Consider the following 288,358-nt stretch of genomic DNA (forward strand, 5'->3'; position numbering starts at 1 on the left):
TTTAAATCTCTTCCCAGATTCATAGCCATCGACAGTATGACTTTCTTTCGGAAGGCCTCAGAGAACTCTTTCGATCTAGGCAAGGTGAGCAAACTAAACTAAATGTCTGAGGTTAAAATGAGACACGTTACACCAAGACCTTTCACCAATCATTTGCATCTGATTTGTTGCACTGAATTCTAATTTTAGGTATTTGGGTATTTGAGGTGGTGATGAATGTTTTCCATACACAGAATATGTATTCATGTTTATTTAAATTATATACAACAAAATATTAATGTGGCATGATGTTTGTTATATTGTATGATCTTTCACATGATTGTACTGCAAGATCTATTACATGATATGTTTTGTGTATTGTCTTATACCTTGTATGGGCACTTTTAAAGTGTCACCTTGCAGTTTGTCATCTCTATATTGTGGAATTTCTATTTTCTTATCAATGTTATAACCACCCCTATCACTCTTTCATCGCAAGGTTGTATGTAAGGTTCTTTTTTCATTTGCAGTTGGAATTTTGTCAAATGATATGTCATCTCCGATGTGTAATCCATTAGAAGTAACGCAGTAGCAGTTCACAGGGAGCTCTGCACAGCCAATTATCATTCCTTCCTCCTTGTTGACTCATGAGTGCCGGCCAGCTGGGGGCCTTCCAATGTTACACTGATAAGCAGCAGAGCAGTCATCCAGCAACCAGATTAAGATTAATTCAATTTGGCTGGAGTTAAAATTGTCCTTCCTCCTTCTGACATAATAGATAAATGGATGGGCATTGATCTTAGGTTAGCTGAATTGAAAAAAAAAAATAAAAAGATGTTTTAGACACAGTAAGCTCACTTCTTTGTCTTCTATTTTAATTTTTTCCTTGTAGTCCTGCCACATCAATAAGAGACAGGAAATTATATTGTTCAACTGATTTTTTAAGCTTTTATAACTCTACAGTCGCCTTCATAACAGACAAGCTGTATAGTAGCGACGGTATGTTTTTATTATCATTATATATTTTACCCTTCTACAGCCTAGACTATGATGCATTAGTTAATGCTTTTGGTAACTTTTGATTGCAAATATCTGTTAGTGAAAAGATGCAAAAAAGAAAGAAAGAAAAAAAGATATGAGTTTAGGCATTTTGTTTCTACTGGCTAGTTGTACCAAAATGTCTAAGTGGGAACAATGGTCGTTTACTGCTTGGTGGGAGAAGAATGCATGAAGTGTCTTTGTTCTGCATATAATTAACCAAATAGCAAAAAAGGAAGGCAGACAGGAAGAAAGAGGCCAAGCCTGTGAAGTCATCCATTGTTGCTTCTCTGTCTGCTTTGTTCTCCCTCCCTGTTTTGCTTTGGGTCTTTTGTGCTAGGTGTTTGCTGGCCTCCACAAGACCTGAGGGTGTGTGGTTTCAATGGACATTCGGTGGTCTGGGTGGGACCCTGAGAATCACCGAGCCGAATGCTGTAGCCACCAGACTAGTCCTGTTTATTGCTGGGGGGCTCACACTGAACCATGTTGCTGCATTAGCTGACATGCTGACTAAATGATGGAGACAGAAATGTTTCTTTATTATTACCCACATTTTATTTATTTATTTATTTAATGCAGGTAGGCATCAGATATAAAATGTTCCTGTTTATCTAATTTATTGGTTACTGAATCAGTCTGACTTAGTGATAAGGTTTTAAAGTTGAATCACAAGCTTGCTGGCACTGACTCACTGGGTGAGTCGCTTAATCTTCTAACACTCCGACTGCAAAAAACAGTAACAACAGTGATGTATTGTGCATTTAAAGCACTGGGAAAGTCACTAAATTAAGATAAAGTTTTATTATTGCTTTTTACTCAGTCTACTACTGTGTGCTAGTTTATTATAGTTTTCTATTGCATAGTGCTGTGTAATATATATATATCCAGGTAGAATAATCCTCAAGATACAATGTGGGTAGTGGATATTTTTGAACCCATAGCAAAATACACTGCTGCATACCACCCATTGACAAGCTCTGAGCTGAAATGCTGACCTTCTAGCTTAAAGGCCTACTTATTTTTGCAAGTAGATTTCAAATGTCCTTATAAATCTGCAAAAGATGGATTAAATTTGGTTAAAATAATACACCAAACCACAGAAATAAAGAATTCATAGCCGTTCTTTATTTTTTTTTTGCTACATCATGTTGAGAATATTTGAAGGCCATGTGGACCAACCTGAGTGGAATGTCTATATACTGTTGTATTTATACAGTAAGGCAACAGTCCAAATAAGGTTTTTGTCACTGAAGTTCTGCAATAGAAACAATTTTAATATTCTCATTAACAGAAAAGAACAACAATAACTTCAAGTGCTGAAATACAGAACTGAAAATAAAGCACGCAACAGAGAGAAATGTGTTTGTGAGGAAGATTTCCCCAGGAGAGGCCTTGGCCTGCTTGTCATCAGGGCCGTCTTAACACATGGGCAGGCTGGGCAGTTGCCCGGGGGTTCCACGAACATAGGTTCTCCATGCTAATCTATGTATGGTGTGACTTGCTGTTAATAAATAAATACTATACTATACTAAACTATAAATATTTGTAATTGTGTTACAAGTAGACATTGGCATCGGCCTCTGATTTAGTATCACGGTCACTTCTACAACCTCACGTGCATGTATGTGCATGGATCTAACGCACTACATAACGTAAAAGCGTATATGTTAACAATTTAGAAAATGTGTGAACACTTGATTAATAATAAATAATTCATAGTAATTTCATCGTGTGCCATCTCTGTCTGTATTGTTTACCAACTGAGTATCATATATATGTTGAAAGTTTTGTGTTTTTCAAGGCTCATGTAATATTGTCCAAGCGTTTGTGTTGATTAATCTTTGCTGTACAGCATGTTTTTTTTAATGTTTAAACACTGATTTTGTTGGAAGTACCAATAAAATAAATATATGTTTCATTTTATCAACCATTTACATTTTTGTTCCTGTGAGTGATTGTGTAGGTAAGGGCCCCAGGCCCTGCTGGCCGCTGCCGAGAGTTGATTCTACAAAAAAATAAAATAAAAATAAAAAGAGGAATAACCTTGGAGGTAAATCATCACCCCAAAGGGAGATAGTAAACGTCACGTAGTATATATGTACTAAATTTTAGGTCAATAGTTCATACGGTTTGTGAGCTACAGGTGATTTAAATTCCTGGACAGACAACCAAACAGCCACGGTAACGTATTATATATAAAGATGATCGAGAGTATATGTTGGAGTTTGGCTGATGGTGGTCACCAGTGGCTAAAAGGATGTACACATACATTTGAGGAATTCCACCTATGAAATCCGAATAAAGTGCTTTAAAATGTGAAGGTGTTAGTTACAGAGCAAACAATCTCCCATCCATGTATGGCTCCAGCTTTGTCCAGTTATTACAGCCATGGATATGGTATTCAAAATGACAATTCCTGGAACTTTTAATTAAAAAAATTGTTCACACATATTTATATTTGTCATGGTGAACTGTTCAGTAGTTTTATTTTTCTTTCTATCATTGGTGACCCATTTCCTCAAATTGTGAATTGGTTACTGACTGGCAAGGGGTAAAGTTTTGCTCTGGAGGACAGATAATCAACAATGGTAGGAAGACAGCAACTTGGCATGGAATGTTCGAATGCTAGAGTCCAGAGGAACAATCCTGTAATTCCCAGTGAGCTAAGAAAAGTGATAGGTAGGACAACTAGAGAGAGACAGAGCTGAGGAGCAGTTCTACACATAATGATCTACGAGGATGCTAGACGACCAGCAGCTCTGCAGGATCAGAATCAAAGAGTACAAGAGGCAGTGTCTTCTAGAAAAAAAGCGTCGAGTAGCAGGAGAAGCCAGTTTTCTTAGACAAAGGTAAGTTGAGGGAGGTAAGAGAGATGGCCGCTACTTTATCACCTATCAAGCATGGGGACAGCAAATAGTCCCAGACATAGTGTAGGGAGGCCATGTTTCTGCTCTTAGGAAATGGCCAGATGGTTCAGAAGTGTAGTCATTTCAGGAACCATTAGATAAACATCTGTCCTGTCTTTGATGCCAGAAGTAATTTCAATCCATAAATGCTCCTGGGGATATTTTTTAAAACTGCATCAAGCCTGAGCATTCATGGAGTCAACAGTGAAGGAGAGTTTGAGGTAAAGGCTCACTTGAAAGAAAGAAGAGGGCAGGATGATGAGTGACAGAAAGAGATGGGTGGGAGGTGAAGATGGGAGAATGTGCATCCGTTTCAGATGAACAAGTGTATTAGCAACCCTGCTGTCCGGGCAAGGGTTCACAACCATGTAGTCTGGTGGGGAATTCAAGTAAGTTATCTTTTGGGGTCTACATGTTTTGTATTTTATATTTTTCATTTTTGCCTATTTTTCCCTGAGTAATTTTGGTTACATTTTTTTAAAATGCGGCCCCCTCTTGTTAAACTATTTAAACATTACCTGAATCACACTATCCATCCATCCATCCATTTCAGGATTGCAGGTTACCGTGGAAGCACTGGATATATGGTTTGAACCAATATTGGATGAAGTGTTAGTGGATAACACATATATGTACTTTATAATGTTATTTATTTATCTGAGGTGTTGAATTTAGTATTGGAAATAAAGAGAAACAGACCAAAAAACTGACACACAGAAATCTGCAGTTCATAAAGGATATCTTTTTGTAGTGTGTCCACAATCATACAGGTCTAACTTCATGCTGACAGTCAATTAAATGTAGACATGGGGTACTAATAGTTGGAATATATTTAGTCAAATTCTAAACAATCAATTTAAACTCTTTTAACTGAAAATATGTACTTAGTGTAAATGCAGGTGTTGTTAGCACAACAGTTTTTGCCGTTGCAACTGTTGACACAGCATAACTATGTCTCTCTTTCTCGTGTCAGAATTTTAAGGTTCAGATGTTTGTCCATCTAACTCTTCTCAGTTCATTTGTCCAAAATGGCATACAGTAAGTAGGCAAGTTTCTGCTTTATTGCCTTTTGACATTTTCACTCTTCCAGTTAGATTTTACAGTTCTTCTTTTTGACATTATTATGAAACTTTCTTTATAAATAATATTCTAATTTGATTTGTTTCATGCGTTATTCTCTGTTGACTTTTAAGTTTTGTCTGTTTGTTCTTCTGATGCACACAACTTTTGCAGATCAATGCTTGAAATAATTTTCTGTCTTCTTACAGCTCCGACCTTCTCAACATTATAGTTTAAATATTTTATGTTTCACGCAAAGGCATATTACATTACACAAAAGTTATCAGTATGAAAATTAAATTTTTCAAATGATAATGCTCATCAGAAAAAGTTTTGGTCATGAAAACTCACAGTGATTTTAAGTCACAACATTGTAACCTCAAAATGTCCAAAAAGAAGGCAAACTGTTAAAGTTTAAACACTGGCCATTCTCTTGCACAGCTTTTTTACTTTTGCTTTTTCAGCTCCTCTCATACTTATTGCTTCTGGTCATTTTCTTTGTCTTCTTCTTCTTTACAGCCAATGATATCTTTCACTACTTGTTCTTCACTTGCACATATTCCTTTCACTTTTTCTTCATCTGATAAGAATTCCTCACTCTCACTTTCAGCATAAATTGGAATTTCCATTTTTCCCTTTTGCAGTGTTTCTACTGCCTTCGTGTCATGCAAGTGGTGTATGACATCTTCTGGGAAATCTTCTGTCTTATCTTCTTGACTATCCTGAGAGGTGTTGGTCTGATCATAGCAAATTCCATTCAAAGAGTTTGAACATGAGTTTTCATTGCCCTTGTGTTCTCCATTCATTAGCAACTGTGGCTTTACTTCAATGGAAAGAGTATGAAAACTACTAACCGTTTCTAGCTGATGATCGTGTTGCACTATTGGCAGTTCTTCAAATGTTTCAGACTCTTTGCTTTCGTTATTATCTCCAAATGCACTGTACATTTCTGTTAAATGACTATCAACGACTTCTTGCTGCGGTTCTTCATCGAGTATTATTGTTCTTATTCCTCTACTTGCTGTATGACCATAAGATGCATTGGGTGAGTCAGCTTCTGAAAAGTCAGAGTCTTCAGAGTTAGCACTGAATTCTGTCAAATTTTCAAAAGTCTTGTAAAGATTGTTGGGTAAATTGAGCTCTGCGGTGAAATCAACATTAGTCTTTGTCGAAAGCATTTCCCCTTCTTCTATGCTAACTGTGTCATCAGCAAAATCTTTGATCCCTGTATCTTGATTCGTGGCAGATGCATGTTCTTCCACTGATGTCTGTGGTAAACATGAATCAAACACTTCAAGTTGACTTTTGACTTCATCATCTAATGATTTGTGAACTTCATCTGATATGCCACCCACGCTTTCAGCTAATATGTCTATATCTTTGTGTTCTTGCATTTCTCTGCATTCATGCACTTCAACACTCATCTCTTCAGAGCATTCTCCCTCAATATCTTTAAGTTTATCATCTGACTTTATGTCTGGGAGCCCTTCATTGTCATAGTCTTTACTCTCTGCCTCTTTAAAGAGGTTGGTTTCTTCATGATGTTCCTCTGAACTCAGTGTGTCTTTATCCTGGTCTCGCTCTGTTTTTTCAGAGACATTAATATTTTCTTCATCTTCTCTTATGATCTGTGGGTCTGATTCTAATTCTTTAGACCAGCTGCTGTAACCTTTAGTTTCCTCTGTTATATGTTTGTCTTCTTCCAGGAGGTTTTCTGTCTTTTTAGGTTGAATTATTTCTTCTCCATTTCCACATAATGTTTGTGTGTCTTGATCATTGTCTGTCTCTATTGTTTTATTTAGACTAATGTTTTCTTCCATTTCCGCTGTTAACGTTATTTTATTCCCCTGATCTGTCTCTGTTTCATTCCAGATGTTAATGTCTTCTTCTACTTTCCCTAATATTTGTGTTTCTTTCTCCTGGCCTGCCTCTGTTTCTACAGAGAGGCTCTTGTCATCCTTACTTTCCACTATTATATGTGTGTCTTCAATCTGTGTGCTTTCTGTTTCCTGAAATGGACTTGTTACTTCTTCACTTCCCATTGATAGTTCGGCATCTTCCTTTTGGTCTATCTCTTTTACTTGAGCATCTTCTTTATCTTCCACTGTTATTATTTCTCCAACTTCTTGGTCTTTCTCAGTTGATATCTGAATGGTCTCTTCTTCTTCCGTTTCTTTTTCTTTAGATAGGATGATGTCATCTTCAGTTTCACTTGATGCATGTGTGTCTTCTTCAATTTCCATTCTTGTCCATTTGTCTGCTTCCTGGTTTGCTACTGTTTCACCAGAGAAATGGACTTCTTCTTCTCTTTCCTTTGATGTCTCTGTGTAATATTTCTGGTCCACCTCTGTTTCTTTGGATAAGTTAGTGTCTTCTTCAGTATCCACGGTAAGAGTAATGCTTTCTTTTTCTTCTACTGCTTGGTCTGTCTCAATTCCTTTATCTTCTTCTCTAATTTCCTCAGATGTCTGAATATCTCCTTCCTCCGCTACCTTTTCTTTACATTGGATAGTGTCTTCTTTAGTTTCACATGATATTTGCATGTCTTCTTCCTGTTCAATTTCAACTTCTTTAGTTGGGCCATTTTCTCCTTCATTTTCCACTTGTTCCAGATTTATTGCTGTTTCTTTATGGAAGCTGGCTTCTTCTTCACGTACTATGGATGCAAGTTTGTGTTCCACATCTGTTCCTTTGCATAGATTGTTATCTTCTTCATTTTCAGCTATTATCTTTTCGCCACCCTCTATCTCACTAACTTCAGAGTTGCTGCTGTCTTCTTCATTTTCCTCTGATATCTGATAAATTTGCTCTTTCTCCAATTGTTTTTCTTCAGATTGGCTGGTATCTTCCATACCATCTTCACTTTTTCTAGATGTTTGTCCATCTTCTTTAATTTCTACTGCTGAGTGCTTGTCTTCTACCTGATTTATTTCTCTTTCTATGCAGAGGATGATATGCTCTTCACCTTCTTCCAATGCATTTGTGCTTCGCTCCTGACTGATTTCTGTTTCTTTAGATATGATTATGTCTTCTTCCGTTTCCATTGTTATCTCTTTGGCTTTCTCTTGCTTTATTTCTGCTTCAATAGACAGACTGACATTCTCTTCAACTTCTATGTCTGTATGTATGGTTTCCCACTGGTCTATTTCTACTTCTTTATTGAGACCGTGCTTCATTTGGTTATCTTCTGTTTCATCTGATATTTTAACGTCTTCCTGTTCTTTACCTATTACCATGCTATGTATCTCCACTTCTTTAGATAAACCAGTGTCTTCAGTTTCCTTTGATAAATGTATATAATTCTCCTGATCAATCATATCTTCACTTTCCATTCTTATGTCTTTGTCTTCCTCTGGCATTATCACTTTTTCTTCTTGTTCTTCATGTTCTTCTTCTTCTATTTCTGCTTTTATCTCTTCATTTTTCTCCTGTTCTATTTTTACTGATATAGAGGGAGTAATGTCATCTTCTGTTTCTCCTGTCATATGACTGATTTCTTCCTGGCCTGTCTTTATTTCTTCAGATAAAGTAGTATTTTCTTCATTTTTTTCTGATGTAAGTGTATGTTCCTCTCCATCTTCCTCTGTTTCTTTTTCCATTCTTATCTGTTGGCTTTCTTCATGATCTACCTCTGTTTCTGTAGGTATATGAATTCCATCTTCTTTGGTTTCCTCTGATATATGCATTTGTTTCTCCTGGTTCACCACCATGTCTTCAGATTCCTTTTGTTCACTTTCTGTTGTTATTAGTTTGTCATCCTCCAGCTTTATCTCTGTTTCTTCAGATGGCGTAATGTTTTCTTCAGTTTCAGTTTCAATCTGTTTGTTTTCTTCCTGTTCTGTCTCTATTGATTTTGAAAAAACTGCATCATTATTGTTTGCAGATGATTTCTGTGTATCTAGTTTCTGGTCGTTTTCAAATTCTTGCAATAAATTGGTTTCATCTTCTGTTCCTCCTGATACATGTTTTTCACCTTCCTGTTTTGTCTGATCTGCTTGATATAGTTTGCTGTCTTCTTCAGTTTTCTCTGTTATCATGGTGTCCTCCCCCTCCTGATACACTTCTGCTTCTTGAGAAATCCTGATGTCATCTTGGATTTCCATTGTTGTTGGTTTGTCTTCTACCTCATCCATTTTTATTTGTTTCAATAAAGTGGTGTCTTTTTCTTTGAATAATTCCATGCTTTCATCCTGGTCTGTCTCTGCTTCTTTAAGTAAGATGATGTCTTCTTCCACTATTGCCTGTCGATATTCTTCCTCATTCAACTCTGTTTCTTTAGATAAGCTGATGCATTCGTCTGTTTTCTCTAATGCTAAAATTTCTTCCTCTTTCTGCAACTCTCTTTCTTTAGAGACCATGATTTCATACTGATTTTCCAGTTCTGTCTGTTCTTTATCTTCCTGATCTATCTCTGCTTCATTGGATAGGCTAATGACATCTTCAGTTTTTACTGTTATCTCTGTCATTTCTTCCTGGTCAATCTCTGTTTCTTTAGATAAACTGGCATATTCTACTTCTTCTTCATCTCTATATTGATCTGTTTCTTTGGAAACCCTAATGTCATCTTGATTTTCATCTATTTTAAGTGTGCTTTTTTCTTGTACTGTCTCTGTTTCCTTAAATAAACTGTCATCTTCTTCAGTTTTACCTGATGTCAGTATATCATGTTCTTGGCAAACTTCTGTTTCATTAGACAGCTTAATGTCATCTTGATTTGCTACTGGTATCTTTATGGTTTCATCTATTTCTGTTTCCTTAGAAAAGATGCTGTCTTCTTCCTTTTCTTCTGGTATATGTGTGTCCTCCTCCATGTTGGGTTCGGTTTCTTTGTGCAACTTGGTATCTTCTTGTATTTCCTCTAATGTCTCTCTGTTATTTTCAGTTTGATCTCTTATCATTTTATCGTCTTTCTGGTCTTTCCCAGTTTCTTTAGATAAACCCATTTCTTCTTCAGCATGCATTATTATCTGTCTTTGTTCTTCATGATCCATCTCTGATCCTTTAGATCCTTCAGTTTCCTCAGATATTAGTGTGTCTTTTCCCTGTTCGTTTTCTGCTTCTTTAAATAGGTCAGTTTGTTCTTCAGTTTCTCCTGAGATATGTAATTCTTCTCCCAGGTCTATTTCTTTTTCTTCAAGTGCCGTAGTGAGTTCTTTAATTTCCTCAGATATTTGATCTAGTTCTGTCTTTTGAGAAAAGTGTTCATCGCCTTCAATTTCTCTGTATGTTTGTATGTCTTTTTCCTGAATGATCTCTGTTTCTTTAGATAGGCTGTCATCCTTTTCTTTTTCCAATGTATTATATGTATATTCCTCCTCTTCCGTGTCTCTTTCTTCAGATATATCTGTGTATTCATCATTTTCCATTTTTTCTTGTATACCCTGTTCTTTGCCAAGGCATTTTTCACTTTTCAGTTCCATCAGATTTGTAACTTTCTCCAAGTTTATTTCTGTTTCATTTGAAAGACTGGTATCATCTTTAATTTCCAATGTCTGAGGCTCCTCTTCCTCTACCTCTGTTTGTTTAGGAACGTCTCCATTTTCGTCATTTTCCTCTATTGTGTGAATTCCTTTTTCCTGCATGATATCTCCTTCATCATTCACTGGTAAATGAGATTGTGTTTCCATTTTTGGTTCTTCATCTTTTTCCTCTGTTAACCTTACTCTTTCCTCACTGGCTGTCTCTTCTGTTTTAAATATGTTACTTCCTTCACTACCTGTTGTTAAACATGTATCTTTCACCAGAAGTTTATCTGGATCATTAGAGGAGTCATCTTGATTTACTGTTGTTATCTGTATGTCTGCATGTGTTTCATTATTCGAATTAATATCTTCATCGTGTTCTGCTATATCTTCTTCTTGTGCCATCTCTATTTCTTCAGGAAGGCAAAAGTTCTCTTCATTGTTTGCTGTTAAATGTGTGGCTGTTTCCTGGGTCACTTCAGGCTCACTCTGGAGACCTGAATCTTTTTCATTTTCTGTTGCTGTTGATTCATCTTTGTTCTCCTCCACCACTAAGTGTATGTTTTTCTCATCTTCCAAGGCATTTTCGTGAAATGAGTACATGCCTCCCTCTTTAATTGCATTTACCAGAGAGTCATCTTGTTCCACATGCATACCATTTAATCCTTCACTATCTCCCCTCAATTGAGTATTTTCTTCCTGATTTATTTCATATGTTTCCTCAGGATCACTGGATGCTTCATGTTCCAATTGAATATGTGCTTCCTCTTCTGTTTCAATCTCTGCTTCAGTATATAGTTCAGTGTGTTCATCACTTTCCATTGCTACTTCCATACCTTCTTGTGTCAAGCTTTCCATTACATTTGTTTCAGTTCTAAGTTCCTCTGCAATTTTCTCTTCAAAACCTTCGTCTAAGACTTCAGGGGAAACAGCTGTTTCTGGATTTTGAAGCTGTGGCATGGTATTCGAAAGAGCTTCATGTTTGCTCTCTTTTAGGAACAGATTTTCCTCTGCCATTTTGCCAATTTCCTCCTCATGTTCTTCCTCTAAATTTCTGCTATTGTTTTCAAAAATCTTTCCATGTACAGTGTGTGAATCTGTATCAGCCAGTGTCCCATCAAGTGCACAGCTCTCCATACTCTCTATAAGGCCCCCTTTCCCATTGCTTAGGGATGTTTCTGGGATGTTCTGTTTCTCAAAGTCATTCTCTAAAGTTAGCTGTTCTGTAATAATTTCTTGGCTTCCTTTTATTAAGTCCATGTTGCCTGGGACTAAATGTATGCTATGTTCTGATTCTGCATCCTCTTTGGTCACTTCAGTGATATCATTAGTAGAATCATGCTGATTTGACTCTAATTTACCAGCATTTTGTAGAAAGTCAGTTTCTGATATGGGATATTCTGATTCATCTATAGGAGCTTGCACAACAGTGGATGATGAATCTTCAGCCTTCCAGGTGTCACTTTCTTGTTCAATATCATTCAGTTCCAAAATTTGATCTTTAATCATTTCACTGTTTGTGCTAATAGATTGTACTGCAATGTCTGTTGATTCAGATATTGGACTGTCCAGATCATGCTGCAACTCTTCTTCCTTTTCTTTACCTTTGGCATTCACATCAATAGCATGATGGTCTGAAGATATGTCAGTTTCTGCAGCTTTTTCTATAGCAGTAGATTTTAAATCCAAATGTTCTAGTGTTGTATCCTTCACATAATTAACTGTAGATGCTGAAGCAAGTTCAGTTTTCACTGTGTCATCTGAATGAATGACCACAGGTGTCATTTGTGTTTCAGTTTCATTCATTATATGTGATTGTGTATTGCAGACCAGATGTTCAAACTGTGGCCCTTCTGCAACATTCATTGTCTTCTCTTTGGTCATTTCTTTGTCATTTCCTTCCTCCTCTGTTATTTGAACCTCCTGCTCTTTGGTTATGGGTTCTTGATGAGTATCGGGCACATCAATGTTATTGTATTCTTGGACTTCTACTGGAAGTGCCTTAGTATGTGTTTTGCTACCATCACAGCTCTCCAAATAATCCTGACTCTCGCTACTTTCTTTTATAAAATGTTCAGCTGTATTTTCACTACTTGTTTCATTTTTACTATGATCATACAATGGTATTGAATAAGTTAAGGTATCTGTTGTTTTCTCTGCAGTTAGCTCAACGTCAAAATCTGGCACTGAAGCTGATGATTCAGCACTGAATGTGCCATGGGTGACTTTTTCATGTGTAACGTCAGGAGGAGATGCATTGGATGTCACCTCTTCCATTGAGTTACTGAGTACTTCTTCAGTGTTTCCTTTTGATCTGGATACTGACACTGGAGTGCTGTCCTTGGTTTCAACAGCTGCATTTAGGTTTTCTATGTGTGTGTTTCCTGTAACTAAACTTGTCGCCATCATAATCTTTTGAGGTACTTTAGGGCTTTCTTCTGAAGGCACAAAAGGTGTTGATGTTAACATGAGAGATTTTGTCTGTGAAGGAGTATAAAACTGTGGTGAGCTCTTTTTCATGTGAGCTTCCCCACTTTCAGCAATCCTGACCAGAGGTGAATGAATATTGTGTCCAAGTCCTTCACTTTTTTCCAGTTTGATATCTGTGTAAAAGAAAATAAATGTTAGTGAGTTACATATTGTACTGTCGGTGGTCAATTCTCTTCTTAGATATTTTAAATAAAATGAATTATTTAAACAATTATAATAAGAAACACATCTTATCTGCTCATTTATATATAAAATTGTTGAAATTTTAGAAAACATTATTTTACTATATATTGGGCTAACAGCAATGCTCGATTCATTTGCTTTCCCAGCACTGCTCTTACCTTTTCTGAAGGAGGATCTTTGTAATTCTCCTAGAGGCATCTTTACTTTCAAACTTTCAGCATCCAGAAGAGCTCTGAAATGTAAATAAGATACCATTTCTGAGTAATTTACCTTAAGTGCACACAACTATTGACAGCAATGATAACACAGCTGTTTACTTACAACAAAGACCAACTACCTTTTATTTATCTGTTCATTTTATATAGCTACATAAAATTTGGGCTACTCATGAGTTGTCTCCAAACCCAACATAATGCCAAGGACGCCAAAATCTTGGTAAAAAGGAACTTACTTGGAAAACAATCTATGGCAAGGATTAGTATGAGCAAAAAAAAAAATCAAGGTAACAAAACAACAAACACCTGATGCCACTCTTGACTCTCTTCTTCAAGTCTGTTTTCAGGTTTTCTAGTCCATGTCTCTGTATTGTATCCAAGCTGGAATAGATGCTTCCTTGTCCAGCCAAGGAGTCTCCATGAAAGGACCTGAATGGATGAATATCCTGACCAGGTTGGTTGCTGGTATCTTTCCAGGCTGTAAAGCCTTAATAGAAAGGGAAAGGGAGACTACATCCCAGGGGGTCTAGTATTCCACCTATACACATAAGGCTAGTGGAGCTCCCATATGTACACATGAAAGGCAGGTTGAGAGTTGTAGTCCTGATGGATGGATATGTTGGAGTGCTAGAGTGCCACCAATGGGAACTGCAGGTGAATGCTGCACTTACTTCAAGGGGCTTTTGTCTAACCACGCCTCTCACGCAGCTGTCAAAGAAGAAGGCTCTCAGCCTGGTGACTTGAAGATCTGAAAACGACCCTTATGTCAGCACTGATTCTACTGTCCCCTAACTTCTCTCTTCCTTTGCACTTCCAGACCAACTCCTCCAACACTGGCCTTGATGCTGTACTGAGCCAGGTTGTTATGTATCTCAGCCTGAAACTGTCAGACAAGTAGATGAGATACATCCATTGAAGTGAAGGCTCTTGCCATCAAGTGGGTGATCACTCAGATCCACTACTATCTCCTAGGCCAAGAGTTTGCTTTGGTCCTGGTCAAATCCCAGGACCCCACCTGGTGGTTCTTGAGCCGGCAACCTTACAAGTTCAAGGTACTCCACCAACTGGAATCCTTCCACACCAACACCCTCCACCAGGCCCAAGACCTCATGGCCAGATCTGCTCACCCCCTTAGGACCAAGCTTAGGGGAGACAGTATCATCTATGACCGTCCAAGGATCCCCTGTGTGTATGTGATATGTCATAACTTGCCGGGGATTTCTCCTTCTCTCTCCACATCTTTGCTAATTTCTGCAAAGAACACAACATAACCATCCAAGTAATGCATGGTGTTAGTTTTTAAGTGAGACAGCAGCTATGGAGATCTTTTTCAGCGTGCCAGGAGCAACAGTGTAGATAGAGTACTCATTTTTAAACCTTTTTTCTGTGGTGGAATACTTTTTGGAATCCAAAAAAAATTCCAGGGCACACCATGTTTCTACCAACCAAAAAAACATTAAATCTCTTACATGTGCTAAACTGTCCAAAAGGGCAGGACAGGATGTGGCAAAATAAGCAACTTGGAGACTGCCATTTGCTCTGTGAAAGTTGCTGCAGCCAGACAGATGGACCTCCAACTTGTCTCCTGACTGCTAAAGTGCTCTAAGTGCTGTGTCTACAAAATGCCAACCACAGAGCTGCTTTTATCTCGGCTTCTCCAGGTAGTCACATCCTTCTCAGACAGGATTCGACCACCTGAGGAGTGTGTCTCTCTCAGATCTGGAACTAGGGGCACTACACTATTATTTCCAGTTGAAAAATACTTGTGTAGATTATAATTATCATTATGTGATGAACAATTGAGGATAGCATTTGCAGAGTTTTAACACAAGTTTTAATGTAAACCCATTTAAGAGATGTATATTCTTTTAATTAAATGAGTCTTCAGCAGTTCATTCAAAGTCAACAGTCACTTTGATCACTTAATTTTTACTTTGACATATCTGTGTCTCATATGCTATGCCAATTTGAGAATTAATACATTAGCCTTGTTTTCTTTTTGCCTTCTTTTTAACTTGCCTTTTAGGAAGGCTTTCATATTCAGGTTGTACTTGCTAGGTAATATTTTGTTAAAAGTTCAGGTTTAAGGTATTTTTTTAAGTTTAAACTATGCCATTACTTTTAGTAAATTTCCTTTGTTACATTAATTTTGTGATTCTGTGGGTATTTTGTGATAGAACACAAAACAGCCCAAATAAATGGATACTTATTATAAGGATACCTCCAACAAGCACCAAGTACTAGTTATCTCTCCTTAATCACCTCTCCTCTCACCACCACACTGCCCTCCTCCAGTTGAGTGTTGTCTTCCTTTCCTCCTAGCTCCGACTCGCCTGGACAAGGCAGTGCGGTCCCTTTTATTGAGGACCCTGGAGTGCTTCCAATTCCAGGGCATTGTCTGTTGGAAGTACTTCCAGGTCATCTGGAAGTCTCAAACAGTAGGGAGTGTAACTCCCTGCAGTGCACCCTGATGGCACCCACAGACCTCATCAGGGCTGTTCTGTCAGACTACTGGTTGGCAACTGGGTACCGATATCCAGGGCTGCTACTATCTAGCATCCTGAGAGAATAAAAAGTCCCCAGTGACACTAATTCCCTGTCCTTCATTATTTATTCCATCCGGGAAAGGTACCATAAACATAACGCTTGTCCAATTGCCTGGGCGCCCTGTTCGTGTAAGGGAAATCCATACACTTGGTGAGTCTCGTTTGGGTAAGGCCCCTTCCATCCCATGTGGCACTAACAATTTACTTCATGATTTATGTATTCATTTTATAATTACTTATTTTAAAGTTAGATGTGATTAATGGCAAATAATCACATACATTTATGTGATTAGTTTTTTTTTTTAAATTAATTCCCAGTCCTAATATATATATATATATATATATATATATATATATATATATATATATATATATATATAAATGCATAAACAATGAAAATAGCATCATAAATGCTAACATAATAATAGAATTTCCTGTTAAAACAGTTTTATACCTTCAATATATAGAAAAATTCAAATTCATACTGCCTTCCATCCTTTTTTATAAGTCTTACAGAAATATGTTAATGGTCTTAGATTGGTCGAGGACATTCTCAGGCCAGTGTCTGCTAAGAGAAACTACTAAGAAGTGGAGCACTCTGCCATGACATAATGTTTAACTAAGACACGTCTCCCAGAGTGCTGCCACAAAGACACAAAGGAGTGCTCTGCATAGCCACATTGTTATGGAAATGATTTGACAGGCTTCTTATTGTGAGACCATCTGGAACTTCAAATCCTCCAAGTTACAAACCGATACACATGAATAACATTGCCCAGATACAAAAGTAACTGTAATTACCGGCCTTGTTATTAAAAATGAATACATGGTGGAAATGTGTGCAAAACTATGCAGTACACAGAGATGCATTCTTTCATATTTTTCAGAAAATACCTCACACAAAGTTCATATGTATTATTCTTAGAAACTGCAAGTTAAAAGTTGTGAATGGATGGGAAAATGATTTGGATTCCTTTGAAAGACAAATTTATCATGCATAAAATTTAAGCAGTTCTTCAAAGCAATATTTTTTTAATCATATTGTCCATTTTCTAATTCTTTTTGTTTGTTTTAGTCATCAAAAGCCAGAGCCTGTTATGGTATCAATGAACAAAAAGCAAGAACCAGTCCTGAGCATGAGGTTAGTGCATTACAATGCATGCTTATGTATCCACACCACACCAACTTAGTGCTATGTCTGCACCTAACAGCATGTCTTCAGACTGATGGATGGAAAACACTCGAATCCTATGTTTTACAAACAGTATACCTCACATCTGCAGCCCACATAAAAAAATAGCCATTCAAATTCATTGAATAAACGGAGTATCTCAAACCAAGGTTAGTTATCTAGAGGTATTTGCCTTATTTGTCTCCTGTGCTTCCTGAGGACATACTGTACTGTTCAAAAAGAAAATCACAGCAGGAATGTAAAATCAAGTCTACTGCCATCACAACAGTATCAAATCAAATCAGATTTTATCAAATACAAATTATACAGTGAAATGCTTTTACGAAGAATACAAAAAGATAATAACAATAATAAACGACTTATAATAGCAAAAGCCATTAATAGAATTATAAATATGTGATTAAAAAAAATAACAACTAAATAAATAACCTAGTAGTGTAACTTAATTAATATAAGAGAGTTAACAACAGGACATCATGTGTTTCTAGACAATCTCCTTACTGAGGATGCAGGTGGACTGTAGGGAAAAAAGCTCCTCCTCAGTCCCTCTGAAGTGGTCTTCAGGCTGTGATAGCGTCACAGAAAAGAGGCCATCGCTGGGACGGCTAGTTTTAAAAATAATTTTCTTTCCCCTGGTCCAACATCATTTAGTGTAGATGTCCTTGAAGTGACAGAGCGCACACCCAATGATGTGTTTAGCCGACAGTGCCATTCTCTGCCGAGCTTTGCAGACCTGCTGTGTGTTGTTTCCCAAACCAGGCACTGCTACTTCCTGTCAGGATACATTCAATGGTGGATGTGTAAGAAGTTCTTTTGTAATTGGGATGGCAACCTGAAATCCCTGAGGTGGGAAAGACATTGTTGTGCCTTCTTTGTGTGGATGTGTGTGGACCAGGGTAGGTCCTCTGTGAGGTGGGCACTTTGTTATCTGAAGCTGTCCCCTCTCTCTTCCTGAGGGCGCTTTATATTGAGGGGAGGGTAGTGCTGCCTCAGCATCATAGGAGTGATTTATTTAATCCCTTGATTTTCTGAAGCTTCTTTTTCCTTTACTTGGTGATTGAGATCTGGGTTCTATCTTAAATAAAGAGGCACATGGCTGGACAGAATGCCAAAGCATTACAAACACATGGACATTGACCAAACTGGAAATGAACCTCTGGTCCCTGAGCCAGCAATGCGAGCCACCATGAGTTATTACCATCCACTTACAATACAAGTAATCAAAGATACAAGTAGCAAATTAATAGCTAAGTAGCAAGAACAAAGCTAGAGCTGGCAAAATGGTTGGCTTGGATAACATCCAGCTGGGCATCTCATAATTCTGAGAAGAGGAAAATGAATCACCAACTATTAGTGTGGTGCATCATCACAATTATAATGAAAATAAGCAGTTAACCTTTGGAAAGTTTGCAAAACTGGAAATTGTATTCCAAAATGGCTAGTGTCAGGCAACCTCAATAACTACAGTCTTCACTAGTGGGAGAATCACGCACTCAAAGACATCAGTGGGAATTAAGGAAGAAGTGCATTTAAAACTGAAGACAGGAAGCTCTTCTTTTCGCGAAGAGTTGTGGGACTCCAGAACAAACTATCAAGACAAGCAGTCAAAGCATAAACCTTGACAACCTTTGGGAAGGATCTTGAAGAGATACTGTGACAGCTTAGCTATTAGCTAAAGAAACTGCTTTGATGGACTGAATTATCTCCTCTCGTTTATCAAATCTCTTATGTTCTTTTAGAAAAACCAACAGCATCTACTGCTGAAACATAGAAACTGCTAGACTACTGGGTTACAGGATTTAATGAGAAATTGTGCACAACTGCAACTGCAGCTCACACAGCTTATAACGTCAACAGAAATAGTTGTAAATTTTGTATGATGAAGACACAAACCATAACCACAATTTACGTAATTGTTTCAGGTTGTGGTATTGTTTGTGTTATTTTTTTCTCTTTTGGAAACCTATTTTTCACTTTGGAAATTGCCTCCGTAGTTTGTTTTGTTTAACTGTCTGTACCAAAAGTTATTAATTTTTTTTGTTTCCTTCTTGATTAATCCATTGCTTCATAAGGTACAGTGATAGCACAGCAGCTTCGCAGTAAGGAGATTATCGGTTTGCTTCCCGGGTCCTCCCTGTGTGGAAAGTGCTTTGAGTAGTGAGAATAGTGCTGTATAAATGTAAAGAATTATTATTACCATTTGTAATTCAAGATCCCACATTGGAAGAAGTACTCTGCTTGGCTTTTTTTTTAAAGGAACATTTTGGCAAAATTAGTATTTATGCTAGAAAAAGGCACAGGGGTCTCACTTCTATCACCTTTGAGATGAACCCAGGCAAGTCTACTTGAGAAGTTTTGTATTTGAATTGGGACATTTGTAATAACATGCTGACAACAAAAGCTGAGAATAAGACAATGTTCAGTCTTACCATTAAACGAAGCTTGAAATAATGAATTAGAGATAATAAGAAATTGCTAAGACTGGGGTGATCTTTATGTCAAAATGTGATGAGTGCAGCAATCGATGGTTGACTGACTTCTCAGTTCCATTATGTCTGGAGAAAAGCTTATACTGTATTCCATAAGAGAAACCTCTTACCAGTTCTTAAGCATGGTGGTAGTAACACAGTGTTGTACTGATATCTGAATTATAAAACAAAGCGAAAATAATGAGAATGGTCGAACAGCACTACTTCCCTACTGACCCCGCACTATTTTCGATCATACCACACAATACCCTGTAAGCGACAAAAATGTTAGATCCATGTATTTAAACCTAAAGAGAGAAAATTAATTAACATATAGTGTGACAATGCTTTTCCCATTACAGGGATATATACAAAACTCACAAAAATAGGAACATTGGAAATTTGACAGTTGAGGAGAGACCATTCATTCTCTCAAGCCAGTTTGTTTAGCTAATAATTAAGCTGTCCCAGTATCTCATTCAGATTCTTCTTAAAGGTTGTCAATATTTCTGTTTCAACTACATGTCTTAGTAGTTTGTTCCAGAGTCCCACAACTCTTGTGTTACCTGTGATGCCTACATCTTCTTGTTTCAGAAGGAATCTTTGGTGTGTGACTGTATTAAAAGCTTTATGAACGTCTAATACAGTACAATTTATATGAGCGAAGAGTCCATAGTGAAACAAAAAATGATTATGGAAAAAGTTTCAAAAACTTGGACAGATCTCCACAGTTAATGACACTGTGATGATTTTTTGAAAAGTGTAGGGAAGTCATATGCAGGCAAATGTACCGTGTCTGAAAAATAAGGAATAGTAAAAAGGTTCACCTTAGGGATAGGGATTACCTGGGCTTTACTAGGAATGAAATATCCTGAGAGGTCCCTCATTTGCTGGAATGAGGTGAGCTGTTTTCTAATTCTGTATCTGTTTTATGCTTACACTGCTGTATTTTCCTTTTCAACACAACATAATTTCCCTTCCTGCATACTCTCCTCCTCTTACTACTAATATGTGTTTCCAATTGGTCTTTTTCCCTTCAAAGATGCTGTAAGGCTTTCTCCTTTGCAAACAGAGGCTGACAAATGACCAGACTTTTGCACATTTAAACAAAAAAAAAAAACAATCAACAGCAAATGATGAAATGAACAATTCACATGACATCTGTTACAATGTCATGATTTGAAAATGCTTTGCTGAACAAGTTGCCACTTTTGAAGGCACCATAAGTTCAGCATTGAAGATGTAAGCAAAAGAATGGTAAATCATTCTTCTTTGAGCAAAACTAAACTAAACTCTACTTTAGAACAGCTGAAGACAAAGCCATTTATACAAGTTTTCGATGACCTATTCAAAGTTTATGCCTAAATCCTGATGATATTTTCTAGGACCAGCTGAAAATCAATGTTATTGTGTTACTACATTGAAGACGTATATAATTGTTCAACCAAAATTTCTCAACTGTGTCATGAAACATTGATCAATAAGTAGAGAAATGTCTGCTTGTACTGTAGTTGTTGATGCTAATATCACCATAGCCAGTTGAGCACAAAGGGAAATTAATTTAATCCACCTGAGCAGAATGCAAATCATATCACAGTTACGTCCAAAATATCAATTTACACTGGACTTGCTATAAAATCAGTTAATAATCATTCACTGTTCAATTACTGTATGTTTTTGGCAAGTAGAATATTCTTGGATATCCATTACAAATCAGCTAATAACAGTCTATTAAGATTTTAACTATACCATTATAAATTATAAATTATCATTGTTATAATAAGAGTTTTGTCATTTTTCATTGTTTTTTTATACCATGTTTAACAAGGCTTTTGATATATTTTATAACACGTCTACTGGTAATACCTGCTTTTAATGCATACCTAACCTACAGTGTAACGGTTTATCCTGATCTGCCTTTGTAAGGACACAAGCTGGTATTTTGACTAAACCACTTCCAGAATTCCAACAGTTGGAGCTCATTTCTGCTCCTGGTCACTGAATTCAGTTTGATGGATCAACATTTGCCTGGGGACTTGAGGCATGCATTTGATGGCTTCACACTCAGCCCAAAAAAAACTAAAAGACTTTCAACTCAACTTGGACTTGAACAGCAATGACTTCCACTTGGATTTCAACTTTCACCTTGTGACTCAAAAAAGCTTTGAAGGCAGGCAAAAAGGGCTAGAAATGTGCACTCAATAATTATCATCTTCAGTTTCAAAGAATACTGTGTTATCAACAGGAAAAGAATCGCAAAGTGCAAAAACTTCAGTAAGAAATATTTACAGATTGAGATGCAACAACCTTGACCTTTGTTCAACATGTGAGGCTACAGAAAGAATGGTAAGTTTGGTTTATGTAATAATTAGCATTACCAAACTAAGAATTCATAACAGCTAGCTACACCCTAAATTAGTAATTGTGAAATGACAGCCAGCTTAACTTTACAGATTCATGCTATTGATTTGATAATATTTAAATTAATTTTACTTAGTTTGTGTCTCTTGTATGTACCAGACTCTGTGGCTGTTAGGGAACAGCAAGTCGAGGAGAGCACATGCCATGAGTATTGTCAAAACAGCACTCAAACCAAAAAGGTTGGCTTTATTAAAAACAACAAAGAGTAGTGCATGATCAATCCCAGTAACATGACATGGTGACAAGTCATTAGAAATAACTAGTCAGAAAAAAGACAACCAGAAAAAATGAATGCATAGTTAGATGATAAGGATAAAGGATAAATCAACATCCTGTGATGACACCACTCTTTCTGTCCATGTGCGTTTTTTCTTCTGCCAGGATGCGGAGAGTAGACTTAGGTTACATTGAGCACTAGTTAATCCATCCTAAATATCATTTTTTTGAACAGATAATAAAAATCATTAAAACTCATAAAAATGTTTCTCCATGACTGTTAATGCCATCAATTAACCAATTGGAAACACTGAATATGATCTCTCTCTTAATTCTCCCTTTGATGCTCAGTGGGAAAAAAAAGGTTTTCATTTTACTAAAATGCATAAAATAATTTGTTCACTTGCTGTTACTCTTCATGTTTGTTCTTTTAAGGTGAAATAATCTATTCTATGCTGCTCCTGGACTCTGAATCCTTCTTCGGACTGCCCAAGAAGCCAGCATTAACTAAAAAAATTCCTTAAATATATTACATTAAACCAGCAGAAATAAGATCAGCTAATGCTATGGGCTTCTGCCAAAGTGCAAGATTATATATAAAAACAAGGAAAAACTATAAATGACTTAACATAAATATATCTCTAATAAGTATGATATAAATAAAAAAACACAGATTTTATGTGTGATGAAGTTGATGATTAAATATAACAGGAAGGGAATTACAGTAATAATAAGTGGAAAAAATGAATGTTAACACTGATGGTTATCTATCGCTCACATACATACCAGTCTAGTGTAAAATGAAGTCTGTCCATTTGTTCTTGTGTGAATATCACTAGTTAATATTAGCTAAAACAGAGTGCTTCAAGAAAGTAATTCTGGAAAAAGTGCTGAAAAACCTACATAGTATTATTAGAGTTCAGTTTCTGTTAGTTTAGATTATCATGCGCTGACTGCTTATTAACAATCAGATTTTCACAGCAGACATACATTCAGTTCAGAAGAGCCTGTAGGGTCAAATCTACATTGGTTAAGACTCAAGCTGTGGCGGCTAAAGAATGGCCAGATCTCTTTACCCACCCAGTGGCCACTGTCTGCTCTGCTGTGTTTGTGCACGCTGCATGAATAGAGTGCGTTTGTGTTCATCATTGTCGACTGACAAACTTTCCCAGGGGAACGTAAACTGTTTGACGTTCCAGCAGCTGGATAACTGTGCACTGGGATCTTTCTCTTTTGTCGCTGTCATTCTCTAGCACAGGATTTGATTTTCTTTTTGTGGTCAAATCAGTTTTTGCCACACATTGGTACTATGGGAATTTGTGAAATTCCCCCAGAAACAGATTATTGAGATAATTAGATACATTACAACTTTAATCACGGCAAGCAGATGGTTTTAAAAAATGTGCACAAAGTAAATGCCTTAAAAAGTACACGCAGAGAGAAATGGCTTCTTTATTGTTAATATATAAATATTTTTACAATTACATTAGGTTTAATGAGTTTTAAGTAATATAAACTATGATTTAATCTAATTAAACTGAATGACAACTGCTTAATACCATTTTCCTCACATAGTTAAAACATAGTAATGCCTTCTTTAAAATCCTGTATTCAACACTAAGACATCCAAGACAGGTTGAAATCTAAGTAATCCATGTAGACTCGATTCATAGTCTGGTATTATAATAATACGCACCTAATCCCTTTCCTTCACCACCTACTTTTCACATCCTCTCAGCCTCACTCGTCAAACTGACCACTCTTAAAGTTGAAGTGTTTTGCTAGAAAACTGTGGCAGTGGTTGTTACCACATTGACATGGCTTAGCAATTCTAACCCAGTTATATCGGGGCTTTGGTTTCCCAATATATGCATACTTTATCGTTATTTTCTCTCATCCATTGGCCATTATGCAAAGTTACCAGTCATTAGTATTACAGCTACAGCAATACATGGCCCAAGAAAGTGCAAGAAAGTTGCTAACATGCTCCTGTTATAGGTGTATAACAATGGACAACAGAATAGGCAAATAAGACCAATTTTCTAATTTTTATACCACTATTTGGTATTTATCTACTCTCTATATATAAAAATCCTAAGCCTAAAAGTGCAATGGTGACGTTTTTATGTCACGTTTTTGTCACACTTAAAATCAGGCTTATTTTGAAACCTACATATATATGTTTGGTATCATTCTTTTCAGAATTTATTGAACTTTAATGTGATGTTGTTGGATTTTCAGATTCTTATTCTGTTTTTAAATTATAACCTAAAAAATATCAAGAACTCATGTTTTGCGAGACGGGACTTTGTGCCAAAAGATTTAACCATGCCATAAAACACAAACAGTAGGACATCTGCTATACAGGCTTTTAAATGTTCGAAGTGCTGCTCAAGATGTAAATCATGCGGCATGGCAGCAGCAAGCCAGCAGCTGATCAAGCAAAGAGGAGGTAAAAAAAACTGCATTTGGTTCCCATTGTATCACCGTTTAAGAGGGGGTTTCGGAGGAGCAACTGCATCTCCTTGGGATGTGTTCAGCCCCCATCTTCACAATGCGAGTGGCAGAGACGCAAAGTGGCTGGCAAGTGAAGCGAGCAGGGAGGGAACCCTCTATATATTTATTTTATTTATCTCACCCTTCTTTTAATTTTTGGCCTATTTTAAAATTTTTCTTCCTAATGCCAGCAACCAAACAGACACAAGAACACACAGATACACACACTGACATGTGTCCTTTTATTAAGGTGGACTTTGCTTTTCCACTTTTGTATTGAGGTGATGTAGTGCCCAGAGGGGACTGGGCGGTCTCATGGCCTGGAATCCCTGCAGATTTTATTTTTTTTTCTCCGGCCGTCTGGAGTTTTTTTTTGTTTTTTCTGTCCCCCCTGGCCATTGGACCTTACTCTTATTCTATGTTAATTAATGTTGACTTATTTTATTTTCTTACTGTGTCTCTTATTTTTCTATTCTTCATTATGTAAAGCACTTTGAGCTACATTTTTTTGTATGAAAATGTGCTATATAAATAAATGTTGTTGTTGTTGTAGTGACTAGGAGAACATTACTACAGGGTCTATGTTTGATCTCCCACCTAGCAACTGCCTGTGCAGTGCTTGCTTGTTTTCAGTGTGTGGCTTTTCTTCTGCTGTGCCAGTTTTCTCTTACTTCCTCCTACATCCTAACTGAAATATGAAGTGTGTTGACCAACGACTATGAAAAATAACAGAAAAAATGAGCACTGATGCGTGCAATTAATGTCCCCTATGACAGGTTTGCAGCCCATCCTGGTTGGGTTACTTTTTTGTACCTGATACTGTCTAGAAATGTCCTGACAATGTGAAGAATGGAAGGATGGCTTTCATCTGTAAAATGAAGTAAGCAAACAACTTGGGGGCAAATAGTTATGGGAAAAAGGTTTTGCATTTTTTCACACTTTACATTTCTTTACTGATGATGAAGGTCCAGTGGTGCTGCTGGTTCACTTCTCCAGGGACAAAGCCTTGGTTCCCAAGCTAACTTCCTTCAGTGCAGTGGTTCTGCTTTTTCCTTGTGCCTGTGTAGGCTTTCTGAAAGAACTCTAGTTTTCTTTCATAGACATTTGAGATTAATCAGCCTCCCTACACTGAGTATGTATAAGTGAGTTTGTGTCCCAAGTGGGGATGGTTAATGCTTGGTGTCAGATGGTTCCCTAAATAGGTTCTTGCTCCCCCTTACTCCATTATTAGACTAAGTAGATTAAAGGCTGAATGGATTCATTTGTTTGCAGTCTGACATAAGAATAAAATGAATGGTTATAGTAATGCTAGAACACTATAGACCACCTCATTTAACTACAAACATCCACTAGAATATTATGGAATGCAATACATTGGTTTTTATCTATCTATCTATCTATCTATCTATCTATCTATCTATCTATCTATCTATCTATCTATCTATCTATCTATCTATCTATCTATCTATCTATCTATCTATCTATCTATCCATCTATCCATGTACTGGCTGTATAAAAATAAAGATTTCTCTTTTTTAGGTTTGGCTGTTCCTTAAAATAAATAATTAAATATCAAAAGAATCCAAACAATTCCTAAATCAGAGAGCTCTTTCATTAACATTTCAGCTCATCTACTGACACTGTGTTTCCTTTAACCCCCCAGTCCTTTGTGACGACTGACCACTTCTGTTAAGTGAGTTTGGTCATGAATAATTCATAGGTTGGCCTGAAAATCTTTAGGGCTTCTTAGGAGAAGAAATATTTCAAACAAAATACAAACATCTGCTTCAGTATTGTGGTGTACAGTTATTCTGACTTTTAAACTAAATAAGACTAAAATGCCGGTATCCTGGATCAGCACGGTGGTGCTTTTACCACTATGAATGGTACTTGATAACAAATGGAGCACAATGAAAGGGATGAAAAAAAGCTTTTGATAAATCTGTGCTTGATTTTCTGTGACATACTCCATCTCTTCTTTAACATGCAGAGCAGAAGGGGCCCCACTGACTACGACTGCACTCTTTGAGCGAGACAGAAATTCACTTTTTTATATTCCATCTCAGATTAATGGGCTGTCTAAGAGGCGTCTCAGTTTCTCAACTTTTTTTTTTTTTCTCTCCAAAAGCATGTTCAATAAAATTTGCCAGACTCCATGACCAGTCATCAGCCATGATGTGCATGAAGGTGGTCTCAACAGATTAAGTCGGCAGCATTTTAAAATTTTTAGGTTTGGTTTTGACACTATTTTCTATTAAATATTTTTTTCAAGATAGCAATCCTTCAATAGCCTGTTATCTCAATAAGGACAAAGAGCAAGTCTCTTTGTGTTGCAGTCCATCGTTACAAAAGTGATTTAAAACTTCTGAATAAAGACAGACTGTGTGGTGTAAGTGATCTCATATACTGTATACTCATTTTTAAACAATTCACTTCTCCAGTTTTGAAGCTCACCTGTCTCTCCAAGTCAAGAACACATTTTATACGTACCATACTGCTAATTGCATTCCTTTTGCTGGGCCTTAATGATTTTGTGACCTCTAGAACTACTGTTAGTGATGCCCTGTTTAAACAGTTGTCGCAGATGAAAATTAGCAAGCATTGTGATGGCCTCTCTTACTTTATAGCTTTAATGATCGGCTCAAATAACGGAGGCAGTGTTGTTTTAAAAGAGACATTTGCTAGAAGGCAAAAGAATGCTTGAGAACTGTACAGTAACCGTTATGTATGTCACACCAAAATCCTGTCCTTTTTCAGAATTTTGATCCAGCCAAGTGTTAGGCTGTGATAAGCGCGTACTGACAAAGATTTGATTGATTAGTGAAAGTTAACAGGCACAGCCATTTGAAAGTACGTGGGAACACCTCAAGGACAGCAAGGAGACAAAAACAACTCCTCAGAGCAGAGGCTTCCATGTTTGTGGTTGTGGTTGAAAACGAAAGCAGTAAGGCTCCTTCACTCAAACTAACTAATAGATAATGGTGTCATTTGTTAAACTGATTTGTAACCATATTATATATCAATATCATTCGCATACATTTGCTGCTAAGGTTATGTAAAATTTTGAACATGACTGACAGAAAAAATTGAAATATTGTACCACAGTTTAAGATACTTACCATTAAACCATAATTAGTTTGCTCAAGATGAAGTAAGGTTTTTTTTTAGGATAAGATTCATGAGCAAGGCTGTATTAAGACTCCCACAGGCCCCTAGGTGAATTAGGTCCTTAACATAGAATTGATCAATGCAACACCTAGACACCGGGTCATTTAATTCAATGCTGTAGTTTTTCCTTTTGATTTTGGTGTACGACTCGATTACTTTATTCATTGATCATTTAGACTTTGATCATTTCATGAAAGTGGTGGTGAAAAAGCCCCTTGCCATCACAGACCCCTGGGTGCCAACCCAGTACACCCTGATGATAGATCCTCTGATGGTCATGACAAACTGAAACATACTAGCATAGCAGTGAAAGGAACAAGGCAAAAAGCACCCATGCATCCACTGAAACAACTTAGAGACCCCACTGAACTTTCCAGCATGTCATTGGCTTACAGGGGAGAGCAAACTCTGCAAGGATCTCAGCTGGAAACTGAGCGCTGTGACATAACAACACTGAGTGCTATATCACCCTCTTCAAAAACCTACATCTTTTTGTTTTCATCCATTTTTTGACCCATACCCATACGTGCTCATACTGGACAAGTTTGGAGCAATACATTTCAGTTCACATTCAAATGTTTAGGATGTAAGAAGAAAGTAAGCCATACAGAGAAAACCCACACAGAGATGAGGTAGCAAACTTCACATACAAAGAAACCAAAAGAAATGTGAGAGAACAGTGATAACAACTACAACACTGCAACAACTCTTAGCTTCTTGCCACTATTTATCGACCGCTAAGCTGAATAAGGACTTTTTAAATTAACTATCTGAGTTTGTAGAGAAGAGCCAAGCAAAATGACACCTTTTATTGGCTAACTAAAAAGATTACAATATGCAAGCTTTCGAGGCAACTCAGGCCCCTTCTTCAGGCAAGATGTAATCTGAGTTTGTGAATTCTCTTTGTTCTATGTCATTTAATGTTATTTTTTTGGATGATTTTAATATACATATGGACACTGTTACTAATATTCTTACAAGGGATTTTATATCATGCCTCGATAGTATTACTAGTTAGTATCACTCTAAAGGCCATATTCTTGATCTTACTTGTGGCTCTGGTGTTACTCCTTATAATTGTAAGGCATCTGACCTGTCGATATCCGATCACAAACTGGTGTCTTTTAATGTTGACTTAATATTATCTAAATCAAATCTTTTCCGTTCAATCTCATTTCGCAATATTAAAAATATTGATTTAATTGCTTTCTCTAATGGAGTCGACAGTCTGCCCAGTAGTGACAATTTATTTACCCCAGATGAACTAGTTTCCCACTATAACAATGGACTATGCAGCCTTTTAGATAATCTTGCTCCTTTGAAAACCTGGACCGTCTCTTTCATCCACTCTGCCCCCTGGTTCACCCCGGATCTTCGGCAACTTAAAGCTAAGGGCCAACATTTATAAAAAAACGGCTTTGTTGTCCATAAGAATATGTATGATGAACACATGCGCGTCTATAAGGATGCTTTGTCTGAAGCAAAAACCACATATTATGCAACACTAATGGGGTCTGCTGAAGGGAATACTAGGGCTTTATTTTCAACTGTAAACAACATCCTACAGACACCTGACAGTCTTCAAGCTCAATTTTACTGTACTGAACAATGTAACTCTTTTATGACCTTTTTTAATATGTAGATTGGAAATATCCACCAGCAGTTGACTACTTTTGGAAATTCTGCACATGGAGCCTTTAATGATCCCCATTCTTCTTTTCTTACTAGTTTTAAACTCCCAACTGTGGATGGAATATTTGGTATTATTAGAAAATCCAAATGTCAGCTGGATCCAATCCCTACATTCTTCCCTAATCTCTGGACTTGTTCCTTCATCCTTTAAAGCGGCTATAATAACTCCAATTCTCAAAAATCTGGTGCGGATCCCTACAAACTAAATAATTATCGTCAAATTTACCTTTCCTTTCCAGAACACTTGAAAAAAAACTGTTGCTGAGCAGGTTCACTGTTACCTTACTGACAATCATTTGTTTGAACAATTTCAGTCTGGCTTTCGTACAGAGACAGCCCTGGTTAAAATCACCAATGACCTGGTGATGGCAGCTGACTCTGGGCTGTTAACCATACTTGTGCTCCTAGATTTGAGTTCGGCCTTTAACACAATCTCTCATGATATTCTCCTTGAGAGATTAAACTCAATTGGTATTATTGGCACTCCACAAACCTGGTTTAAATCTTATCTCTCGGATCATACACAGTTTGTACAACTGACATTTTTCAGATCACAAGTTTGTCCAGTTGTTAGTGGTGTTTCCCAGCGCTCTGTCTTGGGCCCCCTTCTGTTTATTTGTTATCTCCTGCCTCTTGGTCACATCTTTAGGAAATCTGGTATTCGTTTCACTGTTGTGCTGATGACACCAGGCTCTATCTGTCTACTAAGCCTGATTCCACTCTTCAACCTTCTTCTCTCTCTGACTGTCTGTGGAAGTTAAATCATGGCTGACTGCTAATTTGCTTAAATTAAGTAGTAATGAAACAGAGGTTCTTCTGGTAGGAACTAAATCTGTTTGGAACAATTGTGATAATATTTCACTGACTATTGATAATTCTCAAATCTTTTCTTCCTCCCAGGTTAAGAGCTTAGGTGTTATCCTTAATAGTACCTTAAAATTTGAGGTGCATATTAATAATTTTACTCGGTCTCCATATTTCCATCTACGTAATATTAGCCATTTATGCCCGTCTCTTTAAGCTGCCAGCACTGCTGTTCTTCTTCATGCTTTGGTTACATCTTGTATTGATTATTGTAATTCTGTTCTTTCGGGTCTTCCTCACAAACTCCTTTACATGCTCCAATTGATTCAGAATGCTGCAGCTCGTATTATTACCAGAACCCCTTCCATAGAACACATTACTCCAGTCCTTCAGCACCTTCACTGGCTCCCTGTTAAATATCACATTCATTTTAAGATTCTGCTTATTATTTACAAGACCCTTCATAATCTGGCACCTCCTTCTTTTTCTGATCTTCTTCACGTCTTCATTCCTGCTCATATCCTTAGATGTTCTTCCTCTATCACTCTCATTATACCTTCTGCTCACTTGACTACCATGGGGTTTAGAGCTTTCAGTTGAGCAGCCCCACACCTCTGGAACTCTCTCCCACAATATATTTGAAATGTTCCCACCTTTAAATTTCATCTTAAAATACATCTTTTTAAGATGGCTTATTCTGTTTGATATTAGCTGATAAATTTAATTTCAATTTTATTATTGTATTTATTTCAGTTTTATTGTACTGTAATATTCCATTAATTTTATATTGTGACTGCTGTTATTAATGTGCTCTGTAAGGTGTCCTTGTGTGCCTTGAAAGGCGCCTATAAATAAAATAAATTATTATTATTTAATTTTCCTATGAAACTTTTTGATAAGACAATCCTGCAGATTGCAATTTTGTGGAACTACAACAGAACAAAGAAATGCTTTGAAAACAAGCATTTTTGAATGTTAGAAAATAAAACAGCATAAACAGTCATGAATATATAACAAAAAAGCTAGTACTATATATTTTATGATAATTGCAAATCTCACTATTCAGAAAGCCTTTCCAAGACAGTAATGGCTACATTGGCGTCACACTCCTTGGGATGTCACAGCCATATGGCCGTTAAAGATTGCGTTTCCTCTGCTTATCCATTCCCCTTGTGTTTTTTTTTTTTAAAGAGCCTTCTGCTTTGCTATTACTTTGCTTGCTCACTTCCTTCTTCCGACTGGAACTGAATCCCCAGTGGAGTCCTTAGAAGTCTCTTCCCCTGAACATTAAAGTAAGAACAAATATCGGCAAAGTCAAATGGGGAGCCTATTCTGGGCTGAACTAAATTCTTCCCCAAGGCTGTTTTCTCTGTCCCTGCCTATTGTGTTTTTTATCACTCCTTGATCTTATGTTGTCACCTTCTGTCACATTTTAACAGTGGTTTTAAATATCTAAATAATTTAAACTGTGATGATCTGTATGTGTATTTCTATGTTTTCTTGAATCCGCTGGGACTAAGTCATACTGTGTTATACTGTAATTTAATTATTCATGATTTAGTTGAAGAATACAATATGTGTGTTATAATAAGCACTGCTATCTCACAACTCCCTTGATCCAGGCTCACATCACAGCTTGTGAGTTTTTTTTAACCAGGTACTACTGGTCTCCTCCCATTTCTCCTGTGTTAGGTTAACTGGTGACTGAATGTATCCTAAGTGGTGGTCTCTGACATCAGCTAAGAAGGTTCCAATGAATTGGAAAAGCTAGTCTGAGAATAAATGATTGGATGGATGAATACAAAAATGCTGTTAAAACATGTACATTAAAAAAAGGGCTTTGATTTGGAGTCACTACAGCATATTGTCGCTAATTAGTTAAGAAATCATAACAGAGTACTAGAAAACATGCCACCCTACCTATTATACCTTTGATCATCATTTTCATTATTACAGGCAATTAGGCCTGTTGTAACCCTGGTTAATATGAATTGCTTGAATAGCTTGGAAACTCATATCTGTGTGGACGCCTCAACTTTAATAAAACTTCTGTCCCCCATTAACTATGTGTCTCCACCTTTTTGACTGTACCATGTGAATTATATTACTTTAAATGCAGATGACAGAATTTGATCTGGTGGAGGTCGAGCCCTGAGGGAGCATTGGTTAGTCCTTTACATCTTGATGTAAGTCATCACTAATCCAACCTGCAAGTTACCACAGTAAGTAAGAAATAAAAAGGTTTCCACAGAATATTGAACAGAACATAAAGAGTCAACTATGACAAATGCTGTATATAGCAAATGTGTTCATATGGTGGAGCTGGGAATATTTCATGCTCTTCTTACATTTTTATAAACAGTTTTATTTGTCACACAATTTTTCAAGAATATGAAAAATGCAACAACATAGAGATTAGCATTCAAAGTATTGTGTTGTTCTTATTTGTTAGTTTCTCTTTTATAGATGTGTCACTGGTACTGGTCATCTGTAGCAGATCAACGCTTTCACATACCTCTTAATAAAATGGTGAGCTGTTAATAACAAGATTAACCAAATAAGTTAGGCAGCTCTAGATATTCTTGTCTGAAACCAGGACCATAACTGAAATGTCTATAAGAACTGAAAAAGTCCATTTTAACTATACATTTCAGAAGAAATCTCCCTAATGATACTTTGGTGACCTACTTTAGGGATCCTATAACAACCAGTGCTTGAAATGGAAAGCAGTAATCTCTTTCATGGCAATACAATATCTTTCAGCACCAGGATATGGCACCACTAGTGATGAGTGAACACTATGCATTTTGTTTTGTTGTGAGATTTGCACTGGGTTCACTGGAAAATGCGAAAACCTTACTGGACTCCACACAAAATATATCTGACTTAATATTTCAACAAAATAGCTGAAGTACAAGTCCCCTGCATTGAAGAGGCATAATTAAATTTCTCCTGAGTTTAGCATGACCTACAGCATTCACCTATCATGACTTAGTCTGCAAGTTGCAGATGTACTGATGGCTGTGGTGGCTCCATATTTTGATTGTGTCAATATGATTATTGCCTTCTAGGAATCAAAAAGTCCATCCATCTGTTTTTAAAGCTCTCGTACTTCATTTCAGGAATTTAGTGGGCGGCAGAACTTACTCTGAAAACAACGGGCTCAATCTGTCTCAGAGCACTGCTACGCACACAGCTATGTTCATTTTATTTAGATTCCCCAAATAATCCAAAACTCACATATTTGGACAAAGGAAGAAATGCAGACATACACATGGCAAGGATATGAAAATTCCATACATGGACATGAGACATTAAAGCTATGAGACACAAAAGAGTCAGCAGATTACCAGCATTATTCTTGGGGATAGCAGGGGAGTTAAGAAAGTGCCTTACTGAAGTCTGGATCTGCACATGATTGTTTCAATGCTGTTTCATTTTGTTATTTTTTTACTTTGTTGTGGTGTTTTGTTTGGTCTTTTTCCTAGTTTTGTTTTTCTTTTGTCCCTCACACAGTCGAGGATTGAGGACAATAATTCACATGGGCAATGGACAAATGGTTGGCATGATGCTGGCGTCATTACTCTGTATATCCATATGGTGTCATTTGGTATTTAAACAGATGAAAAGCGCAGTGTGCTATCAGACGATAGTCAGCTACAAGTGAACACCCTTCCAGTTAGTAGCAAAATTCTAGTCAAGAAAACAGTCATAAAAAGAGCAACATTCAAATGAAAATAGGAATTTTGTTTTGTTTTATAGAAAACTCTTTGGAGGTTTTAAAATTGGCTCTTAGCAATAGAAAGAATGACCCTGGACTGAGAGCTCTAAATAAAGCTTAAACAAACCCCCTCAGTTTCGGCTTTTTTATTAAATGTCTTTAACCTTGATGTTTCCTTGTATTGAATTTGGCTCTGCTGTTCTTTGGGCTAATTGAGTGTGATAAAAAATTCTAGCTTTTTTCAGCCTTTCCACAAGGTTTAAATTGGCAATTTCGTGATCTTTAAAACAAAACAAAGGACGTTAAAAGGGAACAGCCAAAAACAGAGTCATTGAAACAGGCAAAGTGGAAGCAGAGTTGAACAAAAGATCTGCGACAAGTTTCAAAATGAACAGTGGAATTCTAAATTCAAGTGATGTAGCAAAAGGTGTATGCCAAAACTAATGAAAATGAGCTCAAACCAAATGACTTTCTATTCAAAAACAAACCTAAACTATACAGTGAGTTATCTCAAAGCTAAGCCGGAGAGCATCAAGCCCCTCCATTTTAAATGAAGTAACATCATGACATCACACATATCAATGCTGCTGCTCCTAATGGATTTTAATAAACAAGAAGGCTACCGCACAAAATGGCATTGTCCAAGAGGGAAAGTATCAGAACAAAATGGCATCACTGATATAATGATAAACAGTAATCAAAAGAACAAAAAATAACAAAGAATTAAAGTTCAGAATAACAATAGATATGTCCAAACCACAAAATATGACAATGTGTTATTAGAGCTACACACGACTTTTATTGTAGAAATGTTATTTTTGTGTTACTGAGGTGCTCAATTTTGAATGCATGAATGGTTGCATTCTAATCACTTAATAAACTAGTTTGTGTTAATTTAATCTTTACATTTTCATTAACACTTATGTACAAGGTTACCTGTAAGTAGCCACTTCAAGGCACAGTGACATTTTCAGTTGCATGAGCTGCTGACGGTCATCAAGAATATGAGAGATTTGATCACTGAGTGCCTCCTTTTCCATTTCCAGTGTTTCAATTAAGGCCTAAAAGGAAATAAGCAAACAATGTTTTCATTATAAATGGAGTCATACTGGCAGTGCATTTAAGTCTGTTTAAGAATGTTTAATATTTCCTTGTATGTATACACAAAATAACATCAGGTATAAGTCAATGACAATAGACCGTTGACTTCATTAGTTTCTTTTTGGTAGCTAACAGCCAACGTGGTCTCAATATCTCATTCAGATACTTTTTGAAAGTTGTAAAGGTTTCTGTCACACCAATGTGACTCCAAAGTCATGTTCAAAATTCCCATGATCCTTTGTTTGAAGAAACTTCTTGACTGCTGTCTTCAATGCATCTCCCTTCACTTTCACCCAAGTCCTTGACTGCATGATTTACTATTTAGAACTTAAATGGTTCCAAGAAAAATATTACTTGTGCCTAATCACATGGCAACAACTTAAATTCTCCTAAAGTATCCAGGTAGTGCTTCCACCACCATACTAGAGGCTAGGTAATGTGTTCTTTGGTTGGGGAGCTCATCAGATAAGAAGATACTTTTTTCACATTTTTTGTGAGATTGAATTTGTCCTCTTGCAAAATATACATAGTTTTGGATATTTTTTTTATGACAAATGGTTTCCATCTTGCCATCTTACTCCTTACCTCGGACTTGTGAAGAATACAGCAAATTGTAATATGCAGAGAGCAGTCATTTACTTCCATAATTTCCTCCATCTCCTTTCACAATGACATTGACCTTTTGGTGGCCCCCTTGAGGAGCTTTGTTCTTGGCCAGTCATTAGCTTCGGAAGGATGCCATGATCTTTGTGATAGCCTTAAGGTGAAACATTTCCTGCACACTTCTTAATGATAATCTTTACAGTGTTTCATGATATACTGTACATTATGCCTTTGAATTTCTTTTAGATCCCTTTTCTGATATGTACCTCTCAACTATAAGAGCCCATTGGTCTTTTGTGAGCTGCATGGTTATCCCTGCATTATGCAAACTGAAAACCTTCAGGAAACCCCTACAGGAAGAGGGCTCATCACAATAACTTAGGTTGATATCAGATGAAAACTAAACACCTTTGCATAGACTTTCAAATACAGTTACAACCCCTGTCATAAAGGGTTTCCACACATACACAACTCAGGCATTGACAGCTTCTTAACTATTTTTTCCTAAATGTGATCCAATTGTTTTTAACTTAAATATTATCAAGTATATGATCTGATGAAACTTGAAAAGACACTGTTTGTCTTGATTGTATTTATTACATCAGCAAAAGTTGAATTTTCCATTAAGGTGTGAATACTTTAATCATCTACTGTACATGTTCAGTCTCAAAGAAATAGAATGGAGATTCTATAAAGCTTGTCTGCCACCATCAACAACTGTCATGTGATCATACGCATATGGTGATTGCAGAAATATTTGGAAGTTGAATGTGTTGTTTATGTCAGATTTCACATTATAGGCTGCCACATTCTATAAGCCGCAGAAAATGCTCATTTATGTTTTAAAACTCAGATAAGCCGCCCCATGTTACTGAATTTACCAATCTGAAGTAAAAGCATCTAATCTGGCATGCCCCTGTAGGCCTTTGCAACTCTATAGTGACATTATAGTTGAGTGTGAACAATTAAATTGATAAAATTTTGCACTACCCGATATTATGCTGCAATGCAAGTCCTACACTGTAGAATTTAAGCTCCAGGTCGTTGCTTTCTCGAAAGAAAACGGCAATCGTGCAGCTGGACGCCACTTTGAAGTAGATGACAAAACAAGTGAGAAACTGGTGGAAAGATGAGGAAGCTTTGCTCGCGCTTTCGCCACGTAGGTGGGAAGGCGTACAAGGGAAGCAAAATAGCCAAACTTGGAGAAGCCACTTAAATAATAGATTCTTGCACAGCGTGAGGACAATCAGATAGTTTCAACAATAGCCATCAAAATGAAGGCACAAGGAATGGCGACTGAAATGTTTTTAGATAGGCCGCCCCATTTAAGCAAGCTGCACCCAATACACAGGTTTGTAATTAAACTCCACTAACCAGAAGGTGATACTTCACCTGGTCAGTGTGTCGCTAAGGCTCCAGAAAGTGCCGCTGCTGTGGAAAACATCCTGCTTTGTTCCTGATCCAAAGAAGGCAGGTGCCTCTTCACCCGATGACTACAGACCAGTGACACCAATGTTTCAGATCATGAAGACCTTTGAGTGGTTCGTCCTGGAATATATAAGCCCTCTTGTGGTAGACCATCTGGACATAATGCAGTTTGCCTATTTGCTCCACGAGGCTTATTCTCATCTGAATAAAGCTGGCAGCACTGTAAGGATTATATTTCTTGATGTATCCAGTGCTTTCAATACCATCCAGCCATCCCAAGTCATTTCACTCGCAGAAATTCCCATATGATTCTGCACTTATGGGGTGTATTGATAAAGGGGATGAGACAGAGTATAGCAGTCAGGTGGAAAACTTTCTTTCTTGGTAAAAAGATAATTGTCTCCATCTTAACAAAACCAAGGAAATGGCTATTTATTTAGAGCCACTATGTCTGGACACTGTTCAAGGAGTGGATGTAGAGGTGGTCCACTCCTACATGTACTTGGGAGCTTACATCAATGACAGAATGGACTAGTCTCGGAACACAGAGGAACTATATAAGAAAAGGCAGAGTAGGCTCTTCATCCTTAGGAGAATAGTAGAAATGAGAAAAAAGAGGCTTCAGCTAAGTGTGTTTGAGCATGAGTGATTTCTCTTATCTTTCCCAGAATGATCCTCAGTCTTACTTGACTTTTGGGATAAAGCTAGACCACTTGAGGAGGAGGCAATTTAATGCTGTTTTTACATAGCATGACAAAGTTGATAGAAGCATAAAGATGGCTGAGATTGCCAGAAGGCAATAATGGCTGAAAAGCAATAACTTTCTAAGGTAGACTATGTTTTCTAAAGTAATCTTAGGATGTGTTATAAATGGTCACCTTCTGCCAGAATCAAATGAGCATTCACTGTAAGGAATCAAGACAAGATACCATTCCTGGAAGGAATAAGAGTAGCGTGAATAGTAGGAGGAGAATAAAGTAAAGGGATGATAGAAGAGAGATGAAAAAGTACCTGAGATGAAAGTTGAAAGTACTTTTTGTCTGTTCCCCAGCACAATGGAGACATATGTGTTTGGGATGCCCATGCTTTTCAAAGTCATGGGTACATACTCATATATGCTTTTTATTAGACATTTATCATCTCACTTTTCAATTATATGAATTGCTTTTTGTGCAAATTTCCATGACTCATTATTTCAGAAAACAAAACTTACAATCTGTCATTAGTGCCAAAATTAGCACTCCTCAAACATTTTTTCCCATTAGTCCCAATATTTAACTCTAATTTAGATGATCATCTTTACTAGCTTGATTTTGATAATTGCTATTAATGGCTATTTTTATTTATTCAGTTTAATCCCCATATTGTACTGATTAGCAGGCCAAGCACACATGGAAGTGATGTGTCACCCAGCCATGTTGAAATGCAATTAGTCAATAAGTGAATATCAAGGTATTTCCTTAAAAATATTGATATATATTTAGTCAGTCTGTGAAGTGCTAACAACACTCTAAGATGACCTGGCTTTTTCCTGCCTTCTTTTGCATTACATACAGTATGAGCCTTCAGCTGCAGCCACATATAACTTTTGTCTGGCACTTTAGATCAAACTCCCACTTTAGCCAAGTGAAGATATCTGAGTGAAACTGCTACAACAACCTCTTTGGTATGCAGCCTCTAGAGCTCTATCTGATGAGTCAATATCAATCACAGCTGAATAACACTTGAAGTGCAGACTTCGAGACATCACTGTATTGTTTATCACCTTGTTCAATTGAAACAATGGCCAGAATTCAACCTTTGTCTCCTTGATGAACACAATTTTGCACAAAATAGCATTCGAAAGTTTAGGTATATATTCTCCCAAGAAAAACAATGGCAAATTGTCCGATCCTTCTTTTAGAAGCCAGGGCCAGCAGTGACCTGGTCCGGCTACAACAGTGAATCCTTGGGATTAACGTCTACTCCATGTTGCCTAGGATATGGCCGACAACAAAAGGCTGGAGGAACCATTCTACTTCAAGGAGTAAGGTAGTGCTGCAATACGCCAGTGAAAGACAGTCTGTATTGAAGTTAGGTTTGAGTGCCTCACTGCATCCAGCCTCACTAAAGCATTAGAGACTATATGTGAACTGACATACATCTGTATTGCTGATAAAAAAAAGAGATGACTGATCACCAACTCTCACCAGATCTATTTTATGCTATCAAATGAGGGCCAATTATGTGAAGCCACAAAGACTATAACTGAGAGAACAACATCTAGACAAAGAAAGAAAAAGCATGCTCATCATCCTTCTCCTTTTATGTGTGTCAGTGAGAGTCCTCCTTGGGCTCAGAAAATTGAAGACTTAAGAACAAAGAATTAACTCAGTGGTTCTCAAACTGTGGGGTGGGCTCCCCTAGGGGGGCACAAAGTAACAAAAAGGGGGGCGCAAAGATGTGAAAAAGGAAAACAAGAATCAAAAATATGAAAAATACATCTATTGAAACCAAAACAAATTAACTTAAACTACATTCTGATACTAGAAAAATAAATATAGAGTTAGATAAATGTTGATAAAAGTTAAGTTGGTATAATAAAATATGCATCTATGATATATCATTAATTAAAAAAGAACAAATTGGTATTAGTGGGCTCCTTTCAAAAAAATGTTAGGGGGGCGTGATAAAAACTGTTATGAAAACTTGGGTCGCAAATACTTAAAGGTTGAGAAACGCTGAATTAACTCAATTCTAGGAGATGAGAGGAACGACAGAAACACATAGTTAGTATTAAGCATGTAATATCATACTGCATGTATTTCTAGTTGTTTGTGTTTGTGAATTGAAAGTAATAACCTGTGTATTGGGAAATATTTTAGGTTTTATAAGTTTCTCCAAAATGAACAGGAAAACATAGCTTTTAACACCACCTTCATTAATTCATACATCCATGTGGTAGCTTCAAAAAGTTTGTGATAAACAGATCTGTTGGGGGGTGAAAGCAACTACAGGTGGAGTGTAAACAAAATCAGTATTGCGAGGTCAAAGTACACAGGCATCGAGGAGCTTATAACCTTGAGAAAGGTTTATCCGTTCAACCATATAAGAAACTAAAAATCTTACAAAATTATTTAAATGCTGGTCCTCGGATGAACATGAAGGGGAGATAAAATTCATAAGTTTGCGCCTCCTTTATGGTAGAAAAATTAGGCTTAAATTTATGTTTGCTTTGTTCTGTGCATTTATTTTCTTGCATCTGTTTATACCTGCATACATTATATCCATCTCCCATGATCTTTATATTATAAATACATTGTATCATTTTGTGTTTTTACATCCAAAGGGGCTGCGGTGGGTTGGCACCCTGCCCAGGATTGGTTCCTGCCTTGTGCCCTGTGTTGGCTGGGATTGGCTCCTGCAGACCCCCGTGACCCTGTATTTGGATTCAGCGGGTTAGGAAATGGATGGATGGACATCCACAGGGGATGCACAAATCAGTGTGTTTCTTCGTGTCGGTCTCAAGCCCAGATAAATGGGGAGGGAAGGGCATCCGGTATAAAATTTTGCCAAATCAATATGCAGACAACAATTTTGGATGATCCGCTGTGGCAACTCCTAACGGGAGCAGCCGAAAGAAGAAGAAGGCAGTGAGACTGTTTTGAGTTATTTGTTGAGAAAGAGTCTCTTGTCATGCTGAGAAAGTGACGGTTGATTTGTATATATCTTTGTCAAATTGTTAATTTTGTTCATAAGCCAAAATTTGAATCTCTTCATCCCTTAAGGCATCCTGCTTGAAAATTAGATCTGATATCTCACAGCAAACTAAATAATCTGAGTATTAACACAAATGTATCAAACAGACTTTTTATTATTCATACTGTATCCTTGCGAAAATGAGAAATGTTATATTATTTACTGTCTTTTGTGAAATCTGTCTGGTGTAACTGGTGGACATACTTTTCTATTCAGTGAGCAAAATACACTGGACTTGAAACGAGTTTTGTTTCATGATTCAGCCAAACACAACAAATAGCATAGGTGAAAGGTTTTCTGCAAATTTCTCACTGATCTAGCAGAATCCCTTTGTCAGCCCTCTCTCTGGTTGTATGTTTACTCCTACAGTAATTATGGTGAGGAGTATGTGCACTGAGGCTCATCGCTGAGGGGTTGCTGTACAAAGCAGCTATTTCATGTAAAATGCACAACGCTGCGCTACTTCTACGGGTGTCTACTTCTATTCCAGTTCTTGTTATCAAGGTACTTATTTAGCATATGGAATGCAAGTCATGTACAAACATAAAATATACACATATGAATGACAATACAAAAGTGCTAGAAATTACTACAATTACATTGCACATATTGCAGACAGACATCTACATTTTAATATACTCAATTGCACTGTAAGTCGCCCTCAGGTTGACCAGGATAGGCTCTTAGACGCCATTCTTATATGATGTGGTAGATTGTCAGTCTAGCAGCACCACAGTCACATTGTGAGCTTTTTTTCACCATTTGTTGACCAAGTCTGCACATCTACCATGACTGGTTCTTATTCTATTGATGCTAGACCATACCCTTCAGGGCAGGTCAAAACCAGATGTTTTTTCTGATATACATGGTAAGATGTGAACTTGTGTTGGTGAGATAACTTTACATTCTCCTCTCTAAGATTTTGTATGGTTAAAATCATTTTCATAGAAATCTTTAGTTTTTACAAGTTGTGGAACCCTGGACTGAAGTCTGGTATTACTCAAACCATTAGAAAAAATGTGAATGGAAGTTGCCTATTTTTTAGGATTTTCTGATATTCTTGGACAAGTGCGCTTTCTCTGCATAAGTGGAGTGGCAGGATATACAGGCAGCCAGTAGTTAGGAGCAGACTGGATCGTTCCTAATATTAATTGCATGGTGCAATTTAATCCACATTAAGAGGCAATATTTTGCTGCGGAACAGACCAATTCTAGGGCAGAAATGCACAGCGTAGAGGCTGAAAAGTATTTGAAGAATGTTATTTCTAGTTTGGAGTTCAGCAGCAGTTTTTAACAATGCTGTTTATAGCTCAAGGTTCTATCCAGGACCACACCCAAATGCTTTGGATTTTTATTGCAAGTTAAAATACTATTACCAAATTATATGCTAGGTACAAGTACTCCTAGAAAAGGGAACATACAGTAACCTATGTAGAAAGGCATGCTGTGCATCACTTATCAATAGGCAAAGAATTTAACCTGCAATATATTCGGCTCTGTTCTCAATGCTCAGTCACTACTCATGTGACTGTGGTATGGTCTTTATTTTATGCTTTTCCACAAAACATTCTTCTGTCTTGAAGACTTTCTCTAGTAGACTTCTTTTTTATAAGCATAATTTATTTAATAAAAAAAAATGACTTCTGTCCTTCATTGACATAAAACAAAGCAGCATTCAGTATAGTTGTCATTACCTGAATGTACTGATATTTTTGAATGGAAGTGCATTTGTTCTGTTATCTTTAAACCTTTTGTGAAACTGTTTCTTTGATATTTGCAATTCAGGCTTCACACATTATACACTTCATGTCTACATTTTGTCAATTATTACTAAAACATGAAAAATGTTTCTGTTTTAATGATGTGTTTACATCGTAGACACGGAACACACATGGAATGCAAGTGTTCCAAATAACAATATTAATATTTATAAAAGATGTCATTTTGCTTGACTTCTCACTCTATACAACTCTAAGCAACTAACATACAGGTAAACAGACTTGAGCTGAGAAGACTATACGCCGGTGGGGGATATAATAGCAGGCTGTTTGCTGCTCATCCACACATGTAAAGGACAAAAGACGCTGACGGAGAGGTGTGAAGCGTTTTAAGGTGGCACGGATCTACGAGTTTTTTTATAGGCTCTGGTAATTCTAGTGTTAAAAACCTCTATGGAGGGCAATGACAACATTTTGCTGAAAAATGATCATGGAGTTACATTGATGGGTGCCTGTCACCATCCAATATACATCTTGCAGAAATATCACTGTCATTAGCACTGACAGTGCCGTATCATCAAATGTACAAAATAAACATATGCCTTAAGTATTCTATTATTGTAGTTTCAAAATGTGTGGTGCTACTATAAGAGAAAAGTTTTAAAAATCTGTGGTCTGTATTATTGGTGGGCTATTTATAACAGTGAATACTGACCATTAATTTGTGTGTTTTTTCCTTTTTCTTGTTGCATGTATGTACATTACCTACTTCTAGGCTTTTTAAGGTGTTCTTGAGGGTCATGAATTATTTTTTATCACATGTCGCCTGTTCAGATTATAAAGAGTGATGGTCTAATAGCAGCTTAGTATCCACAGTATATCCTGTTTATTGATTGCTTACTATATGATATGCCATTCAGATACACCACCAAGATCACATCATGTGTTGTATCAGTCATGCTGGTTATAAATTAATAAGCATTACCTTTGGGGCCTTGAAAGCTCTACTTGACAGTATTAAAGAGAGTTAGGGGAATAGCTATGCACTGACCTGTTCCCTTCAAAACTTTCATGATGTTTTTACTATGCTATGCTATTCATATCTTAAAAATGTTAAATTCATGTTTCACCCTAGTATGCCAATGCTTGCTTTGTCATCACCCATGATATGAGGTTTGTTTGTGAAATGCTCAGTGTAAGCCATAGAAAGAAGGCACATAGGCATTTGTTACCATTTCATGTTTATTTTCATCCATAGTAATGCATATGGAAGACAACTAGCTCTATAAAATTGATGTGACGGGTTGCTTTTTCTTCAGTGTGCAAATTATAACCTGACATGGGTAACTCCATGCATGCATCTTCTGCCTGTCATTGTCATTGGAATTTTCTGCTTCTCTGTTTAAATCTTTTTCTACAAGAATGTTGTGCTGCAATTGCTTACTTGTCTGGTTGTCACATTATAGTGTGGCCATTGTTTCTGGTGGTATGGCACATGGCTGGGAGGTGTAAGTGGCTAGTTCTGTTTGAGTTTCTTATTTCTTCTATATGGTCATTTATTACTGTCATATATTGTTCATTCTTTATGTTATGTTTAACAAAAGGATTAAATAAGCAATTGAGATTTGTATTGATTGTGAACATGTGCATTCTCTTATTAAGCCTCTTTCTCAACTTTCTAAAAGCTTGATAAATTATTCAAATTTTCACAAGCCACATTAGTCCAGTGTATGTGTTTTTGTCTTCCAATTGCGCTTCATTAGTTCTCAAAAGACCAGATGTACTTATTCATGGCACTGGTTAGTTACCCTTCTAGGCCGCTCCATTTTCTATTTCGTTCTCCATCAATGGTCAGTGTCAAGTGCTAATGTTGCTGGACTCTCAAAACCGTCATCATTGGCTTTTTCTTACTCTTAACCTGAACTCCTCCTATGGGTCTTATTGCAAGAAACTGAGAAAGATGTGTGACCATTCACTTGAAGTGTCCACTTCCCCGATTCTGTCCCAACATTTTGCTAAAATTTTTGTGCTGAATCTCTTAATTTTTTTAGTGTTTTTTTTAAGTTCATTAACACTTGTTATTTCCATCTTTGTGCTTACTCTTAAGTGTGCATGTGCTCTACTTTCTAGTCTTTCTCTCTCTGAAGTTTGCACATTTTCTCCATGTTGGTGTGAGTTTTCCACTGTGTATTTCGGTGCTTCTCCCACATCTTAAAAACATATGTGTCAGACTAATTGATGACTGTAATTTCACCTTGTAATGAAGTGCGCCCTGATCTGGTTTGGTTCCTGTCTTATGCCCAGTGCTGCTGGCATAGCCTCCTATTGCCCGTCAACTGGATTAAGTGGGTTCCAATGATGAGTGGATATTTATGAATTTACATAAAACATGTGGCTTGGATGCCAGCCTGGCAAGATGATACCAAGGGTAAAAGCAACACGGTGGTGAGGTAGGTTCAGGTTAGAAAGGAGGATTCGTAATAATAATAATATGGGCCAGCATCTGCTACAGGACACTACACTCCTCAAAGATTAGGCACCCATTACAGGGGTTGCTTAATTATGAAGGACAATGCTATAGGATGTGGCATCTGTTACAAGAGCCATACACCCTAAATGCTGTGGAGGTGATTACCCTGAGGGCACATCCAATTTTTGGGGTGGAGGCATGAAGCTGTAAGTGTTTCCCCAAATTAACGAATGGCAACACAATCCTTGTGGTCACTCTTGAAAGGCCAGGGCCCAAGAATTCAGGGAGACTTGGGGTTGCCAAAAGGATTTCTGTAAAGAAGGCTTCAGGACTTTCTGGGAGGCATTCCTCACCTCAGAAGTGATCCATGGTTTTTGAAAGACATGTCTGCCAGAGAAGGCATAAAGCCACCCCTTAACTAAATGACTTTGATTTTGGGTTCGGAAGACAAGAAACTGACAGGCTCAATCAATGAGGGAGATGGTGTGGCTAGTGATACTAAGAAAGAGCAGACAAGAGTTTTGGAGGAGAGTTGTTAGGTGAAAATGCACTGTGTTGTGTTTTGAATATCTAATACCCCTGCTAAAGCTTCATGGTGTATTAATAACCCTTTGATTCTGAATATACTTCATTGTCTGGGAATTCTGTTCTGGGTGAGGGTGGTACACAGAGGTGTCCCCATCACACATATAAAAATGTTGCATATATTAAGCGAATTTATCTTGATGTTCGAATGCAGAGTGCAGACCCACCTCTCTGTCTGTCATTTTTTTTTTTTGCATTTTATTGATTTTTATTAAAATCAAATAACATTCCATACAAACAAGTCAAGTTTTACAAAACTAGGTTTGAAACTAATCAACTCCCACCCATGAGAAAGAGAGCTAGGTCAGCAGAGTAAAACTTTAAACTAGTAAAAATAAGTAAATAGATAATTTAATAAATGAATAAAAATAAATAGAATAAAAAAAGAAGGGAGAGAATCTGCTTCCTCAATTAAAATGCTTATTCTAAAATGTTATTTATCAGATCCTGCCAGGTTTTGGAAATGTTCTGCACAGATCCTCTAAGTGAGAATTTGATTTTTTACAATCTCAAATAGTATAAAACATCAGTTACCCCGACTTAAAAGAGGTGAGTTAGGATTCTTCCAGTTGAGCTAGATAAGTCTATGTGCCAATAGTGTAGTAAAGACAGTTACAGTTTGTTTGTCCTTCTCCACTTTGAGCCCATCTGGGAGTACACCAAACACAGGTGTTTGTGGATTAGGAGGGATTGTGACGCTAAAGCTGTCTGAAAGGCATTTAAAGATTTTGGTCCAGAATGACGTTAATTTGGTGCAATTTGGTGTCTATCATTTTTTAATGAGTGTTCTATCCATGCCTTGAGATAGCAATGTCACTTTCACACTTTATTCTATCGTAACTCAGACTGAAAGTTCTGAAATCTTAGTCATTACTTTATCTATTGTCACACATGTACACATGGGAGACAACTAGAGGGACCAATCAAAGGTAATTCCATGACAGGCCAGGGGGCAGTGGGGTGTGCTAATCTTTCTTCTGATATTCCTGCAGATCAAATACAGGAAATTCTGCTGGAGTCTGAAAATGTCATCTCCCGTTCCGGCCAGGATGATGTCACTTCCGCCAACCTGCCTTAAAACACCAACAGCCTCCCTCTGTTCTCAGTTTGATCTTGGAGTCAATTCTGTACACAACTGTGCTACAAACTTTGCATTTTGCAGCCTGGATTCAAGTACGTGGGTGGTTCCCCCAAACCTTTTTCTGTGTGTCGAATTGTATCGTTTTCACACTATTAACTTGGTCTGTTAATTTCACTACCATGATAGTTTCATTGTCCTTTTATCTTATAATTGTGTGTTTTGTAAAACTTATTTTGGAATTTGTTGATAACAGGGGCAGACCTACCATATGGTTGTCCTGGGTATGCGTCCAGGGGCCATGATGGCAACAATCCTCCCCACCACATAATGAAAACTTTGAGTCTCTGTGCACCGAATGCAAGAAAAGGGAAACACTGTACAGCATTAAATTACCAGGTACCCACCCGCCCCGCTGCAGTGTTAAAGTTATGATCAGTTCTCTGTTAAGGAGCTAAGTCACACAGATCTTAATCTGGACTTGGCTCCTAAAATGTGTTTAGTTTACTTTAAAGCGTCTCTTTTATCTGTCTGTCCTGTATTTATTGATATTTACTGTATTTTTCTTGAACTAATCATTTCCATATTTAATAAAGTACTCTAAGTTTATGTGCACTGTAAAGAACCTTGTCATGGTGCATACTGCTGCTCCATACAATAAGGAAAGGCTGACTCTGTGATGGGTGGCATGGTGTCACCTCTCCAGCCCAGTCACGGCCTCTGTGTAGTTTGCTCATTTAAACCATGTCTGAGTGGGCACTCCAGGTATCACCCCAAATCACAAAGACGTATTTGTGAATTGGAGACTCTGCATGAGTAAAGCAAAATGCTGGCCTTCTGTCCAAGGGGTTGTTGCTGGTCTTTATGACTTGAGGCTGCAGGTTAGGTTCCAGCTTTGAGAGCCTTACTTGGACTAAATGTATGGATAGATGATTTATTATAAAGGGTAGGAACATTGAAGCTCAGTGAGCAATTGAAAGCAGAATTCAGTTTATAGAAAAGTGTATAATAAGAAGCAGCAAGTATAGGACCCTAAAGGGTGGGTAAATACTGCTGATGTAAAATCAAATGACTGTCCTGTAATGCCCACGGTGCCTACTGTTTATCTGATGTTTCATGAAGTGCTCTTTTGGCACCTGCAGCTACTCTGTTGCCTGTATTGTTGTCCTGTTGTTTCACTGTGGACTCATATAGATTAAATTAATAACTGGAAGCTTTGTGAGTCTAAATATATTTATATATTTTTTTATTTAAAATGGACTAACATGATATTCTGTTTTGTATACTACCGCATAGACATTCCTATTATATTGACAATACTGTACGGATAATTATCAGTTAATAACAAATGTGGTGCAGTAGTTAGTGCAGATGCCTCATAGATCCAGCTTTCTGTATTTGAATCTTGCATCCGGTTGCTGTCTATGTGTTGTCTCATCTTCTCCACATGTTTGCGTGAAATTTCCTCCAGGTACGTTGGTTTCCGAGTCAAATCACCAAAAGCACACTGGTTCTACTGACTGGCAATCCCAAATTGTCTCTATATGGGTGTGGGTGTGTGCATGAGCACACCACATAATAGATTGGGCAAAGGCGGTCTCCTGCCTTGCATCCAAGAACTGCTGGCACAATTTCAGGCCCCCCATTGCTATGAAGTGGATTAAGCAGTTTGACAATGTTATGTTATATAATGAATAATGGGAGTGTTTGTTGTAGCTCAGACTAGAGTCAAAGGAGCAGCTCCACACTTCCCCGGACTCCAGGTCCACCTGAAGTGATGGTATCTAATAAGAGGAAGGTGGGCAGAAGATGCTTTTTTCTGGCAGATTCAGTGGTGCAACACTTTTTGCTGCTGGTTCAGCTACAAGATGAATTCTTTCATAACCATTGCAACTTTTGTCATGTGTACCTTTTCCTCTAGAAAAAAACAGCTGCATTTTGCATTTTTTAACATATAAAATGACCAAAATAAAATTACATAAAATAATCCTCGTAATTAAAATTGCTGTTAGCTGGGAAAACAGAAATTAGGATACAGTGGACCATAAGCAGGCTTGAACACCCCAGCTGCTACTGGAGGCATGTGTGGGTATGTCATTCCTGACTTGTGATTCACTCCTCCATGGACGAAACACTTCCACTTAAAGCACATTACAATGAGGGCTGTGCCTTTGGGATTTCCTGCTTTTGCTGGCTGACAAGGCTGAAATTATTCTAAGGCTCTTTATTACAAAGAAAAAGTTCAACAGTAGCATGCTAAAAATGTAAACGGCTAGTTAAATGGAAAGGGCGTAATATTTCTTGCATGTAGCACATTTTTTTTAATATTGCTGGATATATTCAGGGTTAGTTTGATGGCACAGCATTAGGCACTGCTGCCTGAAAGGTACAGACAAATGAGTTCAAGCTCCAGAGCAGCCATTGTCCTTGGGGTGGTTAGTTCTGCTACCCTCCGGGCACTGCCTGTATGGGGTCTGCATGTCCGGGTACTAATGATTGTCACCCACATCCCAAAGATGTGTTTGTTTTGAGTTAATTTGTGACTCTATAGGAGTGATTGTGCCCTGTGATGAAATCATGCCCTGTTTAGGGCTTGTTGCCACCTTTCACCACAATCCATCTTGGAGTCCCCAGTACCCTTTGATCCTGAAATGGATTAAAGCCATTTGAGAATGTATGTATGATTGCATTAGGAAGATTTTTTTTTTTTAATGAATTCCATTTCTTTCTATTTATAGTATCAACACCCTCTACTTAAAAAAAAATGAGGATAAGATTTGCAAATATGAAGACTTGTGTTCTGGAATAGGGCACTGCACTGAATAAGATGTGGCCTGAATATAAACCAGCCCCAATCTTGGGACGCCTGTCCTCACTGTCCGATTCGCTTCAAATGCATTGGCTGGAATTTCCTTATCTCTTAACTGTCTGCTATCCCACATTGTGATGTTCTGTACTCCAACTAAAGAGCTGCTGAGTATTTCAGCTGAATGAAATGTTTCTGTCAGGGCGTGATGGCAATAAGTCAGATAGTACAAGTTAAAATGGGAATTGATGGTCATCTCAGCCACTAGCACACTACAGTTTCATATACCAAGGGGAGCATAGAGATCTGGATTTACAGTAGCTGTTTTTTTGCTTCTATGAGATAATTTCTGACAATAAGGTGACCTTTCATCTTTGAAAATGTGTCATTTAGCTTTAAGTTTTAACTGAGCATGGAGTTTCTATCCACCTATCCATTTACTAAAGTTTCTTCCTAGCACATATTGAATACATGTTAATGGAGAAAAAAAATCTCCTTCACGTCAAGAAGAAGATCCCATTGTGAATGAGTGAAGGAGGGAGGGAGGGAAGCATGTGCTTAAATTTGCCCTGAAATCAATGGAGCCCCATTATGGGGTTGTTCTTGGATAGGCTCCAACCCTAGTAATCTTAAACTGGTTTAAATGGGCTTATTGATGGACAGATACCTATTAAAACATTAGAAAATATATAAACCAGAAAAGAGAATTTAAGAGTTTGGCTTCTTTGAAAACCTAATGCCTAAATTGTCTGAATATGTCGTTTGGTATATTTCTAAGGAATATTAGTATCTGCACTTTAGAAACATTGATGGTTTCTGCCATTTGTCTTTTACTGCCTAGATAGTCTCCAGCATCCCAAAACACTTAATCTGATAATCAGATTTTGAACTTGTAGAAAGAGATTAGTAACTTGATGAGTGATCATATATTCCAAAAACAAACAAATAACTCTTCAGGTCATTCACCTTCCAAACATGCATGCTGTGAAAAGTTAAACATGTATGTTCAGTACACTCACCTCTATTTTCTCCAACTCTTTACGCTGCTGTGCCCATCTTTCAGCCATATTCTTCTCAATCAGCTTTTTCTGACCCTGAGCTGCCTCTAACTCTTTGGTTAGCCCTTGTAACCGCAGGCAGTTTGCTTTTTTCTCTTCAGAAACTTGGATGAGCTGAGCCTTAGCTTGAGCTAAAGATTCTTCAAGGTGAGAAATCTGGTGGTCATAGGCTTCTGTCATGGCTTTCCACATTTCACTGGCCCGTTCCGCATAGCATTTCCCAAAATCTTCTACCTGCAGACTGTGATGAGCATAAGTGCTCTGAGTCTGTACAGGTGCTGCAATAGATATCTGAGCTTTCAAACTGGACGAGTCATCTTGGTGAGCTTCCACCTCCAACTGGAGTTCCTGTTCCAGCTGGGCAGCTTTTTCTTTCAACCAGATCTGAGCTCTTCTCTCCTCTTCTAGTGCCTTTTTCATGTCAGAGAGCTGCTTCTTTATGGCTCCCTGGGCTTCCTGCTCTTTTTGCCTTTTGCTCCTCATAAGCTCCACTTCTTCACTTATGCGATCTTTATCCATTTCTGCTTTGTCTAACTCTTTCCAAGCATCTTCCAACTTCTGTCTTGCTTGACGGAGCTCTTCTTCAAACTCGGACTTCCATGACCTGGCATCTTGGTTTCTTTTAAGATGCTGAATTTCACCCCGGAGAAAATCATTCTCTTCTTCTAGAAACTTCACTCTTGACAGGTACGACTCCAGACGTTTGTTGAGATCCCACATCTGATACTTTTCCTGTCCAAGCTGTTGTCTACTCCCGCCAATGGTCTGCTCCATGGTTCCTAGCTAGGAATTATGATGTTTTGCTATATAAGGAAGAGGCAAAACCAATAAATGAATCAGTTTCCTCACTTTTATCCTATGCTTGCCAGCAGCCTCCTGCTTTTGTCAGTGAGAGAGTGCGTCTGATTGTTGAGTGCACCCGAGAGCCTCTGAGGCTTTGAATGACTCTCTAAGTGCAGATGGTCGGGAGGGATCTCCCTTTCATAGCCTAATTAAGTTATATGTGGGAGGGGGAAGGGGATGGCAAGAAAGTTTTGGATTAACTCCTTCGGAACTAAGAATCTTTCCAAGTTAAGATTTTCATCACTGTATGTTTATCTCTGTCTGTATCTATTATCAATATCTATATCTTTATAAAAGTTACTCCACAATCAATTTATTATCCGCAAAAAAAGTGGTGTTCTAAGAAGCATGTTTATGCCTTGTCATTAATGAATATGATAATCTTGTTTGTTATATTGCAGTAATTCAGACTTGTCTGACAATATTAAACATCAACTCTGTGCTGAATTAAGCCCTGGGTTTAAAATTGTACAATTTAAAAATTTTAATACTACAGGACTAATGTACACAGAGAGCCACATGAAACAGTAAAATGCTATTCCATGCATCTGGGCATATTAATCAAGTCACTTTAAATGTAAGAATATAATTTTCTAATTTATCTTCTGCTCAAACAAAGTGAAAGTTTCAGTAAGTTTATTGTATTCATTTACATACATCATCTAAAAGCCTCCACATTTTTAGTTTTTATCTTGTTTTTCAAATCTGTATATAGTTATATTTTTCTGAGTTCATAAATGAATAGGAAAAGTTGCTCTGTTGCTAAACTGATTAAAAATCCCTTTTCCATTTAACTGAGAATGAAGCATTCGGCCCCATCTACTGGTCACAATTTGGTACTACATCTGTTTATTTACAATTCACAGCATTCCTTTGCAACTATTTATTGACATTTCTATGATTTTGAGTTCTGAAATATAAAGACAACTGAAATTTTATACATATGGATAAAATAATGTTTTAATCTGATTTTCATTCAGTGAACAAATATTTTAGAAGAGTACATTTTGTACGCTGCCCTGTGATGGACTAGAGCCCTGTGCAGGGTTTGTTCAAGCCTTGTGCCCTATGCTAGCTGGGATAGATTCCAGCATCCCCACCATGACCCTGTTTAGGACTAAGCAGGTAAGAAAATGACTGACTGACACTTTGTGCAATTAATTACTCTGAAGACTAAAAGGCAAACGTGATATAGAATAGTACAAACAAATTGCTGGGCATTGGATGCATTTTTGTAAAGTTATGCTTACATAAAAAATAACCCTGCAAAACTATGAGAATGATTTGTCATTTTCCAGTATGTATGTATGTTGTCACAAAAATGACACAAAGTCATCAAAAGGTTTGGGGCAGCCACCCGTATAATGTGCCCTGGCTGCAAAAGGGTTAAGTAACTGTGAGATATCTGAGTCTAAAGCAGAACTGACTTTGGTTGCCAAAGATGGCAGCTTTATATGCCAAGAATGGAAGTGACGTCATCAAAGGCGACAGAACTGGAAGTGACGTCAACAATGGCGGCAGAACCGGGACCGAAATCATCAATGACTCCGGGACTGGAAGTGACATCATCATTGGCACCAGAAACAGAAGTGATGTCATCAGAGGCACCGGAACCAGGCATTGAGATAGAAAGTCAGTGCACCTCGCCACCCCCAGGTCTGGCATGGAATTATTATCATTCAAGCCCTTTAACTGTCTCCCAATCGCACATGTGTGACAATGTTTATATTCATTCATCTCTCTTTGTGTGTCCACAGCTAATGTGTGAAAAACTTTATCCAGAATTAATACATGATAAGCTGCTGGACCAGACTATATTCCTGGCCACATACTCAAGGAATGTGCAGACCAGCTGGCAGATTTCTCCATAGACATCTTCAATGCCTTCCTGAGCCAATTGTGCTTTAAGGCTACCACTATCAGTGCCAAAGAAGTCTGTAGAGTCATGCCACAGTGACTACCAGCTGATAGTACTAACATGGACCATCACGAAGGGCTTTAAGTGGCTGGTCATGGGACACAAGGAAGCTGGACTTCCCACCACACATGACCCCCTACAGTTTGCTTATCATCCAAACTGCTACCCTGAGAATGCCATTTAATTTGCCCTCCACCTCTCCTCTTATCTTGAAAATAATAAGGACACCTATTGCATGTTAGAATTCTGTTCATTGGCTTCAGCTCAGCATTCAACACTATTATCCTACAGCAGTTGATAGAAAAGCTACATCTGCTTGGCCTCAAAAACTCAGCAACAGGGTCCTGGACATCCTGGTAGGCCACAGACAGTCATCATTGAGAACAACATTTCTCGACCTATTATGATGCCCCCAGGGTTGTATATTCAGCCAACTCTTTTTCATACTGCTGAGCCACAACTAACAGCATTATCAATTATTCTGATGACACTACGGTGGTGGGCCACAAAAGAAAATGGTGATGAGACAGCATTTTGGATGGCAGTGAAGCAGCTTACAAACTGGTGCAAGGTCAATAACATGTTTCTAAATGTGGACAAAACAAAAGAGATAATTATTCACTTCAGAAAGTCCAGAGCTCACTACATCGAGGGCTCCACAGAGTAGACAGTAAGAAGCACCAAATTCCTCGGTGTGCACCTGACAGAGGACCTCATCTGGGCTCCCTAAACTCCCTCTCTGGCCAAGATGGCACAACAGCATCTCTCCTGTTGGCCCCCGTCTAAAACCTCCTATGCTGTGTGGTACAGGAATTGTAATGAGTCAGATTGCAAGACCCTCCAGCAGATTGTGTGTACTGCTTAGATAGTCTTATTCTATGTTAATTAATGTTGACTTATGTTTATTTTTTATTGTGTCTTCTATTTTTCTATTTATTTTGTAAAGCACTTTGAGCTACATTTTTTTGTATGAATATGTGCTATATAAATAAATGTTGATTGATTGATTGATTGATTGGGTTCTCTCAGACCTCCATCCAGGACTTCTTCCAAAAATCCTGTATTTGCAAGGCCTCCCGCATTATGGATGACCCTACCCATCCATCTTTGCTCTCCTACTATATATTGCAGAAGATACTGGAGTATCTGGACAAACTCTATCAGACTATGCAATAGTTTCTTTCCCCTGGCTGTTAGACAACAGAACAGCCTCCAAATTCTATCTGGACGTAAATCACTGCACATCTCTAGCATTGCTGCTGTCTTCTGATAAAAAAATACGTATTTTATGTGAGAGTTTAAATATCTTTAAGTAACAAAAATATCCTGTTTGCTACTGGCGTATCTTCTGTTTCCTCATGTCCAGCATACTAAATTGTTTACAAATGTCCTGTGTATATGAATTGTATGTTGCACTGTTATACTGGTAGCAGAGTGAAAACTTCACAGCATTCTTTAACTGACTAAATGCACATATTTATAGATTTATTTATATATAAGATCCTCCTTCTACTGTATGTAGTCGTCCCTACAGCATCCTGATAGAACTTGTTTAATGTTGCACTGTGGTCCTGGAAAACAACATTTCATATCACTGTACTGTCTATGTACAGATGAACTTGAACTTGAATTTTCCTTTCTTCAATTCTATCTTTGAATGTATGGTAGGCATCCGTGCAATATTCATATATAGGTAGAATATGTAAAAAATACACATGCATGTTTAAATATGTGTTTTTAAATTCCTATTATCATATGAACAGCTGAATTATATTTTAATTATATACCCTTTCAATGCAACATTAATCATACATTTATTTTTATTATAAGTAACTATTATAAAGGTAAAAAGCAAAATTTCCACAAACATTGTTCTGTTATGAATTTGAGGTATAACTTGTGAATTAAATATGTACACCGGTGTATACTAAAGTGCCAAACATCTTTTGTAAACTCTGTGGAGTTCGAGGCCTGCCGTTCCATTCATTTTTCCTACAGTCATAGTAGCAGTGTTATTGCAGTGAAATTGTCATTTGCATGTCCAACCAGTGTCCAGCATGTCACCATTCTCCAGTGTCACGGTAAATACTGTAACAATGTATTAAACAATTTAATTAATGTAAAACACAAATCAGCTTACCTGATGTGCCTTTTACTCCCGATTCTCATGTTCTCTTGTCCTGAAACCTTGAGGAAAAAATCCAGAGGAAAATCCCCAGCAGAGTTAGTGTTCTTTACCTTTGTTTTTTTCCCCATTAAGACTGATTCTGGGATTGGACGTAGGAGAGTGAAAAATAATAAATGCAGAAGTGTACAAATGTGAAAATACCTTTTGTGAGGTGAAAGGGGACAAGAGCCTGAGCCATGTAAATACAGAGTGTCCATGAAGTTACTGTATAATTTAAAATAGTATTAAAAATACAAATGAGATAACTGTGTGCAATTTGTTGTATAATAAACGATAGGTCTGAAAGTTTTAATTGACATTGTTTTATCTGTTTCAGATAAATGAGTGGTATAAAAACTGGTAAATGAAAATGGCTAGTCCTCAAGAAAAGACACAATGTTTATCCTGGTTTATTGAAACAAAATCAGAGAAATATCAGAACTAAGTATGGAAAAAATCCCCCATCAGTTTCGTCATTTCGTAACAAATGGTGTTCATGTAGACATTTACTAAAATATGTGAAAACACTTATTATGCAATAAACTGCACAGAGCTATCTCTTAATTTACATTTTTAATAAAGTTTTTACATAGTTTAAATATTATACTGCTTACAATGCGCAAATCTGGAAAGAAAACGAGAAGCATGATAAGCCACCTTCCATCCATCCATTATCCAACCCACTATATCCTAACACAGGGTCACGGGGTCTGCTGGAGCCAATCCCAGTCAGCACAGGGCGCAAGGCAGGAACAAACCCTGGACAGGGCACCAGCCCACCGCAGGGCACACACACCCACACACACAGCACACACTAGGGACAATTTCAGATCGCCAATGCACCTAACCTGCATGTCTTTGGACTGTGAGAGGAAACCGGAGCACCCCGGAGGAAACACAAATAGACACGGGGAGGACATGCAAACTCCATGCAGGGAGGACCCAGGAAGCAAACCCACATCTCCGTACTGCGAGGCAGCAGTGCTACCACTGTGCCACCGTGCTGCATGATAGGCTACCATTTACTCTTAAATGATTGATAGATTTATCTAACAGAAATGTAAAAATATGCTTGTAAGAAACAATGTATTATACCTGCACAAAGTTTTTGTTAATTTCTTTGAACATCTCTCAGTGTTTTTAGCTAAGAGAATCCCTGGGCTTCTCTTAAGCAGATGTCACATTATGCAACTTAGAGTTGTAAGGTCTGTCTGCTTGGCCAACTGCAGTTGCTGATCTTTTTGCTGGATGGTGTCAATAGACTGAAAGTCACTGGCCATGTAAAATATAGTGATTATGTACCAACCTTAGAGCACCCCATTTTTCTGACAGCCAATAACATGCTGCCAGATGGAGCATGATGTACGATGAGTTAACAGGTACATCAATCTCTGTTCTTTTTTCCCTTTTTTCCATTCTGTCTTGTTATGTAAAACACAAGACATCAGACAGACAAGATTCTCTTCTGTTTGGGAGGTCCAAAGCCCACATGTTCCATATTCCCCATCACTGCATTCACTTATACCACAGTATCCTTTAAAAAACTGGTCCAAAATCCATGAGAATTGACTTACACACAATGATATAACAAGAAAGACTGAATAGATAGATAGATAGATAGATAGATAGATAGATAGATAGATAGATAGATAGATAGATAGATAGATAGATAGATAGATAGATAGATAGATAGATAGATAGATAGAAATTTATTTGTCCCACAGGGGGAAATTTGGTTTTTCACAGAAGTATCTCTGTAAATAAATAAATAAGTAAGTAAAAACACACACACATTGAATACACATTGGAATGACTATAAAGAAAGAAAATCCTAAAGAAAGAAAAATTCTGACTTGGCTCTCAGAGTCACTGTGAGGCATTATGCAGGTGTATTGCTGTTGGTATTAAGGAATCCCATCCATGTTTCCTAACACATTTCTGCTGAATAACTTGTTGGCTGAAAGTCCTCAGAGTTAGTGTGCCAGAGAAAGGATGTGCAGCATTGTTCATAATGACACTCGGGCTTTGTTTTAATCTCACCTTTGCTATGACCTCCAGGGGGTCCAGAGTGTGTACTATAACTGAGCTTGCCCTTTTAATTAGCTTGTTGATTTGGTGGACCTCTCTTAAAGTGATGATACCAGCCCAGCACACCACAGCATAGAAAGTTGTACTGGCCATCACAGAGTTGTAGAAGATGTGAAGGATGTCATTTTCCACATTAACAGAGCACAGTCTCCTATGCCCTTTCTTATATAGTTCTTCTGTGTTCTGAGACCAGTCCAACCTATCATTAATGTGGAGCCCTAAGTACTTGTAGGAGTGGACCACCTCTACATGCACTCCTTGAATAGTGACCTGACACAGAGGCTCTTTGGTGCAGTGAAACTCAATAGCCAGTTCCTTGGTTTTGCTGATGTTAAGATGCAGACTATTTTGTTTACGGCAAGAAACAAAGTTCTCCACCTGACTCCTATACTCTGTCTCATCCCCTTTATCAATACACTCCATAAGTGCAGAATCATCTGAAAATTTCTGCAAGTGACATGACCTGGTGTTATATTTATAGTCTAAGGTGTACAGAGTGAAGAGAAAAGGAGACAGGACCGCTGCTTGTGGTGCTCCAGTGTTGCTGACATCCGTATCAGAAACACAGTCTTTGAGTCTCACAAACAGTAGTCTGCCCAGCAGACGGTCCATTATCCTGGACACCATGAGATCATCCACCTGCATATCTCTGAGCTTACCCCTTAACATGAATGGCTGAATGGTATTGAAGGTACTGGAGAAATCAAAAAACATAATCCTCACAGTGCTGCCAGCATTGTCCAGGTGAGAATAAGCCTTGTGGAGCACATAGATAATTGCATCGTTAACTCCAATCTTTGTCCAACAGGCAAACTGCAGTGCGTACAGGTGGTCTACCACAAGAGGACTCATATATGTCCAGGACTACTCCCTCTAACAGTTTTACGGTCTTGTCTGAATGGCAGTTCGCACATGAAGTGAATTTTGCTGATGTCATTAGTGATCTCGCTACAGTGAAAGCTCAAAGATGGATTCTATAAAAATGAATGCAGTCAGATAGAATATGTTATTTATTATATTTGTCTTATGTGATGTAAAAGATATTTTGTTACATTTGGTTTGCGGTATTACAAAACACGCACTAATAATCTTTTGCATTTGGCTTGAAATGTAAACAAACTACACACTGGTAATATTCTGCATTTGGACCGAAATGTTATTTAATACATGCTTACAATTTGTGCATTTGCTTTGTAATATTTTAAAGTTCATTTAGCAATATTCTGTTAGTAGTGCTGTTGTTAAGTGGGTAAACCGCAGTGAGGCTAAGGAGGAGCCCATTAGTACAATTGTGTCCCGGGCCCTAACATATATAATGACATCCCTAATTATCATCAATAGGTCACCTAGAAGCTATTTTTCCTAAATAAATAAGAAAAGCTTATTTTGGCTTTTTAGAATGGTCTAAAAAATTTGCCCCACACTACAAATACTGATTCATACTCACTTCACATGTGTCTACAACTACCTCAGATTCCAAGAACTGTGGTTAAGCCTAACACAGTACGAAAAAATGAGATACAGATTTAAACCTAAAAATTTTCAGAACTGAATTTCAGGTTGAAGTCAAAAGTTCATAGTTGGCAAAAAAACCAACACACTATCTTAGTGTTCACAAAGAGAAAAATAAGCACAAACATCAGGAAATGATTGATTATTAGCCAGCAAGCAAGCTGAAAAGTTGTCAGCAAAATGCCACATTTTTCTGCAGTGGAGAACAAGCCATCCAAACACCTTTTAAAAACGTAATTACTTCATACCAAGGAGCCAGTCGGTAATTTAATATTTATTTACGCACATATGGCTACATGTATTCCACTGATCTCATGTGAAGTGGATGTCTGTTCATACAAATTCATCATAGATTTGTTATCAATAGCAATTCATTTGGAACACATGAGGCCTTATTCATGCACACACTCCATGTCGTAAACAGTCAGAATTGTAATTTGTTTTGCTTTCTGCTCCTGAGAGACTAAGTAAAGAGACGTATTTTTCTCAAACTGAGCCGTGTTTTGTAAGTAACACTGTTTGTATGAATGAGGCTCTGTTGCAGGAAGCTACGGCCACTAGCAAGTGGTTTCGCCACTCGATGCAATCGAATTAATGTGCTGACATTTCACCTTTAAAAGCCCTGGTATCAATCTGGTGTGGGTCATAAACAAGATGTGTTTGCTGTTCTTAGCTTTTAGCAGTCTGGGTTCCTCCTTACAAAATCATGTAATAAATGATATTTTACTATTCTGATGGAAAACAAAAAATTAGGGAAAAAAATACAGAACTTTTGCCCGAATTGCAAAAACAGCAATTCTCTGTTTGAAGCTTGTTTGAGTCACGTAAGTCCGCAAGTTGGATGACAGGCATACTTGTGACAATTTTTTTTGGCAAGCAACAGACCTCTCATTGTTTTCTTTGCCTATTTAAGGAAGAGCACCTTTAAGTAATTCCAGATTGAATAAATGGTTACAGTGTATGGGATCAGGACTCTGAAGTTATTAAGTCCCTATTTAAATTTTAAAGACTTTAACTGGGCATACTCTGATATCAAATTTAGACAAGTTCAGCTTTATAAAGTAGTTCTCAATTAAGGCTGTCTGCTTGGTGTGAGTTCTTTGGAGGGTTTATGTAAATTATGCGTGTAAATGGTGCTAAATGATTAGGAGATTTGCCACAGAATCTTTCAAAGAAACTTCATTTTCGGACAGTGCCTATAAAAAGTATTTACCCCCTCGGAGATTTTCCCACTTTATTGTTTGACTCGCAGTGGATATAATTTTAATTTTTTTTTCTTTTTATCATTCCAGTGTAAAATTTTGCCAAATCAATATGTGGACAACAATTGTGGATGATCCGCTGTGGCAGCCCCTAACAGGAGCAGCCGAAGGAAGAAGAAGAAGATAATTGAAGAAAACAACATGGAATCCAATCAAGTTGAACTTATACAACAAACAACTTCATTTTTAAACTAGAGTTTTTGACACTCAGCAGAAAATAGACTCTTAAATATCAACTTGAAAACAAATATCTGAAAAGTGGTCGAAATTAATTACAAATAAAAAACACGAAATACTTGCTTGCATAAGTAAGTATTCACCTCCTTTAATACAACGCACCGCAGTCCATGCTAATGAAGCCGGTTGACTTTAGAGTTCAAATAACAAATTCAATGGAGACCACCTGCTGTAGTCTAAAGGGGTTTCAGTTGATTGTAGTAAAAGTGCACCGTCATTTGGAAGGTCCATTCTGTGGTGTTTTGGTACTGTAGCCTTATCCGTTCTTTCTCATGTTCAGTCCTGTGAACTCCATGTGGATGCTTGCTTTCATCCCAACCATCTTCTCCTTTTAAATGGACTTGGACTTTAACTTAGTAAGCTGTTAGTTCCCACTTCATTTTACAAACTGGAAGTGCCAAAGGTTTACAGAGTAAAATAAGAATTTGTGTTAGATCGATAAGAATGAATTCTTTTTGCATTCTTGTGTACATAGTATAGAGAAAGTATAGCAATCATGAAAAAAAATTTACCTCGAGAGTTTGATGAATCTTAACATTTTGACCTTCTGGAATGTGAAAATACAGTTTTTGAAATTATGTCTGTCTGTGTGTCTGTCAGTGTGTAAACACGATGATTCAAAAACGCTCAAAACCGAGATTTTCTACTTTTATATCAAAAATAAAGAATCCTATCAACTTTTGTGCCACCTACGACAGCTAGAAGTAGTACTTTAACTGAATACTTTTGCAAATTTTCAAGTAGACTATGGTTAAAATTGCAGATGGATGATTCAAATTTTGTATAGATATTTATAATGATAAAAAGTAAACATATATGGCATTTGAGAAAAATTACTCAACCACAAGTAGTATATTATTTAAACAACCATACAAATTTTTGTATCATGGAAACATAAATGTGTACACAATATTAAAAACTGTATTTAATATAATACATATTCTTTCAATAACCATTATTAATTTTATTTTAACTTATACATCATCAGTTTAACAATAACGTGTAAACATTGAACATGCCATGTAAATATAAAAATGGGAACAATAGGTTGCTACATCCCCGTTTTGTTCCTGGTAATACATTTAATTTTATGATTTTTTTTTATATTTCCGCCATCAATATAATAATAAAATATAGCTACATGGCATTTTACCTATAGAAATTTATTGCAGCAAATATTATATAATACTAAAACTTTTTCACTTTTTTTTGTTTTTAGGTGACAATAACTCTTTTCCGTTTGTACGTAATCTAGGTAATACATACAGTATGTAATCATGAAAAATTTCCACCACCGTTTTTGACCTCTGTAAGAACGAAAATATCAGCTATACTAATAAAAGGCAAAGCCCTCACTGACTGACTGACTCACTCACTGACTCATCACTAATTCTCCAAGTTCCCGTGTAGATAGAAGGCTGAAATTTGGCAGGCTCATTCCTTACAGCTTCCTTACAAAAGCTGGGCAGGTTTCATTTCGAAATTCTACGCGTAATGGTCATAACTGGAAGCTATTTTTCTCCATTTACTGTAATGGAGTTGAGCTCGAAAGCCGGGGGGGCGGAGTTTCGTGTGACATCATCACGCCTCCCACGTAATCACGTGAACTGACTGTCAATGCAGTGCGTAGAAAACCAGGAAGAGCTCCAAAAAGCGCTGAAGAAAACATGCATTATACAATTGAGAAGGTAGCGAAACAATAAGAAGTGAGCGAATGACATATACAACCATATTCATGAGTGCTGCTACTTCGGAAACAAAGCAAGGTGTAAACCTAGAGTTTAAATTAAGTTCATAGACAGGCTGCCGCTGGCGTTTGTCATGCCCACGGGTAATGCGGGATACAAGTTTAATGAGAGGACGCAGGATATAAACAAGAGTTTTGATCACTTTGTAACTAAGATAAAATTGCACGTGAAGGGCTTATGCAAATTCCGAGAGACTGTGTTTGTGGGAGATTGACCAGTTAAGGCGGGTGGGGGAGTCACGTCATTATCTCCCTTCCCATTCACCTCATTTCGCTCTGAGCTGAGCTCCGCAGCTAACGCACGCAGTGTTACAGAAGTGACTTTGTGACGCTGCCACCAAATACTCACAGAAAAATCCACAAGTTAATACACACGCTGTCTCTACAGTTTCTCCACACTGAATCCTCCAGGCACTACTTACAAAAGGTTACATTGACAATCGTGTTACGTTATTTTTAAAATGTTTCCTTTTCTTAGCACAAGCACAGCTGAGAAGCTTCGATGCATGTTCTGCATAATGCGTTAAAAAATCACGCATTTAATCACACTTTGCATTCCAAGCAAAGGGGAACTTCTCTCAATGCATGATTTCCTGGTACACCGATTACATTGATCAGCGCTTCCCGATTCATTTTACACTTGCACCCCCTTGGTTTGAGAAGTATGAAAAAATATGAGGGTAACACAGAAAAACAGATCACCAATTGAAGCTTTATGAATAATCGATTTGCCATCAATAATTGTTTTGGTAAAGCCATACTCAGTGTAATCCTCCTTCCATTTTATAATTTTTCCGCCACTAGCCATGATTAAATGAATGGTAAAAAAGTAAGGATGACTTATTCAGGTAGGCAGGCGACAGCTCAATTGCTCGAATTTGGAAATAAGTAGGTTCTATTTAGTCGCCAGAAATATCTTTGTTAGGAATGGAAGTTGAATTTAGTCTTTAAATTTCTATGGTAAAGAAAATGTTATGCAATGATGACTACATTTAACTATATAAATTCAAAACTTTATTATATAAAGTCACTGTCGGAATAAATAAAGTCAAAACTTGAATATATAAAGTCAGCGTCGGTATATATAAAGTCAAAACTTGAATATACCTGTATAAAGTAAGCGCTGGAATATATAAAGTCAAATCTTGAATATATAAAGTCAGCGTCGGAATATATAAAGTAAGCGCTGGTATATCCATCCATTGAATCCGACCACAGGGTCACAGGGTCTGCTGGAGCCAATCCCAGCCAACACTGGGCGCAAGGCAGGAATCAATCCTGGGCAGGGCACATGCATCATTTTCAAAACATTAACCGAACAGTGTTTTTTTAATTTATTTTTCTTAATACGTTTTTGTTCACTTAGTTCAGTTCAGAGTCGTTTCCATCAATAGATTTTGACTTTGACTTTATATATTCAAGAATGAGAATATATACTTCGATGTTGACTTTATATAATCAGGAATGACTTTATATATACCGACGCTGACTTTCTATATTCAAGTTTTGACTTTATATATTCCAGCGCTGACTTTATGTATACCAACACTGACATTATATATTCAAGTTTTGACTTTATATATTCGGGAATGACTTTACATATTCAAGTTCTGATGCCGACTTTATATATTCACAAAATCAATTTATTTGCCTGCTTGGCACCCCATAGTATATGTGTGTGTGTATATATGTACACATGTATGTATACAGTAATCCCTCCTCGATCGCGGGGGTTGCGTTCCAGAACCCCCCGCGATAGACGAAAATCCACGAAGTAGAAACCATATGTTTGTGTAGTTATTTTTATATATTTTAAGCCCTTATAAACTCTCCCACACTGTTAACATTATTAGAGCCCTCTAGACATGAAATAACACCCTTTAGTCAAAAGTTTAAACTTGCTCCATGACAAGACAGAGATGACAGTTCTTTCTCACAATCAAAAGAATGCAAATTGATCTTCTTCTCTTCAGGAGCAGAGAATTTCAGAGGGAGAGAGAGAGAGAGCTCGCAAAAGAAAAGCAAACAATCAAAAAATCAATACTTGTGCATTGAGGAGTTTTAGTTAATATGTAATACATGCTCTGATTGGGTAGCTTCTAAGCCATCCGCCAATAGCGTCCCTTGTATGAAATCAACAGGGCAAACAAACTGAGGAAGCGTGTAGCATAAATTAAAAGACCCACTGTCTGCAGAAATCCGCGAACCAGCGAAAAATCTGTGATATATATTTAGATGTGCTTAAATTAAAAATCCATGATAGAGTGAAACCGAAAGTCGAGCGATATAGCGAGGATTACTGTATATATATATATATATATATATATATATATATATATATATATATATATATATATATATATATATATATATATATATATATATATATGCCAGCAACACTCATGACAAAACAATTACATTGTCAATCATGTTACGTTATTATTAAAATGTTTCCTTTTCTTTTTACTTCTCTGCTGCCAAGCGGAATTTTGATATATATATATATATATATATAAATATATATATATATATTTATATATACATATAAGATATATAGATATATATATATATAGATATGAGAACAACACTCATATCAATGACAAAACAATTACATTAACAATCATGTTACGTTATTTTCAAAATGTTTCCTTTTCTTTTTCATAACTTTAACACACTCCTTCTCCGCTGCGAAGCGCGGGTATTCTGCTAGTTTTAATATACAGTTTGATTATAAATAGACAAAAATGATTGTGTATTAATATTATCAATTAATTATGATGAGAAGCAAAGAGATAAGATATTTGAGAAATATTGCACAACTGAAAGTAATAAAAATTAATACTAATAAAAGGCAAAGCTCTCACTGACTCACTCAATCACTCAATCACTCATCACTAATCTCCAACTTCCCGTGTAGGTAGAAGGCTGATTGAATTTGGCAGGCTTATTCCTTACAGATTACTTACAAAAGTTAAGCAGGTTTCATTTCGAAATTCTACACGTAACGGTCATAACAGTCGATAATGGTCGGCAACGTCTGCCATGTTGAACTTTCTTATTTATGGCACCATCTTCACGAAATTTGGTAGGCAGCTTCCCTGCTCTAACCGAAACCGATGTACATACTTATTTCGATGTTATGACGCCACTGTCGGCCACCATATTGAACTTTCCAATGTCACTAATTCTCCAACTTCCCGTGTAGGTAGAAGGCTGACCCCATCTTCACGAAATTTGGTAGGTGGCTTCCCTGCACTAACCAAAACCGATGTACGTACTTATTTCGGTGGTATGATTCCACTGCTGGCCGCCATATTGAAGTTTCCAATGTCACTAATTCTCCAACTTCCCGTGTAGGTAGAAGGCTGAAACTTGGCAGGCTCGTTTCTTACAGCTTACTTACAAAGGTTAAGCAGGTTTCATTTCAAAATTCTACGCATAACAGTCATAACGGTTGACAACGTACGCCATGTTGAACTTTCTTATTTATGGCCCAATCTTCACGAAATTTGGTAGGTGGCTTCCCTGCGTTAACCGAAACCAATGTACTTACTTATTTTGGTGGTATGATGCCACTGTCGGCCGCCATATTGAACTTTTCAACGGTCTTTGTTACTTAAGGGCCCATGTTCAAGAAATTTGTTACGCGGGTTCCCAACGCTACCTGAATCCTACTTACGTACATATATACGTCCATAGCCTGCAGCTCGGTCACCGTGTGAGGCGGCGTTGGGTCCCCATCCCAACGCCTCCCACATTGTTGGCTGCCTGCCTATATAAAGCTGTCCGTCGCTCCAGTCTCTACATTCCCTTCCTTGCTTCGCCACGGGATTCACGTCTCCCTGCTGATAACTACAGCCTTTTTATTTAATCCACGGCTTCTCCGCTGTTTTATTGTTCATTTATTACGATTATAGTTATTGTGTAGGTATTTTAGACTTACTTTACATTGTTCAGGTACACATTTCCTTTATCATTCCAACCGCACCCCCATTACCATGTCTATCGAGGTGATCACCATCGATCAAAGAACTGTCACTTACCGAGTGGTTTCCATGCCATGAGATGAGATGGCACCTACCTTTTCCATTCTCTTTGTTACATATTGCATGGCCTTATCAGGCTCACTCTTGATATCCGGAGGAACATTGTGTCTTATGTATTGAATGACTGGGACAGGTTCAAGGTGTGGACTGATGACAGTACAGGAGATAATTATACTACACAGGAGCACTATAAGAGTGAAATGCTTAAGCCCTTCACCTATGGATCTGCAAGTGAGTTGATGGCTGCTGCTGAATTGTTCGGTTGTTGCTTTCAAGTGTACCGAAATGGCCAAATATTTTACACCTTTCGACAACCGCCAATGCCTCTTAAACATCTTAGATTGACAGGTGACGATTTCAGTAGTGGACACTTTGATGTTTATGAATGTTTAAACTCTCAAAAGCTGGATGTGAAGTTATCGATAAAACTGGTTGTATACTTACAACGCTTAACAGATGCCAAATGTCTCTTCAACACAAGTCCTACAAATACTGTTGTAATTGAAACAAACCATGAAACTCAAACCGATTATAACAGCAGCAATCCAAGCTGTGAGATTTGAAACAAGATTACTGTTCACATGGCCAACTGTACATTGCATGCTCAAGAGTAAGCTCAGCGCACAGCTTAATCATATTACAACCGGAGGGCCGAACTCACAATGTGGTATACAAAGAGATCCTTAACAAATAGTTATTGGTATATTTTCCCTCAGTTTAAAAAGGTTTAATTTTCTTCTTAATAAAAATTTTAAGGCAGTACTTCGCCTCTGCGAAGCGCAGGTATTTTGCTAGTCCCAGTATACAAGAAAGTCAAGGAGAGCACATTCGCGATTTTTTCTTTTTAATGTTCTTGTTTTAAGTCGTTATCTATACTAATAAAAGGCAAAGCCCTCACTCACTCACTCACTCACTCACTCACTCACTCACTCACTCACTCACTCACTCATCACTAATTCTCCAACTTCCCGTGTGGGTGGAAGGCTGAAATTTGGCAGGTTCATTCCTTACAGCTTCCTTACAAAAGTTGGGCAGGTTTTATATCGAAATTCTACGCGTAATGGTCATAACTGGAAGCAGTTTTCTCCATTTACTGTAATGGAGATGAGCTTCAACGCCGTGGGGGCGGAGTTTCGTGTGACATCATCACGCCTCCCACGTAATCACGCAGTACATAGAAAACCAGGAAGACCTCAAAAAAGCGCTCAAGAAAACATGCATTATATAATTGAGAAGGCAGCGAAACAATAAGAAGCGAGCGAGTGACATATACAACCATATTCATGAGTTCTGCTACTGCGGAAACAAAGCACGATGTAAACCTACCCTTTAAATTAAGTTCATAGACAGGCTGCGCTGGCGTTTGTAATTTAGTGCCTGCCCATATAAGGCCGTCCGTCAGCGGCAATCCAATAGCAAACTGCCACGGGTAAATATTCACGGGTGAAGGACTGTGCTTATGGAGAGGAAGATGAGATGGTCAGGGTGGTGTTTGACACAAACTCAGCGAAACTGCGAGAGAAAGTTTTAAGTGCCAGGACTAAGGTAACATTAAATACAGCCATGGACAAAGTACGAGATGGCACCAGCACAGCTGGGAACCTTCGATGCATGTACACCGAGTGGCTCACGTGAACTGACGCGTGCACAGATAAAAGGCAACAGTTCCAAAGAGCTGAACAAAACCGAATTACACAATTGAAAAGGCAGCAAAAAATATGAAGCGTCTTATACATACAAGCATATTCATAAATCCAACTACTGCGGAAACAAAGCACACGTTGGAAAAAGTCAATGTCTAAAGGAAGACAGTGTAAAAAAAACCCGTGCATGCAGTGTGTCAGGTCTCAGATAAAGAAGAAGACGAGCTGTTTATTGATGCAGTAAGAAACGAATCGATGAATGAAACCTGTCATCTTTACAACGATTGACAAACACGGAATGTAACTTGAACACAACACATCCTACAAATACGAACCTGATTGAAAGAAATAATGATAATCAAATCCTTGATGACAGCAACACTCAGTAACACTCACAAAACAAATACTGTATATTGACAGTCATGTTACGTTATTTTTAAAATGTTCCCTTTTCTTTTTCATAGCTTTTTAACACACTACTTCTCCGCTGCGATACGGGGTATATATATATATATATGTATATATATAACCCGATCTACATACTCGAATAATGGATACTTTATTCGCCATCAATGATTGTTTTGGTAAAGCCATACTCAGTGTATTCATTAGATGAACGGTAAAAAGTAAGGCGAGGGAGGATGACTAATTGAGGCATGCAGGCTGTAGTGCGCGTCAACTCTATCTGAATTGCGCGATCACATTTGAAAAATATATCTTTTCAAGTTCTATTTAGTCCATATGTGTCAAACTCAAGGGCAGGGCCACATCCGCCCGGCGTAATTATATCCGCCCGAGATCATTTTATATACTGTATTATTGTTATTAAAGCCGGGTATATGAAGCGCTGTTAACACAATAAACTACAGATCCCATAATGCAACGCTAGCTCACACGATGCTGAAGAGAAAAGTTGATTCTGAAAATAGAGCCTTTAAAAACCGATGGGAGGCTGAGTATATGTTTACTGAACCCGTGTGTCTCATTTGTGGAGCTAATGTGGCTGTAATTACAGAATTTAATCTAAGACGGCACTATAAAACAAAACATCAGGGTAACCTGAAAGACCTGAATGCAATGCAGAAGATACAGAAAGCAGAAGAATTAAATAAGAATCTGACACTTCAGCGGACGTTTTCCCGTGCACAATCACAAAGTGATTTCAAGTGAAGCTGCTTTTATGGGAGACACAAATGCACCAGTGCACCTTGCCTCACTTTCCCTGTTACCAAGTAATGTTAAACCAAGTCGTCACTACGGTGTTCCCAAATACGCACTTTGCTGATAAACTGAGCGCACTGAGTTTGCACGGCGCTTTGGTGACTTTGAAGAACAAAAAGTCCGTCTACATGCGGCTCGAACCTTGTGCATGTTTGGTAGCACATATCTGTGTGAGAAGCTCTTCTCAGTGATAAAGACTAACAAAACAGCACACAGGAGTCGCCTCACTGATGAGCACCTGCAATCCATCCTGAGAATCTCCACAACACAGAACCTCACACCAAACAGAAACGAACTTGTGGCCAAAAAAAGATGCCAGGCGTCCAGCTCTAAAATGACATGTGAGCAAAGACAACTGAATGATTTGATTTGTTATTGCTGAAAGGAACACATTTTATTTATATTTCTAGGTTTTGTTATGCAGCATGTTCATATTTGAATTTGTATAATTTTGACAGGATATATTTTTATGGAGAGCAAAATCTTTTGGGATATTTAAAATCTAAGTTTATTTTTTATAAAATATAAAATTACATAAGAGTAAAGAAATTTGAATGTTTGTTCTTTTAATGTTTACTTTATTTGTAACTTGTATAATTTAGACAGGATATATTTTTATGGAGAGCAAAATATTATAAGTTGTTTAAGGTTTGAGTTGATTTATTCAGGAATAATATTCCTGTCCGTTTTTACCATTCCTACCAAAGATATTTCTGTCGACTAAATAAAAATTCCTTCTATTTTAAATTTAAATAGAACTTGAACAAATACGATAGTTCATAATATCCACGCAGACTTGCACGTAAGAGCGGGAGTCATCCGTTTTAACAAGCAGCGTATTGCACTGATACAAAATAGCTGTGTTTGTATATATGTAGATATGTATGTATATGTATATATAGGTTTATATATGTGTGTGTGTATGTATATATATATATGTATTTGTGTGTATATATGTGTGTGTATGTATGTATGTGTGTATGTATATGTATGTATATATATATGTAGATATAAATGTATGTATATATGTGTGTGTGTATATATATATATGTGTATATGTATAGATATGTATATATATATGTTTGTGTGTGTGTGTAAATATATATATATATTTATATTTATATATATATATATATATATGACAGCAACACTCATCACTCACAACAGTGACAAAACAATTACATTGACAATCATGTTACGTTATTTTCAAAATGTTTCCTTTTCTTTTTCATTGCTTCTTTAACACACTACTTCTCCGCTGCGAAGCGCGGGTATTTTGCTAGTTTACTAATAAACACAAAAGTAGGTAATGGGGAAATAGCTGGTCATTGGCATTCTGTGTTGTTTGCACTGTCTGCTCAGCTCTCATTCATTTTTAGTACTCAAATACAAATTAAAAGAGCAAGCCCCAAAGAAAAATTTTATTAAAAAGAAAATAACAAAAAGAATTAAGCATTTAATGTGATAGCAAACAATGTAGACATTTCATCCAAATGTAAATCTCACACTACTACACTGAGTGGAAAATAAGAAAAGGGCCACTAATTAAGCAATGAGATTAATTAAAGGTTAAAATTGCTCCATGATTGTGTGATTAGTTGGGACAAAAGCCTGCAGCCACAGGGGCCAAATGACTGAACCAGAGAACCAGTGGGCAAACCATCACAATAAGACAAAATAAGATTCCAGGCAACTCTGTGAAAAGCTGATTTTAAAGTACAAGTCAGAGCATGAACACAAGTTAAAATCCAAGTCACTGAACGTCCCGTAGAGTCCTGTTAAATCATTCATTAAGAAATGGAAAACATATGGCTGATTTTTCTTTAAGTTTGATAGAGCTCTTTGCCTACCAGAAAATGATTTTACCAGACAGGAGAAGTGTCAATAGTCACTGAGATGACCAATAGTCACACTTCATGTATAACTCTGTTATACTGGAAGAATTACCCTGCAATTGAGTCATCTATGAGAAGGCCAGGAATGATGATTGACTCTGGCCAATGTACATTTCCAAACTCAGACATCTAATATGACCAAAATAGACATCTTTCTCTTTTAGAAAACAACTTCCCTCCCACAACCAGATGCTGAGAAATGAGTCAATTCTTTTTGAACAAGGCGGTTTCATTGTTGTAATGCTTGTCTCATTCTGGCTGTTGTACAGTAGAAGTGGTGGAGCAACAATGTAGGGTTTGTAAAAACAACATGCTACTGAATTAGAACATTTTTTGCAATCTTCAAAGGTTTCTATGGAGTGGATTTCCAATAATAAACTAGCACAAGAATAGTTTCTACATATTCAGTTCATTTGGTTTTCACAGAGGGAAGTGAAAATAAAAAGCTACATTTCACTATGAAGCCAGGCACATACATCATTTCAAACTCCTTGTTTGGTCTCAGTGAGCTCACTATGCCTCTCTGGAGACTGCTGGCAAATGATATGGGTGATTCACACATTGGCAGACATAGTAGGTTATAAAGGAATTCAAACTGTTGTTCCCTGCACAGATAAAGGGTTCAGAATAAATGATTTAAAGTTGGCATTCCAGTCTAAGACAGTCAAGTAGTTTAACATAACATTATTCATTAATATTTTTAAATTTAATGTAATAGGTAAAAATAACATTACAAACCTGCTTAATCCTGTCCAGTGAACCATTAGATTCAAAGTAGGAACCAGCAACAATTTTATGCACATATCCAGAAAACAACCCAAACAGACTCAGGGGAACATGCAGACTTAGAACATTAGAACAATCTAGACGAGAACAGGCCATTCAGCCCAACAAAGCTCGCCAGTCCTATCCACTTGTTTCCTTCAAGAAAACATCAAGTCGAGTTTTGAAAGTCCCTAACGTCTTACTGTCTACCACACTACTTGGTAACTTATTCCAAGTGTCTATCGTTCTTTGTGTAAAGAAAAACTTCCTAATGTTTGTGTGAAATTTACCCTTAACAAGTTTCCAACTGTGTCCCTGTGTTCTTGATGAACTCATTTTAAAATACAAGTCTCGGTCCACTGCACTAATTCCCTTCATAGTTTTAAACACTTCAATCATGTCACCTCTTAATCTTCTTTTGCTGAAACTGTAAAGGCTCAGCTCTTTTAATCTTTCCTCATAATTCAACCCCTGTAGCCCTGGAATCAGCCTAGTCGCTCTTCTCTGGACCTTTTCTAGTGCTGCTATGTCCTTTTTGTAGCCTGGAGACCAAAACTGCACACAGTACTCAAGATGAGGCCTCACCAGTGCATAATAAATGTTGAGCATAACCTCCTTGGACTTGTACTCCACAGATCGTGCTATATAACCTAACATTCTGTTAGCCTTCTTAATGGCTTCTGAACACTATTGGGAAGTTGATAGCTTAGAGTCCACTATGACTCCTAAATCCTTCTCATAAGGTGTACTCTCGATTTTCCGACCGTCCATTGTGTATTCAAACCTAATATTTTTACTTCCTATGTGTAATACTTTACATTTACGGACATTAAATTTCATCTGCCACAAATCTGCCCAAGCCTGTTTGCTATCCAAGTCCTTCTGTAATGATATAACAGATTCTAAATTATCTGCTAATCCACCTATCTTGGTATCATTTGCAAACTTAACCAGCTTGTTACTTATATTACTATCTAAATCATTTATATATATTAAAAATAGCAGCGGCCCTAGCACTGACCCCTGTGGAACACCACTCATAACATCGGCCAGTTCTGATGAGGTTCCTCGCACCATCACCCTCTGCTTCCTGTGTCTGAGCCAATTCTACACCCATCTAAAAACATCACCCTGAACTCCCACTTCTTTTAACTTGATGCCCAACCTCTCATATGGCACCTTATCAAATGCTTTCTGAGCATCTTCACACTCATGGATGCCATAGATCCATAAGACAGCAGCACTAACTACTGCACCTCCATATACAAAAAAAAAATCATGTAAAAATAAATTATATATTTAAAATGCTTTATTTTGTCATCTTATTTTTTTATACACAACAAAATTAATACTTTTCAGGAGTAAATTTTAAATGTACTACCAAATACAGTTGATTTTAGGAATCAGTCCTAGAAGGCCGCAGTGGCTGCAGGTTTTTGTTCCAGACTATTATCTTAATTAAACACCAATCCTTGCTGATGACAGGTCTTATTTAATTTGTTAGTATTTGCATTTTCACACATCTGGTCATTCAAATATTGTAGATTTTTGTTTTTGGAGTCTTTCACTATTTTTCTCTTCCATTTCTTTTCAAATATTTTTGTCATGACATGAGACAGAAGAAGCAAAGAGTGAAAGGAAATGAAACATAAACTGAGAAACAAAGCAAAGGTCAAAACCAGAGAAACATGCTCGTCTGTTATCAACCCCAAAATGGTTACCAAAACTTGTAAACAGAAGCCTAAGTTCATTAGCTAAAAAACTATGCAGAAAATGGCACTAGACCTTCAGAGAGTATCCGCAAACTTGGATGATGAGTTATGCGCAATGGCGGCTTACCCCAAAAGAGCACTAAGTTGAAAATGGAAGACTGTAAGGTTGAAGTAAGTAAGACAAGCACAGGGTGGCAAAGAAGAGTTTCCAGACAGCTGGGCAGTTACAGTGAAAGTATTAAGGGTGACAGCAAGAAGGGTGCTTGGCGTGATATCTGGACAGCGGAAGAAGGAAAAGGAAATGTGGTGGTGGAATGGGGAAGTACAGGAGAGTATACAGAGGAAGAGGTCGGTGAAGAAGAAGTGGGATAGTCAGAGAGATGCAGAAAGTAGACAAGAGTACAAGGAGATAAGGTGCATGGTGAAAAGAGAGGTGGCGAAGGCTAAGGAAAAGGCACATGATGAGTTGTATGAGAGGTTGGACACTAAAAAGGGGAGAAAAGGACCTGTACTGATTGGCTAGACAGAGGGAATGAGCTGGGAAAGATGTGCAACAGGTTAGGGTAATAAAGGATAAAGATGGAAACGTACTCACAAGCGAGGAGAGTGTGTTGAGCAGATGGAAAGAGAACTTTGAGAGGCTAATGAATGAAGAGAACGAGAGAGAGAAGAGGTTGGATGATGTGGAGATAGTGAATCAGGAAGTGCAATGGTTTACCAAGGAGAAAGTAAGGACAGCTATGGAGGTGATTAGGCAGTGGAGTTTTTAACCAGATTGTTTAATGCAATCTTGGAAAGTGAGAGGATGCCTGAGGAGTGGAGAAGAAATGTACTGGTATCGATTTTTAAGAATAAGGGGAATGTGCAGAGCTGTTGTAACTACAGGGGCAAACATTAATGAGCCACAGCATGAAGTTATGGGAATGAGTAGTGAAAGGCAGGTTAAGAAGGAAGGTGATGATTAGTGAGCAGTAGTATGGTTTCATGCCAAGAAAGAGCACCACAGATGTGATGTTTGCTCTGAGGGTGTTAATGGAGAAGTATAGAGAAGGCCAGAAGAGTTGCATTGCACCTTTGTTGACCTGGAAAAAAGCATATGACAGGGTGCCTAGAGAGAAGTTGTGGTATTTTATGAGGAAGTTGGGAGTGGCAGAGAAGTATGTAACAGTTGTACAGGATATGTACAAGGGAAGTGTAACAGTGGTGAGGTCTGCGGTAGGAGTGACGGATGCATTCAATGTGGAGGTGGGATTACATCAGGGATTGTCTCTGAGCCCTTTCTTATTTACAATGGTGATGGACAGGTTAATAAACGAGATTAGACAGGAGTCCCCATGGACTATGATGTTTGCTGATGACATTGGGTCTCTTTAACGAGACTAGGGAGCAGGTTGAGGAGACCCTGGAGAAGTGAAGATATACTTTAGAGAGGAGAGAAATGGAGGTCAGTAGGAACAAGACAGAATACATATGTGTAAATATGAGGGAGGTCAGTGGAATGGTGAGGATGCAGGGAGTAGAGTTGGTGAAGGTGGATGAGTTTAAAATACTTTGGATCAACACTACAGAGTAATGGGGATTGTGGAAGAGAGGTGAAAAAGAGAGTGCAGGCAAGGTGGAGAAGAGTGTCAGGAATAATTTGTAACAGACGGGTATCAGCAAGAAGTGCAGTGAGACCAGCTATGTTATATGGGTTGAAGATGGTGGCACTGATAAAAAAAAAAACAGAATACAGAGCTGGAGGTGGCAGAGTTAAATATGTTAAGATTTGCATTGGGTGTGATGAGGATGGACAGGATTAGGAACGAGTATATTAGAGGGTCAGCTCAGGTTGGATGGTTTGGAGACAAAGTCAGAGAGGCGAGATTATGTTGGTTTGGACATGTGCAGAGTAGAGATGTTGGGTATATTGGGAAAAGGATGCTAAGGATAGAGTTGCCAGGAAACAGGAAAAGAGGAACACCTAAGAGAAGTTTTATGGATGTGGTGAGAGAGGACATGCAGGTGATGAGTGTAACAGAGCAAGATGCAGATATAGTACAAGATGATCGCTGTAGCAACTCCTAATAGGAGCGGCCAAAAGAAGAAGAAGAACAGTGTCATGAAATGGATACAGACAAATTTAAAAAGACTAAAAAGGGGATGCATGTAAGGATCCTTGATATACTTGATTCAGATTTTTCAATTCATATTTAAAGTGGTTTCATTGATACAAATGATAGATGTGAAGTTGTTACAAAATTCACAGACAACATGTCTTTGTTTAATGTTTAACCTTGCAAGACAATTAATGTCTTTAGGAAGTGGCTTTTCCCACCACTAAAAATAAAGAAAAACTTTTTGAGATATTGTCTACCACTTATATGATAAAATAAACAAATCCATACAGTTTTTAAGACAAAGTGTGGCCTGTTCAAGATGTACCTTAGGTCAGCATATCAAAGTTTCCACCCTGTCACACTACCAAGGGCCTTTTAAAGACAAACATGCTTTTCCTGGTTTTGCTTCCTGGCTAAAAGGAAAAACATGAAAACCTTGTTTTGGTTAAGACTGCTTCTGTAAAATATTCACTGTGTATAACAGTAGACTGCAATAGACTGTTTCTCTCTAAGAGTCTTACTAAACAGATGAAAAATATAACTCAGGAGTAAGTCTGTTGGTATATCTGAGGTAGCATTAAATTCCAGGGAATAGTCCAATAATAATATCGGGTTTCAACAATTTCTGACAAACAGCAGAAAACCATGAAATCCATTTTGAGCGTAAGTCAGGGACTAATCTCAGTCAGAGCACTAGTCAATCACAGGGTCCCAGTCATGCACACACACACACTGACATGGGCCCAAATTAAAATTGCCTTTGAAAATACCATGAATATCTCCAGGAATGTCCAAAGAAAGATAACAATAACCAAATATTATATTAAAAATCAAATGCAACATTTTAGATAAATCCATTTCTCACCTGTAGCTTTATAAATACATTTCTAGATGTTTTATGTCATTCTGCTGTCAGAATGTTCTTGGGTATCATCACTCCAATCTACATGCAATATTTACCTGCTATGCTACATAAACAGAAGTTCTACCACACTAGCACTCAAACCCAGTTTTTGTTTTTTATTTATTTATTTATTTACTTTTTGTATGACCTTATGGGTCACATTATAATAGGTAAAACACATTCAATTCAAAATACAATCAATTAAAAGTTATAATCAACGCTAAGAACCCCAACCTAACATAGAAAAATTATGTGAAAAAAGCCCCTTTATAAAATAGTCAGTAAATTGAAATAAGCAGATCAAACAAAAGATGTGAATATGGACATTTTAAAGGAGTGCATTGTTCTTGATCAGACTGTGATATTTGTAATATAATTCAGAAGAATAAGAGAACCTTCAACTGATTTATATGCTTTAATAGGTTATGCATACTGTAAATCTATGTGATTTCTGCCGTGTTTATATATTTCCTCAAAGGTTTATTCTGCCTTTATACAAACACATACATATATTTTAGCTAGTGCTAAAAATAATAAATGGTAAATGACTTTGCAATAAAAGACAAATTGAAATGCAAACATCAACAGACACACTAGAAAACAAGATAGGGCTTATGATCCTTCTCTGGTTACACAGAAAGCGAGACAGTGGAATTAAATCATTTATTGGGCTAAATGTTATAGTTGATATCTGAAGACCTTGCCCTATTTCTCACTATTTTTCTGTCTCTATGTTTTAATATTAGACAGAAAAGTTTATCCAGTCTCTTGGAACTTTCTTTAAATTAAATCATCTGGGCACACCTGAAGAACCAAAAACTTAGCAATAGAAAAGGAACCTGTCCGTCATCCTGTTGAACCAACATATTAGGATGTGATGTAGCCTGTCAGAATGAACTCCGCTGTGCACCTGTGGAATTAAGTAAGATGGAGAAATCCAACCTGGCCTCAGACATCTGTGGAAGTAGAGGACCTGGTGGGCCTTTTTGAAAAGAGATAATATGTTGTGCTCAGTTCAGTTCATCAGTGATACTCACTCCAAGAAATTTAAAGCTCCTCACTCTTTCAACAGAATCCTCCCCAATGTAGATATTAGGGTGGTCCACAGTCTGCTTTCAGAAGTCTACAATCAGCTTGTTGGTTTTGCCAACATAAACAGCGAGATTTTTGTCCTGGAAGCACTCAATCAGCAGGCAGACGTCTTCTCTCTAAGCTGTCTTGTCACTGTTAGTGACCAGGCCGCTCTTGTTCTGACGACGACAACAATGATGATATGCTCCTTTTTTTCTGCAACTGCATGTATGTTCAAAGTCTAACCAGCATTTAAAGTGCTGTTTTTATTCAGTTGTTCCTGTACTTTATTCTTTGAAACCATTTTTGATGTGTATGTTTTTTGTTAAGTGCCTTATTAAGAATGTGGGCCCACAACCAACATCTTAGAATGAGAGTAACCACAGTTAAGGAAGGTGGTAGCAGAGACCGTCATTTAAGAGCTGGACAGTGTGCAGCGTGTTTGCAATGAGAAAGAGCTTGTGGCTTTGTATTGTTCACAGATATACTTGGCTTTACCAGGGAAAATAGATAGTAATATATAAGTGTTGCTTATAACCATGACCAGAATCTCCATCTAAATCAGCATTTTATAATCCAACATAATGGCATCTATCTTCTTCTTCAGTTTGTCTCCATTGTTTTCTTTTTTTTCTAGGGTTGGTACCTACTTTAATCCACTCACTGATCCATTAGCAAATTTGCTTTCTTCAGATGAAGGCTGCAGGGGGCTTAACCAAATTACATAGGAAAATGCCATTAACACATAAAATACCATGTACAGTATATACTACATTTGAATATGTTTTTCTTATACTAGCCAACCCGCGGCGTAGCATACGCCGCATAATTATGTATTGATGGGTGAACACTTCCTGAAAGACACAGTTGTCCAAATGGGGTTGGTTTTGAGGATACGACTGTAAGTGAATGAAAAGATGTAACTCTGGAGAGGGCAACATACAATACAGCGTTTTACACGCTGCATACAGCGATTCACATTCGCGAATCACGCCGCATACAGTGATTCACATCCGCGACAAATATGATTCTTCTTAGATGGTGCTGTCGCCCACCCACGCATACACACTGCCTGGTCATGTGCCCGCTCGCAAGAGCAACCAGCAGAGACCCGCCCACAAACTGTAAGACCATGGGACACCCCTCGCAAACTGTTCTACACGCTGTATACAGCGATTCACATCTGCGACAAACTGTTTTACACACTGCATACAGCAATTCACATCCGCTACATGATTTTTCCTAGATGGTCCTGTCGCGTCCACCCTCGCACTCGAAGCCTACACACTGCCTGGTCATGTGCCCAGTCGCAAGAGCAACTGACAGAGACCCGCCCACCAACTGTAAGACCATGGGAAACTCCTCGGAAACTATTTTACACGCCGCATACAGTGATTCACATCCGTGACAAACATGCCTCTTCTTAGATAGTCCTGCCGTGTCCACCCTTGTTCTCGAAGCATACACACCGCCTGGTCATGTGCCCGCTCGCAAGAGAAACTCACGGAGACCCGCCCTCCAGCTGTCTGTGTGTGTGCCTCAGTCTGTCTCTGGCGCTGCCTGTGTGTGTGTGTGTGGCTTTCTCTCACGCTGCCTCTGTGTGAACTGGTCAGTCACAGAGAAGGTCAGCTGCTGAGAGAGCGTCTCGACTGTTGCAGGGCCTGCATTGGTGAAGCAGGTGAGACGGTAATGAAACAGAGGCACAGGGCTTATTGGTTTTTAAAGACTGCTTCCTTCATTGTGTTTTAACCTCAGTTTTAAAGGATTGTTTTAAGGATCCCATGGGATACCCCTCGCAAACTGTTTTACATGCTGCATACAGCGATTCACTTCCACGAGAAACATGCCTCTATGAACAGTCAACGTGGCTCAGAGGTGCATGTGGACTCTATGACAGACGAACATAAATGACGCCGTTTTTCCTGCGTCATTGCGTCCCGAGTTGGTGGGCGTGGTTCTGCAAGTTGTTGTATCCAATGGTCTTAGAGTTGTTGGGCGTGGCTCCTTCCTGCGTGTGCCATGGGCGTCTTACTTGTCGGCGGCTTAGTGAATCCACACCCCTTCTAGCGTGCTTTCCATGGGTATCTTGCCTTTCCATGGGTGTCTTGCCTTAGTGAATTATATATATAGATACTGTATACATTCAGTGTTAAATCTACAATGGTGAATTATGCTATGCAGAAACTGAACCTGAAAGGAGTGCCAGCTCATAGCAGCCAACACTTTTGCTCCTATCAGACCCAATTTTGAGCGGCTTGACAACATCTTTGGTATTTGGAAGTCTGGATGTGTTTTGAACTCGGCTTCATTTCAGTCTTTGTAGTACTATAGTAACGTTTCTCAAACTGTATTTTTTCTTATGGTTATTCGGTTTTAACAATATTTTGTGTGTGACACCATTTTGTTTGCCATTTCTTTCAAAGTGGTCTAAATGTTAAAGTTTTTGTTGTTAGAAATGGTCCTCATTCCCAATCATTTTGCTCACCTTTGGTATTGTGAGTGACACCTTGGAGTAAATACTACAGTTTCTTTCTTTCTGAGCTTTTGTGTTCAGATACAAAATACCAAAAACATTGTGAAGCTTAGTGTATAGTTATGAAAAGATAGTTAAGTACAGTAAGAAAAAGTCAATTTTATTGTCAGGAGTACATAGAACAATACAATTCTTATTTGCATATCTCTTCAGAACAGGTGACAAAAATACAATACTGTACAATAAATAAATTAAAATTATACATAGCATCCAACATACAATATATACTGTGTACTGTACAATATATACATTATTTGTAGTATCTGTTGCTGGTACTACCAGTGCTCCTGAAAGCAGTTTGTGTTTTACATGTCATGAAGAAAAGGCAGCTGGGTGCCAGTAATATTCCATCCCACTTTCACCATCCCCTGCACCGCTTTATGGTCCTACGATGAGCAGGTGCCATATTAGGATGTGATGTAGCCCAGCCAGGAGAATGAACTCCATTGAGCACCTGTGGAATTTAGTGAGATGGAGAAATCCAACCTGACCTCAGAGATCTGTGGAAGTAGAGGACCAGCTGAGCCTTTTTGAAAAGAGATCATGTATTGTGTGTGGTATAGCAGGTCCGCAACTTCAAAAGAATTCAGTTTTAAATAATCCAAATAGCCGTGTCAGTCTCCGTGGGCACGATCGCACAACTGCAGGGAGTTAATGAGATAATTGGGGCGAGTCGCACCTGCACGTGAGAGTGCGATTTTTCTCAATTGTTTCATCGGCTTCCTGCAGTGTGTGATTAAGACGCTACGTCCACGGAGCCGTATGGCACAGAGAGATCGAGAGAAAGAAAAAGAATCCTTCTATATAAAAGTGGTCGGGTGTCCTTCCATCCTGTGAGTGGAAAGCGTAGCGGTATTCCGCTTATCACAGACTTACTACTTGCAGCTTGCGGTACGAAGCAACATGATGTGAGCAGAGTTCTGGTGCTCCCATCGTTCCCTTGCTTTTGTGCGCGATGCGCTGTAAAAATAGACAAAATTATGTCTCTGGAAATAATTAATGTTGATGGAGTACAAATGCCTCACCGCGTAGTAAATATCAGGGGGGGGGTTCAAAAGGGCGACCTCAATATAGAAAAAAAGTTTACATTTCATCACAAAAATGACATAAACTACGAGTATTAAAGTAATACCGCTCAAATGCAATATAACCAAATTAATGAGTTTGTATAAAATATCAAATTGATCTACATATTGAATTGCCTTAAGAAGTGGTCAACTTAAAAGTCAGTCGCCTTAAAAGGTGGGTCAGCCTAGTTTAAAAGATGTGAAGAGAAGTCTCGGCAGGATGATCTGACCACTTAGAACGGAAAGGCAGCACAAACTGGGGCCCCCGTGAAGGAGCGTAGACTCTGGCGCTCTAGGGGCTGGTTCACCCCACTAAATAATGGTGTGGAGTGGGGCAAGCATGGAAAAGAACATCTCTAGGGACCCGAGGGTTGACTGCAGGTGCATGAAAGAAGATGGGAGGGGAGCCAACCTCGGACGGGCTGGCTCCGATATGCTGGAGTAGCCAAGATGGGGGTCGGAGGAATGTAGTTCATGGCTGCCGAGTCTGCGCCGAGGAAAAGAAGAAGGATTTGTGCTGAGATGGGGAGGAGCCAGTGACTGCATTTTAACCGCTGGTTTTAATGGATTTATTTATTGTGTTTTTTTATCCCCCACTCTTTACTTGTTTTTTATGGACATTTGGAACACATCGTGCACACGGTTTGGTTTGTTTCTTTTAATAAAAGCACCCTTGCACATTTCCACCATCCCCTTGCTGGTTCACCGACAAAAGCGCAATAGACATATGCGCCCCGACAAAACCGCGACGGACAAAAGTGTGCTGACAAACCCGCTAACTGGTTTTCGACAAATGCGCGCCGACAAAATCGCCACGACAAAATCGCGAGAGTGTCCAAAAGAGTGGGACGCGTACGTGCGCATTATGTACACATTATGTGCTAGGTTATAACTGTTATAACTGCTGATGGCATGCCGCGAACAAATAACTCAGTCGAGGGTTGGCATAACTCGTCGTATACAAAGCGGAATTACCAGCAGTCAGGCAGCCAGCAAGTCTAAATACGCTCAATTATCAAGACGTCTTGCTGCAATTCTTCCTTCATATGCAGGGCGTGATCTTAAGGACTATCTGCGTGCCGTGCTGATGGCATACCGCGTCTCATAATATTGACTTCTAAAATAAACATTATTCTATATGCTTTAAACTAGTAATTCAAATTTAATGAAACTTTCACGATTTTGTCGCGCGATTTTGACGGCGCTCATATGTCTATCGCGCAAATGTCGGGTCACACCCTTGCTCCATGTAAGATTTGTCCCTATTAGTCAGCTCAGTTCGGTCATAACTATCGACGGTGTTGGTTTCGGGAGTCTCCCAAATATGAAGAGGAAGTCTGGAGTGGACCCACTTCATCTCATTTTGGTCAATTCAGTTCATCAGTGATACTCACTCCAAGAAATTTAAAGCCCCTCACTCTTTCAATAGCATCATCCCCAATGTAGATATTAGCGTGTTCTGCCTTTTGCTTTCAGAGGTCCATAATCAGCTTGTTGGTTTTGCTGACATAAAGGGTGAGATTTTTGTCCTGGATACACTCAATCATCAGGCGGACCTCTTTTCTCTAAGCTGTCTTGTCACTATTAGTGATCAGGCCAATGATGGTGTCGTCGTCAAGAAATTTAATAATGGAGCTGTGTCTGGAAACACAGTCAGAGGTGAAGAATGAGTAAAGAAGGGAGCTCAGCAATCCATGCACAGCGTGCCAGTCAATCAAAGGGTAAACACAAACGTGGACCAGTTTAACAATGCCAGTCTTCCTTACCTGCATGTCTTTGGGTTGTGAGAGGCCACTGAAGCACCGGGTCTCCTTAATATGAGGTAGCAGCACTTCCACTACACCACCGTGCTACCCATCAGCTAGTCCAGAAGGTGTTAATTGTATTACCAAATGTGAACTTATCTGTGGTACTATGGACTTTAGTAAGTAAAGGGTCTGTGATTAGTTACACTGTAACTGTAAGTGCTTGACTTGCATATTCAGTGTTGACTGTATGACAATATAAACAGATAAAACTAAACCACATTTTAGAGACAGCCACAATATGCAGGCTGTACACAGACAGTAACAAGACTGATCTGAACACACATTTTCTGATATGAACCATTAAAAGGTGATTGGAATATCATGTTCTTGTACCAGTTATTTGTAAAATTACACTATATGCACAAAAAAATATTGCATTATCCCTCAATTAATTGATAAAGAATCCTGGGAGCCACTGCATATACAGCTGTACCTGCCATCTCTTTGCTTTTTAAAATAGTTCAGGCCTCACACACAGCATACCACATTGTTGATTTATACATATACATTTTCAAAAGAGATCATTCAGTTCAGTCCACCCAGCTAGTTCTGAGACATGTGCATTGCTCCTGGTTTTCACAGTATTTCATCCATTTGCATTGTAAAAGACCTCAGTGTTTGCTCTTCAGTTACTCCACCAACTGATTTTCTCTAAACTCCTACTGCCAGGGTGTTAAGTTGAATTTCTTGCTTTGGGTCTTAAATGAAGTTTTCCTGAAGTGTATATCTGAAAGCCAATGAAGAAATCCAAACGTTGAAGTACAGTATATTATCTTAAATATAACTAGATGTGGCTATTCAAGATCCGTTTGAGTTAAATTCTGAAAAACCGTGGAAGTAACGTAAACCGTTTTAGCGGATTTTTTTTTAAGTGGATCTTAAAACAATTACTGTACTCACAAAGTTACAGAGATATATAAGGATATATAAGGACTTGGGAAGTGTGCAGTTAGGTTAACTGCCACCTCCTTAATTGAGACATTTATCGTGTGTAGCTAAAGCGTGCCCAGCAGGGAATGTCTGCAAACAGAATACGCTTTTACGAACACAGACGTTACCAACAACATCTTAGCCTACCAAGCATATATATATATCCCATAATATATATATATATATATATATATATATATATATATATATATATATATATAAACCCAAGATCCATGTGAAACAGTAAAACACAGTTATGCTTTTGCCACAATGCAAACGTGGGTTACGACAGCATGCTCGATTTGGACTTCCAGACACAGGCGCAGGTTTTCACGTGTGGCATTCTTGGCAGAAGCTCTCACCGCGCTGGAGATGCGAGGACAGTAATTAACTTGTTGTGAAAGCGTCATGTATGAAATGGCTCATTTACAGGGAAGACTGTGTATTTCTAAAGCAGCATATACAGTGATCATAATTACACTTTAACATCGTCTAGCCTATATAAAACTTAACAGTTTGTTTTGCGGTCCAAATTCATTCCACGACAGCGTGTGAGAACGACTCGACTGATCAAACACGTTGAACTGCCTTCGCTCCTTTCGGAGCGTTTATAATTCCTGCTGTTGCATTGGTCCTAAAACTGTCCATTTTCCCACCATACAGCACGGCGCCCACTTATCTAAATATACATCTTGGGGACTCACTGTTTAAACACCATTCTGAATGTAAAGTGACCGTGCTAACCACCGAGCATTTAACCTATTAATCAATTATTATATCATTAATTTTCTCGGTTTATTCAATTACAATTCAGCGGATCAGGAAGGCAGTGCCTAATTTGGAATCGTTGATCGTACGGTTAGAATAAACCCTTTAAGTGGCGCCAGTCCGCCGCAGGGCGTATGCAATCATCGAAGCTCTCACTTGGCAGTTAAAACAGAGGCTCGAATGAACCGTCAAGCCGCGCACGTTTGGGATGTGGGGGCGGATTACCAGGAGAGGCCAACGAGGAAAGAACGCGATTCAAAGTAGAGTGTCAGCTGTTGTCTCGATTAAAAAAAAAAATACTTCAAACAATGAAAATGAAAAAAAAGCAATCACCCCGTCATCAAGGCGAAGTCATGCAGGCATCAAGGCCATCATGCAGGAAATCAGATACTACCAGTTGTTTCACGGAGAGGCTTTCAGCTGCTCAAATGTCTCTGGAGAGAACTAGCAGTTGTTAAACAAGCTCGTGCAGTTCCACGTAGTGCATCTGGGCATCACTTGCGTAAAAAATAGGTGCGAGTTTTATAGACTGTACTACCCGCTTCAGGACGTATGCTGATGGCGTTGTTTCAACATTGCTTCAGAGTCTTGGACATGGTAATCTTTATGATGGAATAAATTGATTTTGGAGTATAAAAATATTATTTGCCCCAATGATTGTTCAAGTCGTTAGCAGCTCATTTACATTTACTAATTTGGCTAACTCCTCTATTCAAGGCGACTCACATTTATGATACAATAAATTACATTTCTTTTGATTTTACTAGACAGACGGGTCAAGTGATTTACTCAGGGTCACACAGTGTCACATTAGCAGGATTTGAACCCACAACCTCAGGGTTTGAAGTCCAAAAACTTAACACTACACCACATTGCATGCCATCAGTTCTCTATTATTGACTACTATTACTTTAATTGATGATGGGTTAGCAAACCTTTAAGTTCCAATAATTAGTCAACTGAGCTATTGATTTTATGGTATGATTACCATACCATTTTCTGAGACAGGTCAATCCTGAGCAGGGTCATGGGAGTCTATGCTATCAAGCATGGGGTGCAAGGAAGGAACAGTCCCCTATCTAGCACCAATTTAGCATCGCCATACCGACTAACCTGGAAGTGTTTGGACAGTGGGCAGCCAAGGTGAGAACATGCAGGCTTCAGGACGTGGGATTCTAACCCTGGTTTCCATATTGCGATACATCAGCAATACCACTGCCCTACCATGCCTCCCTGTGTTTTTTTTTTTTGTTATCATTATGATGATGCTACAGTTGCGGCTCACGATTTTTACTGGAAGGAAAGTGCATACCCTTTACGAAACTACTGTATACAAGTAATGGATCACACGCTTGATTATCACTTGTATTTAAAGAGGAGCGATTAATATTGTAGTGTCCTGTATATTGATCCCCTTACACACCGAGTAAGGGTATCTATCTGAGCTGAAGACCCCTTGGTATTTCTAGGAATATTTTGTATGGTTTTCTGTAATAATTATTTCAGGGATCTGGAAACCCCAGCAGTGATTTAAATGGGGGTGCAACAGAAAAAGACAAGAGAAAATGAGATCCTGTGAACCAAGGTGTCCAGAAGGGATATATGTAAAACCTTCTCTGAGCCCAGAACTTTATTTAGGTTCTGTTTGTTTTGTGAAATAATATATACAGCAGTTAAACATGTGAATGTGCCTAAGTGGTTACAGATGTTAGGTTCTTTGTTGACATGTACTGTAATATCACTATTATTAACCTTTGTTTTTCTTTTTTTGTGCCTGCTTATACTTTGAGTGACAGTGTGCCTTTCACTCTCAGGAAACTTGCATGCCAATGTTTTGCTGCTCCCATTGTGCACGTTGGTCCGGGGCTTGACCCTCTTTGCACTTGGTTTCCAAGTCAGGGTATGACCCTGTGAGACACTGTATGAATTAATGGGAGCAGAAAGGCATTATTAATAAATACTGTATATTATTGTTATTATTATTATTAATAGTAAGCATTTTAAATAACAAGAGCACAATAAACCAGAAAAATGGTAGCTCTGCAGAGTTGCAGGTGCTTTTTCCAACTAGTGTGGCAAAAGGCAAGCAGTCCTTTTAAGGATAAAGAGTAGAGAATCGATCCATTGTGGTACTGTACATAGTGCTGATGCTACACTATAAAGGCACCTTCAAAGAATGAATTTGCTTATGTAAATAAAAATCATTTCCACTCTGTTATGTGCTGCTCTATAGTGCACAGAATGTGTGTCACAGTGTACAAGTATGTAATGTGCTTCACAATGTGGTGCACAATCATGGCTTGCCTGTACCTGAAGAGATGCACTATGATGAACCCAACCCCGACTCAACAAATGATCAGCCAAATCGGACAGCATTACAACTTTGTTTGAATGTAATTAGCAGAATGTAAAAACAGATAATCAGAAGCAGCATTTATTTTATAACCAATTCATTTAATTTGTGGTCAATATCACATAGTACAGCTCTTATATTCCTTAGTTCATTGGCATCATCTCTTACAGCATCCACTATTGCATTTTGTGACTCCTGAATAGCGTTCATCAGGCATCAGACAGATGCCCTCCCAGCGGTTTCTGAGGCAGAGGTGTGTGTGCAGCCAGTGCCCTAGGACAAGTTCAGCACAGCAGTACAATCATGTCATCGGCATGTAGGTCAGCTTTTGTGATATTGTCTGAAACAGAATAAACAGATGGTGGGCTGCAACTCGCCTGTTCACGTCGACTGTGATATCTGACCACTTCTTTTCTATTTTAGACACTGTGCGACTTTCTCAACTTGAACTTTCGAGAGTCTCTGCCACGCCTTTGTTGCGTTTGCTGAAATTCTTTTTTTCAAATGCCCTTTCCATTGTATTTTAACCAAACAAAGTGATATTTATATTGATTTGCATATTAAAATATGCACAATTCTGGACGGTGTCGGATGTGGCTGTAGGCGTGTGCATGTGCGTTAAAATTGATGTTCTTTGGGATTTGTAAAGGGGAAGTGTGTGGAACTTGGTGTATGCACAGATTTATGCATCTGGATTTTCTGGGCATACGTACATTTCCACTTAAATCCGTACACCATGTTTTTGTCTGAATTTTATGCATGGTGTTATACACGAGGCCCCTGTTGTTTACTTTAAGTACACACACACATAACTCTTATACAAAGATTTCCAGTTGGGGGTGCTCATGTAATCCATTTTTTCTCAGTTAAAATGGTTCTGCTGTAACTTTCATTTATAATATATCATACAGATGTGAATATAAATCAAGACCTCTAGCACGACTGTGTGCATTTTTTTAGCAGCTTGCACTAAAGCTTTTCAAATAAACGTTAGTGATATAAATGTATATAATGTGAATGTGTGTCTATTGTTGTGATAATCATAAGTCAAAATAATTTATTTCCATAAAAAATAAAACTTTAGCTCTTAAAAATAAAGGTGTCAAAGTGGTTGCCCCTTTTATAGGCTGCTCTGCAACTAACACTGAAGCTGCTCATTGAGATAATAGAATGCCATTTCATAATGCTTCTGACTCTGCATTGATGCCATAGGGGAACCGATTTTGGAACCATCCACATGAAGGTTCCAGAAAGAGTCTTGATTTATTTAGAGCTTATGAAATCCCAATGGTTTCAAGATTTTAAAGGAACTTCCTACATAAATGAACACATTATTTTTGCTTCTGTTTTTACCCTGCTGGGTTGCCTACTACACGTTAAATATTTCTCCTTTGTCCACATATTAGGCATCTCTTTAATGGTGTCATAAATACGAGTCAACACATTATAAAGGTTTGGGGCAGCCACCCATATATTGTTTTTCCCAGCTGCAAAAGGGTTTTATGAATCAAATACACGATGCGCATATCACAGAGTCCAAAACAGAACTGACTACAGTAGCCCAAGATGGAGGCTTTAAAGGTCTGGAGAGGAACTGATGTCAGCAAAGGGCCCGGCTTTGGAAGTGACGTCTTCTGAGGCGCCGGAACCTTACAGGATTTCCCGGGAAAGGTCTGTAGGGAACTGAGAAAGACAGTCAGCGCACTCCGCCGCCCCCTGGTCGGATGTTTTATTACAATTACTCAGGCCCTTTAGCTGCCTCCTACTCGCACGTGTGTGACGATGGCAAAAGCACTTATCTCATAGGCCAAAAATTCCTTTACAGAATGAAATGCTTCTCTTTCAAGCAACAGATCTAGGAGGAAACAGAACCCAATAAAATGCCATTAAAGAACTGTTATTTACTTAGTAATTTACTACCAACAATGAGCTTCAGAAAACTCTAACTAAATGGAAGATTTTAATTGAAGCTTATGTTTTCATTTGTCTTCTTAAGTGGGTAGGGCTTCTCCACTTTTTTGCCTGAAATAAAGAGGTCAAACCTACAGAAGGCAATTTCCTCTATATTCCTCTATCCCTCAGTTACTCAACACATAGATTTTTGTGATTTTGCAAAACATTACATTTCATTACTAATAGTGTGTTTAAAAATATTAACAAATATTACAGAGGGAATATTATATTTTATATAATGTAGCTTATTGTCATAAGAAACACATATACATGATTTACCTTAGCTAGTTTTCCTTTAAATGTTTTTGATAACTACGGTGGGCTGGTGCCCTGCCCGGGGTTTGTTTCCTGTCTTGTGCCCTGTGTTGGCTGGGATTGGCTCCAGCTGACCCCTGTGACCCTGTAGTTAGGATGTAGCGGGTTGGATAATGGCTGGATGGATGGATGTTTTTGATAACCACAACAGCTTTCTAAAGGCTAGTGGTTCCCACAATTGCTGCAGGTTTTTGTACCTTCCAGCCTTTCGCAATCAGTGAGCCATTTTAAATCTGATTAATTAACTGGTCTTCTCATGTTTTTATTAAAGTGCAGTACTGTGAGATTTACATTTATATGAAATGTAAAAATATCTATTTTTGTTATAGGATTAAACGCTTAACTGTCTTTAGTTATTTTCTTGTTAGTTCACCTTTTTCAGTGGAATTTATTCCCTTAAGTGCATTTTAACAATGACAGTTAACAGGAAGTGCTGTAGGCACAGCAGTAAGTGATTTAAACATTCACTATGCCTAGCCTCAACTCTAAAGTGGCCATTGGCTCTTTTAAGTTTTATTATGGACAGAGTGTTTGTTAATCTCATGTTCCACAGCAAACACCACGATTCCGAAATGGATTAAGCAGATATTGTAATTGATGAATGTACAATTTTGAATTAACCATTTATTTCTATACAATACAATAACACCTTTATTTTCTTTTAAAAAATATTTTTTGTTATTAAATATTAATGTCAAGATTTGGCCTCTGGCTTGTTACTATAAGTTACTAAATGCTTTTTTAAATGGATTTTTAAATTGAGGATATGCTGCTGTCATTACTGACCTGATCTTCAGCTCTTCTCAGTTGCCTTTCGGATGAGGTGTGAACTTGAGAGATGTCATATAGTAAGCACAGAGAAGCACAGGCGATCCGAAGGCTGCCTTACATCCACAATTTCTTGTGAATGTAGGAGACTTTGAGGAATTTAAAGTAAAATAAAGTAAATATTGATGTACTCAGCTGGTAGCACTATGATCACTATAGACAATGAAGCTGTCTCCCACTGTATTGGAGGAACAGCTCATCTTAGATTGGCAAGGGTGAAGATCTGGAGCAACAATAAAGATAAGGTGGAAATGATTCAAAACTGGTCAGCCTTGATTGCTTTTTAAGTTAAAACAATTATCACATCTCATGGCCAGTTATGGCGAGTTCAAGTATTGTGGCATTTTGGGTATTTTGGTGGACCATCTTAAATTATTTCAGATGCTATTTAATGGTGGACTGGTTACATCTGATATGAACAGATGGAGGTAAAAGGGGTCTGGAGATGTATGTGAATGAGATATAAAAGCACATTACAACTGAAGCTTAAATGTGTTATCCAGACTTTGAAATGTAGTCTGAAGTTATCCATGTTACTGACTAGGAGGGCTTTGCCTTATCTTCTTGATACTGATTTTAATCTCTACTTTGGGAACACTCTTAAGATGAGTCATTCTGAAGGCTGGTGTCTTCAACCGGGTAACTTTGGATCTAATGGCATGTTCCTTTTGTGGACACAGCAAGGTGTAACTGCTGTACTCAATTGTTAATACCTTTACTGTAAACCTTTGGCACATCTCAACAGTATACTGTATATGTATATGTTGTCTTCTCTAATCTAATTTTTCAAATTAAAGTAAAGATATGTACCATATATACTCGCGTATAAGTCGGGTCTTGAAACCAGAAAAATCGATCATAAAATCAGACCCCACTTTATACGCCCGTTCAAAAATATGACACTTAATTTTTTTTAACATCTTCTTGCCTCCTCCAATCTCACACCAGTTTCTCAGACACATTGCATTTTGTTGCAGCAGCACAGTTACCAGCTTCTTTCACCAATTTAACGACTTTTAATTTAAAACCAGCTTCATATTTTCTTCTGATTGCACGCTCCGTAGATAAGGGATGCTCTTACGATAAAGGTGTATGAGGGTGTGAGATACAAAAAACACAAAACAGTGGAAATGTCGCTTCGGAATAGTTTGGGTATTACTGTGTGGTCACGTAGGCACAATGCGTATAAATAAAGGCAGTGGGCTCCATGGCTACTCTCTCAGGTGGGCATTAGCATATCATAATCTCCTGGACCAATCGCATTAGTTTTCCGCATTCGACTTATATGACCGACATTAGAAAATACTGGAAATTATACGGTAAAATCAAGCCCCGACTTATCTGCAGGAGAACTTAAAAGCGAGTATTTACGGTAATCACCATTTGTAGTTAAGCATCATTTCCAAACTTTTCAATTAATGAATCAATTTTTATTATGTGTAATGTAACTCTGACCCACTGGCTTCTTGCTCATTTCATTGCTTTTTTAGGACTGCTTGCTTTAGCTGTACTCAAATGGTGATTGTTCAGCTATGGTAAATTTGACCTTTTTATAGGCTGCTCTGCAGCTAGCACTGAAGCTGCTTATTGAAATGTTAAAATGCCATTTCATAATGCTGCTAACTCTGCATTGATGTCATCTCCAGCTAAAAGTGAGAGACTGTCCTGTTGCCATATATAGTGCCATTCACAGAATACACCTTTATAAGGTGCATTTCAAAATAAAGAGAACATCCAAGAGGTTCCCGGCTCCAGGATGTTGTTACAGGCCCAGATGTACCTAAGTAAAGGAAACAGAGCAGTGCACTGCAGTAGAATAAATGCCTTACAAGGCATATGGTAATGCTGGGAGGATCATGATTCTTATGAATGAAATGTAATAAGAATACAGTTGCAGGCAATTAGATCAAAGTGCAAGCTAAAACATGTGAGCCTTTAAGCAACAGGTGAATAACTTTAGCAATGGAGTTTAATGAGTAGACTTGGGAGAGGGGAGTGTCAAAATATGTATGTATTGTATAAGGTACATGGCTTTGAAATAAAAATACATTATTAGGATAAAATATTATTTATAATATGCAATGTTGAAAACAAATCCCTTTTTTGCACTCCCTCACATGTCTGGTGTTTGATGTTCCTATTGAGCAACACGCCATTAGATGTGAACAGCCTGCTGTTTGACTCTAAGTGGACGTACAGTACACCAGCTTAAGTTTTTTTTTTATGTTGAAATGCAGTGTTTGCCCTTTGTGAATGGAATTACTTTCTTTAACAAGAAAGGGACAGCTGTTCTAGGACCGACTTCTTTTCTCTGTTGCATTTGCAGTAAGTAAACATGTGGAAAGTTGCTGGGGCATTAACAGGTTTTGATGTCTGTTATCATTTTTTTTGTTTGCTCTCCAAATGCAAATTTCATGTAAGAAGAAGGGGGGTGAGGAGAGAAACTTCCTCCCGATTTCATATCAGATTCAGGTGACAGGGTTTACACAATAACGGACTACCAGTCAGGTTTGACAGTAAATATTATTGGGTAAACAGTGCAGAACACAATTAGCCCAACCCCTGACACCCCTACCACCAGACCTTTGTGGTGGGACACATAACCAATAGGAATATCATTCACTGTCTCTGGGTGACATGGCTGATGAAAGCTCAGTACTTCCCCTACTCAAATAACATCTCCTATTTGCTTTTTCATGTGCACTTGTTTCATTAGGGCTCTTAAAGAATGTACAGAAGACTAAAGAATAGTGTACACATAGCAGATGTGATGGTTTTCCAATGATTATTATTCACCACAGATCTGTCCTGATTTCAAAGGACTCATACAAAGTTCACTGCAATTGTTGCACTGCTCTAAAGACTCCTGATTATGCACTAAAAAATTGATATTTTGGATTCAAGGCAAGAAGTGGAGAAAGGATTTTTTCCCCCACTTAGTCTAGAGATTTTCATTTTTTTTATTTTTCTAAATCAGCATTTCAGCATTTTTGACTAACATCTTAAGGACTGATGATCGGGCTAAGGAGTTTGCTAACACTCTTTTTCATCATCTGGTGTCTTGTACTGCATCAGTCTGCTACAGAAAGTGAGTATGGTTGTGACCTTTTCATTATTTAAATGATTACAGTTTTTTGGTTGTTCTTTTTTGATCAGGCGATCCAAACTTGGTTTATCGCTAGAGTAGGCTGTTTTGCTCTCACAGACCCTGTGATCAACTAAAAGGGTTAAGTCATGGATGGACGGATATCACTTTACTTTTGATGTTCCTTGCTGTAGAGGTAGCACCCCATAGTTCATATGCATTTCTTTTTGAAGAATTGACTGCTATAGACTAGAGAAATACCTGTTTGACATGTTTCCTTTCTCTAATCAGAGTATTTAGAGGAGACCATTCATTCTGATAGTATCCTAAGTCAGAGGCCAAAAAATTCTACTGGAATCTGTACTCCACTTTTACAATCTTTACTGCTGGGCTCAGTCTGCGGTAATAAATACATAAATAAACTCAGTTCTATGCAGCATTTAGCACGTTTTAAATTGCCACTTACTTTTTCTGTCTGCCTATAACAGTGCTCTCATACTGCGCTCCTAGAGGGGCACAGAGGCGGCAAGTTTTCCTTATAGACTATTTGGTTTTCATTAGAAGGCAATTACTGCTACTGATAACTTTACTTCACTTGGTTGTTAAGTCTGATTATACTGAACTCTTTCCTTAAGTGATAGCCTGCTGCATTTAGTCATTTTTGTCCTTTTCCTCCTGCCAACAATTTCCAAATATCAAAGCCACCAAAATCTAATTTGTTCAGATTTGCTTCTGTTTGTCTGTGTTACCAAGTGTCTGTTTCTATAAAATATTCAGAAAGAAATAAGAGTCCACTAAATATTCTGATGATGTTGTCAGCAAAGCAAAACCTAGAATATTAGAAATGGGGGTGGGTGGGTGTCATGGCAGAGTGAGATCACTAACGATTAACATAACAAGGTGACAGCAAAGATTGGGCTTTTATTTAGAAACTGACAGGAGCTAAAACTTGCAGGCAGGTACTGAGCCAGAGATCTATGGTCTGTCATATATAACTCACGAATTAAAAGAGATAGTATAAGTACGATTTTTATTTACTTATTAATATTATGCTACCATATTGTAGTTGATCAATAACTATCAGAATATAATAGACTATTGGGCAGTCAAAATTACCTTGAAGGAGAGCAATGCACAGTGGGAGAACAATGAGCCGCATAGCCTCATATCTTTAGTGAAAAACAGTATGAGCTAGAGCAGCCACATTTACAGATTTTTTTATTAAACTCTTTAGGAATAAACTGGAAATGTTAGGTTGACCTGGGGATATCTGTCGGAGATGAAGCATCCATCAGCAAAAACTACAGTGCAGGGGATTAATGTGGAGTAGGAAAAGAATGAGCACTATCCCATCTCACAATATGTCCAACACATTAGGCACTGCCCTGTTAAGTTGTTAGCATCAACGTGGAGTTTCACTTAATGGTGGCTTAGCGGTAATTTGTCAGCACCAGAGCTGCAGCAGACTGTATTCACATCCAAACCTGGTTACTATCGGTGTGGAGATCAGATGTTCTCTCTGTGTCAATGTGGTTTCCCTCAGGTCCCCATCTCAAGTGAGTTGCTCACTTGAACTCGGTGATGCTAGGAGATTCTCTCACTCCCATGACCCTAGATTTGATTTAAGTAAGTTAGAAAATTAGATGGATAAATGGAATTTTACATCAGTCATTAATTTTTAGTAGCAATAAAGCACTGGTCATAAGATGAAGATTCGACAAAATGCAAGTAGAGCCTCCTAAAATAACCCATTTTTATTCATTTGAATTGATAATATAAAGTATTAAGTTAGGTTTTCATAAATCTTAATGAAAAAACACAATTTCTAACACATGTAACTTAAAAAATCCCTCATGTTAATTACTCAACTGTTTATTTCTCAGAGGTTTTATGTTTCATTTACAAACCTCAAATTGCTTGTTAAGTTAATTCATAATCTACCTTGTGCAAACACATTACAATGTTGATATTTTCTCATATAAAGAAAGGTGCTTGACATGAATGACAATCTGCAAACGCTGTCACTGTCAAGGTCCAGGCTTAGATGCAAACATTGCTTTGTGGAGTGTCATGTCTTCTTACATCCCTTACACATATACCAGATGTAGGCCAACTTCCTCTTGCTTTATCTCAAAAGTTCTGGCTACTCAAAAGACACAAATGCAAAAGTACAAGAGATCCATCCATCCACCCATTATACAACCCGCTATATCCTAACTACAGGGTCACAGGGGTCTGCTGGAGCCAATCCCAGCCAACACAGGGCGCAAGGCAGGAAACAAACCCCGGGCAGGGCGCCAGCCCAAGAGATGAATTCTGTTAAAGATATCAAAATAGTTTTTCTGTTTGCTTATAATTTTTTGGTAACCCCTTTGTCAATTTTTGTGTTCAACACTACTGAATGAACGCAACCCTGTAAGATGCTTTCCAGCTCTAACATCTGATTAGTTTGTCAGTCTGATGCCAGCTTATGCTCAGACACATGCAGTAGTTGACACTGTTGACTCACAGCTAACAGGGATCTGACTTTGCCTCCCAGCCTGGTCGCTGTCTTTGTGGAGTTTCCATGTTCTTAATGTGCTCTTGTGGGCTTACTTTTAATTTCCTAAAGAGATACACATTAGGCAGATATCCAGCTTTAAACTGATCAACTTTTGTTCCAACTGTCATCCACATTGCAATGCAATCAATGGTTTAGGTAAATGGTTAAATTGAAGGACGTATGGTTATTTTGTTAAAATTATAAACTGAACCCAGCATATTTTCATCTTTTCACTGGTCCTTGCATTTACTGACATATATAGACTCTGTGTTGTTGTTTTTTATAAAGTGCCACTGGATGATCAATAAGGCATTGATTTATTTTGTAGCTTCCATGGTGGGTGACTTTCATAGGTAACATTGGGAATCTCTTCTTCCACAAACAGGCTCTCTATAATCAATCATATACTTGTCCATACTGTTACATGAGCAGGGATAAATAGGCTGGAGTTTATCCTGATAGGAAAGGATAGAATAGGAAGCCTTTATCACTGTTGTAGCATTGTAAAAGCTACATCTGTAAACACTGCAAGTACATCAAACAACGACAAACAAATAATATAAAAAGCACACATCCTGTAACAAATAATGACCATACATAAAGAAATAAATGTTAGATAGATAGCTTTTCTGTTATCTGTTATATGCAGCTATTTGGAATTTTATTGAGAAACCACACAATTATTGTGTAATCTGAGCACAAAATGGTCAAGTTCACATTCTTAACTGAAGTTTTTATATACTTTGTATAATATGTCTGTATACTGTATATGCATATACAAATACAGTATCCAGACAGATATAGATATGAGTCAGGTGATGCATTGTCTGCAACTAAATATCAGCAAAAAAAGAAAGAAACTGGTTATTGACTTGCACCACAGCAAATAGCTTCTACTCCAGGGCACTGTTCAGGGAGTGGATGTGGAGGTGGTACTTGGGGGTTCACATCACTGACAAGCAGGACTGTTCTAGTAACACAGAGGAACTATACAAGAAAGGGCAGAGCAGACTCTTTTGTTTTTAGGAGACTGTGTTCCTTTAATGTTCATAGTGACATCCTCTACATGTTCTACAGCTCTGTGATGGCCAGTATGATTTTGTTTGTTTGTGGTGTTGCTGTAATTAAGGCTCAGTTACGGGACACAGTCTCGACCTACTGGAGGTAACAGCAAAGGGGAGAATTAAAACAGAGCTGAGTGCCATTACGAACAATGCTGTAAACCCTTTCTTTGACACACTCATAAACGTTACTGGGGCTGCTTTACACCAATGGCAATATGTCTTTTCAATGCCTCACTATAACTGCTCTCTTAGTATTAGAAAAATCAAAAGTTTTTTAGTTCACTTTTTGTATTTCTTGGAGAATTGTTGTTGTTTTTTTGATATATTTCTTAAGTTTCTGTTAAAAGGCAAAATTCCCCTTGGGATCTCCAGCATGCTGGGTTTGAATTTTGCGTTTAGTTATCGTCTGTGTGAAGTTCTCCCCGTGTCTGCTTGTGGTGTCCTTCCAACTACATGCCCGTCAAAACTGGGGCAATGTGAATGTATACATTACTTATTTAGTTAAAACATCATTTTTTGTGTATTTTTCACATCCTTGGTCACTATGAGAACATCACCTACAGTGTGCACGATACAGTTATTCTGAATAGTAAACATACCCTTTTTTAATTCTATGATTTTACATAACAAAGATCTACTCCTCACATAGTCCTACGATAAAACACATTTAACCCCAGGTGATCAACAAGACACAGCAGATTTTGTTTTGCCATTATTTTACTGAACATAAAAAAGAATCCGGCCAACTGGAGTTTTTATTTCCCTGCCCCCAAGCCATCCTGTCTTAAGATTGTAATTAAGCTGGACATTAAGATTCTCTACTGTAATAAATTACTGTTTTTTACTTTCTTTTTGTAAACATGTTTAGCTAATATTACTAATAGTAAAGCATTGTGAGCAACTGTCAATGTTGTTGTAGCTGACAAATGTGGTTCTACCAGTTACAAACTAATAGGGTTAACTTTATTTTTTACATGTGACTTTGCCTGTTGGCTTACCTTCTGTTTAGGAAATAATGGGAAAGGAAAAGCTTTTTTGTACTATTTATCACCTAAGGTTAGGTTTATCTAATTTTAGGACTTGGTAAGGTATACAGATTGCCCTTAAACATAAGATTTCCAGAAATAAAAGAGTGATCACTTTTCATCATCATTGTATATATATATATACACTGCTCACAAAAATTAAAGGAACACTTTAAAGAAACACATTAGATACATCAAATCTCAATATGAAGTTGGATATCTATACAAATAACGACAGGGCAATGTCTTAGGAACAAAAGGATGCCAAGTCTTTTAATGGAAATAAAAGTTTTCTGCCTACAGAGGGCTCAATTGTGTGGACACCCTAAAATCAGAGTGAAATGAAGATGTGGCAGGCTAGTCCATTTTTTCAAAAACTTAATTTCTGCTACTCAAAATGCTTTTCAGTATCTTGTGTGGCCCCCATGAGCTTGTATGCATGCTTGACAACGTCGGGCATGCTCCTAATGAGACGACGGATGGTGTCTTGTGGCATTTCCTCCCAGATCTGTATGAGGGCATCCCTGAGTTGTTGTACAGTCTGAGGAGCAACCTGGCGGCGCCTAATGAACCGAAACATAATGTCCCACAGATGTTCTATTGGGTTTAAGTCAGGGGATCGTGAAGGCCATTCAATTGTTTCAATTCCTTCATCCTCCAGGTACTGCCTGCATACTCTTGCCACATGAGGCCGGGCATTGTCGTGCATTAGGAGGAAACCAGGACCTACTGCACCAGCGTAGGGTCTGACAATGGGTCCAAGGATTTCATCCTGATACCTAATGGCAGTCAAGATGCCATTGTCTAGCCTGTAGAGGTCTGTGAGTCGCTCCATGGATATGCCTCCAAGATCATCACTGACCCACCACCAAACCAGTCATGCTAAGCGATGTTACAGGCAGCATAATATTCTCCACGGCTTCTCCTGACCTTTTCCCGTCTTTCACATATACTCAGGGTGAACCTGCTCTCATCTGTGAAAAGCACAGGACGCCAGTGGTGGACCTGCCAATTCTGGTATTCTATGGCAAATGCCAATTGAGCTCCCGGTGCTGTGCAGTGAGCACAGGGCGCAGTAGACATTTGGGCCCTCAGGCAACCCTCATGAAGTCTGTTTCTGATTGTTTGGTCAGAGACATTCACACCAGTGGCCTGCTGGAGGTCATTTTGTAGGGCTCTGGCAGTGCTCATCCTGTTCCTCCTTGCCCAAAGGAGCAGATACTGGTCCTGCTGATGGGTTATGGACCTTCTATGGCCCTCTCCAGCTCTCCTAGAGTAACTGCTTGTCTCCTAGAATCTCCTCCATGCCCTTGAGACTGTGCAGGGAGACACAGCAAACCTTCTGGCAATGACACGTATTGATGTGCCATCCTGGAGAAGTTGGACTACCTGTGCAACCTCTGTAGGGTCCAGGTATCGCCTCATGCTACCAGTAGTGACACTGACTGTAGCCAAATGCAAAACTAGTGAAGAAACAGTCAGAAAAGATGAGGAGGGAAAAATGTCAGTGGCCTCCACCTGTTAAACCATTCCTGTTTTGGGGGTCATCTCATTGTTGCCCCTCTAGTGCATCTGTTGTTAATTTCATTAACACCACAGCAGCTGAAACTGATTAACAACCCCCTCTGCTACTTAACTGACCAGATTAATATCCCATAAGTTTCATTGACTTTATGCTATACTCTGATTAAAAGTGTTCCTTTAATTCTTTTGAGCAGTATATATATATATATTTTTTTTGACACTTACACCTTAGGACCCCACAGTGTACTTCCTTGTTTAGTATAAACAGAGCTCATTTTTCACTCAGCATGTTTCAACAAAGGACCATTAGGAGCCTTCCATCAAGCAGATCTGTGTATGTTTCATTGCCAAAGCGTCGCAGGTGTTTAGCAGGTAGATACAGCTGGCATTTTGGGTGGAGGTCATGCAGGGACCATTTCGACTGCTTACAGCAAACAGTCCTTGCTGCACAAAGAAGTTACATGTGTTATGAAGATAAACATACTTGTACTCTGATGTATAAGGCTATCACGCTTCTGCCTTTGCTTTTTTAACATTTGTACACTTATTAGCTCCAATAAGAACAGTAAAAATCTTAATTGTTTGTTATTAATAAGTAAGGCATTTAAAATAAGGTTTAGTAGTTTGCATTTGCCCCAAATTGATCATCCTAGATATTACAGTATACCCTTATTTACGCATTTGCAGGTTTTTTTGTTTTAGCTTTTGTTCCCTACGTAGTGGCAGGCAGACCCTGAAAGCAACATTCAAGATCTATCTATTTTAGTCAAAGTACACAGCTCACAATACTCCAAGATGAAAGTTAAGCCGCTCAACACTTATCACTTTGGCATTCCTTCATATCTAGTCCTAAGTAAGCTGTCCTGAAAGTAAATTGAAAATTGCTAAGGACTGTGACCAGATATTGGGCTTTGAATGTCTGCAGGTCTATTCATTATATAAAGTAGATTTCCCATCATGATAATATTAATTTACAGTGACCTGCTCAGCCTCTGCAACACCTCAGTCTTTAATTTACATTTTACAATCAAACAGAACAAGCAAACACTTTCAACAGTCCTGAAATCACAGCACCACAGTCTAGGAATCAAACATTATGGATCATAACTCTGTGTATGTTAAGGCACAGACATGTGCCAGCTCTCTTCATATACCCCTTTGCTATATTTTAAATTTTAATTGTTCTGAGTTTACCATATAACATAACATTTTTAATAATCCTTAATCCAATGAAAGGTTACTGACTAGAGGCTGCCCCTGCAGCACTGGACGCAAAGCAGAAAACAGCCTTGGAAAGTGCTCAGTCCACTGAAGGTTTTACTTTCACATATCAAAGTGGCGAGTGTTAGGTTAATTCGGCAACTATAAATCAGCCTGCTAAGAGTGAATGAATGCCATAATGTACTGGTATACTGTACTGGAGTGGTTCCTGTCTTGTACCATTACTAGCCCTTGGCCACATATGACCAGTGGTGGAAAATGAAAGAATGATTCATTGTTCAGTTACTCAAAGGACAACATAGCTACTTCACACTCCTTAAAAACTGAATTGAGTCATGGGCAGTTCTCTTTTTGAATGTCCCTTTACACGTGTAAACTCTAGCAGCCAAACACATGATGTTAAATTGAATTGTAATTCATCAGTGGCTGTTGTGAATGAGTTAGTATGCCATATTATACATGTAGAGGGTTGGTTCAACCTCTACATTCCTAATTTCTATAATGACTGCTGATCACTGTTTGATTACTTATCCTTCCACAGAGATTATTTACATGAGGGTTACAGTATTTTTTTACAGGATGACGACATTGGTGGCAGATTGTCACTGGAACTTAAATGTTAATATTTTGTCGATGTTTCTTATTGAAAACCTGGCTTGGTGTAACTTGTTAGATTCCTGCTTCTTATTGTATATTAAAATTTAAACAATATCTATTTATTGAATAATAAAAAAAAAAATCACTGGCAGATATTACAATTGTTACCTTTTATTTTTTCATTCTTTTCCATTGCTATTTCCATCCAACACTTCCCCATGTCTGTGATTATTTCCCTTTGATAGCTATATTGAATGTTGTATTCTGCACTCCCTTTTTTATGACTAGTCTATCCTTTCGTCTTTTTTCAGATCAATTTAATCCAATTATAAGGTCACAATAATGACAAGGATCCAAGCTTGGAAGGGGCACCAGTCCATTTCAGAGCCCACTCGTGGACATAACTCATCGCACTCCAGTTCAGAGTTGTCAGTTGACCTGTCGTAACATACTCACATTTATTAATGTACATTCTTGTTAATCCAGTCACTTCAATGAAGTTCATCCATTGAGACGAATGATCTGAAGTCATCTTCAGTTGCCTTGTAGTTTACATTAAATGCTCACACCTACCAATCTTATCCAGGCCTGAGAAACTGCGCCCATTTTGGCAGTGCAAATCAAAAGGCAGGCAATATGGTGCAGTGGTTAAGCCTTTGGTCTTCAATCACTGAGGTTTTGAGTTCATATCCTGCCACTGACATTGTGTGACCATGAACAAGTCACTTCACCTGGAAAAACAAAGGAAATGTAACCGATTGTATCTCAAATGTTGTATGTCACGTTAGATAAAAGCATCAGCCAAATAAGTCAATGTAAAGGTGTCAGGGTCAAACTAATCCTGGAAGGGCTGTCACCCCATTGTAGGGCACATTTACTCACCTGGGGTCAAGTCAGAGTTTCCAGTTTAACTGAAACACATGTGCTTGGGTTTAGTAAGCAAACTGGAATCAAAACCCTACAGGCTAAATATTTAAATTCCACCTAGGCAGCGCCTGAGCTGAGATACAAACCTAGAAGACTCATTTATAAAAGGGTGCTTAGCCTGATCCTAAATATGAATGTATGATTATTTACTAATAGTTCCTACAAATAACATATCTGTAAATATGAATTTGGTACCGTGAACACTGGTGTTACTGGAAATTACAATACGTTGCTTTGCAAGCAGGGACAGTGGCAGTCCATAAAGAATGCAAACGAAGTCAAACAAGCAGGCAAAATGAAATTAAAAGCAAGCCGAAATACTGCAAGTTCTCTGTGAATAGTATTGCACTGGACCCAAGAATTGAGACATCTTGTACCTACTGTAAGTGACTGATAATGCCAGACGAGTGAGGTGAGTGTCACCTTTGAACTAAGTGATATCTGAAATAATGAGCTACGAACAGTGAGTGTTTTATTATAATGCACAGTAAAATCAAATGCGACACGTTTTAGCACTACATACAGTATGTTTTTACATAGTCCTACTTTTGCTTGCTGTCAATAATGTTGCCAACTGGGCTAAGCGGTTAACATGGATGACATGCCCCCAGCTTGCTGCTAGAAGTATTACAATACTTAGAGACAAAGAAGTCTACTATTTGAATTAAGAAAATTTTACACATCCTCTCACAATTCTGTAGTCCCAACTCTGCTTTATGCCATTATACTTAAAATTATTTTAAATATTGATAATGTTATTTTAAAATGCCATTGATCCAATGGCTTTTCATGGCCCTGAGTGAATTAATTATACCGTTTCTCTTCTTTAATTGGGTTATTTTTTTAATCCCTTCATACAAATTAGAACTATAATTATAATTAAAGGCAATATAGAGCCATTTCTTTTGGTAACACTCTTGGGAAAATGCTAAAACTTTTAGAAACAAGTCAAAAATTCGCCTTATTAACAGAATATTGCAGAGTAACTCATAATTGTATCAGTTAAAAATAACCTCATGCTGAATATATATTTAGAAATTACCGGATGTTTGTGTCTTTGAGGAAATGCACTGGACGTGATGGCTCTTTGGCTCATGGGTGGAGTGTAAATTTTGTTTAGGTTTATCTTTTCCTTGTGAATTGCAATTGTAAATTTAAGTAACTCCTTGGTGTGGCTCAGCTTGGAGGATCTAAAGGCTTTATTAACAACTATAATGACTACAAAAAAAGTATATTCCCTTTTAGTTCCCTTTTACTTTTTATTGTTACACAATATTATATTCTGAAACTCATTGAATATTGAATTCAGGGTCACTAGGGGACAGAGGCCATCAAAGAATGACTGGTTGCAGTTTAGTTAACAGCCATGGAGGGCAGTGCACTAAAGGGTCCTTTCTCACACACTCTCATGCACACTCAAACTGGAATTAATTATTTCTAATAAACCTAACCTGTAAATCTTTGAGGAAGTGGTAGAAACCCAGGACGCTTGATACTCTCTGTGCTCCCCTTTATATTATAGTCTCATTCCCCAATTTAGTTTAACATTGATCTCACTACAGCATAATGTCAAAGTGAAGCAATATAGCATTCAAAAATAATTATAAAAACAGAAATGGAATGATTTTGCACACCCTGCCCGGGGTTTGTTTCCTGCCTTGCGCCCTGTGTTGGCTGGGATTGGCTCCAGCAGACCCCGTGACCCTGTAGTTAGGATATAGCGAGTTGGATAATGGATGGATGGATGGATGATTTTGCACATTAGATATGAAATAGTTTTATTAAAAGCAGATATAAAGTCCAACATTTCCTAATCAATTGCAAAATACTGTATTTTGTAGTTAGGCTCTCAAAGTGTTATTCACAACTATATAAGGTGACATGTACCACAATCTTCTTTGCGAAAAAATGTTTTGTAATCCTTTTTAGTGTTCTTTTTTTCAATGTACATAAATACTTATTACTTGGTAATTATTGGCCATCTTCAGTGCAGCTGTTGCAGACATTATTTCTGTCTACGGGCTGTGTGGCTCAGGTAACAATAAATACTACCTATCTCATTTGAACTCCATGCCTAAATGTGTATGTACATATGCCATTAAATGAATTATATAGAGTATTCACAAGAATAACGCTACTGTAAATTAAACTATAGCTAGTGACATAACTACTAACAAATCATTATAGCATTAAGCACAGAGTTTAAACCTTACTGTAATTGCTGATACTAATTATACTACACATGTTATGGAGTTCTTTCTCCTTACTAATATTTTTCTTAATTTAATGTTCGCATTATCCACTAAATGTAATATGTAGTTTCTTTTTGCATCTAATCCAGATTAATGTCTAAATAAATAAAGCTGAGTTGGAATGCACTGGCAGATACAGTATGTATGTTTGTTCTGACATTACACCAAAAGGCTGCGCATATATTTTTTGAAAACTGGAGAAAAACTCAGGGATAATTCAACTTAAAATACAGGCAATATATGCAGCTCAATGTCACTTCAGGAGGGAAACACTCAATTAAAGATAAAGTTAAGTATGATTACGTGGGATCTAACCTTGATCTGTTTCTCAGAAGGCAAGTATGCTCACCATTACAACACCATCTCTGTCACATTTGAAGCTGTACTCCTCTAACCACTTTAGGTTCTCGCAACCCCACAGACAAGTCAAATCTCATAAAGAATTAGTCAAACTTTAAATTTACTGCAAGTTTTTCAAATAATACCGGGACAACGCCACGTAGCACAGTTAGTCGATTTTAATCTAAAACAACACTGCTCAACCACTATCATGATTTCTCTGAAATTTTTACTATTTTTATCTTATTCATTTAGCACCATGCACTATGATTTCTTTTCTGATTACTAAAGGACATGGCAGCCTGGTTATGTACAGCCATCATTATACTCTGTATGGCTAAGCTGCATGCACTTGAAGATATGAACTTTTTTGAAAAGTTAAAAAGAAACACCCTGACCTGAGGGGTCTAGTCTTGACTTTTTTTTAAATTGCTCCTTTTGGTTTTGATCACTGATTTCTTGTATTCTATGTGTTTAGCTATATCCTGACCATTCTTTTTGTTGGCATTTAAAACAATCTTTGTCCACCTCACCATAAAAAGTAGCTGTGCTGACTTTTCTGTGCAAATAAATGTCGTATCACTCACAACAACCACCTTCTCATCTTAAAGAGTACCTTTTTATCATATCTTTTCATGAAGGCTTTTTCAGAGCTTCCTATTCTGAAATGAAACGTAATACTTCAAATTTTTGCTGATTTACTATGCCAAACCACTAAGTCACCTAGAACATTATATGTGATTACTAATTACTTTCTTTTCAATTTCCTCTATATTGTGGATTAGACTTTTACAAAATATTACAGAATGTCTAGACTATCAGCCAACCAGCTTTTCAAAGTCAATGACTTTACTAAACAATTAATGTCCATTTACAGGTATATTAGACTCATAGACATTCCAGGATGCATCCATGTTTCTGTAGTCACTAAATATGTGCCGTATTTATTGTATTGTATTGTACATGTATAGTATCTGCATCATACATAGTTTCAGTTTTAAATCCCTAAAACATCCACTAATAAATAGCATAATTTCATATTTATATTTATTTTGTGTAGAACATATCTGTTAGACTGTCCAGATTTTTGCAAAACAAAAAGAAAAGAAAAAACATTCCCTACTATTCACACAGGTTATGCTTTTTATGCAGCCAAATACTTTCACCAATGTTTGGAGGAATATAGCCCACTATAGACTACATCCCCTCTTTATTACTTTGGAAAGGGTCCAGTCACAAATAAATTCTGCCATTTTTGTGTAATCGGAGTACACATATGAATATGAAGTGTCTTTTTTTAAGTTATAATTGCAGAAAACAATCTAATTATTGCCAGCATGCAACATTAATATAACAAGTTATAGGGAAGTTCATTCAATTTTAAATTTAATGTCTACTTGCCACCTGGATGACATTTTATTTGCACTGCTGAGCTTTCATAGGAGTTCTGACATTTTGAACTATAAAATTTCTAATTATGAACATATTATTTTCTGGATCAACAAACATGCTGCTAAGTGCTGAATACTTTTTTTGTTTTAAACTTCTGACTTGAAAGCTTTAGAATCCCAGCTGTTTGTAGCCTACTAAGTATGGAGTCAAATTGGTGATGCTGCCAATTTTGCCCCTTCACTGCTAACAGGGATGGCTGGAGAAGACAAGGTCAGATCAGAAATAGCTGAATGATTTGAGTATATGGAGACACTCCAATTTTCTGTGTGTTCTGTAGCTGTCATGGTTCTAAAGCAGTCCTCTGATTCTAACTAAAAATGCTCATATGCTTAACTATTACCTGCTAGTTAGTGGTTTACACAATATGTAGAATTTTTATTTAGTTTATATGAACCTACTTTTTTCCATTACAGAGAACTGGAGACTATTCTGGCAGCATCAAGTACAAAGCATAAAGAAATCTTTCCAGTCAATTATAGGGCACACCCATGCTTACTCACACCTGGCATTTTAGGGTCAGTTGTTAACTTATTGTGCATATCTTAGTGTCTACAGGAAGCAGACAAAAACTGCTAAGCATTAATGGTGGCATTAATTGGCAAACACCAAGTTGTTTTTATTCCTTACATTGCCACTCTCAATGGAAAGTTTGTTTTTTCTTTCTGATTGTAGAGCTCATTTTACTAACTTATTCTTATCCTTAATATCGTTCTTTTTCAGTCTGTGGCACCATGGACATTCGAAATGATGTTTCAGAGTTGCATCAATTAGAGAATTGCTCTGTAATTGAGGGAAATCTTCAGATCCTGCTTATTTCCACCACTCAAGGTGAAGACTTCCGAGGGCTCAGTTTCCCAAGGCTGGTCATGATCACCGACTTTCTGCTACTTTTTCGTGTCTATGGACTGGAGAGCTTGAGAGACCTTTTCCCAAACCTCTCCGTCATCCGTGGCAATCAGCTCTTTTTTAACTATGCACTAGTCATTTTTGAAATGCCTCATCTACGAATGATAGGGTTGCACAGCCTGACAAGGATAATGAGAGGGGCTGTTAGAATTGAGAAAAACCAGGAGCTCTGTCATCTTTCCACTGTTGACTGGACATTGCTGATGGATTCAACGGAGAACAACCACATAGTAGGCAACAAGCTTCAAGTAGAGTGTGCTGATGTGTGTCCTGGTATCCTAGATGAGGAAAAGACCTGTGTGAAGACTGATGTCAATGGGCATAAAGACTACCGGTGCTGGACCTCCACCTACTGCCAGAAAGGTAAGTTCAACAGTAATTATTTCCAATAATAAAAGAATAAATATATTAAATCAGTATTATCAATAATAAATATAATCACTAATTAATACTGGAGTTTATATGGTACAGCAAATACTTTGAGTAAGGACATTCTTTTTCATTTGCCATTCTGATTTATTGTAAATTGTATAAAACTGTAACTGTTTCTAAATTTGTGTTTAAATTAAGCTTTACATTACATTAATTCTGATAAATACAAGTGAACCTATAGTTACAGTTCACAGTATGTTTTTCAGGAATTACTGCCTTTTTGAATATTTATCTGGATTGAAAGTAAACCTGACTTTTCCCAATTAAATACAAAAATCAGAAGTAAGAATTAGCACACTTGTCCCTGACTGGGGGCCTCATTTATAATGATTGCGTATGTCCTACAAATGGCTAGAAATGTGCATATGCAACTTACCACGTAAATGTCGGGATTTATAAAAGAAAACTCAATGGGAGATCATGTGGATATTTATGGTATCTCTGACCCATGTTTATGCAACATTTTGGAGAAACTGGGTAATGACTGCACCTTTGATAAAGTGGTGAAATGCAGCCAAACCCAGCTAAATTCTGACTCGCACACATGATAATTCATATCACTGAGTTGTTATTATAATATGCATTGCTTCAACAAACATATGAAACCTCAGATGAGATAAGTATGATGCAGGCTTGAAATGTGCGTATGCAACCTCCCACACAAACATTGAGATTTATAAAAGAAAACTTGATGGGGGAACATCTGTATATTTATGACAACTCTAACCCATACGTACACACAACATTTCGGAGAAAGTGGGAAATGACAACACCCTTGATCAAGCAGGGAAATGTAGCAAAACCAGCTAAATGATGACTTGCACACATAATTCATGTCACTGAGCCACTATTATAATATGTGTTGGCTTGACAAACATAATACACCTCAAAAAAATGAATAAGATGTTACTTTAGATCACGTTTAAGAGGGACAATACTGGCCATTTGCACTGAAGAATTCTTTTTGAATTTTCATAATTTTATATTGGCTACAGTGCTGTCACTTCTGATGGAACTGCTCGATAGGTCAACAGTATCTCAGTCAAGTTTTACTTTGTCATGGCTGCTGTGCTGTTAGTTATTAATTGGCCAGTGAGGTGCTACCTCCAGATTTTCTATTGTGTGGGTGCACACAGAAGCGATTCTAGGGATTGTGGGGGCTCTAGGCTAAAAAATACTTCATGGGGCTTCTCAACTCAACCTCCCTTAAGTCAGGACATTGTAAAATTTATTATCCTTATTTTTTCCGCTTTTTGTTTCCAGACATATAAGTCCTCTACATGGTTTATGAAAATAGCACTGAGTACATTTAACATTTAATTAACATTCATCACAAACACTATCACAACAGAGATTGGGGCCACACTTAGGGTGGGGTTGTAGTCATAGTATGTCGATGCTGTGCTTCAAGTTTTATTCACCGTTACAATGACTACCTATGTAAAGAGACAGCCTCCCCTCATAGTCTAAGACCCCAGGCAACTGCCTGCCTTGCTTGTCCTGTCGCTACTCCTCTGGTTGCACATACCAAAAAACAAAACACACAAACACATAAAGTTTTTCCAACATAAAGGGTCAATTTGAAGCAAGGTCCAGTTCTCCAAATGTAATTGGATCTCACTTTACTGCATTCATATTGCAGTGAGGGCACCGAGCAAAAATGAAGCTACATTTGTTAACTGAATGCAGTGACATTCCATTAATGCACAAGTCATCCAAGATGTGACTAGCGAATTGTGTCTCAGTGGCCTGGGTCAGCATGTGACTCGTTTATTTTGAGACAAAGTAGAATTGACGGACGTGATGGTATTGTACATGGTGGCTGGCTTATTGGTAAAGTAAGTAACTGAACCCTCGGTGTTTCATATGGCCTGTACTATTCGTTGTATCAGCAATAGAGACAGTGCCTTACATGTTTCCCAGACCGCCAGAGTGTAGAGGAGAGCCTGTATAATGCCGCTCATGATCTTCTGCTCATAGTTGTGGAGCACAGCCAGATACTCCAGTGGTGGGGAGGTCTCAATACACCAGTCAATAACGTTCTGCAGCATTGTGAATGGAAATGTATACAACTGATCAGTATGCTCCATATGTGGATGTTTCAGGGTAGCGTTTAAGGCACACTCATGTATGCATATTTACAAGGTGGCTGTAATTTATAAACAATAAACTGCATAGAAATGTGCATACGGTGGGTTTTATAAATCAGACTTTTTTTTAATTTCTCATATACAAAGGAAAGTATTGTAATCGTCCAAAAATTCAACCTCGAGATTTTCTTGTAGGGAAAGTATTGTAATCGTCCAAAAATCAGATTTCAAGATTTTGATGAATCTCAACGACTTAGACCTTCCTGAGTCTGAAAATACCATTTTTGGAATTATGTCTGTGTGTCTGTCTGTGTATGTATGTATGTAAACACAATAACTTGAGTACGCTTTCATTTAGGTCAACCAAATTTTGCATACAAGTATTAGGTACAAAACGTAGAGCTCAACATTTGAGCTATTTTCACTAACCATAAGTGGTACTTTTCTATTCATGCAGCCGCAAAGTATGATTTATTCAACTTTAATTTTATAATAATTGTTCAATATATTATATGGTTTGTTGTTGATGGTTTTTTAATGTACATAATATAAAAATATAATCATTGTCTTGTGGTTTACTCCTCAAATATCCATCCCCATATTTGAGTATATGAGAAAGTCTACAGGAGACCACGCCTGATTTTGTTTTTTTAATGTAGCCATTTTCCTGTTGTTTTGGTGTACACATATGTTTACACTTGAAGGTTTTATAAAAGAAGCCCCTAGTCACTGTTAGTCAAGTATTTGAATTTCCTCTCAAAGCCCAAAGACATTGATGTTAGTTTAATCAGTCAATATAAAGTAGCCTAACTGAGAGTGCCCTCTGATTCTGTCATTTGATCCAAAATTATTTCCCACCCTTCACTTTATTCTTCAAAAACCCTGTAAAATGAAAAAAATGAATTTCAAAATGAATGAGTAGATTTGATAGTTGCTTAGCAGTGCTGCATCATGACTCTACATATCTGAATTTTCTTTCTGTCCAGGATACCATCTATGTGAATTTGGTATGTTCTTCTTTGTCCTCTTTAGTTTTCCTCAGGTAGTCTTGTTTCCTCTTACTTTAAAAAGATGGCACACTAATAGCAATATCCAAATTGGCTCTGTAAGGGTGTACTCTATAATGAACATGACTATGCCCTTTTTGTACCTAATTCTATTACGATGGGTTCCTGGCTCCTTGCAATTTTGTAATGAACATAGTGGTTTAAACAGTTCATGGAGTGGATGTGAGTAATCTCTCCATAGTATTATTTTTTCAGCTTGTGTGTTCCATGCCTGGTTGTGGAATAGCAAGTCCTGTTCCCAGCATCAGCCGGTTCAATGCAAGATCTGACCCTAACCAACACACAAGTCTTTCGCAAGACATCATAGAAATGATTAGCTTGCAAGGTTTGTATCAACAGCACACAGAGTTTCATAAGACTAGAGTCATAGGCAACAGCACTTCTTGTACAGTACAGATACTTTGCCTGTATCTGTGGTGACGGGTTTTATAAATACAAGCACAGGACTCATAGATTCAGGAAAGTGCTGAGTCAAAGAATCACACGGGCATTTCTGGATCTTTACAGATTGACACTCGTGGGTTCTTCATATCATTTGTGATGCCATACCCTATCTTGTACAGTGTTCATGAGTCACATTTCAAAGCCCACTTTGTCCCTGTGTTTGCCTTTTTACTTGCACTTCAAACAAGCCATTAGTCTTTCCTCCATTGTGCAACACCAGAAATGGTTCAATTTCCAGAGAACTTTCTTTTAGTCTATGAACTCCATACTCACAACCTTTTTCTTTTGCAGATATTCACTGGTTTTTTTACATTAAACAGCTCAGCCTTGTTGTAGATTGCACATTCTGAACTAGCCCCAAGAGGCCATTTATATGAAGCAGTCTAATATTCTGATGGCAAACAGATATGTTTTATAAGAGCTTTGCATTCAGGTAGCCTGAACACTTAACTCTGGCGGCTGAAAGAACTGTTTCAGTCTCTTCGTGTCGACGAACTATGATCACTTCTTTAATGTGTTTAAATGTGTTATTTAAAGCCTTAAGGTGATATTGAAAGTCTACCAGTAGCATCCATTATCTCTCAATTTCAGGCTAGTAGCAAATATTTGCAGAAGTAAAACTCAGACTGTAAACGTGAAAGATTGGCTGACATTTACCACTATATGTGTATTGTGGTGGAATATGGTGGGATTTGGGATTTATATTAGGATTGCTGTATTTGCACAGTAGAATCTCAGCAAAGGGTGGATTAATTTGTGCTATTCCTAATATTTTTATTTTTACATTCCCTCAAGGGAATCATGTTGAAAGAAACAAGCCAGGCAGCTGGTTAAAACCAGATAACCACGGTTCTGTGAAAAAGAGCACTATGTTCACCTGAGTGTTCAACTTGTTTGTGAACAGAGGCATACAGTAGGTACGGTTAACCACATAGATGAGTATTATTTGAGCACATATAGAATAGTTCCCTGAAGACACTGTCGAGGTTGTATCGCAAAATGACTTTTGCTAGACAGGAATGAAATCCTCATAAATTTAAATATGAATCTGTTAGTTGGGTAAAGCAAACTTTAGTAGCTACTGTATGTTATTATACTTAATATGTTCTATTTTGTATCCATCCTTCTATTTCCTAGCAAGCTTTTTCTAATTCACGTTTGCAGGAAATAAAGTCTATTACTGGGGACAAGGCAGGACCCCACTGTGGATATGGAACTATATTTTTGGGACCGCGAATCTTGAACTGTTATGGGGTCCCCTTTCCAACAAGCAACGTGGTCTAAGTAACCACTGTTATCTTCTTCAATGGGGTTCTTCCACAACAGATCTGGGGACTGGAGGTTAGGAGCATATGCTGATGCAGCGCATTGTCACACCCACCCCATTGCTGCAATGGGTGACACCTCAACACCACACAAGTTCAGACAGAATGGAACAATGTGAGTTTTTGTTTATGGTGGCTGGAGTGCCAATTCTGCCACCAACTCCGAAGTTTTTGGAGGCCTATTTGCAGGTTGACGTCATACCCAAGATGTAGCAATTGCAGGTTAAGGGCCTTGCTCAAAATCACCACATTTTTTTTTAAATTAAACACATGTAGGAGTTTACAAAAAAGCCTTCTCATACAGTAGACACACAAAATTTATAAACAATATTGAATAGAGTCACTTCTGGGGCCCCTCCGGGATTAGCAGCGCTACAGCTTAAGCGTCATTAGTTTCATAGTAGATCCGCCCTTGAATGGAACACCAGTCCTTCACTGGGTATATTTATGTGCATCCCCTCGAATGCACGGGACAGCAGTGGATGCTGCTGTTGAGTTCAGATCTTAATCTAACACTGTCAATGCCTATGTGAAGTTTTACATTCTCCCATTAAAGACGTGTGTGATTGTGCCTTGCAAGGATCTGGCACTCTATTCCAGGGGTGTTACTATCATCGTCCCCAGTGCAGCCAGATAAGGATCTGACTGGACGTAAATGAGCAGCCTAAAAAAATATAGTAGGTTATCCTGCTTTCACCTGTCAATAGCATCAAGTATATTTTTATCCCTTCTGAGATATTAGCTGCCCTGGAGAACTGTAGTGGCTTCAGGGATTCATTTCAAGCAAGCAAACAATGTTTACTTTTTAATAGCATTCTATCATGGTGAACACCATTCCAAGGTACTTTAAATATTGTGAAGGATGGCCAGTGTCCTTGCCCAGCCAGGACACCCTCAAAGTGGAAGAACTTGGGGAGACAGCTTACACAGGGCTTTGTCTCCCCAAGGATGCTAGATGGCAGTGAGCCCAGGCTTAGATCCCCACATCAGGTGCCCACAAGGCATGTCGGGTATTATACAGTAAGCTGCTATGGGGGAGTGTTATGGAACTGTAGCATCATATCACTGGAAGCACTTTCGGGGACTAGATAAAAGGAGATTCCTGCCTCACATCAATGAACCACAGTCGGGAGGAAGGTGGATGAAGCTAGCGCGGTGGAATGTAGGAGGCAGTGGCCAGTGACATTGGGAGAAAGAAGACAAAGAGTTGTGCTTGAGCTTAATTGTACTTGTGGTTGTAGTGGGAAACATTTTCCCAAGAAGAATTTCCCATGAATAAAAACTCTTTAATTTTTTTTTACATTAGTGTCTAAGCCTGCTTATGTTGGGTGGTGGTCACAATATTTAGATTACATTTCCTTATCTGCCATGTCACACATTTTTTCCAACAAACATCTAAATTACGCAACATATTTTGCACCCTACTGCAAATAGTTATCTGGTGTCTACTTCTATTTTGCCACATTATAAAGTAAATTCCTGCCATGCAGTGTTTACTTTTGGAAAATTAGCTCTCTTGTTTCACTTTCTTTTGCGGTAATTCATCCACATATTTTTTAAAGTTATAGGTACACATGATACTTGGATTTTTATTGGAACCAGATTGTTGACTGCCTCTATGTTGAAAAAACAAGAATATACAACTCTCCATCTAAAAATGTAAATGAACTACAAATCATTTACAAAGTTAACTTATCAAAACTGTAAAAGCTAGGAACAGCTTTTTTTTTTTTTTTTGTAATGTACTGATAAACATTACACTTTCATATATTTTAGATTCATTACACACAACTCAAGTAGTTCAAGCCTTTTATTGTTTTAATATTGATGATTTTGGCATACAGCTCATGAAAACCCAAAATTCCTATCTCAAAAAATTAGCATATCATGAAAAGGTTCTCTAAACGAGCTATTAACCTAATCATCTGAATCAACTAAATAACTCTAAACACCTGCAAAAGATTCCTGAGGCTTTTAAAAACTCCCAGCCTGGTTCATTACTCAAAACCGCAATCATGGGTAAGACTGACTGCTGTCCAGAAGGCCATCATTGACACCCTCAAGCAAGAGGGTAAGACACAGAAAGAAATTTCTGAACGAATAGGCTGTTCCCAGAGTGTTGTATCAAGGCACCTCAGTGGGAAGTCTGTGGGAAGGAAAAAGTGTGGCAGAAAACGCTGCACAACGAGAAGAGGTGACCGGACCCTGAGGAAGATTGTGGAGAAGGACCAATTCCAGACCTTGGGGGACCTGCGGAAGCAGTGGACTGAGTCTGGAGTAGAAACATCCAGAGCCACCATGTACAGGCGTGTGCAGGAAATGGGCTACAGGTGCCGCATTCCCCAGGTCAAGCCACTTTTGAACCAGAAACAGCGGCAGAAGCAACTGACCTGGGCTACAGAGAAGCAGCACTGGACTGTTGCTCAGTGGTCCAAAGTACTTTTTTCAGATGAAAGCACATTTTGCATGTCATTCGGAAATCAAGGTGCCAGAGTCTGGAGGAAGACTGGGGAGAGGGAAATGCCAAAATGCCTGAAGTCCAGTGTCAGGTACCCACAGTCAGTGATGGTCTGGGGTGCCATGTCAGCTGCTGGTGTTGGTCCACTGTGTTTTATCAAGGGCAGGGTCAATGCAGCTAGCTATAAGGAGATTTTGGAGCACTTCATGCTTCCATCTGCTGAAAAGCTTTATGGAGATGAAGATTTCATTTTTCAGCACGACCTGGCACCTGCTCACAGTGCCAAAACCACTGGTAAATGGTTTACTGACCATGGTATTACTGTGCTCAATTGGCCTGCCAACTCTCCTGACCTGACCATAGAGAATCTGTGGGATATTGTGAAGAGAAAGTTGAGAGACACAAGACCCAACACTCTGGATGAGCTTAAGGCCGCTATCGAAGCATTCTGGGCCTCCATAACACCTCAGCAGTGCCACAGGCTGATTGTCTACATGCCACGCCGCATTGAAGCAGTCATTTCTGCAAAAGGATTCCCGACCAAGTATTGAGTGCATAACTGAACATAATTATTTGACGGTTGACTTTTTTTGTATTAAAAACACTTTTCTTTTATTGGTCGGATGAAATATGCTAATTTTTTGATATAGGAATTTTGGGTTTTCATGAGCTGTATGCCAAAAATCATCAATATTAAAACAATAAAAGGCTTGAACTACTTCAGTTGTGTGTATTGAATCTAAAATATATGAAAGTCTAATGTTTATCAGTACATTACAGAAAATAATGAACTTTAACACAATATGCTAATTTTTTGAGAAGGACCTGTATATATATATTGTAACAGACAGGCCGGGTTGCCTCCATGAAACAAGGACTGGGGAAGGAGCTTAGCTGGATCAATGCCTCTCCCAGAACGACAGAGGGCAGTCTCCCTCGCTTCCAATAGCGCCATCGAGAAGCTCAACCCTGATGGGGCCCATGGCCACCGCCAGTGGGTGTATGAAGAACAGCTTTGCCCTCCTCTGCAGAGCTGCCGTCACAACCGGAAGTTCAGCTGGAAAGAGATTGTGGAACAGCTGGAGCACTCTATAAAAGGGGCCAGCTGCCACAACTCAGGGAGCCACAGTCAGGAGGAGGTGGATGAAGCTTGCAAGGACAAGTGGAGACAGAAAGAAACAAAGAGACAGAGAGAATGACTGTGATCGGTGCTGTGCTGTGCTGCACTGTCCTGTCCTACTGTGGGGAACGAGGCAAAAGTGTCTCCCACAGCTCAGTAAAGGTGTTGTGTTACTTAAACTCGGCTAGGAATTTGTTAGTTTTCTCATACCCCTTGTGGTCAGAGTGCAGGGTCAGCCATTGTACAATGCCCCTGGAGCAACTGAAGACTAAGGGCCTTGCTCAAGGGTCCAGCAGAGTAGGATCTCTTTTGGCAGTGACGGGGATTCGAACCACCTTTGGGATACCAATGCAGATCCTTAGCCTCACAGCCAACCCTTCTGCCCTATATAGTACTATATGTATATAGTATATATATATTACTAACTTTAATTAAGGCTGATATTCTTTAAGCTGTTTTGTTTTTATTGTAGAATGCAAAGCACTGTTATGATAGTATTTAAAGAATACTACTGAAATGCTTATGAACTAGAGGAGTAATTTTAAAATGTCAGCTAAATAAATTAGATTAGATTATTTTAGATTATATTAGATAAACTTTATTAATCTCATGGGGAAATTCAGATGCATACAGCAGCAGAAACATAAAAAAACAAGGATACAGATGGATACAGATTCAGATGACAAATAATACAGCCAATCAATTGATCAATCAGTCGATAAATAAACAAATGAATATAAATTAATGTATATTGTGCAGATATTTCAAAATTAATTTAACATTGGGAGGAATCGTTGAATTGCCTGACAGAAATGGACAGTAAAGACCCCCAGAGGCTGGAAAGGAATGTGTAAGAGAACAATGAAGAAAGTAAAAAAGCAATACAGGCAGGGCTGAAACCACTGACCATCTGCACTGTTCAGCAACTTCAGAAGAGCATGCTAAGATAGGCCTTTTCAGCTGTTAAATGTAAAACATCATCATGATTTTCTCCATTTTTTTACAATTAAATTAACTTTTCAGTAAGGTGGAATCTTTCTCAACCTCAGGGCTATAAGATCGATGCAGTAGTTAAAAATGTTTTTCCTTAGGCTAGCTGTAAAAAGTCAATAATTTATAGTCAATCAGTAAGTAAATCAATCAGTGATATGAAGCTTTATATACAGGTATAGATACAGATCCTTCAAAGCCCACCTTAAGTTTACTTATTAGGTAGGTCTGGTTTATTTCTGGAGTTTATTTTTTTGGTGCTATAACACTGTCCTCTGGTGGTTTCTGAGACCATTAAATACCTCATTCCTCACTGGACGTTTAAGGGCCAGGACTTCATGGAAGTTTCTAATTTCCCTGCTCTAATCCAGTAATCTCAAATGAGCGCTGTTTTCTACCTTAGGCCAACTTTGATAAAATGTATTGGCCACACAGTCACCAACAGCCTTTCACTTTCTGGAGGATTTCTTTCTACTACCTTATAGCACATGACAAACTAGTCTGGTGTATAAGAGTATTCTACATCTGTCTGTGAAGATTTTAACTGTCTCTCTGACACTTTATGAAGTCTTCTCCTTTTTTTTATTATTATCTAAGAAAATGAAACAAAAACATTTAAGCGTGCAGCACAGTGGTGCAGTGGTAGCGCTGCTGCCTTGCAGTTAGGAGACCCGGGTTCGCTTTCCGGGTCCTCCCTGAGTGGAGCTTGCATGTTCTCCCCGTGTCTGCATGGGTTTACTCCGGGTGCTCCGGTTTCCTCCCACAGTCCAAAGACATGCAGGTTAGGTACATTGGTGGTCCTAAATTGTGGGTGGATGTGTGTGTACCCTGAGGTGGGCTGGTGCCCTGCCTGGGGTTTGTTCTTGCCTTGCGCCCTGTGTAGGCTGGGATTGGCTCCAGCAGACCCCTGTGACCCTGTGTTAGGATATAGCGGGTTGGATAATGGAAGGATGGATGGAAACATGTGAGCACAACACAGTTAAAAAAAATACAGTAGTATTTTAGAGACCTATATGACATGAGACCACAATCTAAAATGGATTCTCAGATATATATGTGGCAGAAGAAAACGTTTATCAAAGACCCTGTTTTGCTTATTTTAGAATAACAATAAACTAGTTCCAGACCTGGAAAATAATCAACTCTTCACTAAGAGAAATTTTTTTTTTCCAATTTATGATAAGACATGTCTTTATGTTAAGTAATGGGAGGAGGATTTATATATACAGTATATATATATATTGTGGTGGGCGGCCAGATCCCATGCCCAGCCGGGATGCCACTTTTACTTATGTTCCGGGGGAGCAGTCAGGGGCTCCTCAGTACCTCCCCGGGACACTTGGTGGCAGCCTCCCTGGTTCATGATAGTGCCTCAGCTTCCCAGAGGGTTTCATGGGAGTTGGAGTTCTCCCCAACCGTGTGGGGATCTGGGGTGGCCACCAGGAGAGGCTGCAGGGTTCCTGGAGCCAACTTGGACACCTCTACAGCCCTGCCCGGAGGTGCAATCAGCACCAGCTATTCCAACACCTGGAGCACTTCTGGGATTGATATAAAAAGGGCCTGCCTCTCTTTAAAAGGGAGCCAGAATCGGGAGGAAGAGGATGAGTTTGCCTGGGAGGAGTGGTGGTACAAGGAGAGGTGCAGAGTTCTGTTAAGTGCTTTTTGGGCACTGTGTTGGGCCTGTGGGACAAAGGGAAGGCATGCCCCACGGCTGAAGTGTGTGAATAAAACCTGTGTGTTTAAGATATTGGTGTTGTGTCTGTCTGTGGCCGGGCTATACTTTACTATATATATATATAATAGCTGTACATGTACAGTATATATATATAATAGCAAAATACATTTGATTGTTTAGTCCACCTGTGCCAGTGTTAAAGTAGTTCTTCCAAAAAACACATAATAGCAATCTAACCATGCATCATATTCATTACATTTTCAAAAAAAAAAATATTAACAAAAGAAACATATGCCTTGTACAAAGAGTTCTGTCTAAAAAGTGGCAGTTATGCGATACTGAAGGAAGCTTACCAATAACCTAAGAAACAAAGACGCAGATCCCCTTAGGGTTATCTGCCATCCTTGGCTGAGTACAACTGCCAAATCACACCCCTCCCAGTGTATCATTGTGTGTGTTTACTGTAAATAAAGGCTGCATGTCACTGAGTTCTACCAGAACACTCAACTAACAAGCTTCTACCTTGGCAGCTAACATCAAAATATTGACAGATTACTGCTCAAGCAATGAAACACAAAATTGTTTTGAGAACTTTTGAACTTAGTGAAGAGTTTCATTCTAAATGACAAATTTCTATAAAAGCTGTTCTAGACATTATGTGTGCCTGTTATAATAGTATACTTCTGCTATCTATCCATCCATATATTTTATCTGGAGTCACATTTTTAATTTTCCTCCTGGTTTTTACCAGTAATACATTGATGGTACCTACAGTGTATTTTTTTATATGTACATATTTTGCTTTTCAATTTGTTCAATGTGACAGTGTATTATAATCTTATTAGCCCTGTAAAGCACCTTTTTATGGTGTATTCTGATAGTAGTAAAATAATAAGTGAAAACATACTGATCGGTGTCATTTGGATCTATGAAAAAAAAATAAATAAATAAATAAAAAAAGCCTATTATAGATATATACCTACTATAGATATACTCCTACTCATCAACATACAGTGAAATTACCAGTACAGAGTAACAAAACATTTCGATCTAATCTGTACCACATTTGCTGTTCCACATTTGTTTAAGTAAATACCAAAAACAGATCTAAAATGTATACTGTACTTTATATGGAATTCAAGGTTTCTGTGCAGTGCAGAGAAATAAATGGTAAACTTATAGTTATGACAATTACATGTTAGGTTTACTGGTCACTCTAATGTAGCCCTGTGCAAATAAATGCTCCCAGCAATCCCAGCACTGGTTCCTGCTACACCCCCATTGTTTCTACAATAGGCTTCAGATGTCCACAACTCTTAATTGTAATAAATGTGTATCACAATGAATGAATAGAAAATTGTGGTAACACTTTAGAATATGTGCTTAAACGGATTGTCATTGTGACCTACTGTCAGTGCTACCTATTGCATTTTCACCTACTGCTACAGCATCCCTTGTTAGGGGTTTGTTACTTACTAGTAACTGACTAATAGATGGACTCAAAGTAGCTGCTATGGTGCATTGTATTTTATTGTATTGACCCCGTTCTTTTTGACACCCACTGCACGCCCAATTTACCTGGAAAGGGGTCTCTCTTTGAACTGCCTTTCCCGAGGTTTCTTCCATTTTTTCCCTACAAGGGTTTTTTGAGAGTTTTTTCTTGTCTTCTTAGAGAGTCAAGGCTGAGGGGCTGTCAAGAGGCAGGGTCTGTTAAAGCCCATTGCGGCACTCCTTGTACGATTTTGGGCTATACAAAAATAAATTGTATTGTATTGTATTGTATGGTAACACACCATTTTTGCTAAGCATCCCTTGAATGGCCAGACTTTTGGTTCTGTTATGTGTATCATTACTGGTGTAAGAACAAAGAGCAGCAGTCCAGTACTAAAAAAACAACTGTCTCATATTTAGAAAAATTTGACAGCAAACAGTTGTTTAATAATTGTTCAAATAGTATTTCTGTTCGTTTCTGATATGTCCGGTATGGACTTGGATCTGGTACAGCACACGACAGCCTGCAGAGACTTCACCATCTCCATCACTTATATAAAAGTGAGACTCTTTCAGTCTCTTTGTGTGTAATGCTGTAGTTCCATTAGTGGCTGTCCGATGGGAGAGAACGTAATGCATGTGTTTAAACATACCATGCTGCCTACCGAATCCCACAAATGTCCGATTGCTCTAGAGGCACTTTACTGTGGCTGTGTAGCATACCTTGGCACTTTGCAAAGACAGCATGGGTGATGATAGTTACCGGTCTTGTCAATGGCTTTTCAAGATATCCCTCTGATGTCAGATGCCTTAACAGCACATAATCAGTTTTGAGCAGAGATGATGTGATTCATATAGTATCTCTCACTTGTCATTGCTTAATTTATTTACATTTACAAACCTCTCTGGTGCAAACCTTAACACTGACATTTGTGAATGATTGGGAAAGGTGACTGTATATATTCACAATTGGAAAGATTCACCTGTTAGCAGCAAAACAGCAATAAACTGCCTGATTATGAAAGAAGCTCAGCCTCGATTTCACTGTTAGGTAAACACAAGAACAATCTCATTCTTATAACAAGCAGCCAGACATGTTCTTCAAGAAGTGAAGACACCAAACCTTTAGAATCCCTGAAGCCTATGAAAAAACTTGTAATACAGGCCCAGTTTAAATCCCTTCGCACCTCTTCATCAGCGTCTTTTGTTTTGAAAATGTGTCGATCAGCACAAGCAGCCTGCAACCCCACCACTCACAAACCACCCCACCCTCCCCCTACCAATACATCTCAAGTCGCAGAGAAGATTGTAAGAGCTAAAGTCTTGTTCATCTGGGTGTGAGGTGCCTGAAACTGTAGAGGGTATGTAATATACCGTATATCTTCCAATAGTAGCCCCGGCATTTATTCAAAAAATTATTCGGACGGCCCGGCGTTTAAAAGAGACCGGCGGTTGTTGGAGACCGGCTATTATTTGCCTCGCAGACAGAATGGTGATGGATAAACGGGATTAATTTGGCAGTAAAATATGGTATGGTACCGTATTTATGGTCACAAAATGTAGGCAACAACACCGGATGAACATTTCAGGATTTAATGAAATTATCAGTACAGCAGTACGGTCTTATTAAAGCAGTATACAGTACGGTACTACCGTAAGCATGAAAAACAGGTACGGTAGACGTCAACTTTCTTGCCAATGATGCCACCAGCACTGGCCTGCACCAGTCCGAATTTCGCACGAAAGTGCTCATCAGCCCGACAAGTCCCCTGCAGAACATAAGGAAATGCAATAAACTCCAAACTCACGCATATACGTATACATTACTACATGAGACTGGATAAGATACAATAAAGTACAGTACTTACCATCTACTCGTCATCTGAATAGGTAATGATTGCTTCGTTATTTGCGAGTTCTTCTTCATCTTCCTCTTCTGAAGTCCAAATATCAAACAAACACTATCATAAAAAGGGCAAATATAAAAAAATAAGTGTGCTTTTATTCAAGAATATAACCGTAGAAAAAGAAATTGAGTTAGGGTCCAATGCTGATACAACTGCTTGGGTGGCGCAGCAGTAAGAAATGCTGTCTCATAATCAAGAGGTTCCTGGCTCGATTCTGAGCTTGTCCATTTTGAGTAGTGAGCTGCTCTTATTGTTATTATTATAGAGTAAAAACATACATTTGATTTGAGTTTTTAACAAGCGGTGTAAATTTATGGTACTTATAAAAGTTAGCATCTTTTTTTTTTATTCACTTTTATTTTCTCAGTCACATTTACGAGCCCCCAATCTGAAACTGCTAGTTTTCAAATAAAGATGTGCTATAAAGAGGTGAGGATGAGGGTTCTACATCGGAGAAAGAGAACAGAAGCCCTCCCCGCAAGAAACGTCCACTCACACATAAGAACAACGCAGCTGCACCAGGAGTGAAGGCGAAAGATGGCACCATTTGGAAGCAGCCACTGGTCAAACGTTGTCATGCCAATCGTCTGCCCCACATGTGTCCTTCAAAGAAAAAGCAGGGCTTACAGAGCTTGCCAACGTATCATGCAAACTTCTGTTTGTGATTATGTTTTGTGTTGGTCTTTTATATGAAAATCATTTATATTTTACTTATATAAAAGCCAAATTGAATGTTATTTATTTACTTATCTTCCTATAGAGTAAAGTCTCAAGTAGACTGCAGAGCTTCCTGTGTTTGATTGATACGGGAAATGTTGTACAAGTACATGTAAGGTGGGCCGGGATTATGAGTTTTTTCATATGCTTCAGGGATTCTAGTGTTAATAACATAGCTTCCTTAGCATTAGACCTGAGTGTTACTCAGTCTGTGAAAACTGTGCTAAAAGTGTTAGTCCTGAGTGTCACTCGGGCAACTGTACAGATGCATCTTGCATAAGTGTTAGAACTGAGAATCACTCATGCTGTAAAAGTACTATCAGCATATGTCCCGAGCATTACTTGGGCAAAATTATAGACACGTCTTGCATAAGCGTTACGTCCGAGCATCACATGGGCAAAGAAGTCAGTGCATCTTCTCCTCTCACCTGTAAGTGTCAGTAACCCCCTCGGTAATAATGCTGTCTCGTAAGAAACGTTTTTCAGCAGCCAGGATGCTGCACACTCTTGCTAGTGATACGAGCTGTGATGATGAGGATGTTGAGGAGCTTATCATCAGCAGTGAATCTGCCCTCAGGTGGTGAAACTGAAACAGACAGTGAGCCCAAAAGTGATTCTGATGAATCAAACAGTGACCCTTGCGTCTGGCTGTCTGTTGACCTAGCTTTGAATAAACCAGCACCACCTTGTTTTTATTTTATGGGGCACCCAGGAATAAAAGTGGATGCTGTCAGCCAAGAATCACTCACTTACGTGCATTTATTCCTGAATGATAACTTGATCGACAGAATTGTTGTTGAGACGAATCGTTCTGCTGAAAAGTGTTGGGCAAATACCCATACACCTAAGAAGTTTTCCAATTCAAAAAGGTGCAACCCAGTAACTGCTGCTGTTATCTGGGTCTTTTTAGGCTTATTGATATCGCAAGAACTTGTAGTGAAACCTGAGCAGTGATGCTACTGGTCCAAGAACAAAATTTTGGCAACACTGTTCTAAGGAGAAATTATGTCCGAGTGTAGGTTTTCACTAATTATTAAATATCTACACTTCACCAACAATGAAGACATTAATGAGAATACCAATCCAGCAACCAAACATAAGAAAATTTGTGTGTACCAGGCTATTTCAACAAAATTTCGGAGTATTTACATTCCTAATTGTGATGTCAGCATCGATGAAAGTCTCATGGCTTATAAGGGCAGACTGTCATGGACACAGTACATCATGTCAAAAAGAGCAAAGTTTTACAAGCTTTGTGAATCTAAAATGGGATACATTTGGAATTTAGTTCTGTACACAGGTAAAGGAACAATGTTTGATCCTAAATACAATCAGTACGGCGTTGCTATGTCATCGTTGCTGACTTTGATAGATGCTCTGCTGGATCAAGGTTATTGTGTAACCATGGACAATTTTTATACTTCACCAGAGCTACAGTATTTGACATCTTGCTGCAAAGAAAGACCAATGCATATGGAACAGTGTGTCCCAACCATTGTGGCATGCCTGAAGACTTTGGCAGAGCTAAATTACAGCGAGGTGCGCTAATAGCTTGGCAGAAGGTTAAAGTGAAAAGGAAGCACTCTGAAATGGAAGCACAAGAAAGATGTTTGTCTTCGTAGCATTATACATAATACATCTACAGGCAAAAGGCAATGAGCAGGTTACGAAGCCTTTTGCTGTGGTCGACTACAATAGCACAATGGGCGGTGAAGATCATACAGATCAAGAATTGAATTTCTATTTCTGTAAGATATTTTGTCATCTGATGGAACAATGCATTTGGAATGCATTCATTTCATACAAACAAGAAGCTGGTAAAACTGCATCTCATGCAGACTTTACATGCCAGCTTGTAAAACAAATCACTGCGGCACATCCACTGTTCACACTACCGCTAAACAGACGCAGTTAACCCAGCACATTGTGGATCAATCCAGAGAGTTTTATTGGTAGACATTTTATTGATTATATACCTCCAACAGAAAAAAAAAACAGAATCCATCTCATACCTATGCAGTGTGCTGTTCATAAACCACACTCCAGCCTCGAGGTGTACCTTACCTCTGCTTAGCTAGCGAACGGGAGAACTACTTCATGGATTTAGATTGTTTTTTTTTCTAGAATTTGCTTGAACATTACGGTTGATTTTGCGACTTCTGTCATCATGCTAAGAATCACAGTTTGTTTGCAGGAGTGATATATTTGCGCAAATCCAAGACAAAGGGTGAAGGCCAAGGGGAGGGGGAAGCATGACGTCAGGAGTGGGGAGCCGGGCAGGGTCCTCCTCACTGTCCTGTTTTACCACTACGCGGGCAGTAATGGCTACTTAATTATAAATTAAAAAGTGAATTCACCAATTCCACAAATAGCATTTCAATAAATGTTTTTAAGGACTGGAGCAGCATTAAGCAGAAAGCCGAAGCCTGCTCTAGAAAGGGTAAATTCACTTGTACACACACATTGCGAAAGTTAGAAGTAACTAAGTAGTCAGTGTGAAAGGCACTATATAGGCGACCAACCTGGCACAAAGAGACAGGGAGGCACGGGTAAAAATAACACAAATTTATTGTCTTTGCCTGTGGGCACAGCACAGTCCCATAAGCACAAAAGCACCCAAAAAGCACAGTGGTCTTCACCATCACTCCTCCCAGCAAGCGCTGCCCTCCTCCTCCTGACTCTGGCTCCCAGAGTGGTGGCTGCTGGCACCTTATAGAGGCCAGCCCACACGGGCTCGTTAAGACATGCAGCTCCCCCTGGTGGTAGCCACGGGGTCCAACAAGGCTGAGCTCCGAAGTCCCATGCCTGTGGCCCTGATGCAACCCAGGGGGCTGCCACCAAGCGTTCTGGGGGAAGTAGTGTGTATCCCATGGCAATTCCCCTGGACCAAATGTTGAAGGGGCGTCCCGGCCGGGCATGGGCCTGTCACACCAGAAAAATGTGTTTTTACTAAGTGAAATGGAAATGAAAGACCCAACAAAAAACAACCCATGCGTATAAGGGGAGAACATGCAAACTCCATGCAGGCACAGACTGGGACAAAATTCCAAACCCAGCCTTCTAGCATTATGAGGCACCAGTTCAAATCACTATGCCACCCTATATTTCTAAATATTTTCAATGAAATGTTCTGAATTTGCTACCATAACTTTAAATGTAATTATTGGATTTTCTTGGTTTTATATATATAATCTTATTTCATGTTATTTATCACTTCATGCTCTTCTTGCCCTTTTAAAATGTAGTCAAGGCTCCATATATTCACCTTGCTGCTGATTTTCTTTTTCCTCTGTCTTATTTGTTTTTTAACATCACATGTTTAACTGACATCCATAAAACAAAAATACTGATTCATTTCATTTGGTTCAGAACGTATTTTGCATTAATCAACAAATGCATGCAAATATAACTTCCTTGCAATGTTCTCCAGCACAGATGTCAACTCTTTGAAGTTTCTAGCTACAACCGCTAATAATGAAATTGTCAGGGCCTCATTGTTCCTCCCAAGGGGATTGTTATTTCATTTTTAACTGAAATGACATCATATTTCAAAGAATACTTAAAGCAGAGTAGCCTTTTGTTCTAGAAAATACCAAGTTTGTTCTTTAAGTAGAGTACTCTATGAGATCAGACTGTTTATTGACAATATTGTGGAAAATGGAGTAGGAGCCATTCCATCCTATGCAGGGCATGCCTCAAAATAATATATACTCAAAAGCAATCATTTAAGTGAAAAGCGGAATTCATCTACCACATATAATACTGTATATCGAAAAAAATCTATATGTATACAAAAGAAATCAATTAAGTTCTGTAAGAAGCTTAAAGGTAATGCTTTGCAAAGTGTTATAGCAAGCACTAGGAATAATAACAAGCTAAGGAAACACCAGATCACTTACATAAAAATATTTTTATTGACCACTGATCATAAAAAAACAAATCGGAGCAACAATAACCCTATATCGCAATATACTTTGAGGAAATAAACTGCCATTATTACATTTTTTTAACAATTTTTTAGGTAAGACAAATTATGAACAATACATGTTATGGTTGGCCGAAGGAATACCAGACTTGCAAAAAAACAATTTTTAGGATGCCAACCTGGCTGTCCCCATTTAGTTAAAGTTCAACACAAAACAAATGCATGACGGAATAAAAGGGAAACAAAAATAGTCACCATGAAAAGTAAGTGGCTGCCATTAATCAGGCTCTCTGGTCAGTTTTAAGGAATTTGTGGAGCTCCTTCTTTCTGGTCGACTTGTGAAGAAGTGACTCCTCCTTCCAGGTGGTCACCTTTCAATAGCCCAGGGACCGGATGGGGCGGAGTCAGTTGCTCTCACTAGGCAGTTTCTTGGCACTGTGGAGAAAGAAAAAGAGTGGTATTAAGGGTGGTATTAAATACCTGGGAAGAACTTGGAGGTTGATCCATCAGATGTGCATGCGCATAATGTGACAATGTGCAAATGTCTGTTAATGTCATGATATCTTCCATATTGAAATCCTGTAATATCTAGTTGTCAGCGAGCCCTAGGCAAACCAAAACCATAATATTTAACACTAGGCCTCAAATCACCTGTCAGTAATGATGGTTAGTGGTTAAGGCTTTGGACTTCAAATCCCGCTACTGACACCATGTGACCATGAGCAAGTCATGAGGCATGCCTGTGCTCCAATTGGAAAATCAAAATAAATGTAACCAATTGTTTCGTAAGTATTGTAACAAAGACGTCAGCCAAACAAGTAAATGTAAATGGGAACTCAATTCAAAGAGAAAATGCAAATGATTCAAAAGCAGCAAGCTCATTATGGCACCTCTAGTTCATTTCCAGATTTGCTTTTTGTGCCTTTTGGAATGTCCTTATTTAACTACTAAACATTTTGTAACGAATATAGCATAGTGATGCTTTACTTTATTTACTGTATATGAGTATATTCAAGTCTTGTTTCTAAGTTTTTCTTTTAACTCATATTTGCTCCTTAAATTTGAACTTTGGTTGCTACTAAAAGATTGTACCGTATTTTTGTTTTACTTTAGAAGGGCATTGACTAATTTTTATCTGCATGGAGTAAAATTTAAAGACAGAATAAATTAGATGGCAGTAACTAAGTGATTTTATCAATTGCTTTATATGACTGAAATACAGTAGGAGAGGAAGCAACAGCAGTGGCAGATGAGATTTAAATAATTCTCATTTAAAATTCCAATTACTAAGAACAATCAAGTTTCAAGATGCAAACCTAGAAACTAATAAAAACATACTGTAACTAAGTTTTAGGTAAATAAATGTAATTTTTGCTCAGGGAAGCTGGAAGCTTGAAAGAAGTGAGAAAAAATTGAAACCTAAAGTGAAGCTGATAAGTTAATCTACAGAGTTGGGGAAAGAAGTTACTGGATAATTCCCAGCATGAACGCTGCTATAAGCAGGTGCTCAAGAATGATCCCCAGAGAGAGGAGTGTGAAGCCAGCGCTTGATGGGTTGAAGAGGACACTCCTATTGAGCTATTGCTGTTACGGCTTGAACATCTGGTGGGGCTCTTAACTGGTTCAGGTTATATCTTACTGGTAGATACTTTAAAGTGTCTTTCAATTCCTGTTTCTCATCTACTCTTCCTGTTAAATGTGGAGTTAGTTAGGGATTCATTACGGGTCCTATTTTATTTTCTATTTATCTTCATCCTATAGGAGCTATTTTCAGGAGATTTAATATTTCTTTTCACTGTTATGCTGAAGATACACAGGCTTATATTACTGTTTGTGACTCTGCAATTAATCAGCTACACAATTGTCTTTTTGAACTAAGATCCCTGATGGCTGACAATTTTCTTGATCTCAATCAAAATAAAATGGAAGTGCTGATAGCTGGTCCCCCTGCAAAAGCTCAGACTGGTTTCAAACTTCTCGGTTCTTTCAGTGACTTTTGCAAACCTCAAGTTTGTAATCTTGGTGTCATTTTTGACTGTAACCTCTCTTTTGGGAAACAGATTAACTAAGTAGTGAAGAGTTGTTTTTTCCAGCTTCGACTTTTAGCTAAGGTCACACCTTTTTATCTCCTAGGGATCTTGCGAAAGCTACTCATGCTTTTACCTTCTCTTTTATCGTTTTTTATCTTGCTTGATTACTGTAACTCATTGTATTCTAAGTTCAGCAAATCCCTGATACACAGGTTGCAGTTGGTTCAGAATGCTGCTGCCCGTTTTTTGGTTGAGGCAAAAAAGTTTGATTTTGTTTCTCCAATATTAGCTTCTTTACACTTTCTGCCTCTTAGTTTCAGAACTGAATTAAAATTTTTTTTGCTAGTTTTTAAATCATTACACGGGTCTGCTTCTGCCTGTTTATCTGAACTGTGTGTTTTACACCAACCATCCAGACAGTTTAGATCTATCGGTCAGTTGTCTCTTGTGGTCCCCTGTACTAAGTGTAAAACTAAGGGGGACAGAGCTTTTGCAGCTGCTGCACCTCATCTGTGGAACTCTATACTTCATTACATTAAGGAGTCATCTTCAATTGAACTGTTTAAAATGGGATTAAAGACCCATGTTTATTGCTGAAGATTAAAAGTTGGGTGGGATGTTTGCAACATACTTTTAGCATTGACTATTGCAGGTTCAGCTTACTTCCATTCATTCACAAAACAAATGAGGAGTGGACTTGTGGGTCTTGTGTAAAGGGTATGCTGGTGTTTAGAATCAGGCTGATGCTCTTCAGGATCAGTGACTTCCAGATTGTGGATTAAATAAAACAAATACAGCAAATACAAATAAAGCATCAGGAGCAGCCTTTTAGTTTTGTTCTCATAACCACACAAATACAATGATTCAGATAAAAAAAAAATAAAAAAGTCACACTGATTTAGTCCCACATTCTATTTCTCAAACATCTGCACCACAAGAGGGTTAGAATGGAGAGTCATTTTGGTGGTACTGTGCCATGTAAGTGAACCGCCAAACTGTACAGGCAGGAGTTCAGGTCTTTGCAAATGAGTTTTTTGATCTGTTACTTTGTACTTTGAGCTGTTTATGCATTTTACCTCTTTTGTTTTTTTTAAATAACAAAGGTGCCTACTTTGCAATGCAACTGAGGAAATGAATGTGATAATGAATATGTGACATCAAACACTATGTTGACGTAACAACTGTAAATACCATCTGGGCAGAGAGACCTACCCAAACTAATTTATGTATTTTTGTATAAGATATAATATGTAATATATAAACTAAATATTTCTCATCTACTGATTTTATAAATCTAGTTTGTCAGTTACAAGGTGGAAAAACATATACTACAAATTTTGGAGATAAGGAAAGAATATATTGCTTATGTTTTACATAGGGGCAGAGAAACGTTGTAAACATCCCATTCGATGATCATATAGTAATTTTAATAATGCGGTCAGCAAATTATCACAATCATGGGTGGGGCTTAGCATGTGGAGTTTTACTGAAATTTAGAAACTCTTTTAAACTATAGCAAGATACAGGAGAATGCAATCAAGTACAGTGTGGAGGTAGAGGTGTTGTGCAGTAAGGTGGTGGTTCAGTTAGAGAAAGAGAGTGCTCAGCAGACATCGTCAGTAGGTGCTCTGCTCACAGTTTTCAGAAACATTATCTGCTTAGCTCAGCACAAGCCCGAAGAAGCTCCTTTAGCTCAGATTGGGAAGAATGTGCTCTTTTGAGAGTTGTGATCCAGCCATTGCTGGTTTGTGGCTGGCCACAGGCTGTTATAACCGTGATAATCTGAAAACTCAGATGGCTCGTGATGTGTGTAAGTTCACTACAAAACACTTGGCACTGTGGTGGGGGTGGAGTGTGAAACTGGAGGTATTGTGCATATGGTAGGGGATGAGAAAGAGAGAGAGAATGATATAGAGAGATAGAAAGAAGGAGAGAGATCAGCTGATGTCATCAGAAAGTCCTCCATTTTGCATTGCTTACTACCTGCCCCTGCACAAAGAGATATAGAGGTTTTTCTTTCACTTAGAAAGATGAAGGAGGCTCCTTCTGAGAGCTGTTGTAATCCAGACATTACAGGTTCGAGGGTGGCCACAGGCTGTAACCACAGTGTAAATCTGTGAACTGAAATGGCTCTGTGTCAAAACACACAAGCACACTCTTCTCAATAAATAGGAACTGCCACCATTGCTTACAAAGTAAAGGGGGCTCAATGCAGTTCGTGACCATGGATCAAGATGGCTGTGGAGCAGAATTTTTAAAAGGCTGTTTGTTTATTTAGCCTTCATAATGCTACCTTTATTTGACAAAGCCAAAGAATACAATATTATTTCCAATGCTTTAGACTGGCTTATCATTTACTGTCTTGCCAAAGAAGTCCAATCTAAAATATGTGTTTCATTGACCAAAGTCATTACTTAGTAGCAGTGTCAGAGTATTAGCAAAGGTTTAGAAATTAAAAACTGCTACCAGTATTACCATTACAAGATAAGACTGGATTCATTAAATGCTGACATCTATTGTCAAATGTTAAACAATTGTTTTATTGTCTCTGGATGCAGAAAATGTGGGTTTGGATGTAATATTTATACTTGGATCAATTTACGTTTTGAACCAGGGTCTGGTTTTAATGATAGTGTAATATACAGTATTTTTTGTGAATTTAGGTTTTTCTCAACAGAACACCATTTTTAAAAGTAAATTTATTTACTTTTAACATTTATGTTATTGCACACGTTTAGAGCAGCTGCCACTTTGTTGTGTCAAGACACATAAACATGTTGTTATTTTTGCTACAATAAATTCTTAATTTTTAACAAAAGAATGATCATCACAAATAAATCAACAACACAAAGAGGTACAGAAATCATTTAAATGGTAGAACATTTTCAAATTTAGTAAAACTTGCTTACTTGTTTGTTATTTTTACATACTACTATGAAAAATCTATTACTTGTGTGCTTAGAATTAAAGAAATTCAAGAAAGGAAATAAAGTGTATGAAGCTAAATTATCATTTTCACTTCAGAATACTAAAAAGACTCGAGTAAACTGGATTGGCTCTTGTGTTTCTGCTTTGTGTTTCAGTTTGTTCCTGTGGGGGTCAAGGATGCACAGCAAATGGAGAATGCTGTCACCGGGAATGCATTGGTGGATGTTCCCTTCCTAATGACAACCGAGCCTGTGTAGCCTGCCGCAATTTCCTATACAATGGACGCTGCCTTCCTTCCTGTCCAGCCCGCACATATGGTTATGCAACGTGGCGCTGTGTGACTGCAGATTATTGTGCCAGTCTACGCAAAGTATCTGAGGATCCACACAAGGCATCGAAGTTTGTTATCCACAATGGAGAGTGCATGTCAGAGTGCCCTGCGGGATTTACTCGGAATGAAAGCAGGTAAGAGATTAACATTAATTTGTACTTAAATTTGCAGCTGGTACTGTAGATGAAGGGTTCTGAAAAACTGAACAGATATTCTAGTATACAACTGGAAAGCAGCTGTCTCGTGAACTCATTACATAAAATGGTGAGCAATTGTAGTTCTTGTGCAAGGAGATTGCTAAAATAACACATCTTCCTAGTTCCACTCATATAAAATAACTGCAAAACCATGACCAAGCAATCTTCATTAAGTTTAATTTATTATTTAATGTAAATGTCTTGTATTGATGTCTTGTATTAAAGGATAAGACAGCATGTGACACATGGAGAGTTGCATAAAGTGGGTAAACTAGTAAGTGATTCAAACAGTATTCCGACAGTGTTGTTGTCACATTGGAGTAAAGATTTTTCTTTTTACTGAGATATGCATTTCTGAATTCTTCTCCTTGTTTTTCCATTTAACTCAACAGAATTACATGAATTAATTTTCTTTTCTTTATTTTAAGGCTAACAGTAGTTTAATAATAATTTGTTTGCATTCTATGTCTTTCAGCCTCTTCTGCCATGAATGTGAGGGCTTGTGCCCCAAAGAGTGTAAAATTGGCACCCTGACCATTGACACCAGTCAAGCAGCACAGGAGTTAAAAGGCTGCACCCACGTAGAGGGCAATCTCATTCTCAACATTCGCAAAGGTAGTTAGTAAACTTTCTTTAAATGTATATACTTTACCACTTTATTTTTTAAGTCAAAGAAAAGCAAGGAATCAGTGGCTTAGAATATCATTTGTTCAGATGTTATTGCTCCCCAGCCAGCAGATGTATTTTGTTATCTCCTAATGTTTTAAAAATGTAATACCTACATAAGCACTTCAATCATTTTAGTCATGTGCAATGGAAGCGTGGCTATTAAATCCTGGACCTTTCACTGTCTTGGTGGAATGTACACATTCTCATTGTGCCTTGTTCTTTCCTGGGTGGTCCTGTCATCTCCTTATATTTGCTTGTTAGTTTAATTTGGTGAGTTTAAAGTGTTCTGGTGTTGAGTATGTTTGCCCTGAAATGGACTGACACCTCATCTGTGTCTGGAGTAGGTCACTGTCTTAACCAACGCTGTTGGTCAAAACCATTTAATGAAAAATGACAAGGGTCATTCACCACAGCTAACCCCGGGGCTGGTTGTATTTTATTTATTATTCATTGTGAAGGATTAAAGTTAAATATACCTTTTATTACTTTCAATAAAAAACATAAATATATCTGAAGATTCATTTGTGAATCACCTGGTCAATTTAAGTAATGCTAGATTAAATCATTTTTACATACTTAATTTTTAAATGGAAACTATTTAATTATCACTTTAACCTATTGTTATTAATATGTATGAATATCTTTGTGATAATTCATATTACATTTCTGTGATCTATTTTTTAATTAGTGTTATAGTTAATACAAATTTAACAGACAAGCTTACACTATTTTCTCCTGAATTCTAAATCTATTAGTTGGTAATTTATGGGTATGTGTATACTAAAATATAAACCTAATATGAAGGATGTGACCAGTGGAGAATGGTTTCAACTAACTTAAAATGGCCCATAGGCACCACTCAATCCAGTTACAAGGGTTTAAATTGATAGTAAAGGGTTTCAGAAAGGTATAAAGCATAGGTTACATAAAAATGAAATAATAAACACCTCAAAGCCTGTCTCCACAAAACACAATATTCTGTCCCTGGCCTACCTTTCTCCTTCCCTTTCCACCCAAACCAATGATTCACACTGGCAGGATTCTCTTCTCTTTTTCCACATTCTTGCAATTTGAGCCCTAGCGTTCATTTCACTCCTAATCTCAAGCTCAGCTGCTTGAGAGAATGAGGCTTCTTTTAAAGGTTAGCCCTTGACTACTTCCATGGTTATGACCAATTGTCCAGCCAATAGTTCTGGGTCATCCTTGACCCTTTGGGAAGTAGACATCTTCAAGAGCCAGGTACACTTTTGGCTGCAACCTTGAAGTAGCTTCCTAAGACTAATAGGTGCTGTCTAGTTCTGCTTTGGCCAGCATCACTACTCTATCTGGGACAGCATCTTCAATTTCCAGATGAACAGTAATAACAACTGAATAAAGAAAACAATATACAGTATATAGCCATGGGAGGAACCCTTGATTGAGCATAGCATATGTTTTCCATCATTTAGTATAGTATTATTGTGTTCAGCTATTATTTGTCTAACATGTTTTATGTTCATTTTATTCTCTCTCAATTATTAAAGAACAAGCATGGACACATGGAAAAAACAGAAAATACAAATAATTAACATAAATGCCAATATTAATACAAACAAATTAATCAAACATAAACAGTAAAGACATAAAAAGGAATGTAATCACCAGCCAGGTGGGGAATCCAGGTTGAAATATAACAATAATAGTAACAAGAAGAGCAGAAAAACTAATGCCTCAGCACTGAGCTAAGGTTTTACAGACCTGAGTGTTCACCCCCCTTTTAGGTTAAACATATAGTTTACAAAGTAAATATAAAAAATAAACAAATTCCACAAAGATGAAAATACAATCACAAAATATTTCAGAGTCAGAAAAATACTTAACTAAATAATTAAACATGAAAAACCCCAAACATTTTCATTAATAAAAATGTTCAAAATAATATACAAAGTGTATCAAAATGAACCAAAAAGAATTAAATGGAAATCTGGTTATATTTCTAGTTTTAGTAATAATTCTTACAGAATCAATTTAAATTAAGAGAAAGCTATAAACAGACAAATTTGAGAAATCATCATACTTCATCAGTTAATTCTACTGGAAATACATGTACTGTATGGATAAATATATCAATTTCTAACACTCTATTTATTAATGCTTTAAAAATATAGATGTAGCACTCAAGCAGATTTGAATCTTTGTTATGAAAAAATAAATAGTGTTCAAATGTCATTTATTTTACAAATAATTTATATCTGCATCAGCTACAAGGAAATTGATTTACTGTTAAAACGGGGGTAAAATGTGTATCAGATTGGGATTGGTTGGTTGGTAAGGCAGAAAATGAAGGCGTGAAAGCTGAAATCAAAAAAGAGCAGGAGGCGTGCCGGCATGGGGAGAGGGTGTGTGAGTGATTTTTTCTGAGTTGGGGGGAATGTAAAAGAATGAAAAGATTTATAATAAAAAGTGATTAAGAAAGGAAAAAAAAGATCCCAGACAAAGGACTTAAGAAGCACACAGTAGTTTTAAAAATTTTGGTGAACCAGTTTGAAGACATTGTGGTCGTGAGCGACCTGGAACCAATGGCAGTTGGCATGATCTGCTAGAATCAAAAAAGAAAAGAAAAGAAGTGCATCTTAAACAATCTGGGAATCGGGCATAATGGAGTTTAAAGTACTGCTAGGAATAGTGCATCTTAATTTTCTTGATGTAGATGCAGCTTGTTGGCAGCAATAAGGTTCTAAATAATAGATTTTCTTTCTTTGTCATCATTTCATCAATTTGATAAACATATACTATATATATATATATACAGTATACTGTATATATATATACTGCATATACTGTATATACAGTGCATCCAGAAAGTATTCACAGCGCATCACTTTTTTCACATTTTGTTATGTTACAGCCTTATTCCAAAATGGATGAAATTAATTTTTTTCCTCAGAATTCTACACACAACACCCCATAATGTACATAAGTATTCACAGCCTTTGCCATGAAGCTCAAAATTGAGCTCTGGTGTGTCCTGTTTCCCCTGATCTTCCTTGAGATGTTTAACTGGAGTCCACCTGTGGTAAATTCAGTCGATTGGACATGATTTGGAAAGGCACACACCTGTCTATATAAGGTCCCACAGTTGACAGTTCATGTCAGAGCACAAACCAAGCATGAAGTCAAAGGAATTGTCTGTAGACCTCCGAGACAGGATTGTCTCAAGGCACAAATCTGGGGAAGGTTACAGAAAAATTTCTGCTGCTTTGAAGGTCCCATTGAGCACAGTGGTCTCCATCATTCGTAAGTGGAAGAAGTTCGAAACCACCAGGACTCTTCGAAGAGCTGGCCGGCCATCTAAACTGAGTGATCGCGGGAGAAGGGCCTTAGTCAATTAGGTGACCAAGAACCCGATGGTCACTCTGTCAGAGCTCCAGAGGTCCTCTGTGGAGAAAGGAAAACCTTCCAGAAGGACAACCATCTCTGCAGCAATCCACCAATCAGGCCTGTATGGTAGAGAGGCCAGACTGAAGCCACTCCTTAGTAAAAGGCACATGGCAGCCCGCCTGGAAGGCACCTGAAGGACTCTCAGACCATGAGAAACAAAATTCTCTGGTCTGATGAGACAAAGATTGAACTCTTTGGTGTGAATGCCAGGCGTCACGTTTGGAGGAAACCAGGCACCGCTCATCACCAAGCCAATACCATCCCTACAGTGAAGCATGGTGGTGGCAGCATCATGCTGTGGGGATTTTTTTCAGCGGCAGGAACTGGGAGACTAGTCAGGATAAAAGGAAAGATGACTGCAGCAATGTACAGAGACATCCTGGATGAAAACATGCTCCATAGCGCTCTTGACCTCAGACTGGGGCGACGGTTCATCTTTCAGCAGGACAATGACCCTAAGCACACAGCCAAGATATCAAAGGAGTGGCTTCAGGACAACTCTGTGAATGTGCTTGAGTGGCCCAGCCAGAGCCCAGACTTGAATCTGATTAAACATCTCTGGAGAGATCTTAAAATGGCTGTGCACCAAGGCTTCTCATCTAACCTAATGGAGCTTGAGAGGTGCTGCAAAGAGGAATGGGCGAAACTGGCCAAGGATAGGTGTGCCAAGCTTGTGGCATCATATTCAAAAAGACCTGAGGCTGTAATTGCTGCCAAAGGTGCATCGACGAAGTATTGAGCAAAGGCTGTGAATACTTATGTACATGTGATTTCTCAGTTTTTTTTATTTTTAATAAATTTGCAAAAACCTCAAGTAAACTTTTTTCATGTTGTCATTATGGGGTGTTGTGTGTAGAATTCTGAAGAATAAATGAACTTAATCCATTTTGGAATAAGGCTGTAACATAACAAAATGTGGAAAAAGTGATGCACTGTGAGTACTTTCCGGATGCACTGTATATATAACTTTTTCTATTTTCTTACTTAATTAAAGAGTTATGTTAAAGTTCACTACATTGCTTTTTGAGCTTGTATTTAAGAATGTAATGCCTGCTGAATAATGAATGACAAGTCTGAGATTCCTCTTTGCTTATTGATTTTATTATTTACACGAGAAAGGAGATGTGCTGAAGTTTTGGGTACATTTCATTTTTTATTCATGAGAAATTGTTTTTTTTTGCGTGTGAGTACACACATTTTATGCAACCCAGGTTATTCTTTTGGCAGAATCCAGTCCTTAGGCCATTTATTTGTAGCGATCACTGTCACCCTTCCCATGCAATAGGAGCTTGTTTTTTGCATAGGAGCAAGAGTGAGGGGACTACATAGAAAAACCCTGACATTCTATAACTAGAAAAAGCATGTTTCAGTTAGTATGATAATGAGTGTGGTAAAATATGACCTGGTTTCAAATGACTAGATTGCATGTTACATCACATTTCTATGTATTAATTAATATAAACAAGACCATGCCAGGATATTGTTTGATAGCCCAACATAATTTTCAAGCCTGTGTGATACAATAGAGTGGTCAATAGCTGTGTTTAAATCTAACAACATGGTGCCTGCATGGTTTCCTTCATCGGAAGAGTTTAGAATTTCATTGACAATGCAATTTAATGCAGTTTCTGTATTATAACGAGTACAAAAGGCAGACTAAAACTTTTTAAGGGAATAAGATTGTGTACTGCAAGACTGAAGCTGTGAGATTACTGCTTTTAAACAGCATTTTAGAACAAAAGGTTAACTTGAAATTGGTCTATAATTGTTAAGCAGATATAGGCCTAGATCGTATTTATTTAATAATGGTCTGACAGTGGACACTTACTTCATTAGGACCTGTGATAGTCAGAAATCTATTAGTAATGTTAGTAATTGATGCTGTAAAAACAGAGATTGAGTCTAAAAGACAGGTGGTAGGAATCATTTTAAAAATGAAAAGTAATGATTTCCTGTTCTAGGCAATGTACAAGGAGAGACATGGCATGACACCTCAATACCATGTTTCCAAATGTCAGGTCTAATATTGTATATTTTATCATTAATTCAGTTCTTTGCTACTCTTGTTCACAAGGATCTTACAGTTCAGATTTTCCATATATCAAAATGGCAATTTTTCTAAACAATAAAATTAGGTTTTTTCTGTTTTCATTTTTTTTACATGAAATAGTATTTAAAAATGGATAGGGAAATGTTTTTTAAATACTTTTTAAAAATGTCATTACATGCTGTTCAGAAGATGTGTCATTTTGTTGTTGTTTTTTTCTCTCAACATCTGTGCTCGTGTTGGGCGTTCTGATTTTTGAGATTGAGTTGATATTTTTAAAGTTAGCTCTTTCAAAGAGGCTGATATGTCAACTGACCTACATATTTATTCTGACCTTTAGAATTAAGTTTCAGTTTCTGGCAACATTTTGAAATGTAGTTTTGTAATCTAGATGTTGCACTTGGGATGAATGTTTGTTTTGACACAGTCAGTCACCATGAATCGTTCAGAGTTTTGATAAACAGTAACAGTACTAGTAATAGTAGTATGTCTCCACCCAGAAGTTATGTTTCAACATGACTTTCATGTGTTCAGTAGTCCTCTACTGATGGGAACTGCAGTGGTAATATCCTATGCTGGAAAAAGACATCCTCATAAACTTCCTCCAATTTGTCCAGGTGAACTCTCAGGTGATCTCAGGCCAATACAATTATTTAATCCCTCTAGTGCAGCGGTTCCCAAACTGTGGTACGTGTGGAGCCTTTTCAGGTGGTACGCATCGCGGTCTCTGAAATTTAATTTATCTGTGCAAAACCCTTTATGACAAGCCTGTTGTGAGCAAAAACCAATGAAACTGTTTAAATACAATAATACGTTGATTCCCAAATTTAGTGTGGTGTGAAATTTCGTCATCTGAATAAATAAAACCTATTATTCGAATCAGTATTTGGTTCATTTAACGCTACCATAATTCCATTTCACGGAAGTCAACTTCTACTTCTTCACTGTTTGAGCTTTTGGTCACTAGATGAAAGCACAATGCCGACACTATTTAGTCTCGGTAACCCTGCCTCACAGAAACCGCTCGCATTTGTTGTTATACGTGCACTGCCGCTGTATCGCATCGTAGTCAGTAGATCTAAGCACAAAGCCGATACCATTTCGTCTTTGGTAACTGCGTCATATACAGGCCGAAGACAGGGTTTAGTTTCAGGGTGGAATTTATCAATTTATGTACATGCACAAATTTTTTAATTAATTTTATGCATAATTTCTTCCAATTCTTTAACTTTTATTCAGATTTCGGGGTGGTTTAGACTCGAACTCCCCCCATTACAGCTCTCCCTCCCTTTCAACGAGGTGCAGGTGGTACACAACGCAACTCACTTAACCTCAGGTGGTACATGACGTTCAAAAGTTTGGGAGCCCCTGCTCTAGTGTGTCTTGGGTCTGCCCTTGGTTCTTCACTATGTGGGCAGTGCCTGATTTACCATGACGTACTCCTAGCTACAGAACACAGCTAAATTATTTCAGCTGCTTTCTTTTGATTCAGGTAAGCAGCAATTCCACTCTGAAATCCTCCCATATGGCAGAGCTCCTCACTTCACTTCATCATGGAGACTGAGCTCATCAACCTTCCACTGGGACCCCATGTTGTCTCAGCGCCTTATTTTTTCAGTCACTACCCAGAACATGTGGCCATAGGTGAGGATGTTGATTCAAAAGTATTGTCCAAGGACTTTGGCCTATCTTCATCACATTACAAGGCCATGACCACCTTGATCTAAAGTATTCATGCATCTTCTATACTGTGTTTTATGCATGGTTCATAATTATAATGTAAAATTGAAAACATTTGTGAATAGCCTGAAACATAAATACTTTTCTTAAAACTGGTTTAACTTTATAATGGTAGAAATCCCAAAAAATGAAGTCATATACTATAGTAAAGTTGAGGGTTTGCATATTTAAAGTTATTCTTTTGCTGACCTCTTAGTCACATTACAACTCCACAAAAGACTTGGGACGATCAAAACAGCAGTAAAAAAAAGAAAAAAACTGTTTTGTAATGTTTATATTTACACATTTTTATTTCCTAATGTAAAATTGACTTTTGCTCTTCTAAAGTGAGAAACATTTGAAAACAGTTTTTAATTTAATTTATTAATTGGGTTATTGTGTGTCCAGTGTGTAAAATTGTCCCTGGGATTTTTTATTTTTTTGCTATGGTTTGGAATCTCATAGAACTTCATTTAGTATTATTTTCTACTTTTGTTTGGGTTAGGGATCAGTTATTTTATTTTATGGTCATATTTTGGAAATACTGCAACATCATGTTGTATTTTAGTGAGTGCTGCCATTTTGGCTGGTCAGTGCCATAACATGACAACTCATTGGTAGTTTTGTAATTTTCATTTTTGATGTATCTTTCACAGGCTTGCTGTAAGCATTTAAATTAAAATGTAACTATAAATCAAAGAATATATTTTTAATATTTGTATTTGTTAGAAAACTTCCTTCAGGAGTTATAATTTTTTTTTGCATTATGTTTTCTTCTTCTTTTGTTTGATCTTGGATGCTGGCATTTTATGCAGTTTTATTATCGTCATTTCTATAGTATTGATATGGGTGATGTTCAGGATCATGGTGCATGTGTCATTAAGACTCAAGGATCTAACAGTTAGTTCCATACACTTCCTAGTATTTGAGATTGGGTAACTAAACTTTATGTGCGCTGTGATTTGCTTTTGATATCTTGACCTGGTTTGCAAACCTCTTGCTTTTCCTTTTTGACTTTGCTATTTGTCTTGTGTTTTAGGATTTGACAAAAGATAAAACTGACTTTTTGGTTGGGAACTTTCCTTGCTTTCTGTCTTGCATTTCATCTCCCGATCCTTAATTAAAAATGAATATTTCTGCTTTCCCTAAAGGCAATTTCAACAGGTTGAAGGTGTTGGTCCTGGAAGTTGGGCCATGTGATGTTTTCAGCACAACAAGATTTTAACCAGGGCCACGTCTCTCTGTTTGTCCATATTTGTGGATACACTCAAACCTTTCTTTTTTGTAATTATAATGAATACTTGACTAGACTCCCCAAAACATTGATTTTTATTTTGCACTTTCTGCCTTGTCATATAATTATTTGATTTCTAGTTTGAACCATTGCTAGTCCTTTGGTTTAGGATTCCATCTCTTTGCCCTTTATTTTCTTTGGCCATTGTAGTCTGCCATTTACATTTGTGACAGGTCATTAATCATGTCTTTAAATTCTCAAAGGTGTCAACAAAGTTAATCCTGCAAATGTATGTCATTTAAGTAGTATATCACATACTCAATGACAAGGAAAAGTGAAATGAATTCAGAAGCCAAAAGCACTTCTTCACCCAGTTTAAAACAACTCCCAAGTCATGTGGCTGAAAGTAGAAACATGTTCAGCTTTTTTTCTCATCCGGAAAAAATATTGGGAAAATTCTTATTAACTAGTTATCAGCTAACCAAACCAGATTATCTAACTGAATCATCACCTCTATTGTGCTGAAATTGTTATAATGGTATGCGTATGGAATTGTGCTACGGGTTACCCATTTTAATTCTACCCTCAGGTATAAACATGCCCATATATAACTAATTACATTTATGAATTTTACATATTATTTTTCATTTGTTGATGAATGTGGAAGTCATTTACATTTTTAAAATAATTTATGCAATTGTATTCTTTTTTGTGCAGATAATCTGGCATCAGAACTGGAAGCCAGCCTTGGAAATATTGAAACCATCACAGGGTTTCTTAAAATCAAGCACTCGTTTGCTCTTGTGTCATTGTCATTCTTCAGAAGTCTGCGGCTAATTCGTGGAGACTCTATGGTTGATGGGTAAGCGAAAGAAGGAAATAATTGAAAATATATGTTAGTTTCTTAGTTGTTTTTTTAAATAAAAAGTCTTAAAACTGTAATTCAAGGTTATTGATGTCAGTTTTGTTTTCTTTTAAACAGAGTTCAGTGGGTGGTCTCTAGCAAGTACTGTTTTTTGACTGGTCACTCACCAATAGAAGGAACATTCACAGTTATAACTTTGCACATGTCTAATAGCCACAGAATTCTTAAGGCAACAAAGGAAATATTCAAATGTTGTGACTGTGCGTGTCAGAGGTGGACATAAATGCAATAAAAAGTTGGTCAAAATTACTGCACAGAGCAGCTACTTTAATTCAAGAAGCCCTGAATTCATCTTCTTCTCAGGAGTCTGCATTTGATGTGTGGTGTTTGCATATAAATGTAACACTTGATGGCCAACGATTTATACGAAACCTACTGAGAAATTCTCCAATCAAAAAACGGTACTCGCTAGAGATCAACCTTTCATCTTTGATGGGTGAAAATGACAGGATTTCAAGCTATATATAATACATGTGGCATGCATTATCACTGAAATATATAATTTCCTAAAATAAAAAAAAAATTTATTATAAAGGAATTCCTTTTTAGTTACTTTTAAAATACTTCCTTTGACATGCAGCACACTTGTCCCATTTCTTGAAACATTTACTGTGTTGATCTTTTGTTACCGTGTCTAGAGCCTTCTGAGCTTTTGTTCTGGATTTTTGATCAAAACCTTTTTGAATGGCAACACGGTGTGGGCAGGTATGTTGTCATGGCGCAAAATCTAGTTTTACACGTGTCACTACTTTGGAGGTTTTCCTTCCTAATGCTTTCTTGTAGATATCTCTGCAGTCTATTCATGGGGAACAAATTTTATGAATAGGTCTGTCGATGTCACAAAAAAACTACAATCATCATTGTCTCTTGAAAATATTCCATGGTGACTTAGAGAAAAAAAATCACCCAAGTAACATCCATGATTGTAGAATAAACAGCAGAAACACATACTTGAACCCAGCAAGATGCCACTCAGCGGACTGATTCACCAGGCTGTAGGCATTCGACACCTAGTGGCATATTTGTGAACTACACCCTACTCTCATGCTATTGATCGAGGCAACAAAAAGCATATTTCATGACACATTTAATTATTTATGCTCAGAAATCACTATGTTTTTTTTATTTATTGTCACAGTTCACAGTATATGTGTGCGTGCAGTTATTTATTTGTCCAGAATATTACTCCGTAACATTTCGAAGGAATGTCTGACTTATGAATATTAGAGAATGACATCAAAAGTAAAAAATGTAGTTAGAAAAGATTTTTTATTTGAATTAAAGATTTACTTACTAGGTGATTCATTTAAATGTAAGCCGTAAACACAAATAGCTTAAGGAAAATTTGCTGAATTTAAAATTACTTTTTATAGGTCATATCAGTCCAATATTACCTGGCACAGTGTGAAAAGTCTAGTTGAACATCATTAACGTTGTAAATTTATTTAAGGAGATTTACAAAATCAAGACTTAATTCAGTTGTTTACGCATATCTGCACAAGCAGATTAAGTAACTAATTTGGAGACACATTTTAAGTCAAAGCTGGAAATTGAGCAAACTTACACTTAGACCGCTAGATCCCACACTTGTGCTTTGAGTTTCTTTATGTCTAAAATTTAAAATACAACAAAAACATTTCTGTGTTCACAAATTCAATGATATGCCATTGGTCTGTGATGAACATTCAATGTGATGAATGTTCAGCAAAACATTTATACAAATAGTTGGAAATAAGAACTCTGTAGTGCGCACGAAACTGAGCTAACATCAATTTAGGTAGAATTCTTTACAAACATACTTTTCAATAAGCTTTTTTGTATGCACATTTCTTCTAAGGGCTTTCCTTAAACCTTTTATCGAAGTGTAACAAGCCACCAGGGGCGTACAGCCACCCTAACCCGGACACACACAAGCAGGACACAGGTTCAACCCAACACCCTTATTTATTTACAGCAAAACGTTCACATATTATCAACACTGCAACACATCTATATACAGTCCCTTCTTGCTGCTAGTCCATCCGCCTCACCTCCTCCTCAGGCTTTGTCTTCTTCCTCCCAACTGTGGCCATTCAATGGAGTGAGGTGGCTCCTTCAATTCAGGTCCTGGGAATGTTCCAGGCTGCTCATCAGTATTACCTGGAATCACTCCCAGGTGCGCTGGAGGTCTTCCATAGGGCTCTGTAGCTATCTCTGGCCGCCCCCACGCAACCCAACAGGACTTCACCAAACTCCAACTCCTGACATGCCCTGTGGGAATCCATGGTGCCACAGCCGCCCAGGAGGGCTGCCCTCTAGAGTCCCGGGATAGGTACTTCCTCACCAATGCCCTCTCCCCTGGTCCTTCCACTCTGTTAACGTCCTGGCCATGTAGTGGCCATGGCTGCCCATCACAATAAGGTACGGTAAACGGAAGCTTTCTTGTAAAGTTACATTTTTATTAAAGTGGAAGAGAGACTGTATTAGAGATCAAACCTACATCTTCATACTTTTATTGATAATGTGTCTCAAACAGATTAAATGCCTTGATTGATCACAAACAAAGAAATGGAAATTACAAAATATTGGGTTTTTTTTTGCCTTTTTTTCTGCCCTTAGCAATTATACCCTTTATGTGCTGGATAATCAAAATCTAATGCAGCTATGGGACTGGGACCATCACACTCTATCAATTCCAGTAGGCAAAATGTACTTTGCTTTCAATCCTAAACTGTGTCTGAGCCAAATCTATGAAATGGAGAAAATTACGGGCACCCAAGGACGTCAGAACAAAGCGGAAATAAATCCTCGCACAAATGGAGACCGTGCCTCCTGTAAGTATTGTGTATAATATGGTGCTTGCACTTATGAATCTTGTAATACAATACGGTTTGCACTTCTACTAAATGGTTGAAGTTTAGGGAAAGTCAGTTCAAAAATGTGTAGAGTGGGTCAAAGTCTTTGAAATGAAAACAATAGGAAGGTAACATTAGTTATGGATCAGGGAAAACTAAGGTAGCTCTGGTTTCAATGGGGTATTATCAAAGATACCCCATAATACACTGTACAATTAAAACACTGAACAAGCCATGTACAGGACATGGAGACACTCCACAATGGAGTTAAACGTGACTGATTTTGTTATATTAAATTATATTATAGTCTGCAGTTATTTATTAAAACAATGGAGGTAACAGAATCACCTACAGTCTTCAATATATACAGTTAAGATTTTTCTTCCAATATCAATATAATTTTCACTAAATAATCACAAAACAGTACTTTTGTGATATAATTTTATAACAGTTTAATTTGTACTTCATGTGTCAGAATTCAAATTGAAATACTATGGAATACTCAGGTTAAGATTTTTCCCAGTTAGTGCAATATTAAGAGACTTTTAAGACAAGTACAATGCTGTCTGTTGTCCATGTTTTTCTTCCTTGATCCTGATCTGTCTTGCGATGCTGAGTGAAAGCATGAATTAGACATTTTAAATATTTCAAAGCCTTTGTTTGACTTTACCAAACATAATGGTTAAGATGTTCAATGTTTATGGCAATGATTCACTACATAGAACAGTTTTGTGTAGATTTAAGTTTCACATTTCATTTCTTTACTTATGAATGTAGTGAGAAGTCAAGCAAAATGACACCTTTTATTGGCTAACTAAAAAGATTACAATTTGTAAACTTTCAAGGCAACTCAGTCCCCTTCTTCAGGCAAGATGGTCAAACTATGGTCTGGGCAAGCACCAGAATGGACCATCTTGCCTGAAGAAGGGGCCTGAGTTGAACAGGTGAATTGTTTATGAACAAATTATTGTATCAATACCTCCATATAAGGATAATAACATTGATTCATTCATTGATCTATTCGTTTACTTAACCAGTTTAAATCAATGTTTGGGACTGGGGATCTGCAGTTTATCCTAAAATATATTATTATTTTATGTTATAATTGTAATACAGTATTTTTTGGACCATAAGGCGCACTTAAAATCCTTAAATTTTATCAGAAAACGACAGTTCGCCTTATAATCCGGTGCGCCTTATGTATTAATTCTGATTGTGCTTACTGACCTCAAACCGATTTTATGTGGTACACGGTGCTCAAAAATCTGTCAAAATGTTTTAGAATGACTTTGGTAAGCTACGAAGCCGCACCGCTTGATGGATTTTTGGAGCATTACAGCTACTGTAGTCAGGGGCCTCACGGAGTAATACGTACTGTACTTCAACATAATTTTACGGTGTGTTTATTAGGACCCCAAAATGGCACCTGTTAAGAGACAAGCTTAAGAAGTGGATTTCAAACTCAAGGCTATTAGGCACGCAGTAGAACATGGGAATAGACCAGCTGCGAGATAATTCAATATTAATGAATCAATGGTGCGGAAGTGGAGGAAGCAAGAAGATGACCTGCACCAAGTAAAGAAGACCAAACAGATTTTCTGAGGGAACAAAGCGAGATGGCCACAGTTAGAGGACAAACTTGAACAGTGGGTTATTGAACAGAGAACAGCAGGTAGAAGCGTCTCTACAGTCTCTATTCGACTCAAGGCAACAGTGGTAGCACGTGACATGAAGATCACTAACTTTTGAGGAGGTCCTTCTTGGTGCTTCCATTTTATGAAAAGACGCAATCTCTCCATCCGCACAAGAACTACCATCTCGCAGCAACTGCCAAAGGATTACGAAGAAAAGCTGGCCATTTTCCGTACTTACTGCAAAAACAAGATCACTGAAAAGAAGATCTGGCCAGAACACATCACCAATATGGACAAGGTCCCTCTCACCTTTGACATCCCCGTGAACCGTACTGTTGAGAAAACAGGAACCAGTACGGTATCTATACGCACCACAGGGAAGGAGAAGCCATCCTTCACTATAGTTCTTGGTTGCCAGGCTAATGGCCAGAAACTACCACCCAATGGTTATTTTCAAGAGGAAGACTTTGCCAAAAGAAAAGTTTCCGGCCGGCGTCATCATCAAAGCTAACCCAAAGGGCTGGATGGACGAGGAGAAGATGAGTGAGTGGCTGAGAGAAGTTTACGTCAGGAGACCGGATTTCTTTTTCCACAAATCTCCATCTCTATTGATCTGCGACTCCATGCGCGCCCGTTTCACCGATACTGTCAAAATCTAAGTGAAGCAAAACTTGACATCATTCCGGGTGGAATAACCAAAGAACTCCAACCGTCATATATCGGTGTCAAAAGGGCTTTCAAAGTTAAATTGCGAGCTGCGTGGGAGCATTGGATGATGGAAGGCAAACACACATTCACCAAGACAGGAAGGCAACACCAGGCGAGTTACGCCACTATCTGCCAATGGATCGTGAATGCCTGGGCTATCGTCCGAGCTTTCACCAAGGGTGGAATCATCACTAAACAGCTAAGTAACAGCAATGAGACTGACTCGGATAATGACGAGAGAGATCCGGGCATGCTTGATGCTGAAATCGCCCAACTGTTTACCTCAGACACTGAGGATGAAGAATTTGATGCATTTGTGGAAGAGGAATGACCTGAAAAGTGAGTGTATTGTTTTGTATTTTATGTTACAACTGAACAATGTTGAGAGTTATTGTTAATGAGTTGAATAAAGTTTGACTTATCTGACTGTTTTGTTTCACTGAATACGCTTTATAATCCGATGCGCCTTATGTATGAAAGTAGATCCATTCATTGATATTGCGCTTTATAATCCGGTGTGCCTAATGGTCCGAAAAGTACTGTAATTATAATATTTGTAATTGTAATAATTAGTAATTATAATTGTAGCTAGAAAAACTTTATTTGTCTCCAGGGGGAAAATTTGATTTTTTACAGAAGCAAACAATAAATAAATGAATTAAAAAATACACACATACACACTCACAAACTATGGTCTGAACAAGCACCAGAATGACTAAATAGAAATAAAATTACATTGAAAGAAAACTTTTGACTTGGCACTTACAGTCAGACTGCTGCTGTTATGTAGATTTTGCATTTATGAGTTATGCCACTTTTATGCATTTTCAGAGACCAGTACACTCGTTGAATTGTATTTGCACAAATTAAAGCTACTCCCTCACCATTTATAATATTCATTTAGTTATCTGAGCTGCAGCAGCAGAATAAAAATAGTTCGCCAAGTTCATGCTCATAAAGCAGTTTTTACAGGTGCAGATTGTGTTCTATTGTTGTTTGTTGATGTTTGCCATTTCGTGGTTACACCCTTTATAAAGCATTCAGGACTTGCATGTTAAGCGAGATCTGATCCAAGAGGTTTTTAATTCCATTGATTTTCACACGTACTCACACAATGTACTTTTTTAGATCATCATCATCATCATGTGATTTCTCCGTGAATTTCGGCACCTGAGACCCTGCTTGAACTCCCACACTCTGCCTTCTAGATCAACAGTCCCCCCCCCCTCTCCCTCTCACAATCATTTCAGTGTCACCATCCCCGCTTCATTGAAGTCCAATTCTTCATCTTCAACTTCCCATCCTCCCAGTCAATCCACTCCATCCCACCCTATACTTGCAGTAAAGCAAAATGAGGTACAAAAACATTTCAGGAGCAGAATATCAGGAAAGCAGCTGGCCCTGATGGAGTCTCACCTGGTGCTTTTAGATATTGTGTAGATCAGTTAGCACCTGTCTTCACTGACATAATTAATACTTCCCTGCAGCCAAAGTTCCCAACTGCTTTAAGGTTGCCACAATTATTCAAATCCCCAAGAAGGATATAATCTCTGAACATAATGATTATAGCCCAATCCCTTCAACCTCAGTGGTTATGAAGATAGTTGAATGTCTTGTGCTTTCCTACATAAAGTCCATCACTGATCCTCTCCTTTATCCACTTCAGTTCGCATATAGGGCAAATCGCTCAGTTGAGGACACAATTAATTTAGACCTCCACTATATTCTTCAGCACCTGGACATGCCTAACACCTATGTGAGGGTCTTGTTTGTGGATTTCTCCTCAACCCTCAATACCATTGTTCTGGAGTTGCTTCAGAATAAACTAATCCAGTTAGTGTACCCTGAGGTGTTTGCCAGTGGATTATAAATTTCTTGACACGTAGAAAGCAGTATGTGAGACTAGGCTCCCATCTGTTGAATCCAATGTCAATTAGCATAGGCTTCCCCCAAGACTGTGTTCTTCCACCCCTCCTCTTTTCACTTGATACAAATGGCCATGGACAAATCTGTAAAAATTCTAAAGTTTGCAAATTAAAAAATTGTTCTTCATATATGATAAAAGAGAAAAAAAAAGTGTTTCTCCCCTCTAGCAGTTCTATTGTAAACACTTACCAATAAAGTAAGCTATAGTATGATTGAATGTGAAGTGAATTTGATTTACTTGTTACTAGTCATTTTACTAGTCAGAGCAAGAATGTTAAATATACAGAATTCAAAATTACTTCAAAAAGTAACTAAAATCTTTCTGTTGTTTAATTTGCAATGTAGTGTTGTATAATTCTGATAATGACTAAAAAAATTAAAATATTAAAGCAAATGGCAATATAACTGGTGAAACTGAGCTTAAACATCTGCCTCTTTTCACCCTTACAGGTAAGAGTAGAACACTGCGCTTCATTTCCAATGTGACAGAGTCAACCAAGATCTTTATAAAATGGGAACGTTACCAGCCTTTGGGCCTCCGGGATTTAAGCAGCTTCATAGTTTATTATCGGGAATCGTAAGTGTTTCTTGTGAATTCATTTATGAATTCATTTTTGTAAGTATTTTACTAGTAATATAAGCACAGCAGTTAAAACAAGTGTAATTCTATTTTACACAAAATGTATTTTACTTAGCATCTATGCGAATGAATAGTGTTAAGTGAATCTCTATTTTTGGAGTTTTTTGGGGGGGTGGGGGTTGTAGAAAATAAGGCTGCATGATATTGGGAAAATTGCAATGAACAATAAACTTGATTATGATGGATGATAAATAATGTGATGAATCACAGATTAAGGTTGTTTTCTGTGCAGTATCACCAGTTGTACAAGCTGCCAATACAGATGAAAAATTGAGATTATCAGCTGTATGTTTATTGAAATAAAAGAATTAGTCCATAAATTTGCAAAAAAGTAAATGTTTGCTGCAAAAAGCAATGCATGCTGCACAATATTTACAAAATAATTCTGTAAACAATTGTTTGCCTATAAAACAATGTTATAAATACATAAAACTATTAAATCAGATTGCAGCAAAACTTATTAACCTTGGTCCTGGGGTGGAAAACATCACACAACAGGCAGCAGTGCACTTCAGGGAAAGGGGAGAGAGGAGGGCAAAATAAAAAAAAAACTTGCCTTACTATTGCCTTTGTTTTACCTTAGCTCAGGAATCCAGTTTGTTAGCAACTCTGGTCTATGTTTGCCAGTACATTTGAAATCTTTACCTAGATGACTTCATAGCACTCACATTAAGTCACCCTAAAAGTGTTGTCAAAATCAGTAAATATAAGTAGTGTTAGGCATAACAGAATGGCAAACATTTTTAACTCTGCATTATGTTACCATCCAGTTAATTTTCGGAAATAAAATGAACACCAACGGCAAGATGCAGTCTATGTCCAAAACACTGAAGTCTGGGACAGTAATTTATTTCAGTAGCATTGATCATATTTTTCGCATTGTCAGTAGCAAAACATACTAGCCCATCTTCAGATAGATAGATAGATTGATCCCGAGGGAAATTTAACTACCAGTACCCAAGCATTATACCAAGTTAAGTACACACTATACAAATAACATTAAGTAAGTACACTGGGGTTATAATCTTACAGTCCAATACAGATAGCATACAGTAATGCCAGTGCAATGGGAATTGAGCAAATAAAATTACTACCAAAGTGGCAGGTGGCATTTAATAATAAAGTGACATAATATTAAAGTAAATGCTAAATAAAGTGACGTGGCTTAGACTGACAGGATAACATGTGTATGAAAAAAGGTTATGCAGTAGTGACTGAGTAGTGAGATTTTGGGTGTAGTGCATAGCTAATATAGCTAATATAGATTATGACCAGGAAAGGAGCATCAGCACTCCCCAAAGTTTGAGAAGAGTTAGAGTCTTTTTTATCCACCCATATTGCAGTTCTGTGACAGCAGCCTACCACTAACACACTCCTCTGATTAATTGTGGTGGTGTATAGGGGGTGATGTTCCATAATAGATAGCGGCTTCTATAGTATCCTCCTCTTTGCCACTGTCGCCATAGAGTTCATTTCCATGCCAACCACAGATCCTGCTAACCTAATCACCTTGTCAATGCAATCAGCATCACTCTTCTTCAAGCAACCCCGCCTCCAGCACACCACAGCATAGAAGAGAGTACTGGCAACGACTGACTAATAGAACATCTGCAGGAATTTTTTACATATGTTAAAGGAGCCCAGCTTCCTCAGAAAATAGAGGCAGCTTTGCCCCTTCCTGAACAGAGCATTTGTGTTCTCTAACTAGTCCAGCCTGTCATCCAACTGTACTCCAAGGTATTTATAGGTCTTGATCCACTCCACATCAACCCCTTCATTGGAGACAGATCTCAGTGGTGGTCTAGGCCTACAGTAGTCAACCACTATCTCCATAGTTATGGAAGTGTTCAACAGCAGTTGGTTTGACCTATAACAACCTGCAAAGTCCTTCACCAGACCCTTATACTCCTCTTCCTGTCCACTCCTGACACACCTCACACTGGTAGTGTTATCTGAGAACCTCTGCATGTGGCATGTCCCTGAAATATAGCTGAAGTCCAATGTGTAGGCATACACATGAAAAGGAAAGGAGAAAGAACAGTCCTGTAGCTCCTGTGCTACTGATTACATTCTATGAGGTTCAGTTCACCATTCTGACAAACTGAGATCGGCCACTGAGGTAACCTGTAATCCAGTTCACCGGCTGTGAATCCACTTCAATCCTCTACAGTTTGTCTTTTAGTAGTTATGGCTGTATGATGTTGAAGGCTCTAGAAAAGTCAAAGAACATGATCCTAACAACACAACACCCTTTGTCCAGAAGCAAGTGGGTCCGGTGGAGGAGGTAGAGAATGGCATCATCCACATCCACCTTATCTTGATAGGCAAACTGCAGGGGGATTAGTGAATGAGGAGACGAAGAGGTAGCTACTCCTGGATCTTTATGATATGGGATGTTAAGGCCACAGGCCTAAAGTCATTGAGTTTACCAGATTTCGCTTTTTTGGGAACTGGGATGAAACATGAAGTCTTCCACAGTTTGGGGATCCTCCCCAGTCACAGGCTCAGTTTGAAGATGTGCTGAAGGGATTCTGCCAGTTCAGCAGCACATGCCCTTGAAATCTTGAACACACCTTATCTGGGACTGCTGCTTTCCTATTACCCAGCCTCTTCGGTTTTCCTCTAACCTGGTCATCAGAGATGGGATGAGGAACAGGGGGAGGAGAAGCAGGGGTGCTGTTTGCACCTTCTGAAGTGCTGCTATGCTGGGAGGGAAGAGGGCTGCAAGATCTATGCTGACAACTCAGGGGAGGAATAGATGAGTAGCTGTGAGGAAGGGATTAGTGGCCGGTAAGTTTGTGGCAGGAGCAGGCAGTCAAACTGGAAGTAGAAGAGATTGAACTCATTTGCTTTCTCCACCTGGTCCTCTACTGTATAGCTGTTCCTTTGCTTATAGCCTGTGATGGTCTACATACCATCCCACACCTCCCTGATGTTATTTTGCTGCAACTTATATTCTGCCTTCTTCCTGTAGGACTCCTTAGCCTCTCTTAGTCTAACCTTAAGTTCCTTCTATACACTCCTCAGCTCTGCCTGGTCCTTGTTTTTGAAAGCTCTCTTCTTGTTAAGAAAACCCTTAACTTCACTGGTAATCCTGGGCTTATTTTTAGCAAAGCAATGTACAGTTTTAACAGGAACAACAGTGTCCATACAGAAGTTCAGATAGTCTGTCACACAGTTTGTAATCCCCTCAATATCCTATCCGTGTGGTTCCTACAGAACACTCCAATCAGTAGACTCAAAACAGTCTCTAAGGGCATTTTCAGTTTCAGGAGACCATTTCCTGAAGGATCGTGTGGTTGTGGGATGTTTTTGAACTATAGGTTTGTACTGATGCTGTAGGCAAACAAGATAATGGTCAGATTTACCCAAAGGGTGGAGGGGAATGGCTTGGTAAGTATCGCTCACATTTGCGTAAAGAAGGTCAATTGCCCTGTTCTTTCTGGTGGGACAATCAACATACTGACAGAAGGAATTCAGGTAGTCAAAGCCTGACGTAATACATTGCTATATTTTTCCCACTGTGTTCTTCAAAAAAGTAGTATGTCTGTAAACACAGAGTCTATAATTCAAAGTCACGGTCAATGAAGTGAATTGTAAGGATTATGTAGGACACTGTTGTCCTGCTTGACCAAAGGCTTGTCGTGCAAGCAAAAAATTCTATGTCTTTCAGTTCTTCTAGCACCTGTTTGCAACACTGCTTATACATCTTTGTAGTGGCGATTTGGGAAAAATGTGTACAGGATGGAATCTGGTATTGTTTATCAAGTTTGTTGATAAGGTACGCAAAACATTTTTTTGGACAGTATTTATCGGCACCGTGTCTTTACACAGGTAGTGGGTAATGGCCCATGTTATTTCTTTTTTACATCAGGACTTGAGCTCGTATGGTGAAGCACCTTCAAAACTTTTGGAAATCGATGGCTGCGTTAGTGATGGTTCAGATTTTGTCTTTTGCGAAAAGCACTTTTCATACTGCTCATTATGAATGTGTTTCAGATAGTGGAAGAGGTTTGTTATGTTTCCTCTCAAAGAAGCCACCTGATTTACAAAATACCCAAGTTTGTAAATTGTCTTCCTGTTTAAAAGCAAAGTACTGCCATGACAGATTTGCTAGTTCGTTTGAGCACCAAATCTTCTGCTTTTAAGCCGGTATTTTTGGTCTCAGCTATCCATGCTAGTTGCTGCCTTTAGCAATAAACAAGTTGACAGACAGTAAGCTGCTGTTTCTCCTATTACACATATGATGTAATTGTTTGCTATGAGTGTCGGCAGCACGAAAGAGTTTGAGGTTGCCAAACAGGACATAAATTATGAGGCGTCAGATAGGCCATAAATCATATATTTTTGTGTGCAATCTATTGGTTTACATATAAACATAAACCAATAGTGTTCACATGTTAACCAATAAATTATGCATAAAAATATAGATTTATGGACTGTTTGGCACCACATAAAAGAGACTCTGCTCTCACACTCTTAGTATGTAGTTGTTGCTTGCCTAATTTAATTGCAGCTTTGTTTATCACAGCTATATATTTGATGCAGTCATATGTTTACACAGAAATGCTATATACTAACTAACTATAAAAATTCAATTAATCGTTCGGCATTAGTACAAAACTAGAAATACTACTAGTTAAGCCTCATTCAAATCTATTTTGGCAGCTCTGTAATTTGCAACATAGCAGTCAAATCAAGTCTATTTTATCACTCTCATTCACATCGGAGAACAGCATTTATTTTTTTTAAATTCTACATTATTTCCAGAAAAAGACAAACAAAAAGTGCCATTGTGCATATTACTGTGTTTTCTCTACATGAAAACGGAGTACACAGAATGTCTCCTCTTGTTCTTATCTACAGTAGCAACCACTCTTTCCTGTTTCTTGATTTCTGCAGATAAGGGCAAAAATATCCACACTGCAAGCGCCATGGAGCTTCTTTAGGATTGTGATTGCCAGGATTACCGTCATAACTGATAAAATGTGAATTACAGTATACTACCAGAACAACTATAACATGCATCCTAATTAAACATCCACATGTGGAGAACTTTATTTAAACAACACCCAATGGGCAGACACATGTAGAAATAACATGGGAAAATGCTCGTAGACAGGGAGTAAGCACCTATATTTCATTCTCAATGGTTCAAATTTCACTAGTCATGATTTAATTTACAAATTTCTTCGCAAAGCAAAATTTAAAGTTTCACTGTGCATTCAACTTCTTCACAAATGAATAAAATAATCTGCCCATTCCAAAATATCCTCTATTTACTTGATGAAAACTGGGTTGGTGGATAAGGTGACAGATAGTACCAATTATACAGTGTTAAATAAAACATCACAGTCAGGTATTTACAACTAAATCTGGTATCAAGAATAAACAAATACATACTATAATGAATATCTTAGTGAATTGATAGAGAATATCTTACAATTAGATCAAATGCATATTTCTGTATCACCAATTCATTTTCTGTCTCATATGTCCTCCAGTAGAGGTGAGAGAGACTAGCAACAGGAATAAAACTTCACTTATGGATTGTTTTTACTTATGCAAAGGTCAAGTTCTCTACTATAATTTATGCTCGTATGACTTAACCATCTCCACAGATATTATGCTTTAACTTTGCGATTTTGTAAAGCTATCCAAAAGCACTGAGGATGCATATTTTTTGCCTTTATGGTGTAGCTATTTTTTCACCTCTGTATGCTAAGTAAATGCTAACTGACTTTATTTTCATGAGGCTATTGACATAATAATTGTATGGGATTTATATAGTTAATCATGGAGATGGCTTTTTAAAAAATAAACTATTATTTTTAAACTATAAATTACAGAGGAGCTAACTCATCAGAAAAATGATCTTAAATCAATAACTTTTTTTAGAGGATAGATAGATAGATAGATAGATAGATAGATAGATAGATAGATAGATAGATAGATAGATAGATAGATAGATAGATGAAAATGAATCAGTTAACAACCTATATTTAGAAAAAAGATTAATATATAACTGTCTTGAAAAGGATTAGTAAGAGTTAAAAAAATTGGGACATGGTAAGTAGCTCTGAAAAAATCACATTATTATATATTGTGTATGCCATTACATAGCCACTTGCAGTAGTAAGCACTACTGATTCAGTGTCATTGACCATCTGTTGTTCAGTTACTTGCAACTGTTACTTATGTCAAAATATATCTCTATATATATACAATCCAACGTCTTTCTGTCTGACTGTCTATCAGTATGTTTGTCCACTTTTCACAAGAGAACTACTTAACAAATTTAGATTGGGTTTTTCATATAAATTGCTTGAACACTCTGCTTGATTTTTCAAGTTCTCTCATTGTGTTATTTATCATAGTTCGCTTGCGGTACCGATTCATTTGTGCGAATCTGAGAGACACACATCGGGCTGAGGGGAGGGGGGTGGGGACTTCCCCACTCATGCACCAGCCTCGGGTCGTGTTCCATACCTCGGCTTAGCTAGTGAATGAGAAAACTATTTAATGGATTAAGATAGGGCTTTTTTCTAGAATTTGTGACTTCTCTCATTGTGCTAAGAATCATAGTTCGCTTGCAGGAGCGATATATTTGTGCTAATCCAAGACAGAGCCTGCGGGCCGAGGGGAGGGGGAAGCGTGACGTCAGGAGTAGGGAGCTGGGCAGGGCCCTCCTCACTGTCCTTTTTCATTAATATGCGGGCAGAGCCGTGGGGCACAGCTAGTATTTTTTATTTATATAACAAATTATCATAGCATAGCACTGTTACACCTGCTTAATTCAGTTAGGGATATGGAAGCTGCAGTCTGTTCTACTCAAACTGGTCACAAAGAAGGACACGCAAACCCACAATCTCAATGGAGCAAATTTAGAGTTATAACCTGTACATCTTTGTGGATATTGGAGGAAAACTGGAGAATATGGAAGAAAAACCAAGCAGGCAGAGGAAGAATGTGTAAACTTCACATAGGCTGTGACCAAGCACAGGATTCAAACCAAAGGCATGGGATTAGAGAAGCTGAAATGCTAAACACTATGCTATTATGTTGCTTACATCTGACATGATTTTTTCATTTGACACAATTTAATTTTTATTAATATTTACTACTTTTTTATTGTCATTGCTTTGTTTAGTAAATGAGTGTCTGCTATGTAATTGTACCCTGTAATGTACAGCATATTCTGCAGCAGTGGGATTGATGACAAAATCAGGTGAACTTGTGTTCATGTATTCTGTTTCTATTCCCAGTGGCAGTGGCAGACACAGCTGGTGCTTCAAGCAAACATTTACTCAATACTATCTCATACTCGGCGTTATATTGATGTATGAGCAATGAATACTTTTAAGCAACAAAGTAAATCAAACATTTCACTTTGATAAGACACATATTCAAGTTTAAAATGCATAAAATGAATAAATTACAGTATTTTTTTTTTTTGATAAGTTTAATTAATTGCATTTAACTGTGTATATACTGTATATATATATTTTTTTTTATTTTTTTTTGTTCTTCAAACTGGCAGACCATTTCAGAATGTGACAGAGTGGGTTGGTCAAGAAGCCTGTGGTTCTAACAGCTGGAACATGGTAGATGTTGACCTTCCATTGCACAAAGACCAAGATCCAGGAGTAGAGCTGACTAAACTAAAACCATGGACACAATACGCCATTTTTGTCCGCGCCATTACCCTCAGCACAGCTGATGAAGAAAACAATCATGGAGCTAAGAGCAATGTCATCTACATAAGAACACGTCCTGCTGGTAAGGTATAAAATTGATCAGAATAAGCTGTGATTATTGTAAAGTTCTCCTTTTTCCTCCCTGCTAGTCTGTAAGCAATTTTGAAATCTTTAAACGGTGATGTTCAAACATAATTTACTAATGGCAGTCATGTTATGTGTAAAGTTTGTTGGAAGTACCTAAAACTGTTTTAAGAATATTCAGAGTTCCATTTTTGCTCAACTGATTTGCCAGAAACTCCATTAAAATAAAAGTACTTAAGCATCAGGATTTTTAGAGCATGTTCTTTTCTATAGTACTCTGGTTGCAAAAGCCTTTTAAGTTAATGTTTTTGTTTTTTTCATTTTCTTGACAGCTCCAACAGTGCCTCTTAATGTGCTCTCAATGTCAAACAGTTCTACCCAGCTGGTAGTTCGCTGGAAACCACCGAATCATCGCAACGGTAACATTACCTATTACCTGGTACGCTGGCAGAGACAGGAAGAAGATGAAGAGCTATACATAAGTAACTACTGCAACAAAGGTGAGGAGTTCATTCAGCTTATTAAATCAGTCAAATGACACCGAAATTTTGCATTCTTACTTTTTTTTTTTTTAAATGGCAGGTATTTTATCTTATTTACACTAATGCAAGTACCTGGGCGTGTGCTGCATATTATCAACTGGAGTTTCTGTATTTAGAAAAATGATCTCTGTCTTGTAGTCTTTGTGCAACTATGTGATAAGGTTTATTATCTGTAAATTATTTAAATTACTCAGAAAGGTAAAAATAGAGATGCTATAAAAGTCTTGGCCAACTGGAATGTACCTGCTGCATTGTTTAAAAAAAGAAACATGCTATTGAAGAATACCAATGAATAGCCTCTGGGCATTTATGAAGAAGTGTAGTAGATATTCATGTTTACTGCAAACCAAAACTATGTACCTGTCAGTGTACAGTGTAAACCATCACCTTTATACTTGCACCAATATATTTGAGAAAGAAAAAATAAAAGTTTGAGCATTATACATTTGACAAGAATTTCCCACATATTAAACAGATGATTGAAGGACTAAAAGTCCATTGTATCAGAAAATCTATTATAGAAATTTTATTTAATTTTTCCCCTGTCCTCATCTACAGAACTGCAGACTTTAAGTAATGCATAACATAATTTTAAACCTGTTTTTTAGAGACACATGTGTCCAAAACTCTTTGGATTGAATGTCACGTTCATTAAAACATTCTGTGTATTTTGTCCAATGATTATTTCAAAAAGTATACATTTATAAAAGCGAATATTCATTTTTTTTTACAAAGGTCTCTCATTTGGGCTGGGCAACAAAGAAGTTTTGGTTCCTACCTGCTACTGTTCAAGTTTATCTTTCTTGATTTGATTTCTCTTTTCACTTCTATTATTAAAAAATATGAAAGGAGACAATTCAGTTCATCAAGCCCTTTTGTTTAGCTAATAGAGGAAGAGAGGAGGAGGTTGGGAGTATGATACAGCACTGATACAGCGTTTTGCCACATCCACCACACACCAAACCACCTCAGGATCCCAAATTAGGACCCAAGTGCAGCCATGAAATAGATGACACCTCAGCACCACACTAGGTCAAATGGAATGGAACAGTGTGAAGGTTTCTTACAATGACTGGAGTTCCAATCCTGTCACCAACCCCCAAGTTTTCCCTGCAAGTTGGAGGACCAGCGTGCAGGGCTGGATGCAGGTTAACATCATACCCAGGATGGAACAATTGCAATTGCTCAAGGGCCCAATGGAATGGAATCACTTGTGACATTTAAAGGATCTGATTCGATTCAGATCCCTAGCTCAGAGCTAGCACTCCACCCCTAAGCTATTTCAATATCTCATCCAGATTCTTGTCAAATTTACTACTCAACCACATGTCCTAGTAGTTTGTTTCAGAGTCCCACAATTCTTTGCATAAAGAAATGCTTCCTGGCTTCAGTCTTAAATTCTCTTCCACTAGTGTCCTTGAGCATGTGATTCACCCATAAGCTGAAATAATGTTGCTGGAGGTACTTAATCAAAGCCTTTGAGGATATTAAATATCTGAATTAAGTCCCCACACAGTGCTCAAGGCTAAACAGATTTAACTGTCTGAGTCTATCAGAGGGACATGTCCTGAAATCATGGGATGTATTTGGTTGCTGTCCTCTGTACAGCTTCAAGTGCTGCTATGTCTTTTTTATACTGTGTTAACCAGAACTGCATACAATACTCCAGAGATATTTACATTTACAGCTGACACCTTTATCCAAAGCGAGTTACAACATTTATAATACAGTTGGTTACATTTGTTTTGTTTTTCCAATTGAAGCACAGTGGGGTCAAGTGACTTACTCAGGGTTACATAATATCAGTGGTGGGATCTGAACCCACAATCTCAGGGTTTGAAGTCCATAACCTTAAACAATGTTCCACACTGCCTGTCTGATGTGTTCTTAGTAATGCATTATATAGTTTAAAACGTCCCTTGGTTTAAATTCGAACAAATCACCAGGGGCCTCATGTATAAACGGTGCGTATACACAGAAATGTTGCCTAAGAACGTTTCCACGTTGAAATTGCAATGTATAAAACCTAAACTTGGAGTAAAGTCATGCACATTTCCACGGTACCTCATTCCCTGTCGTACACAAGTTCTCCACTCGGTTTTGCAGACTGGCAGCACCCAGTGTCAAAGCAGTGCTACTGTTCCTGTGTGGTTAACTTTTCTTTCTTAGATCCACATTCATGACACGGCTTTATAAATACACTGAAACTAACTTCATATTGTTTATTAGTGTAATGCATCTGATTGTAATTAACCTGTAACAATATAATGGTCCAGGGAATATTTCAATGTCAATGACATCCATCCATCCATCCATTTTCCAACCCGCTGAACCTGAACACAAGGGGGCCATGTCCCCCTTGGTTTTACATTTGGTACGAGGGACAACCAGAGACAACTGACCAGAAGATCTAAGCACTCTGGATGGCTGGTGTAAAATACACAATTCAGATAAATAGGCAGGAGAGAGCCCATGTAAAGATTTAAAAACTAGCAACAAGATTTTAAAATCAATTCAAAAACTGACAGGCAGCCAGTGTAAAGAAGCTAAAATAGGAGAAACATACTTTCTTGCCTCAACCAGAAAGCGAGCGGCAGCATTTTGGACCAGCTGTAACCTGTGTATCAGAGATTTGTTAATCCCAGAATATAGCGAGTTGCAGTAATCGAAGCGAGAAAAAATAAAAGCATGAGTAGCATTCACAAGATCTTTAGAAGATAAAAAAGGCCTTATCTTACCTAATAGACAAAGTCTATTACGAAGAATTTTAGCCAGAAATGGCAGTTGGGAAATTGGACGAAAATTGGTTAAAACTCCAGGATCTAATTCTGCCTTTTTTAGATGGGGACGGACTGCAGCATGTTTAAAAAATGTGGGCACAACCTCGGAACTAATAGAATTATTTATAATCGTTAGTAAGGATGGGCCCAAAACATCAAAGGCTTCCACTAAGAGACGTGGTGGAACAATATCGAGGGGGCTGGAAGCTGGTTTAAGGGTGTTAATAGTTCTTTTTAGCAGTGAAAGTTAGACTTGATCAAAGGATTCTAAGACAATGTCATGATTAACAGTAGAAAGTTTATATTCAGTTTGAACAATGCCACGGCGGATAGTATCAATTTTAATGACAAAGAATGATAGAACCTGCTCACATGAATGAACACTGCTATTTAATCCCATCACAGAATGAGGGTGAATGGCCGTATTAATGGAATTAAATAAGACGCTAGGATTCTTTGAATGATGGGATACTAAATCGGCTACTAAATCCATATTACTTTCACTGCACCACTTGGAGTGTTTTTATCACTGTATCTGAGTGGGGAATCACAGCAGCAGCTGATCGGAAAGAGAATTATCGGTATACAGCATCAAGCACACGCTGCCTCAGCCATGGCAAAACGTTTCAAAGCCTTACCTGTACAGACCTCGCGGTTCAGAAACAGTTTCATCCCAAGAACTTTAAACGCAATTAATCAAGTGCTCCTTGTTTGTACTTATAAGTACATTTACCCCACTGTAAACTTGCACTACAGTTATAATATTGCACAACCTGCGCCACTTTATAAAGCACATATTTACATATGATGACGATATCATTTTTAAGATGAAATGCAGCAAAATATGCTGATTATACAGATAAAACTTTAACTTCATTTAAATAATCTGTATTGTTAATAATTAAACATGTGAGGCCACGGTGGCACAGCGCTAGCTAGTTCACATATTGCTCCTGCCTCGCGCTGTATATTTGCTGAGGCTGGCGCGACACTGGAAGGATAGACAGATAGAATAATTAAACGCGTACTACTAAGATATTTCAATGTTCCTTGAAAGTTTTAAAGAATCGTCGTTGTAAGCTTACAGATGGCTTAACGTCTGTTACAGAGCTGATTGTGTGGTGGTTGGGTATTTGGAGAAAGAAAAGTAAGGACAGGAATTGGAGGTTAGTACATTTGAAAGAGACAGTACTGCTTAAATAAATTATTTCATCGAAGGTCGCGCATGGCACAGCAGCACCATGTGTGAGACATGAACAATCACTGCGCCATCATGTTCCCATGTTAAACAACATGCTTTCATTCCAATCATCATGAAAATAATATCACGTATACATCTCAGTATTTTAATTATTCAGAGAGCTGTTATATCACTGATTTAATGGATTCTGTGTCCTGTTGGAGAAAGAGAAAGAACAGAAGCACGTAGTGATTCACACACATACAGCACATAGAAGATCAAATACAAAACAAAGCATTTAACATGCTACTTTAGTTATGATGGGATTTGAGAAATTAGTAAATTAAACGATTTTAAGATGAAGTTTATGATGTTCTACTTTAATGACAAAATAAACTACGTGATTAAAGTGGAAATTTTGAGATTAAAGTTGACATTTCGTGTTTTTTTCCCACTTTGTGCCTATTTTTTTTGTCTGTACCCAAATAAGCTATCATATGACACTGAGACGGTGGGCTACAACTCGCCTTTTCACGGCGACTTTGATATGTGACTTCTTTTTTATTTCAGGCACTGTGCGACTTTGTGAACTTGAGCTTTCAAGTTTCTCCAACATACTATGTCACTCAATTAACTTCCTTTTTGTTGATTATACCACTGTTTAAATCAACAAATAGTATGTTTTTCCTTTGCATCCACTTGGTATTCGCTGAGATTCTTATGTTTCCCCCTGTGCTTTTCCCATTGTCTTTTCACAGAACGCTGAGCTTAAGGGCTATTTATATTGATTTGCATATTCAAAGAGGCGTAATTCTGGGAGGAATTGGGGCGGGACAGCAGGCACGTGTGTTACTTTTCACGCTGACCGGGATTTATGTAGCGGAAGAACATGGAAGTTGGAGTACGCACAGATTCCTGCATCTGGATTTTTCTGTGCGTAAGCACATTTTGGCTTTTGTGCTTACGTCATGTTATAGTACGAATTCTACGCATAGCGTTATGCATGAGGCCCCAGGACTAGATAATATTTAATATTTATTGAATGTTATGTAAACCACATTTTTGAAATTCTCTGACTTAAACTTCAAAGCCTTACAATATTTACATACAGTACTTCTGACATATGACCTATGTCCATATATTCAATTTCTATTTGCCTTTTCATTATTTCTCCGAGTAATAATTTCTCTTTTTTTGCACTAATGTGATTTTTGCTTTCTTTATTTTGACACTGTGGTTTTTTCTGCTTTCATATTCTGTATCTTGCTTGGCATGTGTTTCGCACCTACGTTTTTTTTTGAGTCTTTTGAATTCCAGTTTTCATTATCTCTAACCAGCTCTGCATGTGTTTGGCCCCCTTGTTTTTTAACCTCTTTATGAAGTTTTACTTTGTTTTCTACTCTGTCTTTTATTTATGACCTCGCTTTGTCCTGATTTTTTTTCAATGACACCTGATCCGTAGTGATTATTTTCTCTTTCTTGAGTAATAATTTCAGTTTGTTTGCGCCACTGTGATCTTTACTTTCTTTTTTTTATAGTTTCTAATTTTCCTACTTTCATATTCTTTAACTTTCTCCACATGTGAATCACACCTTTTTTTTTTTTGAGCCTTTCGAATTCCACTGCTTTCATAATCCCTAATCTGCTCAGCATGTGTATAGCACCAATGTTTATGAACGTCTTTATGAAGTTCTACTTTGTCTTTTACTCTGCCTTTTAATTCTGAGCCCAATTGGACGTGCTTTTTTTCAATTCCACTTGTACCTCCTTGTAGTGAGGTTTAATTTAACTGAGTTATCTAAGGTAAAACTAGTGTCTTTTCAGCCAATAAACCAAACAATTATATCAGCAATAAAGGATTAAACTGTTATCAACAATCTAGCCAATCACTAAAAAAAATTCAGACTATCTTAAAAATACACATCTATAGATCTACAAACACATATAAGCATTAAAGCAACTGTTTTTTGCTCTTAAAAAGTTGCTTTTTAAATGAGGTCATTATTGCATCATGTACTGAGTACAGTGAAATTCCTACTTGAATTTGTTAATCAGCATGCAACACGTTCCCACAGCTCGACACTATTACAAGTCAGTGCAACAAGCTTACCTCAAAACATGTGTCTCTCTCACATAAAAAAAATTCAAGAGATGTTATCAATTAATAGAACTAGGTTATTGGTTACATTTTTATGTTCAGTAAATCATTTATATATATATATATATAATATATATAAATATATAACAATGTTTCTAGAAACAATTGTTTGCACCATAATATGTGTTTAATACTTAAGCTAATTTCACACCAGTCTTATCGACTGAACTAGCAGGCTCTGGGCAAAAAGTGGTAGTTAAATGTGGTAAGAAAGCAAGAAGCCAGTAGGTGAACATGCAGTGGTCCCTGGCACATAAGGTCAGTATGTCAACAGATAAGAGTGCAGATGTGATATGATGCATCATGAGACATTTCAACACCAAGTGAGAAAGACAGGACAAAGTAAACTCATATATTTTGTCTAACTATAATTCCTAAATGTATGAAAAAAAAAAATCCAAAAAATTTTTCAGTGTAAAACTGAATTTGTGATAATTTGTGCTTTCATTCAACTTTCTCCCATTTGCATAATATGTTGTTTTCTTAACCTCTTTTGTTTTTAATATTATTCATAGATTGCTTTTCTTTTCTGTTTTTCTCCAATAGGACTCAAGCTGCCAACTACCAATGCAGACACCACCTTTGAAGATGATGATGACGATTCCAATCAGGATGGAGAGGACAAGTGCTGTCAATGTCCAAAAACAGAAAGCGAGCTTGCAATGGCAGCAGAGGAAATATCTTTCCAAAAGAAATTTGAGAATTTTTTGCACAACTCCATATTTATGCCAAAGTAAGTTCAATGGCTACTCTTACCACATGAAAATAATTGTCTTTATTCTAAAACTTCCTGCACATTCTTTGATGATCAACTTTGTCAAATTTATTTATGTACTCAATATTAATGCACTTTCATTATATATTGGATAATGAATGTTAGCTTGCATATCTATATCTGTTCTTTAAATATGATTTATTTTATAATTATTTATAAATTATACAATATGCTTAACTTGGCTGTTGGCAAGTTGTTGTGGTTGGTGGCGGTGTAATTGTTAGTCCAGGTTCAAATCTTGGGCTCCTCATAATTGTAAGAAGTTGATGTTCTCCTCAGATTTCCTCAAATATTGTTGAGCTCCTCACCATAATTGAGTGTCAGTAACCCTGTTAAGAACTTTATTTTCATCACGGAACTAAAATATTGTTTGATTATTTTTATTATTGATTATTTTGACCCCACTACACATAGCTGCCAAGTACTCAAGAGTGTGTTGATGGTCACAGTTTGATGAGGTGAAGAGATCCACAAAACTGATACTACCCGGCCTTTGGGTTCACATTTATATATCCACTCTGGGTGGGAGTGGACAAGGTAATTGGACATGACCATTTCCACCATCTGGTCGGCTGTATTCTTGCCCTACAATTTGAATGCCTGGGCTCACAATCGAACCATTAGTACCGGCAAAGCTGTGCCTGACAGAGTTGGGTAAGCCCATAGTGGGCAAAAATGTATCTCTTCAGGGTTGGGTAATCAGCAGCAATGTAGACAAGTTAGAAGGTACACCCACTGTTGTTGCAGACAGCGCTGATGGGTGGCAGTTCTTTCAAAGATTAACAGGTAGGTCTCAACATCATCTCTGGGATACACAGGGGCCAATAATTGCATGGTGCCTTGTCCCTGCATGGGGAATTGTGCTTTGGCTACTTTGTGTCAGGTGTCAGTGTTCAGCTACCTGCAACCGCAGCTGGGAGCCATGAACTGTTGAGCTATTGAACAATCTCCGGAAGGTATGCTGGTCCGGTCATCTTACACCAGCAAATCCTGCTGACAAGACAGATGTGGAAGGAACAAGAAACAAGGAAGCAGAAAACCGAAGAAAAGTTGGGGTGCCACCCTGGGTCACCCCATTTACTGCAAGTGTCCAGAAAAACAAAATTGGGTGTGTGATGGCGTTACAGAAAAACAGGCGTAAAAGCTGCCTCTTAAGCCTCAATGGCTTCCGAAAATACTCAGCTCTGTCGAGCAGGTCTGTGTCTGGAAGCTCATTCATGTGAGGCATATAGATCCTCCAACTGAGATGGTATCTTCCGCAAGCCCTCAGATTAATATGGTCCCGTCCAGAAGTGGCATAACTTAATTGAGATGGGGGCATGACTAGGTTAACCTCACTTAGGTGGATTCTCGGAGCTAAGGAGGAAGAAAGAAATTATATTCTTAGTGTTGGCGTCCCTCTTGTCCCAGCGAATGATTACATATCTTAGCAGAGCCTGGAAGGAGATCCTCAGACGCCCATATGTAACATATGTCATATGATTCATCCTGCTAAGTGAAATTACACTTGACTAATGAAGAGGAGATTCTGTTTGCCAAGTGAATGCTATTTGCAATATATTAGAAAGATTGTTAGTTTTATTGCAGATAAGGAAGATTACTGTATGTCTTACCTGTATTACTGATGCTTGCAAAAATATAGCTATTATACATTGTGGCCACTAGAGGGCCAGGTAGCCCCAAACCACAAACAACCGCATGGACACAAGTCCCATTTAAAAAGATGGTTTCTTTTTAAGGCTACTTTCCACAAAGGTTCCAGTGGTGCAATAAACACAATTCTCTTCCCATTCTCTGTTTCTTTTCTCCTCTACACTTCACTGGCAAGTTTTGTCCACTTCACCTGAAACTGACTGTCCTGAATGAGGTTGAGCAGCTTTTTTTATCCTGGACTTGAAAGTACTTCCGATGCTAAGGCATAGGTGGAAGTACTTCAGGGTCAAAAGGAAGTCACATAAAATAGAGATGAGGAATCTATGTAGCACCCCCTGGTGTCCCTCACTGAACCTGACAAGTCTGCTCTACAGGACTACTATATCCAGTGTGCCTTGCTGTCTCCTATTGTGTCGTGGAGCCCATAGTCCTGCTGAGTTGTCCCCCCTGTCCTTTCACTTTAGTGTCCTACCAGCTAGAAATTGTTCCTGGATCCAACCCAGCTGGGACGTCAGTGTACGCACTGTCGCTTTGCCATTTTTAGTGTTTTATTCCTAATCAAACCCCACAATTGTGCTTACAATAAAAAAACTATTCATTTGAAGATAGTTTGGAGTACAAAAGAAAAATTAAACGACAAAGAACCACACAAAAACTCTCTGTTATTCCTTCTCAAAATCTCCAAATGCAATACTTGGGGAAGGTATGGCAGTTAAAGAAGCCTGTCTTTTAGTTGTGCCTAGTAAGAGTTCAATATTTAACAATTTAAGACTGAAATAATTTTGGGACTTCAAACAATTTCAATTCTTTCAAGTGTTTTGTCAAGAAAAAAGGTTTGATACCCCTGGCCTAGGGATATCACGTGACATTTGATCACATATGAATCAAAAAGTTCTTGTTTTGATCAGTAAGAGTACTATTTTCTAAAGTCATGCTGTGTGATGATCGTTGGCAATAATCAAGATCCAAGATAATGCTCTGCTTTGTGGCATTGGCTTTATATTAGCGGGGTCCCCAGACCAGACAGTACAACATTCTGGGGGTCTCCAACATTTAAAAAACGCTTGGAAACCTCTGCTCTGTGCCATTGTGGTTGGTTTATAATCACTTTGTCAAAGACTGAAATATTCTTACCTAAGAAGCTACATTCAAGTCATTAAAGAATGTTGTTTGACTTCACACATCATGGGCTTTTTTTCCCAGTATATAAGGGAACAGTAATAACTATTCCAAACACATTCAGGTCAGTATCTTTAATGCCTCACACTGCAGTGATTTCCAACAACAGTATGTTTTAAGCAATAATTAGTTCCCCCAAACCTAAGGTCAGGTGTTCTCAAACAGAAGTTAGGGAATATCTTAAGTGCTTTAAATCATAATGACTAAGAACATGTAGTCTGATATTAAAAGGGGTTCTCCAGAAGATACTTTCTACTTACAGAATATTTTCCCCCTATTTTCTTGTCTATACAAGCAATATGTTTATAATGTAAGCTATTTTACTTGTGTCATTTAATCCTGTATAATCCAGAAATGGCTTGCTTCATTTCTTGTGGAAACATATAACAAAAATACCATGCAGTCTAATTTTAGTAACAAAGATGTAACATAAGCAGCCCTATTGAAAATCATGTTTAAAAAATAAACGAGTAAATTATGTTTTCTTTTTTAATCTTGTGTTGTAGGTCTTGGAAAGTAGAGTCAGTAATTAAGAATTCACTAAGGTAAGCATGATTTTATATATACTGTACTTTGTGTAATTATTAGCCTTTCCCCAGAATGTTGCTTTAGTTTGCCCAACAGTAACACACCATAGACACGTGAAATTTGTTCCCAAGTAGTGTGGTAGGGAGTGCCACTCTAGGCACTTTTAAAACGTCTTGGAAAAATTGGGCAAATAGGTTAGGTTCACTTTGTTGAGCTGAATGGCCTGTTCTTGTTAACATTGTCGCAACATTTAAAAAGAAATACTCAGAAATGATTATTAATGTTTTATACTAAATTTGTATATTATAGTACTTTGTTGAATTCTTATGCAATTAGGGCAGAGTGGTGGCTCTGAGGCTAGAGGATCTGCACCAGCAATCATTTGAATCCTTTAAATGCCAAAAGTGATTCCGCTCTGTTGGGCCCTTGAGCAAGGCCCTTAACCTGCAATTGCTCTGTCCTGGATATGATGTTAGCCTGCAACCAGCCCTGCAAGCAGGTCCTCCAACTTGCAAGGGAAAATTTGGGGGTGGGTGGCAGGATTGACACGTCAGCCACCGTATAAACTCACACATTTGAACTAGTTTGATGTTGCATGGCTGCACTCGGGTCCTAATTTGGGATCTTGATGTGGTTCGTCATGTGATAAGTGCTGCAATTCCCTGTATCAGTGCATTCTCCTAACCTCTGTCATATGCAATTAATTTTAATAAACAAAGAGTTAAAAGCACAGCATATTCCCCGATTAAAAGTGAAGTGTGAATAAAGTCACACAAACACGTGATTCCAATTTGACTACATGAATATTAGTAAACACTGTCTATAGTTTTAGTATAAATTAGGAAAAAGTTAATGTTGTGTTTGCAATACTTTTTATACATTTTAAAATAACCACTTGTTTCTTATTGAAATTTATTGCAATTGATCATCATTGAGCTTATGTAGCTTCAGTTCAAAATGCTACGTTAGTTAAACGACTGGGGTGTATTAATTTGTGATAGACATGAATTTCAAACAGTATTCCATTTACTGTAATATTTTTGTATCCTAAAAGACACTATACATGGTAGCGTGACTCTAGATTCTTTAGATTTAATATATACTGTATTCTCTGCTTTTCCCACCAGAGTACCCTGTGGACCAAGACGTGCAGGGGTTGCAGGACCTTACAGTTGTTCCTATTCCGGACACGGCAAACAGCTGAAGAAACGACGGGACACAATATGGGTCGCAAACATGACTGTGGCCAGCAGAAATGATACTTCCATAGATGGACTTAACGTGACAGTGGAAAATCAGAGCACTGTGAATCATACCAGTTCTAGCTCCAAACCAGAAGATAATGAGTACCCCATTCAAGAAGATAAAGTATTTATGCGTGAGCGCACTGTCATTTCCAATCTTCATCACTTCACTTTTTATCGAATTGACATCCATGCTTGTAATCATGCGGCTCATATGGTGGGCTGCAGTGCTGCTACTTTCGTCTTCACTCGAACCATGCCTGAATGTGAGTTTACAGTTTTTACTTTCAGTTTTTAACTTCTTCTATGTAAGCTATATAATAGGGCTTGGGATTTTTTCCTTTTTTCTTTTTATTTGTTTTGCTGTTTGTTATAGCTTGTTTCAAGAAATCTGGAAAAGTATTTTAGCAGATATTAAGTTTGTGATTATAATTGAATTATTTGTTTTACTAGTATGTTTTGCTCCAAGATATCAAGATAAAGATTTTGGCAGATAAGGCTTTGATTCTGTTTGCATTACTAATGGAAAAAAGAAACACAACTTCATGTTGAACTAAAACCCCAGCCTTTATTACTGAAATGACAAGAAGCCAATGAAAATATGAAAAAAAAAATACAAATGAATAAACAGAAAAGTATGAATTACTCTAAACATTAACAGTTGCTTTACAGCGCTTCATTACCTTGTCCATCTGCCTTCGGAAACGAATTAAAGAATCTCCCTCCAACGGTTGATCCCATTTTCTAACAATAAAATTATGTGAAGAAAAAGACCACACATTATAGTAGGGTTAGTTGGTTTCAGATACACAAGGGGGTACAGCATCACTTGTTCTCTCTGCTGCTTTAAAGTAATTTCTCTGTTTAAGTTCAGTTTTTCACTTTCAAAATATGTGACTCCTCTTCTCCAAAAACGTGATCATCTTTATTTGAAAAAGTAAGTTCTAACTTAGGTAAAAATCCAAATTTATTACTGGATTATTCTGCAAGTCCAGACTTTGTGACCTAATGTATTTTATTCTTTTATTTGCACATTACCTTTGAATCACCAAATGATGCTATCGGGTATAACAACTTAGTAGCATGTTTTGATTTGTATTTCAGTATCTGCTGCTCTTTGGGGCTTCTCCACATTGACCCCCTATGCTGACTTAATTACAGATACTCACCTACCCACATATTCAGATATATCTCAGGCAGTGACCATTGTGCTGATGTTCATAATCTTTAGTAGTGGACACCTTAACTATACAAGTTTGGACTGTTGTTGTGCAAACTGGCTATTAACAGCACTTAGTCGTAACACTCCGTAACAATTAAATATTTGCAGTATCTGAAATGTTGGCTGAGCTATGTTAATAGGTCGTCCACTACAATCTGCCACCAAATGAACTAATGACATGATTTGGCGTTAAACTTAAATGTGAGTTATTGGCTCATGTGTTTTATTATATTTTAAAATTGTGTTTCCACAGTATATGCAGATAACATTCCTGGCAAGGTGACTTGGGAGCCGGTGGGTAAGAATGTTATCTTGTTAAAGTGGGAAGAGCCTCCCAGACCCAATGGACTGATTCTCAAGTACCAGATAAGATACACAAAGCTCAAGAAAGACCAGGATGAGGTATGGAAAACGTCTGTCATCCACGTTTGAGAACAAAATGACTATCTGTGTGACATTTTCATTTCTTAACTTTGTCAATAGATTAGCTATATATATTCTCTATATAATTAGCATCAGTACAAACATTTAGACCCACATATATAATTTATTGCTGTTAGAAAATGAAAATACTCCCTTAATTAATTTTATTTAAATTTAGTCAACTGAAAACCTACAGATGGGTTTTCAGTTAAAAACATGACAAAGCTAACACAAATGGAGTGGTCCATAAACAAAATAAGTGTAATTTTTTAGGTGACTGGGAAATATGGAAATGTAAGAGCTGATAAAATCAGTTATCCTTTCTTGAAAACATGAAACTATGTCTTCAGTGAGGTATGCAGACAGTATAATTATTAACGACTATAGTTGTAAACACAAGCTTGGAGTCAGTGTATGGAAATGGAAGAAATGTGACACTGAGTAAATTATTGCCATAACACATTGAATTGGACACCTTGTATTCACAAACACTAACTAATTATTACAAACTGTTACATACCAGTTTTATTTCCAGTAACATTTATGGCATGAAAATTCTGGTGGGGCCATGCCAGAATTGCCCTCTACTGGTGCAGATGTCTCTAGCATAAACATTAACTTACCTAACTAGTAATATCTGTCCCTCTTTTGTTAACAACTAACAGGATATGCAAGTTCATGCACCTTTCATGTCACAAAAATGAATCAAACATGGGATGCTGGTATCTAGTTGGTCCCGAATGGCACTAGATTACTGTAATACACTGTGACATTTAACAAAATTCTGCTATATAAATGTAAACGTTAAATAAACTGACAGTCTTGCAACCACCACCTGCCAAGGAAAATATACTGGCTGTGAATTGTCTAAATTAAAACACCACCACCCCAGATTTACACACACTGCATTACTTGAACTGCACACTGCTTTTCTGGTAGTAGAAGCAGCACTAACTACTGCATGGATTGGTGTTTTCTGGTCAGCACAAGACCACCTAACAATTATTAGTAGAAATTGATTTTCTACATGCATACCTGCTCTTTTTGCACCAAGTTCTATGTTTCTTTGAAATAGGAGCATGGCACTGCTAGGTTCTTTTCCACAAGATTGAAGGGGCACACGTAGGCTTTCTCACTCTCTTGTTCAAATTTGGTTGGGTGATGTTATGTCTCTGCTAAGTAACTCTATGCAGAGTAGTGCTCACATCAAAAAAAAATCATTTGAGTCCGGAGACAAGTCCAATTGACATCTGATTTATGTCAAACTTGATCTTCAGTATATAGAAAAACAGTCAGATGCAAACTAATTAACATTGGATGGATGCATTACTTTTATCTGGATATACTCTACACCAAAGTATGGTATACAACTGGAATGAATAACCCTTTTATTGGCAAAGTAAAAGTCCCTTTAAAACAGGCAAAAACAACACTGAATTCTTATCCAACAGGTGTAAATCAAGATGCAACATAATAACAATGCATTCCTGATGCTGATCTACTTTCTCTTTTTTCCCAAATTGCTGTGGCTATCTTAAGCGAGCAAATGGTCCTGAATTTTCCATACTTCTTTGCTTGTGTGTACTGCATGGACACAATGAGGAAAAGCTCAAACTGGAAGTGCAAAGATGTAACAAAAATAACAGACAGTCTTCATTTTAATATGTGTGATAAGCTTCAAGCCCTGCTGCTAAACTGTAAGGTTCAGGTTAAACATGTGGACACACACACACTCACACACACACACCCAAATGCACACACACACACAAGAGCATAGACAACACTGCAGGTCCAATAGGTGTAGCCGCCTAAGCCGGAAACAGGCTTTCAGCATCTGGCATAAAGACAATTTCAAAAAACTACAAGAAGCAATATTTTTTGACAAACGTAAATACACTGAGCATATAACAGAGAAGTAGAAAAACATTACTTAGGAAGACAGAGCTGACAGTTGTTATAAACAAGCTTATTATTTATTGTGCCCAAAATTTTGTGAGGTTGTGCCCCACTGGCCCTTAACTTGGAAACTCTGCTGTTTATTTCATATATTCTGTCATAAACATTGGACACTAAAAATATGCAGAGAATCACAATGGCCATTAATAGTTGCCTTAAAATGGTGATATAGCTGGATATAGTGGTCAAAGCCAATGTAAAGACGTTTATGATAAGTTAGGACAAGGCTGGTGTCTCCTCTAGGTGTGATTATTCTTTGCACGTAATGCTGCTTTGGCTCCTCATAATCAAGTACAGAGAGTTCATAAAGTAGTTAGAAGGATGAATAGATGGCTATCAGTTACGTGTCTTTTTTTCTTTCTTTGTATTTTCAGTACAGTGCATATCTTCTGGATTGTAGTATCATTTGAGAAAACTGAATAATGACAAAAGCATGTTTCATTTAATTATCAGGAGTTTGAAGCAGAGGAATGTGTCCCTAGAAAAATGTATGAGAAATTCAAAGGTTATCAAATCAGGAGACTGCAGGCAGGCAACTATAGTGCCATTGTTAGAGCAACGTCACTTTATGGAAACGGTTCTTGGACTGAACCAGTGAACTTCTATATACCTGGATCAGGTAAGCATCTTGTACTTGTTTCCCTTTGTTCATAAATGTGCTGTATTTTTATGCATTGAATGAATGCAGAAAGATTTTGTTGAGCAAAAATGAACTTTGTTTTGTCAGTGCAAGAAGCATTCTATATTGTAGTGATGTCTTCTGTGGTCTGTGAACATCAAGATTTGTAGGAGAATTGATGTCTTCCAAGGCTGGTAGCACAGGGAGGATAGTCATGGTTCTGCATAGTTCTTTGTTGGCAATTGCCCTAACCAGTACTCACATTAAACTCACATTAGTATTTTTCAGGTCAAAGTTATTTCTTCACAAATATGGTATTTATCCGTTTGCCATGCAAATTTGTGTTCTAAAGTTAAGCGTTTTCTATAAATGTAAAAGAATATCTTGATGACACTTTAGCTTTGCAGTGGAGAGTTTGGGGCACAAAGGAAAAGCTTACAAACTTATCAAATACATTAATTTTTAAAGCCTAGATGGCAGTTGAGTATTGATCTATGCCTTCTATGTTTCTAACACATGATCATGACAACAAAAGTGAATCTGGAAATAATCATTTTATCGCATGTTCTTGGTACTATTTTTTTCATATTAAGAATATGTTTTCTACTCACTTGTGTAATTTCTCACATAAATATGGAATTAAATCAAAACAAAACCAACCACATTGGAATTAAACTTTACTGTGATTTGGTCTTTCAAAAGGAAACCACCCCCTGTGGAGTGAAAAGTTGTTGTTGCACAGGAAGACTGGCATTCACACACAGCTGGCCTTCTTTTAAAATGGCTGAATCTCATAATATTGGTGTTTGTTCAAAAATGACATGAATAAACTATTTTAAAATGTATATAATCACAAGATATGGATGAATACTTAAGAAATGATTTGGGTTGAAAAATGGATGTATTTGGTAAGTTTTTTAGCTTTTCATCCATGCCCCATAGCCACCAATATGAAGCACCAGTGTGGGCAAGATATTTTTGTAAAGTTATAGAAAGTGCTTAACTTTAGAACACAATTTTGTGTGGCAAATGCATATATAGCTTGTATATGAAGAAATAACTTTGATTTGAAAAATCAAATACTTACTGTATCCTTTAACAAGCTATTAGCTAACGACATACAGTGTTGTCATTTCTAAATGCTGTGACTGAAATGTATGCAAATGTCCTTAAATGAAAGTCTGCAATGTCCATTTTAATCACACATGAATTATATGATGTGTAATTTTAAACTGTGGAGCAGAGGGGTCAAAAATGTGTCTGTATCCCAAACATTATGGAGGACACTGTATGTATTTCAGTCAATGTATGCTTATGTGTGGGAGTTCCACTCATCCACTGAGTCTCTAGGTCACTACAACACATTTGCAACTCTACATATTCATAGCATTTTTCAAACTTATCTTCTCCCAGTCTTCAAAAAGATCATTGTAACATGTTTAACCCATTTATATCAAAGTGCTAGAGTATCTTCTATACCTGTAACAATTAATGAATAGGTAAATGCAAAAAATTGTTGATTGCCTTTATTAAGGTGATTTCTGAACCTACATACAAATGATTTTGAATGCTGGACATTGCTTCAGAACACTTGGGCCAGAGAGTCTGCATATAGAAGCAATTCAGTAATATGAAAATGCTAAATAATTTGAATGAATATGCTTAATAATTTAACTGTACTGCAACAACAGAACACATTCACTGACTACTGTAAGTAAAGTAATGAAAACCTAACAAAAGTAAATGAACAGGCCTTGATCATGTATTAAGTTTTCTTAGGTATCTTAAGATACATAGCTATTCATGTATTAATTGCACACTTTTTGATATTTTTTCAATACAGAGGAAGATGTTTCATTCACCACCTTTCTTCTAATGCCTGTGGTTGTCATTGTACTCATTACACTGACAGTGATCTTTATGTACCTCTACTATAAAAAAAGGTAAATGTTTTGTTCTTCTACTTTATTTGCCTCTGTAGAGGTTTTATCCTTTCTAAAAGTGTTATGTATAAAATGTGATCTAAAAGTTTTGAGTTTTAAACATTTAAGAGAAACACCAGTAAAACCAAACAAGTCTTATATTTAAAATAAACTCTGTGAACACTAATACATTAATCATCATATTCAATTAAATGAAACATTTTGTCTGACTTGATCAACCTCTCTTCTGTAGTTGGCTAAGTGTCTTTTCTTCATCACTGGCATAATGTGTTCCACTGAGGTAGGCCTTCGATTATGGAACACTTGTGGCAATTATTTGCATTCATTCATTTGCAGAGCAATGTTTGTGTCCCACGCAGTGCAAAGGAACATAGCTGGTTGGTGACTTTCCTCACTACTTTTCCCCTGACTGACTACTGCTAACACCAAAACAAATCAACATCCATTGACTGCTTATGTGAGCCTTTTGAGACACAACAACAACAAAAACAGCATTTATTTGTATAGCACGTTGTCATATAAATGATGTAGCTCAAAGTGCTTTACAAGATGAAGAAAGAAAAGTTTATAAAAAATATAAAATATAAAAATAAGATTAGGAAATACTAAGTAACCAAGAATAAAGTAAGGTCCTGTGGCCAGTAGGACAGAAAAAACAAAAAAAAAAACTCCAGTGGGCTGGAGAAAAAAAACAACAAAATCTGCAGGGGTTCTGAGGCCACGTGACGATCCAGACCATTCTACCCATGGGCATTCTACCTGACATAAATGATCTCAATCAGTTCTCATGGTTTTCAGGCTTCACGTGAAAGAATTAGATGATGATGTTCACGTGGACCTCTGACCTTCAATCCATCAATGTAGGGACAGCACAATGCTTTGATCAGGTGGTGGTGGTGCCACCGCAGAAAACCAGAACAAGAACAGCACAGAAAATAGTGGTTAGTATGGATTGTGGAGCCATGATAAAAACGATTTTATTAAATGCATATACAGAATATCAGGGTGGCACTAAAATGAAGCTATGAGAAAGCCGTATTAAAATAATGAGTTTTTAGCAGTTCTTTAAAATGCTCCACTGTATTAGTCTGGCGAATTTCTATTGGTAAGCTATTCCAGATTTTAGGTGCATAACAGCAGAAGGCCACCTCACCACTTCTTTTAGGTTTAGCTCTTGGAATTATAAAAAGACATAAATTTGAAGACCTAAGGTTACAATTTGGAGTGTAAGGTGGTAGACATTCGGAGATTATTTAAGGTTTTGTAAACCATAAGCAGTATTTTAAAGTCAATTCTAAATAGCACAGGTTACCAATGTAGTGACATAAAAACTGAAGAGATGTGCTTGGATTTTCTTTTCCTAGTTAAGATTTTGGCAGTTCCATTCTGCACTAGTTGCAATCGATTGATGTCTTTTTTTGGAAATCCTGAGAGGAGTGCGTTACAGTAATCTAGATGACTAAAAACAAAAGGGTGAACTAATTTTTCAGGATCTTGCAAATTTATAAGAGATCCAACTTTTGTTATATTTCTTAAGTGAAATAATGCTGTCCTGGTAATCTGATTAATATGTGATTTAAAATTCAGGTCAGAATCAATAATTACCAATAAATTCTTTACCTCTGTCTTGACTTTTAAGCCTAAAGTTTATTTCTAATACCCTCACTATTTCCATTTTTGCCAATCACTAAGATTTCTGTTTTTTTCCTTATTTAGTTTAAGAAAATTAACTACTCATCCATTCAGAAACACAAGTAAGACATTGTGTCAGTGAATCAAGAGAGTCGGGGTCATCAGGTGCTATTGATAAATACAGTTGTGTGTCATCAGCATAGTTGTGGTAGCTCACGTCATGCCTTAAGATAATCTGACCTAATGGAAGCATGTAGATCAAAAAGAACAGCGGACCCAGGATAGATCCTTGTGGAACACCATTTAGAATATCAAAGTATAATTACCACAACTAACAAAGAATTTTCTACGTACACATGTAATCAATAGGTTCTACACCCAACATTATAAAATATTGGCCGCATGACATTGCTAACAATGGCCTAGAAATTTAATTTCTCTGATGCTAGACAATCAACATACTTATATAAATTATTGTTTATTCTTTCGGTATTGTTCCAGAAATCAACATTTTAGGTACATCACGTGCAGAGAGCAGACTCATATTTCATTTTTCATTAAGAATAGATTGAACTAATCCATAAATAATCCCTATTGTGTCCACTGTTATATATCATCACTCCTCTATCCTCCATTACAATTTGCTCTATGTTTCCAATGTTTCTTTTGTTTTCCATCATCTTCACAAGACATTTTATAATAGTAGAATTCTGCAACCCATTCTCTTGATTATAGCATCTAAAGGAGACTTGATCTGGTATATATTGACCAGGTGAAAATTAATCTCTGATGACACATAGTTTTTCACTCTTGCAGATTCATTGATAGCATAATACTTGATTTTGTAGATTTCAGTATCCATGTTGACTTGATTCTGAAATATAAAAGATATTCTGTAAACAACCAAAGCTAAAACTTGTAATTCACATATATAGTATATAACATCTAATCCTTGGCCATTTATTAAATATCATACAAGAATAAACCTTTCAGCGTAAACCTCAGAACATTTTGATCACCTTTTGTATGATTATGAATATGATTTACTTGCAGATTTGTACACTTTTCAGTATACGGTATAATAATGTGTTTTCATGTTTTCATGTTGTCACAGCTGTAGCACAATCAACTAACTGAAAATAAATAATATTTGTCAGCTATTATGATATAATCCTACATTCAACAGAAACTACATAAAAATAATTACATATATATATATATATATATATATATTGTGATACTGGTTCTTTGATTTATTAAGGTAACCCCAATGTGCATATTGAGATAGGATATCTTGATACATAATATTCAACAGTAAACAATGTATTAATCTAATAGAAGTTTAATCCCAATTGCAATGTACTTCAATGAAACTCAGAAACAAGGCATTATGTGCTTATCACTTGCTTGTTTGAACAGTTAATACATTTGATAGCAGATTGTTTAAGGAATATTGAAAATATAAGGTGTTTAATATTTAAGCAAACATCGACGCATATAAAAAAAGCAGTAAAAAAAACTTAAAAGTAGAAATACGTCCTGGTAAAATTGGAATGGGGTGAAGATGTAGGGCATGGGTGGGCAAAGTCAGTCCTGGAGGGCCGCAGTGGTTTGCCCACCCCTGATGTAGGGTGATTTTTTGTTTTTTTTGGGGGGAGTGTGGGATATTACAAGTCTTTAGCTTCTACTTTCTATTTCTTTAAAAAAAAATAATAACAAATAATACATTCTAATATTTATTTATTTGTTAATTTAAATGTTTATGCTTTCAGAAACAATCTACTTCATATCCTATATACATCAGTCAACCCAGAATACTTCAGTGCTTCTTATGGTGAGTGAGACTAATCCTTTCCTTCTAACTAATACTGTATGTAATTAAAATTTTTAGAAAAATACTGTGCAGGTACTTTAGACACTGAATTACCTGCTATTATTAAATAAACTGTTAGTGAGATGCAATCTTATTGTTTGAGGAGGGGATGGAGTGGCTAGTACTGTATTTCTGGTGATTCTGGTTTTTGTTTTTATTGCAGCCAGGGCTTCATACAGTAGTTTAGGCCTCATGTCTTAAAAGAGAAGCTGACCTGCATAACAGACATTACGTTGGCCATACATTTTGCTAACATTCAGATGAGCTATCTATAAGAAAATGTGAAATGTATTTAGTATTTTGAAAGTAGATATGGGTAATAAAATTCATATTTATTAAACCAATAATTCCTTAATGATCTTTTTAGTACTAGTTGTGCTAGTAAAACTGACCACTCTTATGGCATTTTGCTGGAAATATGCAGTGGAGGTCACTAAAGCATTGGCTTGGTTTAGTAACTCTAGCCTAGTCGGGTCAAATCTTTGTTTTAACATTATTTTCAAACATCAGGAAAAGTTAACAGTCATTAGCAGCTAGAAATCTCATTCACTTAGCCCAAGCTGATGCAAGGTAGTTTCTACCACGTTGCTGTTGCTGGTGTATAACATCAAACAACAGATTGTTCCAATACAACCAATTTTCTTATTTTTAAACCATTATTTGGTATTTTCTATTTTTTTGACATCTGCCTAAATTATTATTTTTTCTCTCTCAGACATAAAATAGCATGTTTTAAGTATGATAGAGAAGCTCTTCTAACTGCTGTAATACTCATTTCATTTAATTAAGACCCAGCTTCACATAAACCTCAGCTGCATCTGTCTTTTTGTGGTAATGTTTTCCAGCACTGTATGTACACTGTTAATCACCAAAAGGCCATTGATTTGGGAGAATGTAAGTATGTCTGCGAGTACAGTATGTCTGGCAAAAAACTGGTGTCCCTTCCAAGGTTGGTTCCTTACTTGCTGCTGTAATAAGCTTTGGATATCCACAGGTTGAGAGAATAAATGGATAAATGGGTGGATAGAAGGATGGATGGGCAAGTGCATGCATTGTCATGCCATTAGCATGCAGTAACTGTTGCTGTAGTGCACATCATACCTGGAACACATCACTGAAATGGACTCTGGGCCATGCAGAAAAGTTATGTTTCAGAAATGAAACTGTAGAGTATGTTATAAAATTGGATATTTATTTCTCATCTTGAGTCTATACAGTATATACAGTATGTACATAGACCCTGTAATATGAGAAACAGAAAGTCCCATTACAGTAGATGTTGAGAACTTATTACAGAGGTTTTGAATAATTAGGAGAATGAAGGATTCAAAGGTATTTAATCTTAGCAAACAAGTTCAGAATATGACAAGTACCTAAACTGACCTCAATTCAACTATAGCAAACAATGCTAGAGGATGTACATGAAAAGAATCTGACATCATACAGTTCTTTAAAAGAATGGTTGAAGGTATGATTGAGTAAATTACATTTTGAAAACCTTTCATTTATTTTTTTATATTTGCAGACATTTTTTTGATATGCTCTTAACCTTTTTATAACAAATAACAAAGATAATCAAAATCCATTCGGTTTTTTTTAGGTTGACATTTTCCTTTGATTTATGAAATATATTGTTGAAAATCATATCAAAATAAAGAATGGCATATGATTTTCACTTTTTTCATTTTAAATTAGTACTGATTTTCTTTTTAGACATTATAGATTTATTTATCATGATTTTTTTTCCACAGTGTACAAGCCAGATGAGTGGGAGGTGGTCCGTGAAAACATTACCATTGTCCGAGAGCTGGGCCAGGGGTCCTTTGGCATGGTGTATGAAGGATTATTGAGAGGCCCCAGTGGAGATCATGATGTCCGGCGTGTCGCTCTCAAGACTGTCAGTGAATCAACCGGCATTAGGCAACGCATTGAATTCTTGCGAGAGGCTTCTGTAATGAAGGGATTCAGCTGTCACCATGTGGTAAGGAAATAAAAACTATTATTATTATTTAGCTTAAGTTTAGCTTGAGACTTCAAAGAGTGCATATGTATATGTATACATCTCTCTCTATATATAAAATTCTGTCTGTCCGCTTTTCACGAGAGAACTAAATGGATTTAGATTGATAGATAGATAGCTAGATAGATAGATACTTTATTAATCCCAAGAGCAAATTCACATACTCCAGCAGCAGCATACTGATAAAGAACCATATTAAATTCAAGAATGATAACAATGAAGGTATAACAGACCTTCACAAAAAATTGTGTTTTTTTCTATAATTTGCTTGAACATTCTGGTTGATTTTGCAACCTCTCTCATCACGCTAAGTATCATAGTTCACTTACGGTACTAATTTATTTGTGTGAATCCGAGAGAGACGCAGCGGGCCGAGGGGAGGGGGTCGGGACACTCCTCACTCATGCACCAGCCAGGCTTATCTTACATCCGCTTAGCTAGCAAATGAGAGAACTACTTAGTGGATTTAGATCTGGCTTTTTTCTAGAATTTGCTTGAACATTCCAGTTGATTTCATGACTTCTCTCATCACACTAAGAATCATAGTTCGCTTGCATGAGCGATATATTCGCACTAATCTGAGACAGAGGCTGCGGGCCGAGGGGGAAGCGTGACGTCAGGAGTAGGGAGCAGGGCAGGGCCCTCGTCGTTGTCCTGTTTCACTACTATGTGGGCAAAGCTACGGGGGACAACTAGTACAGTACATTATTGATATCTAAAAACACTTTCAAGCGTTAATTGTGTACATGAGATTTTCTTTAATAGAGGAGCATATTTCATTAAAAGTATAATGAATACTTGATTTATAATGAGTAAAGAGATTTACAAAGCAGGTTCCAAGGTAACAACTTAATTATGTTTAGCTATCTTACACTGTAAGCTTATTGACCTATTATAATAACACTTTTTTACTTTATTGGTAATCAATGTTTGGATCTGAAGTGAAGTTACATTCTAAAGTTGTTTATATAGATATTTCTGTTACATGATAAAATAAGTAAACACTTTGACTAATGATTGAATTATTCAACATGTTAACTGCAGACATTCTAATTATTGGTGAAGTAAAATTTATCAATGATAATTTTGAAAAAACTTTAAATAATTACTTTGACCTTTACTTATGTAATTTCACTAAGGTTTTCAAAACCGTTACTATGTTAATTACCATGTTTGCTTAATTCTAATCCTGGAAGTCATTGTCTGAAATTAATTATACACTATTTCAGCATAATTAAAATAATGATAAGATTTTAAATTTTATTTGTGGCTAAGACTTCGGTTACTAATTTGGTGAAAAGACGTTTGCTATTAGATTGCTTAATTCTTAGCCTACTTCACATTGTTTGATGCATCATTGCAATTGTAGGTCAGAAAGGACAGATGATAACACTGTTCTTTAGACAAAATCTCTTCACATTACTTACTCATTTGCAAAATGGGGTCTCGTAGCCATACAATATAACAAAGTTGTGGGAAAGTGGGCAGTGCTGTTCAAGTTAACATGAGGGATTATAATCATTTTGGACTTCTGCAAAGTGGCTAATGTATTTCCATCTGGACTTCTGCAATGATCACTCTTAAGAAATTCTGCTTATCTATTTCACCTCCTATTACAACAACAATAACATTTATTTATATAGCACATTTTCATACAAATGATGTAGCTCAAAGTGTTTTACAAGATGAAGAAAGAAAAAATATAAAAATAAAATAAGGCAATATTAATTAACAAAGAATAAAGTAAGGTCCGTAGACCAGGGAGGACAGAATCTATACTAATAAAAGGCAAAGCCCTCACTCACTCACTCACTCACTGACTCATCACTAATTCTCCAACTTCCCGTGTGGGTGGAAGGCTGAAATTTGGCAGGTTGATTCCTTACAGCTTCCTTACAAAAGTTGGACAGGTTTTATATCGAAATTCTACGCGTAATGGTCATAACTGGAAGCAGTTTTCTCCATTTACTGTAATGGAGATGAGCTTCAACGCCGTGGGGGCGGAGTTTCGTGTGACATCATCACGCCTCCCACGTAATCACGCAGTACATAGAAAACCAGGAAGACCTCAAAAAAGCGCTCAAGAAAACATGCATTATATAATTGAGAAGGCAGCGAAACAATAAGAAGCGAGTTCTGCTACTTCGGAAACAAAGCACGATGTAAACCTACACTTTAAATTAAGTTCATAGACAGGCTGCCGCTGGCGTTTGTAATTTAGTGCCTGCCATATAAGGCCATCCGTCAGCGGCAATCCAATAGCAAACTGCCACGGGTAAATATTCACGGGTGAAGGACTGTGCTTATGGAGAGGAAGATGAGATGGTCAGGGTGGTGTTTGACACAAACTCAGCGAAACTGCCAGAGAAAGTTTTAAGTGCCAGGACTAAGGTAACATTAAATAAAGCTATGGACATAGCACGAGATGGCACCAGCACAGCTGGGAACCTTCGATGCAAGTACACCGAGTGGCTCACGTGAACTGATGCAGTGCACAGATAAAAAGCAACAGTTCCAAAGAGCGCTGAACAAAAAACGAATTACACAATTGAAAAGGCAGCAAAAATATGAAGCGTCTGATAAGCATATTCATAAATGCAGCTACTGTGGAAACAAAGCACACGGTGGAAAAAGTCAATGTCCCGCTAAAGGAAGACAGTGTAAAAAAAAAAAAAAAAACCCATGCATGCAGTTTGTCACATCACAGATAAAAGGAAGACGAGCTGTTTATTGATGCAGTAAGGAACTAATCGATGAATGAAACCTCTTATCTTTACAACGATTGACAAACACGGAATGTAACTTGAACACATCCTACAAATACGAACCTGATTGAAAGAAATAATGATAATCAAATCCTTGATGACAGCAACATTCAATAACACTCACAAAACAATTACTGTATATTGACAATCATGTTACGTTATTTTTAAAATGTTACCTTTTCTTTTTCATAACTTCTACTTCTCCACTGCGATACACGGGTATATATATATAAATGTATATCTATAGCCCAATCTACAATACATATTTTAGCATAGACAAGCGGTGGCGCAATTGTAGAGTCTTCGCCTCTAACGCCGACATTCGAGGTTGATTCCGAGAGGGATGTACTGACTATGTATGCGCTACCGATTCATTTTACCTTCCCATCTCCTTGGTTTGGGACGTATGAAAAATATTAGGTTAACGCAGAATCATGTTACGTTATTTTAAAATTTTCCCTTTCTTAGCACAAGCACAGTTGAGAAGCTTGATGCATGTACTCCATAACGCGTTAAAAATAACGCATTTAATCACACTTTCAATTCCAAGCAAACGGGAACTTTTGTCAATGCATGATTTCCTGGTACATCCATTACACTGATGCACACATCACAGCTACAAAAATGTTAGAGTCGGAATAAAGCGCGTTCCTACGACTGATCATTTCGACTACCCGAGCAAAGCCTTGATAAAAGCATGGTTTTGTGCACACTGAAAAGCAAGCAAAATTAGATGCATTACAGAAAGCGGACTTTGTGGCTCTTACTGGGGATCATTGGACTTCCGTGACCGTTAGTAATTCTAAATACATCTAATTACAAAATGTTCAATGATCACACTGTTTTAGCCTAATGTACAAAATAATTTTGGCTAATGTTACTCAGAGTTTAAAGAGTAAGCTGGTCAAATTACCTTTTATGTTTCTGACTTATTTTTTAAGAAGAAAACTGCACTTTATGGTGAAATTTTGGTTATTATTATTTAAAGACAATACTATTCTGAAAATGTACTTAAAGTACTTAAACTACCACTTTATTTTTAAGTCTGCCCAATTTTAACCAGGGATGATATTTTTGTTTCTGTTTTGAATTCAAATGCAGTTTAAAAGCTTTTTTCAGAAATTAAAACAGCTTCAGTTTACAATATTCATGTCCATTTCTATTATTTGATTCTGTCGCCCACTAAAACCGTTTTAAATTAAAAAAAAAAACATTTGCGATTTGGGGCAAATTTACGTGTGCGATTACATACGATTAATCAAGATTAATTCTTACACAGCCTCTAATTAATTGGATTAATTTTTTTAATCGAGTCCCACCTAATATATATATGTAGATTTGTATATATATATGTGTATATACAGTATATATGTAGATATGTATATGTTGTATATACAGTATGTATATATGTGTGTGTGTATATATACAGTATGTGTATATATATGTATATGTATATATATGTATGTGTGTATATGTATATATATATAACTGTATATATATGTGTATAGTTTTGTATATATATATATATGTTTATATGTATATATATGTTTATATATGTGTCTGTGTGTGTGTGTATATATATATATATATATATATGCCAGCAACACTCATGACAATGACAAAACAATTACATTAACAATCATCTTACGTTATTTTTAAAATGTTTGCTTTTCTTTTTCATAACTTCTTCAACACACTACTTCTCCGCTGCGAAGCGCGGGTATTCTGCTAGTAAACAAATAAAAAACTCCAGATGGCTGGAGAAAAAAACAAAATCTGCAGGGGTTCCAAGGCCACAAGACCACCCAGCCCCCACTAGGCAGATTAGATTTTGCTTAGTACCATTCATTAGGAAAACATCAATTAATGTGAATTATTGAGTTATAAGTGAAAAGTGCACCCTTTAGGCTCAATTCAGACTTATGCATATGCAGAGACAAGAAGTCCTGTGCTTGCTCATCTTAATGCTTGTGAGTTTTCCATGTGTTTTTGCACATTAAACACACATAAGTTTACGTACTGTGTTTCATGCTGTATTCAGCATGGGTCTGTCTATGATTTGGGTTAAAAACATACAGTAGTTGTCAAAGAAAAGAAAACCAAGGAATCATTTCCTATCACATGCAAACATTTTGTTGAGGTGTGTGTTTATTGTGGTTTAGGTGTTTTGCTATGGATCTACTAATATGATCACATAAATGAATTGTTTATTGTGCTTTATGAAAGCCTACTACTTTGCTGTTTTATTCAAGAGGAGGAGAGCTGTAGTCTCAGCAAACAGCACAATGACACATCATATAGCACTGGCCATTCCTCCATGGCATTCAGGATCATACATGTGCTTGGCTTCTGCAAGAAAAAGGAAATAAAAGCTTCTAGAGAATGCCAAGGGACAGACTTTATGTCTAAGCACAGAAAAAACACATTAAAATTAATGATGTGAGCATTTTCTCACATCACCATTAATTGCAATTAGCCTCCCCAAATTACCACAAATATTGTACACAGAAAACAACAAAGTTACTTACATAGTTCTTCAGTTACATCCAGTTAACCCTGGCACTATAACCAAGGCCCATGGTATTAGGACATTTTCTAGATGAAGGCAGGTAAAGCTGCTAGTGATACTTATTTTTTTTTTATATTTTTGCAAACCTTAGTGTACTTAACAAAGGACGTAACTTGACATTAGAACATGTTGAATTGTGTCTTTCACTAAATCGTACATCCAGTTTAAGAACACTTCTGGTCAATGTGGTCAAACCATGTGAAGTAATAACCAGTTGTCGTTCCTGAAATATATTTATCAATTAACAGCATCAGATTTCATTGCTTCCAAGATGTCTGATAACGATTAATTTGTCTTTGCAGGTTCGTTTACTAGGTGTAGTTTCAAAGAGCCAGCCTGCCTTAGTAATAATGGAACTAATGACACGTGGTGATCTTAAAAGCTACCTGCGTTCCCTGCGTCCATCATCTGAGGCAAGTTTATTTCTGTGCTTATTTCTCCAATTCTCAATACATATTCTGCTTTTATTTTGATTCTATTGTTTTTATAAGACACGTTTTTGTGGGTTAAGACTAACAAGCTTAAGCACTACTTATTATTCAAGCAAAATAAAATAACATTTTATATACGAGGTGTGATCAAAAAGTATGTTGAATGTTGATGCAGAGCACCATCCAAGAGCAACACAAAACAATTAAATGCAGGTTTTGACATGTCCATCTTAGAGTCTAGTTTGTGACAAGTTTCAACTTGTTTGATACTGTCAGTTGTTTGTGAGCCTCTGTTGAGTTCAAGTCTGTTTTTTAAGTTTGTCGCCAATATTGGATATCGAGCAATGCGTTAACATGAAATTTTGCTTCAAATTGCAAAAAGCTCAGGAAACCCATCAGATGTTAAAATCGATTTATGTTGACACTGCACTGACAATTAAGACTGTTTACAAGTGGCTTGACCGATTTCGTAATGGATCTGACTCGGTTAAAGATGAGAAAAGATCAGGACGTCCTTCGACATCAATAACTAAGGAAAATGTTAAAATGGTTTAATTGTTCGTCATGACAACGCTCCTTGTCACACATCCCTTCTAGTATGACAATTTCTGTCGAATAAAAACATTATTTATGTGTCCACATCCACCTTATTCGCCAGATCTGGCACCGTGCGACTTCTGGCTGTTCCCTAAATTGAAAATGACCATGAAAGGCAAACGATTTCAATCCATTGAGGACATCCGGGCAGGCACGACAGCCCAACTAAAGACAATCTCGAAAGAAAACATCCAGAACTGCTTCACAAAGTGGCAGGAGCGTTTGGATAAGTGCATTCAAAGTGGAGGGGAGTATTTTGAGGGTGATTAGTAGTTGTAAATCTTTTACTGTAATAAACGTTTCTTTTTTAAAACATTCACCATATTGTTTGATCACACCTCGTAGCTTATTTCTGAATAACCAATAATGCAAATAATTTTTTGCCACCAAAAATGAAACCGTATTTTCTAGAATGTTTTAAATTCATTTTATTGGACTTTTAATGATTTGTTTTCCTTTTTATACAGAATAACCCTGGTAATCCTCCTCCTCCTTCACTAAAGCAAATGTTACAGATGACTGGGGAAATCGCAGATGGTATGGCTTATTTAAATGACAAAAAGTTTGTGCATCGTGACCTGGCTGCACGTAACTGCATGGTGTCAGAAGAGTTCACCGTCAAAATTGGAGGTAGGATTTGGAATGTACTTATCTATGTATGTCACTTTGCTACTATTATTGCTACTTTACTGTTAGTACAATTTTGGAAGTAAATTAAGCAATGTAGAGTTATTGTGCGCATCAATTTTACAAATTTATTTCCATCCTATCCATGTTCTGTACATTGTAGGCGATTTGGAGAATTTGTCTCAGGCATTTCATAATGATTCAGGCCGACTAGAAAGGAAGCAGATATTTCTAAAATTGTCTCATTGGCTGTGGCTGAAGGATTCTTATCTTAGACAATCTTGAAGTACCCCAGACTATGTAGACATAAATTACACTGTTTTTTGAATGGAAGGTGCTGAATTTACAGAAACATGGATCTTCACAATGGAAAATATCTACTAAAGATAACTTCCATAGACATAACTTAAAAACTATTCTTACTATTCTTCACATCTCTGGTAAAGAATTGATTTATGGTCAGAAACAAGTCACACATAGAGTCGAATCTGTAATTTATATTCAAATTTTAGCATTGCATGTTTATTATTAGCTAAAAGGCACACATCAACCTTTTTAAACCTTTAAACATTTCCTTTTTAAACCTTGAGTTTCATTTCATAGTCCAAAGATGTGCTTTTAGGTTGATTAGCGACTATTGGATGGCCAGGTTTGAATATGTGTACTTGAATGTGCTCTGAGATATTATTGCTTGCAATTTCTTGAAACTCTGATTGGAAAAAAGGATATTTAGTAAATGAATAAACAAAATAAAAAATACAAAAACACTGACTCAGAATATCATATCCCTCCCATTGGTGTTTCATTAATTTAGAATTGTTTCTGCATTAAAGAAATAATGACTGTTATAAATGGTATACTTGTAACAGATGTTGCCTTTCCAGGAGAATGCATCAATTTTAAGGTAAACTAAAGCATATCTTTTAAATATTTTATACTAAACAGTGAAGACTGAAAAGAGGAGAAATGCCTTACTAATGAAGGACATGTTTTAATATTTTTCAACATTTTCAAACATATATAAATGTTATAATTTTTTTAAATTCATTTTATTGTCATCATTCCATACAAATCAATCAATTTTTACAAAAAGTAGGATTGAGAACAAGTCGACCCCCACCCCTGAGAGAGGGAGCATGGCCAATGGGGGTAAAGCTTAAGGCTTGTAAACATACCTAAATTGATGAGTTTGACAAGCAATAGAGATGAATGGAGAAGAAAAAGAAATGCGGAAATAGTTGCTTCCTCTCTGCTTTAAGACCTTATTCTAAAATACTATTGATTAGATTCTACCATGTTTTGAAAAAAAATCTATACAGATCCTCTAACTGAGTATTTGATTTTTTCCAATTTCAAATAGTATAAAACATTGATTTCCCACTGACTTAAAAAAGAAGACTTAGGATTCTTCCAGTTTAGCAAAATAAGTCTGCGTGCAAAAAGTGTAGTGAATGCAATCACAATTTGTTTGTCCTTCTCCACTTTAAACCCATCTGGGAGAACACCAAACACAGCTGTTCATGGGTTAGGAGGGATTGTGAGACCAAGGCTGTCTGAAAGGTAATTAAAATTTTGGTCCAGAATGATGTTAATTTGGTGCAGGCCCAAAACATGTGACCCAGTGATGCTGGGACTTGATTGCAGCGTTCGCAGGTTGGATCTTGCCCTGGAGACATTTTGGAAGTTTCAAGCGAGACAAATGTGCTCGATATATAATATTGAATTGAATAATTGTATGCTTTGCACATATGGAGCTCAAGTGAACTCTCTGCATTGCTATTTTCCACTCCTTTTCTGACATATTGATTAAGAGATCTTTTTTCCCAGTGTCCTCTTGGATCTTTGAAAGGGAGGGACTGTAAAATAATTTTATATATTGCAGAGATGGTGTCTAAGTCCTTGAAATTGAGCAATATTTTTTCCAGCATGGATGAGGGTGCAAGATGAGGAAAATCGGGCAGGTTCTGTTTAACAAAGTTCCTAATTTGAAGATAGTGAAAGAAATGTGTAGCTGGAATGTTAAATTTGGAATGTAATTGTTCATAGGATGCAAAGATGTTGTCTATATAAAGATCTCTAAGCAAGTTAATCCCAAATTTTTCCAGATATTAAAACTGCATATGTTTGCGAAGGTTGAATGAGGTGGTTCTCTTGCAGAGGTGCCACAGATAAAAGCTTCTCCATCTTAAAATGCTTTCTACATTGGTTCCATATTCTGAGTGAGTGAAGCACAATTGGGTTATTAGTATATTGCCGATAACTTGCATTTATTGGGGCACAAGCAGGGAATATAAAGAAGTACTGCAGGATTTTACTTCTATTGCGGACCAGGCTTGTGTATGTTCATCTATTTGTGTCCAGGTTTTATAGCTTGTATGTTTGCTGCCCAGTAATAAAACTGAAAGTTAGGTAGAGCCATGCCACCTTCTGCCTTTTGTCTTTGTAGGGTTGCTCTTTGATATGTGGATGTTTTGAGTTCCAAATAAATGAGGTTATTGTTGAATCTAATTGCTTAAAAATGATTTATTGATGTATATTGGAATGTTTTGAAATAAAAAGAAGCTTAGGAAGAATATTCATCTTAACAGTGTTAATTCTTCCAGCTAGAGTGAGATGAAGGGTTGACCATCTATGCAAGTCTTGCTTAATTTTTTCCATGCAGACAGCAAAATTTTGTTGATAAAGAGCTTTATGTTTACTTGTGATGTTTACCCTAGGTATTTAAACTGTTCTGCAATGATAAAAGGTAGGGTATCTAATCTAATATTATATGCTTGAGAATTCACTGGAAAGAGTACACTTTTATTCAGATTAATTCTGAGACCAGAGATCTTTTGAAATTCTGTGAGTGCTGTTAAGACTGCAGGCACAGAATTTTGTGGGTCTGATATATACAGTACCATATCATCTGCATATAGAGAAATTTTCTGTTCCAGTCCTTCTCTGATAATCCCTTTATCTGATCAGCATTTCGACAGTGATTGCCAGTGGTTCAATGGCGATTGCAAATAGCAGCGTGACAAGGGCATCCTTGTCTGGTACCTCGTTCTAGTTTAAAGTAGTCTGAACAAATGTTGTTGATACAAACTGAAGCTTCTGGATTGGTATACAGTAGTTTGATCCATGCACAAATGTTCGGGCCAAACCCAAATTTCTCAATGTAGTAAAAGGTATTTCCATTCAATCATGTCAAATGCTTTTTCTGCATCCAATGATAATAATATTTCTGGGGTGTTTGACTTTGTTGGTGAGTATATTACATTAAACAGGCGTTGAAGATTTGAAGGATAAGTGTTGACCCTTGATAAATCCAGTTTGATCTTGTGATATTACCAAGGGAGCACTTTCTCCATCCTTCTAGCTATGATTTTTGAGAGTATTTTAATGTCATTATTCAGAAGTGAAATTGGTCTGTATGATGCACATTGTAATAAGTCCTTATTTTGTTTAGGAAAGGCAGTGATTAATGCTTGGTGAAAAGTTTGAGGAAGAGTTTGATTGTATCTAGCTTCTGTAAATGTTGCTAATAGGAGGGGAGCTAGCTGAGTGGAGAATTTCTTATAAAATTCTGCAGGGTAGCCATCAGGGCCTGCTGCTTTCCGCCTTGAAGTGACTTTATAGCATCTAGTAATTCTGATAAGCCAGAGGTTTATCAGTTCCTCCGCACTAAAAGTACTATTTGTGGTATCTGTAATGTATCCAGAAATGCATTAGATTGTGTGTTGTCTTCTTTAAACTCAGTAGAATATAAGGATTTATAGTAGTCTCTAAATGTGTGCATTATATTTTTATGGTCAATGATTTTGTCTCCGTTCGTGTTGGTGATTACTAGGATTGTGTTGCGAACTTCTTGCTTGTGGATTTGTTGAGCTAAAAGCTTATTAGCTTTCTCTGTGTTCATAGTAATGATGTCTGGATTTATAAATTAGTTGTTCAGTTTCTTTAGTTGTCAAGAGGTTTAGTTCTGAATGCAGAGCCTGCCTTTTCCTATGTAGAGCCTCGCTTGGAAGCCTGGCATGTTCTTCATCTATTCTAGTAATTTGCTTTTAGCTCTGATACTTTCTTGGTTTCTAATTTATTTCTGTGGGAAAGATATGAAATAATCTGTCCTCTTAAGAAGGCCTTAAGAGTTTCCCAGAGTATTCCTGCAGAAATCTCTGAGGATGTATTTGTCTCTAGGAAGAAACTGATTTGTTTGGATATAAATTCTGTACAATTCTCATCTGCTAATAGAAGCAGGTTGAGACGCCATCTGCGAGGTGAGTGTGTGGGGCATAGTGACTTTAGCTCCAAGATCAGAGGTGCATGGTCAGAAATAACAATAGCATCGTATTTGCAAGATTTAATTGTAGGCAAGAAATTATTATCTATAAAGAAATAATCAATTCTTGAGTAGCAATGATGTACTGGTGAGTAGAAAGAATATGTTCTTGAGTTTGGGTTTAAAACCTCCAGGGTCTGATAAGTTGTGATCAGTTATAAACTTTGTAATTATCTTTGCAGTGTTAGATGTCGCCCCCCCTGTGATAGAAGTCCTATCTAAGAGTGGATTTAAAACACAATTAAAGTCCCCAGCCATTATAATTTTATGAGTGTTCACATTGGGAATGGATGCAAATAAATTTTGTATAAATTCCTTATCATCAACATTAGGTGCATAAGCATTTATCAAAATCATTTTACAGTTAGATAAGTTGCCCATGACCATCACATATCTCCCTTCAGGATCCAATACTACATCTGATGCTACAAATGAGACTGTTCTATGTATGAGAATTCCCACACCTCTAGTTTTCTTTGTAAAGCTAGAATGGAACATTTGGCCAGTCCAGTCCTTTTGCAGCCGGAACTGATCCTTGCTTAGTAAGTGGGTCTCCTGTAAAAATACTATTTTAGCGTTTAAACCTGTTAGGTGAGAGAATACTTTCTTTCTCTTTAATTGTGATTCAGGCCTTTAACATTCCAGCTCACAAAGTTAACTGTCCCATCATGGAGACATTGATTCTGAATTTTTGATGTCATTTTATAGTCTTAACTGGAAGTAAGACAGCTTTAACCTTAATTTCCTATTTCCCAAAGAGTTATTGCCATGCAGCCTATTGTTATGTTGGTAGTTATAATTATAAGGATTGAAAAGGATAGATTAGATATAGCCTGCTCTCTTTCTCTCCCCTGCTTATCCCCCCACCCTAACATTTTGCCTCCCCATGTGAGGCTGGACCCCACTTCATGCAGTCCCGGTCCTCTGACATACCTAGAGACAGAGCACGTCCAAAGTAAAACAAGCCCTCATGCAGCGGCTTTTAGGATTAAAAATAGAGATATCTATTGCCAATATGGTCTAAATACTATATGCCTAAAATAGAATCATTAACAAACTATAAACTTAAAATATAATCTTCAGCAATCTTATAGTATTAAGATAATAAACCCGGGGAATGGTGTTAGAAAGTGGTCCAGAATAAGCATAGTAAGTCTTAATGCAATAATAACAATAACAATAAACCAAGGGTATAATGTTAAACAGTCTCCTTTAGGGTATTAGAAAAAAATAAATAAATAGAAAATCAACACACACGTCTATAACTTTAATTAAAACATAAACAGGCAGCATCTGAGTAATAAAAAGGATGTATAATTATAATACCCATATCATTACAAATGGCTCAGACAGTAGGTTATATATCCTTGCCATGTCATGACAGGCTACGACTCACTATTGTGTTTCAGAATAGTGTCGGGATCAGCTTTCTTAATTCCTTTTCTGCTTCTTCCTTACTGGTGAAGACATAGAATTGGCCTTGCACAGGATACAAGAGGCTGTATTTGATATCGGCTTGCCATAACCGCTGTTTAATGTTGTAGAAGGCTGCACGTTTAGCAGCTGTTGTGGGAGAGAAATCAGGGAAAATATGAATATGGTTATTTTCATATATAATCTCTTGCTTGTGTCTGAGGAGTGCCATCACCTCTAGCTTAAATAATCTCTCGAAGCGGATGATAAAAGACCTAGGTTTAACTGTATTTGATCCACATATGCGATAAGCCGCTGCTATCTCAGAATCTGATTTAAAGTCCTCTCCAATTATTTTAGAGAATAGTTCAGCTGCGAATTTCACTGGGTTTGGACTTTCACAATTCTCAGGTAGACCTTAGATTCTAATATTATTCCTTCTCCTTCCATCTTCTAGAGCAGCAAGTTTGTCTTCGAGTTTTTTGCCTTTGGAGTTGGCAGCTGTTGCTTTTCCTTCAGCAGTGGTAGCTAGATTTTCGGTTGTTTCAATCCGAGTCATGAATGTCTCCTTGACATCCTTCAGCTGGTCGCTAGTGTGCTCAATTTAGATGCGGTTTCCTGAATGTGCTCTTCAGTTTTACCCAGCATATCTTTAAAGACTGCCTCAAAGCGAGTATATATGCGTTTCTCCAAGTCTTTATTATCCTGCTGCAGCTTCTCATTTGCCTTCTCGCTTTTCCTTATATCTTTCTTTATCTCTTGCTTGAGCTCAGCAATCATCACCTTCAGTTCAGACAGATCATTTCTGCTTTCGTGCACCATAGGTGAGGCGGTGGACTCTATTACAGCCGGTGTTCCCGGCTCGTGTGGAGTAGTTGAAAGTGCGGACTACAAGGCCTTTTCCAGTTTCAGATGATCTTCTCCAATCGTTGTTTTTTTGTATCAGTATACTGCTGCTGGATTATGTGAATTTCCCCTTGGGATTAATAAAGTATCTATATATCTATCATTTTGTGTAGTGGACCGTGGTCCCGAGGAGTCTGGGCTTTCGCCCATCTGATCTAGGTCAGTCTCTGAAAGGCCATACCTTGAGTTTGAACTTGGACTTGTCGGTCTGAGCTTGGATGTAGCTTTAGTTTTCATTTCTTTCTGAGCCTCTTTCTTGTTGGCCATGTTTATATATGCTTGCATATACTGTAGTAGTACCCTCAGTTTGGTTAAATACAGGATATCTCAGGATAATAAGAAGATAATATCAAAAAATAACACAGCTGCTAATGGAGCTCCGCTTCAGATGTCCATCTCGCAACGGACGAGACCAATATATTTTTTTATTTGGATGCAGGACAGTGATGTAATGGTTAATGCTGGTGTCTCAAAACTCGAGATAACTGTCAAATCCAGGTCTTGTCAATGTCCATATAAGGTTTTTACATTCTTCCCATATATGTGAGGACTTTTCTTAAAGTATTCCCAGTTTTCCTCGCATATCCAAAGACATCTGTGTTTGATTAATTGGACAAACAAATTAATTGTGCTTGATTAAAACAGTCCAGTCTGTACAGTATAAGAATCTGTGTTTGGATCTATTGGCTATTTTTCCAGGGTTCATTTTTGCTTTGCACCCACTGGTGCTTAGAATTTGACTACAATAACCCTGACTTGGATTAAGCTTGTTTGAAAAGAGGATGTTGAATTTCTAATACACTTGAATTGAATTTATGTATAAATCAAAATTACTATACAGTTTTAAAGTTTTACACTAGGTTTTTAACTCCTACCATAAGTTTTCTATATCTTTTACTATAGACTTTGGAATGACCCGGGATGTTTATGAAACTGACTATTATCGTAAAGGGGGGAAAGGTCTTCTACCAGTAAGATGGATGTCACCAGAAGCTCTGAAAGATGGAATCTTCACCACTTATGCAGATGTCTGGTCAGTATCATAAATAATCTGCTTTTGATTATTTAGCAATTATGATTTTGCATTAAAGACCAGATGTTGCGCCACATAAGTAATAAGCTGCCCTCAGTAATTTAACTTATTACTAAAATATTTATAACTACCCTTAGCTTTGTTTTCTTAAACAATATTTTGCATTTTTTTTATCCTGTGGTCAATGTAGCTACTTATCCAGAAAAAATTTGCTTCTTGTAATATGTGAAATTATCTTTGTTCTGGGGGAGTTGTAAGCATGTTTCCGTTTGCTGGGGCTAACTTTACCAACCCTGCAGTATTTTAGCTTTACCCTTGGTTGTGTGCACACCTGTCCAAACTGAACTTTCTAATGGGACTTGAAGGCCATTGCCAGTATTAAAATGAAGACCGCCTGTTGCTGTTGTTTTTTTAATCATGTGTTTTTCCAGTCCTGGCCATGCAGCACACATCAGTTATGAAAATTCCAGTTCCATTACCTCCCCTGTATTACTTTGGTAAAAAAGGGAGGTCCGTTTCAGAAATACTGTAGATCTAGCAGAAACCATTACAGCACATTTTGACTTTCAATCACCACTGAGGCGGGCCATGCAAAACCTGAAAAAGCCATCAACAAAACCTACATGTTCTTGGCGTTCATTAAAACAAAGTCAACAGTATGATGCTAATGTTTCAAAGATTCAGAATCCTGTTTGAAAAAAAAATGGAATCTATGTAGAAAATAGTTTGTTGCTGGCCTCACACTGAACAGTAAATTTGTGGCCATATGGTAGATGTCCTGCCAGTAGGTGTGTAGTATGCAGTTCAAGTTGTTCAGTGTTTGTAGTCTGCACGCTCTGTCCATGTTATTGTGATTTATCCTTTTCATCTCAAAACCTTCAATTCCATACTTGTGCTGTCACTGTTTCAGTTTAGACTGTTTATAGTCAATACTGTATATTTTCCTGAGCAGTGGGTGGTTGCAAGGCTTTCACTTTTTTTTATAGTGTTATAAGCCTATATTGCTGTATTTTATCAGACGGAGATAAAGTCAGAGGGTATAACAAAGATGTGATGCTTATCGAGACAGATTAGACACCAGAATCCCATTGTTTGATTGCTTTTTTTGACGTTAAAGATGTGTGAATTTTTATGTTTCACTAGTCAAGAGAGATGACAGCACACAATATAGAATAATTCTGGTATGGCCCTACCAGAATTTTCATGCCAATGCTGTTACTTTTCCTTAAAGAATTTGCAGTTTGTTATCCACATCTAATGAAAGGACTCAGGAGCTGTGCAACTATTACATTCATTTGCAAAATACAATATAATGCTGTATATGTGAAAAGTACATACTGTGAAAGGAGCAGGCCCTCTTGGTGACCAACCATGTCCACAACAACACACAGGAGATATAAACATAACAAAATAACAGAACTTTATTATACAAAAATGACCAAAATGAGAACACACTGGTGTCTGGTTTTCTCACCAGTTGCATTTTTAACAGCCCTCCTTCTAACTCTAGACTCAATTCCTGGGTCACTTACAGTATGTCCAAGCCCTGGAATCAATTCTGGAGTTAGAGACAGCAGGTCTATATTTCTTGTAGAGTCACTATACTAGAGATGCCACCAGAAGCCACTAGGGTCCCTTCATCTGTGAGCCTTCATTGCCATTAAAGGGCCAGGTTTCTCAAGCAACCCTCTTTCCGAGACTGTGTGCCTTCTGTCAAACAGGAAGACTGCCACTTTGATGTTCTCTTGCTGACCTCAACTTCTATAAGTTCTGAAGGCCAGGCAAAGTTCCACCTGGTCACAGGGTGAACGTAACATTTCATCTAGGCCATCTCTCTGTCTCTTTCTTTAACCCTTGTGTCCCCTGCCTTTTGACAGTGACGTGTTTAGGACCTTTCCTGTGGCTAGTTTCACTGTCATTCTATGTCTCAATTGATTTTAATTTTTAGTACAATTTTAATCTCTATGATATATTCACATCAGGCTAATTGACCCACCGACCTTTAGTGTCTTTCTACAGTGAACACCATATTAAAGTACTTCTTAATTACAAAGGTATGGTCCAGTTTATTTTTGTATATTAACATTTGCGGCATTAGTGACATATTTAGGGTCATGCAGTGATTCAGTGGGTTGGACTGAATCAGCCTCTTTTACAAATACATCTCTTCATCTTTGATATACCACAGTATTGTGGAATTCAGTTTAAAGTTTCAATGGCATAACATGCTATAGATTACTATCTGTCACAAACATACACAGTACATAATGATATTATACGATTATTGTTTCCCTTTTAACCCAACTGCAACAAATAGCATTTTTCAGAACCAAGTGCTTTATAATACATCTAGGCATTCAGTTAAATGAAATAAAGACATGTTCTTTGCACTGGTGGGCTGCTGCATGCATACGTTTTATTTACATGTGTTCACTTAAATTCATACACTAGATATTACAGAACTATGTTGAACACATGCTTATGTAAAATTACTAAATGAAAACATTGCATGAGAACTTAATATATTCTTCACCATCATTTACCCAAAATTAAGCTTAAACAACAGCATGATTAGAAGCCTAATTCTACAAAATTTGCAATCATTAAGGCTTTCTGCATTTTTAAATAGAACATTTGTTAACTAGTGAGAATTTTATAAATCTGATGAACATTCTGTTACTTTAAAAAAATCTAGTTATTTTTGCTAAGTGTCTCATAATGCTGAAGACATTCAGATGTAACACATTTGATTTGTCCAAATCTAAGACACCATACTTGTTTTACAGATACAGTATATGCGTTTCCGATGCTTGGAGGTACACCTAATAGAAGTGAATTTAAAATGTCTCCTGATTTGCCTAATTAATAATTGTCTTCTGTCACATGGGTAATCAGATTTAATTAATGTGAAAGTATACTCAGACAGAGAAGTACTTGTGTAGCCTGATTCAAGCATCTGAACTGGGAAAAGGTACGGCAAGAAATGAAAGCAGGGCTGTCAGGAGCTAAGTGGTGACCAGTGAGGTTCTGTTATAGGTCCCTGAACATGAAATTTACAGAAGAAAACATGTAAACCAGATGCTAGGATAACCCAAATAAATAAGCAGATTTTTCCTGCGTAGACTAACCACTTGTGTTTTTGTTTTGTGTTGTAAGCCAACATGTATTTTAGTTATTTATGCTACAGGGAGATGTTTGCCATGTACAATGAATGCTGTTTTGGACAAAACATGTCAAAAATATACTGTAGGATGGTTCTGGAATTTAAATTTTACTTGGCGCAAGTAGCTTGTTGAAAAAGCATGCTTACCGGAAATAACATACATTCTATCTGGCATTTAAGAGCAGTACAGTAAAACAGTCCACATCTAGCAGTTGATTTGCAGCATACACTACTGAAAATACCAATATCGATCATAGTGAAGAATTGGGTTTATAGACAACTCAGAACTGAATGGCTAGAACAATTATTTATTTTGGTAAATTATAAAAATTTATAGTCATAAATTTTACTTTATAGAACACAATAGGTCTCATCTATTTTTTTCTTTATACTGGATAGTTAAGTTGCTTAATAGTTAAGTTACGAATTATTTCATATCTAATTCTGCTCTTTGCTTTGTTGTCTTTGTCTTTATGTGGACAGCAGAATGATGCTTGCCTAACAAATGATGACGTTGCTACAGAACCATTGCATTCATCTAACTCTGTGTAACATAATGGAAAAAAAAACATATTTTAATAGGTATATTAAAATAATAGGTATATTAAAAAACACATTTAAAAATCTAGTGAGTTTAACACATCATTTGCCTTTTATAATGCAAATCGAGAAACTATTTTTTTTTTTGCAATATTTAGGATACTAACCGGCCACAGTCAGACAGTTCCACAAAATAAACAAAGTCCCATAGGACATAAATGAAATAAAAGTAACTTGTGCCTCTCACACATATCATATGCTGTTCGCTGAGAGCTCCATCTCAAGTTTATATTGGCCCACTCCTAGATGGGGAGGTGCTTACAATGTCCAGCATGGGCGAGGCTTGGCACCACCTCCAGGCAAGGGCTCCAAGCTGTGGAGGAAACATGAGATATAGATAGCAGCAGGACTTCCCCCTTCCCAGGGGTCGAAGTGCTTGGCTTACCTGAGCCTTCCAGAAGGTCCCCAAGCGTGCATGTGTGACAATACATAAAAGTACTTTACTAACAGTAAAGTATTGCAATGAATATTTTATGATTCTGAATGAAATGGAAGAATCTTATTTTATTGAAAAAATGTACATTCTTCCCTACCTGTACTCAATTCGGGTCAGAAATTTGGTGCAAAAAATGGTCTGCCGTACAAAATGTAATGTAGAAAATGGACTGAGTGATTCATTTTCAGTTAACATGTCCACAGGCTCACATTCTCACATACATAAACAGACATCACTCTGAAAGTCATAATATCATAATCAGGAATGTATAAAATGTGTAAATCACATGAAAATCTGCAGTTGAAATTTGACTGTTTGGTAACACATTTTCCCTGCGTATATGAGAGGTGACTGAACGTTCTTCCTATGAAGACAAACTCGAATAAATCCAACATTTTTGCAAACTGGCGGCACCCAGCGTCAAATCAGTGCTACTGTTTCTGTGTCATTTACCTTTGGTTTTCATATTCGCATCGATGACGCGGGATTAACAATTACACCGAAATTAAGTGCATATCGTTTAAACATTTAATTCAATTTTAAAGGCATGTTGTTTTCTACTATTAGAAATATAAGGAGAGCATAATGCAATTTTGCGGTTGTTAGGAAATTGTAATTTCTCAGTTTTGGATTGTCATTTTTGTGAATTTTTCATATTGTTATAGTATAAATTATTATTATTTAACATTTTTATTTATCTGCAGCTTTTCATTTCCTCTGTCTACATTTGCTAAACTACAGTAATCCCTCCTCGATCGCGGGGGTTGCGTTCCAGAACCCCCCGCGATAGATGAAAATCTGCGAAGTAGAAACCATATGTTTGTATGGTTAGTTTTATATATTTTAAGCCCTTATAAACTCTCCCACACTGTTAACATTATTAGACCCCTCTAGACATGAAATAACACCCTTTAGTCAAAAGTTTAAACTGTGCTCCATGACAAGACAGAGATGACAGTTCTTTCTCACAATTAAAAGAATGCAAACATATCTTCCTCTTCAAAGAATGCGTGTCAGGAGCAGAGTATGTCAGAGAGAGAGAGCACGAGAGAAAAGCAAACAATCAAAAAATCAATACGTGCTTTTAAGTATGCCGAAGCACCGCGATAAAGCGGCATTTTGTAGAGGAGCGTCCGTATCTTCTAAGGAAACAGCCTCTGTGCAAACAGCCCCTCTGCTCACATCCCCTCCGTCAGGCAGAGAGAGTGAGAGAGACTGAGAAAAGCAAACAATCAAGCACCGCGTGGGAAGCACATCGTATATCATTGAGGAGTTTTATTTAATACAGTATGTAATACGTGCTCTGATTGGGTAGCTTCTCAGCCATCTGCCAATAGCGTCCCTTGTATGAAATCAACTGGACAAACCAACTGAGGAAGCATGTAGCATAAATTAAAAGACCCATTGTTTGCAGAAATCCGCGAACCAGCGAAAAATCCGTGATATATATTTAAATGTACTTACATTTAAAATCCGCGATAGAGTGAAGCCGCGAAAGTCGAAGCGTGATATAGCGAGGGATCACTGTTATTAGATTGTCACATTGCCCCGATTTAAAAAGACAGTGTGGCCGGTCTTCAATCAAAATTTTTGGTTAAACGTAAATACTTCAAAATTGGGTCTGCTTAAGAGAGAAAAATAATACTTTTTTTCTGTTTTTTTGAACTTTTGCTACTATGCAATCAGATGCAATCCTTCTCAAACTTAGTTTGAATTTCTTTTTCTTGCATATTAAAAAAAAAATCTAATACTCTTAATTCCAAAGAGTTAACCACTGCACCAAACTGCCTGCCTAATGACTTCTCTAATTTAATTATATTTATTTTTGCTATTTTTTAAATTTTCTTACTATTAGGAGTAATCTAATGAGTTCATTAGTCATTAAGACAAGAAGGTGTGTCATTTGGGTCTCTGCATTTGGCTCGGCAATAGCACCAACAGCTAACTTCTTTTTTTATGCAGGTCTTTTGGTGTGGTATTATGGGAGATTGCCACATTGGCAGAACAGCCTTATCAAGGCATGTCCAATGAGCAGGTTCTTCATTATGTCACACGTAATGGTATCCTGGAGAAGCCAGATAACTGCCCAGAGAAATTGTAAGTAGTGATACTTTTATTATCTGTTTCATGTACTCACTGCTGTACTTTAGTATTGTATAGGAGGTACAGCCTGAAGAGGATACTTAAAAGTAGTCCCCCATCTATGTGGCCAACATATTCCAAAATAAGGCATTTTAGTAAAACAATAGTAGCAACAAGGAAGAGGATAGTACAAAAAAGAGTCAAGTGTTAAAAATTAAACCAAACAACCTAGTGATTGCACTGGAACTATCAGAAGATATGCACATCCTGATAGGATGTCTTATAAACATTATGTTCAAAATGCACAGATTTCCACCATAGTTTCCTATATAATACTTCAGACTTCACTTCCTCCCACCAGTTATTCTATTCTTTGCCAGCTATGTGACTTCAAGTTCATTGACTTTATGGTCTGAAATGGCTTTAAAGATCTGGCCGGGAACTATTTGTGTTCTACCAACTGTGGGTCAGAAACATCCCACAGAACTCTTGGAGCTGTACCCTTAGACTTCTCCCTAGTGGCTGCAGGTATGTCTATAGTCCTGAAACCTAATTTTCTCTTAAACGTCAAGACCACTCCCAGGACACTTGTTTATTATAATGGGAAGTAGGCAACGATCTATCAATATGAGAGACTCCTACTCCATTCCCTGTAATTCTACAGAGACTCCCTTCCAAGTAATTGTTCTAGGAATAATAATGATCTCTGGATTTGTATCTCTTATACTGGGGCAGAGTGCACCCTATTGGGGGTTCATTGACAATGCTAGTCCACTGTCACCATTGTATCTTACAACCAAGGCCTTGTCCTGCACTGTGGGAAATCTTTTACAATTCCCGTGGCTACTGGGCTATCCATCACACAGAATAATAACCTTTAGTATCTAAGGTTAAAAAAAAGGACTTTATTGCAGTCATTTAAAGGTGTACGCAAATTACAAGTTGTCCATGCTCAAAATATTTTTATCTAATATTTTCTGATACTATGAAGCCGTTTTTTTAGTTTATTGCTATGACTACTACATTTACAGTCTACCCAACCTGGTAATGGTCGCTATAGTAATATGCCAAGCTAAACAGACCAGGCAACGTTATCCCTAGCAAATTCTGTTTTCCTCGTAGGCAATTCTCAGATTTTTACAGACCAATCAGAAGATATAATTCCTCTACATACGCCGATGATCCCCCCCAGGACCTCACTCACTAGAATGTGCATGGTACAATCTCCATGTGAGGTGTTCAGGGGGCATCCTAACAACATGCCAACACCTCAAATACCTTGTCTACAGCAGTTGTATGAATTCACACAATATATAAAAAAAATACCAAGATTTAGAAAATTAATGTGTTTAATTTTGAAAACCGATTCAAATACTAAAAATTGTCTTCCATTTCAGAAATTATCTAATGAGATGGTGCTGGCAGCAGAATCCTAAAAACAGACCATCCTTCCTGGAAATTCTGGAGAGCATCAAAGATGAACTGGATCCTTCTTTCCACACCGTTTCCTTTTTTTACAGTAGAAATACGAAACAGGAGGTCACAAAACCTGCTGAGAGAAAAATAAAAGGCACTTCTGTGTTGGACTTGGTCAGCAATCCACTTCTTCCAACTCAAAAAATGAAGAATGGCAGTGCAACAGCCTTGCCACTGACGGATAAAGCAAACCGCTACATTCATTGTAATGGCACAGAGAGTGACAAAACCTTTCAGACATCCAGATACTTGTGAATTCTTCTCTAATGAGTGGCTTGTAAAATCTATCGTTAGCTATACAGTTGTGAAGAAATATGATTCTTTCTTTAAGGATTTCTATTAAAATAGTTTTAAACTAACTTGAACTACTGGATGAAAAAAATCCTAATTTCACTGTTAGCCAATATACAGGATAAAAAAGAATATCCATAAACTATATGTAAACTGAAATAGGAGCGAGCTGTATGTATAATTATGCAATCTGAAGGAGGAAGTTAATTAGCTTCAATTATCCGGTGCAGTTTTTGTTTATTATTACTTGTTGATGCTTTGTAAAGGTGTTTAACTGTATTGTAGTGGTAATTCAAACAATTACTGTATGTGCTTAAACTGCAACATTGTTTTAGAGGACATTATTATTGAATAAATACAAAGCTATATAAATGCATAAGTATGAGATGGCATTAAAAATAACATATGCAGCAACGGTATGTTCTCATACATCTTTAGGAAATTCGTTCTGTGTCTTTTGTATTGTCAAATTGTGAAACTGCATCCTAGATGTCCACATCTCAGTGCTGCTCAAGAGATAAAGCCTATCCTGGTAGCATCAGCCACATTTGGCTGCAAACCTGAACAAAGATGCCCAGTCGTTATCACAAGAGTCACTCACTCAGACAGGGGCAATTTAGAGTCAACTCTCAACCAAACCTACATGCCCATTGGATTTGGTGTGAAACTGGAATAATTAGGTAGCAAAGACACTTGGAGAGAAGATAAACCTGCAGACCACACTAGTCGATGAATGGTGCAGGATTTCAACCCAGCAGTCTGTAGCAGTGAGACAGCAGTGGAGAACCTCCCTCCTTCCCCTACTTGAACATACAGAGCTACAGATGAACACAACCCATTCTGTTGTTCATTCCTATCATCCATTGGCCTATTGCAGAAATCAACAGTCAACATTTACTCCTTTCAGTCACTGTTGATTTCCAGCAGCAGCCTGTTTTGATGACTGCAGTTTATTATTCATTAACACATAAAGTCTTGAACTCTACAGTTGGCACTTAATATGTTAAACAATAAAATAACAGAAAAAGTCAAAGACTCCACTGTATGAAAATGAACTAGCAGTGTATAAGCTCATCTGGGCTGATACAAAAAAAAACATACATGGAAATGTTGGACACCATTCATTGTTTGCCTTGTACATCTTAGAAATGTGCACATTTGGTAAGTTGGCAGCTCTAATTTGAGGATCCAAGAAAAAGCGAGTGTGCAATATGATGTCTTGATTTCCATTCCTGTGTCTGGTGACAATGGGATTGATTACAGACCCTAAAGAGCTGAGAATCAACGTTTCAAGAAGGTTCAGCAATTGGATGGTAAGTGCAGCCATTAGGCTGAGAAAAATACACATGAAAAGCTCAATAGCCAATAAGTTTATCTTGGATGTACCTGCATGTGGTGAAGCAGATGACTGAATAAAGCAATTTCTATAATTTAATGATCCTGCCAGTGTAGTTAAGCTTAAGGTTTTGTGAGCATAATGTCTACATACTAAATGGGGATGCAACCTTGAGAGAGCCACACATTTGATTAAGGCTGTGAAAATGGGGCCAAATGTTGCTTAGGAAAAAAGAAAGTGCCTCCTGGTGCCTCATTCTGCTGTGTTGCTTAATATAATAATCTTACAGGATACATTTGTACTAGTTTATATTATGTATTGTTGGGTTTAACAATTATTGTCAAATATATCTTTGCATGTATTATCTGGAAAACTAATATGCAAATGTAAATGTGTCACTTACAAACTGGAACCTTAGAGTAATACTGAAAATATAATTAATAGTGTAGGAAGACAACCTTGCATTAATAAACTTGCAGTTTTGAAACCCATCAAAGCAGTGTGTTTTTGGGTAACCTTTAAAATGACAGTGCTTTTTAATATGCTTACTTAAAGACATTTTACCGTTGGAAAATGAATAGACCTTGACACCAAAAAGAGGTCCCTTATACTTGAATAAGGTTGCAATAATGGAGCTTTGGCAACATAGAAGTGTACAGGTGGAGTTCAAAACAGAAACTGAGTAAAAATGGAAGATAACTGGCTTTAAAAACACGCTGGCGGAAGTGACATCATTTGAAGCCGGAAACAGAAGTGGCATTTTTGGGCCCGGAATCCGAAGTGACTTTCTTGGAGCCAGAAACCAGACGTGACGTCATCAGAATCAGGTAGAATTTTCTATGTCTGGTCTGCAGAGATAGAAGAGAAAGGTTTATTGCACCCTGCCACCTCCTGGCCTGGCGTGGAATTACCTTCTTTTGGTCCTTCTAGCTGCCTCCCATGCGCACGTGTGTGACACGGTATATTAGTTAATTGATTTACTAAAAGTACTGTTGACAGTCATTTAGGGTAAAGCTATATGCTTGATTATATAAGGTGGTGAACTAAAACACTTCCCACCACACAGCAAGGAGACCCAGCCTAATTTTAACAAAACATAGTGAAGTAAAGCTAGAAGACATGCCATGTACAGTACATTGGAACAGCATGTTTTGATTGTGGAGTTATATTTTCGTTTTTTTTTAACATTTTATTAATTTTATTACAATCAAACAACAATCCATACAAGCAAGTCAAGTTTAACAAAACTAGGCTTGAAACAAATCAACCCCCACCCTTAAGAAAGAGAGCCAGGCCAACAGAGCATAGCTTTAACAATAGTAATAATATGTAAATAAATAAATTCATAAAGATAAATAAACTGCAGTGGGCTGGCGCCCTGCCCGGGATTTGTTTCCTGCCTTGCGCCCAGTGTTGGCTGGGATTGGCTCCAGCAGACTCCCATGACCCTGTAGTTAGGATATAGCAGGTTGGATAATGGATGGATGGATAGAAAAGTAAACAGAATAAAAGAGGGGGAAGAACTCTGACTTAAAAGAGGTGTATTTTCATAAAAACGTTTTCAAGATGTGACATGAGGGATTTGTAGAACAAAATCCCGCAGCGAGTGCTGCTGCACAACATATACATTTAGAAACTGGTAAAAAAAGTGCTGTACTTCTGGCATTGTGTGCAATTAACTGAATCCAAGAAACCCTTCTGCCTGTACTGAGATGTTATCTGCAACATTGTGTATCATGTGGAAAGACGTCCTTACAAGCCACCTTGTCAATTATCGCAATGGATGGTGTTGTCAGGAAGGTCATGTAAGGGTCTTCCTAACGTTTTATGGATACGCCTTCATGTTCCACCTGGAAGCTGATCTTTTGATAAACAACATTATGCTAATGTCATTTATTTTTTGTTAATAACAAATATGACTTAAAAACTATTTTAGCGGACTTTACTGAAGCTCCATCATGTTAAAAATGGAAGTCAAGAGCCAGGTCATTTAAACCACAGGTATGATACATGATAATAAATGAGCTTTAAAAGAGGCTTTTGATCATATTTCTGAATTCTATTTACAAATTAGCATTAATATTCAAGAATTCACCTGGCATTTAGTGATTGAATATTGTCAATAGTATAAACAAAGTTTTGCTTCACCATTCAACATTTTATTTGTATTTAATAACAGGAACAAATGTTAAAGCATAATATTCTTTTTTGTGTGTGTTTGTCATTCTCTGGATTGTTTGAGGTTAGCATGTAATATAATAATATTTACACTTGTTTTTGCCATTTACCACACCTGTGTTGATGTTTATACAGTAATTATAAAATGGTTTATTCTCTTCATTAAATACTATGTTGGAGTATTTGCATAGACTTATAAATGTAATCCTATAACAATAAAGTACGTACTGTTGTAAGAATGAGTTATAGACATCATGAAGGTTTGGGGCAGCCACCCGTATATTGTTTCCTGGCTGGAAAATGTTAACTTGAAATAAGGACAGTGTGCATAGAGCAGAGTCCAAAACAGAGTTGACTGGCCTTGAGAGCAAGAGTAGAGGAAATTACATCACTGGAGCCAGAACCAGAAGTGATGTCATCGTGACCAGAAGTAACTGCATAGTTGGCACCGGAAGTGACATCTTCGTGGCCGGAAGTTACGTCATCGGTGGAACTGGAAGTGACATCATAATTGACGGTGACCCCAGAAGTGACATCATCAGTGTTCTCTGAATCAAGCGGGATGAGAGAGACAGCCAGCACACTCCGCTGCCCCCTGGTCAGGCGTCGAATTACTATTATTTAAGCCCTTTAGCTGTTTCCCATGCGCACATGTGTGACAATACATAAACATACATGCCAAGGTAAAAAAAGCAGAAATCAATGTTATTCAATACACTATACCAGCATTACACTTATTTAGATAAGAGATATGACCAACTTACAAAAGAAGAGAGTAGCATTCCTGGAGAAAATAAACCTCTGAACGCAGTTCATGTGTTTTATAACAGAACAAGCAACAGTGTTTCAGGCTGTATCTAGCAGGGAAGGCTTGCATGCTGGGTTTTAATTTGTTTTAACATATAGAAGTCAAGTTAAATGATTACTGAAATGTCCCTTTCCACCTCAGCAGATAAAAAAAAACACTAACTCACAAAGAAAAGATGCATTTCACTTGTGCTGATGGCTCACATTTTTCAATAAGAACAATGAAACAAAGTCCCTGAGAAACCACAAGTGGCCAATGTGACCACTGTTACCTCAAACTATTTCATTCTTTCCTGATTTTTTGTTCAATGGTAATCTTGAAACCTTCCTCAGGACACACTCTCTCTCCTTCATTAGGTTTCATAGTTTTTTTATCTCAAGATTAATCAGTCCTTTATCCACATATTTTTTCTTATTGGTTAGAGAATCCAATTTCTCTTCAAACATAATTTACAAAACGTAATACCTAGTAAAAGTTGTTTTCTAAAATGATCTAACCTGTCCCAGCCTCTTAAAATTCCATACATGTTTATAACAAAGTGTACACAACACAAGTGCATTTATAAAATAACTGCATAGACCCAAGCAAAATACCAAACTATCGATCATTTTTCTATCTGTCACAAAATGGCTTTGCTCAAGGAACAAAGAAACACCGTACACAGCACACCTCTGTACACCTCACAGTACTTCTACCATTTATACACTGACCTTAGCCAACTGGACTTCCATCCTGGGATTTTGCGACAAAACAAGACCCATCGGATGCAGTGTCAGTAAGTGTTGAAATTTAGGGGTCTTAATCCATCCATCAGTTTTACAAACCTGCTATATCTTGAGCAGGGTTGCAGGGAAGCTGGAGTGTATCTCAACAAGCAGAGTTTGCAAAGTAGGAACAATCCCTGGTCAGGGCACCAGTCCATGGCACAGTGAACACATACACACACCAATTTAGTATTGCCAATCCATCTACTGTGAGGGAAAACTGGAGCAACCTGGAAGAAACCCACATGGACATGGGAAGAAGATTCAAACGCCACAAAGGGAGGACATGTGGCACAAACCCATTTCTGCTTACTGTGATGCAGCAAGGGCTAACACTGCAGCACCATGGCAATCACCCTGATAGTTCTTTTCATGGATAGGAACTGTACCTTTTTGAAGCAGTCATGGCACTAACTTCCAAATCTCGGTACCAAGAAATAAAAATGTGTAACAGTTTGTAGCTGAAAGTGTAACAGCCATTTGAGCAGCTCTAATCAGGGTTTGCAGCACTAAAGCAGTGCTTTGTCTTCCTAGATTTAAAATCTGAGACCAATGATGCCTAAAGTAAATGATTATATTGTGGAGACAGTTGAGGAGGAGTGGGACAGGTTTAAAAATGTTTTAGACGTAATGCAGGACAAGTACAAACCTACATTTGCAATTAATGGGAAATTGTAAAAAAAACACTGCAGTGGGCTAATAAGAGTTAAAAAAGCTGCAAAGGAAAAAACAACAAGAGGGCAACCATTAAGAAGGATATTAGGGAGGAATATAGCAGATAAGGCAAAACATAACCCAAAGAGATTCCTTTAGTATTTTAGTAGTAAAAGAACAGTCAAGGAGGAGGTCAAGTGCATCGGGAACAGTAGAGGGGAATTAAAAAATACATACAGTGAAATAACAAATGCTCTTCACATGTGAGGAAGGGGATAACCTCCCAGTGGTAACTGGGACTACTAAGGAGGTACTGATTGTTTTGGAAATTGTATAGGGAGAATTACTGCTCAGATTAAATAAGGCTGAAATCAAATAAATCACAAGGACGAGATAATATTTACCTTCGAGTTCTTAAGGAGACTAGTGAGTACATATAAAAACCCATGACACACATTTTTAGGAAGTCACTGCACACTGAGGAAATTCCAAAGGACTGGAAAATAGCAAATATGATCCCATTATATATCAAGGGCGACTGGGCAGATCCAAGCAACTGTAGGCCAGTAAGCTTAACGTGCATCACAAGAAAATTAATGGAAGGAATTATTAAGGATACTTAATTATTATTGAGCAACACCTGGCAAGGGCAGGAGATATTAGGAACAGTCAACATGGGTTCAGAAGAGGGAGGTTGTGTTTTACTAACATGCTGGAATTCTATGAGGAGCCAACAAAAGGATATGATCAAAATGGAACATATGATATTATTTATCTTGACTTTCAGAATGCATTTGATAAGGTGCCAAATGAGAGGTTGGTCATCCAACTAAAAGAAGTGGGAGGTCAGGGTGATGTTTTGAGATACAGAATTGGCTCAGACACAGGAAGCAAAGGGTGATGGTGCAAAGAACTTTATCAGAATTGGCTGATGTTAAGAGGGGTCAGAGATAGGGCCGCTGTTATTTTTAATATATATAAATGATTTAGATAGGAATATAAGCATCAAGCTGGTTAAGTTTGTAGATGATACCAAGACAGGTGGATTGGCAGATAATTTGGAATCCGTTAAATCATTACAGAAGGATTTGGACAGCATTCAGGCTTGAACAGATTTGTGGGAGATGAAATTTAATGAAAGGAAATGTAAAGTATTACACATAAAAAGTAAAAATGTTAGGTTCGAATAGACAATGGGAGGCTGAACATCAAAAGTACACCTTATGAGAAGGATTTAGGAGTCGTAGTGGACTCATTACTATCAACTTCTGCACACTGTTCAGAAGGCGTTAAGAAGGCTAACAAAATGCTAGATTATATAGAACAATATGTCTAAGAAGGTTCTGCCCAAGCTTTATACCACACTAGTGAGACCTCATCTGGAGTACTGTGTACAGTTCTGGTCTCCAGGCTACAAAAAGGACATAGCAGTGCAAAGAAAAGTCCAGAGGAGAGCAACCAGGCTGATTCAGGTCTATAGGGAATACATTATGATTAAAGATTAAAAGAACTGAGCCTTTTCAGATTAAGCAAAAGACACTTAAGAGGTGACATGATTAAAGTGCTTAAAATTATGAAGGGAATTAGTACAGTGGATCGAGACTTTTATTTAAAAATGAATTTAATGTATTTAACAGAACTCAACTTTAATAGGAGTAAATATCTCAGAAAAACAACAGATCATTGATGAATTTATTCAGAATCTTCAGTTACTGTTGAAAATAGTGGAAACAGTGATATAACGATGGTGGTATATTGGTTCTGACTCACAGACCCATATCTTAGTTTTGAATCCTTTGCCCCGTCAATGGCTACCTAGAGCTGGCACATAATCCCTGTATCTAGGTTATTTTTTCCCAGTAATCTATCTTTCTTCCCACATCCTAAAAATGTGCATGTTAGATAAGTTAATTTAAAATTAGCTTTGTGTGGTCTGCATAAGCAGGCTCTGCAAAGAACCTGCGTCACATCCATTACTGATTCTTGCCTTGTGCCTATAGCTACCAGAACACACTCCACTCTCCTACTCCCACTTTATAATAGGCTTAAGAATGTTAAGGTGAAAAATAATTCAATTTAAGGATTTGCTGGCAGAAGCCATACCACATACACTTCAGAACAGGTCACCCACCTAAAGTTAACTGTGTTTGGGCCAGGCCAATACTTGGAAGGGAGACCATTTAGGAAAACTTGGGTTGCTGTTGGTGAGGCCAGCAGGGGTCGCTTACTCTGTGATCTAAATGTGGACCCCAAAGCCCCAGTGCAGTGATGGGGACTCTGTGCTGTAAAAATGGTGCTGTCCTTTGGATGACATGTAAAACTGAGGTTCTGACCCTCTGTGGTTATAAAAGATCCTTGGGCATCTTTTGTAAAGAGTGGAGTGTTTCCCCATTACCCACCACGGCCTGGTCATTCTAGCCCCCTACTCATCCCCTGTCTCTAATTGTGTGTCTCTCTCACCACTACACCCACTAACAGCTAATCTGTGGTGAACATACTGGCACAAAAGAGGCTCTCCTTATTCCAGGTGAATGCTGCACATCAGTGGTGGGTGAAGTTGCTTCCCACACACTGAAGTGCTTTGAAAAGTGAGAAAACTACTATATAAAGGTAAATTATTATCATTATTACATTATTGAGCAAAGCAGTGTTAACATGGGTGAAACATACAGGAGAGCAGGAGGTGTCTAATTAAGATGTTGGCTCTTAAGAAAGATAGTAGCTACAACTGCTTTCTGTAACATTAAATTTTAGAAGTGATTATAAAATTTAAAACCATACATTTTCAAGGCCTGGTCTAATTTAATTAGATGTTGTGTTATTTGCATAGTTTGGAGCACTGTGGGTAGTTAGTTAGATTGTCCGGTAAATAAACCCACAACTGGACAGTGAGTGCAATTTAAACCAAATAAAACCCCATGATGCTTTTGTGGATGTTTTATTTATATTACATATGCAACCAATCCCTTAAGAAGAAAAAATAATATCAAACAAACAGCAGGGGGCACCAAAGCACTGATGTTTATTTGCATACTTTGCCATACTGTACTTAGCAGCTTTTCAGAACGTTTGCAGCTGAGTAAGTAATAAAATGTAACACACCATGTAGGTATGCAGCATTTTTGTAAACAATTATTATATTGCAGAATGATCATGTCATTCTTTATTTTGCTGACATTTTTAATAAGCTGAGGCAAATGTATTCTTATTTGTATAAAATAACTTTTTTAACTCTTAATATATGATCATCACTATCTGTAGTAAAACAGGTCAAAAAGTGTGCCCCTTTAATAACTCTTAAACAGTTGAGATGTTTGTACAATAGAAAACTGCTGGGTGTGACCAGACCAGAGAAGCTGAGCACTCAAGCAAGTTGCTCCCATCAGGTCATGAAGACAGCACTGTCGTGAGATGTTTCTTTTTTGAAGGCTGAAGGAAACAAACTGGGATTAAAGATCTGTGGAGCAAACAGACAGACACAATGAACTTCTGGTCCCAGCCTCAACTCTAGGTTCCTTTAATTTAGCCCCCATGAGCGTAAGAGAATGGTCACATCTTGACACTATTTACTTGCATTCTGTTTAACAAAGAATCAGTCAAGTAGTGAAGTAAGCTTTTTTGTAGTTCTGTTATTATTAATAACTAATAAAGATGCAGAACTCCAGTCCTCCCACGATCGAGGTTCTAGCCCCAGCAGCGTGCAAGTACCAGCAGGCTGTCATGCTGACTATGTTTGATGGGCAAGTCATGTAATCAGCTTTGCCTCACACTTGGCAGATCCAGCCCCAGTAGTCTGCGAGTACCAGCAGGTTGTGCCCAGTGGTTGGATGGGCTGTCATTCTTTTCCTTCTTACCATGTAATTGACTTCTGCAAGTTGCATCACTGTCAGCAGATGCTGTTCTTATCCCGTCAGCCATGGCATGCCGTCATGCCGGCTCTTTCCATGAACAGCATCCAAAGCCCAATTACATAGCTGCAGCAACCGCCACCTCCAATTCTTGGGTTGTGTTACACGTGTCACATCATAAGCTCTTAATTAAGCCCATAATTAATGTTTAAGGCCTAGTGGTTCTGTAGTTTTTGGCCGAGAGGCAGACAATCCTTTGCATTTTATATATATATATATAGATAATTCCAAGACCTACTTCACACTTACTGAGCTGTATAAAACAGAGGAATAATAATCAAAGCCCATTAGTCCTTTTCAGGGTCATGGAGACAGTGCTTATCCCTGCAGAACTGAGCATAAGCTGCTTTAGACAGGGGACCAATCCATTGCACACACACACCCACACTCACACTAGGCCAGTGCTCCAGACTAAACTTCACCTCAAGGTGTCAGTGCCTCCTAAAAGGAAAAAAATTGGAAGACAATAGATTTGATTTAGGTGCCAAATTATAAAATGTGTCAAATCTTTCACTCTCTTACCTTTCTAACCTCCATGTATTTGTGCCTAATTCTTTTCCTTCCCTTGTGCTTTTGTGTCCATCTTGATGATTTGAGAAACTGAATGTCATTATAACTTTCAAACTATGTGCAGTCATTAAGAACAGTGTATTTTACTCAGGCTCTCAGTCTGTATCACTGACCATCAATCAGACAATGAATTCTGCATGTTCCCTTCATTATTTTATGGATGGAAAATTGTTTTTGACCCTTGTATAATTGTATTAAGTATGGATTGCACTATATAAATAAAGCATCAGTTGAGTCTGAGACTGTGAGAGAAGGCTCTCATTGCAGCACTCTGTACCTTGATGAATACCACTGAGGGCAAATATTAACTGCTTATTTCAGAATTTTGCTGAAAAACCTGAATTGAAGCAACAGTTCTTGATCCCCTGTCAATCTACAGTTTTGGCCTACCCACTTGTCTACTACAGTGTAGCACGCAAGCGTTCCCTTCCCTTCCAGTCTCATTCTCCACACTTGAGGTTGGAGTGCTGTGAAACACTCTCTTTAATCTCTATTTTTGGGTTTGGTTGCAGTCACATTATATTGCTGTATCTGTTCTCCTGAGCTAAGTTAATGGTCTTTTTATTCTTCTTAATTTTAATTTCCAAAGGCACTTTGTCTTTATGGGTTGATCTGTCTCTCATCTGAGCAGATAATACCTCACTCTTCACTTCCCAGGTGACCTTCTACGGTGTCTTTGAATTTTTCTGTCTGATTTCTAGGCCTTGCTGGATTGTTTCTTTCATTCCTAACTGCGCAATATATCTATATGTAAAATATATACATAAATATGTTTTGCACATGTTTTCTATATAGTCTGTTGAATACGCTGGGAATACACTAGTCTGAGAGGAAATGTTGGGGCACCAACTCTGGTCGCCCCATTTAATATTTACACAGTCCATAAACAGAAACAGGTGCTCGATGATGTGTCCAATACAGCAAAATGAAAAAGCAGTTTAACTAAAAATTAAACAAGAAGCTTCTTCAGTCTTTTCTCATATGCTTCAGTTTCAGGAAGGAGCTCCAGTCATCAGTCTGCTCTCTCCTGAGTGAGACATGCCATGCCAGAAGCGTATTGCTTTTATAATAGGGGGACAGTAGGGGGCGGAGTCAGATTCCCTCCATGTTGATTTCTCAGGGTTGTGGGAGAGAAACGGAGATGTTGCCTTCAGTGACCACACCCCATTGTGTCCCTGAGTGACAGTGCTTAACCTCAGATGAACCCGGAAGGCAAACTCAGACATGCATGTTTGACAAGTCCTTATCAATATCTTGGGTTAAGTGATTGTATTGATATTGGAGGCATGTTCAGCATTACAGTAATTAACTTTACTGAGTTGACACCATTGCCCTCATTGTGCGTTTGCCCAATATAACATTCTAAGATTGGCAATATGATTTTGTTAGCAGTGCTGAGGTGCCCCTAAGAGACCTTAACACCTTTTGTCTAATACAGGGTGGTGTCACTGTTGAAATTGTCTCAAGAACTGCTGAAGTGTTTCTAAAATCAAAATGGTTTCAACAAGAAACTTTGTCTGAGTTGTTAAAAGAACAGCATAACATATTGTAGCAACCCTGGGTCCAAACCTGAGAGGGACATTTTCTCCAGGAAATCATAGACTGCTTTGAAAGGTTCAGAGAAGCTGGCTATGTCAGAGGCCCATGAACAGCGTGTGAGTGAGGGGTCGTAGATTCAGTACTGTGAGAAGTACTTATTACGTGTCTCCCGGTGATTGAGGTCTATTGGCCTGTTAGCATGGCTGCTGGCAAGCTGCAGACCGATGATGGCCTTCAGTCCACAGATGGAACCAGGAGATATTGAGGCATTTGGGTTGACTCTGTTCCCAGGTGACTGGAGTGAGGTGTGGCATGTGTGTACAGGCCAAGGGGATAAAGCAGCAGCTGGAAGAGTATGGTGCCGCAGAAGACATGGCAGCACAGTGGAGACACATTAATGAAACCTTTACAGGGCCACATCAGCAGTCTGGTGTAAGGTGGCTGAATCCATTCCTCCATCTCTTATATCCCCCAGGTTGTTTCAATATCTTGTAAAGAACAGAAGGAATTAACTGTTTTCTTCATAATTTAATGGTTATTATTTTTGTATACAATGCAAAAGATGACAAACCATTAACATAATGTGTGTAGATAATGTGCAAAAAATGTATATAGAGTACTCACAGTAAAAAAAAATGATTCGTTAAAATACAGTCTATGCAAAAATAATAGATGCAAAGTAAAAAGACTGTAGTGACTACAGAGGTCTCTCAGGTTGGGCCATAATTACAGACACCAGGGGCTCCGATGTGAAATGTCTGGTCCTCTGTCACCTACAGGAGCTGTCCAGCTCAAACTCTGAGTGATCTTTCCCTTCCCAATTTACTGATTTTTCTGTTGCCCTTTGAGGATTCTGTTTTTACAGTGAATTGTGGGACTGTTTAGACTTTCCTCCCCTGTGCTTTTCTTCTAGATAACTGCAATTGTACTAATTCACTTCTTCATCAGGGAACATTGATAATGTGTGAATTGTAGTTTTTCATCTAACATAAGGATTAGGTTCAGAATTATACTTCTTATATTTTCCTGTGAATTTTGTTCTTGGTAACTTGTTCATTTTGATCTTTAAAATCACCCTAACTGCATGGATTATGGTTTGCTTTTATAAATTGTCTTTGACAGTCATTAATTGCTTTGTGACTGAAGACTGTGGTGACACCAGTGGATGTTGGGAGGAGCTCAAGGATGAAGGCTATACAAGTTCCTGAGGGTTATCCTGACATGTGAAGAAAATTTGGAGATAATGTGGCTAATGCTCCCTTTGGTAAGATCCCCAACAAACCGGGTGTTAGCAGATAAACAGGAGACCAGTTCAACTTGTGGGACAGCGGTCATGGTGTTGAAATGAAGTCCTTTATTTTAATACTTTGTGGTAGACAAGTGGGTGAACTGCATCACTCAATGAACAGGGAGGCAGAATAACTTACATTGGATTGCTTTGTTTTTTTCTAATTTTTCTTTGGCCGTCGTTCAATTTTACTTTTGTATAAAATAAACCTTTATTTTCATAATATTTTGCCCCTTGTTTTAGGAACTTTTTTATACACCATGCTTTGAATCACACAACTCATGGCAACTCATTCAGATTTTGCTCACCTTTTGGGGTAACATACACATCCTTCTGCTACACTCTAAGACACAAAGCAATAACTTTAGGAATAAATGTGCAGTTTTGTAAATTGGTTGTCAATATCTGATATTCTTCAGTGCCATATTTAGTTGCTGGTGACACAGTAATGAGCAGTTAGCTCTACTAAATCCTTACTCCAGCAACCATGGATTGAATTCTGTAATGAGCACGTTGTCTGTGTGGAGCTGACTTATTCTCCGCGTAACTGTGTAGGTTTTCCTCATTGTATTCTCCTTTTCCTCTCACTTGCCCAGATATGTGCGGGTTAATTTAACTGCTCACTCTAATCTGGCCCTGTTGATTGTGGGTGTCAGCAGTAGTCCCTGTGATAAACTGGTGCACCAAGTCATATTGGCTCTTGCTTTAGGCCTAAAGTTGCTGGTCCCACTTGACCTTGATCTGGATTAAGTGGGTTTGGAAATGTTATATTATTGTTATATGAAGCTGCCTAAAGTGAACAAGCTGGTGTTTTCTAAGCCAATAAATGAAGATGTATAAAATGAAGGCCCAAAACTCTTGAATTATTTCATTTATATAAGCTTAACATGTCAATTTGGGTGTTGATCATAAAAAACAAAGTTTTAATCCGCAGCACTGATTCATTCTGTGGTTCTAAGCGAGTGCCCTCATAAATCAAAAATATAAAAACTGTTGTCGTGTGCATTTGTGATAGCCAGGTTGAACCGTAAGATTTTTTAAGATTTATTGCACTGAGATAACTGCAGAACACAGTTTTACAGTATATATGGACTGAAATAGCCCAATTTAATTTGAGCAGTAGTATTTTAAAAGTGTTCATTTTAATGTTTTTAGCAATAAAAAGGGTGCACATTTCCATAGTGAGTGCCACTTTGTTTATCATTTAATCATTGAATTTGGGTGATAATGTTTACTCACCAAGTTCCTAGTTTTGAAGTAAGTAGGTTTGAAAATAATTGTATGTGCATTTCTGAAATTTTACATGATCTGCTTTTCAATTCGATTTTGAATTCACTTGCTGTAGCTTCAAACCTTGTCTCTGTTTACACCAACCTACCATGACACCATTCACTTAATTTATATTTTAATAATCACAGCCACCAAAAGAGCAACTGAAACAGGCCATGAAGTGTAGTAAACAGCCCCCAGGCACAGTGGTTAGCACTGCGGCCCAGCAGCCCATATTTGCACCTTCTCTCGGGATCGTGCATTGGTTTTCACTGGGTACTCCAGTTTCCAGCCACATCCCAAATATATGCAGCCTGGCAGCTCTAAACTGGCTCAGTGTGAGTGAGCATTGGCATGGACGTGTGTGTGAGTGTGCCCTGCAGTGGACTGACACTTTTTCAACTGTTGATGCATGTCTTCTTCCTGATCCTGCCATGATAAGTGTATTTTCCTCTTGGCTAAATCTGTTTTTGAAGATAACAAAATGATTTAAAAAAAATAACAAATCTGAGTGCCTTATCCAAAGTTTGTTCCTGCCTTGCACCCTCTGCTAGCTGGCATATACTCCAGCACCCCAGCTACCCTGGTTTGGATTAGAAAAGTCCTGTTAAATGACCCACTGGTCAGGACTAAGTGGGTTAGAAAATATAAAAATAAATCTGAGTGAAAAATTTAAGAATAAAGCAATAAAGTAGCAAATAATATAAAATTAATGTAAATAAGATATTTAAAGCTAAAAATAACAGCACAAGCCATAAGGAGAGCTTATTACATATAATTAATTAAAGTGTTCAGTTATGTATTTATTCTTTATTTGTCTCATCAGTTTATTTCATTACATTTCAACTTATTGTGAAGCAACTGGGATAAGAAAAAAGTTTAATACACTCAAGTCTTGATAAGTAATCAGCCCATCCCACCTAAACACATCTTCAATCACATACACTGTGGAGACACCAATCGACCAGATGACATGGCTTTAGTGCATGGTAGACTACAGAGAGAAAAACCCCAGGATGAAGGGAACAATTTGCAAGCGACACAGGAATTTTTCCACATATTAATATTTAAAAATAGAGGTTTAGGGATTAATCTAATGGTGTTGTCTAAGCCTGATGGGAGCACTTAGGCTTTGTCAGTATACAATGTTAGGAGATTTAAGGAAACTTTGGAAGCCAGAGCAGACCTCCACATTGTATTTGACATCTTGGTTGACAAAAGAACAGCTTGTAAGAAGAAAATTATGAAAATAAACCAATTGTTGTCAAATTATCAACAGATTTATATGTCATTACCACCAGAATTAATTTTGAAGCAAATGTCTTATGCAAATAAATAAAATGTATTATTATTCTCATAATAATTATTATTAAGTTATTTTTGTTAAAATTGCATAAACTATGTCCTAATTTTTTATAGAGAGTTTTAATGGGACAGGAAAAGATTTTCATTGAGATTGTAGTTATTCAATTTATACATAAAGCATTAATGCTGAAACTCATTTCAGTACATGTTTCATTTTAACGATTTTTAATCCTTTACTTGCCATATATAATTTCTTGTATTAGGAATTTGTCACTTATCACATTCCCCCACTTACTTTCCAAAGAATTTTGTGGTCAGAGAGCAGGGTCAGCTATTTGTACACAGCCCCTGGAGGAAATGCAGGTTAAGGACCTTGCTCAAGGGCCCAACAGAGCAGCATTCCTTCTGTGACTTCCAGGGCTCGAACCGGCAACCTTCAAGTTAACAGCCCAGATCCATCAACCAAAGAGCCACCACTCCACCCATATTTTGTAAAATAAACTTACTTTATGTAATGATTAATATCAAATTGCCCGATTTATTATTTCCTTAATTTTTGTGTACAAAAGTAAAAATAAAATATCAAATTCTACTGGCACTTCAGACATATTTATTGATGCTGAGATATTATTGATATTATATATTGTGGCAAGAGGCCAGGTCCCATGCCCGGCAAGGACACCCCTTTTGCTTATGTTCCGGGGGAGCAGCCATGGGCTCCACAGTACCTCCCCCGGGACACTTGGTGGCAGCCCCCTGGTGGGCGATGGTGCATCAGCCTCCTGCAGGGTTCCCTGGGAGATGGAGTTCTCCACAACCCTGTGGGGATCTGCGGTGGCCGCCAGGGGTGCAGCATGGGTCACGGAGCCCAGCTGGACTAATCTTCGGCCCCACCCGGGAGTGCAATTGGCAACAGGAAAGCAAGCACCGGCAGCACTTATGGGAGGACCATAAAAGGAACCAGCAACCACCACTCAGGGCCAGAATTGGGAGGAAGAGGACGAAGTTGCCTGGAAGGAGTGGTGGTGCCAGTGTTTTTGCAGTGCTTTGGGACTGTGTTGTGGCTGGAGGGATTACGGGGAAGACGTGCCCTCCAGCTGAAGAAAAATAAAGTCTGGTTATTTGCACATGTGCCTTAGTGTGAATCTGTGCCGGGTCGGGGCCTATATAGCGCCTTATTTTAAAAAAAAAAAAAAAAAAATATATATATATATATATATATATATATATATATATATATATGTATATATATATATATATATATATATTGTAAGGTTTCAAAACTCTTTTGGGGCTGCCCACAATGGGATGACATGCCAAAGAGCTTCCCAAAGTGCGATTGCAACATCCATGGAAGTTAACTTGTCAGTTGCCAGGACAACTAAAGGCTCCCAGCGCTGTGGCAGCTCACCGTTTAAAGAAATCTGAAAAGATCACGGCCACACTATGAGCACCTGCCATCGATGGGTGATGCAAGGAACATTATAACTGCAGGGAACAGTATTACTTGGTCATTAACCTGGCCATGACTCTGCCTGAATGCTGTCTGTGTATAGGAGAGTGGTAGATCCCGCTACAATAAATAACTGTGCTGTTCCTGTTCAAAGCTGAATAAAGCTGTTTTTGCTAAAGTACTCAGATTCATGTTTTGGGGTTCAAGACAGAGACTCACACGTCAAAATATATATATACATACATACATACATATAGATAGATTTAGTAGCAGAAAGCCAGGGCCATTACCTGGCCAGGGATGACTATATAATGGAAGGACCGAGGGGGAGAACAAGCACAGGGCATTATCTCCCTTGGAACGCTAGATGGCAGCCCCCCCTGGGTTTTGTGCTCATAATCCCATAGTGGAAGTGGAAGTTCGACACAGCCCTGTTAGATTCCATGTATGCTGCAAGGGGGTGCTTCAGGAACTGCTGTGCCCTTTATTGCAGCACTTCTGCCACACCCAGAAATTCTGCTGGAAGCAGATTATGGGACACCCTGAGCACTTACAGGTGCTATATAAAAGGAGTTGCCTCATTCCATTTGGAGAGCCAGAGTTGGGAGGAAGGGAGATAAAGCTTGCCAGGAGGAGTGGAAGCAGAAGACAAAGAGAAAGATAGAAGTATATATATATATATACATCATCCTTGGGGCCGGCAACAGGCGAGATTTCCCATGCGCACGTGTGTGACAAGATACTATATATATATATATATATATATATATATATATATATATATATATATATATATATATATATATATATATATATATATATATATATATATATACCACACCAAAGACCTAGTGGTGGCAAAACAAGTAAAACCCACCTGCCTTTTTAAATCCACATGTTCCTGCTACAAAAGAGCTGGCAAAGAAGGACCAGGAAATGGATTGTAATCAAAAATCCCAAGTTGTTTACAAAAAGTTCAAAATAATTTAATACCAAAAGCAGAATGTTAACCAGAATCAGATTAAAAAGAAATTGCTGTTACCAATAAATTTGTGCAAGCTCAGAAAAAATGTAGGATGATGGTAATACTATAAAAATCGTATGTTCATTTTGACGCTTTGACTATTAAACGTGTAAATGAAGCATATTTCGGCAAGACATATATATATATATATAAGGTATATGTTGAATGCATATTTTAATACATAAAGCTCTTTATGTTTTATTACATAATGTTTTGTGCTCAGATGTAATGCTTTTTACTAGATTATGCTGTATTCATGCATGCCTGAGACCACTCAATCCAAACTGAATTTATCTGACTCTGTATACGCTACTCAATTAGAGTTTTCATTGCAGATAAACTAACATTATTTAAGTTTTTTTTTTTAACTGGCTGGTTTGATTATCAGCCAGAGGAGGTTAAATGTTCTGCCTTTGGTTACATTAGTTTCCTCCCGTACTCCAAAGACATGTTACTAGCTTTAATGATATGCGTAACTGTAAACATGCTACAGATAAAAAAAGTGAAATTAATGATATGTTACTGTGCAGTTATGTGTTAGCATATAATCCTCCATAGTGAATTGCAAGAGCACGCCGGTAATGGGTTTAAAGTTAAGGGGCAATAAAAGGCTAATTCTTCCTGAGAGTGTGGTTCATAAGATCTCTTGATGATCCTCTGATGGAAGACCACAACATAACTTAAACATCAACTTCCAAGCTTAAGATCCATCTGGTGCCACTTGCATGGACAAAATAACAATGAGAATGACAAAACCAGCATTGACATTTCTTTGAATCACTTAAACGGATTTGGAAATCTGTGGAGAAGGTTATGTACAGAGGATAAGACCATTTTAGCTATTACATGCTGTCATTAACCCAGTGACCTATGATTGATTTTTCTAAGAGCAAAAATTTGTTGATATTGGTTTTGAAAAGAGATCACACACTGAATAGGTATAGTGGAAACAGACATGATTTTTTACAATATTAATATAAATAAAATATTATGAGCAGTTTAGCAAATACAGTATTACTAAACTTTACATCCAAATCTTTTGATCAAAATCACATTTTATTGTAGTGGATATTGGAATATTTTTTTAAAGGAAGGTGATAACCAGCTAATAAAAATAAAAATACATGTTCACACATATTGACTTAAATATTTAAGTGGCAACATTAGCACAAACGTCTGTTCACAGAAGAAGTAACACATGAATGTAAAATTATTCCAGCACCTGCAAAAATGTCTATGTTGTCCATCTAGAATAGGGGTTCCACAATGTGATCAGCAGCATTATTTAAAAACTCCATGGCTAACAATACTAGTGGAAATGCACAATGCATCATGGCATGCAATCATGCAGGTGTAAAATGATGACCTGCAGTCCACATTAAGGACTGTTCAGATACTCCTTCAGTGGTTTGCTAAAGGATGTGAAATGGTCTCTAGCTCATAGGCTAGAATGCCCACCAATATTGGTTACAGAAGACATGCCCTTGGACATGGGTGCTCAGCAAAGGGTATGGGTGTCACGTAGGAAATCCTTGGAGATTGCAGATGAGATGGAAAATAACACTTTCAAAGACAGCATCTTCCATTCTGAAACCAACATGGGTCTCTAGTGGTGGTGATGATTTTAACATATAGTATATACAAACCTTACCATTTGCATACTGGATGATGCTGATTTCCCTCTCTGGTTTTCATGCAGATTGGATCACTGAATTTGAATACAACTTTGAGAGAGAGAGAAAGTACAGAAGTGTATTCCTGACAATCAAAAAAATAAGTATTGCATTATTACAGAAATGTATTGCATTAGTTCACAAAAATATTGCATTATTTTGCAAAGATATTGCATGTTTGCCACAAGTGTCTTTCTACATGTGACAAGTGACTGAACAGATGTTAGGCATATATATTTATTCTTAGATGTGCTGGGGTGAAAATTTTATCCAACCAGTTTAAGATCACAGAGAGCCAGCAATCATCCAGGCAGTATTGGGTGCATGACAAGAAGCAATACAGTAGGTGTTAGTGAGAATGTGAGCCATGGTTTAAACCTTGCAGATGAAACTGACTGGGTAGACACCTCCCAAACTTAGAAAAGTAAGTGGGTTTGCAGAATCATTTAATAAACTTTCCATACATTACAACAAGACAAGTAATAGCACATTTAGTTAAAACTGGTGGGTATTATTTCTTAATGTATGTGCAAAATGTGCAATGGGTTTCAAAACACATGAACCTATAACAACAAAGTGTTTGTGATTAATTTAGGTTTAAAAGCCTTATGATATAATAAGATAAATATATAACAAGCTGTCTACCCAGGAAAAAGGGGGTTGATGAAATTTACTTCAGCGAATACAAAAGACTAAATGCATTTTACTAATTGAGAATTATTACTGACACATTTACAGTACTTAGTTTTAAAACAGTTAAGTAGTTAAGCACACTCATCGATACAAATTAATCCACAAAGCATGGAGAAAATGTGCAAACTCATTTCAGGGCCTGACTAGGCTAGCAATCAACCTGTGCTATTGGCATGTTGAGCCAAGGATGTTAACTCTGCATTATCACTCTGTCTACTTGTCTACCCAGGTGCCTGCAGCTTGGTGTCTTCTTGAACTCGGGGCATCGATAGTCATGATTGGGAGGACACCCAACAACAAGATTACTTCTAATAAGTGTGTTGTGTGGTTTTATTTGAGAATAAAACAAGGCAGTATCCAACAAATGAATACAGTGCAGTGTGCCGCAGGGAAGTGTACTTTCTTCAGTCCTGTTCAATCTATATACATCAGACTTCCAATACGACTCGGAGTCCTTCCACGTGCAAAAGTTCGCTGATGACACTGCTATTGTGAGCTGCATCAGGAGTGGGCAGGAGGAGGAATACAGGAAGCTAATCAAAGACTTTGTTAAATGGTGCGACTCAAACCACTTACACCTTAACACCAGCAAGACTAAGGAGCTGGTGGTGGATTTTAGGAGGCCCAGGCCCCTCATGGACCTTGTGATCATCAGAGGTGACTGTGTGCAGAAGGTGCAGACCTATAAATATCTGGGAGTGCAGCTAGATGACAAATTTGACAGGACTGCCAATACTGATGCTCTGTGTAAGAAAGGTCAGAGCCGACTATACTTTCTTAGAAGGTTGGAGTCCTTCAACATCTGCAATAAGATGCTGCAGATGTTCTACCAGACGGTTGTGGCGAGTGCCCTCTTCTACGCAGTGGTGTGCTGGAGAGGCAGCATAAAGACGAAAGACGCCTCACGTCTGGACAAACTTGTTAAGAAGGCAGGCTCTATTGTAGGAGTAAAGTTGGACAGTTTAACATCTGTGGCAGAGCGACGGGCATTAAGCAAACTCCTGTCAATCATGAATAATCCACTGCATCCACTGAACAGTGTCATTTCCAGGCAGAGGAGTAGCTTCAGTGACAGACTTTGTCACTGTCTTGCTCCACTGACAGACTGAGGAGATCGTTCCTCACCCACACTATGCGAATCTTCAATTCCACCCAGGGGAGTAAATGCTAACATTACTCAAAGTTATTGCTTTTACATGTATTTTTATTACTATTTAATTTAATATTTTTTTGTATCAGTATACTGCTGCTGGATTATGTGAATTTCCCCTTGGGATTAATAAAGTATCTATCTATCTATCTATCTATCTATCTATCTATCTATCTATCTATCTATCTATCTATCTATCTATCTATCTATCTAACAATAATTACACAGATAACCTTACTAAATAAATGCTCTTCATAAAAATAGAGCATGAAAGGGTTAAATAAAAATTGAAAACTATAAAAACAATCCTCCTCCGTAGTGCCAAACCATCCTCTCATGAAACCTGAACAGGAATCCTAGTGAAGTCTACAATAACGTCCGCAGCCCAAAGCCCCATTACCGCAAAACGACTACCAGACGAAGACCACAGCAACTTTCTTCTCACTGGTTCAAAAGCTCTGTTTACCATAGAGCCTTCCCCTCCTCACTCTCTGCCACCTCATTCGGTTCCCGCAGAGAAAAATTTGAGTTCTTGCATCAAACGTTGTGTCTCATCTGTTCTCAAAAAACTTGGCAGCGGACTCCACTCCATTATTGCTCCAGCAACCCATTTCCAGCCCTCAGTCCTGCTTCAACAAGAAACAATCAACAGTTCTGTTGCTGCCCTTCCTGCACTCCAGATCGGTTTATGCACATCACCGTTCTTGAACAATCGATCATGTTCTCTTTCTTTCCTCTTCTTTCTTCCCCTTTGCTTCCTGCTCAGATTTCTTTATACATTTGTGGGTACAGGTGCTTTCACTAACAACCGCAGAGTGCCAATAAGGAAACCAGCAGAGCTGACCACATTTGCACGTGAGTACACTATCAGACAATTTCTCCATCAAACACTCTGGGGCTAAATGGTTATGCAGAAGAACACACCCACATCCATGCACTGCTTTTATTTAAAATCTTGTATCGCCATGAACCTGTAATACACTTCACCAAACTATTTTCAAATGTGTGTACTAAGGTTACTAATCTTTAACATGATTAAAACTAAAAGATTTATTGATAATGCCTGTTCTGTTCTTGTCATTACAACTAGGCAACACATTTGTGAAATAATGCAATGCTTTTGTGACATAAGGATTTTTTTTTTCTTGAACGGTGGGAATACACTTTCATAAAAGGGAAAGAGAGAGGAATATTGTATACTTTAGAAAGGAGGACCCTTCACTACTGTATAACCAATCTAAGGCTCACAGGCACAGAGGCATTTTTTCCAAATTATTCAGAATGAAATGAGTGCTGTGATTGCTTTCAAGTTAGATAAGCTGCTAAGCCTTTCCACTTCTAAAAAGTTACAAAGCCTTACATTGTAGCATGAACCATTTAAGTAATCAGATTTACTTAATATGCTCATTTTTTATTTGTAATCTGTTTGACCCATATAGTCAAACATTACTCTCTTTTTGCTTAGACGGTATGTATAAAATATTTGTAGAAATAAAGAACAGTGTTGCAGTTTGGATTAACAGTGTCTCTTTGAGTCAGGATATTTGTTTTATTCACTTAATTTTAAACTTTATCTTTTCTTAGGACACTTTATCTTTTTTCCCACAAATGACTGTAAGTTTTCTAGTGCATGATTACCGATGAAAAGGGTTGTAAATCACTAGTCTACATTAGACTCCAATAGGTGCAAACAGAACATAAATCCTTTTTAAATATAAAAAAAAAGTTTTATTATATTTACAAACTACAGTAATATTTCAGCTGACAAACTAGAAGTGTTCCAGGACTTTTGTTCATAATAAATAATTTTATTACTGGAGGGACATGTACACACAGAAAACATCATCGCACAAATGCAATATTATTTGAAAACGAACAGGGTCAGATCGGGTATGAATTTATACTGGCGCTGATAGTTAGAGTCAGATTGGTGGGACGAGGGAGAGTGTGCACTTAACTGAGAGAATAAAACTGAAAAAAAAGCTAACTTTTACAAATACCATAAATTTACAGCTGACCTGACGCTGTTCGTTTTCAAATAATATTGCATTAGTGCGATGATGTTTTCTGATTGTTACTATTCAGGTCATAAAATGATTTCTTCAAAATGACACATATATTTGTCTCCTTTTTTGTCCAGTGCTGCTTTGACATCGTACACCTGAAGGCGTGAGCTTATTCAGTGCGAGCAGGAACATGCAGGTAGCCAGCTGCTGATTGCTACAACATGCCTGACTTGGCGACGATCGACACACATGTACTGTACAAGGCATGCACGGGAGCCACTGAGAAAAGAAGAGTGTTCATGGCTTACCTTGCAGAGGAACTTCGTCGTCAGTTCTTACAAGAAAAGGTGATGGATAAAGCAAAAGAGGATGCAACATCGAGAAGCTTCTGTTCCAAGTTTCCCCCAGCCCCTTCAGTTTAATAGAAACCACAGCACAGAGAGAAGTGTGTAAATTGCAACAGGTACACATGTCGTAAATGTAGGAAGGATAGTCCTTGGGTGTATGGGAACTGTTAACATTTGAATCTAATGATTGCATATAGCGCGGAAGTTACCTCTCTGTACTATTCTTTCCTCTGCATGTCCCGGAGTACAAAAGAAACACCACTATGCTTCAAAATGCGGAGATTGGGCAAGATCAGAAAAAAAAATAGCGTCACTGATTACAACCGCAAGAAGGCACGCGAATGAATATGAATAATATGAATAGTGTTGCATCCGTGCCACAATGTTTTCCGAAATGTACTATACAGGTCATAAAATGAGTCATTACAAATATCATATATACCCATGTCCCTGTTTTTTTGTCTGTGTGGCTTTGACATCATGGACATACAGTGGTGTGAAAAACTATTTGCCCCCTTCCTGATTTCTTATTCTTTTGCATGTTTGTCACACAAAATGTTTCTGATCATCAAACACATTTAACCATTAGTCAAATATAACACAAGTAAACACAAAATGCAGTTTTTAAATGATGGTTTTTATTATTAAGGAAGAAAAAAAATCCAAACCTACATGGCCCTGTGTGAAAAAGTAATTGCCCCCTTGTTCAAAAATAACCTAACTGTGGTGTATCACACCTGAGTTCAATTTCCGTAGCCACCCCCAGGCCTGATTTACTGCCACACCTGTTTCAATCAAGAAATCACTTAAATAGGAGCTGCCTGACACAGAGAAGTAGACCAAAAGCACCTCAAAAGCTAGACATCATGCCAAGATCCAAAGAAATTCAGGAACCAATGAGAACAGAAGTAATTGAGATCTATCAGTCTGGTAAAGGTTATAAAGCCATTTCTAAAGCTTTGGGACTCCAGCGAACCACAGTGAGAGCCATTATCCACAAATGGCAAAAACATGGAACAGTGGTGAACCTTCCCAGGAGTGGCCGCCGACCAAAATTACCCCAAGAGCGCAGAGACGACTCATCCGAGAGGTCACAAAAGACCCCAGGACAACGTCTAAAGAACTGCAGGCCTCACTTGCCTCAATTAAGGTCAGTGTTCACGACTCCACCATAAGAAAGAGACTGGGCAAAAACGGCCTGCATGGCAGATTTCAAGACGCAAACCACTGTTAAGCAAAAAGAACATTAGGGCTCGTCTCAATTTTGCTAAGAAACATCTCAATGATTGCCAAGACTTTTGGGAAAATACCTTGTGGACTGATGAGACAAAAGTTGAACTTTTGGAAGGCAAATGTCCCGTTACATCTGGCGTAAAAGGAACACAGCATTTCAGAAAATGAACATCATACCAACAGTAAAATATGGTGGTGGTAGTGTGATGGTCTGGGGTTGTTTTGCTGCTTCAGGACCTGGAAGGCTTGCTGTGATAGATGGAACCATGAATTCTACTGTCTACCAAAAATCCTGAAGGAGAATGTCCGGCAATCTGTTCGTCAACTCAAGCTGAAGCGATCTTGGGTGCTGCAACAGGACAATGACCCAAAACACACCAGCAAATCCACCTCTGAATGGCTGAAGAAAAACAAAATGAAGACTTTGGAGTGGCCTAGTCAAAGTCCTGACCTGAATCCAATTGAGATGCTATGGCATGACCTTAAAAAGGCGGTTCATGCTAGAAAACTCTCAAATAAAGCTGAATTACAACAATTCTGCAAAGATGAGTGGGCCAAAATTCCTCCAGAGCGTGTAAAAGACTCATTGCAAGTTATCGCAAACGCTTGATTGCAGTTATTGCTGCTAAGGGTGGCCCAACCAGTTATTAGGTTCAGGGGGCAATTACTTTTTCACACAAGGCCATGTAGGTTTGGATTTTTTCTCCCTAAATAATAAAACCATCATTTAAAAACTGCATTTTGTGTTTACTTGTGTTATATTTGACTAATGGTTAAATGTGTTTGATGATCAGAAACATTGTGTGTGACAAACATGCAAAAGAATAAGAAATCAGGAAGGGGGCAAATAGTTTTTCACACCACTGTAAGGTGCATACTAATTCAGCGTGAGCAGGAACACTCAATAAAACTGAAAAAAAAAAAAATTCAAGTGACAATGAGATACGAAGAAAGAAGATTCACCAGCGTTTGTGTGTCAGCTTTTATTCCTCCAGATCAGAGAATTTCCAGTTCCATTATCTCAAAACATCACTCACATCTACAGTTATTTCCAGTTTCAGGGGGGTTGTTGTAATGTGATCATGACTGAGAGAATAAAAGTAAAAAAAAAAAAAATGCTAACTTTTACTTTTACTTTAAATTTACAGTAGCTGTTACAGACCCAAATCAAATGTATGTGTTTATTATATAATAGTAACAATAAGAGCAGCTCACTACTCAAAGCGCTAAATATGCGAGGCAGTCTGGATCGAATCGGGGGACTAAATTAGAAATCAGCAATACTTACTGCTGCGCCCCATAAACTGTTGTATCATCCTTGAACCTTTTGTGAAAGTGTTTATTTGATCTTTGGACTTCAGCCTTCATACATTATACAGTTCATGTCTACATTTTGTCATTTATTACTAAAACATGAAAAACGTTTCTGTTTTAACGATGTGTTTACATAGGTTGTTGTAGACACAGAACACACATGAAATTACTCTATACAATTCTAGGTAGCTCACTCCCAGATAATCAAGGCAGGAACTGGGAGAACTCCTTGCTCGTTCTGCGGTGGTGGGGGAATGGTATAGCAGGCTGCTTGCTGCTTGGGCTTCTCAACACATTTACATGACAAAAGACGCTGACTGAGAGGTGCAAAAGGATTTAAGGTGGGCCGAATTTATGAGTTTTTTCGTAGGCTGGTAATTCTAGTGTTAATCTTCTGATGTTCTGTTAAAAGAGGGAGAAAGGCATTAGCGCTTCTTCCAATCCCTTATATTTTATTATTTTATGCTTACTTGAACCCTTTGGCTGCCCACTAATCGCACATGTGTAACAAGATATTATTTGTTTATATTTTGTGATTGTGATGTACTTGGCATTTTATATTTATTACTTTTAAAAAAAATATATAAAAATTAGCAAAATACCCTCGCTTTGCAGCGGAGAAGTAGTGTGTTAAAGAAGTTATGAAAAAGAAAAGGAAACATTTTAAAAATAATGTAACATAATTGTCAATGTAATTGTTTTGTCACTGTTATGAGTGTTGCTGTCATCAAGGATTTGATTATCATTATTTCTTTCAATCAGGTTCGTATTTGGAGGACGTGTTGTGTTCAAGTTATATTCCATGTTTGTCAACCGTTGTAAATATAACAGGTTTCATTCATCGACGTGTTCACTACCCAAATCGCTACTCGTGAATCTAAGATGCTTAACAGGCATTCCTGGTATCAACTTGTGGATTTGTGTATTTAGTGGCAGTGTCTCTATGAAGTTGTGGATTTGCCTGCGAGTATTTAGCCACAGCGTGTCTATTAACTTGTGGATTTTTCTGCGAGTATTTGGCGGCAGCGTCACCAATTGTTTCCATCTCGCTGCATCGAAAATATACCACAACATCTGACATGCCTCCTTTTTACTGTTTTCTCACAGCTTGGATGGCTGCTGTCATAATCAGTTTGAGTTTCATGGTTTGTTTCAATTATGTTAGTATTTGCAGGACTTGTGTTGAAGTGACATTCAGGATCTGTCAAGCGTTGCAAGCATACAAACGGCTTCATCGATAACTTTGCATCCAGCTTTTAAGAGTTTAAACATTCATAAACATCAAAGTGTCCACTACTCAAATCGTCACCTGTGAATCTAAGATGTTTAAGAGGCATTGGCGGTTGTCGAAAGGTGTAAAATATTTGGCCATTTCGGTACACTTAAAAAGCGATAACCGAACAATTCAGCGGCAGCCATCAACTCACATGCAGAACCATAGGTGAAGTGCTTAAGCATTTCACTCTTATAGTGCTCCTGTGTAGTATAATTATCTCCTGTACCGTCATCAGTCCACACCTTGAACCTGTCCCAGTCATTCAATACATAAGACACAATGTTCCTTCGGATATCAAGATTGAGCCTGATATGGCTGTGCAATATGTAACAAAGTGAATGGAAAAGGCAGGCGGTATCTCTGAGCATGTAAACCACTCAGTAAGTGACAGTTCTTTGATCGATGGTGATCACCTCGATAGACATCTCACCACCCAAATTGCTACTCGTGAATCTAAGATGTTTAACAGGCATTCCCAGTATTAACTTGTGGATTGTGGAATTTGCCCTGTCTATGAACTTGTGGATTTGCCTGCAAGTATTTAGCGACAGCATGTCTATGAACTTGTGGATTTTTCTGCGCTAGGGTGACCATATTTTGATTTCCAAAAAAGAGGCACGGCCTCCAGACGAATTCAGACAAGCTTCTTGGTGGATGATGAACATTATTTATTATACTTCAATGGTGCAGAATTAACCTCTGTAATAAAATAAAATGAAATCTGTAAAAACTTATAAAAAAATAATAGCTCTCTTATACTTTTCAAATAAATAATTAAATATTGTTCTAAATATGAACTATTCTGTTCCAGCTTCAAAAATATATCTCTTAAATGTAATAAAATAAATAACAGAAGAGTCTCACAAAGAGAAACAAACTTAAACAAAAAGAATTTAGACTTTTCATCTTTAGTTTTCTTCTTCATCCTGCTTCTCTTCTTCATCCTCCTTGTCAGCCCATCCATATTTTGCTGTAAAGCTCATCTTTCCTAGCAGTTTTCGATAGCTTAACAAATAAGCATGAAAGTCTTTGCAAGACATGTCTTTGAAGTTGTACTGAACTAGTAGAATCCCCTTTAGTGACTCTACGGAGAGCTGGGTCCTCTCCTTGGTCCACTGGCTTTGCATTAGTGAAAAAACCCTCTCAACATTTGCATTGTGAGAGGGAAGTGCAAAGACAAACTGTGAAATTGTCAGTAGCTCTGAGTAACATGCAATGCTTTTTGCCTTTTCAAAATATTTGGTCTACTTCTGGTGTACCTGCAGGCCACTGAACTCCTCATCATGGTTGCATGTTTCTGTGAATTTCCTCAGATTGGTAATCTGGTCAAAACACTTAACATCATCAACTGCCACCCCCTTCTCTCCAAGGTAATTGATGCATGCCTCCACATCATTCCAGTTTGCTCACTCAGATCCATCCACATGAATGTTGAGAACTCTTCCATGGGAGTCATCCACTTCTCCAGATACTCCAGACATGCACTGTACATGCCATGCACATCTGCACAGAACTGGTCACAGCATTTGTCCATCTTTGCGCTTCTGTGCCAGTAGTCCCTTAACTTTAAGGAACATGAAGTTGTTGCTCTTGCGTTGAAGAAGAATGGTATGTATATTGTTTAATATCTTCTTCACTTCCATAATGGACATGTTCTCCTGTTCCATTTCTTGAATGTGGGTGTGGAACACAGACATGAGTGTGTGCATGTGCCAAAGGTAGATTTTAGCAAAATCATTTTCAAAAAAACTCTTGGATTTTGGTCTCGTCCGATGCGAGAGATGGACGTCTGAAGTGGAGCTCCGCTAGCAGTGGTGCTATTTTTCATATTATTTGCTTATTATTCTGAGATATCCTGTATTTATTCAACCCGAGAGGGACCGCTACAGTATATGTAAACACATATAAACATGGCCAACAAGAAGGGGGGTCCGAAAGAATCGAAGACTAAAGCTACATCCAAGCTGCGATCAGCAAGCCCTAGTTCGAGATACGGCCTCTCAGAGACAGACCTGGATCAGATGGGCAAAGTACAGACTCCTCGGGACCACGGTCCGCTACATCGTCGCCGGCTGAGAGCGAAAAGGGGAGCGAAGGTGCGATCGTGAGTGCAGATGTGGATAGCTCGCCGATTGGAGAGGATTACCTGAAACTGGAAAAGGCCGGGAGGTCCGCGGCTTCAGTTACGCAATTACGCGGACTGGAGCAGCGGGACACCGGCTTCAGCAGAGTCTGCTGCTTCATCTACGGTACAAGAAGGCACATTTGAGCTATCTGAACTGAAAGTGTTGCTCGCTGAGCTCACGCAAGATATAAAGAAAAGCGAGAAGGCTAATGAGAAAGCAACGGCAAAGGCACTTGAGAGACTGAAACAGGAATTAAAACAGGAGATGAAACAGGCCAATGAATGTCTGCGACAGGAAATCCAACAGGCAAATGAAAGGCTGCGTCAAGAGGTACAACTTGAACTTCGACAGGTGCTGGGTAAAATTGAAGAGCGCATTGAGAAAAACTCGTTAAACTGAGCACGCTTGCTGATCAATTGGAGCATCTTAGTGAGACATTCACGAATCGGATCGAAATAGCCGAACATCTAGCTGCCAGTGCCGAGGAAAGAGCAGTAAATGTCAGTTCGAATGTAAAAACTCGAGAAAAACTTGGAGACAGACTGGCTGCTTTAGAAGATGGGAATAGAAGGTATAATGTCAGAATTGAAGGCCTGCCGGAGAATCGAAAGTTTAAACCCTGTGAAATTCACAACTGAACTTTTTTCTAAAATAATCGGGGGCGACTTTAAAGCAGAATCTGAGATAGCAGCGGCTTAGCGTCGCGATCAAACACCGTCAGACCCCGACCAAGATCTTTTATAGTTCGCTTTGAACGATTATCATTTAAGTTAGAGGTGATGGAACTCCTCAGAAAAAAGGAAGATATTATATATGAAGATTGCCACATTCGCGAGTCTTTCCTGACTTCTCTCCAGCAACAGCTATCAAACGCGCCTTCTATAATATTAAACAGCGCTACGGCAAGCCAATGTCAAATACGGCCTCCTGTATCCGCAAAACTGAAAGTGGAATGGCAGGGTCATTTCTATGTTTTCGCTAGCAAGGAGGAGGCAGAAAATGAATTAAGAAAGCTGATCCCGGGACTATTCTGATACATAATTGTGAGTCATGGCGGTAAATGATAAAGCTAGGATTAATAATCTACTGTCTGATCTATTTGTTTTAAAATACGGGTTTTTATCAGCATATATTCTCATATTCTTATATTATTATTACTTACTTATTACTTATCATTACTTAGTATTACTAGGGCTAAATGTTTATGTTTTATTGTGCTTAATTACGTTTTCCTCCTCTTTTTCTTTTCTAATTATTTCATGTGTACCCTAAATGAGACTGTTCAATATCATACCCTTGGTTTGCTGTTATTGCTATTACTGCATTAAGACTTGTTATGCTTGTTTTGGACACATCTTTAACACCATCACCTGGGTTTATTATCTGGGGATATCATCTTAATGCACTAAAATTGATGAAGATTATATATATATATATATATATATATATATATATATAGTGCAAAATTCTTTTCTTTTTTTTCTTTTCCTCTTTTAAAGACTATATTGGTAACAGATATCTCTATCTTTTAACCTTAAAGCGCCACTGCATGGGGGCTTGATGTGCTTTGGACGTGCTCTGTCTCTGGGTATGTCAGAGGACTGGGACTGCATGAAGTGGGTTTTAGCCTCACCTGGGGAGGCAAAAAGGGAGGGTGGGGGTTAAGGGGAAGAGAAAGAGAGCAGGCTTGATCTATATCTAATCTATCATCTCAATTTTTATAATTATAACTATCAACGTAATAATAAGCTGCATGGCAACAACTCTTGGGGGAATAGGAAATTAAGACCTAAACTATTTCACTTCCAGTTAAGACTATAATATGACACCAAAAACTCAGAATCAGTGTCTCCATGATGGGACAGTTAACTTCGTAAGCTGGAATGTTAAAGGCCTGAATCACGAATTAAAGAGAAAGAAAGTACTTTCTCACCTAACAGGTCTAAATGCTAAAATAGTATTTTTACAGGAAACCCACTTACTAAGTAAGGATCAGTTCCGCTGCAAAAGACTGGACTGGCCAAATGTTCCATTCTAGTTTTACAAAGAAAACTAGAGGGGTGGGAATTCTCATACATAGAACAGTACCATTTGTAGCATCAGATGTAGTATTGGATCCTGAAGGGAGATATGTGATGGTCATGGGAGACTTATCTAACTGTAAAATGATTTTGATAAATGTTTATGCACCTAATGTTGATGATAAGGAATTTATACAAAATTTATTTGCATCCATTCCCAATCTGAACACTCATAAACTTATAATGGCTGGGGACTTTAATTGTGTTCTAAATCCACTTTTAGATAAGACTTCCTCCACAGGGGGAACGGCAACTAACACCGCAAAGATAATTACAAAGTTTATAACTGATCACAACTTATCAGATCCCTGGAGGTTTTTAAACCCAAATTCAAGAACATATTCTTTCTACTCACCAGTACATCATTGCTACTCAAGGATTGATTACTTCTTTATAGATAATAACTTCTTGCCTAAGATTAAATCTTGTAAATACGATGCTATTGTTATTTCAGACCATGCTCCGATGATCTTGGAGCTGAAATTACTAAGCCCCATACACTCACCCCCAGATGGCGTCTCAATCCGCTTCTATTAGCTGACGAGAATTGTACTGAATTTATATCCAAACAAATTGAATTCTTTCTAGAGACAAATACATCCCCTGAGATCTCTGCAGGAATACTCTGGGAAACTCTTAAGGCCTTCTTAAGAGGACAGATTATCTCATATCTTTCCCACAGAAATAAATCCGAAGCGAAGAAAGTAGCAGAGATAAAAGCGAAATTACTAAAATAGATGAAGAACATGCCAGACTACCAAGCGAGACTCTACATAAGAGGAGGCAGGCTCTACATTCAGAATTAAACCTCTTGACAACTAAAGAAACCGAACAACTAATTTACAAATCCAGACATCATTATTATGAACATGGAGAGAAAGCTAATAAGCTTTTAGCGCAACAAATTCACAAGCAAGATGCATAACGCAATCTCGTAATTACTAACACGAACGGAGATAAAATCATCGAACACAAAAATATAATGTACACTTTTAGAGACTACTATAAATCCCTATATACTACTGAGTTTAAAGAAGACAATATACAATCTAATGCATTTCTGGATAAATTACAGATACCACAAATTGACGCTTTAGTGTGGAGGAGCTCGATAAACCTCTGTCATTATCAGAATTACTGGATGCTATAAAGTCACTCCAAGGTGGAAAAGCAGCAGGCCCTGACGGCTACCCTGCAGAGTTTTACAAGAAATTCTCCGCTCAGCTAGCTCCCTCCTATTAGCAACATTTACAGAAGCCAGAGATAACCAATCTCTTCCACAAACCTTTCGCCAAGCACTAATCACTGTCTTTCCAAAACAAAATAAGGACTTATTACAATGTGCATCATACAGACCAATTTCACTTCTGAATAACGACGTTAAAATACTCTCTAAAATCATAGCTAGAAGGATGGAGAAAGTGCTCCCCTCAGTAATATCACAAGACCAAACTGGATTTATTAGGGGCCGACACTTATCTTCAAATCTTCGACGCCTGTTTAATGTAATATACTCACCAACTAAATCAAACACCCCAGAAATATTATTATCATTGGATGCAGAAAAGCATTCGACATGATTGAATGGAAATACCTTTTACTATTTTGGAGAAGTTTGGGTTTGGCCCAACATTTGTGCATGGATTAAATTACTGTATACTAACCCAGAAGCTTCAGTTTGCATCAATAACATTTGCTCAGACTACTTTAAACTAGAACGTGGCACAAGACAAGGATGCCCTTTGTCACCACTGCTGTTTGCAATTGCCATTGAACCACTGGCAATACATTGTCGAAATACTGATCAGATAAAGGGGATTAGCAGAGAAGGACTGGAACAGAAAATCTCATTATATGCAGATGACATGGTACTGTATATATCGGACCCAGAAAATTCTGTGCCTGCAGTCTTAGCAGCACTCACAGAATTTCAAAAGCTCTCTGGTCTCAGAATTAATCTGAATAAAAGTGTACTCTTTCCGTGAATTCGCAAGCATATAATATTAGATTAGACACCCTTCCTTTTATCATTGCAGAACAGTTTAAATACCTCGGGTAAACATCACAAGTAAACATAAAGCTCTTTATCAACAAAATTTCGTGCGTCTGCATGGAAAAAATTAAACAAGACTTGCATAGATGGTCAACCCTTCATCTCACACTAGCTGGAAGAATTAACACTGTTAAGATGAATATTCTTCCTAAGCTCCTTTTTATTTCAAAACATACCAATATACATTAATAAATCGTTCTTTAAGCAATTAGATTCAACAATAACCTCATTTATTTGGAATTCTAAACATCCACGCATCAAAAGAGCGACCCTACAAAGACAAAAGGCAGAAGGCGGCATGGCTCTACCTAACTTCCAGTTTTATTACTGGGCGCAAATATACAGTCGATAAGAACCTGGACACAAATAGAAGAACATACACAGGCATGGACCGCAATAGAAGTAAAATCCTGCAGTACTTCTTTGTATTCCTTGCTTTGTGCTCCAATAAACACACGTTATCGGCAATACACTAATAACCCAATTGTGCTCCACTCACTTAGAATCTGGAACCAATGTAGAAAGCATTTTAAGACGGAGAAGCTTCTTTCTGTGGCACCCTGCAAAAGAACCACCTCTTTCAACCCTCACAAACATATGCAGTTTTAATATCTGGAAAAATTTGGAATTAACTTGCTTAGAGATCTTTATATAGACAACGTCTTTGCATCCTATGAACAATTACATTCCAAATTTAACATTCCAGCTACAAATTTCTTTCACTATCTTCAAATCAGGAACTTTGTTAAACAGAACCTTCCAGATTTTCCTCATCTTGCACCCTCATCCACGCTGGAAAAATTATTGCTCAATTTCAAGGAGTTAGACTCCATCTCTACAATATATAAAATCCTTTTACAATCCCTTCCTTTCAAAGATCCAAGAGGACACTGGGAAAATGACCTCTCAATTAATATATCAGAAAAGGAGTGGAAAGTAGCAATGCAGAGAATTCACTCAAGCTCCATATGCAAAGCATACAATTATACAACTCAAAATTATATATCGAGCACATCTGTCTCGACTAAAACTCTCCAAAATGTTTCCAGGGCATGATCCAACCTGCGAACGTTGCAACCAAGCCCCAGCCTCACTAGGTCACATGTTCTGGGCCTGCTCCAAATTAACATTATTCTGGACAAAAATTTTTAATTACCTCTCAGACAGTCTTGGACTCACAATCCCTCCTAACCCATTAACAGCTGTGTTTGGGGTTCTTCCAGAGGGTCTTAAAGTGGAGAAAGACAAACAAATTGTGATTGCATTCACTACACTGTTGGCACGCAGACTTATTCTGATAAACTGGAAGAACCCAAACTCTCCTCTTTTAAGTCAGTGGGAAACTGATGTGTTATATTATTTAAAATTGGAAAAAATCAAATACTCAGTTAGAGGATCTGTGCAGACTTTTTTCAAAACATGGCAGGATCTAATCAGTAATATTTTGAAATGATTTTATAAAGCACAGAGAATTTGTTGATTTAGGCATTTTTACAAGCCTTAAATTTTACACCGTTTGGCTTGCTCTCTCTCTCAAGGGTGGGGATCGATCTGTTCTTAACATAATTCTTTTTTTTGTAAAAACTTGATTGCTATGTATTGATTGTAATAAAATTAATAAATAAAAAAAAAAAAAAAAAAAAAAAACTCTTGAGTGCTATGGGTGGCTTTTGTTGAGACAGAAAATATGCCTTTAAAGCTGGAAACATCTGTAACATCCTCTCAATGCTTGGGAACAATGACAGCCACCTTGTCTTGCTGTGAGAGAGCATCCTTCTGTAATCAATCTCAATAAAATCACAATACTCCTTCAGGCTCTCAGTGCGCACAGTGTAAATGTGAAAGTACTGGTAGATTTTGAATATGATATTCTCAATGTCAATTTCTATTGTGCCTGCCCTATGGTGTGCACAATTATTCAATATGTGTGCTGGGCAACCCACACCGATCAGAGTCTTGTTTTGTAGCAAACTCTTCAAATTTGCAAACACATTCTTTCCAGCTTCATCATGTCGGATTCCTCCAAAATTTGTGTTGCAATTGTCTCCAGTAAATGCAATGCATTTTTCTGACAGATTGTTTTTTGCCAGGGTTTCTGTGAGATATTTTGCAATAGTTTCTGCTGTCTCATTGGGTGTGTCTTTAACTTCAATCAGTTTTGTTTGCACGCCACCCTTCTTCCAGTCAAAATACTGGATTATGACTGGGAATATTTTCACTGCTCCGTGGTTACTCCCGTCTGTGAAAACACCACAGTACTGGATTTCTTTGAGTGCTTCATGAGTGATTTCAACAGAGTGGGGGGCTATAGCACCATTGACGATGGCTTCGGTCTTGGTGCGAGCACTACTAAACTTTTTTGCAATGTCAGAGTCAGGAAATGCCTTTTTAAGCAAAGTACTGGTGCAATCCATGGACCTGTAACTGTTGTGATGTTTCACTGTATGAAAAGCCATTGCACCTTCTACTGCATTTACATCATCCTCTGTTTTTCCTGGTCTGACAAAAAACTCTGTCAACTTTGCAGATGAACTCACACCTCGCACAGCTTTTTTATGTTTCTCGGTGTCCATGTGGGCTTTCATATCCCCAGCACCTTTATTGGATACCGAGACATATGTACCGGCTTTGCACACGGTGCACTCCGCCTCCCACTTGTCCCGACTGGGACGGTATGTGGGAAATTTTCTTTGCAGTTCATCGGTGAAGCTGCACTTACGCTTCAGCATTTCCGCTGCTATACTGCTCCGCTCTCTGCTCTGATCCCTGTCTGCACTGCTCCCTGTCTGTGTGTTTGGGCGTGCGGCGCACACCTGCCCACAAGGCAGCCTCCCGGTAATTACGTTGCGCAAAAAAGTAGTACCCTAGTATTGTGTGCAAAATGCCAGTCAATTTACGTACATGCGTAACGGTCCTAAGAAAAACCGGACATTTTCGGGAATTTATAAAACCCGCCAGGACGCCCCGGACAGGACGTAAAAAGTGGACATGTCCGGGCAAAAGAGGACGCTTGGTCACCCTATTCTGCGCATATTTGGCGGCAGCATCACAAAGTTGTTTCCGTCTAGCTGCATCAGAAAATGTATCACAATGTCTGACACGCCTCCTTTTTACCTTTCTCACAGCTTGGATTGCTGCTGACGGACGGCCTTATATGGGCAGGCAGTCAATTACGTGGGAGGCGTGGTGATGGGGGACGCAACTCCGCCTCACAGGGCGACTGAGCTGCAGGCTATGGACGTATATATATACGTAAGTAGGATTCAATTATGACCGTTACCCGTAGAATTTCAAAATGAAACCTGCTTAACTTTTGTAAGTAAGCTGTAAGGAATGAGCCTGACAAATTTCAGCCTTCTACCTACATGGGAAGTTGGAGAATTAGTGATGAGTGAGTCAGTCAGTGAGGGCTTTGCCTTTTATTAGTATAGATAACTACGTTACATGTTCTGTAGTATTTTAAAGAATAAGGGGGATGTGCAGAGCTGTAGTAACTACAGGGGGATAAAATTGATGAGCTACAGGATGAAATTATGGGAAAGAGTAGTGGAAGCTTGGCTAAGAAGGGAGGTAATGGTTAGTGAGCAGCAGTATTGTTTCATGCCAAGAAAGAGCACCACAGATGCAATGTTTGCTCTGAGGGTGTTGATGGAGAAGTATAGAGAATGGCCAGAAGGAGTTGCATTGTGTCTTTGTGGACCTGGAGAAAGCATATGGCAGGGTGCCTCGAGAGAAGCTGTGGTATTGTATGAGGAAGTCCGGAGTGGCAGAGAAGTATGTAAGAGTTGTACAGGATATGTACGAGGGAAGTGTGACAGTGATGAGGTCTGCGGTGGGAGTGATGGATGCATTTAACGTGGAGGTGGGATTACATCAGGGATTAGCTCTGATCCCTTTCTTATTTGCAATGGTGATAGGCAGGCTGATAGTCGAGATTAGACAGGAGTCCCCTTGGACTAGGATGTTTGCAGATGACATTGTGATTTGTAACGATAGTAGGGAGCAGGTGAAGGAGGCACTGGAGAGGTGGAGATATGCTCTAGAGAGGAAAGGAATGAAGGTCAGCAGGAACAAGACAGAATACATGTGTGTGAATGAGAGGAAGGTCAGTGGAATGGTGAGGATGCAGGGAGTAGAGTTGGTGAAGGTGGATGAGTTTAAATACTTGGGGTCAACAGTACATAGTAAAGGGGATTGTGGAAGAGAGGTGAAGAAGAGAGTGCAGGCAGGGTGGAATGTGTGGAGAAGATTGTCAGGAATAATTTGTGATAGACGGTTAGCATCAAGAGTGAAAGGGTAGGTCTACAGGACGTTAGTGAGACCAGCTTTGTTATATGGGTTGGAGACGGTGGCACTGACTAGAAAGCAGGAGACAGAGCTGGGGGTGGCAAAGTTAAAGATGCTAAGAATTGCATTGGGTGTGACAATGAGTACATTAGAGGGTCGGCTCGGGTTGGGTCAGAGTCAGAGGCAATATTGCATTGGTTTGGACATGTGCAGAGGAGAGCTGCTGGATGTATTAGGAAAAGGATGTTAAAGATAGAGCTGCCAGGCAAGAGGAAATGAGGGAGGCCTAAGAGAAGATTTATGGATATGGTCAGAGAAGACATGCAGGTAATGGGTGTAACAGAGCCAGATGTAGAGGACAGGAAGATATGGAACCGCTGTGGCAACCCCTAACAGAAGCAGCCAAAAGAAGAAGAAGATGTTCTGTGGTACCCATGACATTAATTACTGATGACAATTCTGCGTAGAGAAGTTGCACAAAGACTAGCATGGCCCTCTAGTGGAGAGGTACTTGAACTTGCAAATGCTCTGCAGCACAATTCATGCCACCTTCATTATAAAGGAACGTTGTTCGTAGAGGATTTGTTAACCGAGGTATTACAGTACTGACAATAGAACTGAAAAAACATGAATGAGGAATATGCAGTACAACAGCAAACTTTCATTTGACCAAAAGAAAAAGTTTTTACACAGCAATCTGTGACTCCTGTCACTAACTGAAATGAAATATTCACAGCAGTTTAAATAAATAAAAGGCAATTCTACGCCTCTTTTCTAGACTGCGTCAATTCTGTAGCACTTTATTGGCTCTTTGAGAGTATAACTGATAGATAATGAACTTTTCAAACCAGATGACTGTTTCATTGTTGCCTCACGGCGATCACTGAATTCAGCACAGCCCAATTCATACAGACTCAATTCTGTATTTCAAGTTTATGTAGTAAGTGAATTGAGCTTAATTGACAATACTCATGGACTGCAATGCTTTTGGCCATAGAATTCTGCTGGGGCCTTGCAGACCTTGATAGAAACCTGAGAAGATGGACAGAGGGTGTGTATGTACTGTATGTGTGTGTGTGTGAGAGAGAGATGATCAAGCGCATAAAGTGCAGAATCTAAGAGACTTATTTCTGCACCTAACATATATGGCATACTGTATATGGCCACCAGTATTCTGGATCCTGCTCAGCTCATGGAGTTGGACAAAGTGAGCGCAGATGGGGTTGCCTCTGACCCCAAGTGAGTCGTGTGAGATTTGTAGGCAGAGGTGGCAGAAAGAACCATGAAAGTCTGGTCACAATGTATGAGGCTACCAGCACCAGTAATGATAAAATGTCCACCTAAAAATGCCATTAAAAATCAAACATTATCAAGATGTATCAGTATGTTATTTTGTCATACAGTACAACTGACAAATATCAGTATTAATAGGTATTTCAACAGAAACATCAAACAACAGGAAAAGTAGAAACATAAATGAATATTCATAAATTTCCAATTTGTGCTCAATGGGCAATGAGCTAAATCATAATGTAAACAAGTAATCAGTATCATTCATGATAATAAGTTTTCCAAAATAGCAAGATATACAAGCTCATGCACACTTTAAATTGGGTCACTAAACATCAATCAGTGGGTCACTTAGCAGGTCTTTTCTAATCCAACCTAGGGTAGCAGGGAGTGCTGGAACCTAGTCCAGCTAGCATATGGCATAAGACAGGAATAAACCCTGGACTGGGTGAAAGTTCATCACAGGGTGAACACATGCATTGGCACACACTAGGTGAGTGTGTGTGCCAATTCACCTAACATGCATGTGTTTGGACAGTAGAAAGAAACCAACACAGACAGAGGGAGAACATGCAAACTCCACACAGGATACAAACCCAGGTGTCCTTACTATGAGGCAGCAATGCTACCACTGTGTCACCATGCCACCCTGAACAGGATTCCAGCCTTCAAAAATCTATAAACTTCAGGCATCTGTAAAAACAAGTACATACATAGAGTTTGAGAGGGGCTAGTATTAAATTCCTCTTAGCAGGGCATGCAAGGTGTGGAAGAGAATTTATGACGAGACTAAATAATCACTCCACATTTTCCACTTCAGTAGTATGAGGGGATGAGTGGGAGTGTTCCCCTTCAAAAGCAAGAGGCAGAAAGTGGCACTTGGAACTAAAGCAAGCGGCAGGTTCTCAGGCACCCTCAGGTCCCCCAGCCTCACTCCAATGTGTCTGTTGTTCGTCTCTAAGTTCTGCTCACGTACGTGTTGTCTGTCAATTTAAAAATGGCTAAGGATATTTGATCTGCCTGACCAATACCATCTATACTCAACATTGGATATTCTCTGTCAAAACATGAAGAAGACTTGGCAGCAGTTGATTATGATGAAGGTACATGTTTCACATATTCAATAACACTACCAAGCTCCGATAAAATGCCTGTTTGACACTCTTTTAATAGCCCTTCATCGGTGGAGGCTTTATTGTGATTAGCTACTATCCCTGCAGTCTGGAGTGAAGCCCCTGCTGCTTGTCCTTGTCCAGTTTTGTGAAGAGGTTCATATTTTCCTGCTGTGATTGTATCTTGCTATCAAAGACCTCAGACTGTGGGGGTTAAGACGCATGGAAAGTGCCTTACTTCTGAAGATAGTGGCACCTCACGTCAGACAGTTTTAAGAAGACGCCTGGATATGGCAGGTCAGATAGGTCAGCTGGACATTTGGAAATCATGGCATGATTAAGACACACTCTTCAGCATGTCATGATTTCAGAATTCACTGTATCAACAACAACAACAACAACAACAACATTTATTTATATAGCACATTTTCATACAAACAGTAGCTCAAAGTGCTTTACATATTAAAGAATAGAAAAATGAAAGACATAATTATAAAAATAAATCAACATTAACATCAATAAGAGTAAGGTTCAATGGCCAGGGGACAGAAAAACAAAAAACTCCAGACGGCTGGAGAAAAATAAAATCTGTAGGGATTCCAGACCATGATACCGCCCAGTCCCCTCTGGGCATTCTACCTAACATAAATGAAACAGTCCTCTTTGGATTTAGGATTCTCATGGAAGGGCTTGATGATGATGATGGTCACGTAGACTTCTTCCTTTTAATCCGTCCATCATTGTTGGAGCATCATGAAGCTTTTGACAACTAATTATATAATAGGAATTTAAAAAAATTGCTTCCTAATCAGTAACATGTGGATTTTCATGAGAAAAAAATCTTAATTTAAATGACTGCATTTGCTTGTTTTGAATGCCAGAATTTATTCTTTACAACATATGCTTGATGATTCCTTATGTATTTCATACTTGCGCATGCACTACTAGCTGCAAAATATCAGGCATTTACCAGAGTGGCAGTGGAGAAGATGAGAAATTGAGTTTGAAAGTTTAAGGAAGTGGAGATTAGAGATTTGGCTCTCTCAAAATAACGCCTCCTAATAACTTGAGGTTTGCCAAGCTCTGGAAATATGCCTAAATTAGCCCACTTGAGAATAAATCTAGAATAACAAATTCCTGTATAAAGAGCTTTAATCTTCATGTTTAAAAACAGTTTCAGCCCTACAAGCCTCAAAAGGTATATGATCACATCCTTCTCAAAGTTATTATCAGGCCATGTTGACTACATTCAGTATTAACCAGGTATCTATTTAAAATAGCAAATGAATCCTGTAACCTATGCATACTAATTTTTAAAGTATGGCCAGGACAAAATGAGTTAAAGAATCTCAAAGTATTATATATAAACACTAATATGATACAAGAAACTGGTATCCATTTAGCCAGCCCTAGGGCACACACACATCAGACAGCAGCCCACAGCACGTCCACCCTCTGCGGCCTCACAGCAATTTGTTTTTAAATTGCAACCATGACCTAGATAATTAGCAGATTTTTTTTCTACTCTCCATTTATAGAAACGTTCTGCATGACTTGGCATTTTCTTAGGTCCATTCTTGATTTGTGAAATTTGCTTTGCTTATCTCTTGCCAGCTGTTCTGTGTATAGGCTATAAATAGCATTCATAATTTCAAAGGTTATGACCTTTTTTATTATTGGCTGCATTATTCTTTTTTTTTTGTTTTTGCACTCTTCACAAAATTCATTACATTGGAAAAAACATATCTAGCAATTACTAAATTTTGGCACAGTACTTGTCCATATTGGAAGTATTTATGAATATGTTCATCTGAAACAGATGCGGGTTTGGTAGAGACAAGGAAAAGACAAAACAGATGTGAAGGTAACGTCCCCGTAATTTGATTAGATGCATATGCGTTTTAGGTAGCATGTGTCAGGCTCACTTGGGCATCAGGCATGTGTGGAAAACACATTCAATGTTGCTTTTATGGGGGGCGGCAGCCTTAGTTGTTGACTGTTAGTGATAACATGTAGCCCTCCAGGGGAAAGCTATCTCTTTCTATCAGCTCTGAGACATTTCCCCTTTCTGCCTTCACTAAGAGAACCTCAAATGATTTAAAAGCTTTAAGTCCATTGCCCATTCCATCAACTGAAAGATTTATTGCAGTGATAGTGACAAATAATTAGCTGACAAGTTGAGAAGCAAGCTATGCTTCCCTGAACTTGAAAACAGAATCGCGTAAAGCTGGAAAACCTCCTCAATCTCAGTCATTTTATTTTATATTGTACTATTTGCAGTATGCCTTGTCTGATATTTAAAATTTATGTACTGTGTCTTTAAGTTTATAAATGTGGCTTGTGCTTTGAGAGTGGAATTCCAAGATATGTGGTTAACATAACGTCACACCTGACGGACTGCCTTCCACCTTTATATATCGCTGGATGAGATGGCTTCCTTCAGGCTGTCATTATGTGTTTGTTGGAGGTTATTGAAAGCATTGTTTAATATTCTTTTTTTCCAATGGTTATTAGTTTTTTGCTGTTTTTTTTTTTTTGGATTTCTGCCTTTGATCATGTACTAGGTGCCCCCTGTGGCTCCACCCACGTAGTAGTGAAACTGGACAAACTTTAAATATCAATTATAAAATTAAAGAAATGTAATAATTTGTATGAAGAATAATTTTTATTGATAGCTTTGGTATTCGAGGGCCTCTTGATATACAATATATGTGGTTTTGCTATCTGGGGTAAGAATGTGTGATCTCTTTGCTAAAAATGTAAAAAGTAGGCAAAGTATCTCTGGCCAAGTGGAAGTTAGGTATGCTCCAACATCAAACGTTGGCACTGTATCTGATCATGTTCAGCTCTGACAGGAGAGCGTCCCCAGTGTGGGGAGAAGATCACGTGGCTGTGATATCTCTGCCAATCAGCAGGTACCCTCTAAAAAACCCGTAGCCCTGATCCCTCTCTCAAAAACGTCACACATTAGTCCTTAACAGTCTCTAGATGATAATGTGTGCTGAACAAACAAGTATTGCTAGCTAAGCTGAGACGAGTTACGCTCCAACACGTGGTAGAGCGACAAAAACAGAGGCTGGTGCGTGAGTGAGGTGGGCCCTGCCCAGCTCCCTACTCCCGAGGTCCCGCTCCCTTTGGCCTGTAGCCTGTCTCTCAGATTCGCCTGAATAAATCTGTGCCATAAGAGGAGAAATGAGAGAAGTCACAAAATCAACCAGAAAGTTCAAGCAAATCACAGAAGAAGACATGATCTCAATCTGTTAAGTAGTTCTCTTGTTTAAAGCAGACAGACGTACAGACAGACAGACAGATGTTGTATTTACATAGAGAGAGACTGGGACTTGCTTTGCTTTGTTTTGCCCTTTGAGCAGTTTCTTGTATTATTTTACTTTTGTTAACAATACCAATTCAACATTGCCTTTTGTAACAAGCCATATGTATAAGGTTACCTTCTCCTTTCTAGGGTATTTTTGTACTTTTGGGGACTTTCAGAATCATTTTGAATTTTCAAAGCCAGCTTCCCATTTGATGCCTGCTTGGGCCGAAACCTGCAGGCAGCAGTAGCAGATGGAGAGCTAATTTCTAGACAACCTTTGAAAACTGCAGTATAGGACCTACAATGTTCAAATGGAAGAGCTCCTTTTGATAGTTGCTGCTTATAATCTGTCAGGTAGCTCCTCTGGCTGTCTGCAAATACCAAATGATCTAATATTTGCTGTAGTTTTTATTTTACTGCTCGGTCTGTATATTTGATATTTTTACTCTAATTTTGTATCTTCCATAAACCATTTTGTATGGTGTATGCTTTCAATGATCCTACATATTAAATGTCTGATTAATTAAAAGCAACAAAGAATTAATTAACCATAAACTAGGCACTCCATGTGTACTCCATAGAAACAAGAGGAGAAATTGATTATGTTGATCTGGATGGCAGCCACCCAGAAAGAACAAAAGCCACCACTTTAAACAAAACCTCAATTCTGAGAGAAGTACTAGGAAAGGTGTCAACCTTGAGAATAAAGTAGTCAAAGAAATGATCTGCTCCAAGAATCATAAGCTAGTTTCCAACACACAACCCAATTAAACATCATATAAGCTGTGAATAAGACAATACATACAGATTATCAGTTCTCACAAGAGCTGTGGAAAAACTGGTAAGGAAAAAGCGGATTGCCAGTGACTATTTTAATGGAGACTCTCACATTGCTATAGTTAAGGTAAAGAACTATTTATTTATGTAAAGAACTAAAAAACTAATTATTGGGGGTTGTTGTTTTGACCATGTTTTTGATTTCTTATTTTTTCTAACCTTTTAAAAATTCTGTTTTACATTGCAGTGTACTGAGAACCTGTCAGTTAAAGTTCTTTTTCTATATATAATCAAAAACAATTACATTTATTTCTGCAAAAAAAATAAATTAATTTCTTGAAAATGGCAGCTAACGTTGACATCTCAAACCATAATAAGCAGACCTTATTATCTAAAGTCAGGAGATTAACATTTGAAACAGAATAGGAAGGAAATGGATCTCTAGAAGACATCATTGCTAACTTTGTGTGATCTAATAAACTACTCTTTATATACTACACTGATGTTTCTTATTTCAAAAGCATTTGCATGTTTCATGAGAACATGTCACTCCACCCAATTTGGAGTACGTACTTCTGCTCACGTGCTATTTAAAAAATAATATTGGGTCAAAATGTTTATGGGGTGCATTAAAATACAGTAGAGGTCGACCATCAGTAGTCTGGCATTGTTGAGCCCTGTGAGTTGCTGGATTACTGAGCTTGTCTGATGTGGTGGTTAGATTTGCACACACATTTGATCCAAAAACTGTAAAGGTTCTCTGTATTGGGGTGCACCTCCAAAAAAAGATAATCCCATCTGAATTGTAGACCTGCCCAGCATTTAATTTTCCATCAGAAACTATTTTGGCCAAAAGTATGTCAATTGCTTCCTTGTTCACTGACCTTTTTCAGGACTTGCTACATAAAACTTTAGGTCATGTCACTACTTGAAATGCTGAAACCAACCTTCACATAATCTATTCCCAGTTCTTCATGAAATAGTTTAGTTTGTTCCTTCACCAGAGCCCCAGAGAGCTCAACACCTTAGTGGAGCTTAAACCACGTTATTAGCACTTTATCTAGTTTAGAACTTTTTTTGCCTTTCATTGTTCTCCATAAGCTCATCTATTTCTTTGATCCACGGTTAGCAAAGCACTGGAGTAATTGTTCTTTCTGCCATACACTGCAGAAGAGCCAATGTTGTATAATTCACAGAAGCTCCTCACAGGCACACCACTGTCAAGGTTTTCCAGCAGTTCATCTTTATCTGTTATGGACACTGTATGGTGTTTGTGCTTTACACCTAGAGAAGCACTTCCTTTATGCATTGCAGCCTTGTGCTAAAATCATTTAAATTAATTTTCTCCTACATCAAGCAACATTTAATACACCAGAATGACAAACCAAAAACAGTTTTTTTGACGTTAGCAAATTTATTAAAAATAAATAACTGAAATATCACATTGACACACGTTTTCAGAACTTTTACTAAGAAATTCATGGAAGCACCTTTGACAGTGACTATGGCTTGGAGTTGTCTTGGGCGTAATGCAGCAAGTTAGCTTTGTACACCATACGCCATTCTTGTCTGCACATTTTCTCAAGCCACTTCTCTCCAAAAAAAAAAAACATCAGGGACAAACTGATATTCTGCAAAAGGTATGGGTATTGGACTGCTGAGGACTGGGGTAAGGTCATTTTCTCTGAGGAATCCATGATTGTTTGGACATCTGCAAAAAGATTGTCCAGAGAAGAAAAGGTGAGTGCTACCATCAACACTGTGTCATGCCAACAGTAAAGCATCCTGAGACCATTCATGTGTGGGGTTGCTTCTCAGCCAAGGGAAAAAAGGGTTGGGGGGCCCCCCTTTTTTGGTTCCCTGGCTCAATTCTTTTTTAAAATACCACCCGGGAATCTTCACAATCCAAAAAAGAGAAAAGGGGAAAAAAAGGGAAGGGTTTTTAAAGGGGGGAAACGGAAATGGGGTCTTTTGGGGAAGGGGCTTTGTTTTGGGTTTTTGGGATTCTAGGGGGGGGGGGGTTTCTTTTTTTTTCCTCCCAAAGGGGCTAAACAGGAACCCCGGGGGTTTTAAGGGGGAATAAAAAAAAAAACTAATCCCATGGCAAAACGTTTTTATTTCTAGCCTGACGGGCCCCCTCCCCCGGGCCCGCGGGCATTCGGGTGAACCGGGGACATCCCCCCAAAAAAAAAAACCGAAAATTTTTTTCAAAAAAGGGGCCCCAAAGGGGCCCTTTGGGGGCCATATGTGGGTGCAGGCCCGGAAAAAGGGGGCACCCCCCCGTGTCAGCAATCCCCATTTAAGCCAATTTTTCCCCCCGAAAAGGGCTCACTCCGATTTTGCCTAAGAATATAGCCATCCCTTTTGTTGTCAAGGGGGCATTTGGCCCCAAGCCTCCAGGGGGCCCCGCCCCTGGGGTAACAAAGGGGACTTGGTTGCGGGGGCTTAAACCCAATCCCGTCGGTTGCGAAAAATGGGCCTCCGGGTAAACCCCCTTAAAAACCCTTTCCAAGGTTCCCCTTTTCCCCTTTACCTTTTTGCCTCGAAGGGGCGGGCCCTTTCGGAAAAAAAGGGGCTTGCCAAATTTTCCCCAAAAAGGGCCTTTGCCGCAAAACCCCAAACTCCGGTAATTTTACTCCCCCCCTCCGGGGTTTTCAAGCTGGAAATTTCCGGTGGGGAAGGGGGCGGGGGCGGGAGGGGGGGGAACCCCTGTCCTTCCAGGTTTTCAGCGGTTCCAGGGGAAACCGCCCGGGCCGCAGGTTTTCCCCCAAAGGTTTCCCCCCCCTTCTTAAAGGGGCCTCCAGTGGGAAAGCAATTGGTGGGATAGCCTGCCACCCCAAATCTCCGGGGGGCCCAAAGGGGCTTTTTGGGGTTTCCCCCTCTTACCTCCATGGTTTTGGACGGGGAATTTTTTTTCCAAAATTACCGGAACTTAAAATTTTCCATTAGTTTGGGTGGGAAGAGCCCTTTCCCCGCCTCTTTAAAAAACCCAAATTTTGGGTCCCATAAAAGTGTTCGGGGAGCCCCGGGGGTGGGTTGTGGCAAAAAGGGCGGGGGGGGAACCCTTCCTTTCCCTTTTAAAACCCCTTTTGTTGATATTAAACCTCCCTTTCCCCGGGGTTTGGGGTCATTTTAAATGTTTTTTCATAACTCATCCCTTTGAACCCCCGGGTGGGGGGGTCCCTGGCTTCAAGACTTTTGGGGGGACCCCCATTTCCTCCCCCGAAATTCCCTTAAAGGGTTTAGGGTGGGGCCCACCCCTTTAAATTAATAATCCCGGGTTGTCTTGGCCCGGGGTGGGGGGAAGGGTCCCCCGGGTCCTTTCTGTGAAGGGGAAAAAACGGGTGGCGAGGGCGGCCCTCCTGGAATTTAGTTACACCCGGGGGGGGAAAAGGGGGCCCCCTTAAATTCCCCATAAAAGGATTTGACCCCGCTTTTTTTTTCCCCGGGGGCCCCATAGGAGGGGGCGGGGTTTTAGGGGCCCCGGGGAAATCCGGGAAAGACCTTGCCCCCCCCGGCCTTTCAAGGAAAAGGGAAAGGCTTTTTAAAAAAAGGGGGGCCCGTCTCAAATGGGTTGGCCGAAAAGGACCATGCTTTTTCAAATTAATTTGTACCATTGCTTTTTTGGGGCCCTTTTTAAATTGGAAACCGGGGAGGGTAGGCCGCCCCCCCTTTTTTCCCCCCCCCCGGGGGGGGGATGCGGGTGGGGGGCCCCCTTTTACCAGAGGGGGTTTCCCTTTCCCCGGGCTTTTAAAACCCCGGAGGGCAACGGTTATTCCTCAAACCCCCAAACCCGGGGGGTTTCCCCCTAACAGAAGCCCGCCCAGTTCCCGGGTGCGGGGAAAAGGGGTTGGGTTTTTGGTCTTGAATTTTAGCCATTGTCGCGGTAGCACAAAGGCGGGCAACAATGGAAATGTTGCTGCGGAATCGAGCAAGCGGAAGTTTTAAACCGTTAACGATCACCACGTCTGTATGCGGGACCGTCAGCGGGTTTGTCAGACACACCAAGCCCTCCTCCCCTCCACCTGCATTCCTCCTCGCCTCCAAGCGGTTTTGCGTGCCAGCGGCGCGCGCGACGCAATGCAAGCTCGGGTTATACAGGGAGGGGCTAGGTCTTGGGACATACCCGGCTGAGTTTGGCAGAAGGGCGGTTCTGCTCTCCCAGAGTGTGAGGCCGCCCTCTGTGTTTCCAAAGCTCTATGAGCTCAGACATGTTCTTAAACTGCGCCCCAGACCGGCTGGGTGAAGCCCTGGGGAAGTGCTTTCAGGAGCAGATAGCACGCTACCTGCTCAATGACCTGGTGGGGCTTGTTTTCCAAGGGCCGTAGCCACTGCCATACTTTTGCCCATAAGGACCAGGCTTGTTTACTGGTCGGCCTCTCAGTGTCCAACCTCCACTTGTTATTTTACTCACCTGCCAGTCTGGGGCACCCCAAGGTGGTAAAGGGGCTGTGGTTTCACTGGGGGCAGGCACTCTCCCCAAGAGAGCATACTGAGTCCCTCTTGTCTCCCCCTCAGGGCAGCCCAATTGGTGAGCCCCACCCGCACACTCCCTGGCCTCTCTAGGCGGCCTAGTTCTGCGTGCTGGGAGCGGAGCCCGCACGGTCTCGCCGAACCACGGGGCACCCTCCCGCCTGAATACTCGGCCCGATGCGCTCCCACCTGGGTGTTTTGCAGGTCCTGTCCCCTTCTCTTCTGGGACTTCTCCATCCTGCCACTCGCCACTGTCACAAAGCGAGTCAAAGACAGAAAAGGTTTGGGGCAGCCACCCATGTAATTTGGTATCCTGGCTGCAACCGTTTCTTTCAAATACCAGCACTGAAGTGCTTACAACAGAGTCCAAAACAAGACTGACACAGAAGGGAAAAGGGAAGGCTTTTAAAGGGGAGACAGGAAGTGAGGTCATAAGGGTCGACACGTGTTCATTGTTCATTGGTTTAGTCCCGGATGTGACATCAGGGGCGGCTGGCAAGGTCTGTCTCCATTGGCTCGGTCCCAGAAGTGACGTCCAGAGAGACAGGTGGGAACCTCCCGGGTTAGGTCTACAGGGAAGTGAGAAAGAGAGTTAGTGCGCTCTGCCACATCCCGGCATGGCTCAGAACTGCCTTCACTCGAGCCCTTTAGCTGCCTCCCATGCTGCAGCGTGTGACACCATGAATAAAGAATGGTACCAAAACATCCCCTGAGAGCAACTTCTTCCAACCATCCAAGAACAGTTTGACGAACAATACCTTTTTCAGCATGATGGAGCACCGTGCTAGAAGGCAAAAGTGATAACTAAGTGGTTCGGTGAACAAAACATTGAAATTTTGGGTCCATAGCCAGGAAACTACCAGACCTTAATTCCTTTGAGAACTTGTGATCAATCCTCAAGAGTCAGGTAGACAAACAAAAACCCACAAGTTCTGACAAACCCAAGCATTATGCAATTATGCAAGGGGCGGCACGGTGGTAGCGCTGCTGCCTCGCAGTTAGGAGATCGGGTTAAGCTTCCGGGTCCTCCCTGCGTGGAGTTGCATGTTCTCCCGTGTCTGTGTGGGTTTCCTCCGGCGCTCGGTTTCCTCCCACAATCCAAAGACATGCAGGTTAGGTGGATTGGCGATTCTAAATTGGCCCTAGTGTGTGCTTGGTGTGTGGGTGTGTTTGTGTGTGTCCTGAGGTGGGTTGGCACCCTGCCCTGGATTGGTTCCTGCCTTGTGCCCTGTGTTGGCTGGGTTTGGCTCCAGCAGACCCCCATGACCCTGTATTTGGATTCAGTGGGTTAGAGAATGGATGGATGGATGATTATGCAAGAATGGGCTGCCATCAGTCAGGATTTGGCCCGAAAGTTGACTGACAGCATGCCAGGGGAAATTGCAGAGGTCTTGAAAAAGAAGGGCCAACACTGGAAATATTGACTCTTTGCATAAACTTAATGTAATTGTCAATAAAAACCTTTGAAACTTATGAAATGCTTGTAATTATACTTCTGTATACCACAGAAACATCTGACAAAAAGCTCTAAAAACACTGAAGCAGCAAACTTTGTGAAAACCAATACTTGTGTCATTCTGAAAACTTTTGGCCACAACTGTATGCCTCAACATAATCCTGTTTCTAAGCTCTTCATGCAATTCCTTTAACCACATAGTTTGGTTTTTGCTGTGATAGATATTGGTGACTGTGAGGCCTTATATAGATAAGTATCTGCCTTTGCTAGTTATGTGCAATCAATCAGTTGAAGACTGGTGGTCTCCAAATAAGGTGTATGAATATCTGAATGATGACCAATAGAATGGGAGGCATGAGCCAAATTTCAAGTGCAAAGGGTCTGAATACATGTCAATATGATACTTCAGTTTTTAAAAATCTTAATACATTTGCAGAAATTTCCAAAATTTTCCTTTGTGATTCTGGATAACTGAGTGTTCCTTGATGTGTGGAAAAATGTATTTTAATGATTTTAGCCCAAGTGTATAACATGGTAAACTGTGAAAAAGTAAACTGTATATATTTTCTATATTGATTTTCGAGCTGTGCTACATCCTGAGATCTTGGTTAATAGTTCAGTGACAATACTGCACAACAAACTATTGGAGTTGGGGTATTTGCTAAAAAAAATGTGTAACATTCACTCAAAGTGTTCACAAAAATACTGACAGTCTGCTTGCTCTCTGCCCTTGCACCTGCCAGTCTACAGATATAACTTTGGGAAATGCCTTTTTTTAATATAGGTGTCTAAATTTTTGTGTATATTTGCAGGAAATAAGTTATATTGCATAGATGGGTCTAATCAAGAAAATCACCTGTTGAAAGGAATCTTTCAGTCCTTTTTATAAGTTATACCTACATATTCTTGTCACATTGTATTTCATCAAGGCATTAAACCAAACCAGAATTATCCTTAAAGAGCTTCTATAATCAGCTTTTCACTTACCTCTCTTTGACGGTGGTGTATATTAACACTCAATGAGCTCAAGAGCTCTCTTCATTGAATTTATTGCTAAAGTTAGCTGCTTTTTAAAGTTAATAATAACATTGCTAAATTCAATTTATAGGTGGATAAACATGAAGTGCTGAAGCACAGTTCTTTTATTACATATATCGTAGTGAGTAGTCTGTTATGCTGTGATACTTCATAGGCTGTCAGAGTTAAATCAATGGGATGATAATTATTATTGATAGGAAGAGCTCAAGAACCTCGAGTCTGATTGAATTGTAAATTGTGAGCTGGGACAATTAGCATTCCTTTCAGAGTTCAAGGCAGCAATAATTGGATCGAGTCTCCTTGTGCCTAATTCTGAGTGCATTAACTCCCGCCACAGCATTAAAAACAAGTGGTGATGTGATGGAAAAATATTGAGGCTGCAGATTGGACCGCTCAGTAACTCTTTTACTTCTGAAATAGAGTGAGCATCAACGTAGGTACGCTGGCGATCTTTTTTGACATTTTTTTTTCTTTAAAAATTTCTCATGAAAATCATGAAGAACTTTAAAGAAATTACCAAAAGTGTTACACACAGTGCAGGTAGGATGACTACCATTGGGCCAAACTTTGAATGTTTCAGGTTCAGTTCTGGTCTATGACTTTCTATGTGACTGTGAGCAATTCACTTAATCTAATTGTGAATTGTATCTATATATATATAAAAACCTGTTAACTGCAGTAGTACATATCGAACTTGTAAGTAACCTTGGATAAAGGTGTCAAATATGTAAAAGCTAATGGGGCACAGTCAAAGTGACTGAAGCATTGGCTCTGCTGTGTGATGAATCGAGGAATACTTCTTTGTAGCGGCAGTACATTTGTGTAATGTGTAAATGCTACATGCAAAATACTCTGTGTAGTGTTATATGTGAATTGGGATTGTCTCTTCAAACAGTTTTGCCCCACAATATAGGGGAGTGAATAGGGGTGTCTGTATAGACAGGAAGTCATTCCTTATTGGTCACGTTAAAGGGTAGTATGGAAACTAACCAATAACATGGGAAAACAATTGCATAGGTTAACTGGTGAAAGCCAGTGAGGGGATGAAAGAAGGCCAGAAGGTAAAAGATTACAGTTACAGTTTCAAATGGAGCATTATATACTAAAGTGGCCATGGTCGATTGGAGTGAAAACACACACTGAAGATGACATGGTCAAATCTGGTACTCACCTCCTTGAGATAAAATCTGGTAGGAACTGTCTTATCATTTTAAGGCTGTACATCTTGAGCATGTGGAAGACTGAACTTTATACATGTTAGAAGTATTATGCGGAACTGGTTACATACATTTTATTACGGTATGAACAGTGTTGTTGGTTGAATATTTGTAGTGTTAAATGGATTGATAGTAATATAAAGGAGTGACCTATCTATATCATGCATATATAGTGGCAGACGACCAGGGATCTTGCCCCACCAGGACACCTGGAAGAAGGACGGACCAGGAGAGGGGCACTATCTTTCCCTGGGCACAAGAGAGCAGCCCCCCTGGGCGGTATTGAGGCCACAATCGTGGAACACCGGAGCTCATGCCTTTTGGAATCTGTGGCCACTACCAGCGGGAGCCGAATGACTTAACAAGCCCAATTGGGCTGTGATACAGCCACACCTGGAAGTGCAGCCTAATTAGGCTAATTACCACCTGAAGCACTTCTGGGTTGGCTATAAGAGGAGCCTGCAGCCACCACTCAAGGAGCCGAGTTGGGAGGAAGAAGGCAATGCTCAGGAGGAGATGTGGAAAGCTGGCAGGAGAAGTCCGGAAGGGAGAGAAAAGAACAGGAAGAAAGGTGTTTGGTGCAGGGGCACTTTGTTGTGTGCTGGACTTTTATAATTAAAAGGGTGTGTTTTTTTGGAACATTGTGTCCATGTCTGTCTGTGCTGAGACTGAACTACCACTATATATATATATATATATATATATATATATATATATATTGTCATGCATGTGTGAATAGAAGGACATTGTATGGACACTAAACCTTATTCTGTTGTCTCTGCAGACCAGACACGGGAAAACCTGTCTGACTCATCCCTGAAGACATCACTTCTGTTTTCAGTGCCTAGGACAATGTCACTTTCAGTTATGACGTTGGAAGAAAGCCACCTCCGGTTCCCATAGGTCACTTCTGGTCTTGGCATATAAAGTCGCCATTTTTACAACCTATACTCAGTTTGCTTTTGGACTCCATCGAAGACACTTCTGTCTAATATTCAAAACCCACTGCAGCCAGGGACAATACACGGATGGCTGCCCCAAACCTTTTTGAGTGTGTTGAGTCTGATCATTTCACAATATACACATACACACAAACACACACACACACACACACATATACTCACCTTGCTAATACCGGGTTGGACCCCCTTTTTGCCTTAAAGAACTGCTGTAATTCTTTGTGGTATAGATTCTTTTTTTTTTTTTTTGGAAATTTTGTTAATTTTATTGCAATCATTCCATACAAATCAATCAATTTTTACAAAAAGTAGAATTGACAACAAGTCGACCCCCAACCCTGAGAGAGACAGCAAGGCAAACAGAGTAAAATTTAAGGCTTGTAAACATACCTAAATTGATGAGTTTGATAAGCAATAGAGATGAATGGAGAAGAAAAAGAAATGCGGAAATAATTGCTTCCTCTGTGCTTTAAGAGCTTATTTTAAAATATTACTGATTAGACCCTGCCATGTTTTGAAAAAAGTCTTAACGGATCCTCTAACTGAGTATTTGATTTTTTCCAATTTCAAATAGTATAAAACATCGGTTTCCCACTGACTTAAAAAAGGAGAGTTTGGATTCTTCCAGTTTAGCAGAATAAGTCTGCGTGCCAAAAGTGTAGTAAATGCAATCAGAATTTGTTTGTCTTTCTCCACTTTAAACCCATCTGGAAGAACCCCAAACACAGCTGTTAATGGGTTAGGAGGGATTGTGAGACCAAGGCTATCTGAAAGGTAATTAAAAATTTTGGTCCAGAATGATGTTAATTTGGTGCAGGCCCAGAACATGTGACCCAGTGAGGCTGGGACTTGATTGCAGCGTTCGCAGGTTGGATCTTGCCCTGGAAACATTTTGGAGATTTTTAGGCAAGACAGATGTGCTCGATATATAATTTTGAGTTGAATAATTGTATGCTTTGCGCATATGGAGCTTGAGTGAATTTTCTGCATTGCTATTTTCCACTCCTTTTCTGATATATTAATTCAGAGATCTTTTTTCCAGTGTCCTCTTGGATCTTTAAAAGGGAGGGACTGTAAAATGATTTTATATATTGCAGAAATGGTGTCTGAGTCCTTGAGATTGAGCAAGATTTTTTCCAGCGTGGATGAGGGTGCAAGATGAAAAAATCGTGAAGGTTCTGTTTAACAAAGTTCCTAATTTGAAAGTAGTGAAAGAAATGTGTAGCTGGAATGTTAAATTTGGAATGTAATTCTTCATAGGATGCAAAGACGTTATCTATATAAAGATCTCTAAGCAAGTTAATCCCAATTTTTTTCCAGATATTAAAAACTGCATGTGTTTGCGAAGGTTAAAAAAGGTGGTTCTCTTGCAGTGGTGCCACAGATAAAAGCTTCTCCATCTTAAAATGCTTTCTAAATTGGTTCCATATTCTAAGTGAGTGCAGCACAATTGGTTTTTAGTATATTGCCGATAACTTGCATTAATTGGGGCACAGAACAGGGAATATAAAGAAGTACTGCAGGATTTCACTTCTATTGTGGACAAAGCCTGTGTATGTTGTTCTATTTGTGTCCAGGTTTTTATAGCTTGTATGTTTGCTGCCCAGTAATAAAACTGGAAGTTATGTAGAGCCATGCCACCTTCTGCCTTTTTGTCTTTGTAGGGTCGCTCTTTGGATATGTGGATGTTTTGAGTTCCAAATAAATGAGGTTATTGTTGAATCTAATTGCTTAAAAAATGATTTATTGATGTATATTAGGATGTTTGGAAATAAAAGAAGGAGCTTAGGGAGAATATTCATCTTAACAGTGTTAATTTTTCCAGCTAGAGTGAGGTGAAGGGTTGAACATCTATGCAAGTCTTGCTTAATTTTTTCCATGCAGATGGCGAAATTTTGTTGATAAAGAGCTTTATGTTTACTTGTGATGTTTACCCCTAGGTATTTAAATTGTTCTGCAATGATAAAAAATAGGGTATCTAATCTAATATTATATGCTTGAGAATTCACTGGAAAGAGTACACTTTTATTCAGATTAGTTCTGAGACCAGAGATCTTTTGAAATTCTGTGAGTGCTTTTTCTGCATCCAATGATAATAATATTTCTGGGGTGTTTGATTTAGTTAGTGAGTATATTACATTAAACAGGTGTCGAAGATTTGAAGACAAGTGTTGACCCTTGATAAATCCAGTTTGATCTTGTGATATTACCGAGGGGAGCACTTTCTCCATCCTTCTAGCTATGATTTTAGAGAGTATATTAACGTCATTATTCAAAAGTGAAATCGGTCTGTATGAAGCACATTGTAATAAGTCCTTATTTTGTTTTGGAAAAACTGTGATTAATGCTTGGTAAAAAGTTTGAGGAAGAGTTTGATTGTCTCTGGCTTCTGTAAATGTTGCTAATAGGAGGGGAGCTAGCTAAGCAGAGAATTTCTTATAAAATTCTGCAGGGTAGACATCAGGGCCTGCTGCTTTCCCACATTGTTTGTGATATAGCTTCAACAAGGTGCTGGAAACATTCCTCAGGGGTTTTGGTCCATATTGACATAATACCATTGAGATGATTGCCGCAGATTTGTCGGCTGCACATCCATGTTGCAAATCTCCCATTCTACCAAATCCGAAAGGTGCTCTATTGGACTGAGATCTGGGACCTCAGGCATAACGCTGTGCGTAGAATTCACACTAACACCTGGCATACGGACAAAAGCGGAAATGTGCGTACGCACAAAAAATTCCAAATGCATAAATTTGTCTGTTTGCCAACTTCCATGTTCTTCTGCTACATAAACATACACATATTTTGCTGCATTTCATCTTAAAATTATATCATCATCATATGTAAATACGTGCTAAAGTGGCTCAGGTTGTGCAATATCATAACTGTATTGCAGGATTACAGTGAGGTAATTATACTTACAAGTGCAAACAGTTCCACAAGGAGCACTTGATGGACAGATTGTTTGCGTTTATAGTTCTTGGGATGAAACTGTTTCTGAACCACGAGGTCCATACAGGAAAGGCTCTGAAGCGTTTGCCGTATGGAAGCTGTTCAAATAAACAACATGGCTGAGGCAGCATGTGCTTGATGCTGCATACCGATAATTCTCTTTCCAATCAGCTGCTTGAGAGCTGTGATTCCACACTCAAATACAGTGATAAAATACTCTTTGTGGTGCAGTGAGAGTAATATGGAAAAAGATGATCCGCTGTGGAAACTCCTAACGGGAACAGCTGAAAGAAGAAGAATGAGAAGAAGAAGAAGGTGTAGTGAGAGAAACCACGCTAAAGCAGCTATGGTATTTGGAATAGTTTGGCCATTCCATGGATCATTATATTGTTACAGGTTAATTACAATCAGATGCCTTAAACTGATAAACAGAAAAGAAAGAAAGGGAAGAAAAAAGAAAGGGAAACCACACTGGAAGAAAACCACAGCTTTGACACTGGGTGCCGCCAGTTTGCAAAACCGAGTACTTGTGTATGCCAGGGATTGAGCTAGCATGAAAATGTACCTGGCTTTATGCCAAGTTTAGTTTTTATACATCACAAAGTGCGTGGAAATGCATACGCACCGTTTATACATGAGGTCCGAGGTGACGATATTTCAGACAATATTACAAAAGCTAACCCCATATTGAGGATGCGAACCATAACACTGTAAAAGGGTAAACTGTCAAAGTTTGAAAGGTCTGTATCATAACTTAAATGGCCAAATGTAACATTTTAGTCTTTTTATAAATGTAATACGTTAGAGTAAAATTAAGCCAAGCAGTTTTATCTCAACTGAAGTACAGTGGTACCTCGGTATACGTCCTTAATCCGTTCCACTCCCTTGGACTTATACCAAACAGGACGCATACCAAACAAATTTTTCCCATAAGAAATAATGGGAAAATGATTAATCCGTTCCCATGAAAAAAAATCCTATTGCTATTGGCATATTATACATTGATGGGGTTGTATAAAATAATTTAAACACTGCTTAATACTAAAATACATAAATACAAAAGCTATTAGATGAAATAAATGAAAATTTTACCTCACTATACTTTTCAATAATGTCCGTTTTTCAAAATCGTTGATACCGTCGTTCTCGGCAAACGGTATGCAACAACCATGTCCCGGATACGCATGCCATCTTCATACTTTTCAACAATCAATTCAAATTTTTAATGAAAAAACACAAAATCACATTGTGACAATGCAGGTTTGCCGTATGCTCCCATCTTCTGTCGGGGAGCCCTTGAACCCTACACCGTCGGTAATGTGCCTCACTGCTAAGCTCATCGGTAACAACAAAGCAAGGGGATGGTAAAAAAGTGCAAAGTGCACGTATTAAAACAATAAACAAAGCAAGGTGTTCAAATTAAAGTGCAGTCTACAAAGTTCCAATAAATAATCCATAAAATCAGAAGTGAAACGTGGAGGTTAAAAACAATAGAAAAAAGTCTTCTTAAAAACAACAAGGTTAAAATACAGCAGGAAGCATTCTTTAAAAAAAAAAACAGGGGGGTCGCCCTACTTGCAGCTGACCTTCACTGTGCCTACTTCAGCTACTTCATGCGTGCTCGCTCTCTCTCTCTCTCTCGCTCTCTCTCTCTCAACCTCCTGTCCATTCTTTTTTTTTCCTCCCCTTCTAGCCGACTCGCGCTTCTATTTATCAAGATAAGCAGCCCCAGGAACAATCACGAATGCGGATGGTCTCTCACCTATGCACTTTGTTGAGAAATGCCCACATCGCGAATTGCCCTGAGAACCTTCAGCTACACAACCACCACGCCCCCTCACTAAATTATTTATTTTAAAGCTGGCCTTTGACAGGAGCTGTGGACCCGCTATACCACACACGTGAAAATTCACAGAGAGTTATAGCACAGGTTGTTCACTGAATGCTAGCAACTGGCGCACTGACGCTCGAGAGCAGTCGTGGCTTTGTCTTGAGAGAGGTAAACAACGGTAGCACGCGAGTCGTATTCCAAACAAAGGTCGTATGCCAAGCAAAATTTTTCATGTCCAAACAGGACATATACCAAGTTGGACTTATTCCAAATCAGACGTATACCGAGGTACCACTGTATTTATTGTAGGCATTTACATTTTGTCTCAACTGCCTCTATAACACACCACAGTTTTTTTTTTACTTTTGCTCACCAAGGATCACCAACAACAACCACAGTAAATTCCCAAGTCTCAATAAACAGTCATCCCATTGATCTTCCAAAGTAACAACAAATGAATAAATATTTAACAAAATAAAAATAATCAAGACCTCCCAAAACCAAAAAATAAAGAAGTAAATTACAATTAATTAATTGAAAAGATTAAGTTTGAAAAGATAACAATCAGAGGAAAAGCTAAGAGAGAGAAAAAAAGACACTTATACAGGAAATAACAAACAAAACTCTAAATGCTTAAATTAAGAAATCTAAAGGTCAAAGCAATGTTCCAAATGATAAATCTAAGAATAGAAACTCATTCCTGACAATACTGTATTAGAAAGGCTGCCTGTATGGTTGAAAACCAATGCATAATATGCCTCAGCACCTTACTGAAGGTTGAACTAGCGCTTTTATGTTTCTGCAGGTGACTGCCATAATCAACAGCAACTCCTGAGTAACTGGCAGGAATCTGAAGACCCCATCCATTTAGGCTCAATGATTAACATGCATAGAATGCATAAAACATGGCGTAAAGACCAAACTGGTGTCATGGTGTGAAATTTTATATATAAGTTGATAAATATTTTCTGTGTCTTTATTTGTAGCTTAGATAATACTGATGACAACAGATGGTTAAGAACCCCCTTTTAGGATTGAATCTCTGTAATTTTATGACAGGGGTCCTGGGAAGTGATTTTCTGTGGGACTCTCTCAATCAGCCCCTGCATGGAGGCCAACTACCTAGCTGGCAAGCTTAACCTTAACAAATGATATTGGGGGAAGGTGTGAAACCATTGTGTCACACCAGAATTCTGTTGGTCTAAAGTTGACTGTTTGGTTTTAAATCAAAAGCCATTAAGTACCACAATACCCTATTGGCTGTATTGTTTGGACAGAGAGTCTATAAATTTGCTTGCATTACCCCTCCCTCTCTCTTACACCATCTGATGAAGGAGCATCTCACACACCATGAACTGAAAAAACACTTAGCAGCCATATTGAGACAGGCATGAGGCCAGTTCTGAAGAAATCTGACCAAAAATCGATGCCTTAACTAGAGACAATTTTAAGTAACTAACAAGTCTTTGTGCCGCCTAAAAGTACACATCACCATTTATCAGGCTGTATGGTTGCCAATATTCACTTGTACTTTGCTTATTGTTATTATTTATGAATATTATTAATAATATATTATTTAAAGTGTAACTTACCTCCTGCTTTTCTTCTACTACACCCAATTGCCTGAGGTTATAAATATAGAAGGAAAGGTGGGGAGAAGTTATATGGTACAATACCTTATAAACAGTGGTATATTTGTGAGATTTGAGGCATTCTGACAAAGGCTACAGCCCCACCCGTCTCCTCCCATAATTTTCCATATTTGAATAAGCAAATCAATATAAATAGCCCCTTTGCCTTGTTAAAAGACAATGACAAAAGTACTTGAAAAAAGAATTTCAGCGAATGTGAGGTGGAAGAAAGGAAAAATGAACTATTTGTTGGCTTAAGCAGTGGTATAAGTAACAAAAGGAAATTGATTGAGTGATACAGAAAGCCACACAGTGCATGAAAAGAAAAAGAAGTGGTCAGATATCACTGTTGACGTGAAAAAGCAAGTCACAGCCCATTGTCTGTTTATTCTGTTTCAGACAATATTATAAAAGCTGACTCCCAAGCCAAGGATGCGACTCCAGAACATCTTGGGGCACTGGCTGTTCACACACCTCTGCCCTGAAAACCGCTTGGCAACCATCTGGCTATGTGCTGACAGACGCTGTTCTGGAATCACAAACTGCAATAGTGGATGCTGTAAGAGATGTGGCCAATGAACTAAGGAATTTAAGGGCTATACTATGTGAAATTGACCAGAAATTAAATGAATTGGTTATAAAATAAATCCTGCATCTGATTACCTGTTTTTACATTCTGGTAATTACATTCACACAAAGTTGTAATGCTGTCCGGCTTGGCTGATCATTTGGTGGGTCAGGGTCATGTTCATCACACCACATCTCTTCAGGTACGGGCAAGCCACAATTGTGTGCCACATTATGCATCATGCTCAATGCTTGCACAATCCAACACATTTTTGATGGACAGTAGAGCACATTAATAGAGTAGAAATGCTTTCAATATACATACGCAGATTCATCCTATGAAGGCGACTTTATAGTGTAGCATTGGCGCCCAGAACCACAGCAGATAGATTCTCTGCTCTTTACATGGCCCTCTGAGGTGACTTTCTATGCCTAAAACAACGGCTTGCCTTTTGCCGCACTAGTTGTAAAAAAACACCTGCAACTGTGCAGAGCTGCCATTTTTATAGACTCTCCTGCTATACATGATGTAATGCAAGATCATTCTTTTGGTGATTCATCCCTTGCTGATGAAACTTGTCCAGCGTTACTGCAATAGCAATGTTTGTCCAGTTGACCACTCCGATTACATTTGAAAAACGGACGTTGCTGCAAATTGCGCTTTGATGTTTCCCAGTTCAACCACAGTGTAAGGAAATCTTATGTATCTGGATGACAAGCAGATAATATCATTTTCTATAGCCGGCATGGTGCGACTTCTTGATGTCTGTGAAATACCTGATCGGTCAGCAAATTCATGTTGAAAAGCTCCTATGGCTAAAAATCCGAGAAAAGACAGAATTTTAAAATTAGCAGGTAGAGCACAATTCCTTAAAGTCTACCATTGTAAAGCCGGCACCAGTTCAGCACACAACTCCACGAGGATAGTACTTGGAAATTGAAATCGACTTAAAAGCCAGTCATCATCATCTGTAAATACTCACTCCCTTCTAATTCTTCCTTTTGCAATGTCTTCTAACAACACTAATGGAACTATGGTAGTGGAAATAGTTTGACTATTCTGTGCACATAAAATAATTACAGAATGATTTCAATTAATTACAGTGTATTTGATACAGCCTGCATCATGGATGTGAACCTAAAAATGAAACACCACAGAAACAGTAGCAATGCTTTCACGCTGGATGCTGCCTGTTTACAAAACTGAGCTGAAAAGTGTGTATGCATGGTGAGAGGCTGCCATGAAAATGTGTGTGGCTTTACACCAAGTTTAGGTTTTTAGTTATTTAGTTTAGTTTTTAGTTTTAGTTTAGTTATTGTGTAAACAGGTGTACTTAACATTTTTGTGAATATGCACCGTTTATATATGAGGCCCGAGAAGAAAGAAACAAATAGGCATTAAAAGAAATGCAAAAGGAAAAAGAACTAATAAACAAAAAGAAGGTGGAGCCAATAATGGAGTTCCAGCAGAATCATTACACATTTTATTTAGGCTATGTGCATACTGTCTATCAAGATGATGCAGAGACAACTATATAGCAATTTTTTAAAAATTTCTGGTTAAAAGTATAAAAGCCTACAATTCAATCTTTGTCAAGTGATTTTGGTGCAAAATAAGCACAAAATTACTTTTCTTAACTCTTCAAGCAATGACAAAACATTATATCAAAAATTAAATATAAAACATGAAAAACAGCTTATAGTGAATACTCTCTCCTGTGCTGGTAATGTTCAACCGCACAATGATGCTAGTGGGAGCTCAGCAGGTCATATTTTTAGAGCTGTTGACCTGCCAACTGAAGCTGCCTGGCTGAATATGTCAACCAACTGCATTAGCTGCACAGAAGAATAGGCCTATTGTACTACTAGTCTGCACTGCTTACAGGAATTTATTATACATCAGCACTGGCAAAAGAAGGGAATGGGTGACTAACTCATCAATGTATAGCAAATATGGATGGTCTCCTCTTGTTTGTCAAATTTCATATGTTGTTCTGTTCTGACTACACTCTTAAAAATAAAGGTGCCATATTGGTTCTTCAGAGTGATGCTACATAGGAACCATTTTTGTTACCAAAAGAACCATCCACTTGAAGGTTATTTAGATATCCAAAAATGGCCATGAATAGATGATACCAGATTTGTGAAGTATCAGTGGGCTCTTGATTTTAAAGGGACACCATCTGCATATATTAACACAGGCTACATTCAAGGTGTTATAATCTGTTAGTACCCTGCTAGGTAGCCCACTGTATATTAAAGACTTTTTTTATATATATATTATTATATTTATTTAAAGCAAGTAACATTCCATACAAACTGGTCAAAATTTGACAAAACTAAATTCAAGTCAGCCACCCACCCATGAGAAAGAAAGCAAAGCCAAGTAAAACTTTAAGAGTAGAAAAAAAAACTATTTTTAATAACAACCGTTTAATAACCAAAGAACCAACTTCATATGCAAAGAACCTTTACCAGAAATTGTTGTTTTTCAAGCAGTGGAGCTATGGGGAAACACACAACCCAGTAAAATGCCATTAATGAACCCTTTTTTTAAGAGTATAGAGAAGCACCAGCGAGAAGGATAACCAGCCAATCCTTCTGTTTTTGCATCCTTCAAAAAGACTTTAGTTTTAGGATTCAGCACCTTGTAACATTCAGAAAATATATCTAGGTGCCCTTTGTCACTAACATGGCATTTCATGAATACAAACAAAGGGCCACAATTTTGACTGTACTTGTTTGGTCTTTGTTTCCCCGTTATCACAACAATATTCTTAATAGAGATGCTGGTGATGATACTCATATTACATTTTTAATAATGGTTGTACTCGTTGTGTTTAACTGTTTTTCTGCTGCTGCACTTAACAACACGTCCCTGTGTAGAGGAGTGGAAAGAGACAGAGGAAGAGAAGGAGCTTTATTAAAGGTAAGTATATTGTTGGACTGCTCCTAAAAACCTGTAAAGGTGTCTTTGTGTAATAAATACTTTTTATTTTACCCCTAAACTGTGTTTGATGGAGTGGTATCTGGTGTTCGGGGCTTAGTGGCACCTGCCTTTTGCTCACAACTGCAAATCATGCAGTTTCTTCCTTCATACAGTACAATCACTCATTTGTTCATTTTTATTATCCTCTTATCCAATCCAGTGTTGGAACTGAGAAGAAACTATTTGGAAATCAGTTAAGGACCCTTAACAGGGTGCCAGTGACTTTCAGGGCACACTCACATACACACTTTCACACTCACTCACATAAGGCCAGTTTAGCATTGGCAGTTAACCTAAACTTCACATAGTTGAAATGTAGAAGGAAAACCTCTATGCCTAATGAAAAACCCGCTCAGATACGAGGGCTGCCTGTAAACTCCACACAGACAAAGCTCAGGCATGGGATTTGTACCTAGTCTCCCTTCTTCAAACATTTTCATTTTCGCTTTAAAAGTAGTGCTTTAACCTGACCAGCACTAAATCCACTGTTCCAAATTTCTGAGTAGTTAAACACATTATAACTTGAGTAAAACCATTCTAAACCTTGTCCTTTACTTCAAGCACTTGAAGCTATTTCATCTCATAAATTCTCATGGCCTACCAATGAGCCTTTGGTTATACAAAAGAAAGGATGGATGGAGAGAAATGAGAAGTCACATGAGGTCAGATAAAGATAGAAGCAGGAGATTTGAAAGAAGGGAACAATCAAAAAATTGGCAAAAGCAGATCCAAAAAATAGAAAAAGAAAAGGAAAAATAGGAGGGGAGAGTAGAAAAGGGTTGCAGATGGAGGAGTGAATTGAGGAGACTGACAGTGCAGCAGGAACGGAGAAATAAAGCTTTGCGGTCATTCCCAAGAGTCTAACTCCTCTCAAAAGGAAAAGCTTCTAAGTACATTATGAGTGGCAATTACAGTCCTCCAAGAGCTTTCAAACTGTCATTTGACAAAGGGCTTATTGAAATGTGATTCTTTTCAGAAATCTAATTTCATTGCTATGTTGATTAAATAAGTCATTAATTATTGTCACTTTGTGTTTTTTTTCTCTGTGATTTAAATTTGTGTCATTATGTACATTATGTAGAGTATTAATAGGTTGACGTCTATTTCAGCAGCATGGACAGCTGTGGAAAGCAAAAGAGCTGAGTTGCTGGGGTGAGGAATAAATATGGGTGTCCAGGTGCTAAAAGGACAAGATAAGGAGTAAAAAGAGCTATGGTAAGGAATAGCTAAGAGAAGGAGAGACATATTGGCAGGATGGAGGCAATGCTGTTTTATTGTTCTGGATGATTACATCATGGCAAATGTACAACAGTGCATTTTTGGGCTTACTTAGAAAAGTGTATTCTGTGTAGTTCACTCAGTAAAATTGTCACAAAATATTAGTCCCCTCATGATATCCAATATCAGAAAAAAAATTCAAAAATTTGAAATGAATGTTTCTCCTAAACATAATTTAATTAGTTGGCCAGTCATTCTCAATCAGCTTAATCCAAGATAGGATCATGGGGGCTGAGGCCTTTCCCAGCAGAACTGGTCATAAGGTAGGAAACAATCTCTTGACAGGATGCCAGTGTATCACATGGGTCTTCTCACACACATGTGGGTCAGTTTGGAACTAACGATTAAACTAACTAGTTCGCATTTGGGGATGTGTGAGGAAAATCCACATAAACACAGAGAAAAGATGCAAACTGCACATGGACAACATCCATGTGTGGGATTCGAATCCAGCATGCAAGATGTTTAAAGAAGAAGCTTGAACTACTACACTGCCATACCACTTGTACAAATACATTAATGAACAATTTTAAAATTTACATGCGCGGCATGTGCACAAGTGCAGTAAAGAGGCCACTGTCAGGGTCATTATACTTGATACATGGAAAGAGTGCTCCAGAACAGCTCTGTGGCACTGAAGTAACCGAGTGACAACAGGGGATGAAAAGAATCCCCCAAGTGATAGATGGAATCAATGTAGTCCAAAACAAAACATTTGGAATCTCTCTATATGTTGCTGAAGGTTGGCTAATATTGGCTGCCTAACATGTCTCACCTTTAATTTGGAGCTGTTGTTCAGGTATACTGGAGTATCTGAAGATGTTAGAGGGAGCACTGGGAGGCTTGCCTTAGTAATTTTAGATATAATAAAAAAAAATCACAGGAATCAAAATCCTTTTATACATGAAAGAAAGAGTGTGATTTATCGTGTCCACACAGAGGGACAATAATAAATGTATGAATGACAAGATGAATTTTAACTTGGTTAATTAATTACCAGTCCTGCCTTCAGCGAGTCAAGATCAGGGAATCTTTCTTCACCAACTATTCAATGCTTGCATGACTGGTTGGTGTTGGGCAAGGTCATGTAGACCAGCGGTTGTGGGGCATTCGTTGGTAAAGAAAGTTTCACTTGGCCGATAATGCTGTGGTCTTTGCAGAGTCAGTGGATTTTCTGATTGGTGCTCTCAATTGGAATAAAGTCACTTCCAGTTACAAAATCAGCGTCTCTGTACAGACGAGTTGTTCTGTCCATAAGAGTTCTCATTCATTGATTTACACCATTTTGTTCTTGTTTGAGTCCATTTTGTGCCTTCTGGCTCAAGAATTCTGCAAAAGGGCATTGTTATCAGATGAAGCACAGGCAAAGCCTGGTATAAGCTGGAGTTCAGTCACTTAGCTTGAAATGTAAGTTGGGGTTTTGTGCAGCTGGATGCCTACTAAATCTGCTGCCTTAACACTCCTGGTATATACCATTAAAGCCGAGCATAATGGGCAATGGCCACCTTTACTAGACATAGCAACCGGACAGGGCACACCTCTTATTAACTGTGTTCTTTCTCTGGACTAGATAGAACATTGGATAGAACATCTGGATAGAACATTGTGTTTTTTACTAATATGTTCCTACCTTAAACCTAGAATTATAGTAGAGTGTCGCTTATCCAACATTTTGTATTATCCGATGTCCCACCGCAAAAAAAAAAAAAACACATTAATTGGCAACAAAAACTGCAAGTTATGAGCATGAGTGTAGTTTATTTTTAGTTGCTAAGTTCATTTTTTCAGTTAAATTTTTCTGTTGTTTTGTTGTAAAACATGATTACAGTGGATTATGTGGCCAGCCCTCTCTGACGTGCGTATGTGTGTGTGTGCGTGCGTGTGTCTCTCTCGCTCGCATGTTTGTGCACCTGTGTCTCTCTTGCGTGCGTGTGTGTGTGTGTGCGCCTGTAGGTTGTGTGTGTGTCTCTCTCTCTCTCTCTTGCGTACGTGTCGTGCTCGCGCGCGCGCGCGTGTGTGTGTGTGTGCGCGCGCGTGTGTCTGTCTGTGTCTCTCTCTTGCTGCACAGGAAATGCACAGGGAGAGACTGAACACGTGCGGAAATCATCGGCGCGCACAAACCAAAAGGGAAACTGGCTTGTTCGTATACTTAGTGTGTGGTCGTGAACAGATGCAAAAGTTTGGCAAACTTTTTGGTCATAACCTGATTTGTACGTGTCCTGAGACGTTTGTGAACCGAGGTTCCACTGTATTAGGTTCGTAATATGTAAAACTAGCAGAATACCCGCGCTTCGCAGTGGAGAAGTAGTGTGTTAAAGAAGTTATGAAAAAGAAAAGGAAAAATTTTAAAAATAACGTAACATGATTGTTAATGTAATTGTTTTGTCATTCATATGAGTGTTGTTCTCATATCTATATATATATCTATACTAATAAAAGGCAAAGCCCTCACTCACTCACTCACTCATCACTAATTCTCCAACTTCCCGTGTAGGTAGAAGGCTGAAATTTGGCAGGCTTATTCCTTACAGCTTACTTACAAAAGTTGGGCAGGTTTCATTTCGAAATTCTACGCATAAGGGTCATAACTGGAAGCTATTTTTCCCCATATAATGTAATGGAGTCTTGAGTTGGAGATGGCGTGGGGGGAGTTTAGTGTGACATCATCACGCCTCCTACGTAAGTGCGTAGAGAACAAGGAAGAACTCCAAACAGCGATGAGCACAAAACGCCATTTCACAATTGAGAAGGCAGAAAAACATTATGAAGCAAATGATGCATACAAGCATATTCATAAGTACAGCTACTGCGGAAACAAAGCACGGTGTGAACCGTAAGTTTATATTAAATTAAGTTCATAGACAGGCTGCCACTAGCGTTTGTAATTTAGTGCCTGCCCATATAAGGCCGTCCATCAGCGGCAATCCAATACAAACACTGCCGGTAAATGTTCACGGGTGAAGGACTGTGCTTATGCAGAGGAAGATGAGATGGTCAGGGTGGTGTTTGGCACAAACTCATTGAAACTGCGAGAGAAACTTTTAAGTGCGGGTCTTAGCTGACATTACGAGATGGCACCAGTACAGCTGGGAACCTTGATGCAAGAACACCAAGCGGCTCCGTGAACTGGCGCAGTGCACAGACAAAAGCAACAGTTCCAAAGAGTGCTGAACAAAACCGAATTACACAATTGAGAAGGCAGCAAAAAATATGAGCGTCTTATACATACAATCATATTCATAAGTGCAGCTACTGCGGAAACAAAGCACACGGTGGAAAAAGTGAATGTCCTGCTAAAGGAAGACAGTGTAAAAAAACCCGTGCATGCAGTTTGTCACATCACAGATAAAAGGAAGGCGAGCTGTTTATTGATGCAGTAAGGAACTAATCGATGAATGAAACCTCTTATCTTTACAGCGATTGACAAACACGGAATGTAACTTGAACACATCCTACAAATACGAGCCTGATTGAAAGAAATAATGATAATCAAATCCTTGATGACAGCAACATTCAATAACACTCACAAAACAATTACTGTATATTGACAATCATGTTCGTTATTTTTAAAATGTTCCCTTTTCTTTTCATAACTTCTACTTCTCCACTGCGATACGGGTATATATATAAATGTATATATATACCCGATCTACAATACATACTTTAGCATAGACAAGCCACGCTGTGGCTAATTGTAAGTCTTAAGCCTCTAACGCCGACATTGAGGTTGATTCGAGAGGGGTGTACTGACTATGTCGTGCGCTACCGATTCATTTTACCTTAGCATCTCCTTGGTTTGGGGCGTATGAAAAATATTAGGTTAGCAGAATCATGTTACGTTATTTTAAAAATTTTCCCTTTCTTAGCACAAGCACAGCTGAGAAGCTTGATGCATGTACTCCATAGCAGCGTTAAAAATAGCATTTAATCACACTTTCAATTCCAAGCAAGCGGGAACTTTTGTCAATGCATGATTTCCTGGTACATCCATTACACTGATGCACACATCACAGCTACAAAAATGTTAGAGTCGGAATAAAGCGCGTTCCTCGACTGATCATTTCGACTACCAGCGAAGCCTTGATAAAAGCATGGTTTTGTGCACACTGAAAAGCAAGCAAAATTAGATGCATTACAGAAGCGGACTTTGTGGCTCTTACTGGGGATCATTGGACTTCCGTGACCGTTAGTAATTCTAAATACATCTAATTACAAAATGTTCAATGATCACACTGTTTTAGCCTAATGTACAAAATAATTTTGGCTAATGTTACTCAGAGTTTAAAGAGTAAGCTGGTCAAATTACCTTTTATGTTTCTGACTTATTTTTTAAGAAGAAAAACTGCACTTTATGTTGAAATTTTGGTTATTATTATTTAAAGACAATACTATTCTGAAAATGTACTTAAAGTACTTAAACTACCACTTTATTTTTAAGTCTGCCCAATTTTAACCAGGGATGATATTTTTGTTTCTGTTTTGAATTCAAATGCAGTTTAAAGCTTTTTTCAGAAATTAAAACAGCTTCAGTTTACAATATTCATGTCCATGTCTATTATTTGATTCTGTAAGCCCACTAAAACCGTTTTAAATTAAAAAAAACATTTGCGATTTGGGGCAAATTTACGTGTGCGATTACATACGATTAATCAAGATTAATTCTTACACAGCCTCTAATTAATTGGATTAATTTTTTAATCGAGTCCCACCTAATATATATATATGTAGATATATATATGTAGATTTGTATATATATGTGTATATACAGTATATATGTAGATATGTATATGTTGTATATACAGTATGTATATATGTGTGTGTGTATATATACAGTATGTGTATATATGTATATGTATATATATGTATGTGTGTATATGTATATATATATAACTGTTTATATATGTGTCTGTGTGTATATATATATATATATATATATATATATATATAGATATGACAGCAACACTCATGACAATGACAAAACAATTACATTGTCAATCATGTTACGTTATTATTAAAATGTTTCCTTTTCTTTTTATAACTTCTTTAACACACTACTTCTCCGCCAATCAGCTGTATTATTCTATATATATATATATATATGCCAGCAACACTCATGACAATGACAAAACAATTACATTGTCAATCATGTTACGTTATTATTAAAATGTTTCCTTTTCTTTTTACTTCTCCGCTGCCAATATATTTTGCTATATATATATATATATATATATATATATAAATAGATAGATATGACAACAACACTCATATCAATGACAAAACAATTACATTAACAATCATCTTACGTTATTTTTAAAATGTTTGCTTTTCTTTTCATAACTTCTTTAACACACTACTTCTCCTGCGAAGCTTGGTATTCTACTATATATATATATTATATATATATATATATATATATATATATATATATACAGATATATATATAAATAGATAGATATGACAACAACACTCATATCAATGACAAAACAATTACATTAACAATCATCTTACGTTATTTTTAAAATGTTTGCTTTTCTTTTTCATAACTTCTTTAACACACTACTTCTCCTGCGGCGGGTATTCTGCTAGTATATATATATATATATATATATATATATATATATCAAAATACCCGCACTTGGCAGCGGAGAAGTAAAAGAAAAGGAAACATTTTAATAATAACGTAACATTGACAATGTAATTGTTTTGTCATTGTCATGAGTGTTGCTATATATATATATATATATATATATATATATATATATATATCAGAATACCCGCACTTCACAGCGGAGAAGTAGTGTGTTAATGATGTATGATGTATGTGTGTGTGTGTGTGTATATATATATATAATGTAGATAGGTGTGTGTGTGTGTATATATACCGTATATATACACATACATACAAACATACACACAGGTGTATATATGTGTATATATATGTATGTGTCTATATGTGTGTGTATAGCTTTGGTCACTGAGTGCAAGGGAAAAATAATAAAATATAGTCTACAAGTTATTAAACAGTAAAACATTAACGTTTTAAGAAGTACAGGTACATTGAGCACTACTGGAGTGGTTGCGGGTAAACTACATTTTAAAGACTGTGTAGCACAACAGGTAAGTAGTACTAACAGCAGCTAAAATGTATAAGGATCATCTTTCGGTAGTAGATCCCTTTTGAAAGGCGCTACATGACGGCTGTGGTATAAAAATTACATTTTCTATGTGAACGTTCAAATTTCTGCCTCTGGTAATGTGCCTTACCGGCATTACCAGCAATCAAAGAAAATTAGTTTTGTGTCCTCTGCAGTGTTAAGAGAGAAAGGCTTTGGTTTGGGATAAAAGGAAAAAAGGTGTAAAGAAAGGAAAGTTGCCTTTTTCTTTTATATAGTACTAGCCAACCCACGGCATACCATACGTCGCATAATCAGGCCGGTTTTTTAATAATTTTTAAGCACAGGGAGAAAATTTAACATTTGCAAAATCGGTAATGTAATAAATCAGCAAGAAAAGCAACATTGTAACAATGCGGACGAACCAACACACAATCATCCGTGGCGTGGCGAGGTGGGAGGGTGTGTACAAAGTGCAGGAGCATCTAAGAAGACGCATGTTTGTCGCGGATGGGAATTGCTGTATGTAGCGTGTACAACACTTTGCTATGCTGCACGCAGTCGTGCGTCGTAACTGAAAACTCGTTTTTTAAAGACTGCTCACTTCATTGTGTTTTAACCTCAGTTGTAAAGGAATGTTTTAATGATCGCATGGGATACCCCTTGCAAACAGTTTTACACGCTGCGTATGGCGATTCACCTCCGCGAGAAACATGCCTCTATTAACAGTCAACGTGTGGGAGGGGGGTGTGTACAAAGGGTAGGGGCGAAAACAGTGGGAGCGTATGAGTCGCACTTAGTGGCAATTCCACAGTTTGCAGCCTGAATGGGGTTCAACGGCTTACCCATGCCTAGACACACGCTCAATCTCATGCATAATTATTTATTGAATGGTAAACACTTCTGGAAAGACACGGTTGTCTAAAACAGGTTAGTGTGAGAATACAACCTTAAGTGAATGAAAAGATGGAACTCTGGAGAGAGCAAAATATAACACAATAGTGAACCCACGGCATAACAAACGCTGCATAATTATTTATTGATGGTTGAACACTCTGGAAAGACACAGGGACACCCCTCGCAAACTGTTCTACACACCGCATACAGCGGATTCACATCTGCGACAAACAAACTGTTTTACACACTGCATACAGTGAATCACATCCGCGACATGATTTTTCCTAGATGGTCCTGTCGCCTCCACCCTCGCACTCGAAGCATACACACTGCCTGCTCATGTGCCCGGTCGCAAGCCGTGTCCAGCCTCATTCTCGAAGCATACACACCGCCTGGTCATATGTGCCTGGTCTTATGTCCGCTCGCAAGAGAAACTCACGGAGAGCCGCCCACCAGCTGCCTGTGTGTGTGCCTCCGTCTGTCTCTGGCACGGCTTTCTCTTGCGCTGCCTCTGTGTGAACCGGTCAGGCACAGAGAAGGTCAGCTGCTGACAGAGCGTCTCGACTGTTGCAGGGCCTGCATTGGTGAAGCAGGTGAGACGGTAATGAAACAGAGGCACAGGGCTTATTGGTTTTTAAAGACTGATTCCTTTATTGTGCTTTAACCTCAGTTTTAAAGGATTGTATTAAGGATCCCATGGGATACCCCTCGCAAACCGTTTCACACACTGCATATGGCGATTCACCTCCGCGAGAAACATGCCTCTATGAACAGTCAATGTAGCTCGGAGGTACATGACATTAACCTGACCTGCAATGCATGTGGCCTCTACGACAGACAAACATAAATGGCGCCATTTTTCTGTGTCAATTCGCATCCGAGTTGGTGTGCGTGGCCCTGCGTGTTGTCATCGTATCCAATGGTCTTGGAGTTGGTGGGCGTGGCTCCTTCCTGCGTGCGCCATAGGTGTCTCACTTGTCGGCGGCTTAGTGAATCCACGCCCCTTCCGGCGTGCTTTTCATGGTTGTCTTGCCTTAGTGAATTATATATATAGATAGATAGATGTGTTCGCTGACGATATGAGCGCCTTTTGGGGACAGTCGCGGTAGGTCTTGTGTAAACTGGTGAGCCGCCCCTGCCATAAATCGGTTGTGATGGCACTGTCAGTCCTCCACTCCTGTGCGTGTCTTCATAATCCGAGCTGACGACCTCATAATCAGTATGCGTGCAAAATAGAAAGTGCGAATCGCCTTAATATTAGTTCACCGCTGTGTAGAAAAGGGGTCCCGTGTTTGCACTTGTCTGGGCTATAGCTCAGGGGGAGGATGAAAAAAATTAAAAGTGATCACTTTGACTTAAGGCAGAAGCGCAGTCAGCGTCTCAACGGCCGGCACAGCTATGCGTCTTGGCGCCGGCTGCTTTCGACTTTGCTGGGCAAGAGACCCCAGTTTTTGCAGACACGTTCACGATATCAAAAGTCTCAGCGCTCTTTGGAGGTCACTCATCTATACTAATAAAAGGCAAAGCCCTCACTGACTGACTCACTGACTACTGACTGACTGACTGACTGACTCACTGACTCATCACTAATTCTCCAACTTGCCGTGTAGGTAGAAGGCTGAAATTTGGCATGCTCATTCCTTACAGCTTCCTTACAAAAGTTGGGCAGGTTTCATTTTGAAATTCTACGCATAATGGTCATAACTAGAAGCTATTTTTCTCCATTTACTCGAAAGCCGTGGGGGGCGGAGTTTTGTGTGACATCATCACGCCTCCCACGTAATCACGCAGTACGTAGAAAACCAGGAAAAGCTCCAAAAACACTGAAGAAAACATGCATTATATAATTAAGAAGGCAGCGAAACAATTAGAAGCGAGCGAGTGACATATAAAACCATATTTAGCGGCTCACGGGAACTGATGCAGTGCACAGACAAAAAGCAACAGTTCCAAAGAGTGCTGAACAAAAAGCTAATTACACTGCTATGCTTAGATAGACAAACCACACGCCGTGGCGCAATAGTAGAGGCTTCCCCTCTAGCGCCGGCGTCCGAGGTTCGATTCCTGAGAGCGGATGCACTGAGTATGTACGCGTGCTTCCCGATTCATTTTAGCCTCGCATCCCCTTGGTTTGAGACGTATGAAAAAATATGCGGTTAACGCAGAAAGACAGATCACCAATTGAAGCTTTATGAATAATGGATACTTTATTCGTGATCAATGATTGTTTTGGTAAAGCCATACTCAGTGTATTCATTAGATGAACGGTAAAAAAGTAAGAGCGAGGGAGGGTAACTTATTGAGACGCATGGCAAAACCACAATAGCACGCGGGCTTAATGTACTGTAGTCTTGCGTCAACTCGATCTGAATTGCGCGATCACATTTGAAAAATATATCTTTTCAAGTTCTATTTAGTCCATATGTGTCAAACTCAAGGCCCACAGGCCACATCTGGCCCGGCGTGTAATTATATCCGGCCCGCGAGATCATTTTATATATTATTGTTATTAATGGCCGGGGATATGAAGCGCTGGTAACACAATAAACTACAGATCCCATAATGCAGCGCTTCAGCTGCCTTGCGGTACTTACTGCGTTAATCAAGTCTAGCTTATGATGCTGCAAGTTATTGTGAAGCTAGCCCACACGATGCGAAGAGAAAGGTGATTCTGAACATAGAGCCTTTAAAAACCGATGGGAGGCTGAGTATATGTTTACTGACATTGCCGGTAAACCCATGTGTCTCATTTGTGGAGCTAATGTGGCTATAATTACAGAATTTAATCTAAGATGGCACTATGAGACAAATCATCAAGATAATCTGAAACACCTGAATACAATGCACAAGATATAGAAAGCAGAAGAGTTAAAGAAGAATCTGACACTTCAGCAGACGTTTTACCGATGCAAAATCACAAAGTGATTTCAAGTGAAGCTACTTTTATGGGAGACACAAATGCACCAGTGCAACTTGCCCCACTTTCCCTGTTGCCAAGTAATGTTGAACCAAATCGGCACAACGGTGTTCCCAAATACGCACTTTGCTGATAAACTGAGCGCACTGCACACTGAGTTATACTAAGTTATACTGAGTTATACTGAGTTACACTGAGTTATACTGAGTTATACTCCGTTATACTAAGGCACCGAGAGTCAGAGGTTCTCAAGGCTGACTTCGCAGCACTAGTTGAAGACACGAAGGAGAGGACCCCATCCGCAAAAATCTTCATCTTCAGACGATCGAATGAATGCTACAGTCGTCTGCTGGGTTTAAACAACTGGCTGAGAGGCTTCTGCGAGAATCAAGACATCGGGTTTATAGACAACTGGGATCTTTTTTGGGAAAGGCCGCTTCTTCAAGCGGGATGGACTGCATCCGAATAGATTTGGCGCCCGGGTCCTCTCCGAAAACATCGCTAAGGTAATTCGTCTATCTTGACTGTCTACTTCTACTGTTAACCCCTTACGTAATGCTACTGGTTTGATAGGACATAATGGCTTAACAGAGTCTTCCGTTAAAGTGCACATCATTAATAATCTAATAACAAATCTTAATGCACGTAAAAAATCTAGGCAGTGCGGCATAAACACCAATAATTTAATTGAAATTACTACTTCAGATCAACACTGCATTAAGACTATAAAAACGGATTGTAGATTACATAAAAAGTACACACAGAGCGGCGTTAACAAAAATAACTTAATTTTTGTTCCAATTACCAATAACACGCATAAAATTCAGCTCTGCCCTTCAGAAACATTAAATATGGCACTATTAAATGTTAGAGCTTTAACAAACAAGACATTTTTTATAAACGATCTTATTAGTGATAAAAGATTGATTTTATTGCTAAATGAAACATGGCTTAATTCAAATGGGCGGCAGTTTTAATCGAATCTGCCTCGGATTACAGTTTTACTCGTGCGACCGCCAGGGAAAAAGGGGCGGATTGGCAAACATTTACTCGAGCGATTAAAATGTAAAGATGTTAGTTTTGGTAAATTTAAGTCCTTTGAGTATCTCGCCGTTGTTATTCATGGAGATTCTCACGTTCTAGTATTATCCGTGTATAGACCTCCTAAATATAACGCGTCTTTCCTTGAGGAATTCTCTGACTTAATGTCAATTTTAGTTACAAACTATGACACTCTTAATAGTCGGCGACTTTAACTTTCATGTCGACAATCAGTGTGACCAAAAGGTAAAGGAATTCATGAACCTCCTGGACTCTTTTGATTTGAGGCAGCTCGTAAATCAGCCTACACATAAAGCAGGTCATACGTTAGACTTAGTGATTACTAAAGGACTTAAAGTTGATATAAAGCAGGTCATTGATATCGGTCTATCAGACCATTTCCTTCTACTATTTAATATAGAAATAAAGATAGAAAACGCTCATGAGAAGCATTTTGTTAAAAAACGCTTCTTTGACTCATCAGCAGCTTTAAAACTTACAACTATTCTAAGCAATCAGTCCGTTTATAATGCCAACTATAATAGCGAGGATAATGTAAATAGTAAAGTGGAAAACTTTAATTCTAAAGTAAGAACTGCTGTTGACATAGTTGCACCTGAAAAGACAGTTAAAAAATCTTCTAGTACTGTTATTCCATGGAAGACCCAAAGAGTGTCTGATTTAAAAAGAACATGTCGTAGAGCTGAGCGTAAATGGAGGAAAACTAAACTAACTATCCACTATGAAATATTAAAAGTTAAAATAACAGAATACAATAACACTGTCCGTCTTGAGAGGCTGCTATTTCTCTAATATTATAAATAACAATGCTAGTAATCCCAGAGTCTTATTTTCAACAATTGACCGTCTGTTAAACCCAGGTAACACAAAGGAATGCCCCCAGAATACTTCCAGTGAAACCTGTGAGAACATTGCTGTATTTTTCAATCAAAAAATTAATGATATTAGAGATAACATAGTATATCTCCCCAACACTGCAGAACCTCCAAAGCCCCGGTACTCCGTTATAAACAAATTAAATGCTTTCACCAGGATAGATTTACCTGAATTACATAGTATAATCTCTCAACTGAAACCCTCCACCTGCGTCCTTGACCCAATACCAACCAGGTTTTTCAAAGAAATATCAGGCGTGCTAATTGACAATATTCTGGACATAGTTAATTCGTCATTAGATACGGGGGTCTTCCCAGACTGTCTTAAGACTGCTGTAGTTAAACCCCTTCTTAAGAAACATAATCTTGACCCCTCTGCCTTTGAAAATTTTAGACCCATTTCTAACCTGCCCTTCTTAAGTAAAATTCTAGAGAAGGCAGTCATTATGCAGTTAAATGACCACCTCAATAAACATGCTATTCTTGATACATTTCAGTCAGGCTTCAGAACAAATCACAGCACAGAAACTGCACTCGTTAAAGTAGTAAATGACTTGCGGGTAAATGCAGACAGAGGCCATTTATCTGTTCTCATCCTCTTAGATCTGAGTGCTGCATTTGACACCATTGATCATAATATTCTTAGAAATCGCCTTAGTCAATGGGTGGGCCTCTCTGGCAGTGTCTTAAATTGGTTTGAATCCTACCTGGCAGGGAGAAAATTCTTTGTGAGTTGTGGTAATCAAATCTCAAAGACACATGATATCCGATATGGTGTTCCACAAGGCTCTATCCTGGGTCCGCTGTTATTCTCAATCTACATGCTTCCGTTAGGTCAGATTATCTCAGGTTACAACGTGAGCTACCACAGCTATGCTGATGACACACAGCTGTACTTATCAATAGCACCTGATGACTCCGACTCTTTCGATACACTAACACAATGTCTTACTGGTATTTCTGAATGGATGAATAGTAATTTTCTCAAACTAAATAAAGAGAAAACTGAAATTTTAGTAATTGGCAATAATGGATTCAATGAGGTTATCAGAAATAAACTTGATGCACTAGGATTAGAAGTTAAGACGGAAGTAAAAATTTAGGGGTAACCGTTGACTGTAATCTGAATTTTAAATCGCATATTCATCAGACCACTAGGACAGCATTTTTTCACTTAAGAAACATAGCTAAAGTTAGACCTCTTATATCATTGAAAGATGCTGAGAAATTAATTCACGCTTTTGTTTTCAGTAGACTAGATTACTGTAACGCACTCCTCTCAGGACTACCCAAAAAAGACATAAATCATTTGCAACGAGTGCAGAATGCAGCTGCTAGAATCCTAACTGGGAAAAGAAAATCCGAACACATTTCTCCAGTTTTGATGTCACTACACTGGTTGCCTGTGTCATTCAGGATTGACTTTAAAATACTGCTTATGGTTTATAAAGCCTTAAATAATCTCGCTCCATCTTATATATCGGAATGCCTGACACGTTATATTCCAAATCGTAACCTTAGATCTTCAAATGAGTGTCTCCTTATAATTCCAAAAGCTAAACTTAAAAGAAGTGGTGAGGCGGCCTTCTGCTGTTATGCACCTAAAATCTGGAATAGCCTGCCAATAGGAATTCGCCAGGCAAATACAGTAGAGCACTTTAAAACACTGCTGAAAACACATTACTTTAACATGGCCTTTTATAACTTCACTTTAACTTAATACTGATACTCTGTATGTTCAATTCTTCATAATAACTATTCATGGTGGCTCTAAAATCCATACTGACCCCTACTCTCTCTTCTGTTTCTTTTTCCGGTTTCTTTGTGGTGGCGGCCTGCGCCACCACCACCTACTCAAAGCATCATGATGCACCAACATTGATGGACTGAAAGCCAGAAGTCTACGTGACCATCATCATCAGGTCCTTCCATGAAAACCCTAAATACAAAGAGGACTGTTTGATTTATGTTAGGTAGATTGCCCAGAGGGGACTGGGCGGTCTCTTGGTCTGGAACCCTACAGATTTTATTTTTTTCCTCCAGCCTTTGGAGTTTTTTTTTTTTTTCTGTCCACCCTGGCCATCGGACCTTACTCTTATTCTATGTTAATTAATGTTGACTTATGTTTATTTTTATTGTGTCTTCTATTTCTCTATTCATTTTTTAAAGCACTTTGAGCTACATTTTTTTGTATGAATATGTGCTATATAAATAAATGTTGATTGATTGATTGATTGAGTTCGCATGGCGAATTTTGAGTTGTTTCGCAACCCATTTGCTGTCGATGTGGAAACTGCACCTCTGCAGATTCAGATGGAGGTGATTGAGCTGGAGTGTAATGGCACACTGAAGGCAAAGTACGATACTGCACGGCCCACACAGTTTATTCACTCCATTCCCTTTCAAATGCTCCAGCTCCGTCTACATGCGGCTCGAACCTTGTGCATGTTTGGTAGCACATATCTGTGTGAGAAGCTCTTCTCAGTGATAAAGACTAACAAAACAGCACACAGGAGTCGCCTCACTGATGAACACCTGCAGTCCACAACACAGAACCTCACACCAAACAGAAACGAACTTGTTACCAAAAAAAGATGCCAGGCGTCCAGCTCTAAAATGACATAAGAGCAAAGACAACTGAATGATTTGATTTGTTATTGCTGAAAAGAACAAATTTTATTTATATTTCCAGGTTTTGTTATGCACCATGTTCATATTTGAATTTGTATAATTTTGACAGGATATATTTTTATGGAGAGCAAAATCTTTTGGGATATTTAAAATTTAAGTTTATTTTTATATAAAATTACATAATAGTAAAGAAATTTGAATGTTTGTTCTTTTAACGTTTACTTTATTTCTAACTTGTATAATTTAGACAGGATATATTTTTATGGAGAGCAAAATATTATAAGTTATTTAAGGTTTGAGGTGATTTATTCGGAAATAATATTCTGTAGACTAAATAAAAATTCCTTCTATTTAAAATTTAAATAGAACTTGAACATATACGATACTTCATAATATCCAGGCAGACTTGCACGTAACAGCAGGAGTCATCCGTTTTAACAAGCAGCGTATTGCACTGATACGAAATAGCCTGCCCATTTAATTATTTAGGAATGGATAAATAAATCAAGATTTTGTACAAATAATGTTTTCATTTTTCTTCCTTCATGGATTTTGGCACCCCAGCAACAGTTGCTCACACTGTATATGTGTGTGTATATATGTATATATGTATATATATATATATATGTGTGTGTGTGTGTGTGTGTGTGTGTGTATATGTATATATGTAGATATGTATGTATATATATGTTTATATATATATGAGTGTATATATATATATGTATTTGTGTGTATATATGTGTATGTATGTATATGTATGTGTGTATATATGTGGATGTATGTGTATATATGTATGTATGTATATATATATATATATACCAAAGACTGTATATATGTGTATATGTGTACATTGAAGCACGGGTATTTTGCTAGTATATATATATATATATATATATATATATATATATATATATATATAAAATACCAGCGCCTGTGGAGAATTAATGTGTTAAAGAAGTAATGAAAAGAAAAGGAAACATTTTAATAATAACGTAACATGATTGACATTGTCATGAGTGTTGCTGTCATATATATGCCTGCCTAAATAAGTCATCCTAAACTTAACTCAAGCTCTTACTTTTTACCGTTCATTTAATCATGGCTAGTGGCGGAAAAATTATAAAATGGAAGGAGGATTACACTGAGTATGGCTTTACCAAAACAATTATTGATGGCGAATCGATTATTCATAAAGCTTGAATTGGTGATCTGTTTTTCTGTGTTAACCTCATATATATATATTATATATAATATTATATAATATATAATATTATATATATATATATATATAACCAAATATATATTTTTTCATACTTCTTCTCAAACTAAGGTGGTGCGAGGGTAAAATGAATCAGGATGCGCTGATCAATGTAATCGGTGTACCAGGAAATCATGCATTGACAAAGTTCCCCTTTGCTTGTAATGCAAAGTGTGATTAAATGCATTATTTTTTAACGCGTTATGGAGCACATGCATCGAAGCCTCTCAGCTGTGCGTGTGCTACGAAAAGGAAAGATTTTAAAAATAACGTAACGCGATTGTCAATGTAACCTTTTGTAAGTAGTGCCTGGAGGATTCAGTGTGAAGAAACTCTAGAGACAGCATGTGTATTAACTTGTGGATTTTTCTGGGAGTATTTGGTGGCACTGTGACGAAGTTGCTTCGAAAGATGGCGTTAGCTGCGGAGCTCAGCTCAGACCAAAATGAGGTAAATGGGAGGGGAGATGATGACGTGACTCCCCACCCGCCTTAACTGTCAATCCCCCACAAACACAGTCTCTCGGAATTTGCATAAGCACACCCCTTCACCTGCAATTTTAACTTAGTTACAAAGTGATCAACACTCTCGTTTATATCCTGCGTCCTCTCATTAAACTTGTATCCCGCATTACCCGTGGGCATGAGAAACGCCTATGAACTTAATTTAAAGTTTAGGTTTACACCTTGCTTTCTTTCCGAAGTAGCAGCACTCATGAATATGGTAGTATATGTCACTCGCTCGCTTCTTATTGTTTCGCTGCCTTCTCAATTATATAATGCATGTTTTCTTCAGTGCTTTTTGGAGGTCTTCCTGCTTTTCTACGTACTGCGTTGACAGTCAGTTCACGTGATTACGTGGGAGGCATGAAGATGTCACACGAAAATCCGCCCCCCACGGCTTTTGAGCTCAACTCCATTACAGTTAATGGAGAAAAATACCTTCCAGTTATGACCATTACGCGTAGAATTTCGAAATGAAACCTGCCCAACTTTTGTAAGTAAGCTGTAAGGAACGAGCCTGCCAAATTTCAGCCTTCTACCCACACAGGAACTTTGAGAATTAGCGATGAGTCAGTCAGTCAGTGAGAGCTTTGCCTTTTATTAGTATAGATTATAACATAGTTTGACGTTTAATAGGCTTTTTCTTAACACCTCCCATTATCCGACATTTTCGCTTATTCGACGTTTTGCTGGCCTGTTTATGTCAAATAAGTGAGACTCTACTGTAATATATAAAGCTTTAGCTGTGTGCAGTTTGTTTGCAGAATGTATTATTACTGTGTAATACATTATAGGTAGGATTGTATTTCTTTTATATAACATAGCCAAGGAAAAAAATAAAAATGAAGCATTAAAAAACACAAGTGAATGGAATGGAAAGATTAAGACTGAAGGAGAAAAAAATGAGATAAAACTAAAAATATTCACTGACAAAACCATCAGTATTCATTCACAGTGCTCTATTTTCATTGAAAAGTACATTTGTTCTTGAGCATTCCTCAAGGGCTCTTTTCTCTCACTAATATATGTTTCAATACACAATTTCAAATAATTTTTCAAAAACAATAAATTAATTTTTGTATACTGTGATGATCCAGTTCAGTTCAATGTAATTTATTCCCAGAAGACAGGTTCAAAACTGTTATCTTGAAAAACAAATATGAAGCAGTAGGAAATACAACATAGCCTAACAATTCTTTACAAGTACAGATATTCATATGCAAATAATAGACAGTAATACATGAAGTAAGATATATTAATTAGCTTTTATATTTCCAAAGGTGGCAATTTACAAAGCATGAATGAAAAGTATAGGAAATTAATGAGGATATGGCCATTTGGCAACAAAGGAAAGTGAAACAGAAGTCATACATTTAGATAAAAGTAAACACCAAGGAAATTATAGTCCCATGGAATACATAATTTGAGGTCTAAGATTTTTTTGTTTTGCTTTTAGTCAAAATTGGGTTTTGTTTTATTCTTAGGAATGTTCTATCATTGTTGTGTTTTTCCAGGTTGCACTGAAGTTAACCTTGTTCTTCATTGATCTGGCACTTCAGAAACTTCCCAATGAATGATGCCATGTCGTTGCAGTTTTAAAAGAAGGCTCCACGCTTGTAAATGCCTCGGGGCTGTAAGGCTACTTATAACAATGATTCAAAAAATTCATGCTCAAGAAATACAAACACATTGGTTTTAAATTTGCTTCTTCATTTTCGCTTTTCTGATGATTCTTTTTTTAGCATTGTATTGAATTTATTCAAAGCAAGTAACATTCCATAGAAACAAGTCAAACTTGACAAAACTAAGTTCAAATCAACCAGCTCTCATGAGAAAAGAGCACTAGGCCAACAGACAGAGTAAAACTTTAAGAGAAAATCCTTTTCCCCAATTTAAATGCTTATTACAAAAATGTTATTGATTAGATCCTGCCAGGTTTTAAAGTTTTGCACAGATCCTCTAAGTGAGAATTAGATTTTTTTCCAATTTCAATTAGTATATAACCCACTGACTTAAAAGAGGTGGGTTAGGATTTTTCCAGTTGAGCAAGACAAGTCTTCGTGCTAGTAGTGAACTGAAGGCAATTGCAGTTTGTTTGTCCTTCTATACTTTAAGCCCATCTGGAAGTACACCAAATACAGCTGTTAATGGATTAGGAGGGACTGTAACATTAAGGCTGTCTGAGAAGCATTTAAAGATTTTGGTCCAAAATTATGTTAATTTGGTGCAGGCCCAGACCATATGGCCCAATGAGGCTGGAGCTTGAGTGCAACTTTCGCAGGTTGGATCTTGCCCTGGAAACATTTTGGACAATTTTAAATGAGACAGATGTGCTCGATATATAATTTTAAGTTTAATAATTGTATGCTTTGTGCATATGTAGCTAGAGTCAATTCTGTGCATTGCTGCCTTCAACTCCTTTTCTAAAATGTTGAGTGAGATTCCTTTTCCCACTTATCTGGGATCTTTGAAAGGGAAGGAATTTAAAATGTTTTATATATTACAGAAATGCTGTCTTGA

At 38.0% G+C, this 288,358-nt stretch overlaps 2 protein-coding genes across 3 annotated transcripts; one reads left to right on the forward strand and one right to left on the reverse strand.

Moving 5' to 3' along the window:
* Positions 1-4,645: 4,645 nt before the first annotated feature.
* Positions 4,646-51,591, reverse strand: nes (nestin). The gene is made up of 4 exons (XM_039751138.1): positions 50,603-51,591; positions 34,993-35,117; positions 13,276-13,349; positions 4,646-13,047 (listed from the first exon to the last, which is right to left on the reverse strand). The coding sequence occupies exons 1-4, from the start codon at positions 51,413-51,415 to the stop codon at positions 5,459-5,461; spliced, it is 8,601 nt and encodes a 2,866-aa protein (XP_039607072.1). The 5' UTR covers positions 51,416-51,591; the 3' UTR covers positions 4,646-5,458.
* Positions 51,592-92,935: 41,344 nt separating this feature from the next.
* On the forward strand, positions 92,936-206,188 carry LOC120527576 (insulin receptor-related protein-like). 2 transcript variants are annotated; one of them, XM_039751148.1, is made up of 22 exons: positions 92,936-93,414; positions 107,075-107,623; positions 132,015-132,324; positions 132,863-133,005; positions 142,194-142,338; positions 145,000-145,214; positions 149,954-150,080; positions 157,684-157,922; positions 158,257-158,424; positions 165,131-165,317; positions 168,698-168,736; positions 169,847-170,229; positions 171,439-171,587; positions 174,018-174,183; positions 176,027-176,126; positions 179,531-179,592; positions 181,383-181,612; positions 187,288-187,398; positions 188,481-188,643; positions 196,184-196,313; positions 202,475-202,609; positions 203,992-206,188. In XM_039751148.1, exons 1-22 carry the CDS (start codon positions 93,339-93,341, stop codon positions 204,323-204,325), a joined length of 4,161 nt encoding a protein of 1,386 aa, XP_039607082.1. In that variant the 5' UTR covers positions 92,936-93,338; the 3' UTR covers positions 204,326-206,188. The 2 variants fall into 2 exon arrangements, with proteins under 2 accessions (XP_039607082.1, XP_039607092.1); XM_039751158.1 differs by having other exon boundaries at positions 132,863-133,002.
* The last annotated feature ends 82,170 nt before the right edge of the window (positions 206,189-288,358 follow it).

The sequence above is a fragment of the Polypterus senegalus genome, chromosome 1, assembly GCF_016835505.1.
Source record: "Polypterus senegalus isolate Bchr_013 chromosome 1, ASM1683550v1, whole genome shotgun sequence".
In the NCBI taxonomy this organism is placed as follows: domain Eukaryota; kingdom Metazoa; phylum Chordata; class Cladistia; order Polypteriformes; family Polypteridae; genus Polypterus; species Polypterus senegalus.

Bases quoted from the DNA above. Each gene is read 5' to 3' on its own strand.
- nes (XM_039751138.1), bottom strand. From the start codon at position 51,415: ATGGAGCAGACCATTGGCGGGAGTAGACAACAGCTTGGACAGGAAAAG. The intron at 13,350-34,992 runs GTAACCTTGTAC...TTTACATTTCAG, and splicing joins CTTGAAGTGGCTACTTACAG to AGCTCTTCTGGATGCTGAAA. The intron at 13,048-13,275 runs GTAAGAGCAGTG...TCTTTTACACAG, and splicing joins AAGATCCTCCTTCAGAAAAG to ATATCAAACTGGAAAAAAGT.
- LOC120527576 (XM_039751148.1), top strand. From the start codon at position 93,339: ATGATCGGGCTAAGGAGTTTGCTAACACTCTTTTTCATCATCTGGTGT. The intron at 150,081-157,683 runs GTAAGTGTTTCT...TCAAACTGGCAG, and splicing joins ATAGTTTATTATCGGGAATC to ACCATTTCAGAATGTGACAG. The intron at 181,613-187,287 runs GTAAGGAAATAA...TTGTCTTTGCAG, and splicing joins GATTCAGCTGTCACCATGTG to GTTCGTTTACTAGGTGTAGT.